The 288,358-nt window shown below is 38.6% G+C and overlaps 15 protein-coding genes and 5 pseudogenes across 15 annotated transcripts; 6 read left to right on the top strand and 14 right to left on the bottom strand.

The window, feature by feature from the left end:
- Positions 1 to 7,767: 7,767 nt before the first annotated feature.
- On the top strand, positions 7,768 to 14,481 carry LOC145895738 (uncharacterized). The gene is made up of 9 exons (XM_082984522.1): positions 7,768 to 7,830; positions 7,938 to 8,105; positions 10,747 to 10,808; positions 11,377 to 11,447; positions 11,531 to 11,672; positions 12,282 to 12,626; positions 13,621 to 13,803; positions 13,859 to 14,236; positions 14,310 to 14,481. The coding sequence occupies exons 1-9, from the start codon at positions 7,768 to 7,770 to the stop codon at positions 14,479 to 14,481; spliced, it is 1,584 nt and encodes a 527-aa protein (XP_082840648.1).
- A 1,085-nt stretch (positions 14,482 to 15,566) lies between these two features.
- LOC145895737 (uncharacterized) lies at positions 15,567 to 16,104 on the top strand (annotated as a pseudogene).
- A 329-nt stretch (positions 16,105 to 16,433) lies between these two features.
- Positions 16,434 to 19,287, top strand: LOC145895736 (follicle-stimulating hormone receptor-like; annotated as a pseudogene).
- A 3,536-nt stretch (positions 19,288 to 22,823) lies between these two features.
- On the bottom strand, positions 22,824 to 25,614 carry LOC145895331 (methyltransferase-like protein 27). The gene is made up of 5 exons (XM_082984124.1): positions 25,340 to 25,614; positions 24,870 to 24,981; positions 24,525 to 24,645; positions 23,353 to 23,496; positions 22,824 to 22,977 (listed from the first exon to the last, which is right to left on the bottom strand). Exons 1-5 carry the CDS (start codon positions 25,554 to 25,556, stop codon positions 22,894 to 22,896), a joined length of 678 nt encoding a protein of 225 aa, XP_082840250.1. The 5' UTR covers positions 25,557 to 25,614; the 3' UTR covers positions 22,824 to 22,893.
- An 8,731-nt stretch (positions 25,615 to 34,345) lies between these two features.
- LOC145895735 (uncharacterized) lies at positions 34,346 to 46,083 on the bottom strand. Its single transcript, XM_082984520.1, has 9 exons — positions 46,073 to 46,083; positions 45,950 to 46,005; positions 45,112 to 45,256; positions 41,854 to 42,198; positions 41,368 to 41,532; positions 40,907 to 41,281; positions 40,564 to 40,731; positions 39,712 to 39,784; positions 34,346 to 34,426 (listed from the first exon to the last, which is right to left on the bottom strand). Exons 1-9 carry the CDS (start codon positions 46,081 to 46,083, stop codon positions 34,346 to 34,348), a joined length of 1,419 nt encoding a protein of 472 aa, XP_082840646.1.
- A 4,000-nt stretch (positions 46,084 to 50,083) lies between these two features.
- LOC145895734 (uncharacterized) lies at positions 50,084 to 56,114 on the bottom strand (annotated as a pseudogene).
- A 2,106-nt stretch (positions 56,115 to 58,220) lies between these two features.
- Positions 58,221 to 63,240, bottom strand: LOC145895733 (short transient receptor potential channel 4-like). Its single transcript, XM_082984519.1, has 11 exons — positions 61,890 to 63,240; positions 61,606 to 61,654; positions 61,337 to 61,544; positions 60,948 to 61,163; positions 60,694 to 60,795; positions 60,446 to 60,589; positions 60,155 to 60,385; positions 59,943 to 60,090; positions 59,764 to 59,877; positions 59,536 to 59,704; positions 58,221 to 59,037 (listed from the first exon to the last, which is right to left on the bottom strand). The coding sequence occupies exons 1-11, from the start codon at positions 63,238 to 63,240 to the stop codon at positions 58,221 to 58,223; spliced, it is 3,549 nt and encodes a 1,182-aa protein (XP_082840645.1).
- Positions 63,241 to 69,259: 6,019 nt separating this feature from the next.
- Positions 69,260 to 73,241, bottom strand: LOC145895732 (short transient receptor potential channel 4-like). The gene is made up of 10 exons (XM_082984518.1): positions 72,658 to 73,241; positions 72,388 to 72,595; positions 72,001 to 72,216; positions 71,745 to 71,846; positions 71,498 to 71,641; positions 71,210 to 71,440; positions 71,003 to 71,150; positions 70,813 to 70,926; positions 70,571 to 70,739; positions 69,260 to 70,076 (listed from the first exon to the last, which is right to left on the bottom strand). The coding sequence occupies exons 1-10, from the start codon at positions 73,239 to 73,241 to the stop codon at positions 69,260 to 69,262; spliced, it is 2,733 nt and encodes a 910-aa protein (XP_082840644.1).
- Positions 73,242 to 78,734: 5,493 nt separating this feature from the next.
- Positions 78,735 to 79,556, bottom strand: LOC145895731 (uncharacterized). Its single transcript, XM_082984517.1, has one exon. It carries the CDS (start codon positions 79,554 to 79,556, stop codon positions 78,735 to 78,737), a length of 822 nt encoding a protein of 273 aa, XP_082840643.1.
- Positions 79,557 to 89,635: 10,079 nt separating this feature from the next.
- Positions 89,636 to 93,661, bottom strand: LOC145895328 (uncharacterized). The gene is made up of 12 exons (XM_082984122.1): positions 93,570 to 93,661; positions 93,422 to 93,507; positions 91,947 to 93,308; positions 91,836 to 91,877; positions 91,711 to 91,752; positions 91,586 to 91,627; positions 90,851 to 90,892; positions 90,726 to 90,767; positions 90,601 to 90,642; positions 90,476 to 90,517; positions 90,214 to 90,405; positions 89,636 to 90,108 (listed from the first exon to the last, which is right to left on the bottom strand). Exons 2-12 carry the CDS (start codon positions 93,447 to 93,449, stop codon positions 90,041 to 90,043), a joined length of 1,944 nt encoding a protein of 647 aa, XP_082840248.1. The 5' UTR covers positions 93,450 to 93,507; positions 93,570 to 93,661; the 3' UTR covers positions 89,636 to 90,040.
- An 18,650-nt stretch (positions 93,662 to 112,311) lies between these two features.
- LOC145895730 (uncharacterized) lies at positions 112,312 to 178,460 on the bottom strand. Its single transcript, XM_082984516.1, has 29 exons — positions 178,384 to 178,460; positions 128,000 to 128,173; positions 127,558 to 127,932; positions 127,321 to 127,480; positions 124,857 to 125,144; positions 124,494 to 124,625; positions 123,649 to 123,813; positions 122,840 to 123,136; positions 122,324 to 122,504; positions 122,094 to 122,271; positions 121,822 to 122,033; positions 121,449 to 121,764; positions 118,899 to 119,031; positions 116,492 to 116,704; positions 116,063 to 116,248; positions 115,927 to 115,993; positions 115,732 to 115,874; positions 115,299 to 115,510; positions 115,091 to 115,232; positions 114,767 to 114,868; positions 114,480 to 114,568; positions 114,209 to 114,298; positions 113,909 to 114,020; positions 113,723 to 113,833; positions 113,518 to 113,649; positions 113,284 to 113,397; positions 112,863 to 112,949; positions 112,578 to 112,715; positions 112,312 to 112,419 (listed from the first exon to the last, which is right to left on the bottom strand). The coding sequence occupies exons 1-29, from the start codon at positions 178,458 to 178,460 to the stop codon at positions 112,312 to 112,314; spliced, it is 4,734 nt and encodes a 1,577-aa protein (XP_082840642.1).
- Positions 148,466 to 151,958, top strand: LOC145894575 (uncharacterized). The gene is made up of 7 exons (XM_082983196.1): positions 148,466 to 148,476; positions 149,045 to 149,115; positions 149,199 to 149,340; positions 149,950 to 150,294; positions 151,098 to 151,280; positions 151,336 to 151,729; positions 151,806 to 151,958. Exons 1-7 carry the CDS (start codon positions 148,466 to 148,468, stop codon positions 151,956 to 151,958), a joined length of 1,299 nt encoding a protein of 432 aa, XP_082839322.1.
- Positions 153,044 to 153,581, top strand: LOC145894572 (uncharacterized; annotated as a pseudogene).
- Positions 153,911 to 156,764, top strand: LOC145894571 (G-protein coupled receptor GRL101-like; annotated as a pseudogene).
- On the bottom strand, positions 160,301 to 163,091 carry LOC145895329 (methyltransferase-like protein 27). Its single transcript, XM_082984123.1, has 5 exons — positions 162,817 to 163,091; positions 162,347 to 162,458; positions 162,002 to 162,122; positions 160,830 to 160,973; positions 160,301 to 160,454 (listed from the first exon to the last, which is right to left on the bottom strand). Exons 1-5 carry the CDS (start codon positions 163,031 to 163,033, stop codon positions 160,371 to 160,373), a joined length of 678 nt encoding a protein of 225 aa, XP_082840249.1. The 5' UTR covers positions 163,034 to 163,091; the 3' UTR covers positions 160,301 to 160,370.
- A 7,744-nt stretch (positions 178,461 to 186,204) lies between the features above and the next one.
- LOC145895729 (uncharacterized) lies at positions 186,205 to 193,098 on the bottom strand. Its single transcript, XM_082984515.1, has 16 exons — positions 192,971 to 193,098; positions 192,109 to 192,453; positions 191,858 to 192,040; positions 191,429 to 191,806; positions 191,059 to 191,229; positions 190,665 to 190,758; positions 190,110 to 190,388; positions 189,594 to 189,725; positions 189,214 to 189,378; positions 188,851 to 189,141; positions 188,446 to 188,626; positions 188,204 to 188,375; positions 187,931 to 188,142; positions 187,585 to 187,874; positions 186,863 to 186,990; positions 186,205 to 186,259 (listed from the first exon to the last, which is right to left on the bottom strand). Exons 2-16 carry the CDS (start codon positions 192,183 to 192,185, stop codon positions 186,205 to 186,207), a joined length of 2,808 nt encoding a protein of 935 aa, XP_082840641.1. The 5' UTR covers positions 192,186 to 192,453; positions 192,971 to 193,098.
- Positions 193,099 to 196,658: 3,560 nt separating this feature from the next.
- LOC145895728 (short transient receptor potential channel 6-like) lies at positions 196,659 to 201,765 on the bottom strand. The gene is made up of 11 exons (XM_082984513.1): positions 200,343 to 201,765; positions 200,069 to 200,117; positions 199,789 to 200,008; positions 199,400 to 199,615; positions 199,145 to 199,246; positions 198,898 to 199,041; positions 198,614 to 198,841; positions 198,403 to 198,550; positions 198,213 to 198,326; positions 197,970 to 198,138; positions 196,659 to 197,472 (listed from the first exon to the last, which is right to left on the bottom strand). The coding sequence occupies exons 1-11, from the start codon at positions 201,763 to 201,765 to the stop codon at positions 196,659 to 196,661; spliced, it is 3,627 nt and encodes a 1,208-aa protein (XP_082840639.1).
- A 6,724-nt stretch (positions 201,766 to 208,489) lies between these two features.
- Positions 208,490 to 212,511, bottom strand: LOC145895727 (integrin alpha-8-like). Its single transcript, XM_082984512.1, has 15 exons — positions 212,368 to 212,511; positions 211,838 to 212,135; positions 211,626 to 211,768; positions 211,190 to 211,326; positions 210,981 to 211,122; positions 210,655 to 210,756; positions 210,390 to 210,526; positions 210,119 to 210,208; positions 209,821 to 209,932; positions 209,635 to 209,745; positions 209,430 to 209,561; positions 209,196 to 209,309; positions 209,040 to 209,126; positions 208,756 to 208,893; positions 208,490 to 208,597 (listed from the first exon to the last, which is right to left on the bottom strand). The coding sequence occupies exons 1-15, from the start codon at positions 212,509 to 212,511 to the stop codon at positions 208,490 to 208,492; spliced, it is 1,995 nt and encodes a 664-aa protein (XP_082840638.1).
- Positions 212,512 to 218,508: 5,997 nt separating this feature from the next.
- LOC145895726 (uncharacterized) lies at positions 218,509 to 273,230 on the bottom strand. The gene is made up of 15 exons (XM_082984511.1): positions 273,139 to 273,230; positions 272,888 to 273,070; positions 272,459 to 272,836; positions 272,118 to 272,288; positions 271,762 to 271,808; positions 271,168 to 271,404; positions 256,015 to 256,020; positions 221,918 to 222,051; positions 221,555 to 221,686; positions 220,714 to 220,878; positions 219,905 to 220,201; positions 219,389 to 219,569; positions 219,159 to 219,336; positions 218,886 to 219,097; positions 218,509 to 218,828 (listed from the first exon to the last, which is right to left on the bottom strand). The coding sequence occupies exons 1-15, from the start codon at positions 273,213 to 273,215 to the stop codon at positions 218,509 to 218,511; spliced, it is 2,718 nt and encodes a 905-aa protein (XP_082840637.1). The 5' UTR covers positions 273,216 to 273,230.
- A 4,242-nt stretch (positions 273,231 to 277,472) lies between these two features.
- On the bottom strand, positions 277,473 to 282,599 carry LOC145895724 (transient receptor potential protein-like). Its single transcript, XM_082984510.1, has 11 exons — positions 281,147 to 282,599; positions 280,866 to 280,914; positions 280,585 to 280,804; positions 280,196 to 280,411; positions 279,942 to 280,043; positions 279,694 to 279,837; positions 279,403 to 279,633; positions 279,191 to 279,338; positions 279,012 to 279,125; positions 278,784 to 278,952; positions 277,473 to 278,289 (listed from the first exon to the last, which is right to left on the bottom strand). Exons 1-11 carry the CDS (start codon positions 282,597 to 282,599, stop codon positions 277,473 to 277,475), a joined length of 3,663 nt encoding a protein of 1,220 aa, XP_082840636.1.
- Positions 282,600 to 288,358: the final 5,759 nt, after the last annotated feature.

Here is a 288,358-nt window from a genome sequence, read left to right as displayed (position 1 = left end):
GACTTATCTAAAACTCCTACAGTTCATCGAATGCTGGTGCATATTTTTGGCGCCACGTCGTCGCCTAGCTGTGCCACATTTTGCTTGCGGGAGACGGCCAAAAAATTCGGAGGCAGATTTGACAGAGACGTTGGGGACATCGTTCGCAACGATTTTTATGTTGACGACTGTTTGACTTTCACCGATACAGTCGAGCGCGCTGTTGGCATTGTAGCGCAGCTATGTGAATTGCTAAAAATGGGAGGATTTCGCCTCACTAAGTGGATGTCTAACAGTCAAAACGTCTTGGATCAAATTCCCGAGACAGAAAGGGCTAAATCGGTAACTGATGTAAATTTGGACGCCTCCGTGAAAGAGCGTGTGCTTGGCGTCTACTGACGTGTAAAGAATGATGAATTTGGGTTCAGCATAGCTGACACAATGCAAGGCAAGAAATTTACCCGTCGCAATATTTTATCTGCTGTTAATACGCTGTACGACCCATTGGGTTTTGCGGAACCCGTTACTTTGATTGCTAAGGTGCTGCAACAGGAAATAATCCGACAGAAATTTTCCATACGTCCGTTAAATACGTATAACACCAACGCATCGCGGTTTTAAATTGACAGATTCTGCTCAATAATATTTGTATCTGGGCATAGCACGTAAAAAAGGAGATCATGGTTCAATAAAGCTGACCACATTGATAGTGGGTGGGTGCAATGTGTCGGCGTTCGTTATGTGGGAGTGTGGGAGATAAAAATACTGCATGTGACGAGCTGTGATGCAACTTAGTACATTGTGGCGTCATGTTTGCGCTCATGTTATGAGTGGCATTCTGGACCTGTTAGAAAGATGTTGTGTTGGTGTTAAACTTGTTGTACTTAATTTTTTTGATTTAGGTGTATGTTGCAAAAATTTATCTTTTGCAATGTAAGGTTTGTTGTTTTTCATAGAGAAATGTAGCGTAAAATTAAAAGAAAATTATATGGTCATGTGATCCGTTGGTGTTATAAATAGTTGCTGGTTGTAGAGATGCGGAGGTTGCTGCATTTAAGCTTTAGTTATAAGTGCGGACGAAGTGGAGAAAATAGTATCAAGTTGCAAAGTTTAGTTAAAGCATTTCCAGATTGCAAACACAGCTAGTGTTTCAGATTTGGATTAGTGGAACAACGGTTTGGACAAAATCATGCTTCCTGAAACACCTTTCGTGTGGAAAAATCTTCTTGCTGTAAATAATATGATGCCATGGTGGGAATCGCTTCGATCTTTTACGTTAACTATGTTGGGAATTTGGACTGCTTTATTCTTCTATCGAACCACAGGCCACAGATTAGTTTGTGTACCAGCAAATTTTACATCCAAGGTAGCGTATGGTGGAGCAGAACAAAAGTTTGTTGACAACCAGTGCGATGATGACGCTCCAAAACTATTTTTCATGGATACCTGGTGGATAGCATTTTTGTTTTTGGTTGTTCTTTATATCTCTGACAGTTGTTGGGAATACGTTCCACAGTGCACTAAAGCAATCAATTCGTTCTCCAAAAAAATGAAAGTCCTCGAGAAATTGGATAAAACTATAGGCAGCATCATTCATAAAGCTGTAAGTCGTAACACTGCAGAAACGCCAGAGCAAGAAAAGCTTGAGCGTTTATCATGTAGAGAAACTGTTTCTTCCTTCTACGCACAGGAGCAACACTATTCATGTGAATGTTTATGGCCTTTAAATACAACAACCTTTTACTTTTATCGGAACTTATTTTCACTATTGGTGTCTTTGGGGTGGTGTGCAACTTCAATATTATCATTTGTGTTATACTACCACAGACTGGCCACATTCAACTGTGAAGTTATGGATCATCACTTTACTTGTGCTTACACATCACATAACCTTTTTCTGGTTTTCGCTTGGGTACAAATATTATCAACACTTCTTCATGCGATTGGAAATGCTTGGGGTGTTTGTAAGTGTTTCGATAGATGTTGTCGCTTTAAAACTGACGAGGAACTGTTTTTGGAGTTTTTGTCCGCTCTCGGAAAAAGAAAACAGGTTAAAAAGTATCTTGCCTATAAATTATCATCTCAAGAGAATCGGTACAAAAATGATTTATACAGGAATCTAAAAGTAAGCATTGATGTCGCTCGATTAGAAGGAGACGTGGGTTTCATAATGTTTTACGATGATGTTCATGACGAAAATTATATACATTGAATAATGAAGTAGATGATAGAATCGAACTTGACATTCACAGAAACAATCAGGTTGCTGCGATTCAAGGAAATAATCAGGCTGCTGCCGAACAGAATGTTTAAATAAAAATTTTTGGTTTACACAGTTTTGATGCCCGAAATACACATTATTTTGATTTTTGTTGTATTTGCGTATTTCTTTGACTTAGTGTTTTAATTGTAATTTTGCAAACCGGCTGTTTCGTAAAATGATTATATTATTGATATATACGAGTTGGCGTTTTTGTTTTTAATAGTATTTGCTTCGTATATATCAGTGCGATCAATAGATATCCTTCATATTGGTGACATTTTGTTGCGATAACCCTTTCATGTTTAAATTTGTTTAATTCTGAGACTATACATTGTAGAACGCTTAGAAAATTTGACCTCAAAGCTTTATCTAACATTCAAACCATTTCGTATATCTTACATTTACGTAACATTTTTACGTATCATGGACATTGGACATTTACACATATCATGAACATTGATCACAAATAGCCAATGTATACGTCATTAAAGTTCGGGACCTCTCAAATTCAGATTGTACTGCGGTAAATAGGGATGCGCATTCGTTGGTGACTTCTTATTCTGAAATTAGGAATTGTTGTAATGCATGACTTGTTCCGTTTTAGTTTTTCAAGTGCTTGTTTTGTCAAGAATGGGCTGCTGTCTATCAGATAAGATAAAAGATTTTGTTGAGGTATTTTCGAACCGATTTTCTTTCGTTGTGGTGACTTTTATCTTAGTGTATATATATGCATGCTTCCTCGCCTGACTCTGTATAACACTGTACGTCGAATTCAACCATGCTCTGCTTGTAATCAGTTTACTCAACCAATATAACCGCGTATCCTTAATCTAATAAATGGTAAAGTAACCTTTATATCGGGTTTGCAATTGAAATCAGGCCAGGAAACGCAAAGGTTAGAACTCACGTGTGGCCTTATGACAAATGAATTAGTTAAATAGGATTTCTTTAAATGGTTAATTAATATTGTTCCCAGTAAAGTTAACAACATTTGGTATATAGGTCGCAACAGTATATGTGGGAGGTGCGAGTACAGATCCGCGATCTCTATGATTTGAACTTACGATAAAAGTAACTCTTTGGAAACCATGAGGTTCACAGGCTTCGCAGCCAAGGCATTGCAGCCAAGCTGGATCAGCCACTTTTCCCGACAAGTCGGAGCGAGATCTGAAAAATCAAGCTCCCGGTGAGGTTTGAACTCTCGACCCTGGGCTAACCAGTCCCAACGCTCTACCAACTGAGCTACAGGATCTCAGTGGCTTCACGGGGTATATTGTGGCCAAGGTATACACTGGTGCGCAAGCGCACAACTTGTCAGGCGACCTTCACATGCTTGTCGGGAAAAGTGGCTGATCCAGCTTGGCTGCAATGCCTTGGCTGCGAAGCCTGTGAACCTTATGATCAGAATATTAGAGCTGTGATCGCCAAATATAAAGGGCCTGCGCAGTGGGGCGATCCCACCTTGCTATGCGTAAGCATTGCATTACTTCTTTGGAAACCATTAATGTTTTGCACCAAGTCGACATTTTTAATGTTTAAAACAATCTTGACAATTTTGCTGTCGGACGTGAACCGCATTTATTTCGTAAAACCTTATTAGATTTAATCCACTGTGCTTGACTGCATCTTTTTATACTGACAAAGTTCGAGGCCTACTATCGTTTAGTTGAAAAACACTGACTACATAGGCCCTAAGGATTAGAAGTTAGTGATCAAAACATTATGATTTTATTCTGGCGCACATTTTTTTATCACACCAGCAATCATGGATATCCTTTAAAACGAATGCCAAACACTTTACTTTGTGCAGCAATGGGTCTGTTTAGAACTTGATTTGTCAAATAATTGTACCAAGGAAGACACATAACCAAACTAAAGTTTGCTGTCGTTCAATCTTTGGAATACTAGATAGGGAAACAATTTTGGCCGAAGATTCACATATGCAGTTTGTAATAAAATTGGTGAGTCACTTGACAAGGAATTTGTATAAAAAGTAGCGGTGCGTTTTTCGCAGCCTAATTTTTGCAGTACAAGTAAGTTAGGATATTTAGGTTTCAGTTTATCCGGAATTTGGACTAATTCGTACAACCAGCATATTATAACTGATTGCTTCGGATAAACTGAATATTTTTTAACATCGCGTGATCCGAATTTTGATGGATTTCCATGATTTAATGTGACATTCGTACAACAAGCCTGATATGTTTATTCATAATTACTAATAACCACATTCTTGATTTTCCTTTATGGCCGTGGGCTAGAACCTATCTCTGCAAGGTCCCAAGGGACCGTAATATTTTGTTATGCTTATTTCCGTTTGAAATTTAAATGAAACAATGCAAATATGACTCATATTATTAATGTTTATCAGTTACCTACACCAGAGGTGGGCAAACTTAACCGAGGGCTTGAAGAACACCTCTTTCGCCAGCAAACCGTAGAATATGTTTGTGGTGGTTAGTCAGCAAGCACCACTGATTTTAATCGGTAGTTGGCGTACGGCGGACAGGGTAAGGCGGATGGTCAGTTAACGTTCAATTTTCCGTAGTACCGCAGACCCATTGAGTTAAAGTGGCGACCTCGTTGAACGTAACATAAACTGTGTACACAAACATGTATTAATCGCCTTTTAAAAACTGCTGCGCTCGTGCGGTTTTGGTCTCTTTTCTGAGATGCTCTAAATAAACTGCAAGTATGATGGTATTAGACTGCTTGCTAAAACGAAAAGATTGAGATATACTTAAAAATTATCGGCAAAAGTGTATGCCGGACGGTCTTTGTGTTTATAAACCGTTTTATAATCGGTTTTTAAATTTTACGTCTGCTTGGCTTACTCGGTCTCAATGCGTGAACACATTAAGCACATCTTATATTGCATACTCATTTAAAACACAAGCGTATCAAACTGGAGAGAAACCACACGAGCGTAACATGCAGGATCATAAATTCATTTCTTTGTTCTTTAAATCATGTCGCTTTTGAATTCATGCTGATGAGGAAGAAACGCTACCTTTGAACCCTTATTCGTCCAGAAAAAGAATAAACAATTGTTTGTTACAATTTTGTGCGACATGGTACGTATGCTAAACTCGAGAGAAAGAGACAGGAAAAATAAATCCGCTTCGGCACAGGCTACCGACAAAACACAAGCGCTCCAATATCAGCGATAACAAAACACTGGGGAAACGTTGGAGTTTTGAAATAAACAAAATTTGCTCCGTGGAAGAATTTTTTGTACCAGCTAAAAATATTAGGTTTCAAGTCAACTTCGACCCCATTTTCGCTACATGTTGTGAAAGCATTGTATCTATCTCGTGTTTGGCCACATCCAGCTAATGCTTCTTAAGCCTTGTTTTCGAAGCTTGATCACTTTTCTCAATGTAATTAAAACTGCCGTGGTCTTTTATGAGCTTTGGAATTTTGCAACTCTCTCTATGCACATTTGTGAAGTACACCCTATTGAAGGTTGAAATGCACTGCAAGAAAGAGTCTTATTTAAGTTGGCACTTTCTTATTTACTGCCATATCCCTCGACGTAAAATAAATCAAAAGTTTACCTATTCATGTAGTACTTTTACTTTCTCGGTATAATATTTTAGTGTGTGTTTTAAGTTTTGGAACAAATATTCTTAAATATTCTGGTAGTTAAAACGGCTCTTTCACAACATGCCACCGAAACAGGACATGGGTGGACTTCACAAGAACGATTATTTTGGAACGCGAGACCGATAGGTATAAGAGGATGTTTTTAGAGTCATTGAACATTAATACGCATGCGTCATCACTCAATGACAAAAGGCAAACTCTGTTTCCACCGGTGTACAGACACTTGCTAGAGAATTATGCCGATAGACATAGCGCACTCCAAAAACCTTGATAACCCGTGTGGTTAATGATAAGTATACAGTGCAGGTGTGTTTGCCCTTTCTTATCGTTTTTTCACTTCTTCTTTTCTTTTGTAGCGTTTTTTTGTTTATGTGCCTCAAATGTGTCCACTTTGCTAAACTTACATTCTTACCTCCTGATGAAGGCTGTTGCATAACAGCCGAAACGTTGAGAAACGTAAATAAAATAAAGTTTGCCAGAAGGGCAGTATTCAGCAATAAATATGTCTGGCAGCTTCAGTAACAATTTAAATAAGGTATAACCTTGCGCATTTAGGGGATCGTATTTAGATTATCTCATTGTTTTCTACCATAACACATAAGAAATCGCTGGGTCGTATAGTTTCTACAATTTGTAATGACGCTGCGGACCGAATGGTTTTGCTGAGTCCCGAGACTCCCTCATGGCTTATACCTTAAAAGAGGACTATGACCATCATGTCAATCCAACTTTCTAATGATGTTGAAAGGGAGTTTCGGGACCCCAAAAAAATTAACGATTGAAAATTAATAAAACACCATACGTCATATAACATGTGCAATTATACTAACTTCAAAAATTGAAATATTGGGATCTACCCAAAACTGCAGATGCAGGCCTAGCGATCACTGCAACTTATTTTATAATACTAAAAAAAGCAGTAGCTTTTTATACAGGATCAGCCTGGCTTATAAATCAGGAATATATATTTCGCCCCATGGGCATCTTCAGTTCCTTCAGTAAACACATTAAATGATATAAAAACGTCTGAAAAACAGCAACATTAGAGAAAGGGCTAGTGACAAAAAACAACAACAACTTCGACCTCTTGCAATGCTACTGTGCGAAGGCAAAACACTGAGTTACCCGCCTTGCATTAGAAGGTAAGAGATTTGCGTACACTGTGGAGAAACCGCATCAGACGCGGGTGGAGATAAGGAACGCGGCGATAAGTCGAACGGCGTAAAACCACCTTAAAAACACACACGAAAAACACGAAAAAACATGTAGCCATTAAAACGATTAAAAGCAATGAAAAAGAGAGAACGATTTTTAAGAAAACACATCAACGCACCCTAGGCAATATCATTTTTTGTATGTTAATGGTGGCACCTGTAAGGTGAAGCCACTTTGCCTCGCACATGTCTAAATCCCGAAAATGTGGTTGTTCCACAAAAATTACATAAAAACAATCCGCCATGTTCGGTTGATTTGCAAAAGTGGACTTGTGCTGGGTTGCGTAGTGCTTTAGCAGAGCTACGTTGTCATCCCCTTTGGCAATGGAAAAGCTCCTCCAATTTGCTCTGTGGCCACGCCACCTAACGGCGAAACTATTTTTAGTTTGGCCCACGTATTTGCTTTCACACAGCGTGCACACTGCTACGTATATGCCATAATTCTGGCAAGTCAACTTTTGTTGGAGGTTTGTTGTGCTGGTCTGGAGGGAGATATAGGACATAGCTGGAACCATGTCTTTCCCTTTTCCGTGGCAACCACATAAACTGCAATGTCCACAAGGGCCAGAACTACCTCGAACAGTAGTGTGATCTTAAGAAAGTGCAATACGTTTGTAGTTGGTTAGTATACAAGATAGTGTCGGTGGTCTTTTGTAGGCGACCATTGCACTATGCTTGAGTGATCTTTCTTTTTCTGTGAGCTTAATGAGTTTAGGAAACCCCGTGGCCCACACGCAGGGATCGTCCTTTTTGTGTGCAGTGCGGATGGTTGAGTTGCTGTCATCTTCTATCCACTGCAATGCCTTCGTTATACCCAGTCTGACAACGTTTTGGGGGAAGTGTGATTGAACACATTTACGTTGCAATTTTTGTAGGCTGTCGTGGAAATCCTGTTCTCGTTCATTTGTCCTGCGAAGTCTGATAGCCTCACCCTTTACGATCGCACTGTAGACCCACAAGGGGTGGTGAGAGGCACCGTGGAGGAACTCCAATTCAGAGTTCTTAGATGTGAAGCATGTTACAAGCACAAACCATCCATTCGGGTTTGTTATAAAAGACTTCACGAAAGCAACAGCAGCACACCGGAAGTTCCTCCACGGTGCCTCTCACCACCCCTTGTGGGTCTACAGTGCGATCGTAAAGGGTGAGGCTATCAGACTTCGCAGGACAAATGAACGAGAACAGGATTTCCACGACAGCCTACAAAAATTGCAACGTAAATGTGTTCAATCACACTTCCCCCAAAACGTTGTCAGACTGGGTATAACGAAGGCATTGCAGTGGATAGAAGATGACAGCAACTCAACCATCCGCACTGCACACAAAAAGGACGATCCCTGCGTGTGGGCCACGGGGTTTCCTAAACTCATTAAGCTCACAGAAAAAGAAAGATCACTCAAGCATAGTGCAATGGTCGCCTACAAAAGACCACCGACACTATCTTGTATACTAACCAACTACAAACGTATTGCACTTTCTTAAGATCACACTACTGTTCGAGGTAGTTCTGGCCCTTGTGGACATTGCAGTTTATGTGGTTGCCACGGAAAAGGGAAAGACATGGTTCCAGCTATGTCCTATATCTCCCTCCAGACCAGCACAACAAACCTCCAACAAAAGTTGACTTGCCAGAATTATGGCATATACGTAGCAGTGTGCACGCTGTGTGAAAGCAAATACGTGGGCCAAACTAAAAATAGTTTCGCCGTTAGGTGGCGTGGCCACAGAGCAAATTGGAGGAGCTTTTCCATTGCCAAAGGGGATGACAACGTAGCTCTGCTAAAGCACTACGCAACCCAGCACAAGTCCACTTTTGCAAATCAACCGAACATGGCGGATTGTTTTTATGTAATTTTTGTGGAACAACCACATTTTCGGGATTTAGACATGTGCGAGGCAAAGTGGCTTCACCTTACAGGTGCCACCATTAACATACAAAAAATGATATTGCCTAGGGTGCGTTGATGTGTTTTCTTAAAAATCGTTCTCTCTTTTTCATTGCTTTTAATCGTTTTAATGGCTACATGTTTTTTCGTGTTTTTCGTGTGTGTTTTTAAGGTGGTTTTACGCCGTTCGACTTATCGCCGCGTTCCTTATCTCCACCCGCGTCTGATGCGGTTTCTCCACAGTGTACGCAAATCTCTTACCTTCTAATGCAAGGCGGGTAACTCAGTGTTTTGCCTTCGCACAGTAGCATTGCAAGAGGTCGAAGTTGTTGTTGTTTTTTGTCACTAGCCCTTTCTCTAATGTTGCTGTTTTTCAGACGTTTTTATATCATTTAATGTGTTTACTGAAGGAACTGAAGATGCCCATGGGGCGAAATATATATTCCTGATTTATAAGCCAGGCTGATCCTGTATAAAAAGCTACTGCTTTTTTTAGTTTTACAATTATACTAATAAACGTTTCTCTCATTTTCAAGCATGTCCGCCACTTGCTCTAGTTGCATTAATGCTGAAAGAATATAAAATAAAAAAACTGTTTTACCTGGATGGGAACAAAGGTAAGTACTTGAAATATATAATTGTAAAAAAACACATTTAAGTTAATTGTAGAAAACACATGACGAATATTTAAGTTCACTATTACGAAACTATATTTAAATTTTGATTTTCCAGGCCCCGCGTAACTAAATGCAACGCGTCACCACTTTAAGCGTCGGGCACGAAGCTGTCAATCAACTTGCGACCAATGATGACATTATGCAAATATTTTAATGCTGACCGGGAAGTCAGTTGGCACGCTGTTGGAGAGGAAGACCGAGAGTTCAAATAAATATCTGCGAGAAAACAGAGCGGGGACCAGGCAAGATTAAGCAAGATTATTTTGCATGAATTTCTCAACTTTACGCTGCATCATTTAAAGAAAAGAAGTCAACACAAGATTCACCTACTATTAAATCCGCGCGATTCTACCACCAATTCCTGTGGATAGTTTTCTTCATTTGACTTAAATGTCTAATTTGAGTCGATATTTGATGCGTGCGTCTCAATATGCCAATATTACAGCACTGTATACGTGAAGATATTCATATTTTCAACATAACGTCGTACAAAATGTATTATTATGAGAAATTCAGTGTCAACGACATAGTAATGGTTATTTTTTTTTAATGTAGCCTACTTATATGCACTCGATCGACACAACGGCGTTTTATAATGCTAGGGTATTGTCCAAGCATTATGATGGTCAACAAATATTGGATCCGATTGCCGTCAAATATTTTGGATAGTTTTAGCAGCGTGCGTTGAGCTAACATATGTCCGTTGACATTGGAAGCAATTTATTTAACTACGCACAATAACAATAACCACAAAACACAAAATGTTATGTGTCGGTACTTACGGAATATGTCAAAACTGTCGCGGCGAAATGCAAGTTTAAATAAAGACTAGGCATCTATAATTAATAGCTAGCGAGGTTTAGAACAGTGCTAAGGTAAACCTAAAAAAAATAGAAAGGTTACATAAATATAGACTGGGCATCTACCTCGGTAACAATGGCAAAAGAAGAACATCCACATTATTTGCGTAACAATGGCTGTCTATATTTAATCACTGGCGATGTTTATTGCGAAGGTAAACCTAAGGACAACAGAAACGTTGCATTAAAATAGAAACTGGTTATTTTGCGAGGATTTTGTTAAACTTTAAGTTGCACAACTCAATGCACTTTGGGTTGTAGAAGTCGTTGGTTGATCAAAGACGCGCCAGGGCGGAATCCGACAGACTAAATATGGGAGCAAGGTTTGTGAGCTATTCAAATTCACTCCATGTTAAAAAATATCAACATTTTTGTCTTAAAAACAATATATAGACATATGTTTCGCGTGGGATAATATTGATCATAAATTTCTTCCGGCGTCGAACTAAGCGCGGAAATTTTTAACTAATGAATGTTGTTATTGACTTGCAACGTCTTTTCATGGTTTGGGTTAGGGTTTATAAAGTAGGTCTCATTAATTGCATTTTAATTGCACGCTTTGCCAGTCGCATTGTGGGACGAAATTGTGGTCCGTTATTGTCGAACAAATGCCATGCCACAATCTGACAGCTGGTTTAAACAGTGGCTTACAATATTTCCTGGGCCTTTGGAAGCGATGGAAACCCTAAGGATCGGCTGGAGGAAACTAAATGTGGTTTGAAGTATATCTGGTAGAACCAGTGTGGTGCCAATAAAACACTTTCACTATGAGTGTCATCAAAAAATATGAAGCTTTTCTTGAGCTTTCGAGAAATACTGAATATTTCCTCTAAGCTTTTGAGCAACAAGCCCACAAATTACTAGACATAAACTCGCTGTGTGTTTTATCAGGTATTGGTTAAAGGTTGGAGTCCTGGCCTCCATCATCACACTCACTTCAGCGCAGTATAAACTTGATGAAAGTAAGTATTTTGTTACACATCGTAACCTCTAAATTAATTCAATGTATTTGTTATATAGATTTACGTTCATGTCTTTTATGCAGTGTTCACTTGTGATAATGGGAGGAGTGTGCCTGCTAAGTGGTTTTGTAAAGGTCATCGCCGCACCAATTGCAGGGACAGAAGTGATGAGAAACCGGCCAACTTTTCCACTTACCCCAAAAACCTCACCAGTCCGTACATGAGGTGAAGGCCCTTATCTACATTCGAAGTATTGGTGTTGACGAAAGAAAAAACGATTTTATCAGGGTTTGACTTTAACTAAAAATGGACGAAAGCCTAATAAAACAGTCTCAAAAACTCATGCGTTCAAATTTTTTTTTTTGTAAAAAAAAACATTAGAGCATCACGGTCCGCGTCTGTCATGAAACGAAAGTTCCTCTAACTTCACAACAGCACAAATTAAACATTTTTCGGTTTTCTTGTGTTGGTCACTGAGCGTTACGGAAGATACTTTGCGTGCTTCCGGAATTTCCACAACTTTTTGAAAAAAGTCTCTTCTTGTCTCTGATATATTTTCCCGCTATATCGAATCGTTTAAAGAGACTGCTTTAGTCGTCTGAACAAATTGGATCACAACCAACCAGCTCTAACTGCCGAAATCTCTTCTATAGATCAGTCGGCAGAGCAATGGGGACTGAATAGCTAGGAGTATTGAGTTCAAACCCTATGATTTATTTTTAACCAAAACTAACATTTACTTATAATCAGATCTGACAACAATTATCTTTAAACTTTTACAAACACTACTCTCGCCAAATTATTGTGACGAAATGTGTTTATACTTTTTTCCAGCTGCGACAACAAGTTTAACATCGGCAAATCAAACAAAGAATGCGCCCTCAGAGTGAGGGAGTTTTGCAAAGGAATAATCCAATGTGTTGGAAAAACGCTTTGTGACGGTGGATGCCCCTCCCATTTCCAATGTCCGAATTCAGCTTGTTGGAAACGTTCGACTGTTTGTGATGGCAATCCTTGCAATGACTGTCCAGCTTTCCAACACTGGAATAATGGACATGGATTCAAATGTGTGCGAAATGGCAGGAATTGCAATCTTCCGCAGATGTTTCTATGGGACGACATTGCAGATTGTGATGATAAATCTGATTTGTGTTACACCTCTGAGAACGGAGACGTCAGGTATTTCCAAACCGTCTTGTATCGTAGTAACAAATCTGATCAAATGCTTTGCAAAACAACTTAAGGTGTTACAGATAAGCATCAAATCGTAAGTTATATAATTGAAGCAATATATTTATATCTGAGCAAACGATGGCATATCTGAGATCAACCATTTCTATTGCAACAAAAACACTGGAGCTGGTTGACAAAATGTTAAGCTAGGATAAAACTAGGAGGAGAAGGAACACTTTTGAAATGAGGAAAATTAAAACAAAATGTGCCTCAGTCTATGAACTATAAAGGGTGCGTTAGTCTTTTGTTGTTTTGGCAAAAATGAAGTAAAAGCTGACCACTTACACCATCTTACAACAGCTTGGTCACGGTAATGCTCCTCTATACTGCGCATATAAAATTTCGATGAAAGCTTTATTATGAATGTTGAGTTCTGCCAATCTTTAGGCAATAGCTTGGTTTATGCAAATAGCGTCGCTGCAGCCTAATGGAATAAGGATTCAAACCAATTATAGCATCACTTGCGTAACCTTATACTAGACCTTTTATACGTTTGCCTTATCCTCGACGCAACTAATCCCACCGCTTCGATTGATTTAAAAAACGTGTTTATGATCAAATGTATTGCATTGGGTGCTTATATGCATCGGCTTACAACAAATTTGGGAGACCAAACGTAAAGTAGGGTTGAAGGTGCACATGACCGCTCTGCTTCGCGAGTGCCAATATTAGAAGTTAAACCCCAAGCATAGGGGCAAGGATTTCGTAAAACTGACCATTTAAGCGGCTTGTTAGTAATAGAAGCAATAGTTATTAAAGATTGCCAACCGAATTCTTTGGTTCTTTGGAAGCATCGAGACTTGCAATATATAGCCATTCAGTTGTGTTTCTATTGCAAACGAAATGGTTGTTAAAATCAACGTTGAAGATATTTCAACGGAACAACATTAATTCCTTTTAGTTTTTAATAAAAATCAACGAAACAAATTTACTATTGCAGAGATATTCGTAACTTTTCATCCTTGAACGAGAGGCTTTGTTTCCAATGCCTAAATGACACCATGATTATCTCAAGGTCAAGTGTTTGTGATGACGTCATAGATTGCCCTGATATGAGTGATGAATGTAGTTGTAAAGGGAAAGCTTCTGAGCAAGGCATAGATGACAGCAAAGCGTATTTTGGGTAACTATATTTAAAAGCAGACATTTTAAACATATTATCCGTTATTTGTGTGTAGTCCCAAACAACCTTGTAATTGTTTCGACAATTATGGAGTCTGTTATAACACGAAGAATCGATCAAATACTTCCTGTGACCAAACGAAAGATGAAATCTGCGACGGACTTGTTAATTGTAAGGGGAATTTACCATGTGAGTACCTTTGCGCCTCCCACTTTCAGTGTCCGAATTCAACTTGTTGGAAACGTTCGACTGTTTGTGATGGCGATCCTTGCAATGACTGTCCAGCTTTTCAACACTGGAATAATGGACATGAGTTTAAATGTGTTCGGAATGGCAGGAATTGCAATCTTCCGCAAATGTTTTTATGGGACGACATTGCCGATTGCGATGACAAATCTGACTTATGTTACACCTTTGAAAATGAAGATGTTAGGTATTAAAAAACAGTTGTGGTTGGTTTAAAATACCGTTCAAGATAAGACAAAATTCACATGTGTCATTTACAGAGACATTCGAAGCTCTCAGACGTTTAATCATCGTTTATGTTTCCAATGTACAAATGACCCTATGATCATCCCACAGTCAAGTGTTTGTGATGACGTCATCGACTGTCCTGATAAAAGTGACGAATGTTTTTGTCAATCTGGGAAAACCAAAAATTGTGGCAAATTTCATTAGTAAGTGATTCAAAAGCTGTCTGTCCTCACTGTGGGAGCAAATAAATAAATCGATTCAACCGAAAAAGTTATATAACCATGAGCAAGTTGATATTCCATTGTGCAATCAATGTACAAAAAGTTTAAAATAACAACATATCTGGACACTGTATAACGTTGCACAATTTAACGCCGACGACATCCTGGAACAGTTCGGTATGAAACATAATCATATGGGTTGTTTCCAGCTCACTGCCACAAAAACATTTCCATTTACATAATTTTAGTTTTTCGCATGTTTTAACCGCCTGTAATTTACGTAGAGGATATTATACCAATGAAAGTGTAAACCCAAAAACTGTTAATGAACACTAAAATCATAAAATTAAATGATAAACGACATGAACATTAGTTGCTCTTGTGTTGTTGTGTAAAGCCGTTTTTTCCATTTCGATGAAACATCGCAAGTAAAATGGATTCGTTTCACGGCAGTTTGAAAATATCCATTTCGCTTTGGGACGCAACAATTATTAAATAAAAGTTGCCTTGTGTTTCTGAAATCATTACTAAACAAAACGTGAGTTTTTAATTACAAACAATTGAATATTTTTAGTGTTGATGAGGAAGTAAAGAACGACAGCTTAACAACAACCAGCGGCGCACAGGGGTGGTGGGAGTGTTACGTAAGTGGGAATATGTTACATTAATTACGGTTGCATCGCAAATTAGCTTACCAGGCTACAACACAACTGCTATTCAATGTAACAGCCACGAATTCCAGACGAGCCTTACAATAATCAACAAAAGAATTCGTTTAAATTAGAGAAAAACGTCAGAAATTGACCGCAGGAATCAGCCTTTGCAAGTCGGTGACCGGCGGATTTGTCTTTACAAATCAAGATAATATTCCTAGAACACCAAAGGAGTAAAAGACAATACCAGTATAAGGTCTTTAATTATTACAGAAATATTAATTTCGCCTGTTGGCATCTTCAGTTTCTGTCTTAAACAGAATAGCAATAAAAAATTAAAAACCACAACAGTGAGTCCACTTTCGGGGCTCTCCACAAAGGAAAAAACTCTCCACAAAGGAAAGAACTCTTAAACATGCAGCTTCCACCATTTGGCGCCATTTTGACAAACCACCGTGCCCTTGCACTTCGAAACACGGAGGTTGATGGGTATTCTCGGCCTTGCGGTAAATGCGCATTATGCGGCGGCCGAAAGAATTTTGAGTCAATGGTCCACTCTGCCACCTGTATCACCATCCATTTCCACCAAACCACTCCGACAAAAACTTACTTGCAAGAAATACGGAATTTACGTGGCAACCTGCACAACATGTAAAGAACAATTTGTTGGACAAATAAAAAATCGTTTTTGCACGAGGTGGAATTCACACCGTTCCACATGGCGAGTAGGTTGTTTTAAAGATGCCAAAGGGGACAGGATGGCGCTGGCAAAACACTACCTAAATAAACACCCCATCTTTTTTGAAAACAAACCAGGCATTGCACATTGTTTTACGGTAATTTTTGTCCAAGAACCTCCCATGGTTATTTTAGATATTTGTAAAGAAAAATGGCTAAACGACCTCAGGGCGTCAATAAACATTCAGCCAATGATTTTATCCCGTATAAAATGACTATCTTTGCACTCTCCCATGTTTTTGTCCTCATTTCCGTCACTGTTTTTGTATTCTGTGTGCGTTATCGCCTTTTCGCAGTTCCACGTCACGGCCCATGCTCCCTACACCTTTTTTTGCGTTTGGCTACTTTTTTTTGTGTTTTTTAATTTTTTATTGCTATTCTGTTTTAGACAGAAACTGAAGATGCCAACAGGCGAAATTAATATTTCTGTAATTATACCGGTACGGATCGTCTTTTACTCTTTTAGAGCTATAGGAATATTCGTTTAAAATAGTAACAAAAATATTCCTTCCAGTATATGTGTTTTACGTAGGATGGGGGATGGATGTCGTTCGAAAACGAACAGTTGTGCGACGGAAGTCGTGATTGCGGTGGTTGGATCTCCATTCATCACACAGGATTCTTCGACCACGATGAAGATCCCCAACTTTGCAAACTTCGGAAAAGCTGCGACACAAAAGACGGACTTCTCAATATTCCTACGTCGAAAATCTGCGACGGTTTTATCGATTGCAAGGATAAAAGTGACGAATATCCAGAAGAATTGTGCACAAAGGAAACAAGATTCTACTGTCCAGCATTACACGGAACCAAAGTAAAATTATTTTTCTCAACAATTGTTTAAAAAATTTAAACAGACCTAATTGCAAGACTTCATGTTTACCTCTTCAATGCTGTATTTTATGTATAAAAGGCAAAGGTATCGGTGTCTGTTGTTCAGTATTGTTTGGTGTTAACCACAAAGACGGTTTCAGTATTCTACAGATTTTTGTGATTTTCAGATTTCTATTAACCAATCGGATGTTTGTGACCTCACAATTAATTGCGATGATCAAAGTGACGAAATAAACTGCACAAAGGACGAAAGGTTTTATTGCGAAAACAAAGATCCATTGTTTGTTAAGAAGGAGAAGGTAAACATATGTTAATAATATTTAAAATTTTGTGTCCTGTTGCAAACAGGTTTTGACTACGTGCATGTTACTGTTGTCACGGAAATTAGTAAAAATCCCAAATTCGGCCAAAAGAGGCGGGTGTGTCTGAAGTATCAGTAGCGATTAAGAACGACCTTTTATCCACTCAGTTCACCCTGCATTAACGGGTCAACGTCAAGCCAAAAGTTCGAAGCCGAACGGCTTAGGGGGATACTTTAATCATTAAATAAAATGACAATATGAATGAAACTTTTGGAAGCGCCCAATGTTGAAAGGACGAATATCAAACAACACTAGTTTGAGTGCGACCCCACTGCACAAATCATGTTTCTTACACATTACCGGACAAGCACACCGCAAAAGGTTTAGCACCAGTTTATCAACCAATTATTGTTTTTTTCGCAACAATTGCAAAGAAGTCGGAAATTATATTGCCAACTTAACTTTAAAGTTTAATCCATGCAGAAATTCAATGGAGTCGGCGACTGCTCCGACTGGACAGACGAGTGTCCAACAAAAACAAAAATGTCTGACGAAAACATATTTTCATCACGATACGAGTTGATTGCAAACTCATTTCTACGAGCCATTGTGTGGATAATGGGGATGCTCGCCATTGTCGGAAATTTGGTAATTATTCCAAGTTTGTTTTGTCTTCGTTGCACAATAAGAACAAGTTTAAGTATTTCACTGATTTGTTTTGAGGTTGTCATGGTGATGGAAAGCAAAGCGTTGGCGACGACAGAATCACAATCTGCTGCATTTCGCACAAACCATCTTCTCGTTTTCAATCTATCCGTTTCAGATCTACTCATGGGAGTTTATCTGATTATGCTGGGGGTCGCCGGTCTCAGATACTCTGGAAATTATTGTGCTAATGACCTTTTTTGGAGATCAAGCGGAAGTTGCACCGTAATGGGTATCTTGGTTTTACTTTCAAGCGAAACATCGGTGTTTACAATGGTTCTGTTGACCATATTTCGACTGTATGCTGTGAAAAACGTGAGTGAAACAGTTGTATACAGAGTAACGAAAGAGGAAACAATTTTCAGTCCGATGTGATTCGAACTGACAACTGCATTCCCTACCACTCCATTTGAAATAAACACCGAGCTTGCAAACTTATTGCTTTTAATGAAAATAGGTCAATGTTCTCTTTTGTTTCAGCCACTCGATGCATTCTTGAAACCGGAATTGAAAACAGTCATCCTTTCCATTATTCTCTCCTGGGTATTCTCGTTTACAATTGCTTTTATTCCACTCACAACTCAACTTCAACATTTGTTCGAGCCCAAAGCTTGGATGAATGAGAACCCGTTTTTTGACAATGTTGCAGTCGACTTTTCTAGTAAGATATTGTCGTAGACATTGGTTATCAAATCAGCTTCGAATGGCAATAGCGTTATTTATGTAGGCATGAATAACTTCATGGATCGATTTGTTGCTTTCCAACACAACTTTACAAGCAACGATTCGCAAGTACTCAGCACTGCCCTCATGCGAGTGAAATATGCTAATTTCTGGATTGATTTTTTGGATATTCTTGAAGATTACAATTACACTGAGCTATTTGATATTTCTGGATATTTGGGGTTTGTTTTCATTGGCCCAAAATTTTTATTTTTTTAGGCATTTAATTGTTTATGTGTAGATATTACAGCAGCAGCAGTGTTTGCATCAGCAAACTGTATGTAACAACAAATGACAAGGCGTGGGGATATTCAATCGCCATTATTACTCTTAACTTCCTGGCCTTCATATTTGTGGCAATTGCGTATTTTTGGATGGGTAAGAAGTCAACTGCCAGTGCCAGGCAAGTGAATAAAAGACCAAGAGATGGAAGGGTAGCAACACAAAACAAAGGTAAAAACATCGATATTTGCAGACATTTGATAGCATTATTGCATTTTTTTTTTTCAGTAGAAATGCAAAAGAAAATCTACCGATTGATAATTACTGATTTTCTGTGCTGGGTTCCAATTTCCATCATGGCATTTGTAAACTTCAGTGGAGTTCCCTATGCCTCCAGTGATATACGCTGTGTCAGCAATTATCCTGCTTCCCATCAACAGCTCTCTAAATCCCCTCATCTACTCCAAAGCACCAAAACTGCTTTATGATACAGTTTGGGATGGCCTTCAGGCCGTTTTCATGCGCAAATCACAGAAAGAACTACAGGAAAATATGGTTGTGGTTGCTTTCAGAGAAAGTTTAGTTGTGATTGAAGCAGAAACTACTTTGTAAGTAAACCTTGCATTCAGTTTGTGTAAAAATATGAAGTGCTTTTTCATGACAATGAATGGACGGAAACGAATATTGTTTTTAACGTCCTGTGTACATTCCATGTGTATAATCCTATTTAGTTTGTGATGGCATAGTAATTTGAACATAAAATTCACATTTCTCATTATAATTCACAGTTTGTTGATTGCGAACATTTTGTGCCCATTTCTATCGTAACTAATAAACACGTTGTTGAGAGGTTAAATAATGTCCTATAGTTGTCAATTCTGATAAGTTACAAGTTCCAACCAAATTTTTTCAGGAAAAAAAAGGGTTTTACGTTTTGCACTGAGAAGCGTAATAGCGTTAAAGTAAAATTTGTGAAACGATTGAAAACGCCTAGAGCGCATAGATTGACCCAACATACAACACCGGAATCATGGTTCGGAAAATAGGAAAGTTATATGTTGTATTTTGAATGTCATTTGATTTAGCTTTTGCTATGCCATTTCCATGGAGCGCATAATATTGTATGCAAGGATCCATGACAAAAACGTTTAGTCAGTTTATATTTCTAAATAAATCGTTAAGTCGAAAATATTTTGCAATATACGTTTATCATTCAGCGGGTGATGCTGACTTGAGGACACAAAATCCTTAATTTACAGCCATGTAGCACTGATGACAGGGAAGCAAAGAGATGTCAAAATTTAAGCAATAAGCTCGATTTCCGAGCAACATTATAGGCAAAACCAATGCGGTTTTCAAGGGCGTGTTAATGTATGCAAGGGCTCTTCAGAAAAAAACAATGTGCCGGTCCAATAAAACCACTTTTTGAACATCACAAAAAATTGCAGGGGGACTAAACCGTGGAAATACTTCCAAAACTAACAATGGTATTCATAGATTTCCCCGATTCTTTCATATTTCCCTCAGACACAGACGGGATGTGGTGTCCCCCCTCCGTAGGGTTTGTTGTGTTGCTTGGCCAATATATGTATGTTTATATATATATACGCTCTTCAGTGACAAGGCAGGTTCGCCCCACTGTGCAGGCCATTTCTAGTTGGCAATCTCAAATATAATATTTCGATGGACAAAAGGTTCACTGGCATCGCAGCCAAGGCAATGCAGGCAAGCTGGACTGTTTTCAAACACGATCTGAAACATCAAGCTCACAGTGTGGTTTGAAGAGTGAGATCTGCAACACATAGCTTCCAGTAAGACCTTGGGCTTACCGGAGCCAACGATCAATCAACTGAGTTTGTATATCGTTGGTTCCGGTAAGCCCAAGGTCTCACTGGGAGCTTTGTGTTGCAGATCTCACTCCGACATTTCATGAAAACGTGGCTTTCCGGTGGGATGCATTGTCTTGGTTGCTACGCCAGTCAACCTCATGTCTGTATGTGTGTGCTTTGAAATATATTAATGCGTAATCGACGTCAGGCGGTACTTATTTTACCTCCAAGCAATCGTGGGGAAGATGACCAAAACTTAATCCCCCAACACATAACACGAGGTCATAGCTCTTTGTTGGTACAGGAAGTTGAGAGTCGCCTTTTATCACTTGCTGGTACAAGTTCCTACATTTAAAGCGTTTAGCATTGTCATGTGGTTAAAAGATTGTCAACTATAATATGCACACTGCCTCAAAAACAACTAATATTTGTTTATTTCTCTTTGTTTTGAATTTGCTTTGATGAATAAAACTTAAGATCAAGGGACACCGATAGTGCTAGCAGTTGAAAACGAAAAATACATGTGATAATTCTAAATCTAATCGACCCTGTAAATCAAGCATGCCGGTACACGTTTTTTGTGCGCGCAACGTCTATCATTTCCTTGCACCCTTCGATGCAGTCAATGTTCCCTTTCCATCCAGCACTTCGGAGCATCACAGCGCATCGACCAGTACCTTAGGGTAAAAACAAAAATGTTGTTTTGATCTTCATTCGTTTTAAATGTTTTAAATAACATCACAGATATGTGTCAAGTTATCGCATGATAAGACAAAATCGCGCCACATGAGCAGGATTTTGATGAGCTCAGCCATCCCATCTCAATCATTAGGTTCACTGGCATCGCAGCCAAGGCATTGCAGCCAAGCTGGTTCAACCCTTTTCAAAATCAAACGTCTAAAACAAAAGAATAAATGCAATATTTATTTTCATAAATGCTCCTACCTCCCCCCCCCCAATGCAAAAAAGGCGTGTTTCTTTTACTGTGCGTGCAAGTATTATCGCTTCCCGAAACAAGCAAACAAGAAGAAAAAGGCAAAGAACATTGATGGAATGATGTCTAAAAGCAGTCCTGCTATATATATACATTAATTTAAAGTTGCCTCTGAGAAGTCAATTCCCCTTTTCCACCAGCAAAGGCCTGACCCCCAGGAGAGGCATCGTGTGTCAAGGTAAAGTCACCTTTCCATGGCTTTATTATGGGTCGTTATGCGATACCACCGAGTTAGGGCGAGCTTGGGCAGGCAACTGTGTAAAAAGATCCGGGTTTCCAACATTTACAAGGGTATGTTGGTAAGCTTATGAAACAACTAATAAAGTGTGCAGGTTACATTTAACAGGTTTGCCGAAGTGTTCATGAATATACAATGCTAACGTTTGACATCAGACAACAACCGCCCATGATTTCCTGAATCGCGTTTAGCTTTATTTCCGGAATAGTTCAAATTACAACAGATGTTGGAAGGGAAGCTGTTGGCATTCTCCCTGAAAGTTGACAGGAGAAGATATTTTTTACATTATTTCACGTTTAGTTACTACACAACCCAACCAGTGAAGCGGGTGTAACTATCATTTCAATTGTCAAAATATCCAAAGTTTTCACCATATATTCTGTAAATACATCGCGCTGTTAATTGTCGCTGGATAACCAATCAATGGTTTATGGCGTTACGTTTTGCACTGAGAAGCGTAATACCGTTAAATTAAATTGCAGTGAAACGACTGAAAACGCCAAGAGGGCATAGAATGATCCAATACACAACACTGGAAGCGTGGTTCGGAAAAAAGTATACTTATAGGTTGTATTTTGGATGACATTTGATGTAGACTCTGCCACAGGAAAACGTCGCATTTTAATGATATGTTAGTGAGCTTATGACATAACTAATAACGTGTGTTTACTTTTAACATAGTTTGCAGGAAAATTAACGCCAGAAGAGCAAAAATTTAGCTGATGGTTTGCTCATGGCATCAAAGGACATTTGGAATGATGCCGTAATATTAGGACATCATTGAATTGAGTATATGATGCTCAGGAATAAGTTTGACATCAGACAACCACCACTGATTTCCTGTATCGCGGTTAGTGTAGTTCCGGAATAGTTCAAATTACAACAGATGTTAGAAGGAAGCTGTTGGCATTTTCCCGAAAGTTGACAGGAGATGATATGTTTTTTCTTTACGTAGCTATACGCTTTCTTTACATAGGTAAATATGGGCTATTTTGACAAAGCAGATATCCAGCACACCAATAACATGACTTTATTTTTGAGGATAATATACGAAAACAATTTGTATCTTTGAGATTTTTTCCATTTGGGTTTTTTCAAGTCAGAAAGGGTTTAAAAAATTCAACCAGGGTGCTGAAAAATACACCGATAACATGACATTATTTCCGTTGATAATAGTATAGGCTAGCTTGGAGATTCTCATCGGCACGTTTGTGATCAGCTGGAAAGATATTGGCTGTTTCCTGTAATTTCAACACAAATCAATTACTCTTATAACTGAAAGTCAGAGCTGTTTGGAGTTAATTATAATTTTGTGGTATTTGCCACTATTTACAAACACTTTATGTATATTTTGGATATTAGTAATTGGTAATATTTAAAATATGTCTCTTTCGGCGCAAAGCAAATAATATACCAGTGACTACGCAATAACTTCTATATTTGCTGAAGCACTTTTTTGACAAACTGAACACCACTCTACTGAACTAATTCCCAAATATACTTTCGATTCAATATAAGATAAAGGATCTAAATAATCAAACCCAGATAATAAGCTATGGTTTATCCATCGTTGAACCTTGTCAAAAAACGCATGCACATTTAAGTAATTTACACACCGCTGTGACTAGTTGACATTTCTCATGTAAACTCTTCATCTTGGCAAGTACAGATTCGATATAAGAAGCTTCACTCCCCGGATTCTTGTAGTTGCTTATGGCAAACGCAAACAAGCCTCCAGGAACAAGAAGGTCAACCAGAATCTGCATTGATAATAATTATTTGTGAGTAAAGAAACAAGACTGATTTCCCAAGAGCGCTAAACGGCAAAACCAATGCAGTTTCCAAGGAGCTCATAATATTGTTTGTACGGGCCCATGAAAAAAACACATTTAGGCAGTCTATGTTTCTGAATAAATCGTTATGTGGACTTAATTTTGCAATGTACTTTTATCATTCAGCGGGTGATGCTGACTTAAGGATATGGAATCCTTAATTTACAGCCAAGTAGCACTGGTGTCAGGAAAGCAAAGAGATGTCAAAAGTAAAGCAACAAGCTCGATTTCCAACCAATATTATAGGCAAAACCAATGCGGTTTCCAAGAGCGTGTTAATGTATGCTAGGGCTCCTGTGAAAAAAAACATGTGCCGGTCCAATAAAACCACTTTTTGAATATCATAAAAAATTGCAGGGGGACTAAACGTGGAAATACTTCCAAAACTAACAATGGTATTCATAGATTCCCCGATTCTTTCATATTTCCCTCAGACACAGACGGAATATGGTGTCCCCCTTCGTAGGGTTTGTTATGTTGCTTGGCTAATATATGTATGTTTAGATATATATACGCTCTTCAGTGACAGGGCAGGATCACCAAACTATGCAGGCCATTTCTAGTTGGCGATCTCAAATGTCATATTTCGATAACAAGGTTCACTGGCGTCGCAGCCAAGGGAATGCAGGCAAGCTGGACTGTTTTCAAACACGATCTGAAACATCAAGCTCACAGTGTGGTTTGAAGAGTGAGATCTGCAACACATAGCTTCCAGTGAGACCTTGGGCTTACCGGGGCCAACGATCTAACAACTGAGTTCGTACATCGTTGGCTCCGGTAAGCCCAAGGTCTCACTGGAAGCTTTGTGTTGCAAATCTCACTCCGACTTTTCATGAAAACGTGGCTTTCGGGTTGGCTGCATTGTCTTGGTTGCTACGCCAGTCAACCTTATGCCTTTGTGTGTGTGCTCTGAAATATATCAATGCATACTCGAAGGATTGCGGTACTTATATTACCTCCAAGCAATCGTGGGGAAGATGACCAAAACTCAATCCCCCCACACATAACACGAGGTCATAGCTGTTTGTTGGTACAGGAAGTTGAGAGTCGCCTTTGATCACTTGCTGGTACAAGTTCCTGCATTTAAAGCGTTTAGCATTGTTATGTGGTTAAAAGATTGTCAACTATAATGTGCACACTGCCACAAAAACAACTAATATTTGTTTCTTACTCTTTGTTTTGCATTGCTTTTGTGAATAAAACTTAAGATCAAGGGACATCGACAGTGGAAGCAGTTGAAAATGAAAAATATGTGATATGTGATAATGCTAAGTCTAATCGACCCTGTAAAGCAAGCATACCGGTACACGTTTTTTGTGCGCGCAACGTCTATCATTTCCTTGCACCCTTCGATGCAGTCAATGTTCCCTTTCCATCCAGCACTTCGGAGCATCACAGCGCATCGACCAGTACCTTAGGGTAAAAACATAAATGTTGTGGTGATCTTCAATCTTTTTATATGTTTTGAAAAACATCGCAGCAATGTGTCAAGTTATCGCATGATAAGACAAAATCGCGCCATATGAGCAGGCCCCTACTCGATGATCTCAGCTATCCAATCTCAATCATAAGGTTCACTGGCATCGCAGCCAAGGCATTGCAGCCAAGCTGGTTCAACCGTTTTTTGCAGCCAAGCTGGTTCAACAAAATCAAATGTCTAAAATAACAGAATAAATGCAATATTAATTTTCATAAATGCTCATTATATTTCCAATTGCCCGCCCTTATGATGTAAGTATGTGTGCTTTCCAGAGAATCCTACCCCCCTTACCGGCGCAGACATCTATTGCATTCAAGTCTTGTGTATCAAGATTCCAATCTTTAAAAAACTCAATGATTTTCGGAGACATTTTTCTAGGTATTTTGTTGCCATGAGCATCAGACCCTTCATCATAGGTTTTGGCATATTTTTTATAGACGGCTTGATTTGCTTCAACTGAGGGGGTCAGCTCCTCTAACACAGCTTGTAGTATTTTAGATTTTTCCATTTTCCCTTCTTCAAATCACCCAACTTGTGCAGGTTGGAAATTGGTAATATTGTTTAACTAGTGCGCTGGAATAGAAATCATATATCCACGTTAATCAACATGTTGAAATTGTCCTTGTTGCTTGAACACGTGTTGTCACTGTAAAAGTTTAGACTATAATATCTTCAAAACTGTACAACAATTCTCGTATTTTATAATTAACAACCAGCATATTGACTCATCTTAAGCGCGCATATAATTCTAAATCTTGGCCACGCCCTTATTCGGTAAAACCAAAGAAACTATGTAGCCTAATCTCTCAGTATTACAACTCAAGTCCGTTAACACACAATTTCCCCTCAGCTGCAAAATGCCAGCAGTCACATGTTGCTTGCAATGCAAAAAAGGCGTGTTTCTTTTACTGTGCGTGCAAGGATTATCGCTTCCTGAAACAAGGGGAAAAAGGGAAGAACATGGATTGAATGATGTCTAAAAGCAGTTCTGTTAAACAGTTCTGCTATATGCACATTAATTTAAAGTTGCCTCTGATAAGTCAATTCCCCTTACCAGCAAAGGCCTGACCCCAAAGGAAGGCTTCGTGTGTCAAAGTAAAGTCACCTTTCCATGGCTTTATTATGGGTCGTTATGCGATACCACCGAGTTACGACGAGCTTGGGCAGGCAACTGTGTAAAAAGATCCGGGTTTCCAACATTTACAAGGGTATGTTGGTAAGCTTATGACACAACTAATAAAGTGTGCAGGTTACATTTAACAGGTTTGCCGAAGTGTTCATGAATATACAATGCTAACGTTTGACATCAGACAACGACCGCCCATGATTTCCTGAATCGCGTTTAGCTTTAATTCCGGAATAGTTCAAATTACAACAGATGTTGGAAGGGAAGCTGTTGGCATTTTCCATGAAAGTTGACAGAGAAGATATTTTTACATTATTTAACATTTAGTTACAACACAACCCAACCAATGAAGAGGGTGTAACTATCATTTCCATTGTCAAAATATCCAGAGTTCTCACTATAGTCTGTAAATATATCGCCCTGCAAATTGTCGCTGGAAATCAGCGGTTTGTGTTGTTACGTTGTGCTCTGAAAAGCGTAACACCGTTAAATTAAATTGTAGTGAAACGACTGAAAACGCCAAGAGCGCATAGAATGACCCAACATACACCACTGCAGGCGTGGTTCAGAAAATAGTATAGTTATGTATTGTATTTTGGATAACATTTGACGTAGCCTCTGCCACACGAAAACGCATTTACAAGGATATGTTAGTGAGCTTATGACATAACTATAATAACGTGTGGAGGTTGCTTTTGCGCAAGAATTACAACAAGTTGTTGTAAACTGCCGGAAAATATGCACACTGTTCTTTATCATTTAGGACGCGACTAAAAGAACATCGCCGCGACATCTCATCGAAAGATGCCAGCAAGGCCGCGTTATCCAAGCATTCCGTGACACACACAAATACTAGATGCCACTACAAAACGAGCAGTAAAAACCAAATTGCCATCTGTCCTTTAGATTCTTATTCGTGAACGAAAACGTATGATTGAAACTGTGGTGGCTAAGGTTCGGCGGAAATAACTAATTTTGACATGGACCACGGCGAAAACTTTTCTCTGCCATGTTTTTGGCACACTCGGTCGTGGTGTGCCTGAGGATGTATCGCAAAGAGAAACTGCCGTGCGAAACGCTTATATTTCGGCGTCTTGTTGCGCAGTTGTAAACAATCTGTAGTCCATGTCAACAACAGGCAGTTGCATCTGCTTGATGGAAATACTGGAACGGGCATCTACAACGTGGTTACACTTTCCTTCGATGTGCCTCACATCCGCGGTGAAATACGAAATGGCACATAGCTAGCGCTGTTGCTGTGCGAATCACGGGGATGAGAGTTAAATGTTTGTGATCGAATGTTAAATGTTTGTGTTCGGTGATATAAGCAACGAACGCGCGGACTTCAATAAAACGGAAATGACTAATGGCCAAATGCAAAGCGAGTAGTTCTCGATCAAATACACTATATCTGACTTCAGCCGGACGGAGTCGCTTTCTAACGAAAGCCAACGGACCCCAATTTCCTTAAATTAGCTGTAGCAGATCTCCACCAATAGCCTTTAATAGTCTGTTGCACCCGTAGGCAAGACTGTAGGAGCTTAAGGTAGTGGATGTTATAGCAGAATTGCTTCGGCCAGAGCTACCTTGGCCTTCGGTAATGCTACCTCTAGGACGTCTGACATCTTTAAATTGCGGTTGTGGTCCTGTGTGGCCAGTAGCAGTTTGTCCGCCAACACACAATTACCCCTCAGTTGAATGTGCCAGCTGTTACTTGCAATGCAAAAAAGGCGTGTTTCTTTTACTGTGCGTGCAAGGATTATCGCTTCCTGAGACATGGAAACAAGAAGAAAAAGGCAGAGAACATGGATTGAATGATGTCTAAAAACAGTTCTGCTATATACATACATTAATTTTAAGTTGCCTCTGAGAAGTCAACTCCCCTTACCAGCAAAGGCCTGACCCCAAAGGAAGGCATCGTGTGTCAAAGTAAAGTCACCTTTTCATGGCTTCAATTTGGGTCGTTATGCGATGCCATCGAGTTACGACGAGCTTGGGCAGGCAACTGTGTAAAAAGATCCGTGGTTCCAACATTTACAAGGGTATGTTGGTAAGCTTATGACATAACGTGTGCAGGTTACATTTAACAAGTTTGCCAAAGTGTTCATGAATATACAATGCTAACGTTTAACACCAGACAACAACCGCCCATGATTTCCTGAATCGCGTTTAGGTTTATTTCCGGAATAGTTCAAATTACAACAGATGTTGGAAGGGAAGCTGTTGGCATTCTCCCTGAAATTTGACAGGAGAAGATATTTTTTACATTATTTCACATTTAGTTACTACACAACCCAACCAATGAAGAGGGTGTAATTATCATTTAAATTGTCAAAATATCCAGAGTTTTCACTATCGTTTGTAAATGTATCATACTGTAAATTGTCGCTGGATAACCAATCAGTGGTTTGTGTCGTTACGTTTTGCACTGAGAAGCGTAATTCCGTTAAATTAAATTATCGTGAAACGACTGAAAACGCCAAGAGCGCATAGAATGACCCAACACACAACACTGGAAGCGTGGTTCGGAAAAAAGTATAGTTATATGTTGTATTTTGGATGACATTTGATGTAGCTTTTGCTAAAGGAAAACGTCGCATTTACTAGAATATGTTAGTGAGCTTATAACATAACTACTAACGTGTGGAGGTTACTTTAAATATATAAGATTTGCAGCAAAATAACGCCAGGAGAGTTCCAAGTTGTACTATATTGGTGCCAGCCATATTACAATTTAAAATAGACTGATCTTCTGTCATAAAATTAACGTACTCTATTCTTCCCACGTTTCGTCCGCCAGCAAGACTTCATTAGGGTTTGGTAACTCATTTCAAACGTCAACCACACAACAACATTTAGAAGCGCAAAATGAAAAAGGGACATCGCACGTTTGAAACTATGGTGGCTAAGGTTCGGCGGAATTAACTAATTTTGACAATTGCCCGCCTGCAATTTGAACATTTTTGAATAAAGCGACTTGAAATTTTGCACACAAATACTAGATGCCAGTGAAAAATGAGCATTAAAAAAGGTAAATTGGCGTATGTCCTTTAGTTTCTTATTTCTGTGCGAAAACGCGTGGTTGAAACTATGGTGGCTAAGGTTCGGCGGCGGATTAACTAATTTTGACAATTGCCCGCCTGCAATTTGAACATTATTGAATCCCACGGTTTAATGAAAATGCATTTTTTAGACAATCCACGTAGTGAGCAAGACTTTTCACATTGCCAAGCATGTAATCAACAACATATATTCAATTTTAGATCAATCAACTCTGCAATTTCTTGGAACCCTGTTAAAGTTAAGTAAAAATAGTTTTGTCGACCAACGTCTCCTGGGTAATTTAATGTTATTGGTGAGAGTCAAAAAATTTATCAACGGACACGATATTGATGGATTGTTAAATTACTGAAAGTATTTACATAAAAAGATACCGTCGCATCTTGAACAGAGCCACATCGATTGTATTTAGTAACCTACAATATGACACAAATATCAAGAGGCAAATGCTCAAGGTCAACATGCAATGACACCTACTATGACGACATAAGGGTTGGTTGTTTTCATAAAGATCTCCAACATGAAAAAAAACTTCAATGGACAGATGATGTGGAAAACCTTTTCAACGTTAGTAATGATTAGGCATTTTTAATCATTTGACACAACGACGACTTTGCCAGGATGTTGACCAGACGTAGGCAAGAAAATGGCCAAGGAAATGTCAGTTATAATTGTCAACGGTAAAAAAACACAAAATTCCAAATATACCAATAATCATGTAGTAGGATGAAGAAAATTTTCACGTTAGTCCTGCTCTTGAGTAAGCGAAACACGTAGTTGTTTAATATAAACTAACATCATGTTTATGACAAGATCAGAATATGATCGTGGTGTCAACACCTTCTCACCTGAAGGAAGGATTTTCCAGGTTGAGTATGCTATTGAGGCAATTAAACTTGGATCAACAGCAATTGGAATACAAACATCTGAAGGTGTGGTTTTGGCAGTTGAAAAACGAATCACATCTCCTCTGATTGACGCTTCAAGTATTCAGATGATCTTTGAAATATTGATAACTTGAATACTTAGTGATGTGTAGCTTGGGGGGAGAGGGGAAGAGGGAGTAGAATGTTCGCCTTCGGATTGAAGCGCTTGTTTCCATTCCACGCGCCGGATATGCATGTGGGCGTTTAACCACTCTAGGTTTTCTGTGGCTGTCGACCATTTGGGGGTGGGGGCAAAGTTTAACCCCAGCCCAAGCAGCATTTTGTCGCAATCGTTTATATTTTTAGTGGACTTGTTCAGAATGTTGCTTTCAACTCTTTCAAGTAATTCTTGGTCACAAGCTTTCTTTTTTCTTTTCCTGTACCGTTTTCTGTCACGGATGTTTTTCCGGTGCTTATACGTGAGTCCTGGTGGATGTCGGTTCACATTTTGTTGTAAATGTTCCTGGCGGTTGCGTAGAAAGTTATACTTTGAGATGCACTTTCGTTTTAGTTTGAGGCTGACTCTTTCGAGTGCTGCTTGTTCTTGCTGGTTAAGTTCTCGCAGCTGAGTTTCAAACTTTGACCTTGCTCGTTTTAAGGTTAAAAGGTCTCTCAAAATCCTTCTGCGCAGTTGTATAAGCAAAAGATCTAAATCCACGCGTTTGCGGTGATTTGATGGCAAAAGTACGTTCGTACGTAAGCACCGCTTTAGCAGAGCGACTCTTTGTACAATGGCCGCATATTTGCAACGTTGTTTGTGCTCCATAAAGGGATACAGGGATTCTGTACCGAATACGACAAATGAGAGTTTGATTTCTATGAATCGCCTGTGTAGTCCTTATGGCTGACAGAGACTCAGTAACGGATCAATGAAGAAAATGATAAATAACCCTAAGTCGTCTGTCTGTTTCAAGTTTTTAGGAAATATATATTTCGCCTGTCTGTGTAGGCATCATCAGTATCGCTAAAAAACAACACAACAACGGAGTTAACCAACAGTAATGCAAATGTAAAAATACCTTACAAACTGACAATCAGATTTTACGATTAGGTAAGGTGCGACTGAACTGTCGGCTTTGGCTTGTTTGTGGGGACGCCCGATAAAACATAAAATAAAAGAAAAAAGGGGAGAACACAACAAGCTGCAAACGATAGCGGTAAAAAATGCCGGCGGTGATCTGGCTCTCCGTCATTGATAAGCTTGTCACAATGACAACACAGTTGGTGGACACTTCAACGGTAAGCGGAAGTAGAAACAAAAACAAAACCGACACTTACATTGTATTAGGCAATATAAGGGGGTTGATGTTAATTTTTGCCTTGATTTTGTGAAACCATTTGTCTTCACAAATATCCAATAAATGCACTGGGGGCTGTTCTACGAAGACGACTTTGAAGCATTTTGCAATGTCAACATGTCGGTGCTGCTTGTGTTGTGCGTGGTAGTGGTGGAGCAACGCAGCTCGGTCGGTATTTCCGTTGTCTTTTCCCGTTTTCCAAACAGCTCGATGTCCGTTCCATCGAGTGGAAAACTTGTTTTTCGTTTGGCCAACGTATTGGTCACCACATAAAAGGCAGGTAGCTATATAAATGCCATAGTTACGACATGTCAATGTCTGACGGAGTGGAATTGGCCCACTGGGTGTTAATAACTGGTTGGTACTCACAACCATTGATGTGTGGTTGCCGAAATTCCCACAGAGGGCGCAATGGCCGCAAGGTTGTGACAGTCCTGTTTTGTGCGGGTTTTGATCGTCACAATGAGCGATGCCTCTATACTTGGTGAGCATACAAGCGAGAGTGTGTGGGCGCTTGTAAACTACCATGGTATGTGGATTGAGGATCTTCTCTTTAGGACTTGGTCGGAGTAGGTTTACGAAACTTGTAGCCCATATGTCCAGTGCGGATGTACAGCGGGTGACACTGGGGCCAAACCTTTCCTTCCAGTCTTTCGCCAGGTTTAGGACGTCGTTAACCATGTTTTTTTGGAAAACGCGATCGTATGGCTTTAGCTTTGAGCTTTTCCAGGCTGCTATGGTAGTCCTCGTCGGATTCATTCAAGCGGCGCAATCTTTTTGCCTCTCCATGTAAAATACCTTTGAAAATCGTCGGATGGTGGTGAGAATACCCGTCAAGAAAGCAACGGTGCAAAGCAGTGGCCTTGGTGTGGTCAATGGTTCTGAATGAGAACGGAGATCGGGTGGAATAGACATGTTCTACGTCGAGAAATGGTACGCCTGGCATGTCTTGTTGTACGTGTGTTTTATTAAACGTGAGTTCCAAATTATTTTTGCGGAACACGTTGTCAAGCTCATTGCTGACGTGGTTGGCTGTTTCTTCAGCAAAACAAATGAAAATTATGTCATCAATGAAACGTTTGAAAACCTCGGTTTCTTTGACGAATTGGGCAGCTTGAATGACGACATAGTGAACGGAGACGTTTGCCAATGAGACCGAGTGGTTGTCACCGGTTACGATGCCAGTTTGTTGCGAGTAAAACTTTTGTTCGTTACGTAAGAATACGCCTTCAAGACACACAAATATTAAATTGATGAGATCTTGTGTAGTCTTGTGACTGTACTGCGTGTGTCGTTGCAGAGCATCCTGCAGGGCAGAGTGGAGCAGCGTGTGTGGGATGTTACTGTACAGAGATTTTACATCTGCTGTCACGATGCACAAGTCGGAAGTAATAGTCTTCTCCATATTCTGACACAATGGTCGGAAGTAATAGTTTCTCAATATTCTGCCACAATGGCTTGGCAGTATGACGCACTGATGGGTTGTAGTATGCTTTCTAAGAAAGCTGTGAACCGTGACATCAGAGTGTTAACTAGGGATTGCAACAGTCTCACTGGGATGTCCTGTATGTTCATAATTTCCAGTTGTGCGGCGGCAATTTTGTGCGTCTTAAACAAGGGATATGCGTATGCTGGGGTGTTGGAACTAAAGTATTTTGCTGCGGGACCGGGTACGTGATGATACATATTTCCTTTGTTCTTAATTCCAGCTGTATGAAACAGTATGCTGTCGCTGATAACACCATCCTTATGTAGAGAGATTAGGATTTTGTCACAAGTTGAGCGCAGAGTGGATACATGTTTATTGTATGAGGTGATGTCAAAAGGCAGTACTGTAAAGTCTTTTAGTTCGCGGATCATAATGTTGCGATAGTCATCGTTTTCAAGGATTAAAACTTTACCATCCCTGTCGGATTTACAAATCACTATTTGTTTTGAAGAAGTGAGGTTGCCTAGTTTGAAGAGACTTTGTTGAAGTTCTTTGCTGAGATTGTTTTTGTAAAAACATTGAGAGTTTACCTTATTGCCCAAGTTTCGCAGTTTTGTTAAGACCATTAAAGCATTTTTATGTTGGAAATACGAATATCTTCATGGTGAAGCCCACCTCGCTCGTATGCCAGAGTGTTGTACTATTGACACATTGGGACGCACGCATCAAACACAACAATTTAATACCGAACGTATCCGAATGAAGTCAGTTGTTCAACCAGAAAACTAAATTAAAAATTTAATTAAAATAATTTATCCTATAGGTTTGTGTGGGGATACTTACGGTCAACTCGCCACCAAACTTTCTCATGATGGAGAAAATTATTTACGAGATTTGTGAACACATGGCGCAGATTAAACAATCGGTGAGTAAGTGTTGACTTCTTCCCTTTAAAAGGATGCATCACAATCTTGAAGAAATCGTGCAAAATTCGATTTTACCTTTGCCGGAGTCTCAGCTCTGTTTTCACGCAGATTTTTGTTTCAATACTCGGTCTCCCTCATCAACAGCGTGGCAACTGAATTACTGCTCGACATTGAAATACTTTCATCATTATGACGTTGGTCGCGTGAAAGCGACATATTTCTATTCTAATGTTGCTATTCGCGTGTTAAATTTCTCAGTTTTTGTTTCGTGCAATCCCATTACCGAGCATAAATACCAACGACAATACACGATCTCAAGCAGAGGGTTTGACACAAATAACGTGGGATTCCATAACCCGTGGTTTTAGCAGTGCCGATGCCATTTATGCTTTTTATATTCGATTGAGTTCTTTAGTGCAAAATTAAAATTCTGTCCACGTTCCGGTTTCCGACAGTTAAATGGTAATTAATTTACAACAACCGCACCATGAATTTTCTCCTCCTGCGCCATCCAATTCTTCCTCTTGAACCTTCAACTACTTCCACCTTCACCACCAATTTCTTCCTCCTGCACCTTCAATTTCTTTCTTCCTGCACCATCAATTTCTTCCTCCTGCCCCATCAATTTTTACCTCGTGCACCATCACCTTCAATTTCTTCCTCCTCGTATAAGAATTCACAAGTTCAAGAATACACACACGTTTACCCTTTCAACACTGTGTTGATTGATAACAACAACAAGTAGCACACAATAGTTGCAGAAAACAAAACAATTGTCAACATTTTCAAAGTTATGTTTTCATAAACAGCATTAACACTTCAACCAATTACTGACCATAGGAATTTACTTCAATTAAGGACAGCAACAATGGTTGTTGGGAATAATATTGAAATAACCACAAATATTTTGTTTGAAGACAGATTTTGGAAGCGATTCTATAGCAAAGTGATGAAATTATCACTGAAGAGATTTTGGCTTTAGTAAAAGTTTGTATTATCTTGACAACAATAACAGCTGCACACGAACAAAACACAAAGGGTGAGGTTTATGTACAAGACGTGTGAGAGGGGATTTTGAGGGGGTGTTTTTAACTTTTTTTATGAATTTGTGTTGGTGGTAGAATATATTTCCCTCTGCCGATAGTTTGTATTCCATGAGTTGGTTGCATGGAATGTTTCCAACATCATATTTACAAGTAAACGATCATCCAGCAACACGATAGGTTCAAATACATCGATAAATACACTGATTCTATCCCCATTATGTTCCAACTTCATCATATTTCATCTCATATGATGGTTGGTACCTTGCACGCCACAAATACACTCAAATGTTTCTCCAAATCGACAGAAAGCAAAATAAAGTGGGAAAGTCACTGGAAGCAAGGAGAATCACCGCATCATTGTAATGTCCAAAATGATTCAACCCAAGTTGATATCAAGCGTTCCAACACTCACACATGATAAGAGTGTTCATGTGTTGGATGACGTGGGAACTCATCACGTGATTTCCACTATGGTACATAAAATGATGACTCACAAAATACAACAAAAAGGCACGACTGGGCATAAATAGAGAGAAGGAAACTACAAAACAGAGTCGGTACACGAACCAAGTTTCACGTATTTTTATTTTATAATATTTTATTTTTATTTCTTCGGCAGCGCAGATCTGGCGTCAAAGATGTTACTTTGTCATACTTGTGAGATTTTTGCAAATAAAATTGTCATTTGATATATAAATTTTGTGTTCGCATTACTTTGCCATCACAAACTAAATAGGATTCTGCACATGGACGGTACACGTGACGTCAAAAACAAGAGTAGTTTTTGAAAATTCGATCTCGGGAAAAAGTATATTTTCCACTAACTGAATGCAAAGTTTATTTACAGATCTGTTTCTGCTTCACCCACATGTAAGTATTGTCGGTTGGCAACCACAACCACATTTTCCTGTTGCTCTTCCTGTGGCTGACGTCTGAAAACGGCACGCAGGCCATCCCGGACTCTATCATAAAGCAGTTTCGGGACGTTGGAGTAGATGAGGGGATTTAGAGAGCTGTTGATGGGGAGCAGGATAATTGCTGACACAGCGTATATCACTGGAGGCATAGCAGAGAAAATCAGTAATTATCAGTCGGAGGATTTTCTTTTGCATTTCTGCCGAAACAAACAGCATTAATGGTATAATATGTCTGCAAATACGAATGTGCATACCTATGTTTTGTTTTGCTGCCCTTCCACCTCTCGGTCTATTGTTCACTTGCCTGACACTGGCAGTTGACTTTTTGTAAATCCATAAATACGTAATTGCCACGAACATGAAGGCCAGAAAGTTAAGAGTAATGATGGCGATTGAATATCTCCATGCCTTGTCGTTGGTCGTTACATACAGTTTGCTGATGCAAACACTGCTGCTGCTGTAATATCTACAACATAAACAATTTTGTAGCGATAAATTTCGCGCAAAGAAAAACAGAATTCGCGCGAAGAAAAACAAACCCCAAATATCCAGAAATATCAAATAGCTCAGTGTAATTATAATCCTCAAGAATATCCATAAAATCCATCCAGGAATTAGCATCATTTACCCGCATGAGGGCAGTGTTGAGTACTTGGGAATCGTTGCTTGTGAAGTTATGTTGGAAAGTTACAAATCGATCCATGAAGTTATTCATGCCTGTATACAGCGCTAGTGTCATTCGAAACTGGTTTCACCACCAACAACTACGACAATATCTTACTAGAAAAGTCGACTGCAACATTGTCAAAATACGGATTCTCATTCATCCAAGCTTTGGTTTCAAATAAATGTTGAAGTTGAATTGTGAGTGGAATCAAAGCAATTGTAAACGAGAATGCCCATGAGAGGATAATGGAAAGGATGACAGTTTTAAATTCCGGTTTCAAGGATGCATCGAATGGCTGAAACACAAACATATATGTTTTCATTTAAATGAATAAGTTAGGAAGCTCAGCGGTCCTTTCAAATAGAAGGACGGGGAATGTAGTTTGAATCCCGCCAGACTGGCAATTGTTCTCTCTTTCTTTACACTGCAGTTTCCAAATTGGGCAAAACTACTTCATTTCAACAATGCTGGGTTATCCGGTTCAACGAAGTTGGCAACAGCTGGCTTAACCAAACACAGCTGTTTCACTTACGTTTTTCACAGCATACAGTCGGAATATGGTCAACAGAACCATTGTAAACACCGATGTTTCGCTTGAAAGCAAAACCAATACCCCCATTGTGGTGCAACTTCCGCTTGATCTCCAAATATAGTCATTGGCACAATATTTTCCGGAGTATCTGACACCCGCTTCGCCCAGCATGATTAGATAAACTCCCATGAGTAGATCGGAAACGGATAGATTCAAAACGAGCAAATGGTTTGTGCGAAATGCAGCAGATTGTGATTCTGTCGTCGACAAAGTTTTGCTTTCCATCACCATGACAACCTCAAAAACAATTTTTTTTTTTTTTTTACATTTTTTTTTTACACACATCATCTTATTGTACAACAAAGACAAAACAAACTTAGTTTAATTTACCAAATTTCCGGCAATGGCGAGCATCCCCATCATCCACACAATGGCTCGTAGGAATGGGTTTGCAATCAACTCGTATCGTGATGAAAATATGTTTTCATTAACCACTTTTGTAGTTGTTGGGCACTCGTCTGACCAATCAGAGCAGTCACCGACTCCATTAAACTTCTGTGAATTTAAGAAAACTTCGTAAATTGAAGAAAACTTTTTAATTCGGTATAAAAATCATGTTGCGAAATTACTGTTTGATGTTTAATTGGTGAGCAGATTACAACAAACTTTCCATAAACTTAACAGGTGGCAAAAAGATTATAAAAAATCAAAGTAAATAAAATTATGTTAAATTATTAAGATGTGTTTACCTTCTCCTTCTTAACGAACAATGGATCTTTGTTTTCGCAATAAAACCTTCCGTCATTTGTGCAGTTTATTTCGTCACTTTGATTATCGCAGTTAATTGTGAGGTCACAAACATCCGATTCGTTGACAGAAATCTGTTTACGAAACGTTTTTTTTTGTTTCTGTCGCATCGACACAAATGAAATGGAATTGTAAAAGTTATTAGTAAACCATGTATTTAACTAACGTTGTTGACATCATTGTGAATAAAGAATGGGTATTGTGGGCAACGATACATAATAGTAAGTAGATAATTAATGTTGGAAAACAAGTAATAAAAAATCCTTTTAGCTCTAATTAACAATGGAAAATAGTTGTTACACTAGAACAGCAGTTATAAACTACAAAGTTGTCAGCAACGGATATATTTTTACTTTAGTTCCGTCCAACGCTGGACAGTAGAATCTTCCTTCCTTTGTGCAGTTTTCTTCTGGATATTCGTCACTTTCATCCCAGCAATCGATGTAACCGTCGCATACTTTGGACATAGGAATATTGAGAAGTCCGTCTTTTGTGGCGCAGTGTTTCCGATGTGTGCAAAGTTGAGGATCTTCATCGTGGTCGAAATCTCTAAGTTTGTCAGGATTGTAGAACTGATTGTATATCCGAACACCGCAATCCTGCCTCCCATCGCACAGTTGTTTGTTGTCGAGCCTCACCAACCCAAATTCCTGTATAAAACACATCACGTGGTTCCCTTATGGCATAAAGTACATTCTCCTGCCTGCTGGATGTGTGTGTTTGATTTTAATGTTTTCGTTTGTTGTTTTTTAGAATACTCATGATGTTTTAAGTACGAAATACATGTTTTCCCACAATTATGTGTCTTGGATGATTGCGCAATAATGTAGGTCATTCCTAGTAATAAGGTTCACAGGCTTCGCAGCCAAGGCATTGCAGCCAAGCTAGATCAACGACTTTTCCCGACAAGTCGGGCCGAGATCTGAAAATTCAAGCTTCTGGTGAGGTTTGAACTCACGACGCTGGGCTAACCAGGCCCAATGCTCTATCAACTGAGCTACATGAGCTCAGTGGTTTCACGGGGTATAAACGCACAACTTGTCAGGTGACCTTCACATACGTAGAGGATCTCCACCACCGTAATCAGACAACGCAGAAGTAATGCCATGCTTTCGCATAGCAAGGCAAGATCGCCCCACTGCGCAGGCCCTTTATATTTGGCGATCACAGCTCTAATATTCTGATCATTAGGTTCACAGGCTTCGCAGTCAAGGCATTGCAGCCATGCTGGATCAACCACTTTTCCCGACAAGTCGGAGCGAGATCTGAAATATCAAGCTCCCGGTGAGGTTTGAACTCACTTCCCTGGGCTAACCAGGCACAACGCTCTACAAACTGAGCTACAGGACCTCAGTGGTTTCACCGGGTATATTGTGGCCAAGGTACACTGGTGCGTATACTTCTGAGTTGTCTCTGATAAACGTTCCTTCATTGTTTTATAGCGATCCTCTTGCGGCGGATTTTCCAGCATTTCGATTAAGCGAAGGGAGGTTGGCGGATCTAAAGAAGCTACCACATGAAAATACTTTGTTGTGTCGCTCGAAATAATGCGAAGAACAAATTGTGCCTCTGCTTGCTGAAACCAAACCCTTGACTGCGCCGTCCAAAAAGTAGACAGCTTGACTGCCGCTGCATTCCGTGCTACTGTTGTTCATTATGCAAATCAAATAACTTAACGTTTTTGCTAGGTCGGGGTCACCACTAACGCAAGCTGCTCTATATTCTGCGAGCGTGTATGTAAAACCAACACAAAGCAGGAACACGTAACTCAAAGCGAGAGAACGTAAGGAAGAAGACAACATATCCGCTGCGTTACACTCCGCCATTATACACTGCATTGATGGATATCTTAGGAACGTAAACAACCGAGTCTTCATTATTTTATCAACTCACTTCCGAATAAACAATAAGTTATGTATTCTCACTTACCAAACAGTTCCACCTGCCCTGTATGTAGTTGGTTGTTGTTCTTGAGCAGTCGTTCTTCACTTCCTCATCCACACTGAAAATATATGACATACAACTAGTGTCGTGCGCGTCATTATTTCACGCAGTGCTCGCAAGTGTTCTGAAATGTGTTAGTTTTGCTACAAGTGTAAGTTGCACTGAATGCAGCTTTGTGATGTTTGCACCCAACAACAGTTATGGGTTTAAGTTTTTTGAATGATGTAAAACCTTTACTTTAGATAATGGCGGAAAAAGTGATTCAACGGAGGCAAAATTTCATCATTATGCGAACAATGAATAATCTCTGTCATTGGAATTTTCTTGTAGCAAAAGCAGTGAACCTGTAACTATTCCCATTGCCTTTTTCAATTAATTTTGTTGCAGAACTTTCCGGTTGAATGCATTTATCCATCTGCGACAAAGGTAATCGCTCAAAAGACGTATGTTCAACATATTGAATATAGGCAGCGTTCAAAAAAGATTATAGATTGACCAAGTCAACAAGACCTCAAATTCCTTGTCCAAGAATTATATTTACGTGACTCGCTGCACAAACTTGGATGCATTCTTAATCCTGCAACTCCTTGGCTCCATGCCATACTCGTTAACATACGTACTTTTGATACCAACGCAAGCGTGATAAAGTGCTTTATGACTAACAGGTCTTCAAAAACTACGCCGGGAATTCCCCACATGTCAATAAAACGTAATTTATCGTGGCAGTTGTTGACCCCTTGGCACGCATTGCTTGTGTTGGTTGCGCAACACGAAGTTCCCACCAATTAAATGTCGATTTTCGCAACGCCACGATTAAACAAATCTTTCTTTACTTACTAATGAATCTTGCCACAATCGATTTTCCCAGATTGACAAAAACATTCGTCACTTTTATCAGGGCAATCAATGACGTCATCACAAACACTTGACTTTGAGATTATCATGGGGTCGTTTGTACATTGGAAACATAACCGATGATTAAATGTGTGTGAACTACGAACATCCCTGTAAAAGAAAAATATTTCATGTCTGATAAAAATACAAGAGCGAAATTGTCATATTACTGCAGCAAAGTACAAACAAAATCGTACTATACATTTTTAAATTTACAATAGGCCTATACTATGAAACAAATACATTCAAACACAAAGTTAACGCATCTGTGTACAAATATTTTTACCTGGCATCTCCATTCTCCGAGGTGTAACACAAATCAGATTTATCATCACAATCGGCAATGCCGTCCCATAGAAACATTTGCGGAAGATTGCAATTCATGCCATTCCGAACACACTTGAATCCATGTCCATTATTCCAGTGTTGGAAAGCTGGACAGTCATTGCAAGGATCGCCATCACAAACAGTCGAACGTTGCCAGCAAGCTGAATTCGGACACTGGAAGTGGGAGGGGCAGATGTACTCACATGGGGAATTCCCCAGACAATGAGCAAGCTTGTCGCAGATTTCATTTTTTGAGTTACAGAAAATCTTGGTTTGATCCAATGTATTGTAACAGACTTCATTATTGTCGAAACAATTACAACGTGGTTTTGAACTAAATAAAATTAGTAGGTAATTTGCATCAATCAAATAAAAGGTCTTTTCATAACTACCCAAAATACTCTTTATTGTTATTCCTACACTTTCCTACACTGCTGAGGGATATTTCCATTACAACCGCATTCATCACTCATATCAGGGCAATCTATGACGTCATCACAAACACTTGACTTTGAGATGATCATGGGGTCATTTGTACATTGGAAACACAATTGTTCGTTCAAGGATGAAGAAGTACGAATATCTCTGCAATAACACTTTTGTTTATGGATGCAATATTTTACCACAAGCAAGCAGTTATCGCCTTTTTTATTAATATTTATAACATTATAATCTTTAATATAAACAACAAAGCTCATTTGACTAAAACTATATTCATCTTTGCAAGCGTTTCATTGTTTTTCGTTTTCACTGCAATAGGAAGAGTGACGCCCGTAGACACACGAATCCAATGGCGTTGAAAAGAAAACGTGATATATAGCAAGATCAGGAGCACAGAGGGAAAGGGGAGTCTGGGTCAGTGTTTGCATGTACGCATATGCAAAAAAACAATCAAAAACGAAATACCTGACATCTCCATTCTCCGAGGTGTAACACAAATCAGATTTATCATCACAATCGGCAATGCCGTCCCATACAAACATTTGCGGAAGATTGCAATTCATGCCATTCCGAACACACTTGAATCCATGTCCATTATTCCAGTGTTGGAAAGCTGGACAGTCATTGCAAGGATCGCCATCACAAACAGTCGAACGTTTCCAACAAGCTGAATTCGGACACTGGAAGTGGGAGGGGCATCCACCGTCACAAAGTGTTTTTCCTATACATTGGATTATTCCTTTGCAAAACTCTTTCACTCTTAGGGCGCATACTTTGTTTGATTTGTGGACGTCAAACTTGTTATCGCAACTGTAACAATAGTAATGTATCACGTCACAATTCAATAGTTTCGGGAAATTTGTGTTTGTAAATGTTTAAAGTGCATATGACACGTAAAAATAAAACATGTTAATAATCAAACTAAGAGATGTTCATCACTTTAGAACATATTTGGCCAAAAAAGTAGCTTGATACGACGTCTGGTTTCTGTGATACAGCTGATCAAAGTCGCACTTTTCACTTTTGCCGCTGCGAACGAAACCGTGCGAAAGCAAGATATTGTTGCGTGACATCATAGAAGGCGCTTCGGTCGTGCGCGAGTGCTGGTAGCAAGCCTTATGCTTAGGAATGGAAAACATTGTAAAACTCGTTTAGTATAGTATTGCATTAAACAGGGGACAGAAATTAAACAAGTGCAATAAACGGATTTTATGTTAATTTAAGCTGAAGACAGATGGCCGCTGTTCGACCTATTATGTCTTATTTAGTTGTGTAATAATGAAACAGTTACTGGGACAGTGTGTTCTTGTTGTTACAGCATTTATGATCGATAACTTGATACATGAACTTTTGAAAACACGACAGAGAAAAACCGTCAATTTAGCATTGTCGTTTTGTCCATTCACAGCAAAAGATAGAAGTAGGTTAATTGAATTTTGAGGCTGGCAAAGACCGCCGAGAAAAACCGACCAAATTAGCTGTTTATGCAACACAACATTGTTATTCTGTCATAATACCACTTTTTGTCCGACAGTGGCATTGCCTACGAGTTCGCGTCATAAATGATTTATTTACTTCGCCACAATCAACCACTAATGTATTTTTCACAATATAGTTCGTAACTAGAAATGTTGGAATCATCAAATTAAAGTCAACACAAAGGGGAGGTTAAAGTTATCACATCACATCCAAAATGGCGTCATGTAATGTCACTTAGCAATGAAATGCACCATTCCCGTCTTATCGAACTATAGTGTAATGTCGTTTCTGATATACCCTATGGTCTTCCGTTAACTAGGGACAAATAAACCTTTGGTTTGTGACGTCACAATGACGTATTTTTAACATCTGAAAAAAAGGCGCCCTTTAGAATAACAAAACATACAGAGGTTGAAAGTTGATGTGTGAATAACAATACACAACCTACAACCAAAAACTTTACAATAACAAAACATACAGAGGTTGAAAGTTGATGTGTGAATAACAATACACAACCTAAAACCTAAAACTTTACAATGACAAAACATACAGAGGTTGGAAAATACAGATAAGAGCAAAAGGTTGTTGTAGGGCAAAGGAACTCGCTATCACCTATTTGACCTTTTCCAAACTTTTACGTTTACATTCTTTTAAGTCACTTTTCTCACCTCCATTATTTCACCATTCACCCGCTCGATTTAATGTTTTTGTTAATTTAGATTTTAATTCATATAATCGTCTTGAACGCACCAATCACCGCACGTTGATTTCGTATCGCTAGCTCCATCTCATGTGACACCGTTGGGTGTTTCTAAAAGAGTGCCTTTCTTTATTGGCTTTTAGCACGTGTGTTATATTTAGCACGGGATTTGTATATTGGTATTTTGAAGTTGCATGTACAAGGATTTATACAAGAAAGTGGTAAACGTCGTACGGGAACAGGCTTGTGGTTAACGCAGCGTCCTGAGGACCTAGTGAAGCGTAACACCAATATACGCAGCAAGTATTTGCCATTATAAGGCCTTGACCCACAAACTTATACTAAATGCTGCCAACTCGTCACTCCATTGTAACCACAGTGAGTGTTTATGACGTCATAAGAAGTGGATAGCAACGGGGTTACCTGAAAGCACCTGTGTTAAAGGCGTCATGAGCATTTCGAAGGAAGTTATTTTAAGCTTTCAGATATTTGTACATATGTATTACCATAGTAACTGTTTATACAGCATAAGCCGTCGACTTCTAGCGCGAACTTCACGGCTGTCAAGGGGAGAAGTTATGAGAGTATGAATTTGCGAAAGGAGCAGTCTGTGTTTTTGCACGGCAAAAAAAAATTGGCTTAGTTATTCTAACACGTACGTTATGCTAATTTAGCTGACAGTATTGCCATATTTAATAAACTAATTATCAGGACTATTTCAAAAAAGCAATGAGGGACACTTGAGGAATTTGTCGGAAAGTATTAAACATCATTTTTCAAAGGGGACGAACTTAACGAATCCAAAATCCATTTGCACCAAATGTTGAAGAACAAATGCATGCAGAATTGGTGAAGATCTGGATTTTGTCACATTCGCTTAAATGCGGACGGAATCAATAAAATGTTTCGTAATCTTTTTTAGGGAGGTTTTTTACCTTTCGGAAAATCCTGATAATTTAATATCTTAGCTCTTTTTTTGATCTTCAAGTTCCAAGCATTTCTGAACTATAGTCAATTATTGCGTTTATTTCCAAACTTAGGCCCGCGTTCCTTTGCAGTTTAATTCTTTTACATTTTAAATTTCCGTGTTTCATTCACTTTAGCAAAAGCTTAATCGGGGAATTACAAATACATCCATTCCAACAGTGTGAGGTAAACTGAATAAGAAACAATAAGTCAACTCCTGCTGCTACGTCTGAATGATAACATTATAGGCGAGAACCTGAAAGGCCCAGGAGACTTTCACCTTTGTGTTATTTACGTTATTTTAAAAGGATTTTGCAGACTTCGTGACCAGCAACGACTATGAACGCATGCATAGCCTAGGGAGCCTCCAGTGTTCCTTTATGTTAAATGTGTTTTTGTTGCAATGAACTTTTTTCCGAGTGGTCATTCCGCTATCTTCATTTGTATTGAAATATTACAAGAAACAAGATATCTCAACGTGTGGGTTCTTAAAACTACTTGGGTGTTTTTCGCTCGTCCATTACTTCTTGGACAATTCAGCGAACACGAAGGCAGGGAACATATTTAACTGCTTTTACCTCATGTAAGGACTGGTTGAGTTTTCAGGATAAGTGGGAAAGTTGGCCGGTTTCTCATCACTTCCGTCATAGCAAGCGGAGCGACTACCATTATTACAAAACCACTGAGCGTCCACCTCCCACCTCCCATGATCGCAAGTGAACTCTGCACAAATCACATGAAAGTAAATCCATTTGAAATAATTAGTCATCACTTATAAACCCAAGTAAATGATATTAAAAATTTAAACTAAAGAAGCGAAAAACTAAAAAAACTCTTTGTCTTAGAACCCGAGGGCTTTTCTTGCTCTTCACCTAATAATCGTGAAACAGTCCAAGGATGTTTGTGATTTACTCATGTTTTTCTGTAATAACAAACCTACCTATGGGACATCCCCAATACAAAGTGAAATAACAAGAAATATCGCTAGCTGAAGTGCGTCTGCAACCTGTGTTCGTTGTTGCGTGAATGAAACGTGAGATATCCTTAAATTTTTTTTTTTTTTTTGAATTAATCGAATATTCTCTTCGTCCCGCCCAAACTGATGACAAATGCCTCAAGGATCGGTGGAAATTCCTGGTTTAAAGCTGGTGGATTTTGCCCTCGTTCGGCAGACTTGTAACGCACGGTTATTCCCAAGAAATACGAGTCCATTTATGCATCATGATTATTGTTCGTGTCCGCATAGAAATTCTCGTGGAAAATTTATTTGATTTTACTTGTAGAGACCAGGGTCGCAGACCAAAGCTGCAGGATTCAATATTTTTTCACCCGAATTATCTTTGAATAGATAGAGAGAGATTACCATTGGGTCACCCCATACGGTAGCTGAATAAAAAGTAACAACAAAATGCATACTTTGAGCTGATGTGAGTGAGATCAGGATTCCAGCAACAACTACCTTCAACCAATACCTGAAAAAACACAAAGAGTTTGTATCTTACATTGTCATGTTCCTATATTGTCTTTGGTCTCACAAACCTTGCTCCCATGTTTAGTCTGAAGTCAACAAGACGGATCCAACCCTGTCTCAAATTCTCCCACTGATCAACCAACAATTGCAAAACAAATTGTTTTTAATTTACGTAATTATTCACACAGTCAGCTTAAAATAAAATATTCTAACCCTACATCAAAAATATTTGTCAATCCCACAAATTTTTTATGAAAAGATTTAAAACCACTTTCTGTACGTAAGCAATCTTCCAAATGTAAGGTTTGGATTCGATTTCTCAAATATAAATCTCGGCAGCAACCAAACATAGACAGACATTTTTATACAAATTATTTCTATTTTTTGACCACCTGACATTTATAACTGGCATTTCCTAATCCATTTTCTTGCCTACGTCTGGTCAATATTCTGGCAAATTAAGACGTCGTTGTGTCAAATGAGTCATTAGATGCCTTAAAAATTCCCAATCATTACTAACGTTGAAAAGGTTTTCCTCATAATTTGTCAATTAAAGCATTTTTATGTTGGAAACCTCGCTCGTATGCCAGAGTGTTGTAATATTGACACATTGAGACGCACGCATCAAACGCTGCTAAAAACACTCTTGTTCTATCCAACAACTCAATAATTTAAAATAAAAACACAATAATTTTAAAGAGAAAACTTCCAATTGAAGTCAGCTGGTTAACTGGAAAATTAAAGGAAGTCGACATCGGAAACGTTCTGTTTCAAATTATCAACTTCCTATCCTAATAAAATGGTGTCGGTGATTAAAAGACCATGTTCAGTTGAGGGCGGGATTCTAGCAAAACCATGGAATCAATCTTAAAGACAAGCAATGATAATGATGCGTGTGATGCTTGACACTAAAAGTTAACTATGAGTTGGTGATGTTTAAAACTAAGCCAGTTGGGAATGGACAACTTAGACAAAAGGGTTCAGTGTTAATTTCTGTGGTCTCACTCATTACCAAACTTATTGAATTTTCTTTGCTTGTTTGTGACGATTTGTGGTTAAATGGAAGTATGTGATTGTAAGAGGGAATGAAAACGCTGACGTCAAACAACAAACCCTTATGTCGTCATAGTAGGTGTCAATGCATTAGACCTTAAGGGTTTGCCTCTTCATTTATAAAAAAAATGTGATGTAATAGCCGCGATTGTGGTCGCAAGGTGAGCCGTACAAGCGCCGGACAAAACACGCCAGTGACAAACATGATTATCAATTTTAATCATGGTTTTGTCCGGCATCGCAGCGTCTTGTCCGTATTATAACATATCCCAAATATAGTACATGTTGGTTTGTGAAGCTGGTAAAACACATACAATCTCATACCCCTGTGTCTATAAGTGGAAGGATTATTTAGTACACACCATGACAAACCCAACAACTCATATATATGTTATGTAGCAACATGTTCATTTAAAGGCATATGGAAAAGAAGCAACCTTCCAAATTAGGGTTTGGATATGTTTTCCAAAATCTAGGCAGCAGCCAAACATAGACAAACACATTTATAAAAATGGCATGGATATTTTAACCACCTGACATTAATAACTGACATTTCCTAATCCATTTCATTGCCCACGTCTGGTCAACATCCTGGCAAAGACGTCGTTGTGACAAATGAGATATCAGATGCAATAAAAATTCCCAATCATTACTAACGTTGAAAAGGTTTTCCTCATAATTTTCAATTAAAGCATTTTTGTGTTGGAAATACGAATATCTTAATGGTAATGGAAGCCCACCTCGCTCGTATGCCAGAGTGTTGTAATATTGACATATTGAGACGCACACATCAAACACTGATAAACACACTCGTGTTCTATCCAACAATTCTAAAACACAATAATTTAAAAGGGAACGTATCCGATTGAAGTCAGTTGTTCAACTAGAAAATTATATCAAAAATTTAATTAAAATAATTTATCCTATAGGTTTGTGTGGGCATATTTACGGTCAACTCACCACTAAATTTTCTCAGGATGGAGAAAATTATTTACGGGATTTGTGAACACAATGGCGCAGATTAAACAGTCGGTGAGTGAGTGTTGACTTCTTCCCTTTAAAAGGATGCATCATAATGTTGATAAAATCGTGCAAAATTCAATTTTAACTTTGCCGGAGTCTCAGCTCTGTTTTCACGCAGATTTTTGTTTCAATACTCGATCTCCCTCTTCAACAGCGTGGCAACTAAATTACTGCTCGACATTCAAATACTTCCATCATTATGACGTTGGTCGCGTGAAAGCGACGTATTTCTATTCTAATGTTGCTATTCGCGTGTTAAATTTCTCAGTTTTTGTTTCGTGCAATCCCATTATCGAGCATAAATCCCAACGACAATACGCGATCTCAAGCAGAGGGTTTGACACAATTAACGTGGGATTCCTGACACGATAACCCGTTGTTTTAGCAGTGCCGATGCCATTTATGCTTTTTATATTCGATTAAGTTCTTTAGTGCAAAATTAAAATTCTGTCAACGTTCCTGTTTCCGATAGGTAAAAGCGTTTACTCGTGCGCGAAGAATTGTTTCTCAAGGTATTTGACCAACTTGCCATGGTAATTAATTTACAACAACCGCACCATTAATTTCTTCCTCCTGCATCATCAATTTCTTTCTCCTGCATCATCAATTTCTACCTCCTGCACCATCAATTTCTTCCGTCTGCATCATCAATTTCTTCCTCCTGCGCCATCAATTTTCTCCTCGTTCACCTTCAATTTCTTCCTTGTATAAGAATTCACAAGTTCAAGAATACACACACTTTTCCCTCTCAACACTGTGTTTATTGATAACTACAACAAGTAGCACAAAATATTTGCAGTTGCAGAAAACAAAACAATTGTCAACATTTTCAAAGTTAAATTTTTATAAACAGCATTAACACTGCAACCAATTACTGACCATAGGAAGTTATTTCAATTAAGGACAGTAACAAGGGTTGTTGGGAATAATATTGAAACAACCACAAATATTTGATGCAACGTCAGCAAAGTGATGAAATTATCACTGCAGAGATTTTAGCGTTACTAAAAGTTTGTATTATCTTGACAACAATAAGCTGCACTTGTTCGTCGATGATAACGCACAAAATGCAAAGGGCGAGGTTTATGTACAAGGCGTGTGAGAGGGGGTTTTGAGGGTTGTTTTTTACTTTTTTCGGTGAATTTTGTAGTTGGCAGAATAAATTTCCCTCTGTCGAGAATTTGTATTCCATGAGTTGGTTGCATGGAATGTTTCCCACATCATAATATCATATTATGATTACAAGTAAACGTTGGTCCAGAGACAAAATGTAGTAAGGAAGTCACTGGAAGCAAGGAGAATCACAGCAACATTGTAATGTCCAAAATGATTCTACCCAAGTTGATGTTAGGCGTTCCCACACTCACACATATTAAGAGTGTCCATGTGTGAACGTGGAAGGCGAGTCTGATCAACTCATCGCGTAACTCATGCTATGGTACATAAAATTATGACTCATAAAATACAACATAAAAGCGTGACTGGGCATTAATAGAGACAAGGAAACAACAAACTAGAGTGCGTTCACAAACCAAATTTCACGTATTTTTATTCTTTAGTTTCGGCAGCGCAGATCTGGCGTCAAAGATGTTACTTTGTCCTACTTTTTCAAATACAGATTTTTTCAAATAAAAATGTCATTGAAAATTTGTGTTCACATTACTTTGCCATCACAAACTAAATAGGATTCTACACATGGAAGGTATGCGTGACGTTAAAAACAAGAGTAGTTTTCAAAAATTCGATCTCGGGAAAAAATACTTTGCACAAATTGAATGCAAGGTTTATTTACGGGTCGGTTTCTGCTTCAACCAAATAAAAGTTTTGTCAGTTAACAACCACAATTTCCTGTTGCCCTTCCTGTGGTTGACGTCCGAAAACGGCACGTAGGCCATTCCGGACTCTATCATAAAGCAGTTTCGGGGCGTTGGAGTAGATGAGGGGATTTAGAGAGCTGTTGATGGGGAGCAGGATCATTCGTTGAACGATTTTTTTTTAATTATTTACAAAACAGTTTCTGTTTCGACCACAAAATAGGTTTTCTCTTTCAAAACCACACTTGTCTTTACTTCTTTCGGTAACGGTGGTCTGTAATATTCACGCAAGCCATCCCTGACTCTATCGTAGAACAGTTTAGGGGCATTGGAGTAAATGAGGGGATTAAGAGAGCTGTTGATGGGGAGCAGAATAATTGCTGACACAGCGTACATTTCTCGAGGTAGAGGGATCCCACCAAAGTTCAAAAATGCCATGACAGATATTGGAACCCAGCACAGAAAATCGGTAAATATTAAACGAAGAATTTTCTTTTGCATGTCTAACATAACAACAAAGTAAATGAAAAAATACGTATTTAAATAGAAATGTTCTTGCCTTTGTTTTGCGTTGCCGCCCTTCCATCTTTAGATCTTTCGTTCACTTGCCTAGCACTGGCGATTGACTTCATGTATATCCAAGAATACGTAACCGCCACAAACATGAAAGCCAAGAAGTTGAGAGTAATGATGGCGATTGAATATCCCCATGCCTTGTCTTGGGATGATACGTAAAGCTTGCTTATGCAAACACTGCTACTACTGTAATATCTGCACAAAGTAATCTTGCACTTAGAAAGTAAATGGTAAAATTTTACTGGTGAAAACTAACCCCAAGTATCTAGAAATCTTAAAATTATCACTGTAATCGTAATCCTCAAGGATATCCATGAAATCCATCCAGGAATGAGCATTTTTTACACGCAAGAGGACACTCTTCTGTACTTGGTTGCCAGTAAGGTTGTGTTGGAAAGTTACAAATTGATCCATGAATTTGATCATGCCTGTATACAAGTCGCAAATGCACTTAAACTGTTTAAACATGAACACTATATATGTATTATAATATCTTACTAGAAAAATCGACTGCGACATTGTCGAAAAACGGATTTTCATTCATCCACGCTTTGGTTTCGAACAAATGTTGAAATTGTGTTAATAGAGGAATGAAAGCAATTACAAACGATAACACCCAGGACAGCAAAATGGTTAGTATGACCGTTTTCAACTTGGGTTTAACGGATGCAACAAAAGGCTGCAATAGAAATAACACATTAACTTATTGGCGCGAAAAGCAATAAAATGCGACCAGCATGACTTTTCGTTTTCTTACCCGGACTGACTGAACTTACATTGGCTTGCCTGGACGAAAGGTTTTACCGATGTGCACGACGAGCTTGTTTGGCACAGTTTAAAAAATCCATAGTCGTGAGTTCAAATTTCATTCTTTCTAGTACTCTTGAATACTCAATTTACTCACGTTTTTCACGGCATACAGTCGGAATATGGTCAAAAGAACCATAGTGAACACCGATGTTTCGCTTGAAAGGAAGACCAATACCCCCATTGTGGTGCAAGTTCCGCTTGATCTCCAAATAAGGTCATTGGCACAATAATTTCCGGAGTATCTGACACCAGCGGCCCCCAGCATGATCAGATAAACTCCCATGAGTAGATCGGAAACCGATAGATTTAAAACGAGCAGATGGTTTGCACGAAATGCTGTTGTTTGTGATTTTGTGGCTACGAAAGTTTTGCTTTCTATTACTATGACAACCTTAAAACCAATGAAATAGCCATGAACGAACTCAAATATAACTGATATCTAACTTAAATTATTTTAAATTACCATATTTCCAAAAATAGCAAGCATCCCCATTATCCACACTATGGCTCGTAGAAGTGGATTTGCAATCAACTCGTATCGTGATGAAAATATGTTTTCGTCAGACATTTTTGTGTTTGTAGGGCACTCGTCTGACCAATCAGAGCAGTCGCCGACTCCATTGAATTTCTGTTGAGAGTAAATGCACTTTGTAGTTTGCAAGAAAAGACAATGTGATGGCATACTTAGCAGTTTCCAATACACGAGAATCTAACGGCGACACAATGCAAAAATTCTTCACGATACAAATTTTTGTTTATAAATATGAGTACGAATTACAAAAATTTTGTTAAGCTGCTGACGTGATTGGCGCAACACATTTTCTATCATGTATCTGGACTTACCTTATCTTTTTTTACATACAGTGGATCTTTGTTTTCGCAATAAAACCATCCATCATTTGTGCAGTTAATTTCATCTCTTTGATCATCGCAGTTGATTTTGAAATCACAAACGTCCGATTTGTTCACAGAGATCTAATATTTAATTTTAAACACATATATTTTCAGAGTGCTACGAAAAATTAAACAAAAACTCTTAATTGGAAAAAGCACCGGTAAAACACATTCTTCTGTATACATATACTTTTTCATTTCATAGGTAATTATGAGCGCGAAATGAAATTCTATGAATTAACAGACAAATACAGATTTGACTAATTTAATACCGATTTAAATGTACTTAAAATTTAAGTGTCGTTAAATGAAAATTATTTCTCAAACAGTTAGAATATTTGAAAAGTACACACGACTTTTAACAACGTGTATTTTTACTTTGGCTCCATTCAATGCTGGACAGTAGAATCTTTTTGAGCAGTTTTTTTCTGGATATTCGTCACTCTCGTCCTTGCAATCGATAAAACCGTCGCAAAGTTTTGATTGAGGTATGTTTAAAAGTCCGTCTTTTGTGTCGCAGTGTTTCCGATGTTTGCAAAGTTCAGGAGATTCATCGTGGTCGAAATATTGACGAGTATTATAATTGTAGACCTGATAATTGCAATCCACCTTTCCATTGCACAATAATTTTTTGTCGAAAATCAACGTCCATCCGTCCTGCACAAACACATCAAGTGCATTGATTTTCTAGGTAATTTTTGTGAGAACGATTATTTACAGATCCAGGTAAGAAGTGTTATTTGATTGTATTTTAAACGAATACTTTTATATGGTAATGTTTATTATCTCATCTTGCTGCCCTTTTTTAGTTATCGGTATTAACTTATAATTTTGTTAATCTTTTTTTATATCAAATACTCTCTACGTGGTGTTTATGTAAGCCTACTACCGAACGTAAGCATCTACCTACTTTTAATTAATTCCGACAAACAGTGTTTTTGCCTATAAACTAATTTTGTTTTCTTTTTTACTTACGGCACACGCCCACTTCCCATCCGTGTAATTGGTTGTTGTTGTTGCTTTTGTTGTAGTTGTTGAACAGTTGATATGCACTCCTTCATCAACACTAAAAAATAGTTGAATTGGTTTCAAAATTATTTATTAATTGGACTTGAAATTGAGCCTAGAGGTGCTTTGTCCTTTCGTAAAAATTATAACGTGACTGTGTTGGATTTTACCCAAAACTGACTGCCAAAAAGTCCGAAAACGGCAATGTCAACCGGCTCCACGACTCAACCAATCAATGTGTTAAACGTCAAAACACTGGGAGGTCAAAATCACACAAACCTTACTGATTTGCAGATATCCAAACGATGTTATAGCTTAAATCAAAAGATTTTGTTGCCTATCAGTTTTAACCAATACCTTTTGCATTGGAAGCATAACCCATTATTGAATGTGTAAGAATTTCGAATGTCCCTGTTATCATACGAAGAGTAAAGTTTTACGCCTCGTTTAAGGGGGATTAATCTATCTTTTTTAATTTTTTGGTAATCGCAGCTGTACAAAAGAACGTTGGCATTGTGTAGCATTTTCTTATGTATACGGGTCCAATTTAACTGAAAACTACTTTTGTAAAATACCTGACATCTTCATTTTCAATGGAATAACACAAATCAGATTTATCATCACAATCAGCAATGCCGTCCCACAGAAACAGTTGCGGAAGATTGCAATTTCTACCATTACGATCACATTTGAATCCATGTCCGTTGTTCCATTTTTGGAAAGCTGGACAGTCATTGCATGGATCTCCATCACAAACAGTCGAACGTTTCCAACAAGTCGAATTCGGACACTGGAAATGTGAGTTGCAAAAATACTCACATGGAGAATTCCCCGTGCATGGTGCAATTTTCCTGCAGACTTCATCTTTTATAGAGCTACAGGAAATGTTGGTACGCCCCATAGTGTTGTAACAGACTCCATCATTTCCAAAACAATCGCAAAGCTGCGTTGGTCTAAACATACACAGAATAATTTTTGCGTCAAATGACAAAAACAAGAAGTTACCCCAAATCGGCTTTATTGTCTTTCTTGCATTGCTGAAAGGATTTTTTAGAGCAATTGCATTCATCACTCATGTCAGGGCAGTCTATGACATCATCACAAACACTTGACCTGGAAATGATCATGGTATCATGTGTGCATTTGAAACACAAACGCTTGTCAAAGAATGAAGAATTACGAATATCTCTGCAACAACGAAATCGTTTATTAGGCACGAAAATTTAATTGAAGAACATTGCAGTTTCAAAAAATACCCGGCATTTCCATTTTCGATAGAGTAACACAAATCAGACTTATCATCGCAATCAGCTATTCCGTCCCATAGAAACATCTGCGGAAGATCACAATTTATGCCATTTCGAACACATTTGAAACCATGCCCGTTATTCCATTTTCGGAAGTCTGGACAGTCATTGCAAGGATCGCCATCACAAACAGTCGAACGTTTCCAACAAGTAGAATTCGGACATTGAAAGTGTGAGGGACAGCCTCCTTCACAAAATACTTCGACAACGCATTGGATTATCCCTTTACAAACTTCCCTTCGTCTGAGAGCGCATACTTTCTTTGTATCTCCCACGTCATACTTGTTGTCGCAACTGCAACAAGAAGCGTTTGCATCGTTTCTAAATTCCTAAACATAAATTGTTTCTCAAACGCCGAAGAAATTGCATCTTTTCTTGTCCGGAGTTCGTAGACCCAATAAAGATTTTGACTGAAGTGGTGACGATCAAATATTTTAAACTCAAATGTTTGCTTTGATTAGCGCTTGGTATGCACAGTTCTGTTGTTATATGTCTTCATTGTTGCGTGCTAATAATAACGCGAAATCAACACAAACTTATGTTTTTTCTCATTTTCTCATATTCGCTAGTAGGTGTGCTTAATAGCTTTTTCTTATGTGCCAATAAATAAGGTGTTGGCCATCAAGTGATAACCAAATTCTGAGATTGTTTTAACTCTTTTTATCGTAACGAACAGCTGGGATCTCACCAGGGAAGAATTATGTATATTGAAATAGTAAATTCGGAAAAAAAGTCTTTGAGACAGCTTGTTTAACCAGATTTTTATATACACTTTTCAAAAATATGTTGATATTTTCGTAAAACTTTTTCACATTATGTATGAACCATTGAAGTTTTCAGGATAGGTGGAAAAGTTAGCCGGTTTCTCATCACTTCCGTCAACGCAATCTACATCACCATCACAAAACCACGAGGCATAAACCTCGTCCCCATTATCGCAAGTGAATTCTGCACAAAACATATTCTAACACGTAATCGATAATAATGAAAGTGTTCTATGTCCACTGGAAACCTAATTCCTAACATGTAGCTGTTAAACCAAAAATCTATTCCCTTAATGATGCCTTTTTTTGCATCCCGCCCCAAGCTTTTTTGTCGAGTTCGTAATTCTTTTTCAGAGAAAAGCTATTTTTGTCTTGTAGTGACCTAATGCATATAATTCCTCAAGAAGCCCAGTTTCTATTCAAGTCGTGGTGACAAGTTTAAAACATGCCATGTGGTTTTAAGTGGCAACAAAAAATAATTCAGGTAACAAAGAGATTAATGCCATTGCCATGGAATGTCAACTAGGACATCTAAACTTTAATTAAAGAACTATGCACCGGTAAGGGGTGGCAGTTTGGCGGACGATATCACAATATTTCTGTGTTCTTTTTGTTGTATGTAAGCTTCCCAGGTGAAAAGCGTAAAATAACACTTATTTTAATATACATTGATTCACAATGAAAATTAACCAATATTTTTGCATTAAAAGTATGCAAAGCGAAATTATTTTGTTAGTGAACAGAAACTATTTGCTATTTGCATTGGCGCTTATTCAATGCACTCAAAACACAACGCTTACTCGGGATAGACTGAGTGGCATCGAGTTTGATGAACGAGAACAAACTTCCAGCGACAACCATCTCGAAGAGATATCTTGTAAAAAAGACACAACCAGTATAAGTCTGATATCAATTATCTTTCCGCCGTAGTCATCGGCATCGTTATCTTTCAGCCGTAGTCACGATGGAAGTTGCAGGTAGCGTTTAGCTTAGGCGTTGAGTTCCTAAGATGAAACTAATTTTAGATGAAGTCTCGACGCATAGCAGACGAAACGTCGTAAAATACAGTACGTTTATGTCAGAAGAGCAGTACATTTTTAATTGCAATATGCCTGGCAGCAACAGGAATTTCACTTTAGTTTATTGTCTGTTTTAAAGCAAATTTCATCAAACATTTTTAGTCGTCCCTTCCAATCAAAATATGTTTATTCTTTAAGGCCTTGTGAATCAAACAGTATGCGTAACAGAGTTAGCATTACATGAGTCTCGTATAGAATTAAATCAGAATAGATTGAATGACCAATCGCTAGATTGCAACGCAGGCAGCCCCGAGGAAACAATTTACGCTATCACATGAACTAGCACTTAACAGTTTACATGGGAAACAGGATTTACTTTATAATTTATCTTGGTAATTATGTGGTCGTTGCATTGTCATTGTGCATTTTTGACGTCGTAAAATCATGATTAGGAAACACTCGATAATTGGCAGATAAAAGAGTTTATGCAAGTATACTATGATTGTGGTTTACCTTGTCCTCATTTCTTCTTTTTTTAGTTCGCCTTAAGCCTTGTTAACCAACCACCGGTTTCTGCATCACACAGGCAGACAAGTTTCCAAAAAGCACTGTTCAACAAAATCCCCACTAAGTTAGCTGGGAAATTTATTCAACTCGTCTCTTTTTTTATTTCTTATGCTGTTAGCACACATTTTTTACTTAAACACTCTCTAAATCAATTCACAGAAAATGGTAAAATATACTAAAGGTATATCCAAAAATAACGGGCACGCAATACAGACTTAATATAATAAAACACCTGCTTACCTAGTAGCAGCTCATTAACATATAATCAAACTATATGCCTACCATATTCAACTCAAAGAGTTACTTTTGATGTGCAGCTGTGCGCACGTGAACAGTTTTTTGCAGAAGTTGCTGACCGTTGTGGGATGTCGCGTGTCAAAAAAGTAATAGCTTTCATACCTGTCAATCATATTGCGACTAACCTTATGATGATGGAAGTACTTGAATGCGGGGAAGGAAGCATGGAAAAAGTTGTCACTCATGTTACAGTTGAGGAGGAAGACTGTTAGCTGAAATTTAAATCTTATGGAGAACGGAGAGACTGACGGTACAAGAGTTTGCCACTGCTAAGTTCACATACATTTTTGGTGTGATGTACAAATTACCTCAAGACACAAATGCCCGACATTGAGAAATGCCCGACATTGAGAAATGCCCGTCTGCATTGAGTGCTTCCGCGTAGTTATTTAAGGTATGTGTTGTCGTTTGTTTTTGCGCTAATTAAATGTTCGTAAAGGCAGTTCTTGGCAGATGTTTTTAATAGTCTTAGGAGTAAGATAAACGGCGCGTGTGTTCTCTTTGCAAACCCGGTCCCTGCAAACCTCACGTTGTTCAGGTAAAATTCTCAATCCGTTTTTCGATTTGATGTATGTGTCCTTTACATAACTAATTTTAAAACCAATCCTAATGAAATTTAGACATACAGGGATGACGTTTATTGACGGTTAACCAATACATCTAGACATAGCTCACCAACAGTCATGACATCATCAATTCACAACTGCGCCAAAGCATCCAACAGACCAACATATCATGGTAAAGTTAAATATTACTGCTTGGAACGACCAAAACTGTTACAAAAGTAAATGAGATAATAGTTTTCTCAGTACAATATAAGGATATTTAACATATAAGCTTAAATGTCACACATGACGGTCACGAATCAAACACACCAGCAAAATTTCAGCAAAATAAACATTAATTTGAAAACATTTCAAAACATGGGTGCAAAGTATCTGGAGTTAAATATTCTGAACAAAAAGGCCAAAGCTAAAATGCTGTTCATCATAATGCTGGTAAAATTTCAAAACATGCTTGGCGAATATTTATGATAAACTTTGCGCTGTCACGTTGAGCGAATGTTGGTGAAATAAACATTCACCTATTTTGCAAGTCCTTTGTTGTATTTATATCTTTCCAGAATAACCTTGATGACGTATTTTCTCGATCCTTGGTGAGCTTCATTTGAATCGTTGTTTACTTTATGTGCTCTCTTGGTTTTAAGGTACTTTCCCCTGATCCATTTGACCAGTTGACGAATGTTCGGAATAATGTTCATTGGTGGAGGAAGAACGTTTTCCCTTCGAATAAATCGAAGCCAAACTGCCGTACGGTGAAGTTTCCATTCCACTTCAGCGTTGGCGCTCGTCTGTTCGTAACTTCGCGACATCATGGCAATCAACATGTTGATCAAAACAATAAGAACAACAACGTGATATACAGTCACAAGCGACCAAGCGAACCCTTCAGTTACGAAGTGTTTACCAGAAAGCGATATAAGAGACAAGTCAAGGTAGCCAAAAATTGTCCAATACAGGGCCCGTAGTGAACTGCCGATATCAGTAAACACAACACTTTTGTTGCAATTCGAAGCAGTAGAATTATTTGCAACACAAAGCAGTTGTCTGCCAGGATTTGTGCCATAATACCAATACAACTCACTGAGACTTAGAGCAAAAGCAACCACGACAAGTGCGAATATGAAAAGGAATTCGAGGATATTGGTTACCATTCTGGCTAATGACAATTGTAGGGGGCCAAGTCTACGAATTGTTCTGATCGAATTAAAAACACGGAGACACACAAAGATATAAGCCCAAGAAAGCAGAGCTTCAGAAATAAGTATAAGTTCGTTTGGTTTCCATTCGTATCTCGGTGTTTTGATTACATTACTGTTGTGTTGAAAAAAATCCACTGCACTGTTTAAAATGAAAGGATTTAAAGATTATTTTGGACAGTCAACTAAATAACTAAAGAGTGTGCAACTTGCTGAATTACACGCCTTATGCGTTCAAAGAAGGGAATAAAATGTATTCGTAATCAACGGTGTCGAAAAACCAACAGCGATTTTCGCAAAGGAATTTAGGTTTAGAACCGAAAATGCACAATCTTGATGCATAGCAGTGGTAGTGAATCTCTTTGGTTTAGGAGAGTCATGAAAGCTAAATATTTTTAATTGTATTTCTGTGACAGGCATATAATATTTTTCAACATTTGTTAATTAACTTCAATCGACCGAAATAATGCTTGCAATTTCTTACCACGATTGTTTACGTTATAGAAAATTGTATAGCATTAAATGGCTGTGTACCAGTAATTATGTCATTGGTTTATATCTTGAATTGAGTGCAATGGTTTGTCATTGCTCTTCCTCCGTCGCGCTTGCTTCTGGGTGGGTAAAATCAAAGCAAACTAACCTCAATATGGCGCTGGTGCTTAGCAATGTAAGTTGTGTGATATCATTTATATTCCACCAGTCTGAGAAGTATTTGGAAGGGCCGTGTATTTTTAATTCAACGAATTCTTGACTCCATTTTCCGATTATCCACAAGAGCATCAACCATTGAACTGGAGTAGGAGGCGATCCTTAAAAAATAATTGTAAAAGCGACAACATGGCGGAACAGGGCAATTTCATCGGCATACCCAGATAATCGTTTTCAACAGATCGTGTTGCAACGTTGATGACCACCAAAACAACAAAGGATAAATCCGATATAAGGTGACAAGCAAATGCCACTGCTGGTTGTTTTATAAGCTCTGTAAAGGATCAAGTATTTTAAAGTATATTGGTTCACATCGGGACTAAAATGGGAACTGCTTACTTCCAATCCAAATATTTGGGACAGTCAAATAAAACAGAGACAGAAAAGGAAAAAGCAATCCGACAAAAAAGTTGATTAAAATCCATTTAATCATATTTCCTTGGTGCATATACCTTGCCCCCTTGTAGTTCATGTAATCGATGCATTGCTGGAAAAAAAGATTTGTAATTACATTGAAAGTGAATAGACGTAGGATGGAATTGATTACAAACCTGTGTGTTGCTATGAGTTACGAAAGTTAATATCCGCATGTCGACCGAACGGTCAAGAATTTGCATCTTTTTAATTGACTTCGCATTATCATTTTGTTCAATTCCATCCTGGCGAATTTCAATGTCGTCGAACTCTTTAACAACTCTTCCTAATCGTTGTATAGGTTTTGATGTGTCCAGGTTTGCGACCTCACATTGAAAAAGGCAGAGCAGGCCATCAGACGAGCGAATCTGTACAAGCATCGTTTTTTTGTTTCGTTTTTTTTTATACGGACCTAAACTGCAGATTACCTCATCTAAAAGAGCGCACATATAACTTTCAACATCACGTTCTAATTCGGCATAAAACTGACTGTGTGCTGGTTCCATTTTGGCATTTTCTCGTATTGTTGTTATCAAATCCATGGAATGTTGGAATGGATCAATACCAAATTTCTATCCAATCCAGCCAAAACAGTAAACGTATGTACGGTATTGTATCGCCAACAAAGTGTACCATAACTTTATATAATGCTTTCTTTTCAATTACTTTATGTTACCTCAGCAAGTACTGTAGTATAGGCTGGGCTTGATTTTGCTTGGCACATTATTTTCCTATCATTTGCTGACTCCCAGAAAACCCCGTCATATGTGCATTTTTCCTGTGTCAAATAATGGATGTAATTTGTAATGTTTTTTTAATAAAAGAAAGGTTAGAAACAATCTTGAAACAGAATTGGGTTTCGCAATGTCGCAACTCATGTAAACTTTACGAATAATCTATTGTGTAGACTGTATGGCACGCAGCTCCTACCTCCAGTTTATATCCATGCTCGATTAATAGTTTTAGAATGTCGTACTTGTTACAATGTGCAGCAAGGACAACCGGACCGAATCCAGGAAAGTAATAATCGCTCGATGGAAGTGTGGGAGTCTGAATACCGCGTTTGTATTCAGATTCTAGAATTAATTCAACGCCTTCCACGAAATCTTGCTTGATGGCATGCAAAAGGGACCACTCCAAATTTACCTATTTTTTGAGACAAAAATATTCTTTGCACCTTTGTACTTTTGTGTTTGTTTTTTTGTTGATAAAACTGCGCTTTTGGAGAGACGTTAAAAGGGTTATGGCGCAGCAGTTCTACATAAATTGTGTGTGTCTGTATGTGTGATCTATGTATGTAACTTATGCCCAATTCAAACCTCCATTTTCAGAAGAAGTTTACAAGCTTTGACTGATCGGTTGTTGATGGCAATTCTTAGGGCTGTCCGCCCTTCTTGATCAGTGTAATTTACATCGGGAATTAGATTCCTTCTAGGCAATAGATAACTAACAATGTTTTCTCCTCGCGTAGTGGTTTCAACATTCAAGCGATATGCTTTCACATCCGCAATGTATTGTTTGCTTATCCTGAAGATGCAAAACTCTTGCAAATTAAAAAGCTATGTTGTGGAATAATGTTGTCACTTACTTTTCCTTTCTAGTTGTTTCATCGTCTTGATCCTTGTTCTCACTAGAAGCTGTACATTCACAAAAATATCGTTTAAAGACACTTGTTGACTCCCAGTGTAAAGGAAAGCACACAGTAAAGGCAAAATATTCTGGGATCGAATCCCGTTGTCATTAAAAACAGAGTAAACGCAGTTAAGTGGTTTAGGTCAAAGCATTAGGCACGCATGCTCTATTTCCCAATCCTATGTTTTTGTGATGGTGATTTTCCAATTAATCAAACAAACAAACCTGAAATGCACGTACCTGGTCTCCCTGGTATTTCGGCTGGATTTGGAGAACTTTCGTACTTGGTGGTCCTTCTAGGGTGTACTGGGGATGGTGGTTGATAAATTTCCACAAAGCTTGAAGAACGTTCGTATTTAGGAAACATTCGCGGTCCTGCTGGTCTTGGTGGTTCATAAATTTCCACAAAGCTTGAAGAACGTTCATATTTAGGAAACATTCGCGGTCCTGCTGGTCTTGGTGGTTCATGAATTTCCACAAAGCTTGAAGAATGTTCGTATTTAGGAAACATTTGCGGTCCTGCTGGTCTTGGTGGTTCATGAATTTCCACAAAGCTTGAAGAACGTTCGTATTTAGGAAACATTTGCGGTCCTGCTGGTCTTGGTGGTTCATTAATTTCTGCAGAGCTTGAAAAACGTACGTTCTTGGGTATCCTTTCGTTTTTTTTCGAGGATAGCGGTATATCATGTTCGTCAGAACTTGGAGGACTTTCGTTCATGGGAGACATTCGTGGTCTTGTTGATCTTAGTAGTTCATAAATTTCGGCAGTACTTGGAAAACTTTCGTTTATGGGTATGCTTTCGGGGTTTTCCGGGGATAGCTGTATAAAATCTTCATCAGGACTTGGAGGACTTTCGTTCTTGGGAGACATTCGTGGTCTTGTTGATCTTGCTGATTCATGAATTTCAGCAGCGCTTGAAAAACGTTCGTTCATGGGTATCCTTTCGGTGTTTTCCTGGGATAGCGGTACAACATCTCCGTCAGGACTTGGAGGTCTTTCATACTTGGGAGGCATTCGCGGCCTTGCTGGTCTTGGCGGTTCATTAATTTCCGCAGAGCTTGAAAAACGTTCGTTCAAGGGTATCCTTTCGAGGTTTTCCTGGGATAGCGGTATATCATATTCGTCAGGAATCGGAGGTCTTTCATACTTGTGAGGCATTCGCGGCCTTGCTGGTCTTGGCGGTTCATTAATTTCCGCAGAGCTTGAAAAACGTTCGTTCAAGGGTATCCTTTCGAGGTTTTCCTGGGATAGCGGTACAAAATCTTCGTCAGGACTTGGAGGTCTTTCATACTTGGGAGGCATTCGCGGCCTTGCTGGTCTTGGCGGTTCATTAATTTCAGCAGAGCTTGAAAAACGTTCGTTCAAGGGTATCCTTTCGAGGTTTTCCTGGGATAGCGGTATATGATATTCGTCAGGAATCGGAGGTCTTTCATACTTGGGAGGCATTCGCAGCCTTGCTGGTCTTGGCGGTTCATTAATTTCCGCAGAGCTTGAAAAACGTTCGTTCAAGGGTATCCTTTCGAGGTTTTCCTGGGATAGCGGTACAAAATCTTCGTCAGGACTTGGAGGTCTTTCATACTTGGGAGGCATTCGCGGCCTTGCTGGTCTTGGCGGTTCAAAGCAAAAAAAAAAAGCAAAAATGAGTCATTTGCTGTACTTAAATGCACAGCACAAACTGTAGATACAAAGTATGTCTCATTCGGTACGTTTGATCGTACCGCAGTCGCACGCAAACTCTAATAACGTGTTTCCTCATGACGTCACAAGAATGTGTTGGATTTGAGAACATTGCGCAAAGCCTGTGAAAAAGTCTTCTCACTATATTTTTGCTTTCTAGTCCGGTTTGCTGGTAAAGAGTTTGAATGCGTGACAAACAAACACCTGCACCAAAATCCAAGAAGAATTATTGACAGAAATCTCGAATACGTCCCATACAGTACGTTAAACACTATCTTCAACAAACCTAAATATAGCTGCAAATGTTCACTAAAGGAAATTGTCTGCACGCAGCAGTTGTGTAAAATAATACCCAATTAAAAGTAAATTATGTGTATTTGTACCACTTAAACAACAGTAGTTTTGTTATGCGTAGCGATATATGAGATCTCTTGACGTTAGTTTCGACAGACATAACATGTTTTCCACACGTTGAATATTGGACATTGCTACACAAACGATTGCAATAAACTACCAATAAACCAGTGGCCCAAAGCAAAAAACAATAACATTCGTGACAACTACAGGATGTTCCACATTCCATAAATTGTTTACAACTGCAAATCCTGGTAAAAGATCGATTGTAGAGAAATCAAACAACAAAGAATGCCAAAAGTTAAGTCTCCACAAATACCAACAACAAAAGTGACGACAAACGAACCACTGAATTATGAATCTGACGTTCTTCTGGTGAAAAACAACAAATATACACCTTTTGTTTGAAAAAGATTGTATTTTCTGACGTTTCGCGTGTACATACGACTAGGCTTCTTCAAAGAATAAAACAAACACAGGAGCGAAGAGAACCCACGGGCAAAGAAATTAAGCGACGAAAAGAACGCCCTTTTTGTTGCCAGTGGGTTCGCTTCGCTACTGTGTTTGTTTTAGAAGCCTAGTCGTACGTACAGGCGAAACGTCAGAAAATACATACTTTTTTGAAAAAAGCTGTATATTTGCAGTTTTTCACCAGAAGAACGTCAGATTCATAATTCATTATGACACCTGGTACTCACAACCCATTTTCAGTTTTTAAACGAACCACTGACAACAACTGGGGTAACAACTACATTTAAAAATTACAACAATAACATCTAAAGTTTCAACAGTGTTAAGGGCAATGACTACAACCTAATTTTGATTTTCAACAGCAGCAAAGATAACACCCGAAGCTCTAACAACAAAACGATCATAACATAAAGCTCCAACAACTGAAATTCCAACAAAAATGAGAGCAATATTTTTGTAGAACTATAGCTGAAGCTCTAATTACAGAAAGAATAACTGTTACAACCAAAGCGTAATCACTAACAGCAACGAGTGTATTGACAACATAAAATTCCACTGCTGACCAACCAGAACTAAAACTCTGTGTTAGGAAAGCATGTTGTAATACTAAAAAGTTTTTATCTCATACACTTTAAGTTCCGCGTAAATAACGCACGCACGTCACGTTCGTCGCCGACTTCCGTTATGTCAGGTAACCATGAGACGTCGTGTGAAGAAAAACTTTCCACCATGTAAATCCCATCTGTTTACACTACGATTACAACGCGCTTGTGTTCCTTTAGCTTACAGTGACGTAATCGTTAGCAAAATAGCCACAGCCGGACTGCGAGCTGTCAATGAATTATCAAATTATAATTGAGAAGATGTATAAACGTCAAAAAGCATAAAAGCTGGCTACATATCATTTAAAACACACTGCTATCAAACATATTTCTTTGTTTGGGCATAGTAGTAAGTAGTTTAAGTTTTGTACTTTTACAAAAGTATGTGATCGGAGATAGCATACACCTGGTACTGTGTCCACGATAAGTAGCTTTAATAAACATTAAAGTATATAGCTATTACTTGCACTGTCTCCACGATAGGTTGTTTTTTTAAACGTGAGATTAGATTAATTATACCTTGACTGTGTCCACGATAGGTAGCTTTATTAAACGTTAAAGTATATTCACTATTACTTGCCCTGTGGCCACGATAGGTTGCTTTGATAAACGTTAGAGTAGATTAGATATACCTTGCACTGTGTCCACGATAGGTAGCTTTATTAAACGTTAAAGTATAATCGCTATTACTTGCACTATGTCCAAAATAGGTTGATTGTTAAACGTTAGAGTAGATTGGCTATTCCCTGCACTGTGTACACGATAGGTAGCTTTGTAAAACGTTTGAGTAGATTATTTATATCTTGCACTGTGTCCACGATAGGTAGCTTTGTTAAACGATAGAGTAGATTAATTATACCTTGTACTGTGTCCACGATACGTAGCTTTTTAATCACCTTTATGGTTTTATCCGTGTCCATGTGATGTTGTTTCATTAGTGAATCGTTCATCTGTCCAGTTGTTTTTTGAGGCAAAATACACATGATTTTGAATCATTTCATTTAAGTTTCGTCAGTGATTTATGTAAATTTGTGTTGTTACACGGGAGACATTCACACAAAGCAATAGCACTCTTTCCGGAAGCTTACAAATGGCGAATTTTAGTAAATGAATTACCTAATGTAGCTGGACAAGAAACCATGTTAGAGGCGCGAATGGCCGATATTGTAGCCTAACCTTGTTCATATGAAAAGCAAATTTCACTTGCGGTTTCAGGTTGATGATCAGCAAAGGTGCTTGAAGCTCACTGATTACCATCAATAATAAAAACTCGAGAGCAAACAGAAACTTAGACAATGGATTTTACTTCTTCCAATCTCAGCAATTTCAAAAACGACTTTCGAGGATTGAATGCCGAAGATCCTGTTTATGAAGTTCTTGATTGTTTCGTGTGAAAGTTTTCGCATCTTAACATGAATTTGTCTTCCCTGATCAAAAAGCTTGGTTAAAATTAAAAGGTTGTGTCACAGGATTAGTCAGTTATAATGTATATGATAACTCACTGTTTTTTGTATGTTGATACTAAGATAAAAGTTATTTTATTTCTTCTACTGTTGGAAACACTGAGGTGTGGTCACATGTAAGTGATGTGAATTATGATTTTTCCTTATTATAGTCACATTGTGTTTCGTATAAAACTTCAGAAGCACAGAAAAAAACACAGAGACGTAAAACAACGGGGGAGAGATAATGTCAGAGAGTACAGGCACTGTTTCGACCTGTAAGGTCACATCATTGCAGCTTGTCAGAACCTTTAGAGGGATTTTTATTGGTGAACAGAATCCAGGTTTTAATTCAGTTGAACTTTGACTGATAAACAATAACACCTGAAAAAGAAAAACAAAAGTTAAACTGCACACAGAGAAACGCCAGTAACAACTAAGGAACCGCAGGGCGCTGGTGGACATAATGATGCGTACATTTCTGAAGGCATGATTCATTACGCGCCCGTGTAAGCGTTGCGTTCGATCACCACACAGCTGGTGACAGTGGCACTGTGCTAACTGTTACACTAGCGGGCACCCCTGCGGTCGACGTCGATCTGTTGGGTACCCTATACTGAGTACCAAACAACAGAGACGAACCACTGTGGAGCGCACTATGGCCAAACGGATCTGCTTGGTAACCGATAATGCTAAAGGCTAAAACCCAATGCAATATATGTGAAAAAGAAGCCATAATATAGGAGATGTCTTTTTTTCACAGATAATATGAAATACACACACAGTAAATATGTGAAGTTCGCGTCTGCTGCTCTTGGAATTGGTCACGAACAGCTCAGCAATTACAACAATGTAGGCATATGGTCATTGTACGAATAAATGAAACTATCAAGTGCTTTTTCAAACCGTATATGTTGGAGAGATCGAAATCGGGACGCCCCTCAGTTGTTCCATGTGAGAATTGATACGTGGACTTCATTTTTTTGGGGTGCCATCAATTAAGTGCAGAAGATCTGATGTTGCTTACGGTAAGATCATCTGTTGTATTGATTCCAATAATCGTTTGCAATACAAAAAGTATATTAACACTAAACCATTTTAAATGTCTACACCTAATGCCTTGTGCAGCAGTACACCGCAAATACAACAGCAACAGCACATCTCTCACATATACTACAAATGGATTGAAATATCATCAAGGTGCAGTTAATGGTTTAGTTGGTCAGGACGTGCTAATGGTAAGATAATGAAGCGACTTTTTGTACACGAATGAAACAAAGTCAAATTAGATATTATCCGAAAGACATAACTTAATAATATTATGATAATTATCCTATAGCTGCAGGGTTACTTCCCGGATTGCCTTTTATGAACGGGACATTTCCTGGCTGATTCCGATATTTTATACATTTATTTGAGTCACTTTGTACACCAACAAAAATTTCGTTTGACGTCAAAATTTCAATATTTTAACTTGTGGCAACGATACACTTCTTTCCTTCTTAAAACGCGAAACTTAGTGCTGAAATCTATAGATCTGCATAAACTCAAACAAATATAACCCATTCCACATTGACAAAAGAAACTACGAAATATCCTGATGCATTGTAGATCGGTGGTTTGAAGAGTTTTAACCAAACATTAGTTGAAGCAATTAGGATTAATGGCGAAAGTTACTGTGAAGGTTACTTTGATGGTTTCCTGGAAATTGGATATCCAGAAACTTCGTTTGTTAGTGAAAATCAGCTAAATGTGTTGGGCGAAATGTATATACTGGGAGCACTGCCATGGAACCTATTTTCATTGTATTTAAACAGGTGAAGTTGCATATGTAGTTATTCTAATATTTTGAATGACGTTCGCTTTTAGGGCTCCGTTTAAACGTGATGGCGGGAAGTTAGAGTTCAACTATCATACTGTTTAAAATGTATGTTTGTCTATTATAACTCACAAGTATGATATGTGACCCATAACATTTCATCACAGTTGGGATGGGGGATTGCAGTGGACGGCATGAAGATTGGCGAAGGCGATGGCTCACAATTTGGTGTTGGTGGCTGCAACGCCAAAATCGATGCGGGGTCTCCATATATTTGTGTAAGGATTCGAAATATTTTTGGTGCTAATCAAAATGATGTGAATTCCTGCTAATTGATTCCCACACTGCCGAATGTAACCATCACGCTGTAAGGCATCGTCTACATACTCACTCCTGAGCAGTTCATATTTAAAGGTAAGTGGTTTTACTTTGGTGTTAAACCAACTGGAGTAGATATATCGGCTGAGAAGATTAAACCTAATAACGTGAGCAACCCTAAGTTTTTCTTGACGCCACTTGCCTCTGTTTGGAATAGGGTAGTTGTCAGGTTAGCGGAATTCATATTCTGTACTTCCTGTTTTCTTGCCCCACTGCACGACCAAGCTGTTTACATGTTGCTTTATGATATAAACTTGTATCCAAAAAGGGTTTTAAGGTTGGTTCTCCAATCAATAGGCCTGTAACAGCTTTGCGCCTTCGGAGTTTTTTTCTCAAACGCTTTTTGATTGTGTCTACACTGTCAAATATATTAAAATATGGCACATATGCTGGGATACGATTTATATTTTTTTTTCCACGTAGAGGCATTTTATAATGCTTAAGTTCATTGCGGGGTCTCCATATACTTGTGTAAGGATTCGAAATATTTTTGGTGCTAATCAAAATGATGTGAATTCCTGCTAATTGATTCCCACACTGCCGAATGTAACCATCACGCTGTAAGGCATCGTCTACATACTCACTCCTGAGCAGTACATATTTGAAGGTAAGTGGTTTTACTTTGGTGTCAAACCAACTGGAGTAGATATATCGACTGAAGAGACATTTTGTATTGAATACAAGGTTGACCAGAAACTGCTACAAAAGTAATAAGGATATTTAACATAGTAGGGTAAATGTCACACATGGAAAATTTCAACAAAATAAACTTGACAATTTGAAACATCTCAAAAAATGCTCGGCGAATGTTTTTGATATACTTTGTACTGTCACGTTAAGCGTATGTTGGTGAAATAAACATTCACCTATTTTGCAAATCCTTTGTTGTATTTATATCTTTCAAGAATAACCTTGATGACGTATTTTCTCGATCCTTGGTGATTTACATTTGCATTGTTGTTTACTTTATGTGCTCTCTTGGTTTTAAGGTACTTTCCCCTGGTCCATTTGACCAGTTGACGAATGTTCGGAATAATGTTCATTGGTGGAGGAAGAACGTTTTCCCTTCGAATAAATCGAAGCCAAACTGCCGCCCGGTGAAGTTTCCATTCCACTTCAGCGTTGGCGCTCGTCTGTTCGTAACTTCGCGACATCATGGCAATCAACATGTTGATCAAAACAATGAGAACAACAACGTGATATACAGTCACAAACGACCAAGCGAACCCTTCAGTTACGAAGTGTTTACCAGAAAGCGATATAAGAGACAGGTCAAGGTAGCCAAAAATTGTCCAATACAGGGACCGTAGTGAACTGCCGATATCAGTAAACAGAACACTTTTGTTGCAATTCGAAGCAGTAGAATTATTTGCAACACAAAGCAGTTGTCTGCCAGGATTTGTGCCATAATACCAATACAACTCACTGAGACTTAGAGCAAAAGCAATAACGACAAGTGCGAATATAAAAAGGAATTCGAGGATGTTGGTTACCATTCTGGCTAACGACAATTGCAGGGGGCCAAGTCTACGAATTGTTCTGATCGAATTAAAAACACGGAGACACACAAAGATATAAGCCCAAGAAAGCAGAGCTTCAGAAATAAGTTTAAATTCGTTTGGTTTCCATTCGTATCTCGGTGTTTTGATTACATTATTGTTGTGTTGAAAAAAATCCACTGCCCTGTTTAAAATGAAAGGATTTAAAGGTTATTTTGGACAGTCAACTAAATAACTAAAAGGCGTGCAATTTGCTGAATTACACGCCTAATGCGTTCAAAGAAGGGAATAAATTGTATTCGTAATCAACTTTGTCAAAAAACCAACAGCGATTTTCGCAAAGGAATGTCGGTTTAAAACCGAAAATGCACATTTATGCTGTATAGCAGTGGTAGGAAACCTTTTTGGTTTAGGAGAGTCATGAAAGCTAAATATTTTTGATTGTATTTTCGTGAGAGCCATATAATATTTTTCAACATCTGGTTATTAAATTCAGAAGACCGAAATAACGCCTGCACTTTCTTAACACGATTGTTTACGTTGAAGAAAATTTTATAGCATTAAATGGCTGTGTACCAGTAATTATGTCACTGGTTTATATCTTGAATTAAGTGCAATGGTTTGTCATTGCTCTTCTGTCGTCGCACCTCGGTGTAAGTAAATTCATAGCAAACTTACCTTAGTATGGCGCTGGTGCTTAGTAATGCAAGTTGTGTGATATCATTTATATTCCACCAGTCCGAGAAGTATTTGGAAGGGCCATGGATTTTTAATTCAACAAATTCTTGACTCCATTTTCCGAATATCCACAAGAGCATCAACCATTCAACTGGTGTGGGAGGAGATCCTAAAAGTGTTAACCACGTTTAAACTAATCGTAAAGCGACAATTTGGAGGAATGTGCAGTTTCCTCGGCATACCCAGATAATCGTTTTCAACAGATCGTGTTGCGACGTTGATGACCACCAAAACAACAAAGGATAAATCCGATATAAGGTGACAAGCAAATGCTACTGCTGGTTGTTTTATAAGCTCTGTAATAGTTTCCAAAAGGATCGAGTATTACAAAATATATTTGTTCACATCGGGACTAAAATGGGAACTGCTTACTTCCCATCCAAATATTTGGGACAGTCAAATAAAACAGAGACAGAAAAGGAAAAAGCAATCCGACGAAAAAGTTGATTAAAATCCATTTAATCATATTTCCTTGGTGCATGTACCTTGCCCCCTTGTAGTTCATGTAATCGATGCATTGCTGGACAAATGATTTGCAATTACACTAAAAATAGACCTAGGATGGAATTGATTACAAACCTGTGTGTTGCTATGAGTTACGAAATTTAATAACCGCATGTCGACCGAACGGTCAAGAAGTTGCATCTTTTTACGTGACTTCGCATTATCATTTTGTTCACTTCCATCTTGGCGAATTTCAATATCGTCGAATTCTTTAACAACTCTTCCTAATCGTTGTATGGGTTTTGATGTGTCCAGGTTTGCGACCTCACATTGAAAAAGGCAGAGCAGACCATCAGACGAGCGAATCTGCAAAAGCATCTTTTTATGTTTCGTTTTTTTATACAGACCTTAATTGCAGATTACCTCATCTAAAAGAGCGCACATATAACTTACAACTTCAAGTTCTAACTCGACGTAAAACTGACTGTGTGCTGGTTCCATTTTGGCATTTTCTCGTATTGTTGTTATCAAATCCATGGAATGTTGGAATGGATCAATACCAAACTTCTATCAAATCCAGCCAAAAGAGTAAACGTATGTACGGTATTGTATCGCCAACAAAGTGTACCTAACTTAATTTAATGCTTTCTTTTCAATTACTTTATGTTACCTCAGCGAGTACTGTAATATAGGCTGGGCTTGATTTTGCTTGGCACATTATTTTCCTATCATTTGCTGACTCCCAGAAAACCCCGTCATATGTGCATTTTTCCTGTGCCAAATAATAGATGTAACTTGTAATGTTTTTTTTGTTACAACAAAGGTTAGCAATAATCTCGAAACAGAATTGGGTTGGTTGATGTCGCAACTCATGTAATCATTAAGATTAATATGTTGTGTTGACTTGTATGGTACCCAGCCCCTACCTCCAGTTTATATCCATGCTCGATTAATAGTTTCAGAATGTAGTACTTGTTACAATGTGCAGCAAGGACAACCGGGCCGAATCCAGGAAAGTAGTAGTCGCTCGATGGAAGTGTGGGAGTCTGAATACCGCGTTTGTATTCAGATTCCAGGATTAGTTCAACGCCTTCCACGAAATCTTGCTTGATCGCATGTAAAAAGGACCACTCTAAATTTACCTGTTTTAAGACAAAAATATTCTTTACACTTTTGTACTTTTGTGTTTGTTTTTTTGTTGATAAAATTGCGTTTCTAGGGGGACTTTATGGGGGTTATGGCGCAGCAATTCTACATAAACTGTGTTTATTTGTGTGTGTGATTTATGTATGTAACTTATGTCCAATTCAAACCTCCATTTCCAGAAGAAGTTTGCAAGCTTTCACTGATCGGTTGTTGATGGCAATTCTGAGGGCTGTCCGCCCTTCTTGATCAGTGTAATTTACATCGGGAATTAGATTCCTTCCAGGCAATAGATAACTAACACTGATTTCATCTCGCGTAGTGGTTGAAACCTTCAGGCGATCTGCTTTCACATCCGCAATGAATTGATTGTTTATCCTGAAGATGCAAAACTCTTGTAAAATAAAAAAAGAATGTTGTGGAATAATGTTGTCACTTACTTTTCATTTCCAGTTGTTTCATCGTCTTGGCCCTCGTTCTCACTAAAAACTGTACTTTCACAAAAATATCGTTTTAAGACTCTTGTTGTCTCACAGCATAAAGACAGGTACTTGTGGGTCCATCTAGGGTATACTGGGGATGGTGGTGAATTAATTTCGGCTGGACTTGGAGAACTTTCTTCCTTGTGGGTCCTACTAGGGTGTACTGGGGATGGTGGTTCATTAATTTTAGCTGGACTTGGAGAACTTCCGTACTTGGGAGTCCGTTCAGGATTTACTGGGGGTGGCGGTTCATGAATTTTGGCTGGGTTTGGAGAACTTCCGTACTTGTGATTCCTTCTAGGGTTTACTGGTCCCGGTGGTTGATTAATTTCAGCATTACTTGGAGAACTTACGTACTTGGGAGTCCGTTCGGGATTTACTGGGGGTGGCGGTTCATGAATTTTGGCTGGGTTTGGAGAACTTCCGTACTTGTGATTCCTTCTAGGGTTTACTGGTCTTGGTGGTTGATTAATTTCGGCAGTACTTGGAGAACTTACGTAGTTGGGAGTCCGTTCGGGATTTACTGGGGGGTGGCGGTTCATGAATTTCGGCTGGACTTGGGGAAATTTGGTAAATAGGGATCATGATTTTGTGGCAATTTTAACTGTAAAACTCATTGAGTTCGTTCATGTATTTTCTTTACTAACCTGTAAACACCATATCGTTAGGTGCAAAATTAACTCAAAAGGTTTTTTCTACTTGAAATTTAAGATTTTTTTTTCAACGAATTTACGACCTTCCAGATAGTTGAACAGCCTATCATTGAACACTAACGAAACAAGAACCACCAAAAAAACTAACATTTGCACAGTTAAACGACGAAGTGCAAATAATTACTGATCCTAGCAGAGAATCTTTAACTCGTCACATGTTTACAATATTAACATCCATATACATAGGTCGAATTTCTAAGACGACCAAAACGGATTCTCTGTTGCAGGCTTGCAAGGAATATTTCCAACATTACCGGTATTAAACGATAGAACTCAAACTGCATGCCACAAAATGCGACCTTTAGTAAAAGTAATTGACAAACATTGTTAAAAACGAACCAAATAACTTTTTTTGATGTTTGTGTTCCGCAATGGAAACTACAAATGCCCATACAGCCAATGTGTTTCCCTGTATCATTTACTACAAAATAACTTTTCCGGTGGGAAAAATCAGCATTGTGTTAAATGTCAATTTAATGCCGCGTTTCCACATCGCGGTTTGGAAAGCAAAAATGAGTCATTTGCCGTATTTAAATGCACAGCACAAACTGTAGATACAAAGTATGTCTCATTCGGTACGTTTGGTCGTACCGCAGTCGCACGCAAAGTCCAATAACGTGTTTCCCCATGACGTCACAAGAATGTGTTGGATTTGAGAGCATTGCGCAAAGCTTGTGGAAAAGGCTTCTCACTGTACTTTTACTTTCTAGTCCGATTTGCTGGTAAAGAGTTTGAATGCGTGACAAACAAAAGCCTGCACCAAAACCCAAGAAGAAGACATCGAAGTGGCTTTATTGGCAGAAATCTCGAATACATCCCATACAGAGGTTAAACACTATCTTCAACAAACCTAAATATAGCTGAAAACGTTCACAGAAGGAAATTGTCTGGACGAAGAAGTTATATAAAATAATACCCATTTAAAAGTAAATGATGTGTATTTGTACCACTTAAACAACAGTTGTTTTGCTATGCGTAGTGATACATGGATTACTCTTGATGTTAGTTTTGACAGACATAAAATGTTCTCAAGAAATTGAATATTGGACATTGCTACACAAACGATTGCAATAAACTACAAATAAACCAGTGGCCAAAAGCAAAAAACAATAACATTCTTGACAACCACAGGATGTTCCACATTCCATAAATTGTTTGCAACTACAAATCCTGGCAAAAAAACGATTGTAGACAAATCAAACAACAAAGAATGCTAAAAGTTAAGCCTCCAACACTACCAATAACAAAATTAACAACTACAAATAAGAACAACAACAGCCACAACTAATGACTATTACTAAAGCTCCAATAACTGAAAGAGTGACCACTTCAACCAAAGCTTGATAACCAACATCAACGAGAGTAATGACTAAATCTGGGGAACCAACAACATAAAATTCCACCAATTACCAACAAGAACTAAAACTCTGCGTTAAGAAGGCATGTTCCAATTTTAAAAAGTTGTTGTTACTCCCATACACTTTAAGTGCGTAAAAAACGCTCGCATGTCACGTTAATACTGACTTCCGTTATGTCAGTTAACCGTGAGACGTCGTACGAAGCAAAGCTTTACCCCCAGGCAATTCTATACTTTTTGCACTACGATTACCACGCGCTTGTGTTCCTTTAGCTTACAGTGACGTAATCGTCAGCAAAATTAACCACAGCCAGACTGCTAGGTGTCAATGAATTATCAAACTAAAATCTTAGAAGATTTATAAACGTGAAAAAGCATAGTAGCTGGCCACATATCATTTAAAACACACAGCTATCAAAAGTGTGTTGGTTGGGAATGTTCAAATACCAATGGCTAATTAAACTTGATGTTATCGTTTATTAACGTTTATTGACCCCCACTTCGTTTCAAATTTTTCTGGCTATACCTTGCACTGCGTTTGAGTAGATTAGCTATACCTTGCACTGTGTCCACGATAGGTAGCCTTGTTAAAGGTCAGATATAGTATATACCTTGCACTGCAACCACAATAGGTTACTTTGTTGAAGGGTTAGAGTAGATTAGCTATACCTTGCACAGCATCGACGATAGGTAACTTTGTTAAACGTTGGAGTATATTTACTACACCTTTCACTGTTCCACGATAGGTAGCTTTGTTAAACGTTAAAGTATATTCACTACACCTTTCACTGTTCCTCGATATGTAGCTTTCTTAAAGCGTTAGAGTCGATTGGCTATACCTTGCACAGCGTCCATGTTAGGTAGCTTTATTAAAGCGTTAGAGTGCATTAGCTATACCATGCACTGTGTCCACGGTAGGTAGCTTCAAAACTGAAATGCGAACTTGAGTAAACGTATTTGACCAAACATTGTTAAAAACGAACCAAATAACTTTTTTTGATGTTTGAGTTCCGGCAGTGGAACCTACAAATGCCCGTACAGTCAATTTGATTTCCTGTATCATTTACTACACAAACAATTTTCCGGTGGGTAAACTTATCTTATAATTGTGTTTAATTTCCATTTAATGCCGCGTTTTAATCTCGCATTTTGGAAAGCAGTCGCGAGTTATTTGCTGTTTTTAAATGCACAGCACAAACTGTGGATACGAAGCCTGTCTCATTCGTCACGCTTGTTCGTATCGCAGTCACCCAGAAATCACGACAACGTGTTTCCCCATGACGTCACAAGAATGTGTTGGATTTGAGAGCTTTGTGCAAAGCCTGTGAAAAAGTCTTCTCACTGTATTTTTGCTTTCTAGTCCGGTTTGCTGGTAAAAAGTTTGAATACATGACAAACAAACACCTGCACCAAAATCCAAGAAGAATTATTGACAGAAATCTCGAATACGTCCCATACAGTACGTTAAACACTATCTTCAACAAACCTAAATATAGCTGCAAATGTTCACTAAAGGAAATTGTCTGCACGCAGCAGTTGTGTAAAATAATACCCAATTAAAAGTAAATTATGTGTATTTGTACCACATAAACAACAGTAGTTTTGTTATGCGTAGCGATATATGAGATCTCTTGACGTTAGTTTCGTCAGACATAACATGTTTTCCACAAGTTAAATATTGGACATTGCTACACAAACGATTGCAATAAACTACCAATAAACCAGTGGCCCAAAGCAAAAAAACAATAACATTCTTGACAACTACAGGATGTTCCACATTCCATAAATTGTTTGCAACTACAAATCCTGGTGAAACAACGATTGTAAAGAAATCAAACAACAAAGAATGCCAAAAGTTAAGCCTCCAACATGAACGACAACAGAATCGACGATAAACGAACCACTGACAACAACTGGGGTGACAACTACATTGAAAAATGACAACAGTAACAACTATTGTTTCAACAGCATTACTGGTTATGACTACATCTAAATCTCAGTTTACAACAGCAGCAACGACTACATCTGAAGCTCCAACAACAAAACGACCACCACAAAAAGCTCTAACAACTGAAATTCCAACAATAATAAGAGTAATATTTAGAAATGAAACTCCAACAACAAAATATATAACGACTATCACTGAAGCTCCAATAACTGAATGAGTGACCACTTCAACCAAAGCTTGATCACCAACAGCAACGAGAGTAATGACTAAATCTGGGGAACCAACAACATAAAATTCCACCAATGACCAACAAGAACTAAAACTCTAGGTTAAGAAGGCATGTACCAATATTAAAAAGTTGTTGTTACTTCCATACACTTTAAGTGCGAAACAACGCTCCCACATCACGTTAATCACTGACTTCCGTTATGTCAGTCAACCGTGAGACGTCGAGCGAAGCAAAGCTTTGCCGCATGCAATTCTCTTCTGTTTACACTACGATTACCACGCACTTGTGTTCCTTTAGCTTACAGTGACGTAATCGTTAGCAAAATTAACCACTGCCAGACTGCTAGGTGTCAATGAATTATCTAACTAAAAATTTAGAAGATGTACAAACGTGAAAAATTGTAATAGCTGGCCACATATCATTTAAAACACACTGCTATCAAAAGTGTGTTGGTTGGGAATGTTTAAAACCCAATGGCTAATTAAACTTGATGTTATCGTTTATTAACGTTTATTGACCCCCACTTTGCTTCATATTTTTCTTGCTATACCTTGCACTGCAATAGAGTAGATTATCCATACCTTGCACTGTGTCCACGATAGGTAGCCTTGCTAAAGGTCTGATATAGTATATACCTTGAACTGTAACCACAATGGGTTACTTTGATAAAGCGATTGAGTAGACTAGCTATACCTTACACTGTGTCCTGAATAGGTAACTTTGTTAAAGATTGGAGTATATTCACTACACCACTCATTGTGTCCACAATAAGTAGCATTAAAACTGCATGCAACGAAATGCGACCTTGAGTAAACGTATTTGACCAAACATTGTTAAAAACTCACCAAATAACTTTTTTTATGTTTGAGTTCCGGCAATGGAACCTACAAATGCCCATACAGCCATTTTGTTTTCCTGTATCATTTATTACAAAAACAGTTTTTCGGGCGGGTAAACTTAACTTAAAATTGTGTTTAATTTCAATTTAATGCCGCGTTTCCATCTTGCATTTGGGAAAGCAGTCGCGAGTTATTTGCTGTATTTAAATGTACAGCACAAACTGTGGATACAAAGCCTGTCTCATTCGTTACGTTTGGTCGTATCGCATTCACCCAGAAACCCCGACAACGTGTTTCTTCATGACGTCAAAAGAATGCGTTGGATTCTGCAGCATTGCGCGAAGCCTGTGAAAAAGGCTTCTCACTGTATTTTTACTTTCTGGTCCGGTTTGCTGGTAAAGAGTTTGAATGCGTGACAGACAAACACCTGCACCAAAACCCAAGGAGAAGTACTGGCAGAAATCTCGAATGCGTCCCATACAATAGGTTAAACACTATCTTCAACAAACCTAAATATAACTACAAACGTTCACTGAAGGAAATTGTCTGCACGCAGCATTTGCGTAAAATAATACCCAGTTAAAAGTAAGTTATGTGTACTTGTAGCACTTAAAACAACAGTAGTTTTAAATAGTATGTTGCTAACGCTGCCAGGCATACTATTTAGTAATGAAAAGCTCGTCTGGCAAAAGAAAAACTTGTTTGTTCGACGTTTCGGTTGTTATACAACGAACCTTCATCAGGATAATGAAGTAAAAAAAAACGCCCACACGGCGATAAATAGTCACGCGCGCATAAAGCAAAAGGCAAAAAAGGCAAAAAAGGGGGCGAAAGAAACAACACAAGCTAAGAAGCGGGGAGGGGGAACACCATTAATAGAAAATGCGCGCCAACCGGACGATACCGAGGTCTAAAGCATAGCGCCTCGAGGTGCGCAAGACCATCACGTTCAACCAGGGGGCATGTCGTGCAGACCGTTTATCAAATTGCGATAAACGGGTGGAAAGAAGGTTTCCCTCTTATCATTAAGTGCGAACCCATGTGCGTTTATATGAACAGACTCGATGAACATTCTCTTGTACCTGTCCTTTTCCCGGTCCAAAATTACTGTGTCCTCAAAATTAACCGTGTGTCCTGTTGCTGCAACATGTTGCGACAATGCCGTCCCTGCCACCTTATTGGGTTTGCCAACATCCCGTTGATGTTCCTTTAGACGTGTTCGTAGGGCGCGACCCGTCTCACCAATGTACACCTTCTTACACCCTCCACATGGAATGCGGTATATTACCCCTCTAGCATCTAACGCACCACCAGCGCGATCTTTAGGATGCGATACCAAGGAGCGTAGTGTAACCGCAGGACGCTCGTACACCAGGATGGAAAAGTCCTCCAGCAGTCTCTTTAAGGTCTCTGAAAGTCCTGGAAAATATGGGAGAACAACCACACCCGCGGTGGGACTTTTATTGCACTTAGGCAGGGATGCAGGATTTTGGCGCAGAAAGGAGCTTGGGTAACCATTTCTTAAAAGAGCATCCCGCACACTACCCACCTCTTGTTCTCGGGCCTTTTTCTCTGTAACAAGATTGTCCGCTCTGGTGTATAGTGCACGCACTACAGCCCGCTTGTGGGATATAGGGTGCGCTGACCGGAAGGATAGATACCTGTCAGAATGTGTCGGTTTTCGGTAAACACTCGTGCGGAGCGACCCACGGTTTTCCCTTTGAACAGAAACATCTAAAAACGATAAAATCCCACCATGCTCAACCTCCATGGTGAACTTAATGCTCGCTTCGATCGAGTTGAGGTGCTCTAGCAGCGATTCTACGTAGTCGCGATGCACAACCACAAACGTATCGTCCACGTAACGTCGCCACAAGCGTGGGGGACTCAAAAACGTTGACAACAGTAGTTTTGCAATGCGTAGTGATATATGGATATATCTTGATGTTAGTTTCGACAGACATCACATGTTCTCAAGAAATTGAATATTGGACATTGCTACAAAAACGATTGCCATAAACTACCTATAAACCACTGGCCCAAAGCAAAAAAACAATAACATTCGTGACAACTACAGGATATTCCACATTCCATAAATTGTTTACAACTGCAAATCCTGGTGAAAGATCGATTGTAAAGAAATCAAACAACAAAGAATGCCAAAAGTTAAGCCTCCAACACTACCGACAACAGAATCGACGACAAACGAACTACTGACAACAACTGGGGTGACAACTACATTTAAAAATGACAACAGTAACAACTAAAGTTTCAACAGCATTAGTGGTTACGACTACATCAAAATCTCAATTTACAACAGCAGCAACGACCACAACAAAAAACAAAAATAAGAGTATTACCTAGAACTGAAACTCCAACAACAAAATATATAACGACTATCACTGAAGCTCCAATAACTGAAAGAGTGACCACTTCAACCAAAGCTTGATAACCAACAGCAACGTGAGTAATGACTAAATCTGGGGAACCAACAACATAAAATTCCACCAATGACCAACAAGAACTAAAACTCTGGGTTAGGAAGTAATGTTCGTAAATAACGCACGCACGTCGCCTTAATCGCTGACTTCTGTTATGTCAGTCAACTGTGAGACGTCGTGCGAAGGAAAACTTTATCCCACATAAATCCCCTCTGTTTACACAAAGATTACCACGCGCTTATGTTCCTTTAGCTTACAGTGACGCAATCGTTAGCAAAATTAACCACAGCCAGACTGCGAGGTGCCAATGAAGTATCAAATTATAATTTAGGAGATGCATAGTTTGTTCCTAACGCTGCCAGGCATACTATTTGTAATTAAAAGCTCTTCTGAGAAAAGAAAAACTTGTTTGTTCGACGTTTCGGTTGTTATACAACGAACCTTCATCAGGATAATGAAGTAAAAACGCCCACACAGCGATAAATATTCACGCGCGCATAAAGCAAAAAACGGCAAAAAAAGGCCTAGACTTGAAAAAGTTAGAAGATGCATAGACGTGAAAAAGTTTAATGGCTGGCCACATATCATTTAAAACACACTGCTATCAAAAATGTGATGGTTGGGAAAGTTTAAAAACCAACGGTTACTTAAACTTGATGTTATCGTTTATTAACGTTTATTGACCCACATCGCTTAATATTTTTCTTTAAGCGTTAGAGTACATTAGCTATACATTGCACTGTGTCCACGATAGGTGGCTTTTTTAAGCGTTACATTCAATTATCTATACTTTGCACTGTGTCACGATAGGTAGCTTTAGAATCAAATAGCTATACCTTGCCCTGTGTCCACGACAGTTAGCTTTGGAATAAAATAGCTATACCTTAGGCCATGTCCACTATAGGTAGCTTTGTTAAACGTTACAGTAAATTAGCTATACCTTTCATTGTGTCCACGATAGGTAGCTTTGTTAAGCGTTACTGTAAATTAGCTATACCTTTCATTGTGTCCACGATAGGTAGCTTTGTTAAGAGTTACAGTAAATTAGCTATACCTTTCACTGTGTCCACGATAGGTAGCTTTGTTAAGCGTTACAGTAAATTAGCTATACCTTTCACTGTGTCCACGATAGGTAGCTTTGTTAAGCGTTACAGCAAATTAGCTATACCTTTCTGTGTGTCCACGATAGGTAGCTTTGCTAAGCGTTACAGTGAATTAGGTATACCTTCACTGTGTCCAAGATAGGTAGCTTTGTTAGCGTTACAGTAAATTACCTATACCTTAAACTGTGTCCACGATAGGTAGATTTAGAATAAAATAACTGTACCTTACACTGTGCCCACGATATGTAGCTTTGTGGTTTTATCCATGTACCTGTGATTTTATTTCTTTTGTGCATCGTTCATCTGTACAATTGTTTTGGGGGGCAAAATACGCATGATTTCATTTCATTTGAGTTTTATCAGTGATTTAAGCAAATTTGTGTTGTTTTACGATGGACATTCACACAAAGCAAGAGCACTCTTTCTGGAAGCTTATACCAATGGCTAATTTTAGTAATTGCAAGTAGCTAGATAAGAAAACTTGTGAGAGGCGCGAATGACTGTTGTTGTAACCGAACCTTGTTCATGAAAAGCAAATTTTCACACGCGGTTTTCAGGATCAGAAAGGTACTTGAAGCTTACTAGTTTCTATCAACAATAACATCGCGAGAGCAAAGAGAACTAAAACGACTTCCGAGGATTTATTGCCGAAGATCCTGTTTATGAAGTTGTAGATTGTTTCGTGTAAAAGGTTTCGCATCTTAATTTAAATTTGTCCTCCCTGATCAAAACAGATTGGCTAAAATTTAAACGTTGTGTCAGAGGATTAGTTACTTATGATGTATACAAAAACTCACTGTTTTTTTATGTTGTCAATAAGATCAAAGTTGTTGTATTTCTTCTGCTGTTGGAAAAACTTTGCTGTGGTCGCATGTAAGTGATGCGAATTAAGATTTTTACTATGCATGTCCTAGCATCTTACCTTGTTGTTATACCTTGTGTTTAGAATAAAACTTCAGAAGCACAGACAAAGCACAGAGACGTGAAAGAACGGGAAAGGGAGAATATGAAATACACACACAGTAAATATGTGAAGTTGTTCCATGTGACAATTGATACAAGGACTTCATTTATTTAGGTGCCATCAATTAAGTGCAAAAGATCTGATGTTGCTTGTGGTAAGATCATCTGGGGTATTGATTCCAACAATCGTTGGCAATACAAAAAGTATATTAACACTAAATCATTCTTTAATTCCCACACCTAATGCTGCCTTCTGCAACAGTAGGCCTACATCGCAAATACAACAGCGCGGCAGCTTTAATCTATACTACAAATTGTACTTGGGCGGTGTGGATCCCACATGATTCACTGGAGAGCTCAACTATCATACTGTTCAAATGGTATGTTTGTCAATTATAACTCACGGAGTGGATCACAATTTTGTGTTGATGGCTGCAACGCCAAAATCGATGTAGGGTCTCCATATATTTGTGTATGTCGGGATGAATTCGAAAGGATTCGAAATATTCTTGGTGCTAATCAAAATGATGTGAATTCCAGCTAAATGATTTCCACACTCCCGAATGTAACCATCACGCTGTCAGGTATCGTCTACATACTCACTCCTGAGCAGTACATATTAAAGGTAAGTGGTTTTACTTTGATGTTAAACCAACTGGAGTAGACATATCGGGTGAGAAGACTAAACTTAACGTGCACAACAATAAGTTTCGGTTGACGTCACTTGCCTCTGTTTAGAATAGGGTAGTTGTCAGGTAAGTGGCATTCATATCTTATACTTTCTGTTTTCTTCTTCCACTGCACGACCAATCCATTTACGCGTTGCTTTATGGTGGAAGCTTGTCTTTGAAAAGGTTATAATGTTGGTTCTCCCGTCAATAGGCCTGTAGCAGCTTTGAACCTTTGGAGTTTTTTTCTCAAACGCCTTGTGATTCTGCTACACTAACCCCGTTTACATGACGGTTTAAGACGGCTTCGAAGCTGACTCGCCGATCCGACTCTCTCGTTTTCGGCGAAGAGAAAAAGGCAAGCGTCTTAAGCCGTCTCGGCCTTCGATCTAACGCGGAGAGTGGTTTACGGGACAGCTTAAGCGATTAAGTCAGCTTAAACCCAGTTGCGACAAGTGCCGCGAAGAAGTTAGGATTAGGTGATTTGTTTATGAGGTTGTGCGTTGAGGGTTTGCTGTTTACAATAAACCTTAAAAGTAATAAACTAGTTCTAGTACAACTACGTGAGTATGCTCTATGCTGCAGGGGCGAGAAGGATGTGCTTACTCGAGTTAATTTTGATAAATACTGCGCAAGTGTTAAATGAATTGTACAAGCATCAAGATACAAAAAAGCAACATTCGTTTTGAGGACCTAAGTTGCATTTTGGAGACCTGAAGGAAACAAATGCATTGCAGGAATGCTGACACTTGCTTGAAAGAAGAATGCACTTGTGTTAACTGTTTTCATTTGCTGCTGGATGTGCTATAATATAACAAGTCAATGCAAACTGGTTGTTTATTCATATTTAGGCTACTGCATCTTATTTAGGCTACTGCATCTTATTTATGCTTTTTTGTGAACAACAATCAACCATAAAATACAAAAGCAGGCTTATGTAAACCTTTTCTGTTCGTCAAAAAAAAAGAAAATATGACAAGAATGCCATGACACAAGTTTATGTTATGTAACTATCACATCTTCTGTATATTTGTTTCAAATTAATTAACATTGGGCTGGTATGAAACATTCCATTCAGTCTTTTCTGACACTCAATTGTACATGGGATTACGGGATTAGGCAGCTTCTGAAAAGGATCCTGTGAAGAAGGACAGAGATAATTAATACTACTAAACATGAAATTTTCACTTGAATACTCTTACCATGGTGTTGTTGTGAACACATTCCAGGAAAATGCAGCCTTTTAGTTTAATCAGAAATTAAAAATATGGGTTGCAGCAGGCTTTCTAGTTAAATCATCTATTATATCTGGCAAAGTAAACTCACACTATAATCAAGGACCAATTTACAGCAAGCATTTGCGTAAACTAACTGCCAATAACTTTTCTCTGCATGCTTAGATTAGAAATATTGATAATTTATTTAGTACAGAGTCTGAATTTACAGCCTGTCAGCCCGAGACAGCTTAACTTAAGCTGACTTAAAAGCCCCATGTAAATTCGTCGTTTTCGCGCGTCGAATTTGAAAATCACGTGACCCGGTCACGAGTCGACTTGATGCTCAAGTCGACTTGGCCATGTAAACAGGGTTACTGTCAATGATATTCAAGTAGGACACGTATGTTGGTATACCGTTTGTATTTTTTTTACTACGTGAACGTATTCTATAATGCTCAAGTTTATTACTAATGATGCTGCCAGGCATTTTAATGTTGAAGGAGGCTGATAAGTTATATATAAATATTGTTGCCAGAAGAGACTTTTTGTATTGAATACAAAGATTTACGATGAGGCGATGTGTTACAGGAACCGACAGCATGTTACATTGGTTTTGGGAAGCAGTAGATATGTTATGTTGGGTCATCGGCAATATCTGGAAATTACTACACCACGTGCGTCTACACCAACAAACGTGTGGGATTCGCACAATTGAATCACGATTTTCAAAATTACCCTGATTCCAAATGAAAGATATATGTTTGTATGTGGTTAATTAGAAAGTGGTGTATTCCTTGTACGGGAGACTGTGTATTATTTCAATGTAAATGTAACGCAAAAGAACTTGCGATGACTTGTTGGCGTTTTTTCCCAAGTTTATCGCTTTCATTGTGTCACGTATTCTTTTACGCCACGTTTATTTTCAGCTTTTGTTATTTCACCTTCCACCTGCTTAGTCAAATATTTTGTGTTGATTTTTATTTACCAAGTGTCTCCACCGCACGTTGATTTAATATCGCAGCGCTAGCTCCTTTCCTCTCACGTGACACGGGTAGGGCCAATGACTGGCAGGAGAAAACAGAAAAACTGGGCTGACACGAGACGCTAAGTGACATCGCGAGACAGACCGTTTTTGGCAGATTGTGATTCGTCTGTGGTATTTTTAGAGTTTTTATGAACAAGATATTATCAAAACGGTTGTGCTGGAACAGGCTTGTGGTTGGCCGTGAATGCAGCATCCTGAAAACCAAGGAGAGCGTTTATTTAAGCAGCGTACCGATGTTTCGTATAAATGTTTTCATTGAAGTTTCTTGCACTCAGATAAGTTGGTTGAAATAAACGTAGATTAAATGTCGACCTTACAAGTGAACTGATAGTTTAGTTGAGATGTATGTTGTGATGATTGAAGTAAAAGTTATATGTGCAAAAAAGCCATATAATTGCAAAACTGCAGACAGGGTGTGTACACGCACTGGGTAAAAGTTAGTTACGAAAAACCGTTATCATGTCCGGAGAGGTTTATATGATGACGTCACTATATTCTAATTTGGTCGATTATAGCATAAAATTGATGGAATTCAGGTTTGAATCAAGAGTAAAATTTGATTTGAATCAAGAGTTATAAGAAAACATGATTTTTTCCCGCCACCGGAACCATAACTGTAACTTCTGAAGCCACTGTTCCAGTCATTTTTATCCGACCATCCGGTGAGGTTGCTTGCAGACTCGCACGATGCTCGCCTGATACCGATACTGACCTCCGGTAATATCGCATACTCGTCTGAGGAACACTTTGTTGCAGTGGAGCCCCTTTGTAATTGCGAAGGCGTAGGATGCATCAAGAGTATATCCAATAGCACGGTCCGACACAAAAAAAAAATTTGAAAACGAAATTTTCGTTTTGAAATTTTGTTTTCAAATTTCCAATTTTTCGCATGGTGTCGCAAGAGGACTATGTAGATATGCGGTACAATTTGCCTTGATTTGGCGATTGATTCTTAGTTCTTAAACGATCTTATCATAGAAATACTGGATTACATCAACTGGCATTACAATCAAACCCAAATTGCGTGATTTAGCTGTAGGTGTAGCAAATGTTCGTCGGACACTTCGATTTAGGAAATATAAATTCTTGTTAATTGTCGCAATGGTGGACTAAATTAATTGATTTGCAATTTAGCAGACAAATACCACAGTCATGTAGCACACAATGCCGAAAAACTTCTCTTTATTTTGACGTATAGCGCGTAATAACCTTGTCTTTTACAGGTGATCGCATGTTAGTATTTACTTTTACATACAAGCGAATTGAAATTTAGCAGATATATACTGCAGCCACGTCAAGACGATCATTGAAAAACGTAATACGCTACATGTTTTATGTTTTTCTTGCCACACCAAAAAGCATTCATTAATTTGTTTTAGGAAGTAGCGGGGAATGAGAAAACGCTTGGTAGATGTTCGGTGTTGATTTTATGAAAACTTTTATAATGCACTATCAAAATGCCAAACAATCCTAGGTGAAAACTTTGGCGGAAACACGACGAACTACAATTTCTTTTGTAAACATCAAACGAAATCATAGTTTCCCTTTTGTAAACCAAATGTCAAGTTTGCAAACAAAATTTCCCTTTTGAGAACAAAATTTTGAGTTTGTAAATAAAATTTCACTTCTGTAAACAAAATTTTCTATTGCGAAAAAAATTAAAAAAAAAATTTCATATCGGAATAGTGTTGTTCAACTGATGGATAGACCCGTAAGAGCACTTTCATGAATGTTGCAGGTTTACTACTTCAGTGGATACAAGCTATATCAAATTCGAATCAACTGTTTTAAAGATAATCATCGAATATCTTACACATTTTTGTATGCATAGTGCTGAAATTCGCTGGGCTGTTTCATGTTCGTATCCACTATGAATTCTGCAAAGATGAATGCTGTATCTATCGTACTTTTAGAGTTGATAAGGGTCAAGGTGTTGAAAACGCGTCAAACCACCGTCATAGAATTTGCGCCCGTTTTAAGGCAAATCATCGAATATCCTACACATTTTTCGATGTACAGTGCTGAAATTCGCTGTAATGTTTAATGTTGGCATCCTCTAAGACTACTGCAAAGATTAATGTTGTGGCTTAAGTAGTTTTGGAGTTAATAAGGGTCAAGCTACTTGAAATTCTGGTTAGCGCCTGTTTCAACGATAATCATTCAATATCTAACACATTTTTGTATGCATAGTGCTAAAATTCGCTGGGCTGTTTCATGTTGATATCCACTATAAGTACTGCAAACATGAATGCTGTAGCTATCGTACTTTTAGAGTTGATAAGGGTCAAGATGTTTAAAACGCGTCAAACCACCGTCATAAAATTTGCGCCCGTTTTAAGGCAAATCATCGAATATTCTACACATTTTTCGATGTACAGTGCTGAAATTCGCTGTACTGTTTAATGTTGGCATCCTCTAATACTACTGCAAAGATTAATGTTGTGGCTTGAGTAGTTTTGGAGTTAATAAGGGTCAAGCTACTTGAAATTCTGATTAGCGCCTGTTTCAACGATAATCATTCAATATCTAACACATTGTTGTATGCATAGGACTGAAGTTCGCTGTGCTGTTTCATGTTGGTATCCACTATAAGTACTGCAAAGATTAATGTTGTGGCTTATGTAGTTTTGGAGTTAATAAGGGTCAAGCTACTTGAAATTCTGATTAGCGGCCTGTTTCAACGATAATCATTCAATATCTAACACATTGTTGTATGCATAGGACTGAAATTCGTAGTATTTGAGTTGATAATAAGGATCAAGCTGTTTAAAACGTCTATTCGTTTTCCAATTTAAAGTCAATGTAATTAAAAGCAAACGGTTTCCACAGTCCGATATCAAATGGACAGTAGTATCACGTTGCAAAATTTTATTAAAATTGAAGTTGAAACAAGCAAATAAACGGCTTGACGCGATTCAAAAAAGTTTGACCCATATTACATTTTAAAGTACGGAAGTTATAATAGTGATTTTTAAACTACACATGCAAGATACCAATAGCAAACAGCCCTGTGATTCTCAGCCTCATAAACAAAATAGTTTGTGAGTTATTGAATGATTTGCTCCAAAACGTGCGCCGTTCTAGGCGAATGACGCGTCTTAAAAAAGGTTGACCCTTATTTAATTTAAAAGTGCAAAAGCTACACTAGTCATTTTTGACCTACAGGTACAAGATACCAATAAGAAAAAGCCCAGCGATTCTCAGACTCATAAACAAAATAGTTTGTGATTTATTGAATGATTTGCTCCAAAACGTGCGCCGTTCTAGGTGATTGACACGTCTCAAAAAAGGTTGACCCTTATTCAATTCAAAACAAGTAGCAAGACTTTTCGAACCTAAGTATTCTCCATGGCGGTAACCTCGTTGGCCAGTGAACCAATCGGAAACGACATAAGTTTGCTGAGCAACACACATCACAACTGTCAAAAATCCCCAAAATTATGTAAATACATCAGAACTATTAAGCGTAAAGACTTTATTTGATGGAAAGTGAATAAAGAAAATTAATGTACAGCATAACACTCAGTACTAGCAAAATTATGAAAGCATTTGAAGGACTTTCTATAAAAGTGAACAAAGTCATTTACAGCAAACACTTGGTACCAGCAGAAATATTAAAGCATTTGAAGGCAATTTTTCTATAAGTGAACAAAGTCATTTACAGCGTACACTTGGTACCAGCAGAAACATTAAAGCATTTGAAGGCAATTTTAAGTGAACAAAGTCATTTACAGCAAACACTTGGTACCAGCAGAAAGATTAAAGCATTTGAAGGCAATTTTAAGTGAACAAAGTCATTTACAGCAAACACTTGGTACCAGCAGAAATATTAAAGCATTTGAAGGCAATTTTAAGTGAACAAAGTCATTTACAGCAAACACTTGGTATCAGCAGAAATATTAAAGCATTTGAAGGCAATTTTAAGTGAACAAAGTCATTTACAGCAAACACTTGGTACCAGCAGAAATATTAAAGCATTTGAAGGCAATTTTAAGTGAACAAAGTCATTTACAGCAAACACTTGGTACCAGCAGAAATATTAAAGCATTTGAAGGCAATTTTAAGTGTACAAAGTCATTTACAGCAAACACTTGGTACCAGCAGAAATATTAAAGCATTTGAAGGCAATTTTAAGTAAACTAAGTCATTTACAGCAAACACTTGGTACCAGCAGAAATATTAAAGCATTTGAAGGCAATTTTTCTATAAGTGAACAAAGTCATTTACAGCATACACTTGGTACTAGCAGAAACATTAAAGCATTTGAAGGCAATTTTAAGTGTACAAAGTCATTTACAGCAAACACTTGGTACCAGCAGAAATATTAAAGCATTTGAAGGCAATTTTAAGTGAACAAAGTCATTTACAGCAAACACTTGGTACCAGCAGAAATATTAAAGCATTTGAAGGCAATTTTAAGTGAACAAAGTCATTTACAGCAAACACTTGGTACCAGCAGAAATATTAAAGCATTTGAAGGCAATTTTAAGTAAACTAAGTCATTTACAGCAAACACTTGGTACCAGCAGAAATATTAAAGTATTTGAAGGCAATTTTAAGTAAACTAAGTCATTTACAGCAAACACTTGGTACCAGTAGAAATATTAAAGCATTTGAAGGCAATTTTTCTATAAGTGAACAAAGTCATTCACAGCGTACACTTGGTACCAGCAGAAATATTAAAGCATTTGAAGGCAATTTTAAGTAAACTAAGTCATTTACAGCATAACACTTGACAGAAATAATCAGACCATTCACACTCAAAAACGTTAATGTAAACTAACAACATTAATCAAAGGCTGAAATTGCATTTCATTGTTAGCTTTTTGGTTTTGATGGGGACATATTTGAGGCCTCTGAATCAGAATGTGTGCAGCTTGACCGACCTGTTCACAGAAAAAAAGCTTAAATTATGTACTGTTTCCCAGCATTCAAAAACAACTCATGATTCTATTATGCTTAACAAAATTAGAACTGATAATTCATTTTACCTTCATCTTTGGCAATTCTCCCTGCCTTGTAAAACAGTTTGTTTCCAGGCCAGCGAGCGAAGCACAAATCTTTCACCTTTATTTCTTCAAAGTGTTTTATTTTCTTTCGGCCTTCCGTTTTCAAATCTGTAATCCGGTAGATGTCAAGGCATTCACCATCATCCAAGAACACTACTCGAATAAACTTGACCTCTACAAAACAAAAAGCCAGACAAAGATAAACACTTTAACAATATTTTAGTAATTTGTTCGTATTCATTACCTTGCAAATCATCTTGTTGTTGTGATGGTGCTGGTTGAACATCTGTCAAAAACAATCAAAAGGTTAACCACATTTTATTTTGTCTTTAAACATTTAACTATACAGAGGCAATCAATAGTGCAAACCTTGCAAATCATCTTGTTGTTGTGATGGTGCTGGTTGAACATCTGTCAAAAACAATTGAAAGGTTAACCACATTTTATTTTGTCTTTAAACATTTAACTATACAGAGGCAATCAATAGTGCAAACCTTGCAAATCATCTTGTTGTTGTGATGGTGCTGGTTGAACATCTATCAAAAACAATCAAAAGGTTAACCACATTTTATTTTGTCTTTAAACATTTAACTATACAGAGGCAATCAATAGTGCAAACCTTGCAAATCATCTTGTTGTTGTGATGGTGCTGGTTGAACATCTGTCAAAAACAATTGAAAGGTTAACCACATTTTATTTTGTCTTTAAACATTTAACTATACAGAGGCAATCAATAGTGCAAACCTTGCAAATCATCTTGTTGTGATGGTGCTGGTTGAACATCTGTCAAAAACAATCAAAAGGTTAACCACATTTTATTTTGTCTTTAAACACTTAACTATGCAGAGGCAATCAATAGTGCAAACCTTGCAAATCATCTTGTTGTGATGGTGCTGGTTGAACATCTGTCAAAAACAATTGAAAGGTTAACCACATTTTATTTTGTCTTTAAACACTTAACTATGCAGAGGCAATCAATAGTGCAAACCTTGCAAATCATCTTGTTGTGATGGTGCTGGTTGAACATCTGTCAAAAACAATTGAAAGGTTAACCATATTTTATTTTGTCTTTAAACACTTAACTATGCAGAGGCAATCAATAGTGCAAACCTTGCAAATCATCTTGTTGTGATGGTGCTGGTTGAACATCTGTCAAAAACAATTGAAAGGTTAACCACATTTTATTTTGTCTTTAAACACTTAACTATGCAGAGGCAATCAATAGTGCAAACCTTGCAAATCATCTTGTTGTGATGGTGCTGGTTGAACATCTGTCAAAAACAATTGAAAGGTTAACCACATTTTATTTTGTCTTTAAACACTTAACTATGCAGAGGCAATCAATAGTGCAAACCTTGCAAATCATCTTGTTGTTGTGATGGTGCTGGTTGAACATCTGTCAAAAACAATTGAAAGGTTAACCATATTTTATTTTGTCTTTAAACATTTAACTATACAGAGGCAATCAATAGTGCAAACCTTGCAAATCATCTTGTTGTTGTGATGGTGCTGGTTGAACATCTGTCAAAAACAATTGAAAGGTTAACCATATTTTATTTTGTCTTTAAACATTTAACTATACAGAGGCAATCAATAGTGCAAACCTTGCAAATCATCTTGTTGTTGTGATGGTGCTGGTTGAACATCTGTCAAAAACAAATAAAAAGTTAACCATTCACTGAAGAAATATATTTAATATAATACAAATCACACACAACACTTACCAGATGTAGAGGCACGAGCCTCCAACAACAGTCGAGCCTTTTCAACCCTTCTGTGTGGGTGTTGTACATTATATACTTGGTCAGCAACAGCAAGTGAATGACCAGAGGCTTTTGCCACAGCAATTTGAACCTCTTTTGGCTCATCTGCCATCCATGTGTGTATGAGTTTTCGTACTTCAGTCGCCGTTAAAGATGTGTTTTCAAACACAAAAGGAATAACCTTTTTAAAAATTTTTGAAAATTCTGCATTTGTCATTTTAAATGAACCTGTTGCTGCTAAGTTTCTTGCTGACGTTGTTGGAAAAACTGGTGACTGCCCTGTAGGTTTTATCTTGTGATACATCCAAGCCAATTTACTGGTGGTTTCAATGTCTTGTAATTCAAGTGCATTTAAAACAATGCACGCCGGTTGCTTGTCCTTCTGGTCCACCACCAGAATTGAGTAATTGCCCTCGTCAGTTTTTTCATAGTCCTGGAGCTCTCTAATGAGGAGACCAATCATTACAGATGGTCTACAGCCTAGTCTGCATATCACCCTGCAGAAAATATCCCCATACAATAGTTGCAGGTTTTCGTTTCCAACTTGGGATTCAGACATGGCTCTAATTCTTGCAACTCTCTTGAATTCTTCGCTTTTTTCGTACTGTAGTATGGCATTATATGCATTTGATTTTATGTTGGACAACTTCTTTCTGGATTTTTCTTTAGTGTAAAATTCTCTTCTCTTTTTCTCTTTGTTTATGCGTGCATGCAGGTCCATTGTTTCCGAATGCACTAAATTTAAACATTTCTCGGAAATCAAATCAAACTGATTGTTTTTGTAAAATCTAAGGAAATTCAGTAATGTAGACAAATATGCAACTTTCGATGAAACTTGACCTTCACCTTTCAAATGTTGCTCTAAATTTTCAAAAATCTTTTGGGGGTTTTTAAATACTTCAATAGTTGGTATTAAAGTTCTTATTTGGTTGGCATTTGAGTGGGCCACTGCCTTGTCAACTCTTTTGCGTTTCCCTACTCCAAACTTTGATAAGTGCTCCTCATATTTAGTTATTACAGATTGCAAAGAACCAATCTGGGTCTTTGCAACAAGAGTTTGAAATTGCTTGGATTTGGTGTCGATTGTTTTATGTAAATTTTCATAATGCTTAGATAAATTCTTTACTGCCCTTCCGCAAATGGGACAGAAGTGTCCCTCAAAATTTTGATACTTTCCAATTCTGTTTTTCTTCGCCCTACTGGCATACAGGAATTCTGACTTGTCCATGTCTGGATGGTATGTTTTGTAGTGGTATGTGACATTTTTATACAGCTTATCACATGCATGGCATTCCCTCAAACCACTTGATGATTCTACAAAGTATATTAAACGTTACTGAAGGCATATCCAAAAATTTTACACGTATTTTACTTTAGTTTTTAATTGACTAACCTAGAATAAAATTTATGTAACTTATAAAGCATACTTTTTATGTTGCTTTCTGGGTTGAACATTTTTTTTGAGTGTTTGCGGTCTTTTCTCCTTTTATGGTGATATCGCTCAATTTTTTTTCTGCAAATTAGTGAAGTGGTAAAATCTTTGTTACATAACACAAGACATTAGCAAATTCTAACCTTTGGTCTTTTTTTGCTTTCCTGAAAAAAACAAAAACAACAGTATAAAATCTTGTAAACCTATTGATTCATTCAGACACTAATTATTCGCTGTTTCTCTATAGGAAGCAGGTTGCCAATTGTCTATTATTTAAAAATTTTAACAAACATTAATAGATAAAATATATTGCAAAACAAAAATGGCATGGTCGGGTATGTAACACAATTTTATCATAAGTCTGCTTAAAGTGTAAAAAAATGAAAGGTCAGGTAAAGTAATTTTGAGGTTTCCTCATGTTTGAAACTAATCAAATGATAAACACTCTAGCTTTTTTTTTATTTAGGATGTGAAGCTTTTCAACCTATTTAGGAGATTTAAAGACGTGTTAAATAGTTTTTAATGGAAACATGCAAACACAGTTGTTTGTGCAATTGTCACATAACTGGCATTTTAAAGTTTACACCATTGCATAAAGTTAGCAAAAATTTTTTTTCAGTTCTCATAAATGAATGAATGCAACTGTATTTTTTTTGTCTAAATCCTTAAACCAAAACCTCTTTTTAAATGTTGACCTAATCAACCTGACACAAAACAGATCAACTTAATAAAAATTTTTTACTGACGCAACTCTATTTTGTTATGTAACAGTAATGTCACAATGACTAGTTTTTGAAAAACGTTGAAGATTTTTTTTGGACACTTTTTGAAAATATGACATATTGTGCAGCATAGGACAATAAATTTACCACAAAAAATGGAAGTTTTGTTATAGAGCTTGTGTCCCCAATTAAAAATGGTTAAGTCCCCCCTCCCCCCGACTGATGTAAACAGCATGTAAAAAGTAACAAAACACTTACCATTTCAGAAATTGTTGGTATTGTTTATAGTCACTGCTACTGCTGCTGGAGGAACTACTGCTACTGCTTTCTTCAGTAGAGTCATCAGATGACGATGATAAACTTGAATAAAAAGAAAATACATGTTTACATCACCCAACGGTTTTCAGAAGTTAAAAGCACTAGTAATCATATATTTACCAATATAAGCTATCCTCATCACTGCTGCTATCAGAAAACTGTAGGGTTCTGTTAAAAAATTAAAATTATAAAGTAAACAACCCAATTTTCTTTTATTTCTGCAACACCAAGATTGTTAAAGAAGCCAAAAACCATTCTTAGATGAGGGAGTTAAAAACATTTTTTTTAAAGTTTTACCACTGATCAGAAGCCAAGACAACTGATAAGAAGCCAATAAACGTTGTATATACCTTTTATGTTTCTTTGAAGCTTTTTCATCCTTCTTATAGTCTCTAAAAATGATAATAAAATAAATTACACCACAAGAGTGAAAAATGCAATAAATTACACAGCAAGTAAAATAAAATAAAATAAATTACACAGCAAGAGCGAAAAATGCTATGAAAAAAAGTGCCCAAAACATAAAATTTTGTGAAAATATGAATGAAAAGGGCTTTAAACAACTTGTGTAAAATGCACATTAAATTCATTATCTAAACCAGGGGTTCTTAAAGTGGGGAGGGGGGTGTAGATGCTTGGCAAGGGGGAGCGCAAACATTTTCAAAAATGACCAATCAGCGTTCCATTTGTATTTAGTATTTCCATGCAAAGAAACCTTTGTTTAAATGTTTGAAAGATTATGATGTTTGTCCCTCTTTACATCAGTTTTGTTACAATGGTAACTGTGTACCAAAATTGATCATTATATTGTCGAAAATAGTTTTGCTACCTTTATCTGCGGCAAATATTTAAAGATATCGAAGTTTAGAAAAAAAGAGCAGTGCAGAGTATTTGCAGATTGTTTCGTTTCAAAAATGCAGTCACATCCCTCCCATTGACAAACGTTAAAAAAAGCTTGTTTTTGAATTGCGCATTTTTTAAGTTGTCGGACTAAGAGGGGGGCAAGATTTGACTAGTAAGGGGGCGCGACCAAAATAGTTTAAGAACCACTAATCTAATTACTACTTATAGTTACAGCCGCGGTTACGCTGTGTGAATCTCAAGATGTGCGTTCTGCGTTGTTACAGCGAACATTTGGGGCAGTGCATAAAAGTGACAAAATAATAATGTTCCGGGCCAGAGAATTTTTTAAATTGGTGTAGAACAAGCTTACAACATATAAATCACGTTATCATTGCATTTTTTTAAACACCTATGAAGTATAATCGCAACGCAATGGGTTTGACCGTGATCAAAATGAATAGTTACATAATGCGTAGATAGCGAGCATTTGGGCGCTGCATACAAGTGTCAATTTAATGATGTTCCGGGTCATAGAATGTTCAAAAAAATGGTGAAGAATAAGCACAGAACATGTACATTACATTATTGTTGAGTTTTTTAAACACCTATAAGTGTATCGCAACGAAATGTGTTTGACCGCGGTCACCAATCAACTGCATCGTAAATGCTACGACTTACATAAATAACTCGCATTCGTAATAGCTAATTGTTACGTCATGTGTGAAACACAATTATAGAAAAAAGATTTTTCGCACAAAAGACTGTGATCTTCATAGTATTAAAAATTTTTCATGCGGTCCACACGCTATTGTTGATAAAATTTTTTAAATAAATTCGGTTAACCGAAGCTTCGATACATCACTACCAAAACTTAACATCAACTTAAAACACACAAAAGTTAAAATTAAAGAACAAGCATTTTTTCAAAAAAAAAAAGTTAATTAAGCTTACTTGGCAAACAACTTTCTCCTTCTGAAATTGTCCATTTCGCCCTCCGCTGAACCACGTAACTTTGACAAAGAAAAACTGTGCCGAACAAAGATTTTGAAATCAATGTAGCCGAAAATAATTTGACATAAAACCTTCTTTCATTTGAGTGAATAACTATTGGTTACAGAATAAAGCGTCAATTTAAAAAAAAAAAAAAAAAAATAAACTGTTAAAAGATTTTTCATTCAAATATCTTCAGGGCTCAATCTACCCAGAAATAATAACAATTGCACTACTGCCGCGGCGCTGAATTATTCTTTTTCTGGTACGGCTTATTTGCTTGACTAACACTGATCTTTGGTGCGGTTTCGAAATGCGCTTCAGCTTTCGTTCTTATGCGTTTTATACAAAAAATTTTCATTTTTTTTAAACAGCTAACAGCTTTAAATAACTAACACCAACACTGTTACGACGCACTAGTTAAATTCCAACACAGTGGGGCAACGCAAAAACAACTTGCAATGTAGGTCGAGTCGCAGCTGGGCATCTAAGCCCAGGGACAACCAGACGCCTAATAAACTGCATAAACGATCGAAACCTGCACGGTTGAAGGGACGCCTGTTTACTTGTAATGAAAACAATCACAACTTTGCTTTACTTCAAAGTAAACATTAAATTTACGCAGATTTATCGTCGGCTGAGAAAATTGCAAACGTTATTCGAAAAGAAATTATAATTCGAAACCAAAATTTGCGTTTCCAACGCCCTGGTTGTTGGGAAACATGATTACTTGTAAATAACTGATGTTCGTGCGATCCATTTTGGAATTGTTTCGAAACACGCCTTAGTGTTCGTTGTTCTGTTAAATATTATAAAAACAATTACAATTTTACTTTACTTCAAAGTAAATATTCAATTTACGCATAATTAGCGTAAACTTGACATTAAAATAAACTGCTTTTCACACAAATAACAACTTTAAACTTTCGAATAGCAACATGCAGTTCGTGGATTGTTATTATTGTAAATCTATGACGTAATTATGTAACAATTTTATTGATAAACATAAGTGGTGTGATATTTTAGTAATTTATTGGCGGAACCCAAACCAACTTGCATTTCGTTGTTAAATCAAAACTAAATTTGGTTTGCATGCATTTTTCAAACGGGAATTCAAATGAGATCTACGTGCGGAACATTTTGGAACTGTTCGAAACAGGCTTTTATTGTTTTTTTTCTTTTGTTCACAAAACATGTTCAATATTGCATGACGTTTTTGTAAATTGAAATAGTGGCTAACAGCCTTGTAAAACCATCACCAACACTGTTACGACGCACTAGTTAATTTCCAACACAGTGGGGCAACGCAAAAATAACTTGCAATGTAGGTCGAGTCGCAGCTGGGCATCTAATGAGAAAAAAGCCCAGGGACAACCAGACGCCTAATAAACTGCATAAACGATCGAAACCTGCACGGTTGAAAGGACGCCTGACTACTTGTAATGAAAACAATCACAACTTTGCTTATCAAAGTAAACATTAAATTTACGCAGATTTTACGTTGGCTGAGAAAATTGCAGACGTTTCTCGAAAAGAAATTATAATTCGAAGTTATAAACCATTTCGTTTTCAAACCTAACACGAAAACAAAATTTCCTTTTGCAAACGTTATTCGAAACGAAATTTTGTTTTCGAAACCAAAAATTCGTTTCCAATTCCCCTTTGCGGCACACGGTCAGATTCGTATGTGAAACAAGATCTTTCACCATCTTTTGGCGTAAATAGTGCAGGATTCACTTTATCACGACGAACAATCACGATTTTCTTTACTTAGATGTAAAACCCGCGAAATTTCGCTTATGTAGTGCGTGGTGATAATGTTATCACTGAAATAAACAGTTTTCTACGTAAATAACATCATTACACATTACAGTCGCATAAAACAACTCGAGTATTTCGAAAATGTCACACAATTGTGTCGCAATTTCATTTAAGTCTAGTAATATTCAACTAATTTCTTAGGGGAACCCAAACCAACTTCTATTTCGTTTTCAAACCTAACACGAAAACGAAATTTCCTTTCGCAAACGTTATTCGAAACGAAATTTTGTTTTCGAAACCAAAATTTTGGTTTCCAATTCCCCTTTGCGGCACACAGTCAGATTCGTATGTGAAACAAGATCTTTCATCATCTTTTGGCGTAAATAGTGCAGGATTCACTTTATCACGACCAACAATCACGATTTTGCTTTACTTAGATGTAAAACCCGCGAAGTTTCGCATATTTAGTGTGTGGTGAGAATGTTATCATTGAAATAAACTGTTTTCTACGTAAATAACATCATTACACTTTACAGTCGCGAAAAACAACTCGAGTATTTCGAAAATGTCACACAATTGTGACGCAATTTCATTGAGGGCTTGTAATATTTAACTAATTTCTTGGGGGAACCCAAACAAACTTCTGTTTCGTTTTCAAACCTAACACGAAAACGAAATTTCCTTTTGCAAAGGTTATTCGAAACGAAATTTTGTTTCAAAAACCAAAATTTCGTTTCCAATTCCCCTTTGCGGCACACGGTCAGATTCGTATGTGAAACAAGATCTTTCATCATCTTTTGGCGTAAATAGTGCAGGATTCACTTTATCACGATGAACAATCACGATTTTGCTTTACTTAGATGTAAAACCCGCGAAGTTTCGCATATTTAGTGTGTGGTGAGAATGTTATCATTGAAATAAACTGTTTTCTACGTAAATAACATCATTACACATTGCAGACGCATAAAACAACTCGAGTATTTCGAAAATGTCACACAATTGTGTCGCAATTTCATTTAAGTCTAGTAATATTCAACTAATTTCTTAGGGGAACCCAAACCAACTTCTATTTCGTTTTCAAACCTAACACGAAAACGAAATTTCGTTTCGCAAACGTTATTCGAAACGAAATTTTGTTTTCGAAACCAAAATTTTCGTTTCCAATTCCCCTTTGCGGCACACGGTCAGATTCGTATGTGAAACAAGATCTTTCATCATCTTTTGGCGTAAATAGTGCAGGATTCACTTTATCACGACCAACAATCACGATTTTGCTTTACTTAGATGTAAAACCCGCGAAGTTTCGCATATTTAGTTTGTGGTGAGAATGTTATCATTGAAATAAACTGTTTTCTACGTAAATAACATCATTACACTTTACAGTCGCGTAAAACAACTCGAGTATTTCGAAAATGTCACACAATTGTGACGCAATTTCATTGAGGGCTTGTAATATTTAACTAATTTCTTCGGGGAACCCAAACCAACTTCTGTTTCGATTTCAAACCTAACACGAAAACGAAATTTCCTTTTGCAAAGGTTATTCGAAACGAACTTTTGTTTCAAAAACCAAAATTTCGTTTCCAATTCCCCTTTGCGGCACACGGTCAGATTCGTATGTGAAACAAGATCTTTCATCATCTTTTGGCGTAAATAGTGCAGGATTCACTTTATCACGATGATCAATCACGATTTTGCTTTACTTAGATGTAAAACCCGCGAAGTTTCGCTTATTTAGTGTGTGGTGAGAATGTTATCACTGAAATAAACTGTTTTCTACGTAAATAACATCATTACACATTGCAGTCGCATAAAACAACTCGAGTATTTCGAAAATGTCACACAATTGTGTCGCAATTTCATTTAAGTCTCGTAATATTCAACTAATTTCTTAGGGGAACCCAAACCAACTTCTATTTCGTTTTCAAACCTAACACGAAAACGAAATTTCGTTTCGCAAACGTTATTGGAAACGAAATTTTGTTTTCGAAACCAAAATTTTCGTTTCCAATTCCCCTTTGCGGCACACGGTCAGATTCGTATGTGAAACAAGATCTTTCATCATCTTTTGGCGTAAATAGTGCAGGATTCACTTTATCACGACGAACAATCACAATTTTCTTTACTTAGATGTAAAACCCGCGAAATTTCGCTTATGTAGTGCGTGGTGATAATGTTATCACTGAAATAAACTGTTTTCTACGTAAATAACATCATTACACATTACAGTCGCATAAAACAACTCGAGTATTTCGAAAATGTCACACAATTGTGTCGCAATTTCATTGATGGCTTGTAATATTTAACTAATTTCTTCGGGGGAACCCAAACCAACTTCTGTTTCGTTTTCAAACCTAACACGAAAACGAAATTTCCTTTTGCAAAGGTTTTTCGAAACGAAATTTTGTTTTAAAAACCAAAATTTCGTTTCCAATTCCCCTTTGCGGCACACGGTCAGATTCGTATGTGAAACAAGATCTTTCATCATCTTTTGGCGTAAATAGTGCAGGATTCACTTTATCACGATGAACAATCACGATTTTGCTTTACTTAGATGTAAAACCCGCGAAGTTTCGCATATTTAGTTTGTGGTGAGAATGTTATCATTGAAATAAACTGTTTTCTACGTAAATAACATCATTACACTTTACAGTCGCGTAAAACAACTCGAGTATTTCGAAAATGTCACACAATTGTGTCGCAATTTCATTGATGGCTTGTAATATTTAACTAATTTCTTGGGGGAACCCAAACCAACTTCTGTTTCGTTTTCAAACCTAACACGAAAACGAAATTTCCTTTTGCAAAGGTTTTTCGAAACGAAATTTTGCTTTAAAAACCAAAATTTCGTTTCCAATTCCCCTTTGCGGCACACGGTCAGATTCGTATGTGAAACAAGATCTTTCATCATCTTTTGGCGTAAATAGTGCAGGATTCACTTTATCACGATGAACAATCACGATTTTGCTTTACTTAGATGTAAAACCCGCGAAGTTTCGCTTATTTAGTGTGTGGTGAGAATGTTATCACTGAAATAAACTGTTTTCTACGTAAATAACATCATTACACATTACAGTCGCATAAAACAACTCGAGTATTTCGAAAATGTCACACAATTGTGTCGCAATTTCATTTAAGTCTAGGAATATTCAACTAATTTCTTAGGGGAACCCAAACCAACTTCTATTTCGTTTTCAAACCTAACACGAAAACGAAATTTCGTTTCGCAAACGTTATTCGAAACGAAATTTTGTTTTCGAAACCAAAATTTTCGTTTCCAATTCCCCTTTGCGGCACACGGTCAGATTCGTATGTGAAACGAGATCTTTCATCATCTTTTGGCGTAAATAGTGCAGGATTCAATTTATCACGACCAACAATCACGATTTTGCTTTACTTAGATGTAAAACCCGCGAAGTTTCGCATATTTAGTTTGTGGTGAGAATGTTATCATTGAAATAAACTGTTTTCTACGTAAATAACATAATTACACTTTACAGTCGCGTAAAACAACTCGAGTATTTCGAAAATGTCACACAATTGTGACGCAATTTCATTGAGGGCTTGTAATATTTAACTAATTTCTTAGGGGAAACCAAACCAACTTCTGTTTCGTTTTCAAACCTAACACGAAAACGAAATTTCCTTTTGCAAAGGTTATTCGAAACGAAATTTTGTTTCAAAAACCAAAATTTCGTTTCCAATTCCACTTTGCGGCACACGGTCAGATTCGTATGTGAAACAAGATCTTTCATCATCTGAAATAAACTGTTTTCTACGTAAATAACATCATTACACATTACAGTCGCATAAAACAACTCTAGTATTTCGAAAATGTCACACAATTGTGACGCAATTTCATTGAGGGCTTGTAATATTTAACTAATTTCCTCGGGGAACCCAAACCAACTTCTATTTCGTTTTCAAACCTAACACGAAAACGAAATTTCCTTTTGCAAAGGTTTTTCGAAACGAAATTTTGTTTTTAAAACCAAAATTTCGTTTCCAATTCCCCTTTGCGGCACACGGTCAGATTCGTATGTGAAACAAGATCTTTCATCATCTTTTGGCGTAAATAGTGCAGGATTCACTTTATCACGATGATCAATCACGATTTTGCTTTACTTAGATGTAAAACCCGCGAAATTTCGCTAATGTAGTGCGTGGTGATAATGTTATCACTGAAATAAACTGTTTTCTACGTAAATAACATCATTACACATTACAGTCGCATAAAACAACTCGAATATTTCGAAAATGTCACACAATTGTGACGCAATTTAATTGAGGGCTTGTAATATTTAACTAATTTCATGGGGGAACCCAAACCAACTTCTGTTTCGTTTTCAAACCTAACACGAAAACGAAATTTCCTTTTGCAAAGGTTATTCCAAACGAAATTTTGTTTCAAAAACCAAAATTTCGTTTCCAATTCCCCTTTGCGGCACACGGTCAGATTCGTATGTGAAACAAGATCTTTCATCATCTGAAATAAACTGTTTTCTACGTAAATAACATCATTACACATTACAGTCGCATAAAACAACTCTAGTATTTCGAAAATGTCACACAATTGTGACGCAATTTCATTGAGGGCTTGTAATATTTAACTAATTTCTTGGAGGAACCCAAACCAACTTCTATTTCGTTTTCAAACCTAACACGAAAACGAAATTTCCTTTTGCAAAGGTTTTTCGAAACGAAATTTTGTTTTTAAAACCAAAATTTCGTTTCCAATTCCCCTTTGCGGCACACGGTCAGATTCGTATGTGAAACAAGATCTTTCATCATCTTTTGGCGTAAATAGTGCAGGATTCACTTTATCACGATGATCAATCACGATTTTGCTTTACTTAGATGTAAAACCCGCGAAATTTCGCTTATGTAGTGCGTGGTGATAATGTTATCACTGAAATAAACTGTTTTCTACGTAAATAACATCATTACACATTACAGTCGCATAAAACAACTCGAATATTTCGAAAATGTCACACAATTGTGACGCAATTTAATTGAGGGCTTGTAATGTTTAACTAATTTCATGGGGGAACCCAAACCAACTTCTATTTCGTTTTCAAACCTAACACGAAAACGAAATTTCGTTTTGCAAACGTTATTCGAAACGAAATTTTGTTTTCGAAACCAAAAATTTCGTTTCCAATTCCCCTTTGCGGCACACGGTCAGATTCGTATGTGAAACAAGATCTTTCATCATCTTTTGGCGTAAATAGTGCAGGATTCACTTTATCACGACGAACAATCACAATTTTCTTTACTTAGATGTAAAACCCGCGAAATTTCGCTTATGTAGTGCGTGGTGATAATGTTATCACTGAAATAAACTGTTTTCTACGTAAATAACATCATTACACATTACAGTCGCATAAAACAACTCGAGTATTTCGAAAATGTCACACAATTGTGTCGCAATTTCATTGATGGCTTGTAATATTTAACTAATTTCTTGGGGGAACCCAAACCAACTTCTGTTTCGTTTTCAAACCTAACACGAAAACGAAATTTCCTTTTGCAAAGGTTTTTCGAAACGAAATTTTGTTTTAAAAACCAAAATTTCGTTTCCAATTCCCCTTTGCGGCACACGGTCAGATTCGTATGTGAAACAAGATCTTTCATTATCTTTTGGCGTAAATAGTGCAGGATTCACTTTATCACGATGAACAATCACGATTTTGCTTTACTTAGATTTAAAACCCGCGAAGTTTCGCTTATTTAGTGTGTGGTGAGAATGTTATCACTGAAATAAACTGTTTTCTACGTAAATAACATCATTACACATTACAGTCGCATAAAACAACTCGAGTAATTCGAAAATGTCACACAATTGTGACGCAATTTCATTGAGGGCTTGTAATATTTAACTAATTTCTTGGGGGAACCCAAACCAACTTCTGTTTCGTTTTCAAACCTAACACGAAAACGAAATTTCCTTTGGCAAAGGTTATTCGAAACGAAATTTTGTTTTAAAAACCAAAATTTCGTTTCCAATTCCCCTTTGCGGCACACGGTCAGATTCGTATGTGAAACAAGATCTTTCATCATCTTTTGGCGTAAATAGTGCAGGATTCACTTTATCACGATGAACAATCACGATTTTGCTTTACTTGGATGTAAAACCCGCGAAGTTTCGCTTATTTAGTGTGTGGTGAGAATGTTATCACTGAAATAAACTGTTTTCTACGTAAATAACATCATTACACATTACAGTCGCATAAAACAACTCGAGTAATTCGAAAATGTCACACAATTGTGACGCAATTTCATTGTGGGCTTGTAATATTTAACTAATTTCTTGGGGGAACCCAAACCAACTTCTGTTTCGTTTTCAAACCTAACACGAAAACGAAATTTCCTTTTGCAAAGGTTATTCGAAACGAATTTTTGTTTTAAAAACCAAAATTTCGTTTCCAATTCCCCTTTGCGGCACACGGTCAGATTCGTATGTGAAACAAGATCTTTCATCATCTTTTGGCGTAAATAGTGCAGGATTCACTTTATCACGATGAACAATCACGATTTTGCTTTACTTGGATGTAAAACCCGCGAAATTTCGCTTATTTAGTGCGTGGTGATAATGTTATCACTGAAATAAACTGTTTTCTACGTAAATAACATCATTACACTTTACAGTCGCGTAAAACAACTCGAGTATTTCGAAATGGCACGCAATTGTGTCTCAATTTCATTTAAGTTTTGTAATATTAAACTAATTTCTTGGGGGAACCCAAACCAACTTCTATTTCGCTTTCAAACCTAACACGAAAACGAAATTTCGATTCGCAAACGTTATTCGAAACGAAATTTTGTTTTTAAAACCAAAATTTCGTTTCCAATTCCCCTTTGCGGCACACGGTCAGATTCGTATGTGAAACAAGATCTTTCATCATCTTTTGGCGTAAATAGTGCAGGATTCACTTTATCACGATGATCAATCACGATTTTGCTTTACTTAGATGTAAAACCCGCGAAATTTCGCTTATGTAGTGCGTGGTGATAATGTTATCACTGAAATAAACTGTTTTCTACGTAAATAACATCATTACACATTACAGTCGCATAAAACAACTCGAATATTTCGAAAATGTCAGACAATTGTGACGCAATTTAATTGAGGGCTTGTAATATTTAACTAATTTCATGGGGGAACCCAAACCAACTTCTATTTCGTTTTCAAACCTAATACGAAAACGAAATTTCGTTTTGCAAACGTTATTCGAAACGAAATTTTGTTTTCGAAACCAAAAATTTCGTTTCCAATTCCCCTTTGCGGCACACGGTCAGATTCGTATGTGAAACAAGATCTTTCACCATCTTTTGGCGTAAATAGTGCAGGATTCACTTTATCACGACGAACAATCACAATTTTCTTTACTTAGATGTAAAACCCGCGAAATTTCGCTTATGTAGTGCGTGGTGATAATGTTATCACTGAAATAAACTGTTTTCTACGTAAATAACATCATTACACATTACAGTCGCATAGAACAACTCGAGTAATTCGAAATGTCACACAATTGTGACGCAATTTCATTGTGGGCTTGTAATATTTAACTAATTTCTTGGGGGAACCCAAACCAACTTCTGTTTCGTTTTCAAACCTAACACGAAAACGAAATTTCCTTTTGCAAAGGTTATTCGAAACGAATTTTTGTTTTAAAAACCAAAATTTCGTTTCCAATTCCCCTTTGCGGCACACGGTCAGATTCGTATGTGAAACAAGATCTTTCATCATCTTTTGGCGTAAATAGTGCAGGATTCACTTTATCACGATGAACAATCACGATTTTGCTTTACTTGGATGTAAAACCCGCGAAATTTCGCTTATTTAGTGCGTGGTGATAATGTTATCACTGAAATAAACTGTTTTCTACGTAAATAACATCATTACACTTTACAGTCGCGTAAAACAACTCGAGTATTTCGAAATGGCACGCAATTGTGTCTCAATTTCATTTAAGTTTTGTAATATTAAACTAATTTCTTGGGGGAACCCAAACCAACTTCTATTTCGCTTTCAAACCTAACACGAAAACGAAATTTCGTTTCGCAAACGTTATTCGAAACGAAATTTTGTTTTAAAACCAAAATTTCGTTTCCAATTCCCCTTTGCGGCACACGGTCAGATTCGTATGTGAAACAAGATCTTTCATCATCTTTTGGCGTAAATAGTGCAGGATTCACTTTATCACGATGATCAATCACGATTTTGCTTTACTTAGATTTAAAACCCGCGAAGTTTCGCTTATTTAGTGTGTGGTGAGAATGTTATCACTGAAATAAACTGTTTTCTACGTAAATAACATCATTACACATTACAGTCGCATAAAACAACTCGAGTAATTCGAAAATGTCACACAATTGTGACGCAATTTCATTGAGGGCTTGTAATATTTAACTAATTTCTTGGGGGAACCCAAACCAACTTCTGTTTCGTTTTCAAACCTAACACGAAAACGAAATTTCCTTTGGCAAAGGTTATTCGAAACGAAATTTTGTTTTAAAAACCAAAATTTCGTTTCCAATTCCCCTTTGCGGCACACGGTCAGATTCGTATGTGAAACAAGATCTTTCATCATCTTTTGGCGTAAATAGTGCAGGATTCACTTTATCACGATGAACAATCACGATTTTGCTTTACTTGGATGTAAAACCCGCGAAGTTTCGCTTATTTAGTGTGTGGTGAGAATGTTATCACTGAAATAAACTGTTTTCTACGTAAATAACATCATTACACATTACAGTCGCATAAAACAACTCGAGTAATTCGAAAATGTCACACAATTGTGACGCAATTTCATTGTGGGCTTGTAATATTTAACTAATTTCTTGGGGGAACCCAAACCAACTTCTGTTTCGTTTTCAAACCAAACACGAAAACGAAATTTCCTTTTGCAAAGGTTATTCGAAACGAATTTTTGTTTTAAAAACCAAAATTTCGTTTCCAATTCCCCTTTGCGGCACACGGTCAGATTCGTATGTGAAACAAGATCTTTCATCATCTTTTGGCGTAAATAGTGCAGGATTCACTTTATCACGATGAACAATCACGATTTTGCTTTACTTGGATGTAAAACCCGCGAAATTTCGCTTATTTAGTGCGTGGTGATAATGTTATCACTGAAATAAACTGTTTTCTACGTAAATAACATCATTACACTTTACAGTCGCGTAAAACAACTCGAGTATTTCGAAATGGCACGCAATTGTGTCTCAATTTCATTTAAGTTTTGTAATATTAAACTAATTTCTTGGGGGAACCCAAACCAACTTCTATTTCGCTTTCAAACCTAACACGAAAACGAAATTTCGATTCGCAAACGTTATTCGAAACGAAATTTTGTTTTTAAAACCAAAATTTCGTTTCCAATTCCCCTTTGCGGCACACGGTCAGATTCGTATGTGAAACAAGATCTTTCATCATCTTTTGGCGTAAATAGTGCAGGATTCACTTTATCACGATGATCAATCACGATTTTGCTTTACTTAGATGTAAAACCCGCGAAATTTCGCTTATGTAGTGCGTGGTGATAATGTTATCACTGAAATAAACTGTTTTCTACGTAAATAACATCATTACACATTACAGTCGCATAAAACAACTCGAATATTTCGAAAATGTCAGACAATTGTGACGCAATTTAATTGAGGGCTTGTAATATTTAACTAATTTCATGGGGGAACCCAAACCAACTTCTATTTCGTTTTCAAACCTAATACGAAAACGAAATTTCGTTTTGCAAACGTTATTCGAAACGAAATTTTGTTTTCGAAACCAAAAATTTCGTTTCCAATTCCCCTTTGCGGCACACGGTCAGATTCGTATGTGAAACAAGATCTTTCACCATCTTTTGGCGTAAATAGTGCAGGATTCACTTTATCACGACGAACAATCACAATTTTCTTTACTTAGATGTAAAACCCGCGAAATTTCGCTTATGTAGTGCGTGGTGATAATGTTATCACTGAAATAAACTGTTTTCTACGTAAATAACATCATTACACATTACAGTCGCATAGAACAACTCGAGTAATTCGAAATGTCACACAATTGTGACGCAATTTCATTGTGGGCTTGTAATATTTAACTAATTTCTTGGGGGAACCCAAACCAACTTCTGTTTCGTTTTCAAACCTAACACGAAAACGAAATTTCCTTTTGCAAAGGTTATTCGAAACGAATTTTTGTTTTAAAAACCAAAATTTCGTTTCCAATTCCCCTTTGCGGCACACGGTCAGATTCGTATGTGAAACAAGATCTTTCATCATCTTTTGGCGTAAATAGTGCAGGATTCACTTTATCACGATGAACAATCACGATTTTGCTTTACTTGGATGTAAAACCCGCGAAATTTCGCTTATTTAGTGCGTGGTGATAATGTTATCACTGAAATAAACTGTTTTCTACGTAAATAACATCATTACACTTTACAGTCGCGTAAAACAACTCGAGTATTTCGAAATGGCACGCAATTGTGTCTCAATTTCATTTAAGTTTTGTAATATTAAACTAATTTCTTGGGGGAACCCAAACCAACTTCTATTTCGCTTTCAAACCTAACACGAAAACGAAATTTCGTTTCGCAAACGTTATTCGAAACGAAATTTTGTTTTAAAACCAAAATTTCGTTTCCAATTCCCCTTTGCGGCACACGGTCAGATTCGTATGTGAAACAAGATCTTTCATCATCTTTTGGCGTAAATAGTGCAGGATTCACTTTATCACGATGATCAATCACGATTTTGCTTTACTTAGATGTAAAACCCGCGAAATTTCGCTTATGTAGTGCGTGGTGATAATGTTATCACTGAAATAAACTGTTTTCTACGTAAATAACATCATTACACATTACAGTCGCATAAAACAACTCGAATATTTCGAAAATGTCACATAATTGTGACGCAATTTAATTGAGGGCTTGTAATATTTAACTAATTTCATGGGGGAACCCAAACCAACTTCTATTTCGTTTTCAAACCTAACACGAAAACGAAATTTCGTTTTGCAAACGTTATTCGAAACGAAATTTTGTTTTCGAAACCAAAAATTTCGTTTCCAATTCCCCTTTGCGGCACACGGTCAGATTCGTATGTGAAACAAGATCTTTCACCATCTTTTGGCGTAAATAGTGCAGGATTCACTTTATCACGACGAACAATCACAATTTTCTTTACTTAGATGTAAAACCCGCGAAATTTCGCTTATGTAGTGCGTGGTGATAATGTTATCACTGAAATAAACTGTTTTCTACGTAAATAACATCATTACACATTACAGTCGCATAAAACAACTCGAGTATTTCGAAAATGTCACACAATTGTGTCGCAATTTCATTGATGGCTTGTAATATTTAACTAATTTCTTGGGGGAACCCAAACCAACTTCTGTTTCATTTTCAAACCTAACACGAAAACGAAATTTCCTTTTGCAAAGGTTTTTCGAAACGAAATTTTGTTTTAAAAACCAAAATTTCGTTTCCAATTCCCCTTTGCGGCACACGGTCAGATTCGTATGTGAAACAAGATCTTTCATTATCTTTTGGCGTAAATAGTGCAGGATTCACTTTATCACGATGAACAATCACGATTTTGCTTTACTTAGATTTAAAACCCGCGAAGTTTCGCTTATTTAGTGTGTGGTGAGAATGTTATCACTGAAATAAACTGTTTTCTACGTAAATAACATCATTACACATTACAGTCGCATAAAACAACTCGAGTAATTCGAAAATGTCACACAATTGTGACGCAATTTCATTGAGGGCTTGTAATATTTAACTAATTTCTTGGGGGAACCCAAACCAACTTCTGTTTCGTTTTCAAACCTAACACGAAAACGAAATTTCCTTTGGCAAAGGTTATTCGAAACGAAATTTTGTTTTAAAAACCTAAATTTCGTTTCCAATTCCCCTTTGCGGCACACGGTCAGATTCGTATGTGAAACAAGATCTTTTATCATCTTTTGGCGTAAATAGTGCAGGATTCACTTTATCACGATGAACAATCACGATTTTGCTTTACTTGGATGTAAAACCCGCGAAGTTTCGCTTATTTAGTGTGTGGTGAGAATGTTATCACTGAAATAAACTGTTTTCTACGTAAATAACATCATTACACATTACAGTCGCATAAAACAACTCGAGTAATTCGAAAATGTCACACAATTGTGACGCAATTTCATTGTGGGCTTGTAATATTTAACTAATTTCTTGGGGGAACCCAAACCAACTTCTGTTTCGTTTTCAAACCTAACACGAAAACGAAATTTCCTTTTGCAAAGGTTATTCGAAACGAATTTTTGTTTTAAAAACCAAAATTTCGTTTCCAATTCCCCTTTGCGGCACACGGTCAGATTCGTATGTGAAACAAGATCTTTCATCATCTTTTGGCGTAAATAGTGCAGGATTCACTTTATCACGATGAACAATCACGATTTTGCTTTACTTGGATGTAAAACCCGCGAAATTTCGCTTATTTAGTGCGTGGTGATAATGTTATCACTGAAATAAACTGTTTTCTACGTAAATAACATCATTACACTTTACAGTCGCGTAAAACAACTCGAGTATTTCGAAATGGCACGCAATTGTGTCTCAATTTCATTTAAGTTTTGTAATATTAAACTAATTTCTTGGGGGAACCCAAACCAACTTCTATTTCGCTTTCAAACCTAACACGAAAACGAAATTTCGTTTCGCAAACGTTATTCGAAACGAAATTTTGTTTTTAAAACCAAAATTTCGTTTCCAATTCCCCTTTGCGGCACACGGTCAGATTCGTATGTGAAACAAGATCTTTCATCATCTTTTGGCGTAAATAGTGCAGGATTCACTTTATCACGATGAACAATCACGATTTTGCTTTACTTGGATGTAAAACCCGCGAAATTTCGCTTATTTAGTGCGTGGTGATAATGTTATCACTGAAATCAACTGTTTTCTACGTAAATAACATCATTACACTTTACAGTCGCATAAAACAACTCGAGTATTTCGAAATGGCACGCAATTGTGTCTCAATTTCATTTAAGTTTTGTAATATTAAACTAATTTCTTGGGGGAACCCAAACCAACTTCTATTTCGCTTTCAAACCTAACACGAAAACGAAATTTCGTTTCGCAAACGTTAATCGAAACGAAAAAAAAACAAAATTTTGATTTTAAAATGCAAGTGTGTTTTGATACAAAATTTCCTCCAAACCGACATGTTTCGCTCAAGGGCATCATCAAGTGCCCATTAAATTACAATTTTTTTTTGTTTTTTAGCATTATGTTTTTACCCAAAATTTCGTTTTTGTATATCGTTTCGAAACGAAAAAGTGTCATACGAAACGAAATTTCGTTTTTCAAAACGAAAGTCAAAACGAAATGAAGAAACTCCATGCATTTAGATAGGCTGACCATGCCCATTGTCTCGATCATGACAGGTGCTTGGATCACGGGCAAGTAGAATACTCCGTCTCGATTAATGAGGGATTGATCGAGAACGAAGAAGGACGTCGTAAAGTAGTTCAAAACAATCGCCTCAAACAAACACGAGGGGAATGGGCGGACCAGACAGAGAGACGAGTAGAAGCAGATGAAGAGGTTAAAACATTGATGTCAATTAAAAGTACTAGTCATCACACGTTGATTTTTTTATAATGCAGGATTCGAGACACTTTTTCGTGCTGTTGGTGTTTTTAAATATTCGAAGTTTCAAACAAGTAATGCAAAGTGGGGTAAACCGTAGTGCTGAAACAGACTCGTGGTTAGTCATTAGCGCAGCGTCTTGTGGACGTGGATGTAAGCGTTGTTTCGAGAAGTACAACACTTGCATCCACAAACCGAATAACCTTGACCTCCAAGTGAGGACCTGTGCAATGGTACGATCCTGCCATATCATGCGAATGCATTAAAAACTTTTGCGTTTTTTTGTAACAATAAAGTTTTTTTGTACGATAAAATTACGTAAAGTTTTTCACTGCATTTTTCCTATAGTAAGTATGTTAATGATTATAATTAAAAGACGAATATGACTTCGCTTGATAAGGCTTTTTTCGTGACCTGGGCTTCTATATTATTTTGGGCTGCGTTTTTTACATTTCAAAAACCAAGGCTTATTTTGCATAAAGTTGCTTTGCTTTCCAATAATTTCATTCTTAAAGTAGCCTGTCTTCGCGTGTCACCAAAATTTATTCTCCAAATACAAGTAATATTTATCAGCAATAATCCAGTTTTTTGAAATTATTTTTTTCCTAATCTTTGTTTTTTTCCTCTTCAATATCTTCTACTATAGTTGGTGTCTCATCAACTTGTTGTGCCTCCACAAGCTTATCTTTATACTTGCTGTTGAAGAATCCAATCTAAGCAACAGCATATATATACATTTTCAAGCCACCTTTATCTTATATTTGCCGAGAGAAGTTAAATATAAGATTACTTACAATGATTATCTAATTGTGTGTGACACTTGTACATATAATTTATTTATTAAATTTAATTCCAAATTTCATTAACTCACCTTCCAACACACCAACACTACTATTGACAGTAAGGCTACTCCCCCGAGAATTGCACCGAGAATCGCCAAAATATCCGAGGTATCCCTCGACTGTGGTAGAGCATCTGGTGACTTGTTTGCTTTTATTGTGGTCGAAGCCTGACGTCACAAATTCAATAACATTTAGCTGGAATTGACCACATTTAGATTTCTAACAAAAATAAGCGAAGTGCCTAACAGAGCTATGTCACATCTATGTTGCAGTGTTTTTGACACCAATAAGGAAAGTTAACAGGGCTTTGTTACCAGGGCAACGTAATTCTTCATAGGATAAACCGGTGATGACGAAATGTTTAGCATCACGCTAGAAGTCGGCGAACTTTCCACGTTGTTCTGCAAAAAAACACACCAAGAACGAAACAATACTAAAAAAAGCAGTAGCTTTTTATACAGGATCAGCCTGGCTTATAAATCAGGAATATATATTTCGCCCCATGGGCATCTTCAGTTCCTTCAGTAAACACATTAAATGATATAAAAACGTCTGAAAAACAGCAACATTAGGCTGATCCTGTATAAAAAGCTACTGCTTTTTTTAGTATTATAAAATAAGTTGCAGTGATCGCTAGGCCTGCATCTGCAGTTTTGGGTAGATCCCAATATTTCAATTTTTGAAGAACGAAACAAAAAATGTTTGTATATTATTTTGTGGCATTTCAGTTCTCACCCCGGTAAATGAAGGCGCCCAGACGACGAAGCGAGCTTCTACAACCACGGACGTAAATGCTGTAAGATCAGTCACGTGACACAGTATTGTTTGGCATTTAACATTGGTGCAGTTCTGTTGACATAAAAACAAACTACTGCTGTCTTGTAGCATTGCTTTCAGGAGGTTTGTAACGTTTCTTGCAAGTTGAACGAAACACCAACAAGCATAATGTTTTCGTGCTCAACATATTACCGGTTTGAGTGGGATCGGTTTGGCATCAATTGGAGGAAAGCGAAGCTGGTGACTGAACCTCGTGTCGTTGGTCAGGGGAATACCCAACTTGTTGACCGCTGTATTCAGGTTGCAAACGCATCTCGCCGCGGGCTTGCAATAAAACAGAAGTTAGAGCTGAGGAAATATGCCTTTGTACTGACATGACTCAACGACATCAACATACCAAACACGTGAAGTGGTACAGGTAGAGAAGTTGGAAGCCATCTAAAGTCATGTCGGTCCACTGGAATGTAAGACCACCCGATGAAAGCAGTTGCGATCCCTTGTTGTAGATCTACATCAGCGTGGATCAAAATAAAAAAATTATATCACTTGTAGATATGTTGTATTTTCTTGTACTCTTACGAACCCTAAACGTATGTATGATTGTTGCAGGGAACACCGGATCCATGATTGATTGAATTGTGTTTCGTGAAGTTAATTGATTTGATTGGAAAAAGACAGTGTAGCTCGGGCTTTGACTGAAAAAAATATCGTTTTTTTCACATTGTCTGCAAAACTCCACATTACATGATTGTGTTACATTTTTTTTTATTTTTAATGGTAAAATGCTAATAAAAGTTATTGTTGATTTACTCTTGAGAAATTTGGTAATTCCTCAATGATAACCAAAAAAAAATTATCAATGTTAAAATAAAAACCTACTAACCTGGTTACAGCAAGGTTAACATCGTATTTAATGCTTCTTTCGTAGTTAAAATCGTTGTTAAATTTGTTCATATCCGTATGTTTTTCATATCTGGAATACATTTTCAAACCCACATTTAACTTGCCATTTTCCCACCGGTTAAAAATATTGATAGCAATAACCTATGTAATCATTGATACGGAAATTACGCAAAACCATCTTGTTACAACATGTTGTGCTGTGCTTTACTGTTGGACTGTGGAAAAGTTAATGAAAATGTGTTGCAGTTTACCCTGACAGGAGTTTTCCATGAATCGCCAGTTTGTCAACCGTAGCCCTCCTCGTGAGCGATTGAAGAGCGTAAAGAATTTCGACCTTACACTGTTCGGAATCGCACATATTAAAATTTTTGTCATTAAACTTCACTTCTTTTTATTGCGAAATGGTAATTAAGTATTTTGAGAATAATACAAATGCAATTTTCTTTTGCAAAATTTGCCATAAAAATGTATTATGACTTTACCCATCGTCCGTGTTTCGTTACTTTCAAAAGTAGGAATAATGTCAGACAAAAGTTACCTGATCACCACTGGACAGAAGCGAGATGGGTGATTTTAAAACGATCACCGTCTTTCTGTTTCCACTTTCACTCGGAAAAATATCCGCACAAGTGGAAAGAATCTAAACAAATGAACATGCCTTGTTTAAACTAACAGTGGCGTTAACTTTATTTGAATTGTCGAAACTCGTTAAGAGGCTATTCTTGTGAGTTTCAACGAACAGTCAATATTCAGAGTTTGACAATCTGTTAATTATTGCGAATAAACAGTTTTTAATAGTATTGCAAACCCCACAAAAAATTTTATTAGCTTTAGACATATTACAGCCAAAGGTTTTGCTAACCTGACTGACTCCAATCGATAGAGATGTAATTTCAAGCCTAACGGAGAAAGCGGGATCAGGTCCGTGGTTACTAATGGTAACTGCCAATGAAAATACGCTTTCACTACTCTTGATTACGTACGCTTGGGTGCTTTGTGGAATCCTGAAATATCATTTGGTTTCTGTTGCCTTTTTGCGGTCATTCAGAAAAGTAAAACAAACAGCTTACGAGTAAGAAACTTTTAACGCAAGATCGCCTTTGCACGTGTAGTTGTTTCCCTGACAACCGTTGTAAATCGTCCAATCAGCGTACGCGAAATGCTTTCCAAGGGTATCTGTCACGGGGGACATAACTTGTGCTTTGTGTTGGGGTGAAAAATCATAGCTGTAGGTCACCCTGATTGGTGTAGTTAAGCCGCCGATCCGTAAAAACTCGGGTGCCTGTTTGTTTTAAAGAGAAGGAGAATTTATTGTTGGCACTTAATCACATATTTACGCAATAAATCAATTAATATTTATTTTTACTGTGATCAAAATTACTGTGACTGTTTACTGCAGTTTTTGAGTAATATATGTTGTTTTCTCATGGGAGGGAAATGTTAAGTAGGACTTGTCAAACCTTTTCCTACTGCTACCCATAGTGATCTGCCTCTTTAACTTACATTGATGTGGACGCTGTAGTTTCTGCATGTCTCAGTCGAGGTAACAAATTGGGGAGCGGAAATACTGGCGTTACCTATCAGCACTATTCTTGATCCATCGATGCTGTTAGAAAGACTGTCGAGGGTAAGAGTTGTAACCATATCTGCACAAAAAACATCCCGTTGTTTACTCGAAGTGATGTTCTGCCAACCAACTAAGAAAATAGTACTTGCCAAAACCATCAAAGGAGCTGTGATCCCTGGTACTTGCGTTTAGACAAGTCTGAAACGCGGCACAAGGCATGGTGGTGTTATTTATGCATGTGGTTACGTCAATGACCGGACGATGTACCCGTACTTTGCATGAAACGTCTATCACCGGTCTTGCATGTAGTATTACTACAGTATCGCTGGAAGCAGCCCCAATCCACAAGTCAGGATAGTGGTTGTTGTCTACGTCTGTTCCCTGGCTTGGTCCGATTCCCGAAGAATATCCAAAGTTGTCCAATGATGGCGCAACAGTGCTTCCTTCGATTCTCTGTATAAAATACGCCGATGTCGTAAGGCCGTAATGCATTAGTTTGACAAACGGATTTTCGAAAATATCGCGGTTTCACAAAACTCTCATTCAGGCATACATTACTGTTTTGGCCCCGTGGGTATTTTATTGTGTAGTTGCTAAAACAGGCTGAAACAATTTCGCTGTGAAGTGGACTCCCTTGCGGTATTCATTGCGGAAGGCAGTTCTGACTCATGTTACAAATCATTCAACGTCTCAAACCTGTTTATATGAATTGGACAAGCTTTGGGCGCTGGAATAGTAAACGTACACAGCTCCACTTCCTGAAGACGTCAGTGTTTCTCCCGGGGCACCCACAATGACGTCATCGTAACCATTACGATCAACATCCCCTGGAGTTGCCATGGATAGACCAAAACGTGCCGTGTTAACGTTATTACCGACCAACATCATCGGAACGTATATGGAATTAACCTGTGAAATTTTTTTTCTTATTTTTACAAACCGATAAATTTTAGTACGATAGTTTTGTGTGGCTTTTTTTGCTGTTGCGTCTAATATCAAGTAAATTTACCATTTTCATGTAAATAAATTAACATTTCACCACAATTTAAATAAACTTGCAATTGTTATTGGCTAAAATGTTATTGGCTCTATTCCTTATAAATGATTTATTTAGATTAATAATGGCTGTATAGTCAACACTAAGCAGAAGTCTTGTCGGCTATTTAGCTGATATTGTCACAGGTAATCTTATAAAATGACAAATGTTTTATTTGAATTTTGCAGTGAGTAAACTGTCAAGGAACCTACCCATTGTAAAGGGCCCGGATAATGTGGATTGTTCATGTAAACGAAAACCCGACCATGGTCGTAGCCGACTTTGCCAGAAATGTTGATGCAAAGTTGTTGTGACCTTGTTATATACACTTTGAGGCAAATTACCAACGTTTTGCATGGACACTATTAGGTTAATTTGCGCACAAAAAATCGAGACTACAGACCATGGCGACGTCCTATTTGGTTGCTCGCTAACTAAATTAAATGACCAAACTGTCGCCTGGTTGAAACATGGAAACTGTGACGCTTGTTTAAGCTTTGTTAAATTAGACAGTCTTCATAAGGACTGCGGACCCCTTCTTCATCTCTTTTGCAGAAGAATTAGCACTACTGTATTTGAAACCATTAATTTAAAAAGTGACATGTGATGAAATAAAGGTAGACTTTGTAACTGTAAGGTCAACATTTACCTTTGTATGCCAAGCTCATCATTGCTCGAAACAAATTGCAAAACATTTAAAAAGTTTGGCTTAGTTCTTTCAGTTCCATGCTTTTCCGTCGATTGCTACGACTTGACTAGAAACTGATCACAGCAAAACCATTTAAACTATTTAGTTTCATGACAAAATGATTATTTGCATAAGAGTTTAACGATAACCTAAGCGACTCCCCAGGTTGAGGAACGCTGATTTAGTATAATTCGTATCATATCATAATTCCTATAAATATGTCTGTCGTACTGAACGGGATTATCCTAGGTTATTGTGGTTATTACATATTGTAGTTTACACAGAAGTGTTAAGCCAGGCAGGATCGCCCCACTGCGCAGACACCATCTACTTGGTGCCTTATAATTTCCGTCATTATGTTCACTGGCATAGCTGGATCCGCCACTTTATATGTAAATAGGATCTGAAAAAAACAGTTTCGTTTGTATCGTAAACTGAAACAAAATATCGAATAAAATCATTACAATGATTGTTTGTGCACAAGTAGCTAGTTTTTGGCAATCCAGTGTAAAATGGCATACCAAGTCAATCCGGGAAGGCTATTGGGCACTTGGATTGTCCACCGCCACATGTTTTCCTACTTGACCACCATTCGCTTATGTAGACGGAGTCGGCTTGTTTGCTTTGCAAATAAATCGGTGGAATTATGTTGACATAGCACTATTTTAGTAGGACAGCGCAGCACTCAGGTGTGGTTTTAGTGAGGCGGCATTTCATGTGCAAACTTTTCGTTGCTTGCTGTTGCATTCGTCGAAGAACAATGTAGGTAATAGCACGAACGAGCAATGTACAGTTTGTACAGTCTGAGACATTCTTGGTCGACAACCTATTACGCTTCCGGCTAAAGTTTCATCACAATGATTGTGGCCTGGAAACAACTTTTTTGATGTTTTGTTTCGTTGTTTTTCTTGACTTACATCATGTACTTTATACGGACACTGCAATGTGGACGAAAGATGGTTGGTTAAAAACACGTTGTATTTCACGAGTTTGTTTCAAACAGACGGAGATATCCTGTTCGATGCGTTTGCTTGGAACTGAATATAAGATGGTTTTCTGCTTGATTTGACCTTGCTCCCATTTTGGTCTGGCGTCAACACGACGGATCCTGCCCTCATCAGTCTTAAATCCACCCTCTGATAAAACCACGACTTCTACAAGGCCAGCGACTTTATGATATAATGTTTGTTGACATAGATTTATTGCAGCCATCAATCTACACATATCAGATTGAAAAGTTTGTTTAAAAATAAGCTGGACTAAATCACAGCAAATTAACCTAACTCTGCAACAAACATATTTGCAGACGTTTTATAGAAATGGAAATCAAAGTGAATATATTTATTTATTATCAACCTTTCTACTTCCTATAGGTTTACATCCGCCACGGCAATTAAACATATCCACATATTGTCGCAATAATATATGGATTCTACGCATTCTTCCTTTATTTTCTGGCATTTAAAACTGAGAGTTTCTAATCCACTGTCTTTCACACGTCTCAAAGACATCCTGTGAAACAAACGTCATTGTGTGAAATTAAAAATTCGAAATTATGACAAACGTTAAAAAGGATTTCCTCGGTTCATGCCGTCTACCATTGCACTCGCTTGTTCTCGTTATTTTTTTTCGTTTGTTGCAAATGCAAACTATTTGACATCTATAGAATTCCTCCGTCCCTGGGAAAACAAAACGTGAATGTGTAAAATGAATATATTTATACATTTAAACATCCCAACCGCTATAAATCTCACTCATATGCTCCGGTGTTATAATATTTAACATATCAAGACGCAACAAGCAATAACTTAAAACACATGTATTTTTGTAACTAATTTTGAAAGAAAAGCAATGATAATTATGTCTGGGGATTTATATGGTCAACTCACCATCAAATTTCCTCGGTTTTGACGAAATAAAATCCTTTCACCACCCTGCGACAATTTAGGTTTAAAAGTTAAAACAGCAGATAATATTATGAAAGTTAATAAAGAATATTCACAGGATTGGCAAATTGTTTTGTGGTGGCACGGATTAAAAGTGGATGTTGTAAAATAACTGTGTTCACTTTTTCCGTTTCGAAAGATGCATCGTATGAAGATTTTTTCAGCTTGGAAACCCTTGTCTTGTTTCAATTCGCTCTCAATTGTTTTAAGTGTGCCATTTCAACCACGACACAGCAAATAATCTTTTACAATCGAATATAAATATCCAACCCCATTCGTCCGAGACATTTTAACTCTCATCACTAACATTAATTACCCAAGAGACGTTGGTCGACAAAACTATTTTTTCCAGTTTACAAAACGTCAAACCCACGAAGTAGGGCCAAAATGGAAGTCACACACAGACTTGTGAATCGCCTGAACCATAATCATGAAGCGGACCCACAAGCTACCAACCAAACATAGAACGAACGACACTCGACTTCCGTCTTCCTCTTACTTCTATTATCGTTAATCAATAACATTGGCTCCATTCAGCTGCATGACATCCACAAAATAGGTAATTTCACATCATGCAAATGAAGCTACTGCTAAAGCAAACCTGTTGGCGAGCCTCTGCTTGCAGTTACTTCGAAACAGCTTTTGTAAATTTGTCGTGCAATTGTAAACAATTTATACGCCTCGGTGAACAAACAACTTGACGACAGTTAAACCCTCCCTCTTCTGCAGTCGATCAAAGTCCGTGGTCATCTGCATATTAAACGTTACGGTCGTTTTAGATAGAGCTGGCAACGGAGCTCAATGTTGGAATAATAAGAGACGAACTGCGAGTTGAAACGGGCCCTGCGTCATGTTGTTGAGTGGAAAGTAAATAAAATAGTCAGGGACAGATATGATTTGAAAGTAAATAAAGATATGTGACTTTCGGGAAATTCACGAGCTTGGTTTCCCTTTCAAGCTCGTTTACAGACAATCTTGCTGAACGTGGCCAAGTTTTGAGCACCCGTGGTGAGGAAGGACGATAAAAGAGCTGTGTGTCCAAGAAGAGGTTGCGTTCGATGTGATTTCCTGTTCACTAATGTACTGGTGATGTTGGCCGCGAACGTAGCAGCAAAAAGATTACTAAACGACGGAACATTGGAACAACGTTGCTCGTTGCTGTCACACATTGTAGATGTCTTCTTTGGTTCTGTATGCCACCTACCTTTGTTTCAGAGGTAATGCTTATCAATAAGATTTTTGTCACAGCCATTTGGTCTCCACTTTCCGTTGTGGTTGCAAACTTTATAACGGAGATGAACACTGGACGACATTTCAAACAACAACCGACTTAAACAGATAAGAAATTCCTCAACAAACTCATGAAGTGTGGTTGGAACTTGTACCTTATCAGAATTCACAAGTTCAAGAATACACACACTTTTACCCTCTCAACACTGTGTTTATTGATAACAACAACAAGTAGCACAAAATATTCGCAATCAGCAAACATTTAACACAACGATCAAATTTTGGTGAAAGCCGCGAAAGAACCAGCCGATATTGGATGCCAAACAGTAATTGATTGTTAGAAAAAAAAACTTCAAACGAAAAATCTTGCTGCTGGATATTTAAAGCAATGTTATCGATGGAATGTGAATTATGATGCGATTTACACAGAGAGTTTGTCCTGCCAAGAATTTTACGAATTCTTACTTGCTTTAAAACATATTTATGTACGACATAAAAAATACACAGGGCGAGGTTTATGTACAAGGCGTGTGAGAGGGGTTTTGAGGGGGTGTTTTAAACTTTTTTGGGTGATAATTGAAGGTAGCAGATTATATTTTCATCTGTTGATGGTTTGTATTCCATGAGTAGATTGCATGGAAAGTTTCAAACATCGTAACATCAAATTTACAAATAGGCCTCAACGTTGATCCAGAAACAAAATGTAGTAAGGTAGTCACGGGAAGCAAAATGAATCACTGTATCATTATTTACAGAGCAGTTTCTGCTTCAACCACATGTAAGTTTTCCCGGTTAGCAACCACAACCACATTTTCTTGTTGCTCTTCCTGTGCTTGACGTCTGAAAACGGCGCGTAGGCCATCCCGGACTCTATCATAAAGTAGTTTCGGGGCATTGGAATAGATGAGGGGATTTAGAGAGCTGTTGATGGGGAGCAGGATGATTGCTGACACAGCGTACATCACTGGAGGCATAGGGAATCCACCGCAATTTACAAATGCCATGATGGAAATTGGAACCCAGCAGAGAAAATCAGTAATTATGAGGCGGGGGATTTTCTTTTGCATTTCTGCTGAAACAAACAGCATTAATGGTATAATATCTATGCAAACACGAATGTGTTTACCTTTGTTTTGTGTTGCAGCCCTTTCATCTCTTGGTCCTTCGTTCACTTGCCTGGCACTGGCAGTTGACTTCTTGTAAATCCAAAAATAAGTAACTGCCACAAACATGAAGGCCAGGAAGTTAAGAGTAATAATAGCGATTGAATATCCCCATGCCTTGTCGTTGGTCGTTACATACAGTTTGCTGATGCAAACACTGCTACTGCTGTAATATCTACTTATAAACAATTTTCAAGCGATAAAATTTAAGATTTTGCGCGAACAAAAAACAGACCCCAAATATCCAGAAATATCAAACAACTCAGTGTAATTGTAATCCTCTAGAATATCCATAAAATCCGTCCAGGAATTAGCATCATTTACTCGCATCAGGGCAGTGTTGAGTACTTGGGAATCGTTGCTTGTGAAATTGTGTTGAAAAGTTACAAATCGATCCATGAAGTTATTCATGCCTGTACACGCAACGATTTAATGTCATTTGTAACTAGTTTTACCATATCTTACTAGAAAAGTCGACTGCAACATTGTCAAAAAACGGATTGTCATTCATCCAAGCTTTGGTTTCGAACAAATGTTGTAGTTGAGTTGTGAGTGGAATAAAAGCAATTGTAAACGAGAATGCCCAGGAGAGGATAATGGAAAGGATGACTGTTTTCAATTCCGGTTTCAAGGATGCATTGAATGGCTGAAACAAAAGAAAACATTCAAGAGTTTTCATTACAAACAATAAATTTGCAAGCTTGGTAGTTATTTCAAATCGAGGGATGGGGAAAATTGTTCCTCTTTCTCTCTGTAGTTCCTAAATTAGGCAAAACTAAGTCATTTTAACAATATTCGTTACACTTTCGATTCTCATGTCAGGTTTAGAATCCAGAGATAGCTGTGAGTGTGATAATAAATAGGTTTCTGGAGATAAAAGATTTCCAGAGAGAAAGATATTATAAAATTCTGGAACAGACCCTCACCGGTTCAACGAAATTGGCAATAGCTGACTTAACCAAATACAATTGTTTCACTTACGTTTTTTACTGCATAGAGTCGGAATATGGTCAACAGAACCATTGTAAACGCCGATGTTTCGCTTGAAAGCAAAACCAAGACACCCATTGTGGTGCAACTTTCGCTTGATCTCCAAATAAGGTCATTGGCACAATAATTTCCGGAATATCTGACACCAGCTGCTCCCAGCATTATCAGATGAACTCCCATGAGTAGATCGGAAACGGATAGATTCAAAACGAGCAGATGGTTTGTGCGAAATGCAGCAGATTGTGATTCTGTCGTTGCCAACGTTTTGCCTTCCATCACAATGACAACCTCAAAACAAATTAAAGTAATATAACACGTGTTCTTTGAAAATGAAAGCCAAAGCTAAAATGCTGTTAATCATTAGTAAACGTTTCGAACACTAACTGCGTTCATCATCAGTACTACAATGAGTGCATGCAAGAAAAGCGTCGGGGTAATAAAGGACTGAGCAGGCAGAAGGGAAACAGCAGCAGCAACGCTTAATAGGTACCAATATAACATCTAGGTCCGTACTGCAGCATGACACATTGCTAATGATGACGTCGCTGCTGTGCTTCCATGTTGTTGTCACGTAACATGCCTTTGGCTTGTTGCGCGTTGTTGCTGCTGCTGTTTCCCTTCTGCCTGCTCAGTCCTTTATTACCCCGACGCTTTTCTTGCATGCACTCATTGTAGTACTGATGATGAACGCAGTTAGCGTTCGAAACGTTTGCTAATGATTAACAGCATTTTAGCTTTGGCTTTCATTTACACGTGTTCTTATTGTGCAACAAAGACAAAACAAACTTAGTTTAATTTACCAAATTTCCGGTAATGGCGAGCATCCCCATTATCCACACAATGGCTCGTAGAAATGGGTTTGCAATCAACTCGTATCGTGATGAAAATATGTTTTCGGTGATCACTTTTGTGTTTGTTGGGCACTCGTCTGACCAATCAGAGCAGTCGCCGATTCCATTGAATTTCTACATGGAGTAAATTAAAGAAAAATTTGTAGTTATATTGGTCACATTGGCGTCTGTATACAGCATATTGCGAAATTACTGTTTTCTGTGCAATTTCTGAATAACGGAACTATGGAAATTGGACTAAAAAAATGTGTACTGCAATATGTACGTGTAGTATTGTGTACGTGGAAGGCGTATGGCTCGCTAATTGGCCAGAAAGCTGACGACAAAAATAAGAATTAATTTTTAAACTGACAGTTCTCATCTGGTGCAAACGTTGAGTTGTGCTTGTGTGGTTAGGTGTAAAGAACATGATTTGTGCAGTGGGCACTTTGTTGTTTGGTATTCGTGCTTTTACCTTTGGGTGCTTCTAAAGATTTATTCACATTGACGTCATTTTAATTAATAATGAAAGTAGTCGCCTCCGTATTTCGGCTCCCAACTTTTGCTTTGACGCTGAATCGTTGATGCAGGGTGAACTGAGCGTTTACCATAGTTGGGGTTGGGAAATTAAGCGCCCAAAAACAGAGAAAGGGACTTTCTAAATCGGTCCTAAAACTTCCATACCCGCCCTCCCAGTAACTTTAGTCCGAATTCGGGTTCGTTGAATTAATTTCGGTCACAATAGTAACATGCACGGAATCAAAACATCTTTGCCACAGGACACAAAATTTTAGATATTGTTAACATGTGTTTACCTTCTCCTTCTTAACGAACAATGGATTTTTGTTTTCGCAATAAAACCTTTTGTCCTTTGTGCAGTTTATTTCGTCACTTTGATCATCGCAATTAATCGTGAGGTCACAAACATCCGATTTGTTTATAGAAATCTGTCACAGAAATCTGGGGAATACTTAAACCGTCTTTGTGGTTAACTGTGTGCGATTCTACAAAGGGCAAAAGATTCTACAAAGGGCATTATGACAAACAATACTGAACAACAGAAACCGATACCTTTGCCTTTTATAGTTAAAATACAGCTTTGGAGTTATTTTACTCTAACTCTTGCAATTAGGTTGTCTTCAATTTTTTCTGGTTTTGCTGACAAGCAATAACTTTACTTTGGCTCCATTTAACGTTGGACAGTAGAATCTTCCTTCCTTTGTGCAGTTTTGTTCTGGATATTCGTCACTTTCATCCTTGCAATCGATAAAACCGTCGCATACTTTAGACATAGGAATATTGAGAAGTCCGTCTTTTGTGTCGCAGTGTTTCCGATGTTTGCAAAGTTGAGGATCTTCATCGTGGTCGAAGTCGGCCATCGAACCATCGCAATCCTGTTTCCCATCGCACAGTAGTTTGTTGTCGAAGTTCCCCAACCTCAAACCCCCCCGCCACATCATTTCACCCTGTGCAAAACACATCACATGGTTCCTGGTATGTTTTTGTGCGAATGATTTGTTGCTCATGCTGGAAGGAATATTTTTGTTATTATTTTAAACGAATCTTTTTTTAGTTATTGTAAGGCTTGTCAGAATTTCGTGGCTTTTACATTAGGCTTTATCAATAGTAAGTTTTGAAACAGATTTCCCTGCTACAAAATCTGTGAATCCGGTGGCGACAAAGCAACAGTGATCGTAAACATTTTGCTTACAAATTCAATTTGTCAGGTAACAGTGGCCATGTGGGACACCTAGAAATGTCCAACGACACATCGACAGCATGACAGCAAACTGGTTCGAGACTTTTATACCTGGGATTGTCATTTACTACAAGATGTTTACTTTTTTAAGTTTAGTTGAAGTTTATTTCGTCAACCCTGGTAAAAAACAAAGAAAATAGCAAAATAAGCTTAACGAATAAATACAATTTGTGACGAAAGCGAGAATTAATTCTAAAACGTGTGGAATGTGACGTCGAAATTGACTTTTCACGCGACTCCTCTTCCCAACTCTCGCCGTGGTCGCAGTGCTTTGAGTACCCACAAAGGTCTGCCCTTTGATTTTATGCCAATTGTTAAAAATGTAGGTATCACAACTCAGTACTACATGCCGTGTTGGGTGGTTTAGTGCAATCCCAAATAACAAATAAGTTCCACGCATGTCAACCTTGCAAAGGAAACGTCTGGGGAACACGGTACAAGCAAGAGTTCCAACTGTTAACGACCTTAAAGGTATTTCTTTAGTTATGTAATAGGATTTTCTAAATAATTATTATCACGTATAAGTCTTGCTCCAAGTTTTGCAAAATAAAACATTTTTTTTAGTGTTTTAGAATGAGCAATCTTGCATGCGAAACTAGTTTTACTCGCCACCACATCCCATAGTCAGTTTTAAACAATGGAGTGGAATTCCAATCTTCGAGATTTTGAGATTTAAGTACATTACAAACAGTTAACAAATGTGCAATGTGTCAAAGAGAGCGAACAACCTTCCATGATGATAAGCAATGTGATTGAAACTACCTAAGAGGTAATATCTCGCGATAAAAGTATTCAAACCAATCCGTAACGATATTACGGGGATCTTTGTGAGATGCGGCAGAGGTCATATCCACCCTAGGGTACCCGAATGCAACGCGCTTTGGAGGAATTAGTTGAACCGTGTGTTTTGTAGCAACGGAGTATGTGTAATGTGTGATGTCACTGAACATTGCCCACCCGAATATAACAACGTCTGTACAACGTAATCTTCCTACATGCAAAAGTGCTTTGAAGTGATCGCAATGGCGTCACAGACAGAACAAATATTTACGTTTATACTGGACTTTGCAAGTGAGTAAGTACATTTTGTTGGTAAGAATCTACAAACGTACGTAAACATATAAACCACTTATTTCCGACAAAATAATAAGTTATGTATTGTCACTTACGAAACACCACCACACCCCCTGTATGTAGTTGGTTGTTGTTGTTGTTGTTGTTGTTGAGCAGTCGTTCTTCACTTCCTCATCAACGCTGAAAATATTTCACTGTTTCGCGTTTATTTTATAATTAAAAACTTATTTAAATGCAGATAATATTTACTTACGACTCCTGTAGTAATTAAACAAACGTTTTTACCACACATACATGGGAATTCAGCGTAGAACTGACCCAAAATTACGAAAAGAAGTTTAACCTCCAAACACCTGCTGCACTCGACTGAAGCAAAAATGCCTCACACTGGATTTGTTACAACATCTTGTCATAACATCAATAGTATGTCAAGAAATATAAACAATACCAAAGATTCGCTTTATCCCAATTGGTTTTAAAACACAGTAGCTGAAGAACAGACAAACATACTGAAAACACTTTAACCGAACAACTAAAACTATCAACTGAGCATTGAGCAAATTTCCAATGATTGGTCGCTCATTATTGAAACACTGTTACGTCATAAAGGTTGCCGGCTTTTAGTGCCCAGATATGGGATGACTTGCATTTAAGGTCTTTTTTCGACTTCAATACTTTGTAATCGGATCAAAAATTTCTTTGACAGTAACTTACACTATTACAAGTCATAGATTTCTGGTGACTCAATGGATGTCAGTGCTTTCAAACAAACGAATAAACTAATGCTTTATCACTTACTAATGAAACTTGCCACAATCTTTGGTTTTCCCAGGTTGACAAAAACATTCGTCACTTTTATCGGGACAGTCGATGGCGTCATCACACACACTTGACCTTGAGATGATCATGGGGTCATTTGTACATTGAAAACATGAACGATGATTAAATGTCTGAGAACTTCGAATGTCTCTGCAAATGACACAAGTCCATTCTGTCTTATCTTAACAGGTAGGTATTTTTAACCAACCACAACAATTCACAAATACCTGACATCTCCATTCTCCGAGGTGTAACACAAATCAGATTTATCATCACAATCGGCAATGCCGTCCCATAGAAACATCTGCGGAAGATTGCATTTTCTGCCATTCCGAACACATTTGAATCCATGTCCATTATTCCAGTGTTGGAAAGCTGGGCAGTCATTGCAAGGATCGCCATCACAAAGAGTCGAACGTTTCCAACAAGCTAAATTCGGACACTGGAAGTGGAAGGGGCAGAGGTACTCACATGGGGAATTCCCCGGACAATGAGCAAGCTTTTCACAGAATTCATTTTTCGAGTTACAGGAATTGTTGGTTTGATCCATTGTGTTGTAACAGACCTCATTATCGTCGAAACAATTACAACGTGGTTTTGAACTAAATAAAATTAATAGATAATTTGCATCAACGAAATAAAAGGTCTTTTCAAAACTACCCGAAATACCCTTTATTTTTATTGCTGCACTGCTGAGGGAATTTCCCATTACAACCGCATTCATCACTCATATCAGGGCAATCTATGACGTCATCACAAACACTTGACCTTGAGATGATCATGGGGTCATTTGTACATTGGAAACACAATTGTTCGTTCAGGGATGAATAAGCACGAATATCTCTGCAATAACAAATTTGTTTATTGATTCAATTTTTACCACAAGCAACCAGTTATCGCCGTTCTATTTACTATTTATAATCATTAATATAAATAGCAAAGCTCATTTGAATAAAACTATATTGATCATTGCAACCGTTTTAATTTTGCCGTTTTCACTGCAATAGGAAGCGTGACGCCCGTAGACACACATATCCAATGGCGTTGGGTCAGTGCTGGTATGTACGCATATACAAAAAAAATCATTCAAAAACGAAATACCTGACATCTCCATTCTCCGAGGTGTAACACAAATCAGATTTATCGTCACAATCGGCAATGACGTCCAATAGAAACAACTGCGGAAGATTGCAATTCCTGCCATTCCGAACACATTTGAATCCATGTCCATTATTCCAGTTTTGGAAAGCTGGGCAGTCATTGCAAGGATCGCCATCACAAACAGTCGAACGTTTCCAACAAGATGAATTCGGACACTGGAAGTGTGAGGGGCATCCACCGTCACAAAGCGTTTTTCTAACACATTGGATCATTCCTTTGCAAAACTCCTTTACTCTGAGGGCGCATACTTTGTTTGGACGATTTAAGTAATCGTCAAACTTGTTGTCGCAGCTGCAACAAAAGTAATGTATTACGTCATATAAAAATTGTTTCGCTGGATTTGTGTTAGCAAATGTTTAAACATGAAGAGTCGTCATGGCTGATAATCTGTAAATGTTAGGTTTGGTTTTAAATAAACCTGATTAATGCCAACTATTCATGCACGACTGGGTATGCAAAGGTTGAAAGCTGATGTGTGGATGACAAAACACAACCTACGACTTTCCAATAATTTTACGTAACATCTGCTGACAAAATAACTGATACAAAGCAAATCGGAGCCAATATTATAAATTCTATGAGCAGTAAACAGTTAACCAGTGTTTTGTCCTAAAAGATCGCATCAGTGGAGCTTGGTGCGACTGATGCTGACGATCATGCCGACCATCCGGTCAAGCAAATACTTCTACTTTGTAGTGATCATACAGCCACCGTCATTTGTTGGGCACCAAACTAGGTGCATCCATATAGAGAAAACAAGGTGGAAGAAAATTATTAGAATCAGGTAATTTTTGGTGTCTAGAACTCTGTCAAGCAATGAGAAATATATCAAGTCACCCAAGCCCTTGCCAGGACTGCTTATATTTAAGGTTGAGTGGTTAAATGCCAGTGGCCAGCCCGTGCGCTATTTGATCCGTTTGCAACGGACGACAACCTTTAAAGCCCACTTTAACCCTGCTAATATATAACATTTTAAGCTGATGAAAGAAGAGAGTGGTGTAACGAAGTTTATTTCCTCCACATCACCTTACACTTTTGTTAGTTGTTGTTATTGTTTGTATTTCATTGTTTTCACCTCTCTTCCTGGCACCTTGTAATTTCACTGTTTTCTTTCGTTGGTACCACTTTATTTATTATATTGTGTTACCCACGCATATTGCTTTTAAGTCACGCACTTTACTTACTTTCACCACACTATTTTATCACCTTTTTCTCCCCTCCCTTTCATATTATTTCACGCTCCGCTTATTTTTGTATGCCCCGGATATGCCGCGTGACGGGAAGGCGCATCCTGATTGGTTGGTGGTTTTTGCTCAACGAACGATTTCTCCAAAACCGGAGAGTCTTCTTCTGGGCGTCGCGTTGTTGACATCTCTGGTACAGTGTTGTGTGTGAGTTATCAGGATCTTTTTTTTTATTATTCTCTAAAAAATGAGGAACGCTTCACGATTGCCAGTAACGTTATTTCCGCTGTGACGACTCCAGTCGGGCGTGTGAAACAGCATTGTGCAACATACATTGAAAGCAAAGCAAATTGCGTTGACATTGTCATACTTGGGCCTACTCCAGAAAAGACAATATACTGGAAATTGCATACAAAACAACGACCATATTATGTAACATGGGTTTTCCGATTTTTGCCATCGTTTATATTATTTCTATTTCTATTGCTTTGTGCACCTTTTGGTGTGATATATATTTAACTTTCGTTCGGCGCCAAAAATGTTTTACAGAGGAAACTAGTAATAAAGGCACAGAATGTTGCTTCTTTGTATTACCGAATAATACCACATGTGCGGTAATAATGCCTCGTGTTACGTAACAATGTGCCACGTGTTTTGTAACAATGCTCAATTTAAAAGCAACGTATTAAACTGGCGAACATGAAACTTTTAGTTTTCATGGTAAATTTTGCAAAAAGATTGAAAATTACGTTTATTTGAAATTTCGTAAGTCAACGCAAACTGTGATGCGATCGACGTGTTGGCCATCCCTGATATAAACCTTTACTTATTTTAGACTTACTCTTTGCGCCACCCACTGGCCACTTCTTACCTCAACAACATTATTGTTACGTGTGAACGCAAACAATGATTCCCTTGAAATATTAAAGTAAAAACACTTTGGAACGCGTGGGGTTTTGAAACTGTCTTATTTAAACCGACTTTAATATAAACTGTTTTTTTTTTTTTTTTGTAATCGTAAATTCCGCTTTTTTCCGCACCTTTCCTTGCTCTCCTCCATTTCCTTCCTTTCCTATTCTTGTGCAATACCTGTCGTCTGCAAATTTTTTCTTTGGTACCGGTATTGTTTCGCCTCTTGCTTTTCCTCCATTCTAGTGTGATATTCGTGGTAGCCTTGTGCTCATCAGAATAAAAATATATATAGATAAACTGTTCAAAATTGGTAATTTCAAATTAATTCAAACCCTGATAACATCATCTATTGGTTGGTAAACACTAATATAACGAATGTAATTCTATTTAAAAACAGTAAGCATCACACCTGAGTTACTATAGCTATACAGCAATGTATTCGAGTCTATCTATCAGCAGTGATTTCAAGCAGTATCAAGTTTTCGCCCTTAGATTTCTGTTTTATGATCTGTTGTGACAGACTTATTGAAGCCACTGAGCAAAGCCAGCCCAGCCCTTGCAAGGGCTGCTTTTGTTTTGAGAGGAGAGGTGAGCTGCCAGTGGCCACCCCGTGCGTTATTTGTGGAGACGCACAAAAACATAATATGCTAAACTACGCCCAAGCAGTAGTTTCCCGGCCTGTTGTTTCGGCCGGAAATGTGCGAGCGGTCGATCCATTCGACACAGACTCTAACCTTGATGTTGAGGTCCGATTCAACCCTGGGCTTAAGAAGCAAGAGCTGTACAAACTTTTGAAGCAGCTTAAAGTGAGCATTCGGGCTTTGGAGGGCGTTATCCCCTACCCGAACGGAAAAGTCGTATTTAACTGCGCTTCCGCAGAAAAGGCCAAAGAGCTATTAGAGCCAGTGGCAAGGCAGTCTATGCCAATGCGCACTGTGATGATGAGATCCGGGTGTTTTTGTCCAAAGTTCACCCGCGTATTAAAATGTCGGCAATTTTAAACTTTATGTCGAAGTACGCCCCGGTCAAGAAAGGGTGGAAAGTCTATGACGACGAAAGCGTCTATTGTGGCAAGCGCGTCATCATTATGAAGAGCTCTGTGTTGGCCCAAAACCATATACCTGAGCGCCTGCGTCTGGGCAAGAAAGTTATCGAAGCAACTTACGAAGGACAGCCCAAGAAATGTGATTTTTGTCACGAAATGGGCCATGTTAAACGCGAGTGCCCAAGTTTCGCAAAACATGCAGAAGAGCGAAAAGCGGCTGCAGCTGCAGCCAAAGACGCAGGTGCGCAAAACAAGCAAGGACAAGATAAGAGCGAGTCGGCGGTGGCGGGCGCAGGTGCGCTCGTCGCAACGCTCGACGAGAAGGCGCCAGATGCGGCTGATAAGGCCGTCCCAACGCATGTTGAGAAGGCTCCAGAAACGGTAGATAAAACCGTCACAACACCAGGTGTGACATCCGACGTCACACCTGTGAACAAGCAAGGCGTGGCAGCTGTTGCCACTGAAGACGTGCCGCCAACCGTGACAGCTGACGTCACGGGAAGCGGCGCGAAGTCTACAGAGGCACTCACACCCTCTAGCGCCGCAACGCGTAATTTTGGATTTAACAAGAAGACACCAGAGGCGGTACACCACAGTAAGCAGCAGCCCGAGTTGGCTGACACCGCTACAACGTCAACCAACAACAACAAGTCTTCAGAGGCGCAAGCACCCTCTAGCGCCCCAACGTCCAAAGTCACTGACAACAAGAAGACACCAGAGGCGGTACGTCGCAGTATCCTGCAGCCCGTGTTGGCTGACACCGCTACTACAACAATGGTTTCCAGTGATGAACCTGTCTCTATGACGCAACCAATGGCGTCATCCACCCCGAAGCCAATGAAGCGGGTCGACGAGGGTTTTATCACCGTTGGATCCCGCAAACGCAAGACCAGCCCAACACCGTCACCGAAAAAGAAGACATCATGCTGCCACACCGCATACACAGGCGAGCACAATAAAAGTTTATGTGACACAGCACATTTAAAATGTCGCTGTGGTAACTGGGCTCCCGATGAAGCTTATACTAGCCCATCTCGTTGCACCAATAAACGGTGCAATCGTTTACTTATCAGCTGCACTTGCGGTGTGTGCTATAACCTTATGCCCGTGGAGAAGGTTGTTTGTAATTGCAAAGCCATAATTCCCGACGACTTTAATGCAACTTTTTTGTAAACCCACCACCGCCACCCACCCCTTTTGTTGTTATTTTTTTATGAATACAATGGCGTCGTATTTGCGTATATGTACCCTTAATGTCAACGGCCTAGGTCAGGCACCCAAGAGGAGGGCCCTGTTTCAATACCTTTCCTCTTTGAACTTTGACCTTTATTGCTTACAAGAAACTCATTCTACTCCCCAAACCGAATCCCTATGGAAGTCTGAATGGACTTCCGGGCCCAATCCTCTTAAACTCGGTACCTTTGAAGGGCTCTGCCCGAGGAGGTGTCGCAGTTCTTCTAAACTCCTCCAGTCTTCAAATTCTCACTTCTGTTTCTGATTCTGCCGGTAGCATTATTGCTGCCGACATCTCAACCCTCACCCACACCTTCCACCTGGTAAATATTTACGCCCCCTCCGCCAAGAAAAACCATACCAATAACAATAACTTTTTTGATTCCCTGTACCCGTACTTAACCTCAACCCACCCTTTAATTTTTGCCGGTGATTTTAACTGCGTCCAAACCCAGCCCTTGATAAACACCCTCCCGTCCAAACAGACCTAGCCCCCCTTTAATTATTTTATTATCAACCTTTGACCTCAAAGACTCCTTCCGCACCCTTCATCCCTCCCTTTGCCAATTTTCTCGACGCGCCCCCGGCATCCAATCCCGCACAGATAGGATTTACATTGCCCCCCCATTAATCCCTAAACAACATTCCTTCACTTCATGCCCCTTTTCTGGCCACGACCTTGTCACTCTAACCCTTAACCTCATTTCTTCTCCCCCCAGGGGCAAAGGCTCCTGGAAGAACAATACCTCCACTTTCACCGACCCTCTCTTTCAACAAGACTTTTCCCTAGACTATTCCCTCTGGCAATCTCTGGCTCCCCTTCACCTCATCCCCATGGAATACTGGCTCACCCTCAAGTACAAATTTAAAACACTCCTACAAACCCACTCCAAACGCCTTTCCCAACAATACCGCACTGAATCCAAACACCTCCAGCAACAATTTGAAAACGCCAGAAAAATAGTCAATGATAATCCCACCCCACAAAACCTAGCTCATTTCCAGTCCCTCAAAAAGTCCCTCAATAACACCTACCTGTAAAGCCCGCTCTTCCCTCATCAAATCACTTTCCTCCGACCCACATTACAAAAACATAGCCGACAAATCCCTGTACACTCAGCTCCTCTCTACCCGCAAACATCCCCCAATTCTCGAATTACAAGACCCCCATGGACCCCCCTCTCAACCCCTAAGGAACTTCTATCCCACACTAGACAATTCTTCTCTTCCCTTTATTCCGATCAACAATTACCTCTTCCGCAACCTAATAATGAATTCCTTAAACACCCCTTAAAAACCATCCCTGACCAACTACGCGACACACTTTCAAAACCTATAACCCAACAAGAAGTCAAAAACACACTTCCCCTCATCCCCTCTGGCAGAACCCCCGGTCCCGATGGTCTCAGCATCGATTTCTACTCGCTCTGCTGGGACTTCATCGGGTCCGACTTAACCCTAGCCCTCAACTACGCCTATCTTAACGCATATACCCCCTTGGAATACAACCTCGGACACCTTACACTCATCCACAAAAAGAAAGACCCCACCCTCTTAAACAACTACAGACCCATCTCTCTCCTCAATACAGACCTCAAAATACTCCACAAGATCCTCAACCTCCGCATCAAACCCTTCATCTCTTCAATTCTCTCCCCCAACCAATTCTCCACACCCGGTAACAACATCTGACGCCACTTCCCTCCTTCGCGACCTTTACTATCACGCCTCCTTAATAAATTCGGACTCTTTCTTCATTTCACTTGATTTCCAAAAAGCTTTTGATTTTATTTCTTTCCCATGGCTTCTTCTCCAACAAAAACTTAGACACTTTCCCCCTCTCTTTACTGATTATCTTTCTGCCCTTCATTCTTCCGCCAATTCCCGGGCCTACGTCAATGGTTTCGCCACGATGGAGTTTCCGATCAGGAGAGGAGTCAGACAAGGTGACCCCCTTAGTTTGACCCTCTTCCTGATCGCCTTAGATCCACTTCTCGTTGCCATCCAAAACACCCCCGCTATCATGTCTACCCCCGTGCCATGCCGAAACACACCCAAGGCAATTGCTTACGCCGATGACGTCACCCTAGTGGTGGCAATCCCCGCCGATGATGTCACCCTAGTGGTGGCAATCCTTCATCCAATCCCTGGCATTAATTGACAACTTTAGTAAATTAACTGGTCTTAAATTGGTAAACCCCACCAAAACCGAAGCAATTGCCATCTTTCAACCTCCTATCGACGAACCCATTTTGAATCACATTAACTGGAATCGTAACTGTATAAACCCATTAAAAACACCCATCGGCGCACCCTCGGCTATAACAACGGCATGGCACACAAAAATTTCCTCTTTACAAACCCGCGCCACCTCTATAAGCAACCCCTTTCTAACTTTCGATTCGAAATGCATCCTTTCCAAAACTATGCTCTTACCCAAAATCTCTTACATGGCCAACACCTATCCCCTACCGTCCCGGCAACGCGAGTGGGTCGATGGCTTTGTCGTAGGCCGAAACAACCCTACTTTGCCCATTAACACCTTGGCAGCCCGCCGTGACTATGGCGGTTACGGCGCGGCCAACATCCCCCTCTATTCTGACCTTTATCTTCTCTCCCCTTTTAAAAAATATTATAAACATCGCATCCTGGACACCCCAACTACACCCCAACTTTCCCTCATTGAATACAACCTCGGACTCCAAATTTCTAAATTCTTCGACCTCCGGACACGTAACTTTCTCCCTCACGCAACAACACCCTCCCCTCATTATCAATACATTTACTCTTTAATAACCTCCATAAACCCCACAGAACAGGAACTCCTTTGCCCCAAATTGAAACCCCTCTACACTAGACCTACCAACACCTCTTCAAACCCCCTCAACCTGACAGATTGGACACAAATTCACAACCCTATTTTCCCTAACTATCTCAAAACCTTCAATTACCGCCTTACATACAAAATCCTCCCTCTTAAATGCCAACAAACCCTCCTTCCACTCGACAAAGACCCCCACTGTTATCTATGCACTTACCCCTCTGAAACCTTTTCACATCTCTTTCATAACTGCCGCACAATTCAACCCCTGTTAAATCTTGTTAGAAAAACCCTCAATTCCTTACTAAACTACACCGTTCCTTACTTTGACACCTCTTTACACCTTAATTTCCCAAAACTCCCCCAACACGATACCCCTTACGCGTCGACCCTAACAGCCCTTTTAAACTCCTCCTTAACCCACATCATTTGGAAAACACGTAACCGCATTAAACGCGACCCCCGCCCTTTGAACTCGACAAACCTCATCCGATCCTTTAAAACCTTTATATCTTTATGACTCACTTTACAGCGTTACAGGGAAAACCCCTCTCTCGAAGGCGTCCTGGCCGACGTCAAAAATTTCATCACCAAAAAATGGTAACCTTCTCTCCACCCCCCGCAGACAAACAACTACAGATCGATGTATTTGTTACAAGTATTATTTTTTGTGTATATTTTTTGCGTGTGCCTCCCCGTTTTTGTATTCTTATGCACTCTGTTCGCGTTATTGCTAACGTAACTGACCCATTCCCGCAATTTTCCTCTCTCCTCAAATTTTTCTATTTCTATTTTTGTGTAATACATGTCGTCTGCAAAATTCTTCTTCTTGTATCTTTATTATTCGCCTTTTTCCTTTTCTTGCTTGTAGTGTGATAATCGTGGTGGCCTTGTGCTCAACCGAATAAAAAAAAATGTTGCTTCTTTGTATTACCCAATAATACCACATGTGCGGTAATAATGCCACGTGTTACGTAACAATGTGCCACGTGCTTGGTAACAATGCTCAATTTAAAAGCAACGTAATAAACTGGCGAACATGAAACTTTTAGTTTTCATGGTAAATTTTGCAAAAAGATTGAAAATTACGTTTATTTGAAATTTCGTAAGTCAACGCAAACTGTGATGCGATCGACGTGTTGGCCATCCCTGATATAAACCTTTACTTATTTTAGACTTACTCTTTGCGCCACCCACTGGCCACTTCTTACCTCAACAACATTATTGTTACGTGTGAACGCAAACAATGATTCCCTTGAAATATTAAAGTAAAAACACTTTGGAACGCGTGGGGTTTTGAAACTGTCTTATTTAAACCGACTTTAATATAAACTGTTTTTTTTTTTTTTTTGTAATCGTAAGTTCCGCTTTTTTCCGCACCTTTCCTTGCTCTCCTCCATTTCCTTCCTTTTCTATTCTTGTGCAGTGCCTGTCGTCTGCAAAATTTTTCTTTGGTACCTGTATTGTTTCGCCTCTTTCTTTTCCTCCATTCTAGTGTGATATTCATGGTAGCCTTGTGCTCATCCGAATAAAAAAATATATATGTATATTGGTAATTTCAAATTAAGTCACACCCTGATAACATCATCTATTGGTTGGTAAACACTAATTTAAACGAATGTAGGGAACATATTCAAGTGCTTTCACCTCATGAAAGGACTGGTGAGGTTTTCAGGATAAGTGGAAAAGTTGGCCGGTTTCTCATCACTTCCGTCCCTGCAACCTATGTAAGGATGACCATCACAAAACCTCCAAGCCCCCACCTCCCTTCCATCATCGCAAGTGAACTCTGCACAAAACACATGAACGTAAATCGATACGAAATCAATCAAAATCTGAAAACCAACCAATATATTAAATTAATTGAGAGTTAATGATTTGCAATAAAATACTTACTTGCATCCCTTTTATACTGTGCTGAAGCAATTGTGATGAAGGAGAGCAGAATTCCAACCACCTTTAACCAATACCTGATAAAAACACAAAGAATTTATATCTTGGGGAATGACGTCATCATGGATTTTTGTGGAGTTTTACAACCTTTATGTTAAAGCAACGCTGCAAAGTTAAGTTAACTGGTAACCTTCAAAATGGCTTTTATATAAAATGTCGTCACTTTTTTATTTAAGGTTTTTATTCTCATCCGCTTGTTGCTCAATCGCTTAGAATAAATATTCAGTAGTTTTCGCTAAATCGACAGCTCAAGGAACTCTTCTTATTTTTTGATGAAACTTACATTGAAAGGGTTTTATTGTAATTTTTGGCAAAAACATATTTCTGATATAAATACAAATTGATTATTCACTTTGTTCGCATGCTAGGCCGAGTTTAACCTAACTCAACAAACCCTTGTCCCAGCCATGATAAGACTTTGCAGAGAAATAACAACATTAAATATTTAAAAAGTGTCCGCGCTTGGATTGACCGGGAGAATATTTATTTTCATTATTATGGCGCAAAATGTATGATTATTTATGGTTTTTCCGAAAAACGTTTAGGTATTTATTAAATTGGAGATAATTTAAACAGCTTACAAACCTTGCTCCCATTTTTAGTATGTGGTCAACAAGACGTATCCTGCCCTGATCCGTCTTAAATCCACCCTCTGATCAACCAACTACTTCTGCAACGACTTTATGATAAATTGTTTGTTAAAATAGATTTATTGCAGCCAAACTACCAACACCCGTATAAGATTGAAAAGTTTGTTTACAAATAAGCTGGCCTAGGTTTAAATCCGCACCCAATAGGCGGCAATTGAACATATCCACATGCTGCCGCACTAATATATGGATTTTACGCATTCTTCCTTTATATTCTGACATTTAAAACTGACAGTTTCTAATCCACTTTCTTCTCAAAGACTTCCCGTGAAACAAACGTCATGGTGTGAAATTAAAAAATCGAAATTATGACAAACGTTGAACATAGGATATCCTCGATTCATGCAGTCTACCATTGCACTCGCTTGTTCCGGGGTTGTAATACTAATGTGTTGAGATTCACGCAACTACCATTGACTCAAATATTTCTGTTCCTACTAACACTTCGTGAGGATTAGTAATAAGAACTATTCTTATCATAATTAACTGGTTCGTACACGTCAAGTCCTCACAATAAACTGCATTTCTTCTGCTTCTAATGAAATTGAAACATGTCTACATATCCTTGAGGTTGACTGTCAAACTAACCGTTGGCTGTTCGGTGAAACACATGTACCAAGGTGGTCTAACATGAATTTCTTACGTTGACTAATAGCAGGTATGCATTCATTTTGGTCTTTGGGAGACTGAATTCGGTACCATTACACATATTTATTACCCGTTTTAAATTTGGATTTTGCAGTGACAATGTTTAATTACATTACATACATATTTGTTGATACAACAGTTCTCATTGATCATTCAAGTTGTAATCGTACAAATTATTGTGTATATTTGATTGAATAAATCTCTTTTACAGTTAACGGATGTTTGTTTAAATCAACGCAGGCTGAACACGAGCCAATCCAAACTATTTGACATCTAAAGAATTCCTCCCGTCCCTGGAAAAACAAAACGTGGATGTGTAAAATGAATATATTTATACACTAAGGCATCCCAACCGCTGCAAACCTCACTTATATGCTCCGATGATATAATATTTAATATACTAAGACGCAACAAGCAAAACACAAGGTTTTCTTCCAACTAATTTAAAAAGAAAAGCAATGATAATTATGCGTGGGGATTTCTGTGGTCAACTCACCATCAAATTTCCTCGTTTTGACGAAATAAAATCCTTTCACCACCCTGCGACAATTTCGGTTTAAAAGTTAAAATAGCAGATAATATTGTAAAAGTTATTACAAAATATTCACAGGTTAGGCAAATTGTTTTGTGGTGGCGCGGATTAAAAGTGGATGTTGTAAAATAACTGTGTTGACTTCTTCTGTTTCGAAAAATGCATCGTAAAAAGTTGAAGAATTTGGGCAGTGTGCAATTTCAACGTTGGGGAAGATCTTACCTTGCATCCCGCAGGTTTTTATTTCAACACTCAGTGTTCCTCTTTAACAGCGTGTCATTGATTTCCTGCTCAGCATTCAAATATTTCCATCATCATGACATAGAAACCATCTAAACTATATGACGGCGATCTTTCTGGAATAATAAAACGTCGTGTCAAACAAATGCATGTATGCATATACTTTAAATGTACTGGAGCAGGAATAACGTGAAAATTGTCCTCATCCTACTACATGATTATTGGTGTATTCGGAATTCTGTGTTTTTTAACGCTGACAATTATAACTGACATTTCCTTGGCCATTTTCTTGCCTACGTCTGGTCAGCATCCTGGCAAAGACGTCGTTGTGTCAAATCAGTTATTAGATGCATGTTGAAAAGGTTTTTCTTATCATTTTCCAATTGAAGGTTTTATGTTACTAAAGATATCTTTTTATGCAAATACTTCCGGTAATTTAACAACCCATAAATATCGTGTCCCTTGCATGATAAATCCTTGAAGATGTTGAAGGGTTTTATCAGCTTGTAAACCCTTGTCTTGTTTCAATTCGCTCTCAAATGTTTTTTTTGTGTGCCATTTATACCACGGCATAGCAAATAATCTTTTACAATCGAATCTAAATATCCAACCCCATTCGTCCAAAACATTTTAACTCTCAGCAATAACATTAAATTACCCAGGAGACGTTGGTCGACAAAACTATTTTTACTTAACTTTAACAGGGTTCCAAAAAATTGCAGAGTTTGGTACGTAACCTATTTTCAAGAGATGTAAATTAATGAATATATGTTGTTGATTACCTACTTGGCAATGTGAAAATTCTTGCTCACTACGCGGATTGCCTAAAAAATCTATTTTTATCAAACCGTGGGATTGGTAACTTATATCACAACAAAAAGTTACGGTTATGAAAGGTTGTTAACATCAGAAGTTTACGTTCCAACCTTCCAAACATGTATGATATCAGTGATCATTCACATTCTTTCCAATCATCAAGAAACCTTTGTGAGGACAACACGGTAAAGTTGCTTTTCAATTATAAGAAAAAAGTCAATACCATAGAGCTTTCATCTATGTTCAAGGATGATTTGTGGTGCTGGATAGATGACAGCTCGAAACCTTTCTTCCTGTTCAACATTTAGGTCTTCACTGCAGTTTGACACATCCCGACTAATGAGGTCGCTGCTGTGTTGTTAAATTATGACATTACAACATAAATGTTGCGTAGATAAAATCATGCCGAACTTAACATTTATGTGCGGAGTGTGTGATTCTAAATTTTTTTTTTTAAGCCGAGTTATTTGTTTTAATAATTTAACTACTTTGAGGATACCATAGTGCCAAAGTTAAAAAGCACGAATCTACAAGAAAATCTTAAATACCGTTCTCGTGATGCAGTTGGATAGCTTTTTTGAATAAGTCCGTGCGATATTTTTAAAAGATCCGCGTGATAGAACTGGAAGAATCATCGCATTGTTATAATTTCCAATATGATATTTCTCAAGCTCACCACAATCCTACATGTGGGAGATGTGACTCATTTCAAGATTAAAATATAATCACAACAAAATGTAACTGAAACTATGCAACGGTATGTGAGGAACACCAGAAGAAACAAATCAGGAACAGATGCTCGGCTACTTGGAGTTATTTTCTCGTAGTTGTCTGACAAACGTGTTTATTTCGTTGTTAGCCTTCACCGTACTAGCATCAGTATATTGAAAAATAATAGATTTTGGTTCCAAATGGTCGTACTACTTTTTATTTGGATCAAACCACACAGCTTCGACAAGCAGAGTAACCTCACACACCCTTCAAGAGTTTGTTTCCTTATTGACATGTTCCTTCAACAGTTATTTTGTCGCAGTGTGCCCGGGTCCATTCCCAGCTAACACACAACGTAGTTTCGACATTTGCAACGTCGCAGCAAGGTCGTAAACACGTGTCACACTTAGATTTTATCAAAGTAAATGTTGCAAAACAGTTTTCAAGTTAACGTTGGAAAGCAACGTTTTGAAAAACTTTATTTCTACGTTGTGGATGCGTAAATTATAACGCAATGGCAACTTTGCCACGGAACGTTGGTAAATACCATTTTTTTACCAAAAAATTACGTAACAAATAACGTAATTCAAACGTTGTCTGTGTACGTTGGAAAAAAACCTATATGTCACTGCTTTACAACGTTGCAAGTGACGTAAACAAAACGTTGCTATTGTACGTTAGGAAAATACCTATATGTCGCTGCTTTACAACGTTGCAAGTGACGTAAACAAAACGTTGCCAGTGTACGTTAGGAAAATACCTATATGACACTGCTTTACAACGTTGCTAGTGACGTAAACAAAACGTTGGCAGTGTACGTTAGGAAAATACGTATATGTCACTGCCTCACAACGTTGCAAGTGACGTAAACAAAACGTTGCCAGTGTACGTTAGGAAAATACCTATATGACACTGCTTTACAACGTTGCTAGTGACGTAAACAAAACGTTGCCAGTGTACGTTAGGAAAATACGTATATGTCACTGCCTCACAACGTTGCAAGTGACGTAAACAAAACGTTGGCAGTGTACGTTAGGAATATACGTATATGTCACTGCCTCACAACGTTGCAAGTGACGTAAACAAAACGTTGCCAGTGTACGTTAGGAAAATACGTATATGTCACTGCCTCACAACGTTGCAAGTGACGTAAACAAAACGTTGCCAGTGTACGTTAGGAAAATACGTATATGTCACTGCCTCACAACGTTGCAAGTGACGTAAACAAAACGTTGCCAGTGTACGTTAGGAAAATACCTATATGACACTGCTTTACAACGTTGCTAGTGACGTAAACAAAACGTTGCCAGTGTACGTTAGGAAAATACGTATATGTCACTGCCTCACAACGTTGCAAGTGACGTAAACAAAACGTTGCCAGTGTACGTTAGGAATATACCTATATGTCACTGCCTCACAACGTTGCAAGTGACGTAAACAAAACGTTGCCAGTGTACGTTAGGAAAATACCTATATGAAACTGCTTTACAACGTTGCAAGTGACGTATACAAAACGTTGCCATTGTACGTTAGGAAAATACCTATATGACACTGCTTTACAACGTTGCAAGTGACGTAAACAAAACGTTGCCATTGTACGTTAGGAAAATACCTATATGACACTGCTTTACAACGTTGCAAGTGACGTAAACAAAACGTTGCCATTGTACGTTAGGAAAATACCTATATGACACTGCTTTACAACGTTGCAAGTGACGTAAACAAAACGTTGCCAGTGTACGTTAGGAAAATACCTATATGTCACTGCTTTACAACGTTGCTAGTGACGTTACCAAAACGTTGCCAGTGTACATTAGGAAAATACCTATATGTCACTGCTTTACAACGTTGCAAGTGATGTAAATAAAACGTTGCCGGTGTACGTTAGGAAAATACCTATATGTCACTGCTTTACAACGTTGCTAGTGACGTTACCAAAACGTTGCCAGTGTACATTAGGAAAATACCTATATGTCACTGCTTTACAACGTTGCAAGTGATGTAAATAAAACGTTGCCGGTGTACGTTAGGAAAATACCTATATGACACTGCTTTACAACGTTGCAAGTGACGTAAACAAAACGTTGCCATTGTACGTTAGGAAAATACCTATATGTCACTGCCTTACAACGTTGCAAGTGACGTAAACAAAACGTTGCCAGTGTACGTTAGAAAAATACCTATATGTCACTGCTTTACAACGTTGCTAGTGACGTTACCAAAACGTTGCCAGTGTACATTAGGAAAATACCTATATGTCACTGCTTTACAACGTTGCAAGTGATGTAAATAAAACGTTGCTGGTGTACGTTAGGAAAATACCTATATGACACTGCTTTACAACGTTGCTAGTGACGTTACCAAAACGTTGCCAGTGTACGTTAGGAAAATACCTATATGACACTGCTTTACAACGCACCAGTGTACCTTGGCCACAATATACCCCGTGAAGCCACTGAGCTCCTGTAGCTCAGTTGGTAGAGCGTTGAGCCTGGTTAGCCCAGGGTCGTGAGTTCAAACCTCACCGGGAGCTTGATTTTTCAGATCTCGCTCCGACTTGTCGGGAAAAGTTGCTGATCCAGCTTGGCTGCAATGCCTTGGGTACGAAGCCTGTGAACCTTATGATCAGAATATTAGAGCTGTGATCGCCAAATATAAAAGGCCTGCGCAGTGGGGCGATCCCGCCTTGCTATGCGTAAGCATTGCATTACTTCTGCGTTGTTTGATTACGGTGGTGGAGATCCTCTACGCATGTGAAGGTCGCCTGACAAGTTGTGCGCTTGCGCACCAGTGTACCTTGGCCACAATATACCCCGTGAAGCCACTGAGCTCCTGTAGCTCAGTTTGTAGAGCGTTGGGCCTGTTTAGCCCAGGTTCGTGAGTTCTGATCCAGCTTGGTTGCAATGCCTTGGCTGCGAAGCCTGTGAACCTTATGATCAGAATATTAGAGCTGTGATCGCCAAATATAAAGGGCCTGCGCAGTGGGGCGATCCTACTTCTTTGGAAACCATTAATTTTTTGCAACAAGTCGACATTAATGTTTAAAACAATCTTGACAGTTTTGCTGTCGGACGTGCACCGCATTTATTTCATAAAACCTTATTAGATTTAATCCACTGTGCTTGACTGCATCTTTTTATACTGACAAAGTTCGAGGCCTACTATCGTTTAGTTGAAAAACACTGACTATATAGGCCCTAAGGATTAGAAGTTTGTGATCAAAACATTATGATTTTATTCTGGCGCACATTTTTTGTCACACCAGCAATCATGGATATCCTTTAAAAACGAATGCCAAACACTTTACTTTGTGCAGCAATGGGTCTGTTTAGAACTTGATTTGTCAAATAATTGTACCAAGGAAGTCACATAACCAAACTAAAGTTTGCTGTCGTTCAATCTTTGGAATACTAGATAGGGAAACAATTTTGGCCGAAGATTCACATATGCAGTTTGTAATAAAATTGGTGAGTCACTTGACAAGGAGTTTGTATAAAAAGTAGCGGTGCGTTTTTCCCAGCCTAATTTGTGCATATTATAACTGATTGCTTCGGATAAACTGAATATTTTTTAACATCGCGTGATCCGAATTTTGATGGATTTCCATGATTTAATGTGACATTCGTACAACAACCCTGATATGTTTATTCATAACTACTAATAACCACGTTTTTGATTTTCCTTTATGGCCGTGGGCTAGAACCTATCTCTGCAAGGTCCCAAGGGACGGTAATATTTTGTTATGCTTATTTCCGTTTGAAATTTAAATGAAACAATGCAAATATGACTCATATTATTAATGTTTATCAGTTATCTACACCAGAGGTGGGCAAACGTAACCAAGGGCTTGAAGAACACCTCTTTCGCCAGCAAACCGTAGAATATGTTGGTGGTGGTTTGTCAGCAAGGTCCACTGATTTTAATCGGTAGTTGGCGTACGGCGGACAGGGTAAGGCGGATGGTTAGTTAACGTTCAATTTTCCGTAGCACCGCAGACCCACTGAGTTAAAGTGGCGACCCCGTTGAACGTGACATAAACTGTGTACACAAACATGTATTAATCGCCTTTTAAAAACTGCTGCGCTCGTGCGGTTTTGGTCTCTTTTCTGAGATGCTCTAAATAAACTGCAAGTATGATGGTATTAGACTGCTTGCTAAAACGAAAAGATTGAGATATACTTAAAAATTATCGGCAAAAGTGTATGCCGGACGGCCTTTGTGTTTATAAACCGTTTTATAATCGGTGTTTGAATTTTACGTCTGCTTGGCTTACTCGGTCTCAATGCGTGAACACATTAATCACATCTTATATTGCATACTCATTTAAAACACAAGCGTATCAAACTGGAGAGAAACCATACGAGCGTAACATGCAGGATCATAAATTCATTTCTTTGTTCTTTAAATCATGTCGCTTTTGAATTCATGCTGATGAGGAAGAAACGCTACCTTTGAATCCTTATTCCTCCAGAAAAAGAATAAACAATTGTTTGTTACAATTTTGTGCGACATGGTACGTATGCTAAACTCGAGAGAAAGAGGCAGGAAAAAGGCATAAATCCGCTTCGGCGCAGGCTACCGACAAAACACAAGCGCTCCAATATCAGCGATTACAAAACACTGGGGAAACGTTGGAGTTTTGAAATAAACAAAATTTGCTCCGTGGAAGAATTTTTTGTACCAGCAAAAACTATTAGGTTTCAAGTCAACTTCGACCCCATTTTCGCTACATGTTGTGAAAGCATTGTATCTATCTCGTGTTTGGCCACATCCACCTAATGCTTCTTAAGCCTTGTCTTCGAAGCTTGATCACTTTTCTCAATGTAATTAAAACTGCCGTGGTCTTTTATGAGCTTTGGAATTTTGCAACGCTCTATATGCACATTTGTGAAGTACACCGTATTGAAGGTTGAAATGCACTGCAAGAAAGAGTCTTATTTAAGTTTCTTTCTTATTTTAAGGCACTTTCTTATTTACAGCCATATCCCTCGACGTAAAATAAATCAAAAGTTTACCTATTCATGTAGTACTTTTACTTTCTCGGTATAATATTTTAGTGTGTGTTTTAAGTTTTGGAACAAATATTCTTAAATACTCTGGTAGTTAAAACGGCTCTTTCACAACATGCCACCGAAACAGGACATGGGTGGACTTCACAAGAACGATTATTTTGGAACGCGAGACCGATAGGTATAAGAGGATGTTTTTAGAGTCATTGAACATTAATACGCATGCGTCATCACTCAATGACAAAAGGCAAACTCTGTTTCCACCGGTGTACAGACACTTGCTAGAGAATTATGCCGATAAACATAGCGCACTCCAAAAACTTTGATAACCCGTGTGGTTAATGATAAGTATACAGTGCAGGTGTGTTCGCCCTTTCTTATCGTTTTTTCACTTCTTCTTTTCTTTTGTAGCGTTTTTTTGTTTATGTGCCTCAAATGTGTCCACTTTGCTAAACTTACATTCTTACCTCCTGATGAAGGCTGTTGCATAACAGCCGAAACGTTGAGAAACGTAAATAAAATAAAGTTTGCCAGAAGGGCAGTATTCAGCAATAAATATGCCTGGCAGCTTCAGTAACAATTTAAATAAGGTATAACCTTGCGCATTTAGTGGATCGTATTTAGATTATCTCGTTGTTTTCTACCATAACACATAAGAAATCGCTGGGTCGTATAGTTTCTACAATTTGTAATGACGCTGCGGACCGAATGGTTTTGCTGAGTCCCGAGACTCCCTCATGGCTTATACCTTAAAAGAGGACTATGACCATCATATCAATTCAACTTTCTAATGATGTTGAAAGGGAGTTTCGGGACCCCAAAAAAATTAACGATTGAAAATTAATAAAACACCATACGTCATATAACATGTGCAATTATACTAATAAACGTTTCTCTCATTTTCAAGCATGTCCGCCACTTGCTCTAGTTGCATTAATGCTGAAAGAATATAAAATAAAAAAACTGTTTTACCTGGATGGGAACAAAGGTAAGTACTTGAAATATATAATTGTAAAAAAACACATTTAAGTTAATTGTAGAAAACACATGACGAATATTTAAGTTCACTATTACGAAACTATATTTAAATTTTGATTTTCCAGGCCCCGCGTAACTAAATGCAACGCGTCACCACTTTAAGCGTCGGGCACGAAGCTGTCAATCAACTTGCGACCAATGATGACATTATGCAAATATTTCAATGCTGAGCGGGAAGTCAGTTGGCACGCTGTTGGAGAGGATGACCGAGAGTTCAAATAAATATCTGCGAGAAAACAGAGCGGGGACCAAGCAAGATTAAGCAAGATTATTTTGCATGAATTTCTCAACTTTACGCTGCATCATTTAAAGAAAAGAAGTCAACACAAGATTCACCTACTATTAAATCCGCGCGATTCTACCACCAATTCCTGTGGATAGTTTTCTTCATTTGACTTAAATGTCTAATTTGAGTCGATATTTGATGCGTGCGTCTCAATATGCCAATATTACAGCACTGTATACGTGAAGATATTCCTATTTTCAACATAACGTCGTACGAAATGTATTATTATGAGAAATTCCGTGTCAACGACATAGTAATGGTTAGTTTTTTTTAATGTAGCCTACTTATATGCACTCGATCGACACAACGGCGTTTTATAATGCCAGGGTATTGTCCAAGCATTATGATGGTCAACAAATATTGGATCCGATTGCCGTCAAATATTTTGGATAGTTTTAGCAGCGTGCGTTGAGCTAACATATGTCCGTTGACATTGGAAGCAATTTATTTAACTACGCACAATAACAATAACCACAAAACACAAAATGTTATGTGTCGGTACTTACGGAATATGTCAAAACTGTCGCGGCGAAATGCAAGTTTAAATAAAGACTAGGCATCTATAATTAATAGCTAGCGAGGTTTAGAACAGTGCTAAGGTAAACCTAAAAAAAATAGAAAGGTTACATAAATATAGACTGGACATCTACCTCGGTAACAATGGCAAAAGAAGAATATCCACATTATTTGCGTAACAATGGCTGTCTATATTTAATCACTGGCGATGTTTATTGCGAAGGTAAACCTAAGGACAACAGAAACGTTGCATTAAAATAGAAGCTGGTTATTTTGCGAGGATTTTGTTAAACTTTAAGTTGCACAACTCAATGCACTTTGGGTTGTAGAAGTCGTTGGTTGATCAAAGACGCGCCAGGGCGGAATCCGACAGACTAAATATGGGAGCAAGGTTTGTGAGCTATTCAAATTCACTCCATGTTAAAAAATATCAACATTTTTGTCTTAAAAACAATATATAGACATATGTTTCGCGTGGGATAATATTGATCATAAATTTCTTCCGGCGTCGAACTAAGCGCGGAAATTTTTAACTAATGAATGTTGTTATTGACTTGCAACGTCTTTTCATGGTTTGGGTTAGGGTTTATAAAGTAGGTCTCATTAATTGCATTTTAATTGCACGCTTTGCCAGTCGCATTGTGGAACGAAGTTGTGGTCCGTTATTGTCGAACAAATGCCATGCCACAATCTGACAGCTGGTTTAAACAGTGGCTTACAATATTTCCTGGGCCTTTGGAAGCGATGGAAACCCTAAGGATCGGCTGGAGGAAACTAAATGTGGTTTGAAGTATATCTGGTAGAACCAGTGTGGTGCCAATAAAACACTTTCACTATAAGTGTCATCAAAAAATATGAAGCTTTTCTTGAGCTTTCGAGAAATACTGAATATTTCCTCTAAGTTTTTGAGCAACAAGCCCACAAATTACTAGACATAAACTCGCTGTGTGTTTTATCAGGTATTGGTTAAAGGTTGGAGTCCTGGCCTCCATCATCACACTCACTTCAGCGCAGTATAAACTTGATGAAAGTAAGTATTTTGTTACACATCGTAACCTCTAAATTAATTCAATGTATTTGTTATATAGATTTACGTTCATGTCTTTTATGCAGTGTTCACTTGTGATAATGGGAGGAGTGTGCCTGCTAAGTGGTTTTGTAAAGGTCATCGCCGCACCAATTGCAGGGACAGAAGTGATGAGAAACGGGCCAACTTTTCCACTTACCCCAAAAACCTCACCAGTCCGTACATGAGGTGAAGGCCCATATCTACATTCGAAGTATTGGTGTTGACGAAAGAAAAAACGATTTTATCAGGGTTTGACTTTAACTAAAAATGGACGAAAGCCTTATAAAACAGTCTCAAAAACTCATGTGTTCAAATTTTTTTTTTTGTAAAAAAAAACATTAGAGCATCACGGTCCGCGTCTGTCATGAAACGAAAGTTCCTCAAACTTCACAACAGCACAAATTAAACATTTTTCGGTTTTCTTGTGTTGGTCACTGAGCGTTACGGAAGATACTTTGCGTGCTTCCGGAATTTCCACAACTTTTTGAAAATAGTCTCTTCTTGTCTCTGATATATTTTCCCGCTATATCGAATCGTTTAAAGAGACTGCTTTAGTCGTCTGAACAAATTGGATCACAACCAACCAGCTCTAACTGCCGAAATCTCTTCTATCGATCAGTCGGCAGAGCAATGGGGACTGAATAGCTAGGAGTATTGAGTTCAAACCCTATGATTTATTTTTAACCAAAACTAACATTTACTTATAATCAGATCTGACAACAATTATCTTTAAACTTTTACAAACACTACTCTCGCCAAATTATTGTGACGAAATGTGTTTTTACGTTTTTCCAGCTGCGACAACAAGTTTAACATCGGCAAATCAAACAAAGAATGCGCCCTCAGAGTGAGGGAGTTTTGCAAAGGAATAATCCAATGTGTTGGAAAAACGCTTTGTGACGGTGGATGCCCCTCCCATTTCCAATGTCCGAATTCAGCTTGTTGGAAACGTTCGACTGTTTGTGATGGCAATCCTTGCAATGACTGTCCAGCTTTCCAACACTGGAATAATGGACATGGATTCAAATGTGTGCGAAATGGCAGGAATTGCAATCTTCCGCAGATGTTTCTATGGGACGACATTGCAGATTGTGATGATAAATCTGATTTGTGTTACACCTCTGAGAACGGAGACGTCAGGTATTTTCAAACCGTCTTGTATCGTAGTAACAAATCTGATTAAATGCTTAGCAAAATTAAAACAAAATGTGCCTCAGTCTATGAACTATAAAGGGTGCGTTAGTCTTTTGTTGTTTTGGCAAAAATGAAGTAAAAGCTGACCACTTACACCATCTTACAACAGCTTGGTCACGGTAATGCTCCTCTATACTGTGCATATAAAATTTCGATGAAAGCTTTATTATGAATGTTGAGTTCTGCCAATCTTTAGGCAATAGCTTGGTTTATGCAAATAGCGTCGCTGCAGCCTAATGGAATAAGGATTCAAACCAATTATAGCATCACTTGCGTAACCTTATACTAGACCTTTTATACGTTTGCCTTATCCTCGACGCAACTAATCCCACCGCTTCGATTGATTTAAAAAACGTGTTTATGATCAAATGTATTGCATTGGGTGCTTATATGCATCGGCTTACAACAAATTTGGGAGACCAAATGTAAAGTAGGGTTGAAGGTGCACATGACCGCTCTGCTTCGCGAGTGCCAATATTAGGAGTTAAACCCCAAGCATAGGGGCAAGGATTTCGTAAAACTGACCATTTAAGCGGCTTGTTAGTAATAGAAGCAATAGTTATTAAAGATTGCCAACCGAATTCTTTGGTTCTTTGGAAACATCGAGACTTGCAATATATAGCCATTCAGTTGTGTTTCTATTGCAAACGAAATGGTTGTTAAAATCAACGTTGAAGATATTTCAACGGAACAACATTAATTCCTTTTAGTTTTTAATAAAAATCAACGAAACAAATTTACTATTGCAGAGATATTCGTAACTTTTCATCCTTGAACGAGAGGCTTTGTTTCCAATGCCTAAATGACACCATGATTATCTCAAGGTCAAGTGTTTGTGATGACGTCATAGATTGCCCTGATATGAGTGATGAATGTAGTTGTAAAGGGAAAGCTTCTGAGCAAGGCATAGATGACAGCAAAGCGTATTTTGGGTAACTATATTTAAAAGCAGACATTTTAAACATATTATCCGTTATTTGTGTGTAGTCCCAAACAACCTTGTAATTGTTTCGACAATTATGGAGTCTGTTATAACACGAAGAATCGATCAAATATTTCCTGTGACAAAACGAAAGATGAAATCTGCGACGGACTTGTTCATTGTGAGGGGAATTTACCATGTGAGTACCTTTGCGCCTCCCACTTTCAGTGTCCGAATTCAGCTTGTTGGAAACGTTCGACTGTTTGTGATGGCGATCCTTGCAATGACTGTCCAGCTTTTCAACACTGGAATAATGGACATGGGTTTAAATGTGTTCGGAATGGCAGGAATTGCAATCTTCCGCAAATGTTTTTATGGGACGACATTGCCGATTGCGATGACAAATCTGACTTATGTTACACCTTTGAAAATGAAGACGTTAGGTATTTAAAAACAGTTGTGGTTGGTTTAAAATACCGTTCAAGATAAGACAAAATTCACATGTGTCATTTACAGAGACATTCGAAGCTCTCAGACGTTTAATCATCGTTTATGTTTCCAATGTACAAATGACCCTATGATCATCCCACAGTCAAGTGTTTGTGATGACGTCATCGACTGTCCTGATAAAAGTGACGAATGTTTTTGTCAATCTGGGAAAACCAAAAATTGTGGCAAATTTCATTAGTAAGTGATTCAAAAGCTGTCTGTCCTCACTGTGGGAGCAAATAAATAAATCGATTCAACCGAAAAAGTTATATAACCATGAGCAAGTTGATATTCCATTGTGCAATCAATGTACAAAAAGTTTAAAATAACAACATATCTGGACACTGTATAACGTTGCACAATTTAACGCCGACGACATCCTGGAACAGTTCGGTATGAAACATAATCATATGGGTTGTTTCCAGCTCACTGCCACAAAAACATTTCCATTTACATAATTTTAGTTTTTCGCATGTTTTAACCGCCTGTAATTTACGTAGAGGATATTATACCAATGAAAGTGTAAACCCAAAAACTGTTAATGAACACTAAAATCATAAAATTAAATGATAAACGACATGAACATTAGTTGCTCTTGTGTTGTTGTGTAAAGCCGTTTTTTCCATTTCGATGAAACATCGCAAGTAAAATGGATTCGTTTCACGGCAGTTTGAAAATATCCATTTCGCTTTGGGACGCAACAATTATTAAATAAAAGTTGCCTTGTGTTTCTGAAATCATTACTAAACAAAACGTGAGTTTTTAATTACAAACAATTGAATATTTTTAGTGTTGATGAGGAAGTAAAGAACGACAGCTTAACAACAACCAGCGGCGCACAGGGGTGGTGGGAGTGTTACGTAAGTGGGAATATGTTACATTAATTACGGTTGCATCGCAAATTAGCTTACCAGGCTACAACACAACTGCTATTCAATGTAACAGCCACGAATTCCAGACGAGCCTTACAATAATCAACAAAAGAATTCGTTTAAATTAGAGAAAAACGTCAGAAATTGACCGCAGGAATCAGCCTTTGCAAGTCGGTGACCGGCGGATTTGTCTTTACAAATCAAGATAATATTCCTAGAACACCAAAGGAGTAAAAGACAATACCAGTATAAGGTCTTTAATTATTACAGAAATATTAATTTCGCCTGTTGGCATCTTCAGTTTCTGTCTTAAACAGAATAGCAATAAAAAATTAAAAACCACAACAGTGAGTCCACTTTCGGGGCTCTCCACAAAGGAAAAAACTCTCCACAAAGGAAAGAACTCTTAAACATGCAGCTTCCACCATTTGGCGCCATTTTGACAAACCACCGTGCCCTTGCACTTCGAAACACGGAGGTTGATGGGTATTCTCGGCCTTGCGGTAAATGCGCATTATGCGGCGGCCGAAAGAATTTTGAGTCAATGGTCCACTCTGCCACCTGTATCACCATCCATTTCCACCAAACCACTCCGACAAAAACTTACTTGCAAGAAATACGGAATTTACGTGGCAACCTGCACAACATGTAAAGAACAATTTGTTGGACAAATAAAAAATCGTTTTTGCACGAGGTGGAATTCACACCGTTCCACATGGCGAGTAGGTTGTTTTAAAGATGCCAAAGGGGACAGGATGGCGCTGGCAAAACACTACCTAAATAAACACCCCATCTTTTTTGAAAACAAACCAGGCATTGCACATTGTTTTACGGTAATTTTTGTCCAAGAACCTCCCATGGTTATTTTAGATATTTGTAAAGAAAAATGGCTAAACGACCTCAGGGCGTCAATAAACATTCAGCCAATGATTTTATCCCGTATAAAATGACTATCTTTGCACTCTCCCATGTTTTTGTCCTCATTTCCGTCACTGTTTTTGTATTCTGTGTGCGTTATCGCCTTTTCGCAGTTCCACGTCACGGCCCATGCTCCCTACACCTTTTTTTGCGTTTGGCTACTTTTTTTTGTGTTTTTTAATTTTTTATTGCTATTCTGTTTTAGACAGAAACTGAAGATGCCAACAGGCGAAATTAATATTTCTGTAATTATACCGGTACGGATCGTCTTTTACTCTTTTAGAGCTATAGGAATATTCGTTTAAAATAGTAACAAAAATATTCCTTCCAGTATATGTGTTTTACGTAGGATGGGGGATGGATGTCGTTCGAAAACGAACAGTTGTGCGACGGAAGTCGTGATTGCGGTGGTTGGATCTCCATTCATCACACAGGATTCTTCGACCACGATGAAGATCCCCAACTTTGCAAACTTCGGAAAAGCTGCGACACAAAAGACGGACTTCTCAATATTCCTACGTCGAAAATCTGCGACGGTTTTATCGATTGCAAGGATAAAAGTGACGAATATCCAGAAGAATTGTGCACAAAGGAAACAAGATTCTACTGTCCAGCATTACACGGAACCAAAGTAAAATTATTTTTCTCAACAATTGTTTAAAAAATTTAAACAGACCTAATTGCAAGACTTCATGTTTACCTCTTCAATGCTGTATTTTATGTATAAAAGGCAAAGGTATCGGTGTCTGTTGTTCAGTATTGTTTGGTGTTAACCACAAAGACGGTTTCAGTATTCTACAGATTTTTGTGATTTTCAGATTTCTATTAACCAATCGGATGTTTGTGACCTCACAATTAATTGCGATGATCAAAGTGACGAAATAAACTGCACAAAGGACGAAAGGTTTTATTGCGAAAACAAAGATCCATTGTTTGTTAAGAAGGAGAAGGTAAACATATGTTAATAATATTTAAAATTTTGTGTCCTGTTGCAAACAGGTTTTGACTACGTGCATGTTACTGTTGTCACGGAAATTAGTAAAAATCCCAAATTCGGCCAAAAGAGGCGGGTGTGTCTGAAGTATCAGTAGCGATTAAGAACGACCTTTTATCCACTCAGTTCACCCTGCATTAACGGGTCAACGTCAAGCCAAAAGTTCGAAGCCGAACGGCTTAGGGGGATACTTTAATCATTAAATAAAATGACAATATGAATGAAACTTTTGGAAGCGCCCAATGTTGAAAGGACGAATATCAAACAACACTAGTTTGAGTGCGACCCCACTGCACAAATCATGTTTCTTACACATTACCGGACAAGCACACCGCAAAAGGTTTAGCACCAGTTTATCAACCAATTATTGTTTTTTTCGCAACAATTGCAAAGAAGTCGGAAATTATATTGCCAACTTAACTTTAAAGTTTAATCCATGCAGAAATTCAATGGAGTCGGCGACTGCTCCGACTGGACAGACGAGTGTCCAACAAAAACAAAAATGTCTGACGAAAACATATTTTCATCACGATACGAGTTGATTGCAAACTCATTTCTACGAGCCATTGTGTGGATAATGGGGATGCTCGCCATTGTCGGAAATTTGGTAATTATTCCAAGTTTGTTTTGTCTTCGTTGCACAATAAGAACAAGTTTAAGTATTTCACTGATTTGTTTTGAGGTTGTCATGGTGATGGAAAGCAAAGCGTTGGCGACGACAGAATCACAATCTGCTGCATTTCGCACAAACCATCTTCTCGTTTTCAATCTATCCGTTTCAGATCTACTCATGGGAGTTTATCTGATTATGCTGGGGGTCGCCGGTCTCAGATACTCTGGAAATTATTGTGCTAATGACCTTTTTTGGAGATCAAGCGGAAGTTGCACCGTAATGGGTATCTTGGTTTTACTTTCAAGCGAAACATCGGTGTTTACAATGGTTCTGTTGACCATATTTCGACTGTATGCTGTGAAAAACGTGAGTGAAACAGTTGTATACAGAGTAACGAAAGAGGAAACAATTTTCAGTCCGATGTGATTCGAACTGACAACTGCATTCCCTACCACTCCATTTGAAATAAACACCGAGCTTGCAAACTTATTGCTTTTAATGAAAATAGGTCAATGTTCTCTTTTGTTTCAGCCACTCGATGCATTCTTGAAACCGGAATTGAAAACAGTCATCCTTTCCATTATTCTCTCCTGGGTATTCTCGTTTACAATTGCTTTTATTCCACTCACAACTCAACTTCAACATTTGTTCGAGCCCAAAGCTTGGATGAATGAGAACCCGTTTTTTGACAATGTTGCAGTCGACTTTTCTAGTAAGATATTGTCGTAGACATTGGTTATCAAATCAGCTTCGAATGGCAATAGCGTTATTTATGTAGGCATGAATAACTTCATGGATCGATTTGTTGCTTTCCAACACAACTTTACAAGCAACGATTCGCAAGTACTCAGCACTGCCCTCATGCGAGTGAAATATGCTAATTTCTGGATTGATTTTTTGGATATTCTTGAAGATTACAATTACACTGAGCTATTTGATATTTCTGGATATTTGGGGTTTGTTTTCATTGGCCCAAAATTTTTATTTTTTTAGGCATTTAATTGTTTATGTGTAGATATTACAGCAGCAGCAGTGTTTGCATCAGCAAACTGTATGTAACAACAAATGACAAGGCGTGGGGATATTCAATCGCCATTATTACTCTTAACTTCCTGGCCTTCATATTTGTGGCAATTGCGTATTTTTGGATGGGTAAGAAGTCAACTGCCAGTGCCAGGCAAGTGAATAAAAGACCAAGAGATGGAAGGGTAGCAACACAAAACAAAGGTAAAAACATCGATATTTGCAGACATTTGATAGCATTATTGCATTTTTTTTTTTCAGTAGAAATGCAAAAGAAAATCTACCGATTGATAATTACTGATTTTCTGTGCTGGGTTCCAATTTCCATCATGGCATTTGTAAACTTCAGTGGAGTTCCCTATGCCTCCAGTGATATACGCTGTGTCAGCAATTATCCTGCTTCCCATCAACAGCTCTCTAAATCCCCTCATCTACTCCAAAGCACCAAAACTGCTTTATGATACAGTTTGGGATGGCCTTCAGGCCGTTTTCATGCGCAAATCACAGAAAGAACTACAGGAAAATATGGTTGTGGTTGCTTTCAGAGAAAGTTTAGTTGTGATTGAAGCAGAAACTACTTTGTAAGTAAACCTTGCATTCAGTTTGTGTAAAAATATGAAGTGCTTTTTCATGACAATGAATGGACGGAAACGAATATTGTTTTTAACGTCCTGTGTACATTCCATGTGTATAATCCTATTTAGTTTGTGATGGCATAGTAATTTGAACATAAAATTCACATTTCTCATTATAATTCACAGTTTGTTGATTGCGAACATTTTGTGCCCATTTCTATCGTAACTAATAAACACGTTGTTGAGAGGTTAAATAATGTCCTATAGTTGTCAATTCTGATAAGTTACAAGTTCCAACCAAATTTTTTCAGGAAAAAAAAGGGTTTTACGTTTTGCACTGAGAAGCGTAATAGCGTTAAAGTAAAATTTGTGAAACGATTGAAAACGCCTAGAGCGCATAGATTGACCCAACATACAACACCGGAATCATGGTTCGGAAAATAGGAAAGTTATATGTTGTATTTTGAATGTCATTTGATTTAGCTTTTGCTATGCCATTTCCATGGAGCGCATAATATTGTATGCAAGGATCCATGACAAAAACGTTTAGTCAGTTTATATTTCTAAATAAATCGTTAAGTCGAAAATATTTTGCAATATACGTTTATCATTCAGCGGGTGATGCTGACTTGAGGACACAAAATCCTTAATTTACAGCCATGTAGCACTGATGACAGGGAAGCAAAGAGATGTCAAAATTTAAGCAATAAGCTCGATTTCCGAGCAACATTATAGGCAAAACCAATGCGGTTTTCAAGGGCGTGTTAATGTATGCAAGGGCTCTTCAGAAAAAAACAATGTGCCGGTCCAATAAAACCACTTTTTGAACATCACAAAAAATTGCAGGGGGACTAAACCGTGGAAATACTTCCAAAACTAACAATGGTATTCATAGATTTCCCCGATTCTTTCATATTTCCCTCAGACACAGACGGGATGTGGTGTCCCCCCTCCGTAGGGTTTGTTGTGTTGCTTGGCCAATATATGTATGTTTATATATATATACGCTCTTCAGTGACAAGGCAGGTTCGCCCCACTGTGCAGGCCATTTCTAGTTGGCAATCTCAAATATAATATTTCGATGGACAAAAGGTTCACTGGCATCGCAGCCAAGGCAATGCAGGCAAGCTGGACTGTTTTCAAACACGATCTGAAACATCAAGCTCACAGTGTGGTTTGAAGAGTGAGATCTGCAACACATAGCTTCCAGTAAGACCTTGGGCTTACCGGAGCCAACGATCAATCAACTGAGTTTGTATATCGTTGGTTCCGGTAAGCCCAAGGTCTCACTGGGAGCTTTGTGTTGCAGATCTCACTCCGACATTTCATGAAAACGTGGCTTTCCGGTGGGATGCATTGTCTTGGTTGCTACGCCAGTCAACCTCATGTCTGTATGTGTGTGCTTTGAAATATATTAATGCGTAATCGACGTCAGGCGGTACTTATTTTACCTCCAAGCAATCGTGGGGAAGATGACCAAAACTTAATCCCCCAACACATAACACGAGGTCATAGCTCTTTGTTGGTACAGGAAGTTGAGAGTCGCCTTTTATCACTTGCTGGTACAAGTTCCTACATTTAAAGCGTTTAGCATTGTCATGTGGTTAAAAGATTGTCAACTATAATATGCACACTGCCTCAAAAACAACTAATATTTGTTTATTTCTCTTTGTTTTGAATTTGCTTTGATGAATAAAACTTAAGATCAAGGGACACCGATAGTGCTAGCAGTTGAAAACGAAAAATACATGTGATAATTCTAAATCTAATCGACCCTGTAAATCAAGCATGCCGGTACACGTTTTTTGTGCGCGCAACGTCTATCATTTCCTTGCACCCTTCGATGCAGTCAATGTTCCCTTTCCATCCAGCACTTCGGAGCATCACAGCGCATCGACCAGTACCTTAGGGTAAAAACAAAAATGTTGTTTTGATCTTCATTCGTTTTAAATGTTTTAAATAACATCACAGATATGTGTCAAGTTATCGCATGATAAGACAAAATCGCGCCACATGAGCAGGATTTTGATGAGCTCAGCCATCCCATCTCAATCATTAGGTTCACTGGCATCGCAGCCAAGGCATTGCAGCCAAGCTGGTTCAACCCTTTTCAAAATCAAACGTCTAAAACAAAAGAATAAATGCAATATTTATTTTCATAAATGCTCCTACCTCCCCCCCCCCAATGCAAAAAAGGCGTGTTTCTTTTACTGTGCGTGCAAGTATTATCGCTTCCCGAAACAAGCAAACAAGAAGAAAAAGGCAAAGAACATTGATGGAATGATGTCTAAAAGCAGTCCTGCTATATATATACATTAATTTAAAGTTGCCTCTGAGAAGTCAATTCCCCTTTTCCACCAGCAAAGGCCTGACCCCCAGGAGAGGCATCGTGTGTCAAGGTAAAGTCACCTTTCCATGGCTTTATTATGGGTCGTTATGCGATACCACCGAGTTAGGGCGAGCTTGGGCAGGCAACTGTGTAAAAAGATCCGGGTTTCCAACATTTACAAGGGTATGTTGGTAAGCTTATGAAACAACTAATAAAGTGTGCAGGTTACATTTAACAGGTTTGCCGAAGTGTTCATGAATATACAATGCTAACGTTTGACATCAGACAACAACCGCCTATGATTTCCTGAATCGCGTTTAGCTTTATTTCCGGAATAGTTCAAATTACAACAGATGTTGGAAGGGAAGCTGTTGGCATTCTCCCTGAAAGTTGACAGGAGAAGATATTTTTTACATTATTTCACGTTTAGTTACTACACAACCCAACCAGTGAAGCGGGTGTAACTATCATTTCAATTGTCAAAATATCCAAAGTTTTCACCATATATTCTGTAAATACATCGCGCTGTTAATTGTCGCTGGATAACCAATCAATGGTTTATGGCGTTACGTTTTGCACTGAGAAGCGTAATACCGTTAAATTAAATTGCAGTGAAACGACTGAAAACGCCAAGAGGGCATAGAATGATCCAATACACAACACTGGAAGCGTGGTTCGGAAAAAAGTATACTTATAGGTTGTATTTTGGATGACATTTGATGTAGACTCTGCCACAGGAAAACGTCGCATTTTAATGATATGTTAGTGAGCTTATGACATAACTAATAACGTGTGTTTACTTTTAACATAGTTTGCAGGAAAATTAACGCCAGAAGAGCAAAAATTTAGCTGATGGTTTGCTCATGGCATCAAAGGACATTTGGAATGATGCCGTAATATTAGGACATCATTGAATTGAGTATATGATGCTCAGGAATAAGTTTGACATCAGACAACCACCACTGATTTCCTGTATCGCGGTTAGTGTAGTTCCGGAATAGTTCAAATTACAACAGATGTTAGAAGGAAGCTGTTGGCATTTTCCCGAAAGTTGACAGGAGATGATATGTTTTTTCTTTACGTAGCTATACGCTTTCTTTACATAGGTAAATATGGGCTATTTTGACAAAGCAGATATCCAGCACACCAATAACATGACTTTATTTTTGAGGATAATATACGAAAACAATTTGTATCTTTGAGATTTTTTCCATTTGGGTTTTTTCAAGTCAGAAAGGGTTTAAAAAATTCAACCAGGGTGCTGAAAAATACACCGATAACATGACATTATTTCCGTTGATAATAGTATAGGCTAGCTTGGAGATTCTCATCGGCACGTTTGTGATCAGCTGGAAAGATATTGGCTGTTTCCTGTAATTTCAACACAAATCAATTACTCTTATAACTGAAAGTCAGAGCTGTTTGGAGTTTATTATCATTTTGTGGTATTTGCCACTATTTACAAACACTTTATGTATATTTTGGATATTAGTAATTGGTAATATTTAAAATATGTCTCTTTCGGCGCAAAGCAAATAATATACCAGTGACTACGCAATAACTTCTATATTTGCTGAAGCACTTTTTTGACAAACTGAACACCACTCTACTGAACTAATTCCCAAATATACTTTCGATTCAATATAAGATAAAGGATCTAAATAATCAAACCCAGATAATAAGCTATGGTTTATCCATCGTTGAACCTTGTCAAAAAACGCATGCACATTTAAGTAATTTACACACCGCTGTGACTAGTTGACATTTCTCATGTAAACTCTTCATCTTGGCAAGTACAGATTCGATATAAGAAGCTTCACTCCCCGGATTCTTGTAGTTGCTTATGGCAAACGCAAACAAGCCTCCAGGAACAAGAAGGTCAACCAGAATCTGCATTGATAATAATTATTTGTGAGTAAAGAAACAAGACTGATTTCCCAAGAGCGCTAAACGGCAAAACCAATGCAGTTTCCAAGGAGCTCATAATATTGTTTGTACGGGCCCATGAAAAAAACACATTTAGGCAGTCTATGTTTCTGAATAAATCGTTATGTGGACTTAATTTTGCAATGTACTTTTATCATTCAGCGGGTGATGCTGACTTAAGGATATGGAATCCTTAATTTACAGCCAAGTAGCACTGGTGTCAGGAAAGCAAAGAGATGTCAAAAGTAAAGCAACAAGCTCGATTTCCAACCAATATTATAGGCAAAACCAATGCGGTTTCCAAGAGCGTGTTAATGTATGCTAGGGCTCCTGTGAAAAAAAACATGTGCCGGTCCAATAAAACCACTTTTTGAATATCATAAAAAATTGCAGGGGGACTAAACGTGGAAATACTTCCAAAACTAACAATGGTATTCATAGATTCCCCGATTCTTTCATATTTCCCTCAGACACAGACGGAATATGGTGTCCCCCTTCGTAGGGTTTGTTATGTTGCTTGGCTAATATATGTATGTTTAGATATATATACGCTCTTCAGTGACAGGGCAGGATCACCAAACTATGCAGGCCATTTCTAGTTGGCGATCTCAAATGTCATATTTCGATAACAAGGTTCACTGGCGTCGCAGCCAAGGGAATGCAGGCAAGCTGGACTGTTTTCAAACACGATCTGAAACATCAAGCTCACAGTGTGGTTTGAAGAGTGAGATCTGCAACACATAGCTTCCAGTGAGACCTTGGGCTTACCGGGGCCAACGATCTAACAACTGAGTTCGTACATCGTTGGCTCCGGTAAGCCCAAGGTCTCACTGGAAGCTTTGTGTTGCAAATCTCACTCCGACTTTTCATGAAAACGTGGCTTTCGGGTTGGCTGCATTGTCTTGGTTGCTACGCCAGTCAACCTTATGCCTTTGTGTGTGTGCTCTGAAATATATCAATGCATACTCGAAGGATTGCGGTACTTATATTACCTCCAAGCAATCGTGGGGAAGATGACCAAAACTCAATCCCCCCACACATAACACGAGGTCATAGCTGTTTGTTGGTACAGGAAGTTGAGAGTCGCCTTTGATCACTTGCTGGTACAAGTTCCTGCATTTAAAGCGTTTAGCATTGTTATGTGGTTAAAAGATTGTCAACTATAATGTGCACACTGCCACAAAAACAACTAATATTTGTTTCTTACTCTTTGTTTTGCATTGCTTTTGTGAATAAAACTTAAGATCAAGGGACATCGACAGTGGAAGCAGTTGAAAATGAAAAATATGTGATATGTGATAATGCTAAGTCTAATCGACCCTGTAAAGCAAGCATACCGGTACACGTTTTTTGTGCGCGCAACGTCTATCATTTCCTTGCACCCTTCGATGCAGTCAATGTTCCCTTTCCATCCAGCACTTCGGAGCATCACAGCGCATCGACCAGTACCTTAGGGTAAAAACATAAATGTTGTGGTGATCTTCAATCTTTTTATATGTTTTGAAAAACATCGCAGCAATGTGTCAAGTTATCGCATGATAAGACAAAATCGCGCCATATGAGCAGGCCCCTACTCGATGATCTCAGCTATCCAATCTCAATCATAAGGTTCACTGGCATCGCAGCCAAGGCATTGCAGCCAAGCTGGTTCAACCGTTTTTTGCAGCCAAGCTGGTTCAACAAAATCAAATGTCTAAAATAACAGAATAAATGCAATATTAATTTTCATAAATGCTCATTATATTTCCAATTGCCCGCCCTTATGATGTAAGTATGTGTGCTTTCCAGAGAATCCTACCCCCCTTACCGGCGCAGACATCTATTGCATTCAAGTCTTGTGTATCAAGATTCCAATCTTTAAAAAACTCAATGATTTTCGGAGACATTTTTCTAGGTATTTTGTTGCCATGAGCATCAGACCCTTCATCATAGGTTTTGGCATATTTTTTATAGACGGCTTGATTTGCTTCAACTGAGGGGGTCAGCTCCTCTAACACAGCTTGTAGTATTTTAGATTTTTCCATTTTCCCTTCTTCAAATCACCCAACTTGTGCAGGTTGGAAATTGGTAATATTGTTTAACTAGTGCGCTGGAATAGAAATCATATATCCACGTTAATCAACATGTTGAAATTGTCCTTGTTGCTTGAACACGTGTTGTCACTGTAAAAGTTTAGACTATAATATCTTCAAAACTGTACAACAATTCTCGTATTTTATAATTAACAACCAGCATATTGACTCATCTTAAGCGCGCATATAATTCTAAATCTTGGCCACGCCCTTATTCGGTAAAACCAAAGAAACTATGTAGCCTAATCTCTCAGTATTACAACTCAAGTCCGTTAACACACAATTTCCCCTCAGCTGCAAAATGCCAGCAGTCACATGTTGCTTGCAATGCAAAAAAGGCGTGTTTCTTTTACTGTGCGTGCAAGGATTATCGCTTCCTGAAACAAGGGGAAAAAGGGAAGAACATGGATTGAATGATGTCTAAAAGCAGTTCTGTTAAACAGTTCTGCTATATGCACATTAATTTAAAGTTGCCTCTGATAAGTCAATTCCCCTTACCAGCAAAGGCCTGACCCCAAAGGAAGGCTTCGTGTGTCAAAGTAAAGTCACCTTTCCATGGCTTTATTATGGGTCGTTATGCGATACCACCGAGTTACGACGAGCTTGGGCAGGCAACTGTGTAAAAAGATCCGGGTTTCCAACATTTACAAGGGTATGTTGGTAAGCTTATGACACAACTAATAAAGTGTGCAGGTTACATTTAACAGGTTTGCCGAAGTGTTCATGAATATACAATGCTAACGTTTGACATCAGACAACGACCGCCCATGATTTCCTGAATCGCGTTTAGCTTTAATTCCGGAATAGTTCAAATTACAACAGATGTTGGAAGGGAAGCTGTTGGCATTTTCCATGAAAGTTGACAGAGAAGATATTTTTACATTATTTAACATTTAGTTACAACACAACCCAACCAATGAAGAGGGTGTAACTATCATTTCCATTGTCAAAATATCCAGAGTTCTCACTATAGTCTGTAAATATATCGCCCTGCAAATTGTCGCTGGAAATCAGCGGTTTGTGTTGTTACGTTGTGCTCTGAAAAGCGTAACACCGTTAAATTAAATTGTAGTGAAACGACTGAAAACGCCAAGAGCGCATAGAATGACCCAACATACACCACTGCAGGCGTGGTTCAGAAAATAGTATAGTTATGTATTGTATTTTGGATAACATTTGACGTAGCCTCTGCCACACGAAAACGCATTTACAAGGATATGTTAGTGAGCTTATGACATAACTATAATAACGTGTGGAGGTTGCTTTTGCGCAAGAATTACAACAAGTTGTTGTAAACTGCCGGAAAATATGCACACTGTTCTTTATCATTTAGGACGCGACTAAAAGAACATCGCCGCGACATCTCATCGAAAGATGCCAGCAAGGCCGCGTTATCCAAGCATTCCGTGACACACACAAATACTAGATGCCACTACAAAACGAGCAGTAAAAACCAAATTGCCATCTGTCCTTTAGATTCTTATTCGTGAACGAAAACGTATGATTGAAACTGTGGTGGCTAAGGTTCGGCGGAAATAACTAATTTTGACATGGACCACGGCGAAAACTTTTCTCTGCCATGTTTTTGGCACACTCGGTCGTGGTGTGCCTGAGGATGTATCGCAAAGAGAAACTGCCGTGCGAAACGCTTATATTTCGGCGTCTTGTTGCGCAGTTGTAAACAATCTGTAGTCCATGTCAACAACAGGCAGTTGCATCTGCTTGATGGAAATACTGGAACGGGCATCTACAACGTGGTTACACTTTCCTTCGATGTGCCTCACATCCGCGGTGAAATACGAAATGGCACATAGCTAGCGCTGTTGCTGTGCGAATCACGGGGATGAGAGTTAAATGTTTGTGATCGAATGTTAAATGTTTGTGTTCGGTGATATAAGCAACGAACGCGCGGACTTCAATAAAACGGAAATGACTAATGGCCAAATGCAAAGCGAGTAGTTCTCGATCAAATACACTATATCTGACTTCAGCCGGACGGAGTCGCTTTCTAACGAAAGCCAACGGACCCCAATTTCCTTAAATTAGCTGTAGCAGATCTCCACCAATAGCCTTTAATAGTCTGTTGCACCCGTAGGCAAGACTGTAGGAGCTTAAGGTAGTGGATGTTATAGCAGAATTGCTTCGGCCAGAGCTACCTTGGCCTTCGGTAATGCTACCTCTAGGACGTCTGACATCTTTAAATTGCGGTTGTGGTCCTGTGTGGCCAGTAGCAGTTTGTCCGCCAACACACAATTACCCCTCAGTTGAATGTGCCAGCTGTTACTTGCAATGCAAAAAAGGCGTGTTTCTTTTACTGTGCGTGCAAGGATTATCGCTTCCTGAGACATGGAAACAAGAAGAAAAAGGCAGAGAACATGGATTGAATGATGTCTAAAAACAGTTCTGCTATATACATACATTAATTTTAAGTTGCCTCTGAGAAGTCAACTCCCCTTACCAGCAAAGGCCTGACCCCAAAGGAAGGCATCGTGTGTCAAAGTAAAGTCACCTTTTCATGGCTTCAATTTGGGTCGTTATGCGATGCCATCGAGTTACGACGAGCTTGGGCAGGCAACTGTGTAAAAAGATCCGTGGTTCCAACATTTACAAGGGTATGTTGGTAAGCTTATGACATAACGTGTGCAGGTTACATTTAACAAGTTTGCCAAAGTGTTCATGAATATACAATGCTAACGTTTAACACCAGACAACAACCGCCCATGATTTCCTGAATCGCGTTTAGGTTTATTTCCGGAATAGTTCAAATTACAACAGATGTTGGAAGGGAAGCTGTTGGCATTCTCCCTGAAATTTGACAGGAGAAGATATTTTTTACATTATTTCACATTTAGTTACTACACAACCCAACCAATGAAGAGGGTGTAATTATCATTTAAATTGTCAAAATATCCAGAGTTTTCACTATCGTTTGTAAATGTATCATACTGTAAATTGTCGCTGGATAACCAATCAGTGGTTTGTGTCGTTACGTTTTGCACTGAGAAGCGTAATTCCGTTAAATTAAATTATCGTGAAACGACTGAAAACGCCAAGAGCGCATAGAATGACCCAACACACAACACTGGAAGCGTGGTTCGGAAAAAAGTATAGTTATATGTTGTATTTTGGATGACATTTGATGTAGCTTTTGCTAAAGGAAAACGTCGCATTTACTAGAATATGTTAGTGAGCTTATAACATAACTACTAACGTGTGGAGGTTACTTTAAATATATAAGATTTGCAGCAAAATAACGCCAGGAGAGTTCCAAGTTGTACTATATTGGTGCCAGCCATATTACAATTTAAAATAGACTGATCTTCTGTCATAAAATTAACGTACTCTATTCTTCCCACGTTTCGTCCGCCAGCAAGACTTCATTAGGGTTTGGTAACTCATTTCAAACGTCAACCACACAACAACATTTAGAAGCGCAAAATGAAAAAGGGACATCGCACGTTTGAAACTATGGTGGCTAAGGTTCGGCGGAATTAACTAATTTTGACAATTGCCCGCCTGCAATTTGAACATTTTTGAATAAAGCGACTTGAAATTTTGCACACAAATACTAGATGCCAGTGAAAAATGAGCATTAAAAAAGGTAAATTGGCGTATGTCCTTTAGTTTCTTATTTCTGTGCGAAAACGCGTGGTTGAAACTATGGTGGCTAAGGTTCGGCGGCGGATTAACTAATTTTGACAATTGCCCGCCTGCAATTTGAACATTATTGAATCCCACGGTTTAATGAAAATGCATTTTTTAGACAATCCACGTAGTGAGCAAGACTTTTCACATTGCCAAGCATGTAATCAACAACATATATTCAATTTTAGATCAATCAACTCTGCAATTTCTTGGAACCCTGTTAAAGTTAAGTAAAAATAGTTTTGTCGACCAACGTCTCCTGGGTAATTTAATGTTATTGGTGAGAGTCAAAAAATTTATCAACGGACACGATATTGATGGATTGTTAAATTACTGAAAGTATTTACATAAAAAGATACCGTCGCATCTTGAACAGAGCCACATCGATTGTATTTAGTAACCTACAATATGACACAAATATCAAGAGGCAAATGCTCAAGGTCAACATGCAATGACACCTACTATGACGACATAAGGGTTGGTTGTTTTCATAAAGATCTCCAACATGAAAAAAAACTTCAATGGACAGATGATGTGGAAAACCTTTTCAACGTTAGTAATGATTAGGCATTTTTAATCATTTGACACAACGACGACTTTGCCAGGATGTTGACCAGACGTAGGCAAGAAAATGGCCAAGGAAATGTCAGTTATAATTGTCAACGGTAAAAAAACACAAAATTCCAAATATACCAATAATCATGTAGTAGGATGAAGAAAATTTTCACGTTAGTCCTGCTCTTGAGTAAGCGAAACACGTAGTTGTTTAATATAAACTAACATCATGTTTATGACAAGATCAGAATATGATCGTGGTGTCAACACCTTCTCACCTGAAGGAAGGATTTTCCAGGTTGAGTATGCTATTGAGGCAATTAAACTTGGATCAACAGCAATTGGAATACAAACATCTGAAGGTGTGGTTTTGGCAGTTGAAAAACGAATCACATCTCCTCTGATTGACGCTTCAAGTATTCAGATGATCTTTGAAATATTGATAACTTGAATACTTAGTGATGTGTAGCTTGGGGGGAGAGGGGAAGAGGGAGTAGAATGTTCGCCTTCGGATTGAAGCGCTTGTTTCCATTCCACGCGCCGGATATGCATGTGGGCGTTTAACCACTCTAGGTTTTCTGTGGCTGTCGACCATTTGGGGGTGGGGGCAAAGTTTAACCCCAGCCCAAGCAGCATTTTGTCGCAATCGTTTATATTTTTAGTGGACTTGTTCAGAATGTTGCTTTCAACTCTTTCAAGTAATTCTTGGTCACAAGCTTTCTTTTTTCTTTTCCTGTACCGTTTTCTGTCACGGATGTTTTTCCGGTGCTTATACGTGAGTCCTGGTGGATGTCGGTTCACATTTTGTTGTAAATGTTCCTGGCGGTTGCGTAGAAAGTTATACTTTGAGATGCACTTTCGTTTTAGTTTGAGGCTGACTCTTTCGAGTGCTGCTTGTTCTTGCTGGTTAAGTTCTCGCAGCTGAGTTTCAAACTTTGACCTTGCTCGTTTTAAGGTTAAAAGGTCTCTCAAAATCCTTCTGCGCAGTTGTATAAGCAAAAGATCTAAATCCACGCGTTTGCGGTGATTTGATGGCAAAAGTACGTTCGTACGTAAGCACCGCTTTAGCAGAGCGACTCTTTGTACAATGGCCGCATATTTGCAACGTTGTTTGTGCTCCATAAAGGGATACAGGGATTCTGTACCGAATACGACAAATGAGAGTTTGATTTCTATGAATCGCCTGTGTAGTCCTTATGGCTGACAGAGACTCAGTAACGGATCAATGAAGAAAATGATAAATAATCCTACGTCGTCTGTCTGTTTCAAGTTTTTAGGAAATATATATTTCGCCTGTCTGTGTAGGCATCATCAGTATCGCTAAAAAACAACACAACAACGGAGTTAACCAACAGTAATGCAAATGTAAAAATACCTTACAAACTGACAATCAGATTTTACGATTAGGTAAGGTGCGACTGAACTGTCGGCTTTGGCTTGTTTGTGGGGACGCCCGATAAAACATAAAATAAAAGAAAAAAGGGGAGAACACAACAAGCTGCAAACGATAGCGGTAAAAAATGCCGGCGGTGATCTGGCTCTCCGTCATTGATAAGCTTGTCACAATGACAACACAGTTGGTGGACACTTCAACGGTAAGCGGAAGTAGAAACAAAAACAAAACCGACACTTACATTGTATTAGGCAATATAAGGGGGTTGATGTTAATTTTTGCCTTGATTTTGTGAAACCATTTGTCTTCACAAATATCCAATAAATGCACTGGGGGCTGTTCTACGAAGACGACTTTGAAGCATTTTGCAATGTCAACATGTCGGTGCTGCTTGTGTTGTGCGTGGTAGTGGTGGAGCAACGCAGCTCGGTCGGTATTTCCGTTGTCTTTTCCCGTTTTCCAAACAGCTCGATGTCCGTTCCATCGAGTGGAAAACTTGTTTTTCGTTTGGCCAACGTATTGGTCACCACATAAAAGGCAGGTAGCTATATAAATGCCATAGTTACGACATGTCAATGTCTGACGGAGTGGAATTGGCCCACTGGGTGTTAATAACTGGTTGGTACTCACAACCATTGATGTGTGGTTGCCGAAATTCCCACAGAGGGCGCAATGGCCGCAAGGTTGTGACAGTCCTGTTTTGTGCGGGTTTTGATCGTCACAATGAGCGATGCCTCTATACTTGGTGAGCATACAAGCGAGAGTGTGTGGGCGCTTGTAAACTACCATGGTATGTGGATTGAGGATCTTCTCTTTAGGACTTGGTCGGAGTAGGTTTACGAAACTTGTAGCCCATATGTCCAGTGCGGATGTACAGCGGGTGACACTGGGGCCAAACCTTTCCTTCCAGTCTTTCGCCAGGTTTAGGACGTCGTTAACCATGTTTTTTTGGAAAACGCGATCGTATGGCTTTAGCTTTGAGCTTTTCCAGGCTGCTATGGTAGTCCTCGTCGGATTCATTCAAGCGGCGCAATCTTTTTGCCTCTCCATGTAAAATACCTTTGAAAATCGTCGGATGGTGGTGAGAATACCCGTCAAGAAAGCAACGGTGCAAAGCAGTGGCCTTGGTGTGGTCAATGGTTCTGAATGAGAACGGAGATCGGGTGGAATAGACATGTTCTACGTCGAGAAATGGTACGCCTGGCATGTCTTGTTGTACGTGTGTTTTATTAAACGTGAGTTCCAAATTATTTTTGCGGAACACGTTGTCAAGCTCATTGCTGACGTGGTTGGCTGTTTCTTCAGCAAAACAAATGAAAATTATGTCATCAATGAAACGTTTGAAAACCTCGGTTTCTTTGACGAATTGGGCAGCTTGAATGACGACATAGTGAACGGAGACGTTTGCCAATGAGACCGAGTGGTTGTCACCGGTTACGATGCCAGTTTGTTGCGAGTAAAACTTTTGTTCGTTACGTAAGAATACGCCTTCAAGACACACAAATATTAAATTGATGAGATCTTGTGTAGTCTTGTGACTGTACTGCGTGTGTCGTTGCAGAGCATCCTGCAGGGCAGAGTGGAGCAGCGTGTGTGGGATGTTACTGTACAGAGATTTTACATCTGCTGTCACGATGCACAAGTCGGAAGTAATAGTCTTCTCCATATTCTGACACAATGGTCGGAAGTAATAGTTTCTCAATATTCTGCCACAATGGCTTGGCAGTATGACGCACTGATGGGTTGTAGTATGCTTTCTAAGAAAGCTGTGAACCGTGACATCAGAGTGTTAACTAGGGATTGCAACAGTCTCACTGGGATGTCCTGTATGTTCATAATTTCCAGTTGTGCGGCGGCAATTTTGTGCGTCTTAAACAAGGGATATGCGTATGCTGGGGTGTTGGAACTAAAGTATTTTGCTGCGGGACCGGGTACGTGATGATACATATTTCCTTTGTTCTTAATTCCAGCTGTATGAAACAGTATGCTGTCGCTGATAACACCATCCTTATGTAGAGAGATTAGGATTTTGTCACAAGTTGAGCGCAGAGTGGATACATGTTTATTGTATGAGGTGATGTCAAAAGGCAGTACTGTAAAGTCTTTTAGTTCGCGGATCATAATGTTGCGATAGTCATCGTTTTCAAGGATTAAAACTTTACCATCCCTGTCGGATTTACAAATCACTATTTGTTTTGAAGAAGTGAGGTTGCCTAGTTTGAAGAGACTTTGTTGAAGTTCTTTGCTGAGATTGTTTTTGTAAAAACATTGAGAGTTTACCTTATTGCCCAAGTTTCGCAGTTTTGTTAAGACCATTAAAGCATTTTTATGTTGGAAATACGAATATCTTCATGGTGAAGCCCACCTCGCTCGTATGCCAGAGTGTTGTACTATTGACACATTGGGACGCACGCATCAAACACAACAATTTAATACCGAACGTATCCGAATGAAGTCAGTTGTTCAACCAGAAAACTAAATTAAAAATTTAATTAAAATAATTTATCCTATAGGTTTGTGTGGGGATACTTACGGTCAACTCGCCACCAAACTTTCTCATGATGGAGAAAATTATTTACGAGATTTGTGAACACATGGCGCAGATTAAACAATCGGTGAGTAAGTGTTGACTTCTTCCCTTTAAAAGGATGCATCACAATCTTGAAGAAATCGTGCAAAATTCGATTTTACCTTTGCCGGAGTCTCAGCTCTGTTTTCACGCAGATTTTTGTTTCAATACTCGGTCTCCCTCATCAACAGCGTGGCAACTGAATTACTGCTCGACATTGAAATACTTTCATCATTATGACGTTGGTCGCGTGAAAGCGACATATTTCTATTCTAATGTTGCTATTCGCGTGTTAAATTTCTCAGTTTTTGTTTCGTGCAATCCCATTACCGAGCATAAATACCAACGACAATACACGATCTCAAGCAGAGGGTTTGACACAAATAACGTGGGATTCCATAACCCGTGGTTTTAGCAGTGCCGATGCCATTTATGCTTTTTATATTCGATTGAGTTCTTTAGTGCAAAATTAAAATTCTGTCCACGTTCCGGTTTCCGACAGTTAAATGGTAATTAATTTACAACAACCGCACCATGAATTTTCTCCTCCTGCGCCATCCAATTCTTCCTCTTGAACCTTCAACTACTTCCACCTTCACCACCAATTTCTTCCTCCTGCACCTTCAATTTCTTTCTTCCTGCACCATCAATTTCTTCCTCCTGCCCCATCAATTTTTACCTCGTGCACCATCACCTTCAATTTCTTCCTCCTCGTATAAGAATTCACAAGTTCAAGAATACACACACGTTTACCCTTTCAACACTGTGTTGATTGATAACAACAACAAGTAGCACACAATAGTTGCAGAAAACAAAACAATTGTCAACATTTTCAAAGTTATGTTTTCATAAACAGCATTAACACTTCAACCAATTACTGACCATAGGAATTTACTTCAATTAAGGACAGCAACAATGGTTGTTGGGAATAATATTGAAATAACCACAAATATTTTGTTTGAAGACAGATTTTGGAAGCGATTCTATAGCAAAGTGATGAAATTATCACTGAAGAGATTTTGGCTTTAGTAAAAGTTTGTATTATCTTGACAACAATAACAGCTGCACACGAACAAAACACAAAGGGTGAGGTTTATGTACAAGACGTGTGAGAGGGGATTTTGAGGGGGTGTTTTTAACTTTTTTTATGAATTTGTGTTGGTGGTAGAATATATTTCCCTCTGCCGATAGTTTGTATTCCATGAGTTGGTTGCATGGAATGTTTCCAACATCATATTTACAAGTAAACGATCATCCAGCAACACGATAGGTTCAAATACATCGATAAATACACTGATTCTATCCCCATTATGTTCCAACTTCATCATATTTCATCTCATATGATGGTTGGTACCTTGCACGCCACAAATACACTCAAATGTTTCTCCAAATCGACAGAAAGCAAAATAAAGTGGGAAAGTCACTGGAAGCAAGGAGAATCACCGCATCATTGTAATGTCCAAAATGATTCAACCCAAGTTGATATCAAGCGTTCCAACACTCACACATGATAAGAGTGTTCATGTGTTGGATGACGTGGGAACTCATCACGTGATTTCCACTATGGTACATAAAATGATGACTCACAAAATACAACAAAAAGGCACGACTGGGCATAAATAGAGAGAAGGAAACTACAAAACAGAGTCGGTACACGAACCAAGTTTCACGTATTTTTATTTTATAATATTTTATTTTTATTTCTTCGGCAGCGCAGATCTGGCGTCAAAGATGTTACTTTGTCATACTTGTGAGATTTTTGCAAATAAAATTGTCATTTGATATATAAATTTTGTGTTCGCATTACTTTGCCATCACAAACTAAATAGGATTCTGCACATGGACGGTACACGTGACGTCAAAAACAAGAGTAGTTTTTGAAAATTCGATCTCGGGAAAAAGTATATTTTCCACTAACTGAATGCAAAGTTTATTTACAGATCTGTTTCTGCTTCACCCACATGTAAGTATTGTCGGTTGGCAACCACAACCACATTTTCCTGTTGCTCTTCCTGTGGCTGACGTCTGAAAACGGCACGCAGGCCATCCCGGACTCTATCATAAAGCAGTTTCGGGACGTTGGAGTAGATGAGGGGATTTAGAGAGCTGTTGATGGGGAGCAGGATAATTGCTGACACAGCGTATATCACTGGAGGCATAGCAGAGAAAATCAGTAATTATCAGTCGGAGGATTTTCTTTTGCATTTCTGCCGAAACAAACAGCATTAATGGTATAATATGTCTGCAAATACGAATGTGCATACCTATGTTTTGTTTTGCTGCCCTTCCACCTCTCGGTCTATTGTTCACTTGCCTGACACTGGCAGTTGACTTTTTGTAAATCCATAAATACGTAATTGCCACGAACATGAAGGCCAGAAAGTTAAGAGTAATGATGGCGATTGAATATCTCCATGCCTTGTCGTTGGTCGTTACATACAGTTTGCTGATGCAAACACTGCTGCTGCTGTAATATCTACAACATAAACAATTTTGTAGCGATAAATTTCGCGCAAAGAAAAACAGAATTCGCGCGAAGAAAAACAAACCCCAAATATCCAGAAATATCAAATAGCTCAGTGTAATTATAATCCTCAAGAATATCCATAAAATCCATCCAGGAATTAGCATCATTTACCCGCATGAGGGCAGTGTTGAGTACTTGGGAATCGTTGCTTGTGAAGTTATGTTGGAAAGTTACAAATCGATCCATGAAGTTATTCATGCCTGTATACAGCGCTAGTGTCATTCGAAACTGGTTTCACCACCAACAACTACGACAATATCTTACTAGAAAAGTCGACTGCAACATTGTCAAAATACGGATTCTCATTCATCCAAGCTTTGGTTTCAAATAAATGTTGAAGTTGAATTGTGAGTGGAATCAAAGCAATTGTAAACGAGAATGCCCATGAGAGGATAATGGAAAGGATGACAGTTTTAAATTCCGGTTTCAAGGATGCATCGAATGGCTGAAACACAAACATATATGTTTTCATTTAAATGAATAAGTTAGGAAGCTCAGCGGTCCTTTCAAATAGAAGGACGGGGAATGTAGTTTGAATCCCGCCAGACTGGCAATTGTTCTCTCTTTCTTTACACTGCAGTTTCCAAATTGGGCAAAACTACTTCATTTCAACAATGCTGGGTTATCCGGTTCAACGAAGTTGGCAACAGCTGGCTTAACCAAACACAGCTGTTTCACTTACGTTTTTCACAGCATACAGTCGGAATATGGTCAACAGAACCATTGTAAACACCGATGTTTCGCTTGAAAGCAAAACCAATACCCCCATTGTGGTGCAACTTCCGCTTGATCTCCAAATATAGTCATTGGCACAATATTTTCCGGAGTATCTGACACCCGCTTCGCCCAGCATGATTAGATAAACTCCCATGAGTAGATCGGAAACGGATAGATTCAAAACGAGCAAATGGTTTGTGCGAAATGCAGCAGATTGTGATTCTGTCGTCGACAAAGTTTTGCTTTCCATCACCATGACAACCTCAAAAACAATTTTTTTTTTTTTTTTACATTTTTTTTTTACACACATCATCTTATTGTACAACAAAGACAAAACAAACTTAGTTTAATTTACCAAATTTCCGGCAATGGCGAGCATCCCCATCATCCACACAATGGCTCGTAGGAATGGGTTTGCAATCAACTCGTATCGTGATGAAAATATGTTTTCATTAACCACTTTTGTAGTTGTTGGGCACTCGTCTGACCAATCAGAGCAGTCACCGACTCCATTAAACTTCTGTGAATTTAAGAAAACTTCGTAAATTGAAGAAAACTTTTTAATTCGGTATAAAAATCATGTTGCGAAATTACTGTTTGATGTTTAATTGGTGAGCAGATTACAACAAACTTTCCATAAACTTAACAGGTGGCAAAAAGATTATAAAAAATCAAAGTAAATAAAATTATGTTAAATTATTAAGATGTGTTTACCTTCTCCTTCTTAACGAACAATGGATCTTTGTTTTCGCAATAAAACCTTCCGTCATTTGTGCAGTTTATTTCGTCACTTTGATTATCGCAGTTAATTGTGAGGTCACAAACATCCGATTCGTTGACAGAAATCTGTTTACGAAACGTTTTTTTTTGTTTCTGTCGCATCGACACAAATGAAATGGAATTGTAAAAGTTATTAGTAAACCATGTATTTAACTAACGTTGTTGACATCATTGTGAATAAAGAATGGGTATTGTGGGCAACGATACATAATAGTAAGTAGATAATTAATGTTGGAAAACAAGTAATAAAAAATCCTTTTAGCTCTAATTAACAATGGAAAATAGTTGTTACACTAGAACAGCAGTTATAAACTACAAAGTTGTCAGCAACGGATATATTTTTACTTTAGTTCCGTCCAACGCTGGACAGTAGAATCTTCCTTCCTTTGTGCAGTTTTCTTCTGGATATTCGTCACTTTCATCCCAGCAATCGATGTAACCGTCGCATACTTTGGACATAGGAATATTGAGAAGTCCGTCTTTTGTGGCGCAGTGTTTCCGATGTGTGCAAAGTTGAGGATCTTCATCGTGGTCGAAATCTCTAAGTTTGTCAGGATTGTAGAACTGATTGTATATCCGAACACCGCAATCCTGCCTCCCATCGCACAGTTGTTTGTTGTCGAGCCTCACCAACCCAAATTCCTGTATAAAACACATCACGTGGTTCCCTTATGGCATAAAGTACATTCTCCTGCCTGCTGGATGTGTGTGTTTGATTTTAATGTTTTCGTTTGTTGTTTTTTAGAATACTCATGATGTTTTAAGTACGAAATACATGTTTTCCCACAATTATGTGTCTTGGATGATTGCGCAATAATGTAGGTCATTCCTAGTAATAAGGTTCACAGGCTTCGCAGCCAAGGCATTGCAGCCAAGCTAGATCAACGACTTTTCCCGACAAGTCGGGCCGAGATCTGAAAATTCAAGCTTCTGGTGAGGTTTGAACTCACGACGCTGGGCTAACCAGGCCCAATGCTCTATCAACTGAGCTACATGAGCTCAGTGGTTTCACGGGGTATAAACGCACAACTTGTCAGGTGACCTTCACATACGTAGAGGATCTCCACCACCGTAATCAGACAACGCAGAAGTAATGCCATGCTTTCGCATAGCAAGGCAAGATCGCCCCACTGCGCAGGCCCTTTATATTTGGCGATCACAGCTCTAATATTCTGATCATTAGGTTCACAGGCTTCGCAGTCAAGGCATTGCAGCCATGCTGGATCAACCACTTTTCCCGACAAGTCGGAGCGAGATCTGAAATATCAAGCTCCCGGTGAGGTTTGAACTCACTTCCCTGGGCTAACCAGGCACAACGCTCTACAAACTGAGCTACAGGACCTCAGTGGTTTCACCGGGTATATTGTGGCCAAGGTACACTGGTGCGTATACTTCTGAGTTGTCTCTGATAAACGTTCCTTCATTGTTTTATAGCGATCCTCTTGCGGCGGATTTTCCAGCATTTCGATTAAGCGAAGGGAGGTTGGCGGATCTAAAGAAGCTACCACATGAAAATACTTTGTTGTGTCGCTCGAAATAATGCGAAGAACAAATTGTGCCTCTGCTTGCTGAAACCAAACCCTTGACTGCGCCGTCCAAAAAGTAGACAGCTTGACTGCCGCTGCATTCCGTGCTACTGTTGTTCATTATGCAAATCAAATAACTTAACGTTTTTGCTAGGTCGGGGTCACCACTAACGCAAGCTGCTCTATATTCTGCGAGCGTGTATGTAAAACCAACACAAAGCAGGAACACGTAACTCAAAGCGAGAGAACGTAAGGAAGAAGACAACATATCCGCTGCGTTACACTCCGCCATTATACACTGCATTGATGGATATCTTAGGAACGTAAACAACCGAGTCTTCATTATTTTATCAACTCACTTCCGAATAAACAATAAGTTATGTATTCTCACTTACCAAACAGTTCCACCTGCCCTGTATGTAGTTGGTTGTTGTTCTTGAGCAGTCGTTCTTCACTTCCTCATCCACACTGAAAATATATGACATACAACTAGTGTCGTGCGCGTCATTATTTCACGCAGTGCTCGCAAGTGTTCTGAAATGTGTTAGTTTTGCTACAAGTGTAAGTTGCACTGAATGCAGCTTTGTGATGTTTGCACCCAACAACAGTTATGGGTTTAAGTTTTTTGAATGATGTAAAACCTTTACTTTAGATAATGGCGGAAAAAGTGATTCAACGGAGGCAAAATTTCATCATTATGCGAACAATGAATAATCTCTGTCATTGGAATTTTCTTGTAGCAAAAGCAGTGAACCTGTAACTATTCCCATTGCCTTTTTCAATTAATTTTGTTGCAGAACTTTCCGGTTGAATGCATTTATCCATCTGCGACAAAGGTAATCGCTCAAAAGACGTATGTTCAACATATTGAATATAGGCAGCGTTCAAAAAAGATTATAGATTGACCAAGTCAACAAGACCTCAAATTCCTTGTCCAAGAATTATATTTACGTGACTCGCTGCACAAACTTGGATGCATTCTTAATCCTGCAACTCCTTGGCTCCATGCCATACTCGTTAACATACGTACTTTTGATACCAACGCAAGCGTGATAAAGTGCTTTATGACTAACAGGTCTTCAAAAACTACGCCGGGAATTCCCCACATGTCAATAAAACGTAATTTATCGTGGCAGTTGTTGACCCCTTGGCACGCATTGCTTGTGTTGGTTGCGCAACACGAAGTTCCCACCAATTAAATGTCGATTTTCGCAACGCCACGATTAAACAAATCTTTCTTTACTTACTAATGAATCTTGCCACAATCGATTTTCCCAGATTGACAAAAACATTCGTCACTTTTATCAGGGCAATCAATGACGTCATCACAAACACTTGACTTTGAGATTATCATGGGGTCGTTTGTACATTGGAAACATAACCGATGATTAAATGTGTGTGAACTACGAACATCCCTGTAAAAGAAAAATATTTCATGTCTGATAAAAATACAAGAGCGAAATTGTCATATTACTGCAGCAAAGTACAAACAAAATCGTACTATACATTTTTAAATTTACAATAGGCCTATACTATGAAACAAATACATTCAAACACAAAGTTAACGCATCTGTGTACAAATGTTTTTACCTGGCATCTCCATTCTCCGAGGTGTAACACAAATCAGATTTATCATCACAATCGGCAATGCCGTCCCATAGAAACATTTGCGGAAGATTGCAATTCATGCCATTCCGAACACACTTGAATCCATGTCCATTATTCCAGTGTTGGAAAGCTGGACAGTCATTGCAAGGATCGCCATCACAAACAGTCGAACGTTGCCAGCAAGCTGAATTCGGACACTGGAAGTGGGAGGGGCAGATGTACTCACATGGGGAATTCCCCAGACAATGAGCAAGCTTGTCGCAGATTTCATTTTTTGAGTTACAGAAAATCTTGGTTTGATCCAATGTATTGTAACAGACTTCATTATTGTCGAAACAATTACAACGTGGTTTTGAACTAAATAAAATTAGTAGGTAATTTGCATCAATCAAATAAAAGGTCTTTTCATAACTACCCAAAATACTCTTTATTGTTATTCCTACACTTTCCTACACTGCTGAGGGATATTTCCATTACAACCGCATTCATCACTCATATCAGGGCAATCTATGACGTCATCACAAACACTTGACTTTGAGATGATCATGGGGTCATTTGTACATTGGAAACACAATTGTTCGTTCAAGGATGAAGAAGTACGAATATCTCTGCAATAACACTTTTGTTTATGGATGCAATATTTTACCACAAGCAAGCAGTTATCGCCTTTTTTATTAATATTTATAACATTATAATCTTTAATATAAACAACAAAGCTCATTTGACTAAAACTATATTCATCTTTGCAAGCGTTTCATTGTTTTTCGTTTTCACTGCAATAGGAAGAGTGACGCCCGTAGACACACGAATCCAATGGCGTTGAAAAGAAAACGTGATATATAGCAAGATCAGGAGCACAGAGGGAAAGGGGAGTCTGGGTCAGTGTTTGCATGTACGCATATGCAAAAAAACAATCAAAAACGAAATACCTGACATCTCCATTCTCCGAGGTGTAACACAAATCAGATTTATCATCACAATCGGCAATGCCGTCCCATACAAACATTTGCGGAAGATTGCAATTCATGCCATTCCGAACACACTTGAATCCATGTCCATTATTCCAGTGTTGGAAAGCTGGACAGTCATTGCAAGGATCGCCATCACAAACAGTCGAACGTTTCCAACAAGCTGAATTCGGACACTGGAAGTGGGAGGGGCATCCACCGTCACAAAGTGTTTTTCCTATACATTGGATTATTCCTTTGCAAAACTCTTTCACTCTTAGGGCGCATACTTTGTTTGATTTGTGGACGTCAAACTTGTTATCGCAACTGTAACAATAGTAATGTATCACGTCACAATTCAATAGTTTCGGGAAATTTGTGTTTGTAAATGTTTAAAGTGCATATGACACGTAAAAATAAAACATGTTAATAATCAAACTAAGAGATGTTCATCACTTTAGAACATATTTGGCCAAAAAAGTAGCTTGATACGACGTCTGGTTTCTGTGATACAGCTGATCAAAGTCGCACTTTTCACTTTTGCCGCTGCGAACGAAACCGTGCGAAAGCAAGATATTGTTGCGTGACATCATAGAAGGCGCTTCGGTCGTGCGCGAGTGCTGGTAGCAAGCCTTATGCTTAGGAATGGAAAACATTGTAAAACTCGTTTAGTATAGTATTGCATTAAACAGGGGACAGAAATTAAACAAGTGCAATAAACGGATTTTATGTTAATTTAAGCTGAAGACAGATGGCCGCTGTTCGACCTATTATGTCTTATTTAGTTGTGTAATAATGAAACAGTTACTGGGACAGTGTGTTCTTGTTGTTACAGCATTTATGATCGATAACTTGATACATGAACTTTTGAAAACACGACAGAGAAAAACCGTCAATTTAGCATTGTCGTTTTGTCCATTCACAGCAAAAGATAGAAGTAGGTTAATTGAATTTTGAGGCTGGCAAAGACCGCCGAGAAAAACCGACCAAATTAGCTGTTTATGCAACACAACATTGTTATTCTGTCATAATACCACTTTTTGTCCGACAGTGGCATTGCCTACGAGTTCGCGTCATAAATGATTTATTTACTTCGCCACAATCAACCACTAATGTATTTTTCACAATATAGTTCGTAACTAGAAATGTTGGAATCATCAAATTAAAGTCAACACAAAGGGGAGGTTAAAGTTATCACATCACATCCAAAATGGCGTCATGTAATGTCACTTAGCAATGAAATGCACCATTCCCGTCTTATCGAACTATAGTGTAATGTCGTTTCTGATATACCCTATGGTCTTCCGTTAACTAGGGACAAATAAACCTTTGGTTTGTGACGTCACAATGACGTATTTTTAACATCTGAAAAAAAGGCGCCCTTTAGAATAACAAAACATACAGAGGTTGAAAGTTGATGTGTGAATAACAATACACAACCTACAACCAAAAACTTTACAATAACAAAACATACAGAGGTTGAAAGTTGATGTGTGAATAACAATACACAACCTAAAACCTAAAACTTTACAATGACAAAACATACAGAGGTTGGAAAATACAGATAAGAGCAAAAGGTTGTTGTAGGGCAAAGGAACTCGCTATCACCTATTTGACCTTTTCCAAACTTTTACGTTTACATTCTTTTAAGTCACTTTTCTCACCTCCATTATTTCACCATTCACCCGCTCGATTTAATGTTTTTGTTAATTTAGATTTTAATTCATATAATCGTCTTGAACGCACCAATCACCGCACGTTGATTTCGTATCGCTAGCTCCATCTCATGTGACACCGTTGGGTGTTTCTAAAAGAGTGCCTTTCTTTATTGGCTTTTAGCACGTGTGTTATATTTAGCACGGGATTTGTATATTGGTATTTTGAAGTTGCATGTACAAGGATTTATACAAGAAAGTGGTAAACGTCGTACGGGAACAGGCTTGTGGTTAACGCAGCGTCCTGAGGACCTAGTGAAGCGTAACACCAATATACGCAGCAAGTATTTGCCATTATAAGGCCTTGACCCACAAACTTATACTAAATGCTGCCAACTCGTCACTCCATTGTAACCACAGTGAGTGTTTATGACGTCATAAGAAGTGGATAGCAACGGGGTTACCTGAAAGCACCTGTGTTAAAGGCGTCATGAGCATTTCGAAGGAAGTTATTTTAAGCTTTCAGATATTTGTACATATGTATTACCATAGTAACTGTTTATACAGCATAAGCCGTCGACTTCTAGCGCGAACTTCACGGCTGTCAAGGGGAGAAGTTATGAGAGTATGAATTTGCGAAAGGAGCAGTCTGTGTTTTTGCACGGCAAAAAAAAATTGGCTTAGTTATTCTAACACGTACGTTATGCTAATTTAGCTGACAGTATTGCCATATTTAATAAACTAATTATCAGGACTATTTCAAAAAAGCAATGAGGGACACTTGAGGAATTTGTCGGAAAGTATTAAACATCATTTTTCAAAGGGGACGAACTTAACGAATCCAAAATCCATTTGCACCAAATGTTGAAGAACAAATGCATGCAGAATTGGTGAAGATCTGGATTTTGTCACATTCGCTTAAATGCGGACGGAATCAATAAAATGTTTCGTAATCTTTTTTAGGGAGGTTTTTTACCTTTCGGAAAATCCTGATAATTTAATATCTTAGCTCTTTTTTTGATCTTCAAGTTCCAAGCATTTCTGAACTATAGTCAATTATTGCGTTTATTTCCAAACTTAGGCCCGCGTTCCTTTGCAGTTTAATTCTTTTACATTTTAAATTTCCGTGTTTCATTCACTTTAGCAAAAGCTTAATCGGGGAATTACAAATACATCCATTCCAACAGTGTGAGGTAAACTGAATAAGAAACAATAAGTCAACTCCTGCTGCTACGTCTGAATGATAACATTATAGGCGAGAACCTGAAAGGCCCAGGAGACTTTCACCTTTGTGTTATTTACGTTATTTTAAAAGGATTTTGCAGACTTCGTGACCAGCAACGACTATGAACGCATGCATAGCCTAGGGAGCCTCCAGTGTTCCTTTATGTTAAATGTGTTTTTGTTGCAATGAACTTTTTTCCGAGTGGTCATTCCGCTATCTTCATTTGTATTGAAATATTACAAGAAACAAGATATCTCAACGTGTGGGTTCTTAAAACTACTTGGGTGTTTTTCGCTCGTCCATTACTTCTTGGACAATTCAGCGAACACGAAGGCAGGGAACATATTTAACTGCTTTTACCTCATGTAAGGACTGGTTGAGTTTTCAGGATAAGTGGGAAAGTTGGCCGGTTTCTCATCACTTCCGTCATAGCAAGCGGAGCGACTACCATTATTACAAAACCACTGAGCGTCCACCTCCCACCTCCCATGATCGCAAGTGAACTCTGCACAAATCACATGAAAGTAAATCCATTTGAAATAATTAGTCATCACTTATAAACCCAAGTAAATGATATTAAAAATTTAAACTAAAGAAGCGAAAAACTAAAAAAACTCTTTGTCTTAGAACCCGAGGGCTTTTCTTGCTCTTCACCTAATAATCGTGAAACAGTCCAAGGATGTTTGTGATTTACTCATGTTTTTCTGTAATAACAAACCTACCTATGGGACATCCCCAATACAAAGTGAAATAACAAGAAATATCGCTAGCTGAAGTGCGTCTGCAACCTGTGTTCGTTGTTGCGTGAATGAAACGTGAGATATCCTTAAATTTTTTTTTTTTTTTTGAATTAATCGAATATTCTCTTCGTCCCGCCCAAACTGATGACAAATGCCTCAAGGATCGGTGGAAATTCCTGGTTTAAAGCTGGTGGATTTTGCCCTCGTTCGGCAGACTTGTAACGCACGGTTATTCCCAAGAAATACGAGTCCATTTATGCATCATGATTATTGTTCGTGTCCGCATAGAAATTCTCGTGGAAAATTTATTTGATTTTACTTGTAGAGACCAGGGTCGCAGACCAAAGCTGCAGGATTCAATATTTTTTCACCCGAATTATCTTTGAATAGATAGAGAGAGATTACCATTGGGTCACCCCATACGGTAGCTGAATAAAAAGTAACAACAAAATGCATACTTTGAGCTGATGTGAGTGAGATCAGGATTCCAGCAACAACTACCTTCAACCAATACCTGAAAAAACACAAAGAGTTTGTATCTTACATTGTCATGTTCCTATATTGTCTTTGGTCTCACAAACCTTGCTCCCATGTTTAGTCTGAAGTCAACAAGACGGATCCAACCCTGTCTCAAATTCTCCCACTGATCAACCAACAATTGCAAAACAAATTGTTTTTAATTTACGTAATTATTCACACAGTCAGCTTAAAATAAAATATTCTAACCCTACATCAAAAATATTTGTCAATCCCACAAATTTTTTATGAAAAGATTTAAAACCACTTTCTGTACGTAAGCAATCTTCCAAATGTAAGGTTTGGATTCGATTTCTCAAATATAAATCTCGGCAGCAACCAAACATAGACAGACATTTTTATACAAATTATTTCTATTTTTTGACCACCTGACATTTATAACTGGCATTTCCTAATCCATTTTCTTGCCTACGTCTGGTCAATATTCTGGCAAATTAAGACGTCGTTGTGTCAAATGAGTCATTAGATGCCTTAAAAATTCCCAATCATTACTAACGTTGAAAAGGTTTTCCTCATAATTTGTCAATTAAAGCATTTTTATGTTGGAAACCTCGCTCGTATGCCAGAGTGTTGTAATATTGACACATTGAGACGCACGCATCAAACGCTGCTAAAAACACTCTTGTTCTATCCAACAACTCAATAATTTAAAATAAAAACACAATAATTTTAAAGAGAAAACTTCCGATTGAAGTCAGCTGGTTAACTGGAAAATTAAAGGAAGTCGACATCGGAAACGTTCTGTTTCAAATTATCAACTTCCTATCCTAATAAAATGGTGTCGGTGATTAAAAGACCATGTTCAGTTGAGGGCGGGATTCTAGCAAAACCATGGAATCAATCTTAAAGACAAGCAATGATAATGATGCGTGTGATGCTTGACACTAAAAGTTAACTATGAGTTGGTGATGTTTAAAACTAAGCCAGTTGGGAATGGACAACTTAGACAAAAGGGTTCAGTGTTAATTTCTGTGGTCTCACTCATTACCAAACTTATTGAATTTTCTTTGCTTGTTTGTGACGATTTGTGGTTAAATGGAAGTATGTGATTGTAAGAGGGAATGAAAACGCTGACGTCAAACAACAAACCCTTATGTCGTCATAGTAGGTGTCAATGCATTAGACCTTAAGGGTTTGCCTCTTCATTTATAAAAAAAATGTGATGTAATAGCCGCGATTGTGGTCGCAAGGTGAGCCGTACAAGCGCCGGACAAAACACGCCAGTGACAAACATGATTATCAATTTTAATCATGTTTTTGTACGGCATCGCAGCGTCTTGTCCGTATTATAACATATCCCAAATATAGTACATGTTGGTTTGTGAAGCTGGTAAAACACATACAATCTCATACCCCTGTGTCTATAAGTGGAAGGATTATTTAGTACACACCATGACAAACCCAACAACTCATATATATGTTATGTAGCAACATGTTCATTTAAAGGCATATGGAAAAGAAGCAACCTTCCAAATTAGGGTTTGGATATGTTTTCCAAAATCTAGGCAGCAGCCAAACATAGACAAACACATTTATAAAAATGGCATGGATATTTTAACCACCTGACATTAATAACTGACATTTCCTAATCCATTTCATTGCCCACGTCTGGTCAACATCCTGGCAAAGACGTCGTTGTGACAAATGAGATATCAGATGCAATAAAAATTCCCAATCATTACTAACGTTGAAAAGGTTTTCCTCATAATTTTCAATTAAAGCATTTTTATGTTGGAAATACGAATATCTTAATGGTAATGGAAGCCCACCTCGCTCGTATGCCAGAGTGTTGTAATATTGACATATTGAGACGCACACATCAAACACTGATAAACACACTCGTGTTCTATCCAACAATTCTAAAACACAATAATTTAAAAGGGAACGTATCCGATTGAAGTCAGTTGTTCAACTAGAAAATTATATCAAAAATTTAATTAAAATAATTTATCCTATAGGTTTGTGTGGGCATATTTACGGTCAACTCACCACTAAATTTTCTCAGGATGGAGAAAATTATTTACGGGATTTGTGAACACAATGGCGCAGATTAAACAGTCGGTGAGTGAGTGTTGACTTCTTCCCTTTAAAAGGATGCATCATAATGTTGATAAAATCGTGCAAAATTCAATTTTAACTTTGCCGGAGTCTCAGCTCTGTTTTCACGCAGATTTTTGTTTCAATACTCGATCTCCCTCTTCAACAGCGTGGCAACTAAATTACTGCTCGACATTCAAATACTTCCATCATTATGACGTTGGTCGCGTGAAAGCGACGTATTTCTATTCTAATGTTGCTATTCGCGTGTTAAATTTCTCAGTTTTTGTTTCGTGCAATCCCATTATCGAGCATAAATCCCAACGACAATACGCGATCTCAAGCAGAGGGTTTGACACAATTCACGTGGGATTCCTGACACGATAACCCGTTGTTTTAGCAGTGCCGATGCCATTTATGCTTTTTATATTCGATTAAGTTCTTTAGTGCAAAATTAAAATTCTGTCAACGTTCCTGTTTCCGATAGGTAAAAGCGTTTACTCGTGCGCGAAGAATTGTTTCTCAAGGTATTTGACCAACTTGCCATGGTAATTAATTTACAACAACCGCACCATTAATTTCTTCCTCCTGCATCATCAATTTCTTTCTCCTGCATCATCAATTTCTACCTCCTGCACCATCAATTTCTTCCGTCTGCATCATCAATTTCTTCCTCCTGCGCCATCAATTTTCTCCTCGTTCACCTTCAATTTCTTCCTTGTATAAGAATTCACAAGTTCAAGAATACACACACTTTTCCCTCTCAACACTGTGTTTATTGATAACTACAACAAGTAGCACAAAATATTTGCAGTTGCAGAAAACAAAACAATTGTCAACATTTTCAAAGTTAAATTTTTATAAACAGCATTAACACTGCAACCAATTACTGACCATAGGAAGTTATTTCAATTAAGGACAGTAACAAGGGTTGTTGGGAATAATATTGAAACAACCACAAATATTTGATGCAACGTCAGCAAAGTGATGAAATTATCACTGCAGAGATTTTAGCGTTACTAAAAGTTTGTATTATCTTGACAACAATAAGCTGCACTTGTTCGTCGATGATAACGCACAAAATGCAAAGGGCGAGGTTTATGTACAAGGCGTGTGAGAGGGGGTTTTGAGGGTTGTTTTTTACTTTTTTCGGTGAATTTTGTAGTTGGCAGAATAAATTTCCCTCTGTCGAGAATTTGTATTCCATGAGTTGGTTGCATGGAATGTTTCCCACATCATAATATCATATTATGATTACAAGTAAACGTTGGTCCAGAGACAAAATGTAGTAAGGAAGTCACTGGAAGCAAGGAGAATCACAGCAACATTGTAATGTCCAAAATGATTCTACCCAAGTTGATGTTAGGCGTTCCCACACTCACACATATTAAGAGTGTCCATGTGTGAACGTGGAAGGCGAGTCTGATCAACTCATCGCGTAACTCATGCTATGGTACATAAAATTATGACTCATAAAATACAACATAAAAGCGTGACTGGGCATTAATAGAGACAAGGAAACAACAAACTAGAGTGCGTTCACAAACCAAATTTCACGTATTTTTATTCTTTAGTTTCGGCAGCGCAGATCTGGCGTCAAAGATGTTACTTTGTCCTACTTTTTCAAATACAGATTTTTTCAAATAAAAATGTCATTGAAAATTTGTGTTCACATTACTTTGCCATCACAAACTAAATAGGATTCTACACATGGAAGGTATGCGTGACGTTAAAAACAAGAGTAGTTTTCAAAAATTCGATCTCGGGAAAAAATACTTTGCACAAATTGAATGCAAGGTTTATTTACGGGTCGGTTTCTGCTTCAACCAAATAAAAGTTTTGTCAGTTAACAACCACAATTTCCTGTTGCCCTTCCTGTGGTTGACGTCCGAAAACGGCACGTAGGCCATTCCGGACTCTATCATAAAGCAGTTTCGGGGCGTTGGAGTAGATGAGGGGATTTAGAGAGCTGTTGATGGGGAGCAGGATCATTCGTTGAACGATTTTTTTTTAATTATTTACAAAACAGTTTCTGTTTCGACCACAAAATAGGTTTTCTCTTTCAAAACCACACTTGTCTTTACTTCTTTCGGTAACGGTGGTCTGTAATATTCACGCAAGCCATCCCTGACTCTATCGTAGAACAGTTTAGGGGCATTGGAGTAAATGAGGGGATTAAGAGAGCTGTTGATGGGGAGCAGAATAATTGCTGACACAGCGTACATTTCTCGAGGTAGAGGGATCCCACCAAAGTTCAAAAATGCCATGACAGATATTGGAACCCAGCACAGAAAATCGGTAAATATTAAACGAAGAATTTTCTTTTGCATGTCTAACATAACAACAAAGTAAATGAAAAAATACGTATTTAAATAGAAATGTTCTTGCCTTTGTTTTGCGTTGCCGCCCTTCCATCTTTAGATCTTTCGTTCACTTGCCTAGCACTGGCGATTGACTTCATGTATATCCAAGAATACGTAACCGCCACAAACATGAAAGCCAAGAAGTTGAGAGTAATGATGGCGATTGAATATCCCCATGCCTTGTCTTGGGATGATACGTAAAGCTTGCTTATGCAAACACTGCTACTACTGTAATATCTGCACAAAGTAATCTTGCACTTAGAAAGTAAATGGTAAAATTTTACTGGTGAAAACTAACCCCAAGTATCTAGAAATCTTAAAATTATCACTGTAATCGTAATCCTCAAGGATATCCATGAAATCCATCCAGGAATGAGCATTTTTTACACGCAAGAGGACACTCTTCTGTACTTGGTTGCCAGTAAGGTTGTGTTGGAAAGTTACAAATTGATCCATGAATTTGATCATGCCTGTATACAAGTCGCAAATGCACTTAAACTGTTTAAACATGAACACTATATATGTATTATAATATCTTACTAGAAAAATCGACTGCGACATTGTCGAAAAACGGATTTTCATTCATCCACGCTTTGGTTTCGAACAAATGTTGAAATTGTGTTAATAGAGGAATGAAAGCAATTACAAACGATAACACCCAGGACAGCAAAATGGTTAGTATGACCGTTTTCAACTTGGGTTTAACGGATGCAACAAAAGGCTGCAATAGAAATAACACATTAACTTATTGGCGCGAAAAGCAATAAAATGCGACCAGCATGACTTTTCGTTTTCTTACCCGGACTGACTGAACTTACATTGGCTTGCCTGGACGAAAGGTTTTACCGATGTGCACGACGAGCTTGTTTGGCACAGTTTAAAAAATCCATAGTCGAGAGTTTAAATTACATTTTTGCTATTACCCTAAATACTCATTTTACTCACGTTTTTCACGGCATACAGTCGGAATATTGTCAAAAGAACCATAGTGAAGACAGATGTTTCGCTTGAAAGGAAGACCAATACCCCCATTGTGGTGCAAGTTCCGCTTGATCTCCAAATAAGGTCATTGGCACAATAATTTCCGGAGTATCTGACACCAGCGGCCCCCAGCATGAGCAGATAAACTCCCATGAGTAGATCGGATAGATTTAAAACGAGCAGATGGTTTGCGCGAAATGCTGTTGTTTGTGATTTTGTGGATACCAAAGTTTTGCTTTCTTTTACTATGACAACCTTAAAACCAATGAAATAGCCATGAACGAACTCAAATATAACTAATATCTAACTTAAATTATTTAAAATCACCATATTTCCAAAAATAGCAAGCATCCCCATTATCCACACTATGGCTCGTAGAAGTGGATTTGCAATCAACTCGTATCGTGATGAAAATATGTTTTCGTCAGACATTTTTGTGTTTGTAGGGCACTCGTCTGACCAATCAGAGCAGTCGCCGACTCCATTGAATTTCTGTTGAGAGTAAATGCACTTTGTAGTTTGCAAGAAAAGACAATGTGATGGCATATTTAACAGTATCCAATAAACGAGAATCTAACGGCGACACAATGCAAAAATTCTTTACGATACAAATTTTTGTTTATAAATATGAGTACGAATTACAAAAATTTTTTTAAGCTGCTGACGTGATTGGCGCAACACATTTTCTATCATGTATCTGGACTTACCTTATCTTTTTTGACATACAGTGGATCTTTGTTTTCGCAGTAAAACCTTCCATCATTTGCGCAGTTAATTTCATCTCTTTGATCATCGCAGTTGATTTTGAAATCACAAACGTCCGATTTGTTGACAGAGATCTAATATTTAATTTTAAACACATATATTTTCACAGAGTGTTACGAAAAATTAAACAAAAACTCGCAATTGCTAAAAGCGACGGTAAAACTCTTAATGTGCATTGAGTGTGCTTTTGGATCAATATGTGAGCAACGACAAACAACAGCTAAGATTTTACCGGTGCTCTTGCAAATGATTTTTTCTTTTCATATATATGCTTCATTTCCATGGTAATCATGAGCGCAAAATCAAATGCTATGAATTGATAAAAAAATACAGCTTTGAATAATTAAATACAGACTTAAATGAACTTAAATTTAAGTATTATAATTAAATAAAAGTTATTTCTCAATCAGTTACAATGTTTAAAACTACTCACGACTTTTAACAACGTGAATTTTTACTTTGGCTCCTTTCAATGCTGGACAGTAGAATCTTTTTGAGCAGTTTTCTTCTGGATATTCGTCACTCTCATCTTTGCAATCGATATAACCGTCACAAAGGTTTGATTGAGGTATGTTTAAAAGTCCGTCTTTTGTGTCGCAGTGTTTCCGATGTTTGCAAATTTCAGGAGATTCATCGTGGTCGAAATATTGACGAGCATTATAATTGTAGACCTGATAATTGCAATCGACCTTTCCATCGCACAATAATTTTTTGTCGAAAATCATCGTCCATCCGTCCTGCACAAACACATCAAGTGTAACACATCAACACGATTAGTTACAGATCCAGGAAAGAAGTCGCATTCGATTGTACTTTAAGCGAATACTTATACATGGTAATGTTTATTATACTGCTCTTTCTAGTAATCGGCATTATAACTTATAGCTTTGTTATAGATTTTTATGTCAAATATCCTTTATACTACGATGTGTTTGTGTAAACCTACCGCCGAACGTAAGATTAATTCTGACAAACTGCGTTTTTGCCCATAAACCAATATTTTTTTTACTTACCGCACACGCCCACTCCCCATCTGTGTAATTGGTTGCTGTTGATATTGTTGTTGCCGTTGTTGTTGAACAGTTAATATGCACTTCTTCATCCACACTAAAAAATATTTGAATTGGTTTTAAAATTATTCAATAATTGGACTTGAAATCGAGCCTGGGGGTGGTTTGTCCTTTCGTAAAAATTAAAACGTGACTGTGTTGGAATTTTAACCGAAACTGACTCCAAATTTTTCAAAAATCCAAAAACGGCAATGTCAACCGGCTCCACGATCCAACCAAACAACGTGTTAAACGTGAAAACCTTGGTAGGTGAAGATTTTCAGATATCCAAACAATATTATAACGTATATCAAAAGGCTTTATCGCCTGTCAGCTTAAACCAATACTTTTTACTTACTAATAAAATTTGCCACAATCTCTGATTTTCTCAGATTGACAGAAACATTCGTCGCTTTGGTCGGGGCAGTCGATGACGTCATCACAAACACTTGGTTTTGAGATGATCATGAGGTCATTGATGCATTGGAAGCATAACCCATTGTTGAATGTGTAAGACTTTCGAACGTCTCTGCAATATAATAAACCGATGTTTCTTTGCACTTTTAAACAATTATCATATTTACGCCTCCCGCCTCGTTTTACGGGGAATTAATCTATCTCTTTAAATTTTTGGGTAATCGCAGCTGTATAAAGGAGCCCTCGGCATTGTGTAGCATTTTCTTATGTAAAGGGTTCTTTTTCAACTGAAAACTACTTTTGCAAAATACCTGACATCTTCATTTTCCATGGAATAACACAAATCAGATTTATCGTCACAATCGGCAATGTCGTCCCATAGAAACATCTGCGGAAGATTGCAATTTCTACCATTCCGAACACATTTGAATCCATGTCCGTTGTTCCACTTTTGGAAAGCTGGACAGTCATTGCATGGATCTCTATCACAAACAGTCGAACGTTTCCAACAAGTCGAATTTGGACACTGGAAATGTGAGTTGCAAAAATACTCACATGGAGAATTCCCCGTGCATGGTGCAATTTTCAGGCAGACTTCATCTTTTATAGAGCTACAGGAAATGTTGGTACGCCCCATAGTGTTGTAACAGATTCCATTATTTTCCAACCAATTGCAAAGTTGCGTTGGACTAAACATACACAGAATAATTTTACGTCAAATGACAAAAACATGAAGTTACCCCAAATCAGCTTTATTGTCTTTCTTGCATTGCGGAAGGGATTTTTTAGAGCAATTGCATTCATCACTCATGTCAGGGCAGTCTATGACATCATCACAAACACTTGACCTGGAAATGATCATGGGATCATGTGTGCATTTGAAACACAAACGCTTGTCAAAGAATGAAGAATTACGAATATCTCTGCAACAACGAAATCGTATATTGGGAACGAAATTTTAATTGAAGAACATTGCAGTTTCAAAAAATACCCGGCATCTTCATTTTCGATAGAGTAACACAAATCAGACTTATCATCGCAATCAGCTATCCCGTCCCATAGAAACATCTGCGGAAGATCACAATTTATGCCATTCCGAACACATTTGAAACCATGCCCGTTATTCCATTTTCGGAAATCTGGACAGTCATTGCAAGGGTCGCCATCACAAACAGTCGAGCGTTTCCAACAAGTAGAATTCGGACATTGAAAGTGTGAGGGACAGCCTGCTTCACAAAATACTTCGACAACGCATTGGATTATCCCTTTACAAACTTCCCTTCGTCTGAGAGCGCATACTTTCTTTGTATCTCCCACGTCATGCTTATTGTAGCAACTGCAACAAGAAGCGTTTGCACCGTTTCTAATTTCCTAAACATAAATTGTTTCTCAAACGCCGAAGAAATTGCATTGTTTCTTGTCCGGAGTTCGTAGACCCAATAAAGATTTTGACTGAAGGGGTGACAATTAAACATTTTAAACTCAAATGTTTGCTTTGATTAGCGCTTGATATGCACAGTTCTGTTGTGATATGTCTTCATTGTTGCGTGCTAATAATAACGCGAAATCAACACAAACTTATGATTTTTCTCATTTCCTCATATTCGCTAATAGGTGTGATTAATAGCTGTTCCTAATGTGCCAATAAATAAGGTGTTGGCCACCAAGTGATAACCAAATTCTACGATTATTTTTACTCTTTTTAGCTTGACGAACAGCTGGGATCTAACCAGGGAAGAATTATGTATATTGAAATAGAAAATTCGGAAAAAAAGTCTTTGAGACAGCTTGTTTTACCAGATTTTTTACACACTTTTCATAAATATATTGATATTTTCGTAAAACTTTTACACCTTATGTATGAACCGTTGAAGTTTTCAGGATAGGTGGAAAAGTTAGCCGGTTTCTCATCACTTCCGTCAACGCAATCTACATCACCATCACAAAACCACGAGGCATAAACCTCCTCCCCATTATCGCAAGTGAATTCTGCACAAAACATAATTCAACACGTAATCGATTATGATTAAAGTGTTGTATGTCCACTGGAAACCTAATTCCTAACATGTAGCTGTTAAACCAAAAATCTATTCCCTCAATGATGTATTTTTTTGCATCCCGCCCCAAGCGTTTTTGTAGAGTTCGTAATTCTTTTTCAGAGAAAAGCTATTTTTGTCTTGTAGTGACCTAATGCATATAATTCCTCAAGAAGCCCAGTTTCTATTCAAGTCGTGGTGACAAGTTTAAAACATGCCATGTGGTTTTAAGTGGCAACAAAAAATAATTCAGGTAACAAAGAGATTAATGCCATTGCCATGGAATGTCAACTAGGACATCTAAACTTTAATTAAAGAACTATGCACCGGTAAGGGGTGGCAGTTTGACGGACGATATCACAATATTTCTGTGTTCTTTTTGTTGTATATAAGCTTCCCAGGTGAAAAGCGAAAAATAACACTTATTTTAATATACATTGATTCACAATGAAAATTAACCAATAATTTTGCATTAAAGTTATGCAAAGCGAAATTATTTTATTAGTCAACAGAAACTATTTGCTCTTTGCATTGGCGCTTATTCAATGCACTCAAAACACAACGCTTACTCGGGATAGACTGTGTGGCATCGAGTTTGATGAACAAGAACAAACTTCCAGTGACAACCATCTCAAAGAGATATCTTGTAAAAAAGACACAACCAGTATAAGTGTAATATCAATTATCTTTGAGTCTCGTATAGAATTAAATCAGAATAGAATGAATGACCAAACGCTAGATTGCAACGCAGGCAGCCCTAAGGAAACAGTTTACGCAATCACATGAAATAGCACTTAACAGTTCACATGGGAAACTGGATTTACTTTATAATTTATCTTGGTAATTATCTGGTCGTTGCATTGTTATTGTGCATTTTTCACCTCGTATATTCGTGATTAGGAAACACTCGATAATTGGCAGAGAAAAGAGTTCATACAAGTATACTATGATTGTGGTTTACCTTGTCCTCATTTTTTCTTTTTTTAGTTCGCCTTAAACCTTGTCAACCAACCACCGGTTTCTGCATCACACAGTCAAACAAATTTGCAAGCACTGTTTAACAAAATCCCCACTAAGTGAGCTGGGAAATTTATTCAACTCGTTTCTTTTTGTATTTTTTCAGCTGTTAGCACATTTTTTTCACTTAAACACTTTTTAAACCAATTCAAAAAAATGGTAAAATATACTAAAGGTATATCCAAAAATAACGGGCTCGCAATACAGACTAAATATAAAAAAACTCACCGTTTGCTCCGTGTTGCTGCAATGTTAATTAATATGGATAAATACAACAATCTTTCGCTTAAAACACCTGCTTACCTAGTAGCAGCTCATTAACAAATAATTAAACTATATGCCTATCATATTAAACTCAAAGAGTTACTTTTGATGTACAGCTGTGCGCACGTGAACAGTTTTTTGCAGAAGTTGCTGACCGTTGTGGGATGTCGCGTGTCAAAAAAGTAATAGCTTTCATACCTGTCAATCATATTGCGACTAACCTTATGATGATGGAAGTACATGAATGCGTGGAAGGAAGCATGGAAAAAGTTGTCACTCATGTTACAGTTGAGGAGGAAGACTGTTAGCCGAAATTTAAATCTTATGGAGAACGGAGAGAGTGATTTTTTTAAGGTTTCAAGTGGAATCTTGCCGAGAGCGCTTCGCATTACGATGGATTTACCATTAATATATTGAAAACAAAGAAACAATTAAGTTATGGTTAGTAAGTAAAAAAATGCAATAACATTAACACTTGCATTTCAACTGTCGTTGCCGCTGCTAAGTTCACATACGTTTTTGGTGTGATGTACAAATTACCTCAAAGACACAAGTGCCCGACACAATTGTGAGCAAACGCCTGATGAAGTTGTCAATCAAACTCAACAACATCCTGACTAATACACGCCTTCCAGAACCGCAATAAGGTTTGATACGTTAATTGCGAAATCCATTTATAGTCAGTAGATGTGTTGCCGTTTGAATAAACACAAATACATCCATAAAAAACGATGTACTTTTAAACGATGAAACTTGTTTGGAAGAAGGTTTGCAATTCATGACACCAAGTCGGTTTTGATTCAAGTGACCCCTTTGGGTTTACAAACCCCCTATTTTTTTTTTTTTTTTTTTTTTTTTTTTTTTTTTTTTTTTTTTGACCGCACCGGGATTTGAACTCAGGATATCCTGGGCACGAATCCCGATCAGGTTTTTTTTCTTGGTATATGGGTCGGGCGCTTGACCAATGCTGCCAATCACCCGCCACAAACAAACCCCCTATTTGTTTTGTATACAGGTAACCATGGCGACTGTTAGTGCCATCCAGCGGCGTATTAAAGAGTCACTTTCAATCGAACTGCAAAAACCGAAACATTCTTGTTCCAAATTGTTACAGTGTAACGTTTGTTTTTTTTGCAACACTTTGATTCGAACCTGCAGCAAAACTTTAAAATTAAATGTCATTTTGTGTTAAATTGTAAATTTTGATTACTTCACGTACGTGCGTGCGCATATGGTATTTTGAATTAATCACTTCGCTCTATCCGACATATGGGTTAATCTCTGAAATATGTGTAAATCGGCTTTGGGTTTTAATGTCACAACGACGTTTTTTAATAATCCGTCCATATTAGCATTTTTTCTCATTTCGATGATATTTTAATATAGCCATGGCCTTTAAGCTAAAAGAGAGATGGAGAAAGAATATAAAGAACGGATATAGAGAACTCACTGAGCGAAGAGGCCCAAGTTACGCGCACACTGTAAGAAAAATCGTGGGGAGAATGCTGCATTGAGTGCTTCCGCGTAGTTATTTAAGGTATGTGTTGTCGTTTGTTTTTGCGCTAATTAAAAGTTCGTAAAGGCAGTTCTCGGCAGATGTTTTTAATAGTCTTAGGAGTCAGATAAACGGCGAGTGTGTTCTCTATGCAAACCCGGTCCCTGCAAACCTCACGTTGTTCAGGTAAAAATCTCAGTCCGTTTTTCGATCTGATGTATGTGTCCTTTACATAACTAATTTTAAAAACAATCCTATTGAAATGTGGACATACAGGGATGAGGTTTATTGACGGTTAACCAATACATCTAGACATAGCCCACCAACAGTCATGACATCATAAATACACAACTGCGCAAAAGCATCCAACAGACCAACAAATAATGGTAAAGTTAAATATTACTGCTTGCAATGACCAAAAAAACAAAAGTAAATGCGATAATAGTTTTCTCAGTACAATATAAGGATATTTAACATATAAGCTTAAATGTCACACATGGCGGTCACGAATCAAACACACCAGCAAAATTTCAGCAAAATAAACATTAATTTGAAAACATTTCAAAACATGGGTGCAAAGTATCTGGAGTTAAATATTCTGAATAAAAAGGCCAAAGCTAAAATGCTGTTCATCATAATGCTGGTAAAATTTCAAAACATGCTTGGCGAATATTTATGATAAACTTTGCGCTGTCACGTTGAGCGAATGTTGGTGAAATAAACATTCACCTATTTTGCAAGTCCTTTGTTGTATTTATATCTTTCCAGAATAACCTTGATGACGTATTTTCTCGATCCTTGGTGAGCTTCATTTGCATTGTTGTTTACTTGTGCTCTCTTGGTTTTAAGGTACTTTCCCCTGATCCATTTGACCAGTTGACGAACGTTCGGAATAATGTTCATTGGTGGAGGAAGAACGTTTTCCCTCCGAATAAATCGAAGCCAAACTGCCGTCCGGTGAAGTTTCCATTCCACTTCAGCGTTGGCGCTCGTCTGTTCGTAACTTCGCGACATCATGGCAATCAACATGTTGATCAAAACAATGAGAACAACAACGTGATATACAGTCACAAGCGACCAAGCGAACCCTTCAGTTACAAAGTGTTTACCAGAAAGCGATATAAGAGACAGGTCAAGGTACCCAAAAATTGTCCAATACAGGGACCGTAGTGAGCTGCCGATATCAGTAAACAGAACACTGTTGTTACAATTCGAAGCAGTAGAATTATTTGCAACACAAAGCAGTTGTCTGCCAGGATTTGTGCCATAATACCAATACAACTCACTGAGACTTAGAGCAAAAGCAACCACGACAAGTGCGAATATGAAAAGGAATTCGAGGATATTGGTTACCATTCTGGCTAATGACAATTGTAGGGGGCCAAGTCTACGAATTGTTCTGATCGAATTAAAAACACGGAGACACACAAAGATATAAGCCCAAGAAAGCAGAGCTTCTGAAATAAGTATAAGTTCGTTTGGTTTCCATTTGTATCTCGGTGTTTTGATTATATTATTGTTGTGTTGAAAAAAATCCACTGCCCTGTTCAAAATGAAAGGATTTAAAGATTATTTTGGACAGTCAAATAAATAACTAAAAGGTGTGCAACTTGCTGAATTACACGCCTTATGCGTTCAAAGAAGGGAATAAATTGTATTCGTAATCAACGGTGTCAAAAAACCAACACCGATTTTCGCAAAGGAATCTCGGTACAAAACCGAAAATGCACAGTTATGCTGTATAGCAGTGGTAGGGAACCTTTTCGGTTTAGGAGAGTCATGAAAGATAAATATTTTTAATTGTATTTTTGTGAGAGCCATCTAATATTTTTCAACATTTGTTAATGAAGTTCAGGCGACCTAAATAACGCCTGCAATTTCTTAGCACGGTTGTTTACGTTGAAAAAAATTGTATAGCATTAAATGGCTGTGTACCAGTAATTATGTCACTGGTTTATATCTTGAATTAAATGCAATGGTTTGTCATTGCTCTTCAGTCGTTGCGCTTGCTTCTTGGTGGGTAAAATCAAAGCAACTTACCTCAATATGGCGCTGGTGCTTAGCAATGTAAGTTGTGTGATATCATTTATATTCCACCAGTCCGAGAAGTATTTGGAAGGGCCGTGGATTTTTAATTCAGCGAATTCTTGACTCCATTTTCCGATTATCCACAAGAGCATCAACCATTGAACTGGTGTAGGAGGAGATCCTAAAAGTATTAACCACCTTTAAACTAATCGTAAAAGCGGCAATTTGGAAGAATGTGCAGTTTCCTCGGCATACCCAGATAATCGTTTTCAACAGATCGTGTTGCAACGTTGATGACCACCAAAACAACAAAGTATAAATCCGACATAAGGTGACAAGCAAATGCCACTGCAGGTTGTTTTATTAGTTCTGTAATAGTTTTCAAAAGAATCGTGTATTACTAAATTTATTTGTTCACATCGGGAGTAGAATGGGAACTGCTTACTTCCAATCCAAATATTTGGGACAGTCAAATAAAACAGTGATAGAAAAGGAAAAAGCAATCCGATGAAAAAGTTGATTAAAATCCATTTTATCATATTTCCTTGATGCATGTACCTTGCCCCCTTGTAGTTCATGTAATCGATGCATTGCTGGAAAAAACATTTGCAATTACATTGAAAGTAAATAGACCTAGGATGGAATTGATTACAAACCTGTGTGTTGCTATGAGTTACGAAATTTAATAACCGCATGTCGACCGAACGGTCAATAATTTGCATCTTTTTACGTGATTTCGCATTATCATTTTTACTTCCATCCTGGCGAATTTCAATATCGTCGAACTCTTTGACAACTCTTCCCAATCGCTGTATGGGTTTTGATGTGTCCAGGTTTGCGACCTCACATTGAAAAAGGCAGAGCAGACCATCAGACGAGCGAATCTGTGCAAGCATCGGTTTTATGTTTTTTTTTTAAACGGACCTTAATTGCAGATTACCTCATCTAAAAGAGCGCACATATAACTTTCAACTTCACGTTCTAACTCGACGTAAAACTGACTGTGTGCTGGTTCCATTTTGGCATTTTCTCGTATTGTTGTTATCAAATCCATGGAATGTTGGAATGGATCAATACCAAACTTCTATAAATCCAGCAAAAACAGTAAACGTATGTACGGTATTATATCGCCAACAAAGTGTACCATAACTTTATATAATGCTTTCTTTTCAATTACTTTATGTTACCTCAGCAAGTACTGTAGTATAGGCTGGGCTTGATTTTGCTTGGCACATTATTTTCCTATCATTTGCTGACTCCCAGAAAACCCCGTCATATGTGCATTTTTCCTGTGTCAAATAATATATGTAATTTGTAATGTTTTTTTTTATGAAAGAAAGGTTAGAAACAATCTTGAAACAGAATTCGGTTTCGCGATGTCGCAACTCATGTAAGCTTATAAAATAATGTATTGTGTAGACTGTATGGCACGCAGCTCCTACCTCCAGTTTATATCCATGCTCGATTAATAGTTTCAGAATGTAATACTTGTTACAATGTGCAGCAAGGACAACCGGACCGAATCCAGGAAAGTAATAATCGCTCGATGGAAGTGTGGGAGTTTGAATACCGCGTTTGTATTCAGATTCTAGAATTAATTCAACGCCTTCCACGAAATCTTGCTTGACGGCATGCAAAAGGGACCACTCCAAATTTACCTATTTTTTGAGACAAAAATATTCATTGCACCTTTGTACTTTTGTGTTTGTTTTTTTGTTGATAAAACTGCGCTTTTGGAGAGACGTTAAAAGTGTTATGGCGCAGCAATTCTACATAAATTGTGTGTGTCTGTATGTGTGATCTGTGTATGTAACTTATGACCAATTCAAACCTCCATTTTCAGAAGAAGTTTGCAAGCTTTGACTGATCGGTTGTTGATGGCAATTCTTAGGGCTGTCCGTCCTTCTTGATCAGTGTAATTTACATCGGGAATTACATCGGGAATTAGATTCCTTCCAGGCAATAGATAACTAACACTGATTTCTCCTCGCGTAGTGGTTTCAACCTTTAAGCGATCTGCTTTCACATCCGCAATGTATTGTTTGTTTATCCTGAAGATGCAAACTCTTGCAAATTAAAAAGCTATGTTGTGGAATAATGTTGTCACTTACTTTTCCTTTCTAGTTGTTTCATCGTCTTGATCCTCGTTCTCACTAGAAGCTGTACATTCACAAAAATATCGTTGACTCCCAGTGTAAAGGAAAGCACACAGTAAAGGCAAAATATTCTGGGATCGAATTCCGTCGTCATTAAAAACAGAGTAAACGCAGTTAAGTGGTTTAGGTCAAAGCATTAAGCACGCATGCTCTATTTCCCAATCCTATGTTTTTGTGATGGTGATTTTCCAATTAATCAAACAAACAAACAAACCTGAAATGCACGTACCTGGTATTCCTGGTATTTCGGCTGGATTTGGAGAACTTTCGTACTTGGTGGTCCTTCTAGGGTGTACTGGGGATGGTGGTTGATAAATTTCCACAAAGCTTGAAGAACGTTCATATTTAGGAAACATTCGCGGTCCTGCTGGTCTTGGTGGTTCATAAATTTCCACAAAGCTTGAAGAACGTTCGTTCATGGGTATCCATTCGGGACTTTCCTGGGATAGCGGTATATCATATTCGTCAGGAATCGGAGGTCTTTCGTACTTGGGAGGCATTCGCGGTCTTGCTGGTCTTGGTGGTTCATTAATTTCAGCAGAGCTTGAAAAACGTTTGTTCATGGGTATCCATTCGGGACTTTCCTGGGATAGCGGTATATCATATTCGTCAGGAATCGGAGGTCTTTCGTACTTGGGAGGCATTCGCGGTCTTGCTGGTCTTGGCGGTTCATTAATTTCCGCAGAGCTTGAAAAACGTTCGTTCATGGGTATCCTTTCGGGGTTTTCCTGGGATAGCGGTACATCATATTCGCCAGGAATCGGAGGTCTTTTATCCTTGGGAGGCATTCGCGGCCTTGCTGGTCTTGGCGGTTCATTAATTTCAGCAGAGCTTGAAAAACGTTCGTTCATGGGTATCCTTTCGGGGCTTTCCTGGGATAGCGGTATATCATATTCGTCAGGAATCGGAGGACTGTCATACTTGGGAGGCATTCGCGGTCTTGCTGGTCTTGGCGGTTCATTAATTTTAGCAGAGCTTGAAAAACGTTCGTTTATGGGTATCCATTCGGGACTTTCCTGGGATAGCGGTATATCATATTCGTCAGGAATCGGAGGTCTTTCGTACTTGGGAGGCATTCGCGGTCTTGCTGGTCTTGGCGGTTCATTAATTTCAGCAGAGCTTGAAAAACGTTCGTTCATGGGTATCCTTTCGGGGTTTTCCTGGGATAGCGGTATATCATATTCGTCAGGAATCGGAGATCTTCGAAACTTGGGAGGCATTCGCGGCCTTGCTGGTCTTGGCGGTTCATTAATTTCAGCAGAGCTTGAAAAACGTTCGTTCATGGGTATCCTTTCGGGGTTTTCCTGGGATAGCGGTATATCATATTCGTCAGGAATCGGAGGTCTTTTATACTTGGGAGGCATTCGCGGCCTTGCTGGTCTTGGCGGTTCATTAATTTCAGCAGAGCTTGAAAAACGTTCGCTCATGGGCATCCTTTCGGGGTTTTCCTGGGATAGCGGTACAAAATCTTCGTCAGGACTTGGAAGACTTTCGTAGTTGGGAATCCTTCTAGGGTTTGCTGGTCTTGGTGGTTGATTAATTTCGGCAGTACTTGGAGAACTTACGTAATTGGGAGTCCGTTCGGGATTTACTGAGGGTGGCGGGTCATGAATTTCGGCTGGACTTGGAGAACTTTGGTAAATAGGGATCATGTTTTTGTGGCAATTTTATCTGCAAAACTCAATTAGTTCGTTCATGTATTTTCTTTACTAACCTGTAAACACAATATCGTTAGGTGTAAAATTAACTCAAAAGGTTTTTTCTACTTGAAATTTAAGATTCTTTTTTCAACGAATTGGCGACCTTCCAGATAGTTGAACAGCCTATCATTGAACACTAACGAAACAAGAACCACCAAAAAAACTAACATTTGCACAGTTAAACGACGAAGTGCAAATAATTACTGATCCTAGCGGATAATCTTTAACTCGTCACATGTTTGTAATATTAACATCCATATACATAGGTCGAATTTCTAAGACGACCAAAACGGATTCTCTGTTGCAGGCTTGCAAGGAATATTTCCAACATTATCGATATAAAACGATCAAATTCAAACTGCATGCCACGAAATGCGACCTTTAGCAAAAGTGATTGACAAAAATTGTAAAAAACGAACCAAATAACTTTTTTTCTGTTTGTGTTCCGCAATGGAATCTCCAAATGCCCATACAGCCAATTTGTTTCCCTGTATCATTTACTACAAAATAACTTTTCCGGTGGGTAAACTTAACATTGTGTTAAATGTCAATTTAATGCCGCGTTTCCACCTCGCGGTTTGGAAAGCAAAAATGAGTCATTTTCTGTATTTAAATGCACGGCACAAACAGTGGATACAAAGTATGTCTCATTCGGTACGTTTGGTCGTACCGCAGTCGCCCGCAAACTCTAATAACGTGTTTCCTCATGACGTCACAAGAATGTGTTGGATTTGAGAGCATTGCGCAAAGCCTGTGAAAAAGACTTCTCACTGTATTTTAACTTTCTAATCCGGTTTGCTGGTAAAGAGTTTGAATGCGTGACAAACACAAACCTGCACCAAAACCCAAGAAGAAGTATTGGCAGAAATCTCGAAGACGTCCCATATACAGTAGGTTAAACACTATCTTCAACAAACCTAAATATAGCTGGAAACGTTCACTGAAGGAAATTGTCTGCACGCAGCAGTTGTATAAAATAATGCCCTATTAAAAGTAAATTATGTGTATTTGCACCACTTAAACAACAGTTGTTTTGATATGCGTAGTGATATATCGATTACTCTTGATGTTAGTTTTGACAGACATTACATGTTCTCAAGAAATTGAATATCGGACATTGCTACACAAACGATTGCAATAAACTACACATAAACCAGTGGCCCAAAGCAAAAAACAATAACATTCTTGACAACTACAGGTTGTTCCACACACCACAAATTATTTACAACTACAAATTCTGGTGAAACAACGATTGTAGACAAATCAAACAACAAAGAATGATAAAAGTTAAGCCTCCAACCCTACCAATAACAAAAGCGACGACAAACGAACCACTGACAACAACTGGGGTAACAACTACAAATAAGAACAACAACAGCAAAAACTAATGACTATTACTAAAGCTCCAATAACTGAAAGAGTGACTACTTCAACCAAAGCTAGATCACCAACAGCAACGAGAGTAATGACTAAATCTGGGGAACCAACAACATAAAATTCCACCAATGACCAACAAGAACTAAAACTCTGCGTCAAGAAGGCATGTTACAATATTAAAAAAGTTGTTGTTACTCCCATACACTTTAAGTGCGTAAATAACGGTCGCATGTCACGTTAACACTGACTTCCGTTATGTCAGTTAACCGTGAGACGTCGAGCGAAGCAAAGCTTTACACTCAGGCAATTCTATTATTTTTGCACTACGATTACCACGCGCTTGTGTTCCTTTAGCTTACAGTGACGTAACCGTTAGCAAAATTAACCACAGCCAGACTGCGAGGTGTCAATGAATTATCAAATTATAATTTAGAAGATGTATAAACGTGAAAAACTACATATCATTCAAAACACACAGCTACCAAAAGTCGTAGCGAAGTCGTAGCATTTATACGTAGCGATATATGGATATATCTTGATGTTAGTTTCGACAGACATAAAATGTTCTTAAGAACTTAAATATTGGACATTGCTACACAAACGATTGCAATAAACTACCAATAAACCAGTGGCCCAAAGTAAAAAACAATAACATTCTTGACAACTACAGGATGTTCCACATTCCACAATTTATTTACAATTACAAATCCTGATGAAACAACGATGGTAGAGAAATCAAACAACAAAGAATGCTAAAAGTTAAGCCTCCAACACAACCGACAACAAAAGCAACGACAAACTAATCACTGACAACAAGTGGGGTAACAACTACATTCAAAATGACTACTGTAAACAACTAAAGTTTCAACAGCATTAAAGGTTATGACTGCATCTAAATCTCAATTCACAACAGCAGCAACGACTACAACTGTAGCTCCAACAACAAAACGACCGCAACAAAAAGCTCTAACAACTGAAATTCCAACAAAATAGGTGTAATATCTACAACTGGAACTCCAACAACAAAATATATAACGACTATCACTGAATCTCCAATAACTGAAAGAGTGACTACTTCAACCAAAGCATGATCACCAACAGCAACGAGAGTGATGACTAAATCTGGGGAACCAACAACATAAAATTCCACTAATGACCAACAAGAACTAAAACTCTGTGTTAAGAAGGCATGTTACAATATTAAAATGTTTTTTATTACTCCCACACACTTAAAGTGTGTAAATAACGCACGCACGTCACGTTAATCACTGACTTCCGTTATATCAGTCAACCGTGAGACGTCGTGCGAAGGAAAACTTTATCCCACATCAATCCCCTCTGTTTACACAACTATTACCACGCGCTTATGTTCCTTTAGCTTACAGTGACGCAATCGTTAGCAAAATAACCACAGCCAGACTGCAAGGTGTCAGTGAAGTATCAAATTATAATTTAGAAGTTGCATAGACGTGAAAAAGTTTACTGGCTGGCTATATATCATTTAAAACACACAGTTATCAAAAATATATTGGTTGGGAAGGTTCAAAACCCAATGGCTAATTAAATTTCATGTTAACGTTTATTAACGGTAATTGACCCCCACATCGCTTCATATTTTTCTTTGAGCGTTAGAGTACATTAGCTATACCTTGCAATGTGTCCACGATAGGTGGCTTTACAATAAAATAGCTACACCTTAGGCTGTGTCCACAATAGATGGCTTTAGAATAATATAGCTACACCTTAGGCTGTGTCCACGATAGGTAGCTTTTTTTAGCGTTACATTCAATTAGCCATACCTTGCGTTGTGTCCACGATAGGTAGCTTTGAAATAAAATAGCTATTACTTAGGCTGTGTCTACGATAGGTAGCTTTGTTAAGCGTTAGAGTAAATTAGCTGTACCTTACACTGTGTCCACGAAATGTGGCTTTATGGTTTTATCCGTGTCCTTGTGATTTTGTTTCATTTGTGAATCGTTCATCTGTCCAGTTGTTTTTTGGGGAGCAAAATACACATTATTTCAATTCATTTCAGTTTTATCAGTGATTTAAGCAAATTTGTGTTGTTTTAGGAAAGACATTCACACAAAGCAAGAGAACTCTTTCCGGAAGCTTTTACCAAAGGCTAATTATAGTAATTGCAAGTAGCTAGATAAGAAAACTTGTGAGAGGTGCGAATGACCGTTATTGTAACCGAACCTTGTTTATGAAAAGCAAATTTTCACATGCGGTTTCAGGATGACGATCAGAAAAGGTACTTAAAAGCTCTCTAGTTTCTATCAACAATGACAACGCGAGAGCAAAGAGAACTGCAACGGCTTCCGAGGATTTAATGCCGAAGATCCTGTTTATGAAGTTGTTGATTGTTTCGTGTGAATGGTTTAGCATCTTAATATAAATTTGTCTTCCCTGATCAAAATAGCTTGGCTAAAATTCAAACGTTGTGTCACAGGATTAGATGAAAAGATGAAAGTTGTTGTATTTCTTCTGCTGTTGGAAAAAACCTTGCTGTGGTCACATGTAAGTGATGCCAATTAAGATTTTTTCCTATGCATGTCCTAGCATCTTACCTTGTTGTTATAGCTTGCGTTTAGTATAAAACCTCAAAAGCACAGACAAGTTGACGGTTGCAACGCCAAAATCGATGTAGGGTCTCCATATATTTATGTATGTCGGGATGAATTCAAAAGATTCGAAATATTATTGGTGCTATTGAATATAGTGTGATTTCCTACTCAATGATTCCCATATTGCCAAATGTAACCACCACGCTGTCAGGCATCGTCTACATACTCACTCCTGAGCAGTACATATTAAAGGTAAGTGGTTTTACTTTGATGTTAAACCAACTGGAGTAGATACATCGGCTGAGAAAATTAAACCTAACGTGCACAACAATAAGGTTCGGTTGACGTCACTTGCCTCTGTTTAGAATAGGGTAGTTGTCAGGTAAGTGGCATTCATATCTTATACTTTCTGTTTTCTTCTTCCACTGCACGACCAATCCATTTACGCGTTGCTTTATGGTGGAAACTTGTCTTTGAAAAGGTTGTAATGTTGGTTCTCCCGTCAATAGGCCTGTAGCAGCTTTGAGCCTTTGGAGTTTTTTTCTCAAACGCCTTGTGATTCTGCTACACTGTCAATGATATTCAAGTAGGACACGTATGTTGGTATACCGTTTGTATATTTTTTACTACGTAAAGGTATTCTATAATGCTCAAGTTTATTACTAATGATGCTGCCAGGCATTTTAATGTTGAAGGATGCTGATAAGTTATATATAAATATTGTTGCCAGAAGAGACTTTTTGTATTGAATACAAAGATTTACGATGAGGCGATGTGTTACAGGAACCGACAGCATGTTACATTGGTTTTGGGAAGCAGTAGATATGTTATGTTGGGTCATCGGCAATATCTGGAAACCACTACACCACGTGCGACTACACCAACAAACGTGTGTGATTCGCATAATTGAATCACGATTTCCAAAATTACCCTGATCCCAAATGAAAGATATACGTTTGTATGTGGTTAATTAGAAAGTGATGTATTTCTTGTACGGGAGACTGTGTATTATTTCAATGAAAATATAGCGCAAAAGAACTTGCGATGACTTGTTGGCGTTTTTTCCCAAGTTTATCACTTTCATTGTATCACGTATTCTTTTACGCCACGTTTATTTTCAGCTATTGTTATTTCACCTTCCACCTGCTTAGTCAAATATTTTGTGTTGATTTTTATTTACCAAGTGTCTCGAACGCACCAGTCACCGCACGTTGATTTTATATCGCAGCGCTAGCTCCTTTCCTCTCACGTGACACGGGTAGGGCCAATGACTGGCAGGAGAAAGGAGAAAAACTGGGCTGACATGAACAAGAGATTTTTAAAAGGGTTGTGCTGGAACAGGCTTGTGGTTGTCCGTGAATGCATGTTTTTATTGAAGTTTCTTGCACTCAGATAAGTTGGTTGAAATAAACGTAGATTAAATGGCGACCTTACAAGTAAACTGATAGTTTAGTTGAGATGTATGTTGTGATGATTGACAAAAAAGCCATATAATTGCAAAACTGCAGACAGGGTGTGTACACGCACTGGGTAAAAGTTATTTACGAAAAACCGTTGTCATGTCCGGAGAGGTTGTTATGATGACGTCACTATATTCTAATTTGGTCAATTATAGCATAAAATTGATGGAATTCAGGTTTGAATCAGGAGTAAATTTGGTTTGAATCAAGAGTTACAAGAAAACATGATTTTTCCGCCACCGCCACCGGAACCATAACTGTAACTTGTGAAGCCACTGTTCCAGTCATTTTTATCCGACCATCCGGTGAGGTTGCTTGCAGACTCGCACGATGCTCGCCTGATACCGATACTGACCTCCGGTAATATCGCATACTCGTCTGAGGAACACTTTGTTGCAGTGGAGCCCCTTTGTAATTGCGAAGGCGTAGGATGCATCAAGAGTATATCCATTGTCTCGATCATGACAGGTGCTTGGATCACGGGCAAGTAGAATACTCCGTCTCGATTAATGAGGGATTGATCGAGAACGAAGAAGGACGTCGTAAAGTAGTTCAAAACAATCGCCTCAAACAAACACGAGGGGAATGGGCGGACCAGACAGAGAGACGAGTAGAAGCAGATGAAGAGGTTAAAACATTGATGTCAATTAAAAGTACTAGTCATCACACGTTGATTTTTTTATAATGCAGGATTCGAGACACTTTTTCGTGCTGTTGGTGTTTTTAAATATTGGAAGTTTCAAACAAGTAATGCAAAGTGGGGTAAACCGTAGTGCTGAAACAGACTCGTGGTTAGCCATTAGCGCAGCGTCTTGTGGACGTGGATGTAAGCGTTGTTTCGAGAAGTACAACACTTGCATCCACAAACCGAATAACCTTGACCTCCAAGTGAGGACCTGTGCAATGGTACGATCCTGCCATATCATGCGAATGCATTAAAAACTTTTGTGTTTTTTTGTAACGTTTTTTTGTACGATAAAATTACGTAAAGTTTTTCACTGCATTTTTCCTATAGTAAGTATGTTAATGATTATAATTAAAAGACGAATATGACTTCGCTTGATAAGGCTTTTTTCGTGACCTGGGCTTCTATATTATTTTGGGCTGCGTTTTTTACATTTCAAAAACCAAGGCTTATTTTGCATAAAGTTGCTTTGATTTCCAATAATTTCATTCTTAAAGTAGCCTGTCTTCGCGTGTCACCAAAATTTATTCTCCAAATACAAGTAATATTTATCAGCAATAATCCAGTTTTTTGAAATTATTTTTTTCCTAATCTTTGTTTTTTTCCTCTTCAATATCTTCTACTATAGTTGGTGTCTCATCAACTTGTTGTGCCTCCACAAGCTTATCTTTATACTTGCTGTTGAAGAATCCAATCTAAGCAACAGCATATATATATATTTTCAAGCCACCTTTATCTTGTATTTGCCGAGAGAAGTTAAATATAAGATTACTTACAATGATTAGCTAATTGTGTGTGACACTTGTACATATAATTTATTTATTAAATTTAATTCAAAATTTCATTAACTCACCTTCCAACACACCAACACTACTATTGACAGTAAGGCTACTCCCCCGAGAATTGCACCGAGAATCGCCAAAATATCCGAGGTATCCCTCGACTGTGGTAGAGCATCTGGTGACTTGTTTGCTTTTATTGTGGTCGAAGCCTGGCGTCACACATTCAATAACATTTAGCTGGAATTGACCACATTTAAATTTCTAACAAAAATAAGCGAAGTGCCTAACAGAGCTATGTCACATCTATGTTGCAGTGTTTTTGACACCAACAAGGAAAGTTAACAGGGCTTTGTACCAGGGCAACGTAATTCTTCATAGGATAAACCGGTGATGACGAAATGTTTAGCATTACGCTAGAAGTCGGCGAACTTTCCACGTTGTTCTGCAAAAAGAACACCAAGAACGAAACAAAAAATGTTTGTATATTATTTTGTGGCATTTCAGTTCTCACCCCGGTAAATGAAGGCGCCCAGAGGACGAAGCGAGCTTCTACAACCACGGACGTAAATGCAGTAAGATCAGTCACGTGACACAGTATTGTTTGGCATTTAACATTGGTGCAGTTCTGTTGACATAAAAACAAACTACTGCTGTCTTGTAACATTGCTTTCAGGAGGTTTGTAACGTTTCTTGCAAGTTGAACGAAACACGAACAAGCATAATGTTTTCGTGCTCAACATATTACCGGTTTGAGTGGGATCGGTCTGGCATCAATTGGAGGAAAGCGAAGCTGGTGACTGAACCTCGTGTCGTTGGTCAGGGGAATACCCAACTTGTTGACCGCTGTATTCAGGTTGCAAACGCATTTCGCTGCGGGCTTGCAATAAAAGAGAAGTTAGAGCAGAGGAAATATGCCTTTGTACTGACATGACTCAACGACATCAACATACCAAACACGTGAAGTGGTACAGGTAGAGAAGTTGAAAGCCATCTAAAGTCATGTCGGTCCACTGGAATGTAAGACCACCCGATGAAAGCAGTTGCGATCCCTTGTTGTAGATCTGCATCAGCGTGGATCAAAATAATAAAATTATGTCACTTGTAGATATGTTGTATTTTCTTGTACTCTTACGAACCTGAAACGTATGTATGATTGGTGTAGGGAACACCGGATCCATGATTGATTGAATTGAGTTTCGTGAAGTTAATTGGTTTGATTGGAAAAAGACAGTGTAGCTCGGGCTTTGACTGAAAAAAATATCGTTTTTTCGACATTGTCTGCAAAACTCCACATTACATGATTGTGTTACATTTTTTTTATTTTTAATGGTAAAATGCTAATAAAAGTTATTGTTGATTTACTCTGAGAAATTTGGTAATTCCTTAATGATAACCAAAAAAAAATGAACAATGTTAAAATAAAAACCTACTAACCTGGTTACAGCAAGGTTAACATCGTATTTAATACTTCTTTCGTAGTTAAAATCGTTGTTAAATTTGTTCATATCCGTATGTTTTTCATATCTGGAATACATTTTCAAACCCACATTTAACTTGCCATTTTCCCACCGGTTAAAAATATTGATAGCAATAACCTATGTAATCATTGATACGGAAATTACGCAAAACCATCTTGTTACAACATGTTGCGCTGTGCTTTATTGTTGGACTGAGGAAAAGTTAATAAAAATGTGTTGCAGTTTACCCTGACAAGAGTTTTCCATGAATCGCCAGCTTGTCAACCGTAGCCCTCCTCGTGAGCGATTGAAGAGCGTAAAGAAATTCGTCCTTGCACTGTTCGGAATCGTACATATTTAAATTTTTGTCATTAAACTTCACTAACTGTTTTTGCGAAATACTTATGCGAAGTATTTTAAGAATAATACCAATACAATTTTGTTTTGCAAAATTTACCCACAGTCCGTGCTTTTCTAGTTTCAAAAGTAGGAATAATATCAGACAAAAGTTACCTGATCCCCACTGGGCAGAAGCGAGATGAGTGATTTTAAAACGATCACCGTCTTTCTGTTTCCACTTTCACTCGGAAAAATATCCGCACAAGTGGAAAGAATCTAAACAAAAAACAACATGCCTTGTTTAAAATAATAGTGTCGTTAACTTTATTTGAATCGTCGAAACTCGTTAAGTGGCTATTCTTGTGAGTTTAAACGAACAGTCAATATTCAGAGTTTGACAATCTGTTAATTATTGCGAATAAACAGTTTTTAATAGTCTTGCAAACCCCACAAAAATTTTTATTAGCTCTAGACATATTACAGCCAAAGATTTTGCTAACCTGACTGACTCCAATCGATAGAGATGTAATTTCAAGCCTAACGGAGAAAGCGGGATCAGGTCCGTGGTTACTAATGGTAACGGCCAATGAAAATACGTTTTCACTACTCTTGATTACGTACGCTTGGGTGCTTTGTGGAATCCTGAAAACATCATTTGGTTTCTGTTGCCTTTTTGCGGTCATTCAGAAAAGTAAAACAAACAGCTTACGAGTAGGAAACTTTTAAAGCAAGATCTCCATTGCACGTGGAGTTGTTTCCATGACAACCGTTGTAAATCGTCCAATCAGCGTACGCGAAATTCTTTCCTAGGGTGTCTGTCACGGGGGACATAACTTGTGCTTTGTGCTGGGGTGAAAAATCGTAGCTGTAGGTCACCCTGATTGGTGTAGTTAAGCCGCCGATCCGTAAAAACTCGGGTGCCTGTTTGTTTTAAAGAGAAGGAGAATTTACTGTTGGCACTTAATCACATATTTACGTAATAAATAAATTAATATTTATTTTTATTGTGATCAAAATTACTGTGACTGTTTACTGCAGTTTTTGAGTAATATATGTTGTTTTCCCATGGGAGGGAAATGTTAAGTAGATCTTAATTGTCAAACCTTTTCCTAATGTACCCATAGTGATCTGCCTCTTTAACTTACATTGATGCGGACGCTGTAGTTTCTGCATGTCTCAGTCGAGGTAACAAATTGGCGCGCGGAAATACTGGCGTTACCTATCAACACTATTCTTGATCCATCGATGTTGTTAGAAAGACTGTCGAGGGTAAGAGTTGTAACCATATCTGCACAAAAACATCCCGTTGTTTACTCGGAGTGATGTTCTGCCAACCAACTAACAAAATAGTACTTGCCGAAACCATCAAAGGAGCTGTGGTCCCTAGTACTTGCGTTTAGACAAGTTTGAAACGCCGCACAAGGCGTGGTGGTGTCATTTATGCACGTGGTTACGTCAATGACCGGGCGATGTACCCGTACTTTGCATGAAACGTCTATCACCCGTCTTGCACGTAGTATTACTACAGTATCGCTGGAAGCAGCCCCCATCCACAAGTCAGGATAGTGGTTGTTGTCTATTCCTTGGCTTGGTCCGATTCCCAAAGAATATCCAAAGTTGACCAATGATGGCGCAACAGAGCTTCCTTCGATTCTCTGTATAAAATACGCCGATGTCGTTAGGCCGTAATGCATTAGTTTAACAAACGGATTTTCGAAAATATTGCGGTTTCACAAAACTCTCATTCAGGCATACATTACTGTTTTGGCCTCGTGGGTATTTTATTGTGTTGTTGCTAAAACACGCTGAAACACTTTCGCTGTGAAGTGGACTCACTTGCGGTGTTTATTGCGGAAGGCAGTTTCAAGGTTCTTTCACGTCTCAAACCTGTTTATATGAATTGGACAAGCCTTGGGCGCTGGAATAGTAAACGTACACAGCTCCACTTCCTGAAGACGTCAGTGTTTCTCCCGGGGCACCCACAATGACGTCATCGTAACCATTACGATCAACATCCCCTGGAGTTGCCATAGATAGACCAAAACGTGCCGTGTTAACGTTATTACCGACCAACATCATCGGAACGTATATTAATTCGGAATTAACCTGGTGAAATTGTTTTTCTTATTTTTACAAACCGATAAATTTTAGTACGATAGTTTTGTGTGGCTTTTTTTTTTGCTATTGCGTCTAATATTAAGTAAATTTACCATTTTCATGTAAATAAATTAACATTTCACCACAATTTAAATAAACTTGCAATTGTTATTGGCTAAAATGTTATTGGCTCTGTTCCTTATAAATGATTTATTTAGTTTAATAATGGCTGTATAGTCAACACTAAGCAGAAGTCTTGTCGGCTATTTAGCCGATATTGTCACAGGTAATCTTATAAAATGACAAATGTTTTATTTGAATTTTGCAGTAAGTAAACTGTCAAGGAACCTACTCATTGTAAAGCGCCCGGATAATGTGGATTGTACATGTAAACGAAAACCCGACCATGGTCGTAGCCGACTTTGTTAGAAATGTTGATGCAAGGTTGTTGTGACCTTGTTATATACACTTTAAGGCAAATTGCTGACGTTTTGCATGGACACTATTAGGTTATTTTGCGCACAAAAAATCGAGACTACAGACCATGGCGACGTCCCATTTGGTTGCTCGCTTATTAAATTAAATAACCAAACAGTCGCCTGGTTGAAACATGGAAACTGTGACGCTTGTTTAAGCTTTGTTAAATTAGACAGTCCTCATGAGAACTGCGGACCCCTTGTTCATCTCTTTTGCAGAAGAATTAGCACTACTGTATTTGAAACCATTAATTTAAAAAGTGACATGTGATGAAATAAAGGTAGACTTTGTAACTGTAAGGTCAACATTTACCTTTGTATGCCAAGCTCATCATTGCTCGAAACAAATTGCAAAACATTCAAAAAGTTTGGCTTAGTTCTTTCAGTTCCATTGTTTTCCGTCGATTGCTACGACTTAACTACAAACTGATCACAGCAAAACCATTTAAACTATTTAGTTTCATGACAAAATGATTATTTGCATAAGAGTTTAATGATAACCTAAGCGACTCCTCAGGTTGAGGAACGCTGATTTAGTTCGTATCACATCATAATTCCTATAAATATGTCTATCGTACTGAACGGGATTATCCTATGTTATTGTGGTTGTTACGTATTGTAGTTTACACAGAAGTGTTAAGCCAGGCAGGATCGCCCCACTGCGCAGACACCATCTACTTGGTGCCTTATAATTTCCGTCATTATGTTCACTGGCATATCAACCAAGCTGAATCCGCCACTTTATTTGCAAATAGGAACTGAAAATAACAGTTTCGTTTGGATCGTAAACTGAAACAAAAAGCGGTGGAATTGTGTTGACAAAGCACTATTTTAGTAGGACAGTGCAGCGCTCAGGTGTAGTTTTAGTGAGGCGGCATGTGCAAACTTTTCGTTGCTTGCTCTTTCATTCGTCGAAGAACAATATAGGTAATAGCACGAACGAGCAATGTACAGTTCGTACAGTCTGATACATTCTTGGTCGACAACCTATTACGCTTCCGGCTAAAGTTTCATCAAAATCATTGTGGCCTGGAAACAACTTTTCGATGTTTTGTTTCGTTGTTTTTATTGACTTACATCATGTAGTTTATGCGGACACTGCAATGTGGACGAAAGATGGTTGGTTAAAAATACGTTATATTTCACGAGTTTGTTTCAAATAGACGGAGATATCCGGTTCAATGCGTTTGCTTGGAACTGAATATAAGATGGTTTTCTGCTTGATGTGACGCGCTTGTTTTTCTTATATCTTCGCACGAGAACGAACATAAACCTACCAAGAAATGGAAAATGTATTTTGATTATGGTATCATTTGCTTTTTGTCGTATCAATACTTTCCTAGGGCCTACAGATTGCTGCTGTGTATTGTGTCCTAAGATTCAATTGCTGCATCTTTCGTGTGAAGATGCTCTGCTATGTAAAAAGACTCTACAGTATTCAAAGGCAAAATCTTTACGGTCAAATTAATTGCGAATATTGATTTAAATGCAAACCCCTTTCAAACAACTGTTGAAAATGTCAGCAACTTACTGAATTGCTGCACATGAGAAATGTGGGCAACGTGACTTTGCAGTTTCAATATTTCCAATGTGTTTCAACTCGCTGGTTTGTGCAAAGTGTATCAGAAATGCAATTGTATCGATGCCTTTGATGAGTTTCCACTGATTTACGCCATCAGAACATTACGAAACTTTGGTATGTGACTTTTGTTTACAATCACAACATTAACTTGTTGTGGGTCGAGTTCTTCCATCAAAACGTTTTTCTACAATGTGTGCTTATGCTTCTGCAGGGCGAGAGACACCGCAGCAAAGTCACGTAATGTGGTTGTGTTTACAACCAAATCTCTAAATTTTGCAGTGTTATGGAGTTAGGTACCTGGTTTTCTGGTAACTTTTCCCGACTTCTCTGCATTGACAAGTAATAAAGCTCGAATATACCCCAAACCGGTGACAGATTAGAAGGTGATGATTCTGGTCTGATGAGAAGGAAATTTAATAGAAAGAAATTGTACTTGGAATCGTCATATCTAAAGAACAGGAGCAAAGTAATGGTCTGTCTGCTGCGCCGAGCGACCTGCTCGAATTTTACGTGAATGGAAAACGGGTAAATGCTTTCTGCAACCATTTATTTATACTTTTGTTACAATAGATAGTTTTGATTAATATCACAATTTGGTGTCAGCAGCCTGGTGTACGTTACCAAATTGAAACTGAAGCATTTCACATGCAATAGTTCTAAAGATTTATTTCGTATCTTCTAATTACAGATTACGGAAGCAGAAGCTGATCCTGAAGTCTCGCTACTAACATACCTGCGCAAAAAGTGCAGGAGGAATATGCTTACAACTACATGATACTTTTTATTTCAAAATGTCGTCACTTATTTCTTTTTTTGTGTTTATTCTTATCCGCTTGTTGCTCAAACGCTTAGAATAAATATTCAGTAGTTTTCGCCAAATCTCGACAACTCACGGAACTATTCATATATTTTGATGAAACTTACATTGAAAGGGTTTTATTGTAATTGAAGGCAAAAACAAAAGTTTGAAAATGATTATTCACTTTGATTCACATGCTGGGCCGAGTTTAACCTAACTTAACAAACCTTAGTCCCAGCCATGATAAGACTTTGCAGAGGAATAACAGCATTATATCTTTAGAAATATCCGCGCTTGGCTTGACCAGGGAGAATATTTATTTTCATTATCATCGCACAAAAATTATGCCTATTTTTGTTTTTTCCGAGAGAAATGTGGCTATTTATTAGCTTGGAGATAATTTAAATAGCTTACAAACCTTGCTCCCATTTTGGTCTGGCGTCAACACGACGGATCCTGCCCTCATCAGTCTTAAATCCACCCTCTGATAAAACCACGACTTCTACAAAGCCAGCGACATTATAATATAATGTTTGTTGACGTAGATTTATTGCAGCCAACCCACACATACCTGTATCAGATTGAAAAGTTTGTTTAAAAATAAGCTGGAGTAAATCACCGCAAATTAACCTAACTCTGAGATGTTCAAAGATTTTATCAGCTTTTAAACCCTTGTCTTGTTTCAATTCGCTCTCAATTGTTTTAAGTGTGCCATTTTAACCACGACGCAGCAAATAATCTTTTACAATCGAATCTAAATATCCAACCCCATTCGTCCGAGACATTATAACTCTCACCGCTAACATTAATTACCCAAGAGACGTTGGTCGACAAAACTATTTTTTTCCAGTTTACAAAACACCAAACGCACGAATTAGGGCTAAAATGGATTCCTCGTTTGTAGTTTATTTTTTGGTAAAACATTTTGTCCTGCGATAAATTTCACACAAACACTTGTGAATCGCCTGAACCATAATCATGAAGCGGACCCACAAGCTACCAACCAAACATAGAACGAACGACACTCGACTTCCGTCTTCCTCTTACTTCTATTATCGTTAATCAATAACATTGGCTCCATTCAGCTGCATGACATCCACAAAATAGGTAATTTCACATCATGCAAATGAAGCTACTGCTAAAGCAAACCTGTTGGCGAGCCTCTGCTTGCAGTAACTTCGAAACAGCTTTTGTAAATTTGTCGTGCAATTGTAAACAATTTATACGCCTCGGTGAACAAACAACTTGACGACAGTGAAACCCTCCCTCTTCTGCAGTCGATCAAAGTCCTTGGTCATCTGCATATTAAACGTTACGGTCGTTTTAGATAGAGCTGGCAACGGAGCTCAATGTTGGAATAATAAGAGACGAACTGCGAGTTGAAACGGCGTCATGTTGTTGAGTGGAAAGTAAATAATTTGTAATTAAAAGCTCTTCTGGCAAAAGAAAACTTGTTAGATCGACGTTTTGGTTGTCATACAACAACCTTCATCAGGATAATGAAGTAAAAAAAAAAAAAAAAAAAACGCCCACACGGTGATAAATATTCACGCGCGCATAAAGCAAAAAAGGCAAAAAAGGGCAAAAAAAGGCGAAGGAAACAACACAAGCTAGGAAGCGGGGATGGGGGGAAACACCAATAATAGAAAATGCGCGTCAACAGGACGAAACCGAGGTCTAAAGCATAGCGCCTCGAGGTGCGCAAGACCATAACGCTTCCTAGCTTGTGTTGTTTCCTTCGCCTTTTTTTGCCCTTTTTTGCCTTTTTTGCTTTATGCGCGCGTGAATATTTATCACCGTGTGGGCGTTTTTTTTTTTTTTTTTTTTTTTTTTTTTACTTCATTATCCTGATGAAGGTTGTTGTATGACAACCGAAACGTCGATCTAACAAGTTTTCTTTTGCCAGAAGAGCTTTTAATTACAAATAGTATGCCTGGCAGCGTTAGCAACAAACTATGGAAAGTAAATAAAATAGACAGGGACAGATATGATTTGAAAGTAAATAAAGATATGTGACTTTCGGGAAATTCACGAGCTTGGTTTCCCTATCAAGCTCGTTTACAGACAATCTTGCTGAACGTGGCCAAGTTTTGTTCACCCGTGGTGAGGAAGGACGATAAAAGAGCTGTGTGTCCAAGAAGATGTTGCGTTCGATGTGTTTTCCTGTTCACCAATGTACTGGTGATGTTGGCCGCGAACGTAGCAGCAAAAAGATTACTAAACGACGGAACATTGGAACAACGTTGCTCGTTGCTGTCACACATTGTAGATGTCTTCTTTGGTTCTGTATGCCACCTACCTTTGTTTCAGAGGTAATGCTTATCAATAAGATTTTTGTCACAGCCATTTGGTCTCCACTTTCCGTTGTGGTTGCAAACGTTATAACGGAGATGAACACTGGACGACATTTCAAACAACAACCGACTTAAACTGATAAGAAATTCCTCAACAAACTCATGAAGTGTGGTTGGAACTTGTACCTTATCAGAATTCACAAGTTCAAGAATACACACACTTTTACCCTCTCAACACTGTGTTTATTGATAACAACAACAAGTAGCACAAAATATTCGCAATCAGCAAACATTTAACACAACGATCAAATTTTGGTGAAAGCCGCGAAAGAACCAGCCGATATTGGATGCCAAACAGTAATTGATTGTTAGAAAAAAAAACTTCAAACGAAAAATCTTGCTGCTGGATATTTAAAGCAATGTTATCGATGGAATGTGAATTATGATGCGATTTACACAGAGAGTTTGTCCTGCCAAGAATTTTACGAATTCTTACTTGCTTTAAAACATATTTATGTACGACATAAAAAATACACAGGGCGAGGTTTATGTACAAGGCGTGTGAGAGGGGTTTTGAGGGGGTGTTTTAAACTTTTTTGGGTGATAATTAAAGGTAGCAGATTATATTTTCATCTGTCGAGGGTTTGTATTCCATGAGTAGATTGCATGGAAAGTTTCAAACATCGTAACATCAAATTTACAAATAGGCCTCAACGTTGATCCAGAAACAAAATGTAGTAAGGTAGTCACGGGAAGCAAAATGAATCACTGTATCATTATTTACAGAGCAGTTTCTGCTTCAACCACATGTAAGTTTTCCCGGTTAGCAACCACAACCACATTTTCTTGTTGCTCTTCCTGTGCTTGACGTCTGAAAACGGCGCGTAGGCCATCCCGGACTCTATCATAAAGTAGTTTCGGGGCATTGGAATAGATGAGGGGATTTAGAGAGCTGTTGATGGGGAGCAGGATGATTGCTGACACAGCGTACATCACTGGAGGCATAGGGAATCCACCGCAATTTACAAATGCCATGATGGAAATTGGAACCCAGCAGAGAAAATCAGTAATTATGAGGCGGAGGATTTTCTTTTGCATTTCTGCTGAAACAAACAGCATTAATGGTATAATATCTATGCAAACACGAATGTGTTTACCTTTGTTTTGTGTTGCAGCCCTTTCATCTCTTGGTCCTTCGTTCACTTGCCTGGCACTGGCAGTTGACTTCTTGTAAATCCAAAAATAAGTAACTGCCACAAACATGAAGGCCAGGAAGTTAAGAGTAATAATAGCGATTGAATATCCCCATGCCTTGTCGTTGGTCGTTACATACAGTTTGCTGATGCAAACACTGCTGCTGCTGTAATATCTACTTATAAACAATTTTCAAGCGATAAAATTTAAGATTTTGCGCGAACAAAAAAACAGACCCCAAATATCCAGAAATATCAAACAACTCAGTGTAATTGTAATCCTCTAGAATATCCATAAAATCCGTCCAGGAATTAGCATCATTTACTCGCATCAGGGCAGTGTTGAGTACTTGGGAATCGTTGCTTGTGAAATTGTGTTGAAAAGTTACAAATCGATCCATGAAGTTATTCATGCCTGTATACGCAACGATTTAATGTCACTTGTAACTAGTTTTACCATATCTTACTAGAAAAGTCGACTGCAACATTGTCAAAAAACGGATTGTCATTCATCCAAGCTTTGGTTTCGAACAAATGTTGTAGTTGAGTTGTGAGTGGAATAAAAGCAATTGTAAACGAGAATGCCCAGGAGAGGATAATGGAAAGGATGACTGTTTTCAATTCCGGTTTCAAGGATGCATTGAATGGCTGAAACAAAAGAAAACATTCAAGAGTTTTCATTACAAACAATAAATTTGCAAGCTTGGTGGTTATTTCAAATCGAGGGATGGGGAAAATTGTTCCTCTTTCTCTCTGTAGTTCCTAAATTAGGCAAAACTAAGTCATTTTAACAATATTCGTTACATTTTCGATTCTCATGTCAGGTTTAGAATCCAGAGATAGCTGTGAGTGTGATAATAAATAGGTTTCTGGAGATAAAAGATTTCCAGAGAGAAAGATATTATAAAATTCTGGAACAGACCCTCACCGGTTCAACGAAATTGGCAATAGCTGACTTAACCAAATACAATTGTTTCACTTACGTTTTTTACTGCATAGAGTCGGAATATGGTCAACAGAACCATTGTAAACGCCGATGATTCGCTTGAAAGCAAAACCAAGACACCTATTGTGGTGCAACTTTCGCTTGATCTCCAAATAAGGTCATTGGCACAATAATTTCCGGAATATCTGACACCAGCTGCTCCCAGTATTATCAGATAAACTCCCATGAGTAGATCGGAAACGGATAGATTCAAAACGAGCAGATGGTTTGTGCGAAATGCAGCAGATTGTGATTCTGTCGTTGCCAACGTTTTGCCTTCCATCACAATGACAACCTCAAAACAAATTAAAGTAATATAACACGTGTTCTTTGAAAATGAAAGCCAAAGCTAAAATGCTGTTAATCATTAGTAAACGTTTCGAACACTAACTGCGTTCATCATCAGTACTACAATGAGTGCATGCAAGAAAAGCGTCGGGGTAATAAAGGACTGAGCAGGCAGAAGGGAAACAGCAGCAGCAACGCTTAATAGGTACCAATATAACATCTAGGTCCGTACTGCAGCCTGACACATTGCTAATGATGACGTCGCTGCTGTGCTTCCATGTTGTTGTCACGTGACATGCCTTTGGCTTGTTGCGCGTTGTTGCTGCTGCTGTTTCCCTTCTGCCTGCTCAGTCCTTTATTACCCCGACGCTTTTCTTGCATGCACTCATTGTAGTACTGATGATGAACGCAGTTAGCGTTCGAAACGTTTGCTAATGATTAACAGCATTTTAGCTTTGGCTTTCATTTACACGTGTTCTTATTGTGCAACAAAGACAAAACAAACTTAGTTTAATTTACCAAATTTCCGGTAATAGCGAGCATCCCCATTATCCACACAATGGCTCGTAGAAATGGGTTTGCAATCAACTCGTATCGTGATGAAAATATGTTTTCGGTGATCACTTTTGTGTTTGTTGGGCACTCGTCTGACCAATCAGAGCAGTCGCCGATTCCATTGAATTTCTATATGGAGTAAATTAAAGAAAAATTTGTAGTTATATTGGTCACATTGGCGTCTGTATACAGCATATTGCGAAATTACTGTTTTCTGTGCAATTTGTGAATAACGGAACTATGGAAATTGGACTAAAAAAATGTGTACTGCAATATGTACGTGTAGTATTGTGTACGTGGAAGGCGTATGGCTCGCTAATTGGCCAGAAAGCTGACGACAAAAATAAGAATTAATTTTTAAACTGACAGTTCTCATCTGGTGCAAACGTTGAGTTGTGCTTGTGTGGTTAGGTGTAAAGAACATGATTTGTGCAGTGGGTTGTTGTTTGGTATTCGTGCTTTTACCTTTGGGTGCTTCTAAAGATTTATTCACATTGACGTCATTTTAATTAATAATGAAAGTAGTCGCCTCCGTATTTCGGCTCCCAACTTTTGCTTTGACGCTGAATCGTTGATGCAGGGTGAACTGAGCGTTTACCATAGTTGGGGTTGGGAAATTAAGCGCCCAAAAACAGAGAAAGGGTCTTTCTAAATCGGTATTAAAACTTCCATACCCGCCCTCCCAGTAACTTTAGTCCGAATTCGGGTTCGTTGAATTAATTTCGGTCACAATAGTAACATGCACGGAATCAAAACATCTTTGCCACAGGACACAAAATTTTAGATATTGTTAACATGTGTTTACCTTCTCCTTCTTAACGAACAATGGATTTTTGTTTTCGCAATAAAACCTTTTGTCCTTTGTGCAGTTTATTTCGTCACTTTGATCATCGCAATTAATTGTGAGGTCACAAACATCCGATTTGTTTATAGAAATCTGTCACAGAAATCTGGGGAATACTTAAACCGTCTTTGTGGTTAACTGTGTGCGATTCTACAAAGGGCAAAAGATTCTACAAAGGGCATTATGACAAACAATACTGAACAACAGAAACCGATACCTTTGCCTTTTATAGTTAAAATACAGCTTTGGAGTTATTTTACTCTAACTCTTGCAATTAGGTTGTCTTCAATTTTTTCTGGTTTTGCTGACAAGCAATAACTTTACTTTGGCTCCATTTAACGTTGGACAGTAGAATCTTCCTTCCTTTGTGCAGTTTTGTTCTGGATATTCGTCACTTTCATCCTTGCAATCGATAAAACCGTCGCATACTTTAGACATAGGAATATTGAGAAGTCCGTCTTTTGTGTCGCAGTGTTTCCGATGTTTGCAAAGTTGAGGATCTTCATCGTGGTCGAAGTCGGCCATCGAACCATCGCAATCCTGTTTCCCATCGCACAGTAGTTTGTTGTCGAAGTTCCTCAACCTCAAACCCCCCCGCCACATCATTTCACCCTGTGCAAAACACATCACGTGGTTCCTGGTATGTTTTTGTGCGAACGATTTGTTGCTCATGCTGGAAGGAATATTTTTGTTATTATTTTAAACGAATCTTTTTTTAGTTATTGTAAGGCTTGTCAGAATTTCGTGGCTTTTACATTAGCTTTTATCAATAGTAAGTTTTGAAACAGATTTCCCTGCTACAAAATCTGTGAATCCGGTGGCGACAAAGCAACAGTGATCGTAAACATTTTGCTTATAAATTCAATTTGTCAGGTAACAGTGGCCATGTGGGACACCTAGAAATGTCCAACGACACATCGACAGCATGACAGCAAACTGGTTCGAGACTTTTATACCTGGGATTGTCATTTACTACAAGATGTTTACTTTTTTAAGTTTAGTTGAAGTTTATTTCGTCAACCCTGGTAAAAAACAAAGAAAATAGCAAAATAAGCTTAACGAATAAATACAATTTGTGACGAAAGCGAGAATTAATTCTAAAACGTGTGGAATGTGACGTCGAAATTGACTTTTCACGCGACTCCTCTTCCCAACTCTCGCCGTGGTCGCAGTGCTTTGAGTACCCACAAAGGTCTGCCCTTTGATTTTATGCCAATTGTTAAAAATGTAGGTATCACAACTCAGTACTACATGCCGTGTTGGCTGGTTTAGTGCAATCCCAAATACCAAATAAGTTCCACGCATGTCAACCTTGCAAAGGAAACGTCTGGGGAACACGGTACAAGCAAGAGTTCCAACTGTTAACGACCTTAAAGGTATTTCTTTAGTTATGTAATAGGATTTTCTTAATAATTATTATCACGTATAATTGAAGTCTTGCTCCAAGTTTTGCAAAACAAAACATTTTTTTTTAGTGTTTTAGAATGAGCAATCTTGCATGCGAAACTAGTTTTACTCGCCACCACATCCCATAGTCAGTTTTAAACAATGGGATGGAATTCCAATCTTCGAGATTTTGAGATTTAAGTACATTACAAACAGTTAACAAATGTGCAATGTGTCAAAGAGAGCGAACAACCTTCCACGATGATAAGCAATGTGATTGAAACTATCTAAGAGGTAATATCTCGCGATAAAAGTATTCAAACCAATCCGTAACGATATTACGGGGATCTTTGTGAGATGCGGCAGAGGTCATATCCACCCTAGGGTACCCGAATGCAACGCGCTTTGGAGGAATTAGTTGAACCGTGTGTTTTGTAGCAACGGAGTATGTGTAATGTGTGATGTCACTGAACATTGCCCACCCGAATATAACAACGTCTGTACAACGTAATCTTCCTACATGCAAAAGTGCTTTGAAGTGATCGCAATGGCGCCACAGACGGAACAAATATTTACGTTTATACTGGACTTTGCAAGTGAGTAAGTACATTTTGTTGGTAAGAATATACAAACGTACGTAAACATATAAACCACTTATTTCCGACAAAATAATAAGTTATGTATTGTCACTTACGAAACACCACCACACCCCCTGTATGTAGTTGGTTGTTGTTGTTGTTGTTGTTGTTGAGCAGTCGTTCTTCACTTCCTCATCAACGCTGAAAATATTTCACTGTTTTGCGTTTATTTTATAATTAAAAACTTATTTAAATGCAGATAATATTTACTTACGACTCCTGTAGTAATTAAACAAACGTTTTTACCACACATACATGGGAATTCAGCGTAGAACTGACCCAAAATTACGAAAAGAAGTTTAACCTCCAAACACCTGCTGCACTCGACTGAAGCAAAAATGCCTCACACTGGATTTGTTACAACATCTTGTCATAACATCAATAGTATGTCAAGAAATATAAACAATACCAAAGATTCGCTTTATCCCAATTGGTTTTAAAACACAGTAGCTGAAGAACAGACAAACATACTGAAAACACTTTAACCGAACAACTAAAACTATCAACTGAGCATTCAGCAAATTTCCAATGATTGGTCGCTCATTATTAAAACACTGTTACGTCATAAAGGTTGCCGGCTTTTAGTGCCCAGATATGGGATGACTTGCATTTAAGGTCTTTTTTCGACTTCAATACTTTGTAATCGGATCAAAAATTTCTTTGACAGTAACTTACACTATTACAAGTCATAGATTTCTGGTGACTCAATGGATGTCAGTGCTTTCAAACAAACGAATAAACTAATGCTTTATCACTTACTAATGAAACTTGCCACAATCTTTGGTTTTCCCAGGTTGACAAAAACATTCGTCACTTTTATCGGGACAGTCGATGGCGTCATCACACACACTTGACCTTGAGATGATCATGGGGTCATTTGTACATTGAAAACATGAACGATGATTAAATGTCTGAGAACTTCGAATGTCTCTGCAAATGACACAAGTCCATTCTGTCTTATCTTAACAGGTAGGTATTTTTAACCAACCACAAAAATTCACAAATACCTCACATCTCCATTCTCCGAGGTGTAACACAAATCAGATTTATCATCACAATCGGCAATGCCGTCCCACAGAAACATCTGCGGAAGATTGCATTTTCTGCCATTCCGAACACATTTGAATCCATGTCCATTATTCCAGTGTTGGAAAGCTGGGCAGTCATTGCAAGGATCGCCATCACAAAGAGTCGAACGTTTCCAACAAGATGAATTCGGACACTGGAAGTGTGAGGGGCATCCAACGTCACAAAGCGTTTTTCTAACACATTGGATCATTCCTTTGCAAAACTCCTTTACTCTGAGGGCGCATACTTTGTTTGGACGATTTAAGTAATCGTCAAACTTGTTGTCGCAGCTGTAACAAAAGTAATGTATTACGTCATATAAAAATTGTTTCGCTAGATTTGTGTTAGCAAATGTTTATACATGAAGAGTCGTCATGGCTGATAATCTGTAAATGTTAGGTTTGGTTTTAAATAAACCTGATTAATGCCAACTATTCATGCACGACTGGGTATGCAAAGGTTGAAAGCTGATGTGTGGATGACAAAACACAACCTACGACTTTCCAATAATTTTACGTAACATCTGCTGACAAAATAACTGATACAAAGCAAATCGGAGCCAATATTATAAATTCTATGAGCAGTTAACCAGCGTTTCGTCCTAAAAGATCGCATCAGTGCAGCTTGGTGCGACTTATGCTGACGATCATGCCGACCATCCGGTCAGGCAAATACTTCTACTTTGTAGTGATCATATAGCCACCGTCATTTGTTGGCACCAAACTAGGTGCATCCATACAGAGAAAACAAGGTGGAAGAAAATGATTAGAATCAGGTAATTTTTGGTGTCTAGAACTCCAAACTCAGGTAAATTTTGGTGTCTGTCAAGCAATGAGAAATATATCAAGTCTCTCACGAAGTTGTGAAGATTTCCATTTCTTGTTTCAGCTTTCTCGTTTAATGAGCTGTTCTGATAGACTTACTGAAGATTTACTGTGCAAAGCCAGCCAAGCCCTTGCCAGGACTGCTTATATTTAAGGTTGAGAGGTAAAATGCCAGTGGCCAGCCCGTGCGCTATTTGATCCGTTTGCAACGGACGACAACCTTTAAAGTCCACTTTAACCCTGCTAATATATAACATTTTAAGCTGATGAAAGAAGAGAGTGGTGTAACGAAGGTAATTTCCTCGCTTCACGATTGCCAGTAACGTTTTGTATTGTTTTTAATCGCTTTGAGTTTAACTCGACGTCGAATAAGCTAAATCAGTTTGGGTAACTTTGGCTTTGTGGTGAGCCGTTTGTGCAGGGTTCTGGGCAGTATCAAAATTAGGGATGTAGCTTTGTGAAAAGTACGGAATTAGGTATAAGGATTAATTGGGGGTTAACATCGCCACCCAAAAACATTTAACCGCCGAATTGCAAAGCTGTCGAAATAATTCCGTAACAGTGGTGATAATGCAAGCATCAGTACTCGCTCAAAACATCATTCCTGGCGCTTGCATCTTGGTAAAAAACAGTTGAGGTCATGTATGAAGTGCAACCGAAAATGTGTGATTTTGTGAGAAGAAAGACTTCCTAAGCTTCGATAAATGTCAATGAACGAAAAGCGGTAGGAAACGAGGCAGCAGACGCCCACCTCACACCGTAGATAAGATTAAGACCTCAGAGGCGGGCGCAGCTTCGCTCGTCCAAACGACAGACGCCCGACTCGTATCCCATCCTGGGTTCAAATCCCGGTGTGGTAAAAAAAAGATACCGACATAATTCCAGTGGTTCCTACTGACCGAAAAAACAATATTCAAAATGCTGTCGTGTAATATTCCCTACCGATGAACATCTATACACATGCAAGTGCAAGCCAATCCACAGGAAGTGCCCCTGTAACAGATGGACACCACAAGCATCATACACTGGTAATCACTGTCCAATGCCAGAATGTGAGCGACATTCGCTGCAACTGCGGCCGTTTTTACGCGACTGCAAGAGTTGCCTGCCCTTGTGGGATCAAAATTCGTGAAGACTATAACACAACACTGTAATTTAACACAGTCGTTTATTCACGATGTATCGCAACTCCTTTAGTTTTATTCCTTTATTTTATACGCCGTCTCGCAACTTAGTTAGACCTCAACCCCTTTGTTGTTTACGCCTGTTGTTTTGATTCGTGGCCGTTGTATTTACGTTGCCCGAATAAAAAAAAAAAAAAAAAAAAAATTCCGCTGTGACGACTCCAGTCGGGCGTGTGAAACAGCTTTGTGCAACATACATTGAAAGCATACTTGGGCCTACTCCAGAAAAGACAACATACTGGAAATTGCATACAAAACAACGACCATATTATGTAACATGGGTTTTCCGATTTTGGCCATCGTTTATATTATTTCTATTTCTATTGCTTTGCGCACCTTTTGGTGTGATATATATTTAACTTTCGTTCGGCGCCAAAAATGTTTTACAGAGGAAACTAGTAATAAAGGCACAGAATGTTGCTTCTTTGTATTACCGAATAATACCATATGTGCGGTAATAATGCCTCGTGTTACGTAACAATGTGCCACGTGTTTTGTAACAATGCTCAATTTAAAAGCAACGTAATAAACTGGCGAACATGAAACTTTTAGTTTTCATGGTAAATTTTGCAAAAATATTGAAGATTACGTTTATTTGAAATGTCGTAGGTCAACGCAAACTATGATGCGATCGACGTGTTGGCCATCCCTGATATAAACCTTTACTTATTTTAGACTCACTCTTTGCGCCACCCACTGGCCACTTCTTGCCTCAGTTACATTATTGTTACGTGTGAACACAAACAATGATTCCCTTGAAATATTAAAGTAAAAACACTTTGGAACGTGTGGGGTTTTGAAACTGCCGTATTTGATCCGACTTTAATATAAACTGTTTTTTTTTTGGTTTTTTTGTAATCGTAAATTCCGCTTTTTTTCGCACCTTTCCTTGCTCTCCTCCATTTCCTTCCTTTTCTATTCTTGTGCAGTACCTGTCGTCTGCAAATTTTTTCTTTGGTACCTGTATTGTTTCGCCTCTTTCTTTTCCTCCATTCTTGTGTGATATTCGTGGTAGCCTTGTGCTCATCCGAATAAAATATATATATATATAAACTGTTCAAAATTGGTAATTTCAAATTAAGTCAAACCCTGATAACATCATCTATTGGTTGGTAAACACTAATATAACGAATGTAATTCTATTTAAAAACAGTAAGCATCACACCTGAGTTACTATAGCTATACAGAAATTTATTCGAGTCTATCTATCAGCAGTGATTTCAAGCAGTATCAAGTTTTCGTCCTTAGATTTCTGTTTTATGATCTGTTGTGACAGACTTATTGAGGCCACTGAGCAAAGCCAGCCCAGCCCTTGTGAGGGCTGCTTTTTTTTTGAGAGGAGAGGTAAGCTGCTAGTGGCCACCCCGTGCGTTATTTGTGGAGACGCACAAAAACATAATATGCTAAACTACGCCCAAGCAGTAGTTTCCCGGCCTGTTGTTTCGGCCGGAAATGTGCCAGCGGTCGATCCATTCGACACAGACCCTAACCTTGATGTTGAGGCCCGATTGAACCCTGGGCTTAAGAAGCAAGAGCTGTACAAAACTTTTGAAGCAGCTTAAAGTGAGCATTCGGGCTTTGGAGGGCGTTATCCCCTACCCGAACGGAAAAGTCGTATTTAACTGCGCTTCCGCAGAAAAGGCCAAAGAGCTTGCTGCCACTATTAGAGCCAGTGGCAAGGCAGTCTATGCTAATGCGCACTGTGATGATGAGATCCGGGTGTTTCTGTCCAAAGTTCACCCGCGTATTAAAATGTCGGCAATCTTAAACTTTATGTCGAAGTACGCCCCGGTCAAGAAAGGGTGGAAAGTCTATGACGACGAAAGCGTCTATTGTGGCAAGCGCGTCATCATTATGAAGAGCTCTGTGTTGGCCCAAAACCATATACCTGAGCGCCTGCGTCTGGGCAAGAATGTTATCGAAGCAACTTACGAAGGACAGCCCAAGAAATGTGATTTTTGTCACGAAATGGGCCATGTTAAACGCGAGTGCCCAAGTTTCGCAAAACATGCAGAAGAGCGAAAAGCGGCTGCAGCTGCAGCCAAAGACGCAGGTGCGCAAAACAAGCAAGGACAAGATAAGAGCGAGTCGGCGGTAGCGGGCGCAGATGCGCTCGTCGCAACGCTCGACAAGAAGGCGCCAGAGGCGGCTGATAAGGCCATCCCGACGCAAGTTGAGAAGGCTCCAGAAACGGTATATAAAACCGTTACAACACCAGGTGTGACATCCGACGTCACAGCTGTGAACAAGCAAGGCGTGGCAGCTGTTGCCACTGATGATGTGTCGCCAACCGTGACAGCTGACGTTACGGGAAGCGGCGCGAAGTCTACAGAGGCGCTCACACCCTCTAGCGCCGCAACACGTAATTTTGGATTTAACAAGAAGACACCAGAGGCGGTACACCACAGTAAGCATCAGCCCGAGTTGGCTGACACCGCTACAACGTCAACCAACAACAACAAGTCTTCAGAGGCGCAAGCACCCTCTAGCGCCCCAACGACCAATGTCGGCGACACCAACAAGACACCAGAGGCGGTACGTCGCAGTATCCTGCAGCCCGTGTTGGCTGACACCGCTACAACACAAATGGTTTCCAGTGACGCTCCCGTCCCAGTGACGCAACCAATGGCGTCATCAACCCCTAAACCAATGAAACGGGACAACGAAGGGTTCAACACAGTGAGATCCCGCAAACGCAAGAACAGTGCAACACCTTCGCCCAAGAAGAAGACGTCATGCTGCCACACAGCATATGCAGGCGAGCACATTAAATGTTTATGCGACACAGCACATTTAAAATGTCGCTGTGGAAATTGGGCTGCGGAAGAAGCCTACCTTAGCCCGTCTCGTTGTACCAATAAACGGTGCCAACGCCTACTTATTAGCTGCACTTGCGGTGTATGTTGTAACCTTTTGCCCGGGGAGAAGGTTGTGTGCAGTTGCAAAGCCACAATTCCCGACGATTTTAATGCAACGTTTTTGTAAAACCACCATTATCACCCACCACCTGCTTGTTTATTTTTATGTATACAATGACGTCGTATTTGCGAATATGTACTCTTAATGTTAACGGCCTAGGCCAGGCACCCAAGAGGAGGGCCCTGTTTCAATACCTTTCCTCTTTGAACTTTGACCTTTACTGCTTACAAGAAACTCACTCTACTCCCCAAACCGAATCCCTCTGGAAGTCTGAATGGACTTCCGGCCCCATCCTCTTATACTCGGCACCTCTGAAGGGCTATGCCCGAGGAGGTGTCGCAGTTCTTCTAAACTCCTCCACACTTCAAATTCTCAATTCCGTTTCTGATTCTGCCGGTAGCATTATGGCTGCCGACATCTCAACCCTAACCCACACCTTCCACCTGGTAAATATTTACGCCCCCTCCGGCAAGAAAAACCATACCAATAACAATAACTTTTTTGATTCCCTGTACCCGTACTTAACCTCAACCCACCCCTTAATTCTTGCCGGTGATTTTAACTGCGTCCTAAACCCAGCCCTTGATAAACACCCTCCCGTCCAAACACGTAGGAATAGCCCCCCTTTAATTAATTTATTATCAACCTTTGACCTCAAAGACTCCTTCCGCACTCTCCATCCCTCCCTTTGCCAGTTTTCTCGACGCGCTCCCGGCACCCAATCCCGCATAGATAGGATTTACATTGCCTCCCCATTAATCCCTAAACAACATTCCTTCACTCCATGCCCCTTTTCTGACCACGACCTTGTCACTCTTACACTTAACCTCATTTCTTCTCCCCCCAGGGGCAAAGGCTCCTGAAAGAACAATACCTCCACTTTCACCGACCCTCTCTTTCAACAAGACTTTTCCCTACACTATTCCCTCTGGCAAACTCTGGCTCCCCTTCACCCCAACCCCATGGAATACTGGCTCACACTCAAGTACAAATTTAAAGCATTCCTACAAACCCACTCCAAGCGTCTTTCCCAACAATACCGCACTGAAACCCAACACCTTCAACAACAATTTGAAAACGCCAGAAAAATAGTCAATGACAATCCCACTCCACAAAACCTAGCTCATTTCCAGTCTCTCAAAAAGTCCCTCAATAACACTTACCTCTCTTAAGCCCGCTCTTCCCTCATCAAATCACTTTCCTCCGACCCACATTACAAAAACATAGCCGACAAATCCCTGTACACTCAGCTCCTCCCTACCCGCAAACATCCCCAATTCTCGAATTACAAGACCCCCATGGACTCCCCCTCTCAACCCCTAAGGAACTTTTATCCCACACTAGACAATTCTTCTCTTCCCTTTATTCCGATCAACAAATACCTCTTCCGCACCCTAATAATAAATTCCTTAAACACCCCTTAAAAACCATCCCCGACCAACTCCACACTTTCAAACCTTATCACCCAACAAGAAGTCAAAAACACACTCCCCCTCATCCCCTCTGGCAGAACCCCCGGTCCCGATGGTCTCAGCATCGAGTTCTACTCGCTCTGCTGGGACTTCATCGGGGCCAACCTAACCCAAGCCCTCAACTACGCCTGTCTTAACGCATATACCCCCTTGGAATACAACCTCGGACACCTCACACTCATTCATAAAAAGAACGACCCGACCCTCTTAAACAAATACAAACCCATCTCTCTCCTCAATACAGACCTCAAAATACTCCACAAGATTCTAAACCTCCGCATCAGACCCTTCATCTCTTCAATTCTCTCCCCCAACCAATTCTCCACACCCGGTAACTCAACATCTGACGCCACTTCCCTCCTTCGCGACCTTTATTATCACGGGTTAATAAATTCGGACTCTTTCTTCATTTCAATTGATTTCCAAAAAGCTTTTGGTTCTATTTCTTTCCCATGGCTTCTTCTCCAACTAAAACTTAGACACTTCCCCCCTCTCTTTACTGATTACCTTTCTGCCCTTCATTCTTCCGCCCATTCCCGGGCCTACGTCAATGGTTTCGCCACGATGGAGTTTCCGATCAGGAGAGGAGTCAGACAAGGTGACCCCCTTAGTTTGACCCTCTTCCTGATCGCCTTAGATCCACTTCTCGTTGCCATCCAAAACACCCCCGCTATCATGTCTACCCCCGTGCCATGCCGAAACACACCCAAGGCAATTGCTTACGCCGATGACGTCACCCTAGTGGTGGCGCATCGGCAATCCCTCATCCAATCCCTGGCATTAATTGATAACTTTAGTAAATTAACTGGTCTTAAACTAAACCCCACCAAAACCGAAGCAATTGCCATCCTCCAACCTCCTACCGACGAACCCCTTTTGAATCATATTAACTGGAATCGTAACTGTATAAACCCATTAAAAACACCCATCGGCGCACCCTCGGCTATAACAACGGCATGGCACACAAAAATTTCCTCTTTACAAAGCCGCGCCACCTCTATAAGCAACCCCTTTCTAACTTTCGATTCGAAATGCATCCTTTCCAAAACTATGCTCTTACCCAAAATCTCTTACATGGCCAACACCTACCCCCTACCATCCCGGCAACGCGAGGCCGAAACAACCCCACCTAGCCTATTAACACCTTGGCAGCCCGCCGTGACCTTGGCGGTTACGGCGCTGCCAACATCCCCTCTATTCTGACCTTTATCTTCTCTCCCCTTTCAAAAAATATTATAAACATCGCATCCTGGACACCCCAACTACACTCCAACTTTCCCTCATTGAATACAACCTCGGACTCCAAATTTCTAAATTCTTCGACCTCCGGACACGTAACTTTCTCCCTCGCGCAACAACACCCTCCCCTCATTATCAATACATTTACTCTTTAATAACCTCCATAAACCCCACAGAACAGGAACTCCTTTGCCCCAAATTGAAACCCCTCTACACTAGACTTACCAACACCTCTTCAAACCCCCTCAATGTGACAGATTGGACACAAATTCACAACCCTATTTTCCCTAACTATCTCAAAACCTTCAATTACCGCCTTACATAAAAAAATCCCCCCTCTTAAATGCCAACAAACCTTCCTTCCACTCGACAAACACCCCCATTGTTATCTATGCACTTACCCCTCTGAAACTTTTTCACATCTCTTTCATAACTGCCCCACAATTCAACCCCTGTTAAACCTTGTTAGAAAAACCCTCAATTCATTACTAAACGACACCGTTCCTTACTTTGATACCCCTTTACACCTTAATTTCCCAAAACTCCCCCAACACGATACCCCCTACGCGTCGACACTAACAGCCCTTTTAAACTCCTCCTTAACCCACATCATTTGGAAAACACGTAACCGCATTAAACACGACCCCCGCCCTTTGAACAACATCCCAACACACCTCATCCGATCCTTTAAAACCTCTATATCCTTAAGACTCACTTTACAGCGTTACAGGGAAAACCCCTCTCTCGAAGGCGTCCTGGCCGACGTCAAAAATTTCATCACCCAAAACTGGGTTGGTAAACACTAATATAACGAATGTAGGGAACATATTCAAGTGCTTTCACCTCATGAAAGGACTGGTGAGGTTTTCAGGATAAGTGGAAAAGTTGGCCGGTTTCTCATCACTTCCGTCCCTGCAACCCATGTAAGGATGACCATCACAAAACCTCCAAGCCCCCACCTCCCTTCCATTATCGCAAGTGAACACTGCACAAAACACATGAACGTAAATCGATACGAAATCAATCAAAATCTGAAAAACTAACCAATATATTAAATTAATTGAGAGTTAATGATTTGCAATAAAATACTTACTTGCATCCCTTTTATACTGTGCTGAAGCAATTGTGATGAAGGAGAGCAGAATTCCAACCATCTTTAACCAATACCTGATAAAAACACAAAGAATTTATATCTTGGGGAATGACGTCATCATGGATTTTTGTGGAGTTTTACAACCTTTATGTTAAAGCAACGCTGCAAAGTTAAGTTAACTGGTAACCTTCAAAATGGCTTTTATATAAAATGTCGTCACTTTTTTATTTAAGGTTTTTATTCTCATCCGCTTGTTGCTCAATCGCTTAGAATAAATATTCAGTAGTTTTCGCTAAATCGACAGCTCAAGGAACTCTTCTTATTTTTTGATGAAACTTGCATTGAAAGGGTTTTATTGTAATTTTTGGCAAAAACATATTTCTGATATAAATACAAATTGATTATTCACTTTGTTCGCATGCTAGGCCGAGTTTAACCTAACTCAACAAACCCTTGTCCCAGCCATGATAAGACTTTGCAGAGAAATAACAACATTAAATATTTAAAAAGTGTCCGCGCTTGGATTGACCGGGAGAATATTTATTTTCATTATTATGGCGCAAAATGTATGATTATTTATGGTTTTTCCGAAAAACGTTTAGGTATTTATTAAATTGGAGATAATTTAAACAGCTTACAAACCTTGCTCCCATTTTTAGTATGTGGTCAACAAGACGTATCCTGCCCTGATCCGTCTTAAATCCACCCTCTGATCAACCAACTACTTCTGCAACGACTTTATGATATAATGTTTGTTAAAATAGATTTATTGCAGCCAAACTACCAACACCCGTATAAGATTGAAAAGTTTGTTTACAAATAAGCTGGCCTAGGTTTAAATCCGCACCCAATAGGCGGCAATTAAACATATCCACATGCTGCCGCACTAATATATGGATTTTACGCATTCTTCCTTTATATTCTGACATTTAAAACTGACAGTTTCTAATCCACTTTCTTCTCAAAGACTTCCCGTGAAACAAACGTCATGGTGTGAAATTAAAAAATCGAAATTATGACAAACGTTGAACATAGGATATCCTCGATTCATGCAGTCTACCATTGCACTCGCTTGTTCCGGGGTTGTAATACTAATGTGTTGAGATTCACGCAACTACCATTGACTCAAATATTTCTGTTCCTACTAACACTTCATGAGGATTAGTAATAAGAACTATTCTTATCATAATTAACTGGTTCGTACACGTCAAGTCCTCACAATAAACTGCATTTCTTCTGCTTCTAATGAAATTGAAACATGTCTACATATCCTTGAGGTTGACTGTCAAACTAACCGTTGGCTGTTCGGTGAAACACATGTACCAAGGTGGTCTAACATGAATTTCTTACGTTGACTAATAGCAGGTATGCATTCATTTTGGTCTTTGGGAGACTGAATTCGGTACCATTACACATATTTATTACCCGTTTTAAATTTGGATTTTGCAGTGACAACGTTTAATTACATTACATACATATTTGTTGATACAACAGTTCTCATTGGTCATTCAAGTTGTAATCGTACAAAATATTGTGTATATTTGATTGAATAAATCTCTTTTACAGTTAACGGATGTTTGTTTAAATCAACGCAGGCTGAACACGAGCCAATCCAAACTATTTGACATCTAAAGAATTCCTCCCGTCCCTGGAAAAACAAAACGTGGATGTGTAAAATGAATATATTTATACACTAAGGCATCCCAACCGCTGCAAACCTCACTTATATGCTCCGATGATATAATATTTAATATACTAAGACGCAACAAGCAAAACACAAGGTTTTCTTCCAACTAATTTAAAAAGAAAAGCAATGATAATTATGAATGGGATTTTCTGTGGTGAACTCACCATCAAATTTCCTCGTTTTGACGAAATAAAATCCTTTCACCACCCTGCGACAATTTCGGTTTAAAAGTTAAAATAGCAGATAATATTGTAAAAGTTATTACAAAATATTCACAGGTTAGGCAAATTGTTTTGTGGTGGCGCGGATTAAAAGTGGATGTTGTAAAATAACTGTGTTGACTTCTTCTGTTTCGAAAAATGCATCGTAAAAAGTTAAAGAATTTGGGCAGTGTACAATTTCAACGTTGGGGAAGATCTTACCTTGCATCCCGCAGGTTTTTATTTTAACGCTCAGTGTTCCTCTTTAACAGCGTGTCATTGATTTCCTGCTCAGCATTCAAATATTTCCATCATCATGACATAGAAACCATCTAAACTATATGACAGCGATCTTTCTGGCATAATAAAACGTCGTGTCAAACAAATGCATGTATGCATATACTTTAAATGTACTGAAGCAGGAATAACGTGAAAATTGTCCTCATCCTACTACATGATTATTGGTATATTCGGAATTCTGTGTTTTTTACCGCTGACAATTATAACTGACATTTCCTTGGCCATTTTCTTGCCTACGTCTGGTCAGCATCCTGGCAAAGACGTCGTTGTGTCAAATCAGTTATTAGATGCATGTTGAAAAGGTTTTTCTTATCATTTTCCTATTGAAGGTTTTATGTTACTAAAGATATCTTTTTATGCAAATACTTCCGGTAATTTAACAACCCATAAATATCGTGTCCCTTGCATGATAAATCCTTGGAGATGTTGAAGGGTTTTATCAGCTTGTAAACCCTTGTCTTGTTTCAATTCGCTCTCAAATGTTTTTTTTTGTGTGCCATTTATACCACGGCATAGCAAATAATCTTTTACAATCGAATCTAAATATCCAACCCCATTCGTCCAAAACATTTTAACTCTCACCAATAACATTAAATTATCCATGAGACGTTGGTCGACAAAACTATTTTTACTTAACTTTAACAGGGTTCCAAAAAATTGCAGAGTTTGGTACGTAACCTATTTTCAGGAGATGTAAATTAATGAATATATGTTGTTGATTACCTGCTTGGCAATGTGAAAATTCTTGCTCACTACGTGGATTGCCTAAAAAATCTATTTTATCAAACCGTGGGATTGGTAACTTATATCACAACAAAAAGTTACAGTTATGAAAGGTTGTTAACATGAGAAGTTTACGTTCCAACCTTCCAAACATGTATGATATCAGTGATCATTCACATTCTTTCCAATCATCAAGAAACCTTTGTGAGGACAACACGGTAAAGTTGCTTTTCAATTATAAGAAAAAAGTCAATACCATAGAGCTTTCATCTATATTCAAGGATGATTTGTGGTGCTGGATAGATGACAGCTCGAAACCTTTCTTCCTGTTCAACATTTAGGTCTTCACTGCAGTTTGACACATCCCGACTGATGAGGTCGCTGCTGTGTTGTTAAATTATGACATTACAACATAAATGTTGCGTAGATAAAATCATGACGAACTTAACATTTATGTGCGGAGTGTGTGATTCTAATTTTTTTTTTAAGCCGAGTGATTTGTTTTAATAATTTAACTACTTTGAGGATACCATAGTGCCAAAGTTAAAAAGCACTAATCTACAAGACAATCTTAAATAACGATCTCGTGATGCAGTTGGATAGCTTTTTTGAATAAGTCCGTGCGATGGAAATATAGTTTATTTTTAAAAGATCCGCGTGGTAGAACTGGAAGAATCATCGCATTGTTATAATTTCCAATATGATATTTCTCAAGCTCACCACAATCCTACATGTGGGAGATGTGACTCATTTCAAGATTAAAATATAATCACAACAAAATGTAACTGAAACTATGCAACGGTATGTGAGGAACACCAGAATAAACAAATCCGGAACAGATGCTCGCCTACTTGGAGTTGGTTTCTCGTAGTTGTCAGACAAACGTGTTTATTTCGTTGTTAGCCTTCACCGTACTAGCATCAGTATATTGAAAAATAATAGATTTTGGTTCCAGATGGTCGTATTATTTTTTATTTGGATCAAACCACACAGCTTCGACAAGCAGAGTAACCTCACACACCCTTCAAGAGTTTGTTTCCTTATTGACATGTTTCTTCAACAGTTATTTTGTCGCAGTGTGCCCGGGTCCATTGTCACTTACAGTCCATGTGTCTGGTCTTTTTTCTCTAAAGATCAGGAATTGTGAAAATTCACCCAATAACAATAGTGGGTTGCAGATGTATTTGAGGTTATTTTGAAGTTGAACATAGTGTTATTACATTTTACATGCAATAATTTAGATACAGTGCATACATAACAGCTTTATTACAGATATGCCCGCTAGGTTGCGATAATGCACCTTATACAAGCGGAAATTCCGTAAAGACATTGGTCAAGCGCTCGACCCATATACCAAGACCTGATCGGGATTCGTGCCCAGGATATCATGGGTTCAAATCCTGGTGTGGTCAAAAAAAGTCTGGCCATCGGGGAGCAGTTTGCAACATCGGTCAAACCCCGGGCCCATACACCTTACAGCAAACCTGATCGGGATTCGTGTGTAGGATATCCTGGGTTCAATTGCCGTTTTGGTCAAAAAGTTAGATGACTTACCACTTACGATAAAGCCCAAAGTTTGTTCAAATGCATCCATTAAGCATACATTCAAAAACTGTTTTTGCAAATCAACACTAGATTAGTAAAGTTGGTAACAATTCCATTGCGTAATTGGAACATGCGAGAATGGCGAACGAAAGGGCTTTAACGTTCATGTTCTGTGTTTAACACTTTGCCAGACAGTACAGTGCAAATATTCGAAAACAGTTTAATCGCAATGTACGCTGGCAACAAGAACGTACTTTGTAATGCATGTGTTTACTATGGAAACCACTTCCTCCACTTAGTCAGCGGTGATAACTATAGCTTCAATGCATCAGCCTCCACATCTCTACGTCCGGTAACTATACGTATAACACCAACGCATCGTGGTTATAAATTGACAGACTCAATCGAAATTCGATGAAAAATTACGACATAAGTGAAAAATGCCATTCAGTCATGTTTATATGCTTGGCATACAACGTAAAATAAGAAACCACGAAGCTCGTCATTGTGATAGTGGGTGGATGCTATGTGTCGGCGTTTGTTGTGAGGGAGCCGATAAAAATCCTGCATGTGACGAAATGTTTGTCATGCAACTGATATACTGTGGCGTCATGTTCGCGCTGATGTTCCGATTGGCATGGCGTTGGTATTAAACTTGTTGAACTTGATGTTTTGATTTAGGTGTATATTGTTACAACTCACCTTTCGCAATATTAAGTTTGTTGTTTTTCATTGAGAAATGTAGCGTGTTAAAAAAAATTTTGTGAACGTAATATTTTACAACTTTTAGATTTGTAGGCTTGGCAGCCCAGGCCTTTCTGGATTTTACAGCTTAATATGGTCATGTTTTTTTCACAAGTTTACGCGTTGATGTTGTACGTAGTTACTGGACGTACAGATGCGGAGGTTGCTGCATTTAAGCTTTAGTTATAAGCCAACTATAATAATTGTTTTTATTTTGTGGTTTTATATGCCTCCGCTGTGCCATTCGCCACGTGCTGCTGATAACACTTTTCGTCTGCAGCAACTAACAGAATGATATCGAATTATAAGCGAAATATATATATCAAAAACAACAAAAAGACCAAGGACTTGACTTGTTAAAAAATTAGATACCAAGTCTTTGTTGCCATAAGACTGTCGGGAGATTCCCATACATGTTTTAAAGAGTTCTATAATTCTACCAGGAAAGACACTTAACCAAACTAAATTTTACTGTTCAAATTAACATTGATTGAAATGTTGTAAGTTCTAAAAATTCTTACTGAAGAACCACATGTGCGGTTTGTAATAGATTTGGCGAGTCACTTGACAATGAATTTATGCTTTTGTTTTTACCGCATGCATATACAAAAACACAAAATCTTTACACTGAAATCACCAAAATATTTTCATCCCGATCTACGTTTATAGGATATGTTTAACTACCTAAAATCCACTAAATGACATATAGTTTATGGTCTCATTTTCTGATCGCAGATTTGTCGTCGTCATGAATATTAGGTGACTTGAAGTTTTGATAGAATTATTTCCTTCGTTCGAAAAAATTGATGCCTTTCACAAATATTTGGTTATGATTCTACTTCCCAAAAGGATTGCATTTTGCCTAAAGTTGATTTGGGCAAAAGCCAAACCGAAAACACAACGTAATAACAAAGCGTGAATGCTTTAACTGTAACATTCTTTTAAGCAACATATCAGTCTTCCTTTTTTCTCACCGTGCTAACAAATTTAATCAACATAAACATATGCAGTTTTTTTCACCTTAATTCTGGTACAGTCATTTTTACAATAAAGTTTATAGTTAAATATTAGTCAACAAAGCAAACAAATTTTTAAAATTAATATGATACAGTGTTTCATTAATCTCGACTGCGTGTTCAAACATTGGTTTACGATTATTACATCATAACAACATAAAAATTTCACACACAAACAATATCACACAAGTCGAAACATTACAACAACAAATTGACATGAGATACAGGTTGTTGTTTCGTTTTTTTTATATTATGTTAAGATTATTTTATTGAAGAATTTGTTGTCAAGTTTGTTGTTTGTACTTGAGTTTGTTCAGTAACATTTATTGTTATATTTTTAGTGGTATCAAATACATTTCGAGTGTTTTGAATAATTTCTGGGCGGTTGAACTCACCAAAGAGTGCCGCTATCCTGTCACTAAACTCTGCATGATGTTGTAATCTGTTAGGCCATGCCCTTACGAAATTATCCAACTCAGCAAGGTCACACACTCTCAAGAAGAAAAGAAAGAAACCAATGCCATTTGCAATTACACCTCCTTGAAAATTGTCGTGAAGTTTTTTAATTAACGTCGATTTCTTTCCTGGTATTTTTTGTTTGATTTCTTCGAACTTTTTCACTTGAGTGGTGTCACCATGTGCTGAGCAAACATCCAGGAAGAAATCCAAGTCAGTTTTGCCATAGCATTTGCACAATGCGCATACAAGACTGAATAAATGCAAACCTAAAGCAGTCAGCTGCACAAAAGTCAATATCAAGGGAACTTGCAGTGATGTGTAACGACAGGAGTAGTAAAATTTCCTATTGTACAATTAAATGTAGTACTGTTGAAATTGGTTACTATATAAAATGAACTCAGAATCACCCAAAGCAAACATACTAGAATTGGCAGCGTAATTCTTATGATATACAGATAACCTGTCTTTTTATGAAGTAATTCCCAAAGAGGGGAAGTTTCTTGATCAGTCTGATGGATGAAATTGCACACAATTTCTCTGCAGTGCAAACGTTCCTTGATTTCAAGTTCAGGTGTATCTGCTGAGTTTGAGGTTGCAGCTATGTCGATTAATTGATCTACGTTTTTGTCAAAACCTTCAAACAAATCGAACTTCTTTCGAAAATATTTGATAGCATTAGCACATTTTGGAACATATTCCCAGAAGTTATTGCAAACCAGCAGCAATACGAAAAACGACCATACTGACCACCAGTAATTATTTAACAATGTTGATGTTGATTTTGTCCAGCATTCACCATTAATATATAAGCCAACAACTGTTTCAAATTGATTGCCCACGTCCAAGTCACCTCCTATACAGTTTATTGGAAGTTGTTGTAAAGAACACCAGCAAAGAACTTCCTAAAAGTGCCAATGTAAACGAACACAAAGATTCCCAACATGGTTTCATTTCGAAGGTGGAAAGAATTTCTTTCCACAGCATTTGGTTCACCTTCTTTAGCTGTCCACACTAAACTTTGAAGCGACCTTTTTAAGTGACAACAAAACTTTCGAATGTAACTGGTTACAATCGGTCCGTCATAGTAGCTTTATATCAGAAGCGCCACCATGACGTACCGCAATATGTCACACTAAATCAATGTTCATCAGTGGTTGGAGTTTTATTCTTATTTAGACTGACGTGCACTAATGGCCCCCGTTCATGACATGTAGGTTTTTAGTAAAGCATCGCATAATAAAGTTTTTCTTAAGGATTTTTAATATAATCGAAACCTCACAGTCAGATCAGCATTCTTGACCCACATATAAGTCTATATATAACACAGAAATCCGTGCGAATGCGTGAACAAAGCAACTAACTGTTGCTTTCAGTTATAGAAGGAAATAAAACACCATACTAAATTATATGGTTAACTTTCGCATAGAATGGCGACCTGGCTGTAATGGGTTTCAGTATATTTCCGGAAACATATTCTATCAATATATACTGAGTATAAACTGGCAAGCACACAACCTCTCACGTTTCTATGTTCGTTTACAAACAGCCAGGTTTAAACGAAAGCTCTGTTGGTGTGTATTGAGCTTAAAATCTCGAGGGCAGACTGTGGCGAACAAGCATATAGGTTTGTTTGTTACACTGAACACAAATTGTGTTTGAAACTTATACATAATTACATAACATTAGTCACCAAAACTCTAGCTTCGGCATTTTTTAAGTAACACGATTCCGGAAATTATCAAATAATTGTGTTATTCATTACAAAAACCCTGGACATGTATTGTGCATAAACAAGGTCGCATAATAAACAGTTGGAAACCGACTACTAGGTAAACGAAACAAAAGGAGTTATAACGTGAACAACATTACTGTAGGATACAGATCCTTAATTGTCGTGTACTTTTTTATATGCGTGCAATTCTCAAACCTTTTATTCCAATTTGCAGTTTCACAGCAAACAGATAAATAAAACTAGAACAAACACGATTTAAAAATAAATGCCTACACGGCTCCACCTTATTCAAATAGAATGCAGGCAAAAAGGCATTAAAATAACGTACAAATAACTAGATCGCAATGGATACACTAACACAACATTACAAGTTTTCACGCATGAGTGCACCCATAGAAATCATACTTAGTTCTGTCCGTTACATTCCGACCCCTAAATAATAACCACATAAATATTTACAATCAATAAAACGGCAGAACACACAAGTCATGCTGCCTCCAGGAGACAAATCTTAAGTACATCGCGTTTGAATACAGCACGCGCAGTACGAACACACACTCTGCGAACAGATCCTTCCTTGTCGGGGAAGACCTCTTCAATCATTCCTTTTGGCTAATCTGGTTATCAGCAATCAAAACTAAATCTCCAACAGCAAGGTTTCGCGAAGGATGCATCCACTTCTGACGCACCTGGAGCAAAGGCTTGTATTCACGTATCCAGCGCTCCCAAAACCGATCAGCCAACATCTGCGCCATGCGCCATGCGCCAGGATCGACGATAACCATCTGTCTTGCAAAAAACTCCAGGAGAGAGGGAAGGATGAAGCGAATTGATCAACAACCCATTTGGTGTGAGAGCCTTTAAATCCTTGGCATCGTCACTAACTGATGTTAGCGGACGATTGTTCAGTATACGTTCTACCTCACTTAGTAAAGTCGTTAAGGTATCATCGGAAGTGCTCCGAAGCAAAGCGCACAGAATCCGTCGAACTGACCGGATGATTCTCTCCCATATTCCTCCCTGATGGCTGGCCGCTGGTGGGTTAAAATGCCAATTCGTCCCAACTTGCAGCAAACTTGAATGGACATGATGTTGATTCCATGGACTGATTCTTTCCCGAAGCTCCTGCTCTGCGCCAACAAAATTTGTTCCGTTGTCGCTAAACATATCAGTCGGGACACCACGGCGACAAGTGAAACGACGATATGCGTTAATAAACGCCAACGTATCCAGTAACGGAGACACTTCCAAATGCACTGCCCTTGTGCATAAACACGTAAAAACACAAACGTAGCGTTTAACTTGACTTCTTCCAAGCTTCACAAAGAGGGGCCCCATATAATCTACACCAGTACTTAAAAACGGAGGTTTTCCAATTGTAACTCGCTCCAGAGGCACCTGCCCCAATATCTGCGTCCCGGGTTTAGCGCTCCTTAATTTGCACAAAAGGCATTTCCGCAAAACACTTCTCACCGCGGAATGTCCTTTAATTATCCAGTACTTGAGTCTTAGAGAAGCAAGAACATGTAGCACCCCACAATGTCCTTCTCTAATGTGGCAGTCCATCCTTAATGCGACACGGGTTGAGAGGACACAAATTAGATTTGTAATTGGGTGTAGTAGTATGGTGTAAAGCTGCAAAACTCTCATAGTTCGATAAACATCTTACATTCTCCGGAAATGACTCACGTTGCACAAGTCGAACAATGCTCAGGGTCGCATTTGTTATCTCGTGGGTTGTAAGTCCCTCAACTTCAAATGTTGGTCTTCTATTCTCTCGGCGAGAGAATTTCCAAATTATCCACCGTTTAAAACGCAGCAACCACGCGACCGCCCTCTGTAGCCTTTTGAAACACGAATAGCGAAGCAGCAAAAGATGAAGCACATCGGGAGACGCAATCGTGACATACACACGCCGCTGCCTGAAGCAGCAAAAGATGAAGCACATCGGGAGACGCAATCGTGACATACACACGCCGCTGCCTCTTTATCTCCAAATCGTCCTGGAATAAACCAATTTCCAAATTCGGCCGGCTTGGCCAAAATTTCGCCTCCTACTGCAAGAACCAGTCCTTCAAACCACGTCCGTACATTACTGTATTTCTTCGGCATTACACCACGCGAAGCAATAACCGCCGGGTTATCCTTGGTACCAACGTGATGCCACTGTGAAGGCTTCGACAACTCATGAATCACAGCAAGACGGTTGGCGACAAATGTCTGAAATCTTGTTGAAGTGTTGTGGATATAGTGCAACATAGTCAACGAGTCGGTCCAAAACATCACGTTGTCGATGACGTAATCCAACTCGAGCACCACCATAGCACCGAGCTTCGCTGTAATAACAGCGGCTACAAACTCAAGCCGTGGAACGGTAACGGGCTTTAAGGGAGTGACTCGGCTTTTGCCGCAAACTAATGAAATACTGACATGACCAACCGAGTCAACAAATCGAAGGTAAATCGAACTTCTTTCGAAAATATTTGATTGCATTAGCACATTTTGGAACATATTCCCAGAAGTTATTGCAAACCAGCAGCAATACGAAAAACGACCATCCTGACCACCAGTAATTATTTAACAATGTTGATGTTGATTTTGTCCAGCATTCACCATTAATATATAAGCCAACAACTGTTTCAAATTGATTGCCCAAGTCACCAGCTATACAGTTTATTGGATTCGAAGTTGTTGTAGAGAACACCAGCAAAGTTGAACTTCCTAAAAGTGCCAATGTAAACGAACACAAAGATTCCCAACATGGTTTCATTTCGAAGGTGGAAAGAATTTCTTTCCACAGCATTTGGTTCACCTTCTTTAGCTGTCCACACTAAACTTTGAAGCGACCTTTTTAAGTGACAACAAAACTTTCGAATGTAACTGGTTACAATCGGCCTGTCATAGTAGCTTTATATCAGAAGTGCCACCATGACGTACCGCAATACGTCTCACTAAATCGATGTTCGTCAGTGGTTGGAGTTTTATTCTTGTTCAGACTGACGTGCACTAATGGCCCCCGTATCTTCCCACTATATCAATGACTAATTACATACAACCACATGATCACACGTAGTGGCTGTGTAGTTTGCCTTTGTTGAAACACAGTTGTACTGCATATTACCTGTCAAGCGTACAAATACCTATTCAACATGTGTTAATAAAGTTTACATCAAAAAATACATATTTACTACCTTGCGTTTGACTTTGCAATATTAAGTAGTTGTTAATCACATTCATGGCATGTAGGTTTTAATAAAGCATCGCATAATAAAGTTTTTCTTAAGGATTTTTAATATAATCGAAACCTCACAGTCAGATCAGCATTCTTGACCCACATATAAGTCTATATATAACACAGAAATCCGTGCGAATGCCTGAACAAAGCAACTAACTGTTGCTTTCAGTTATAGAAGGAAATAAAACACCATACTAAATTATATGGTTAACTTTAGCATAGAATGGCGACCTGGCTGTAATGGGTTTCAGTATATTTCCGGAAACATATTCTATCAATATATACTGAGTATAAACTGGCAAGCACACAACCTCTCACGTTTCTATGTTCGTTTACAAACAGCCAGGTTTAAACGAAAGCTCTCTTGGTGTGTATTGAGCTTAAAATCTCGAGGGCAGACTGTGGCGAACAAGCATATAGGTTTGTTTGTTACACTGAACACAAATTGTGTTTGAAACTTATACATAATTACATAACATTAGTCACCAAAACTCTAGCTTCGGCATTTTTTAAGTAACACGATTCCGGAAATTATCAAATAATTGTGTTATTCATTACAAAAACCCTGGACATGTATTGTGCATAAACAAGGTCGCATAATAAACAGTTGGAAACCGACTACTAGGTAAACGAAACAAAAGGAATTATAACGTGAACAACATTACTGTAGGATACAGATCCTTAATTGTCGTGTACTTTTTTATATGCGTGCAATTCTCAAACCTTTTGTTCCAATTTGCAGTTTCACAGCAAACAGATAAATAAAACTAGAACAAACACGATTTAAAAATAAATGCCTACACGGCTCCACCTTTTTCAAATAGAATGCAACTTATCACAGCCAAGAAGGCATTAAAATAACGTACAAATAACTAGATCGCAATGGATACACTAACACAACATTACAAGCACGCGCACAACCCAAACACGAAATAAGTTTTCACGCATGAGTGCACCCACAGAAATCATACTTAGTTCTGTCCGTTACATTCCGACCCCTAAATAATAACCACATAAATATTTACAATCAATAAAACGGCAGAACACACAAGTCATGCTGCCTCCAGGAGACAAATCTCACGTACATCGCGTTTGAATACAGCACGCGCAGTACGAACACACACTGTGCGAACAGATCCTTCCTTGTCGGGGAAGACCTCTTCAATCATTCCTTTTGGCTAATCACCGCGTGGTGTCTGGTTATCAGCAATCAAAACTAAATCTCCAACAGCAAGGTTTCGCGAAGGATGCATCCACTTCTGACGCACCTGGAGCAAAGGCTTGTATTCACGTATCCAGCGCTCCCAAAACCGATCAGCCAACATCTGCGCCATGCGCCAGGATCGACGATAACCATCTGTCTTGCAAAAAACTCCAGGAGAGAGGGAAGGATGAAGCGAATTGATCAACAACCCATTTGGTGTGAGAGCCTTTAAATCCTTGGCATCGTCACTAACTGATGTTAGCGGACGATTGTTCAGTATACGTTCTACCTCACTTAGTAAAGTCGTTAAGGTATCATCGGAAGTGCTCCGAAGCAAAGCGCACAGAATCCGTCGAATTGACCGGATGATTCTCTCCCATATTCCTCCCTGATGGCTGGCCGCTGGTGGGTTAAAATGCCAATTCGTCCCAACTTGCAGCAAACTTGAATGGACATGATGTTGATTCCATTGACTGATTCTTTCCCGAAGCTCCTGCTCTGCGCCAACAAAATTTGTTCCGTTGTCGCTAAACATATCAGTCGGGACACCACGGCGACAAGTGAAACGACGATATGCGTTAATAAACGCCGACGTATCCAGTAACGGAGACACATCCAAATGCACTACCCTTTTGCATAAACACGTAAAAACACAAACGTAGCGTTTAACTTGACTTCTTCCAAGCTTCACAAAGAGGGGCCCCATATAATCTACACCAGTACTTAAAAACGGAGGTTTTCCAAATGTAACTCGCTCCAGAGGCACCTGCCCCAATATCTGCGTCCCGGGTTTAGCGCTCCTTAATTTGCACAAAAGGCATTTCCGCAAAACACTTCTCACCGCGGAATGTCCTTTAATTATCCAGTACTTGAGTCTTAGAGAAGCAAGAACATGTAGCACCCCACAATGTCCTTCTCTAATGTGGCAGTCCATCCTTAATGCGACACGGGTTGAGAGGACACAAATTAGATTTGTAATTGGGTGTAGTAGTATGGTGTAAAGCTGCAAAACTCTCATAGTTCGATAAACATCTTACATCCTCCGGAAATGACTCACGTTGCACAAGTCGAACAATGCTCAGGGTCGCATTTGTTATCTCGTGGGTTGTAAGTCCCTCAACTTCAAATGTTGGTCTTCTATTCTCTCGGCGAGAGAATTTCCAAATTATCCACCGTTTAAAACGCAGCAACCACGCGACCGCCCTCTGTAGCCTTTTGAAACACGAATAGCGAAGCAGCAAAAGATGAAGCACATCGGGAGACGCAATCGTGACATACACACGCCGCTGCCTGAAGCAGCAAAAGATGAAGCACATCGGGAGACGCAATCGTGACATACACACGCCGCTGCCTCTTTATCTCCAAATCGTCCTGGAATAAACCAATTTCCAAATTCGGCCGGCTTGGCCAAAATTTCGCCTCCTACTGCAAGAACCAGTCCTTCAAACCACGTCCGTACATTACTGTATTTCTTCGGCATTACACCACGCGAAGCAATAACCGCCGGGTTATCCTTGGTACCAACGTGATGCCACTGTGAAGGCTTCGACAACTCATGAATCACAGCAAGACGGTTGGCGACAAATGTCTGAAATCTTGTTGAAGTGTTGTGGATATAGTGCAACATAGTCAACGAGTCGGTCCAAAACATCACGTTGTCGATGACGTAATCCAACTCGAGCACCACCATAGCACCGAGCTTCGCTGTAATAACAGCGGCTACAAACTCAAGCCGTGGAACGGTAACGGGCTTTAAGGGAGTGACTCGGCTTTTGCCGCAAACTAATGAAATACTGACATGACCAACCGAGTCAACAAATCGAAGGTAAATCGAACTTCTTTCGAAAATATTTGATTGCATTAGCACATTTTGGAACATATTCCCAGAAGTTATTGCAAACCAGCAGCAATACGAAAAACGACCATCCTGACCACCAGTAATTATTTAACAATGTTGATGTTGATTTTGTCCAGCATTCACCATTAATATATAAGCCAACAACTGTTTCAAATTGATTGCCCACGTCCAAGTCACCTGCTATACAGTTTATTGGAAGTTGTTGTAAAGAACACCAGCAAAGAACTTCCTAAAAGTGCCAATGTAAACGAACACAAAGATTCCCAACATGGTTTCATTTCGAAGGTGGAAAGAATTTCTTTCCACAGCATTTGGTTCACCTTCTTTAGCTGTCCACACTAAACTTTGAAGCGACCTTTTTAAGTGACAACAAAACTTTCGAATGTAACTGGTTACAATCGGCCTGTCATAGTAGCTTTATATCAGAAGTGCCACCATGACGTACCGCAATACGTCTCACTAAATCGATGTTCGTCAGTGGTTGGAGTTTTATTCTTGTTCAGACTGACGTGCACTAATGGCCCCCGTATCTTCCCACTATATCAATGACTAATTACATACAACCACATGATCACACGTAGTGGCTGTGTAGTTTGCCTTTGTTGAAACACAGTTGTACTGCATATTACCTGTCAAGTGTACAAATACCTATTCAACATGTGTTAATAAAGTTTACATCAAAAAATACATATTTACTACCTTGCGTTTGACTTTGCAATATGAAGTAGTTGTTAATCACATTCATGGCATGTAGGTTTTTAGTAAAGCATCGCATAATAAAGTTTTTCTTAAGGATTTTTAATATAATCGAAACCTCACAGTCAGATCAGCATTCTTGACCCACATATAAGTCTATATATAACACAGAAATCCGTGCGAATGCGTGAACAAAGCAACTAACTGTTGCTTTCAGTTATAGAAGGAAATAAAACACCATACTAAATTATATGGTTAACTTTCGCATAGAATGGCGACCTGGCTGTAATGGGTTTCAGTATATTTCCGGAAACATATTCTATCAATATATACTGAGTATAAACTGACAAGCACACAACCTCTCACGTTTCTATGTTCGTTTACAAACAGCCAGGTTTAAACGAAAGCTCTCTTGGTGTGTATTGAGCTTAAAATCTCGAGGGCAGACTGTGGCGAACAAGCATATAGGTTTGTTTGTTACACTGAACACAAATTGTGTTTGAAACTTATACATAATTACATAACATTAGTCACCAAAACTCTAGCTTCGGCATTTTTTAAGTAACACGATTCCGGAAATTGTCAAATAATTGTGTTATTCATTACAAAAACCCTGGACATGTATTGTGCATAAACAAGGTCGCATAATAAACAGTTGGAAACCGACTACTAGGTAAACGAAACAAAAGGAATTATAACGTGAACAACGTTACTGTAGGATACAGATCCTTAATTGTCGTGTACTTTTTTATATGCGTGCAATTCTCAAACCTTTTATTCCAATTTGCAGTTTCACAGCAAACAGATAAATAAAACTAGAACAAACACGATTTAAAAATAAATGCCTACACGGCTCCACCTTATTCAAATAGAATGCAACTTATCACAGCCAAGAAGGCATTAAAATAACGTACAAACAACTAGATCGCAATGGATACACTAACACAACATTACAAGCACGCGCACAACCCAAACACGAAATAAGTTTTCACGCATGAGTGCACCCACAGAAATCATACTTAATTCTGTCCGTTACATTCCGACCCCTAAATAATAACCACATAAATATTTACAATCAATAAAACGGCAGAACACACAAGTCATGCTGCCTCCAGGAGACAAATCTCACGTACATCGCGTTTGAATACAGCACGCGCAGTACGAACACACACTCTGCGAACAGATCCTTCCTTGTCGGGGAAGACCTCTTCAATCATTCCTTTTGGCTAATCACCGCGTGGTGTCTGGTTATCAGCAATCAAAACTAAATCTCCAACAGCAAGGTTTCGCGAAGGATGCATCCACTTCTGACGCACCTGGAGCAAAGGCTTGTATTCACGTATCCAGCGCTCCCAAAATCGATCAGCCAACATCTGCGCCATGCGCCAGGATCGACGATAACCATCTGTCTTGCAAAAAACTCCAGGAGAGAGGGAAGGATGAAGCGAATTGATCAACAACCCATTTGGTGTGAGAGCCTTTAAATCCTTGGCATCGTCACTAACTGATGTTAGCGGACGATTGTTCAGTATACGTTCTACCTCACTTAGTAAAGTCGTTAAGGTATCATCGGAAGTGCTCCGAAGCAAAGCGCACAGAATCCGTCGAATTGACCGGATGATTCTCTCCCATATTCCTCCCTGATGGCTGGCCGCTGGTGGGTTAAAATGCCAATTCGTCCCAACTTGCAGCAAACTTGAATGGACATGATGTTGATTCCATTGACTGATTCTTTCCCGAAGCTCCTGCTCTGCGCCAACAAAATTTGTTCCGTTGTCGCTAAACATATCAGTCGGGACACCACGGCGACAAGTGAAACGACGATATGCGTTAATAAACGCCGACGTATCCAGTAACGGAGACACATCCAAATGCACTACCCTTTTGCATAAACACGTAAAAACACAAACGTAGCGTTTAACTTGACTTCTTCCAAGCTTCACAAAGAGGGGCCCCATATAATCTACACCAGTACTTAAAAACGGAGGTTTTCCAATTGTAACTCGCTCCAGAGGCACCTGCCCCAATATCTGCGTCCCGGGTTTAGCGCTCCTTAATTTGCACAAAAGGCATTTCCGCAAAACACTTCTCACCGCGGAATGTCCTTTAATTATCCAGTACTTGAGTCTTAGAGAAGCAAGAACATGTAGCACCCCACAATGTCCTTCTCTAATGTGGCAGTCCATCCTTAATGCGACACGGGTTGAGAGGACACAAATTAGATTTGTAATTGGGTGTAGTAGTATGGTGTAAAGCTGCAAAACTCTCATAGTTCGATAAACATCTTACATCCTCCGGAAATGACTCACGTTGCACAAGTCGAACAATGCTCAGGGTCGCATTTGTTATCTCGTGGGTTGTAAGTCCCTCAACTTCAAATGTTGGTCTTCTATTCTCTCGGCGAGAGAATTTCCAAATTATCCACCGTTTAAAACGCAGCAACCACGCGACCGCCCTCTGTAGCCTTTTGAAACACGAATAGCGAAGCAGCAAAAGATGAAGCACATCGGGAGACGCAATCGTGACATACACACGCCGCTGCCTGAAGCAGCAAAAGATGAAGCACATCGGGAGACGCAATCGTGACATACACACGCCGCTGCCTCTTTATCTCCAAATCGTCCTGGAATAAACCAATTTCCAAATTCGGCCGGCTTGGCCAAAATTTCGCCTCCTACTGCAAGAACCAGTCCTTCAAACCACGTCCGTACATTACTGTATTTCTTCGGCATTACACCACGCGAAGCAATAACCGCCGGGTTATCCTTGGTACCAACGTGATGCCACTGTGAAGGCTTCGACAACTCATGAATCACAGCAAGACGGTTGGCGACAAATGTCTGAAATCTTGTTGAAGTGTTGTGGATATAGTGCAACATAGTCAACGAGTCGGTCCAAAACATCACGTTGTCGATGACGTAATCCAACTCGAGCACCACCATAGCACCGAGCTTCGCTGTAATAACAGCGGCTACAAACTCAAGCCGTGGAACGGTAACGGGCTTTAAGGGAGTGACTCGGCTTTTGCCGCAAACTAATGAAATACTGACATGACCAACCGAGTCAACAAATCGAAGGTAAATCGAACTTCTTTCGAAAATATTTGATTGCATTAGCACATTTTGGAACATATTCCCAGAAGTTATTGCAAACCAGCAGCAATACGAAAAACGACCATCCTGACCACCAGTAATTATTTAACAATGTTGATGTTGATTTTGTCCAGCATTCACCATTAATATATAAGCCAACAACTGTTTCAAATTGATTGCCCACGTCCAAGTCACCTGCTATACAGTTTATTGGAAGTTGTTGTAAAGAACACCAGCAAAGAACTTCCTAAAAGTGCCAATGTAAACGAACACAAAGATTCCCAACATGGTTTCATTTCGAAGGTGGAAAGAATTTCTTTCCACAGCATTTGGTTCACCTTCTTTAGCTGTCCACACTAAACTTTGAAGCGACCTTTTTAAGTGACAACAAAACTTTCGAATGTAACTGGTTACAATCGGCCTGTCATAGTAGCTTTATATCAGAAGTGCCACCATGACGTACCGCAATACGTCTCACTAAATCGATGTTCGTCAGTGGTTGGAGTTTTATTCTTGTTCAGACTGACGTGCACTAATGGCCCCCGTATCTTCCCACTATATCAATGACTAATTACATACAACCACATGATCACACGTAGTGGCTGTGTAGTTTGCCTTTGTTGAAACACAGTTGTACTGCATATTACCTGTCAAGTGTACAAATACCTATTCAACATGTGTTAATAAAGTTTACATCAAAAAATACATATTTACTACCTTGCGTTTGACTTTGCAATATGAAGTAGTTGTTAATCACATTCATGGCATGTAGGTTTTTAGTAAAGCATCGCATAATAAAGTTTTTCTTAAGGATTTTTAATATAATCGAAACCTCACAGTCAGATCAGCATTCTTGACCCACATATAAGTCTATATATAACACAGAAATCCGTGCGAATGCGTGAACAAAGCAACTAACTGTTGCTTTCAGTTATAGAAGGAAATAAAACACCATACTAAATTATATGGTTAACTTTCGCATAGAATGGCGACCTGGCTGTAATGGGTTTCAGTATATTTCCGGAAACATATTCTATCAATATATACTGAGTATAAACTGACAAGCACACAACCTCTCACGTTTCTATGTTCGTTTACAAACAGCCAGGTTTAAACGAAAGCTCTCTTGGTGTGTATTGAGCTTAAAATCTCGAGGGCAGACTGTGGCGAACAAGCATATAGGTTTGTTTGTTACACTGAACACAAATTGTGTTTGAAACTTATACATAATTACATAACATTAGTCACCAAAACTCTAGCTTCGGCATTTTTTAAGTAACACGATTCCGGAAATTGTCAAATAATTGTGTTATTCATTACAAAAACCCTGGACATGTATTGTGCATAAACAAGGTCGCATAATAAACAGTTGGAAACCGACTACTAGGTAAACGAAACAAAAGGAATTATAACGTGAACAACGTTACTGTAGGATACAGATCCTTAATTGTCGTGTACTTTTTTATATGCGTGCAATTCTCAAACCTTTTATTCCAATTTGCAGTTTCACAGCAAACAGATAAATAAAACTAGAACAAACACGATTTAAAAATAAATGCCTACACGGCTCCACCTTATTCAAATAGAATGCAACTTATCACAGCCAAGAAGGCATTAAAATAACGTACAAACAACTAGATCGCAATGGATACACTAACACAACATTACAAGCACGCGCACAACCCAAACACGAAATAAGTTTTCACGCATGAGTGCACCCACAGAAATCATACTTAATTCTGTCCGTTACATTCCGACCCCTAAATAATAACCACATAAATATTTACAATCAATAAAACGGCAGAACACACAAGTCATGCTGCCTCCAGGAGACAAATCTCACGTACATCGCGTTTGAATACAGCACGCGCAGTACGAACACACACTCTGCGAACAGATCCTTCCTTGTCTGGGAAGACCTCTTCAATCATTCCTTTTGGCTAATCACCGCGTGGTGTCTGGTTATCAGCAATCAAAACTAAATCTCCAACAGCAAGGTTTCGCGAAGGATGCATCCACTTCTGACGCACCTGGAGCAAAGGCTTGTATTCACGTATCCAGCGCTCCCAAAATCGATCAGCCAACATCTGCGCCATGCGCCAGGATCGACGATAACCATCTGTCTTGCAAAAAACTCCAGGAGAGAGGGAAGGATGAAGCGAATTGATCAACAACCCATTTGGTGTGAGAGCCTTTAAATCCTTGGCATCGTCACTAACTGATGTTAGCGGACGATTGTTCAGTATACGTTCTACCTCACTTAGTAAAGTCGTTAAGGTATCATCGGAAGTGCTCCGAAGCAAAGCGCACAGAATCCGTCGAACTGACCGGATGATTCTCTCCCATATTCCTCCCTGATGGCTGGCCGCTGGTGGGTTAAAATGCCAATTCGTCCCAACTTGCAGCAAACTTGAATGGACATGATGTTGATTCCATTGACTGATTCTTTCCCGAAGCTCCTGCTCTGCGCCAACAAAATTTGTTCCGTTGTCGCTAAACATATCAGTCGGGACACCACGGCGACAAGTGAAACGACAATATGCGTTAATAAACGCCGACGTATCCAGTAACGGAGACACATCCAAATGCACTGCCCTTGTGCATAAACACGTAAAAACACAAACGTAGCGTTTAACTTGACTTCTTCCAAGCTTCACAAAGAGGGGCCCCATATAATCTACATCAGTACTTAAAAACGGAGGTTTTCCAATTGTAAATCGCTCCAGAGGCACCTGCCCCAATATCTGCGTCCCGGGTTTAGCGCTCCTTAATTTGCACAAAAGGCATTTCCGCAAAACACTTCTCACCGCGGAATGTCCTTTAATTGTCCAGTACTTGAGTCTTAGAGAAGCAAGAACATGTAGCACCCCACAATGTCCTTCTCTAATGTGGCAGTCCATCCTTAATGCGACACGGGTTGAGAGGACACAAATTAGATTTGTAATTGGGTGTAGTAGTATGGTGTAAAGCTGCAAAACTCTCATAGTTCGATAAACATCTTACATCCTCCGGAAATGACTCACGTTGCACAAGTCGAACAATGCTCAGGGTCGCATTTGTTATCTCGTGGGTTGTAAGTCCCTCAACTTCAAATGTTGGTCTTCTATCCTCTCGGCGAGAGAATTTCCAAATTATCCACCGTTTAAAACGCAGCAACCACGCGACCGCCCTCTGTAGCCTTTTGAAACATGAATAGCGAAGCAGCAAAAGATGAAGCACATCGGGAGACGCAATCGTGACATACACACGCCGCTGCCTCTTTATCTCCAAATCGTCCTGGAATAAACCAATTTCCAAATTCGGCCGGCTTGGCCAAAATTTCGCCTCCTACTGCAAGAACTCCGGTCCTTCAAACCACGTCCATACATTACTGTATTTCTTCGGCATTACACCACGCGAAGCAATAACCGCCGGGTTATCTTTGGTACCAACGTGATGCCACTGTGAAGGCTTCGACAACTCATGAATCACAGCAAGACGGATGGCGACAAATGTCTGAAATCTTGTTGAAGTGTTGTGGATATAGTGCAACATAGTCAACGAGTCGGTCCAAAACATCACGTTGTCGATGACGTAATCCAACTCGTGCACCACCATAGCACCGAGCTTCGCTGTAATAACAGCGGCTACAAACTCAAGCCGTGGAACGGTAACGGGCTTTAAGGGAGTGACTCGGCTTTTGCCGCAAACTAATGAAATACTGACATGACCAACCGAGTCAACAAATCGAAGGTAGCACACTGCACCATATCCTAAATTACTAGCATCCCCAAAGCAATGTAATTGTACAGAAGTAAACCCTAAATGTGGCCTTAAACAACGAGGAATGTGCAGATGCTCCAACAGAGGCAATTATCTAAGCCACTCTTCCCAGTGCACTAATGCATCTGAAGGAAGGGGGTCATCCCATCCTAAACTTAAGTTACAAAGACCCTGTAGAAGGCACCGCATGGGCAGAAGAAAAGGCTGAATGAAACCTAAGGGGTCGTACACTTGACTCATCATTCACAAAACCCCCCTACGGGTATATGGCTTGGGTAATATGTTTACTCTAAACCCAAAAGAATCCTTAAGTATGTCCCATCTGACACCCAGTGTACGACCAACTAACTGGTGTTCAAAGTCTAAATCAAGGAAGGAAATATTGTGGTTTGAGCCAGGAAGTGACTCAAGAACCTCTGAAGAATTGCTTACAAATTTAGTCAAATGAAAGCCCCCCATATCCAATATTGTGGTAACGTCCCTTACCAAGGTAAATGCTTGCTTCGTAGAAGCGACTGACACCAGCCAATCATCCACATAAAAATTTTTTGAAACAGTCTTTGCAGCATCTTCACCAACAAGATGCTGTTATCCGACACGGTCTTTTTCAATGCAAAACTTGCACAGCTGGGAGAACTTGTTGCTCCAAACAGGTGGACCATCATTTGATAATCAACTGGTGGCTTTGTGAAATCACCCGCAGGCCACCAAAGAAACCGCAAAGAGTCACAATCAACAGGCAGGACTCTAACCTGATGAAACATGGCTTTAATATCCGCTATAATTGCCACAGGGTCTTGGCGAAAGCGTAAAACCACACCAATAAGAGGGCCGTGAAACAGATTGTCATTAAGAGATGTTCCTTGGAACGTTGCTGCACAGTCAAATACAATGCGAAACTTCTTCCCAGTGGCATGATTAGGAATATACCACGTTTTATCAGAACGCTTCAGACATTCATCCGTAATCCGACAAGCAAATCCGTTTTCAATGTAATCGGCAATCTTCTTCTTATATTGCTCACAAAGCTTCTCGTCATTCTGTAAGCGACGCATAAGGTTCTTTAGTCTCCTCTCTGCCATATTTCTTTTGTACGGCAGCTTTAGGTTATCAGACTTCCAGGGCAGGCTCGTTTGGTAATGTCCATCCGTCAAAGTGGCCGTGCTTTCCATCATAGCAAGAGCCCGCTTGTCCTCCAATGAGTATGTGGGCTTATGACCTCCCTGATCCATGAAGTCTCGTCCAAATATTTCATCAAGTTGACCACACTGATCACAGCTAGTCTGTACAAAATTGACTGATGCTTGAGGCTTTCCCCTGGTGCGTTCTGTACCAAACAGACACCATTCCAGTGGTGTATGTAATGCATCAGGTTCTCCATGACCTCCACGGATAATCTCTGTATATTCATGAACTTCAGGCAGGTCAGCTGCAAGCAATAAATCAACCCCACCATCTCGAACCACAGGTAAGTCCAAATGGCTAATATGTGGGTATCTTAAACTGTCTTCGCCAACAGGAATGCTCCCAGCCAAGCTGGGTAATTTCGTAACAACCCTAACATCAGTTAGGTCATAGACGACATCAGCGTGTTGTCCCACACCATGAACAGAAAGAGTCACACAACAACTATCAATCTTATGCGTCCCCGCTATAGTTTCAATAGACAAAGGATTCAATCTGCCACTAAGCCCAAGCTTATCCATTAGACGAGAAGAGCACAGGGTCGTATTAGCACCATTATCCAAAAATGCATATGTAAGTACACATTTATCCGACGTAACAGTACGTACCTTGACGGGCACAACTTTCAATCGCACATTAAATGATCGAGCAGTAGACGTTGCAACAACACCGACCCCATTTACCGTATCTGGGTCAATGGCGGAACTTGAGCTTCGCCCCTTTCGTGACTGTCCCAATGCATTGTTAATCTTTCTCCAATGTAGCAGTGTATGATGCGACTTGCCACAACCTTTTACTTGGCATGTCTCTTCAGATGGACATGCATCAATGCATCAAATAGTGTCCAGCCCCAAGGCACTTAAAGCACAGTCTGCAACGACGGGCCAACTGGTATTTCTCCTTGAGGGACCGTCCTATAAATGACTTGCAATCCTTTAAGCTATGTCGTCCACCACAATCTCGACATTCCACCAACCCTTTACAATGATGTCCACCAGACTCCTTGTTCGCTACAACCGTATTAAACACACTTCGAGATTGTTTACCAAACTGGTTCCTAACCTTTGTCTTTTGAGTGTCCCGCACAAGGTATTTCAACATCGGCGACAGAATGTCTTCATACTTAACTTCCAAGAAATTAAGCAAAGTCTGGAACGTTGGAGATATTCCTTTGAGTCTAAGTTTCGAACACTTTGTAATGAACTGTGCAATATAATCCGGTGGCATTCTCTGAGCCACAGCCTCCAAATTCTGTGTCAAGTCCAGCGTGTAGCGGCAACTCCATCTTCCAAACAATTTGTAACTTTCGGCTGCCTGCGCACGATACATTTGCAAACCTAGAAAGTCATTTTCTCGCAGCTGGTTCCTTCCAATCAGTTTGTCCATATGTGCACGAACCACCAATTCAATTCGTCCATGACGATGGTGAAGTATTTTCAATGCTTCAGAATAGCCCATATCAGATGGCAAACTTTTGCATTCCACAATGTTAGACTTTGCACGTCCAGTGCAAAATTCACAAAGGTAACTAACTTTTTCAGAGTTACTTAGGTTCGTTTGATTGATCTGACGATCAAAGTCATTCAGGAATTTGTGATAGTTGTACGGGTCACCATCAAACTTCTCTATGGTCAAGCGTGGCAAATTAAAACTTTGTTTGATCATTTCAGCAAAAAACACCATATCTGAAGTCGGTCTAGTACCTGATACTGCAGGTCCAAGAGGTTGGTTCATAGAGCTTTGATCAAGAGTCCCATATTCCACGTCAGCGTTTCTCCCTTTGCCTGGAATATCAGTATCGGTTGGAGGCAAAATACCAGTTTTCCTCCGAGACGGCGGCAAATCTTTATGCGCCTCGTCCAATTCTAACAGTGGACCCAACGAGTTTGATGCAACAAGCGGTGATTCGTGATCAGCACGAACATTTATAGATGCTGCATTAACATGTGGTCTTCCTACTAGAAAAGGTGATGTTGGCGAAACATCATGAACCGGAACTTTTCCGCCACGCCACTCATCGAAAGCCTTAGTCAAGCACGTCAAACGATTCGTTGGCAACCTTTTTGCTGATGTACCATCTAACGCAATATCAGACAAAGATTCTGATGAAGAGCAACTCTCACTGACATGTTCAGCAGCCAGTGTGGCCTGTGCCACCTCTTCCCTGGCTTTAGCCATTTGCTTTTTCAATTCAAAGCTCTTTATTTTACCTTCAAGTTCTATACGTCGACGCTCAGATTCCATAGTTAAACGACGTTGTTCATCTCTCAACGTTAAACGACGTTGTTCATCATCCAACGTTAAACGACGTTGTTCAGCTTCAACAAGCAGTTTTTCTTCCTCAATGGCAACTTGTTCCTGAGCATACTTTAGTGCCAGTGATTTTTCATCAACAAGTCTACGTGCACGCGAGCTGTTGGAACGCAAACTTTTTCCAAAGGAACCACAGTTTGTTGAAGCGTTTGATCTCTCTACAGAACCATTTCCCGAGCGCACAACGTCCAGTATTTTAAACAGTTCCTTAGAAACATTGGGCTCCTCGCCTGCTTCATCCATTCCAATCAACTATGCACGTTGCGTATTACGTCACAATGTGAACAGATCACAGACGTAACTCAAAACAATGCAGTTTTGACTTTAGTTTTAAATTCAATGTAGGATACAGATCCTTAATTGCCGTGTACTTTTTTATATGCGTGCAATTCTCAACCTTTTATTCCAATTTGCAGTTTCACAGCAAACAGATAAATAAAACTAGAATAAACACGATTTAAAACTAAATGCCTACACGGCTCCACCTTATTCAAATAGAAATGCAACTGATCACAGCCAAGAAGGCATTAAAATAACGTACAAATAACTAGATTGCAATGGATACACTAACTCAACATTACAAGTGTAACAAGCACGCGCACAACCCAAACACAAAATAAGTTTCCGCGCATGAGTGCACCCACAGAAATCATACTCAGTTCTGTCCGTTACAGTATCTATTGGTCGTAGATTACTTCTCGAGGTTCATTGAGATGTCCCTACTCGCTCCAGACATAGTGATGTCGGATAACGGCCCACAATACAATTCCTATCTTTTTCAGTGTTTCGCCAACGAATATGGCTTCATTCACCAGACTAGCAGCCCACGGTATCCACAAAGCGATGGAGAAGCGGAAAGGGCTGTAAAGACGGTAAAAAGTCTTCTGAGCAAAGCCGAAGACCCTTATTTGGTGTTACTTTCTTACCGTGCTACAAAGCTGGCTTCCGGATACAGCCCAGCGGAGTTGTTGATGGGAAGACGGTTGAAGACGACAATTCCGTGTTGGACGTCGTCTCTTGTCCCTAACTGGTCTTATTTATCGAGTTTCAGAGCTAAAGATCTCGAAATCAAGAAAAATCAAAAGCAAAATTACGACAAGCAACATCGGGTACGGTCTCTACCTGAACTTTCCCCGGAAACGTACGCTTGGATCGGTGGAGAGGAAGGCATTGTACGTTCTCAAACGTCACTACCACGCTCTTACATCGTCGATACCCCAAACCGGTCATTGCGACGTAACCGTCGACACATACGGCCGATTCCAGAACAATGTGAACTACGTACGCGTTCCGGTCGGTTGGTAAAACCACCCGTTCGTCTGGACTTGTAATTCCGATTCCGAATTCGCATTTTGAGGAAAGGGGGATGTAATGTGTTTCGCCTGAAGGATTGCACAACGTGGTGGTGTCACGTGACCACCTCATATATAAGTGTTCCTCTGTGCCGTCAAGGGCATTCTATTGCAACCTATGTTACTGTGCACTGCTGTTTCGTTCCGTTTATGTTGTGTAACAAACTACAACAATACAGTTGAAAACGTATTCAGTTTCGTGCTTCCTATGGATCTCCAATTACATTGTTTTTCCGCGTCATCGATTTAATTGGGCAAGGAGTAGGCTAGGATCAAAGCGATATCCTTCAATCCAAACTAATTTTTGGAATGTAACCAATGGCTTCAGATTTGCATTGACTTAAACATTCAACATAACTACATTTAATTTTGTAAATTAGAAAAAAAGTAAGACCACGGAGGGACTCTAACCCTCAATCTTCGATTTCGAAGTCAGACGCGTTATCCATTAGGCCTAGCAGCAGCTGAGTGAATTACATTGTTTTAAAGCCATGTGAGTAAGAATATTGTTTAGTTGCATCCTGCCTGACGTGTTTTACATATATTCACGTGCGGCGCACACGAGATATTAGTGAAATTTGCTGGAATTAATTCAATTGTTGCAGATGATTATTCGCTTATGCCAGAATGGCGAATTTTGTCAAAAATAAATTTACAACCACATGATTATGAACTCGGACGAAACAGCTTTGGATTCGTGGCCTCTAACAGTTCTCCACCTCCCCAGTGTGCGAACAACCACCTGTCAAAAATCATTGAATTATTTCTCAGTTATTGTTTGGAATCACTTACCAGAACAAATTAAAAAGTATAGCTTACTTAGCTTCTTTACCTTTGGGAAGCTTCAAATTAGGTACTACCAACCACAAGGATGTGTACTCCAACATACGAAAAAATTTTAGCGGCTGGAGTTTTAAAAATTTAGAATTTAACGCGCTTTAGCGCCGTTGGCGGTAAACAAGTCACAAAATGTAGTGTAGATTCCCAAACCCAATTTTTTTAATTCTTTCACGTTATGTTTTCTATGTTTGGCACAACTCTCGTTATTATGTGACAAAGGCTGCGCAGTAGACATGCGCGTGCAGACCGCATGGTTATGTTTTTCATTGCTAGTTGTGTTGCCAGTTATTGTGGTACATATAATAATACTGATTCTATTTGAATAAGGTTTTAGTTGCAAAACGCGAAATAGTTTGTTGACTGCTTTGCAACAATTGAAAAGTTTACTGGATTACTAATGCAACTGAAAGATGTGTTGTCACTACTGATAATTTACGGAATAAGATCGGTCGCAAAACAGTTCGGTAAGTGCGATTGAATTTGCCATCGTGTGAATTTGTCTATATATTGAATGTACAATTGTGTTTCTTTAACTAGAAACCGTTCCATTCTGGCGCGTTGTTGTGCTGGTCGTTCCTGTATCGAATACAAGTGTCTGTTGTGTTTCGCGGGCTCGGCTACCTAGAAGATTGGATGGGACGCGTTTCGGCTAAAGGCCAAAAAACTGCTGTGTAGCGTGTAGCGCCGCCGATCCGCAGAAAAAGCACGTTACATGTAGAATTGTACGTAAGCATGAAGGAAACGTCGCAGAAACGCGAAATATCGCGAAAACAACCACAAGGGTGTCTATACCAACCTACAGAAAAACTTGTATTAGCTGTAGATGTATAACTTTCATGCAGTAAAAAATTGCCCTTCGTCATCGAAACCTTACAACTCAGTTTCTTTCAATTCCTCGCCAACGACAGAACTAGAGTGTCGTATTTTGCTTTTCTGTTAGTCACACGTAGGCTCAAAATCAATGCTAGCATGCTCTTGAATACCAATACCATTTCAAATTAACCTCAAACTATCTTTCTGGAATGTCCCAGAGCAAGTAACTACGTGTCAAGTGTCAAGAACAAAAAAACACTGCGCAAAGAAAAGAAGATTTTACTATACAGCATTAAAATGAGCCAGAGTGAAAATACACGTTCTTAAAAAGTCGTTTGTGCTTTCATTGTTCGAGTGCAAAAATGTAGGTTTGTTTTATCGAAAAATAAATCGCAATAAAAAAACAACAGTTTTGATTCTGCATTCTGACATTATTTTTTCCCGCAGGTTCAACGAAAAGTAAATAGCAATTATAAACTTGCAACTGAGAAAATGTACGTGGATGAAAACATCACAAAATTACAGATTGTACTCCACAGAAGACGCATCACAATACGGAGTCGCCCCGACATTATTCCCCTAATCAGGGCGAGATATGGAAAATCATGCTTAACGAGGTATATTGTGGTACGGATACACAAATGCGCAAATGCACAAAATGCCAGCGACCTATCTTTAAGTAGGGGGTCAAAAAAAAAAAACACTTTGTGTTCAGTTTCTATCCAGCGTATAGAACAGAATACAAGCTACAAGTAAAATACATTGACAGTATGGTTCCTATATTTCGCGTCTGACCCTAGACTGTTTTTCTAGGGCGGCGCTGTCGGGAAAGTTTAATTGGTGCGTTTTTAAAACTGGCTTTACTGCTGCAGAAAAGAAGCTGTGGACAATCTGCTTACTTTTTTAAAAATGATTCCGTTATCACTGTACAGTAATTCACACATCACAATCAAACAATGACGTCACAATGTAAGGAAACTTGACATGTAACCACACGTAATTTGTGACATCACCCCCTATCTAAGAGAAAACATCGTTTTCTCGAAAACCAGCACAAAACAAATTACGAAACGCAAAGAAAAGCCACACAGCGATTTATGCACAAAAGCCGTACAATTCTTTACCAACGTTGTTGTTACGACCTACTCAGAAAATCGGTACCAATATTCTCCGAACCCTTAATATACTCAAGGCGAATGCAATAACTTTGCAAATACATCGCCCAACGCATCACAGGGTCATTGTCATATTTTGCCGAGGATAGGTACTAAAAGGAATGGTGATCCGTTTGCAACACGAACGCAACCGCAAAGGTAAATCCTGTACCTTTTAACTGCCCATATGATTGCAAGGCACTCCTTCTCAATAGTCGAATAGTCCGCCTCCGCGGGAGACAACTTCCTACTTGCGTATAGTTCACGGGGTAGAGTCTTCCGTCATGCTGTTGCAGTAGAACATACCCGATTCCGGTTTGGGACGCATCAGTTCGCAGAACGAACTCTCTGTGAACATCAGGCAAGCGCAATATCGGCTGACTTGTCAACATGCACTTTAAGGTGCCCAATGCACGTTACTGTGATGTGCATCACCCCAGTAAACTTCATTGGGCTGCCCCTTTCTTCGTTAAGTGCGTTAACGGTGACGCAATGGCCGCGTAGTTGGAAATAAAATCTCTGTGAGTAACCTGTAAGACCAATAAATGAGCGAACATCCTTCTTCGTCCCTGGTCGTTTTACCTTTTTGATTTTCTCAACATTTCGGTAGTTCAATCCAAGACTGTCATCACACACACTGTGACCCAAAAACTCGACAGTATGAGTCCCCACTGCACTTTTTCACGGCTTAATGGCGATACCTTTTTGTTTTAAGCGGTCGAAAAGTGCTTTTAGCGAGACAAGGTGATCCTCCCACGTTTCCGTGTGTAGCAGTATATCATCGATGTAACAATCAACGTGGTCAAGGCCCCGAAGCAACATCCGCATTGCTCTCATGAACATTGCCCCCAAATTTACCATACCGAATAGCATTTTAAGAAACTCGTACGTACCTCCGCTGGTGACAAACGCCGTTTTGGGGACGTTTTCGGCTGCTACTGGCACCTGTCAGTATCCTTTGGAAAAGTCAATCCTCGTAAAATATTTACTCCTAGAAAGCTTCTGAAAAAATCTCTTCCGCCCTGGTCATCGGCTCTGGATCAAATATCGACAGCTTGTTTAACTTGCGATAATCGATACAAATTCTGTTGGTCCCATCCCTTTTCTTCACGATGACCACCGACGAAGCATAAGTAGAACGCGAACACCGAAACCATGCCCAGTCGCATCATTTCCTCAATGTCGTGTTCGAGCTCCTGTCGCATATGGTAAGGCACGGGATAAGCCGTAGAGCGCTCAGGTTGGTCGTCAGTCAACTCAATTCGATGCATAATGAACTCTACACTTCCTGGATCGTCACTGAACAAACGAAGGCAACTTTGGTGTTTTCGTACGACTTGCAGCAACGTCCAGACCACCGTTTCTGGTTTGGGCAAGTTGCAATTCATGTCATTTTTATTCCAGTTCAGCCTCTATTCGACGTTGTTCTTCTTCCCGCGTCAGACGTTTTAATTCCAGTTCGATAATCCAACGCCAAAAACATAAGTGTTCCCGGACGAGCCCCAAGATGTCGCGTCTGACCCTACTATTTCTCTTGGGCTACGCTGTCAGGTTAGTTTAATTGGCACGATTTTAAAATTGGCTTTGCAGAAAAAAAGCTGTTGACAGTCTACTTTTTTAATAATGATTCCGTTATCACTGTACAGTATTTCACACATCACAATCAAACTATGACGTCACAAAACAATGTAACTTGTCATGTAAACACGTAATTTTCTAGGATATTTTAATAAAGCGCAGTTTATTTTTTAACATGATTATTCGTTGAACGTTTTTTTTTTAAATTATTTACAAAACAGTTTCTGTTTCGACCACAAAAAACGTTTTCTCTTCCAAAACCACACTTGTCTTTATTTCTTTCGGTGACGGTGGTCTGTAATATTTACGAAAGCCATCCCTGACTCTATCGTAGAACAGTTTAGGGGCATTGGAGTAAATGAGGGGATTAAGAGAGCTGTTGATGGGGAGCAGAATGATTGCTGACACAGCGTACATTTCTCGAGGTAGAGAGATCCCACCAAAGTTCACAAATGCCATGACAGATATTGGAACCCAGCACAGAAAATCGGTAAATATCAAACGAAGAATTTTCTTTTGCATGTCTAACATAACAACAAAGTAAATGAAAAAATACGTATGAAAATAGAAATGTTCTTGCCTTTGCTTTGCGTTGCCGCCCTTCCATCTTTAGATCTTTCGTTCACTTGCCTAGCACTGGCAATTGACTTCATGTAAATCCAAGAATACGTAACCGCCACAAACATGAAAGCCAGGAAGTTGAGAGTAATGATGGCGATTGAATATCCCCATGACTTGTCTTGGGATGATACGTAAAGTTTGCTGATGCAAACACTGCTACTACTGTAATATCTGCACAAAGTAATCTTGCAGTTAGAAAGTAAATGGTAAAATTTTACTGCTGAAAACTAACCCCAAGTATCCAGAAATCTTAAAATTATCACTGTAATCGTAATCCTCAAGAATATCCATGAAATCCATCCAGGAATTAGCATTTTTTACACGCAAGAGGGCACTCTTCTGTACTTGGTTGCCAGTAAAGTTGCGTTGGAAATTTACAAATTGATTCATGAATTTGATCATGCCTGTATACAAGTCGCAAATGCACTTAAACTGTTTAAACATGAACACTATAGTGTATTATAATATCTTACTAGAAAAATCGACTGCGACATTGTCGAAAAACGGATTTTCATTCATCCATGCTTTGGTTTCGAACAAATGTTGAAATTGTGTTAATAGAGGAATGAAAGCAATTGCAAACGATAACACCCAGGATAGCAAAATGGTTAGTATAACCGTTTTCAATTTGGGTTTACCGGATGCAACAAAAGGCTGCAATAGAAATAACACATTAAGTTATTGGTGCGAAAAGCAATAAAATGCGACCAGCATGACTTTTCGTTTACTTACCCGGACTGACTGAACTTACATTGACTTGCCTGGACGAAAGTTTTTACCGATGTCCCGGACGAGCTTGTTTGGCACAGTTTAAAAAATCCATAGTCGTGAGTTCAAATTTCATTCTTTCTAGTACTCTTGAATACTCAATTTACTCACGTTTTTCACGGCATACAGTCGGAATATGGTCAAAAGAACCATAATGAACACCGATGTTTCGCTTGAAAGCAAGACCAATACCCCCATTGTGGTGCAAGTTCCGCTTGATCTCCAAATAAGGTCATTGGCACAATAATTTCCGGAGTATCTGACACCAGCGGCCCCCAGCATGATCAGATAAACTCCCATGAGTAGATCGGAAACCGATAGATTTAAAACGAGCAGATGGTTTGCGCGAAATGCTGTTGTTTGTGGTTTTGTGGTTACCAAACTTTTGCTTTCTATTACTATGACAACCTTTAAACAAATAAAATAGCCATGAACGAACTCAAACATAACTAATATCTAACTTAAATTATTTGAAATTACCATGTTTCCAAAAATAGCAAGCATCCCCATTATCCACACTATGGCTCGTAGAAGTGGATTTGCAATCAACTCGTATCGTGATGAAAATATGTTTTCGTCAGACATTTTTGTGTTTGTAGGGCACTCGTCTGACCAGTCAGAGCAGTCGCCGACTCCATTAAATTTCTGTTGAGAGTAAATGCACTTTGTAGTTTGCAAGAAAAGACAATGTGATGGCATACTTAGCAGTTTCCAATACACGAGAATCTAACGGCGACACAATGCAAAAATTCTTCACGATACAAATTTTTGTTTATAAATATGAGTACGAATTACAAAATTTTTTTTAAGCTGCTGACGTGATTGGCGCAACACATTGTCTATCATGTATCTGGACTTACCTTATCTTTTTTGACTTATAGTGGATCTTTGTTTTCGCAATAAAACCTTCCATCATTTGTGCAGTTAATTTCATCTCTTTGATCATCGCAGTTGATTTTGAAATCACAAACGTCCGATTTGTTGACAGAGATCTAATATTTAATTTTAAACACATATATTTTCAGAGTGTTACGAAAAATTAAACAAAAACTCTTAATTGGAAAAAGCACCGGTAAACACATTCTTCTGTATACATATACTTTTTCATTTCATAGGTAATTATGAGCGCGAAATGAAATGCTATGAATTAACAGACAAATACAGGTTTGACTAATTTAATACAGATTTAAATGTACCTAAAATTTAAGTGTCGTTAAATGAAAATTATTTCTCAAACAGTTAGAATATTTGAAAAGTACAGACGACTTTTAACAACGTGTATTTTTACTTTGGCTCCATTCAATGCTGGACAGTAGAATCTTTTTGAGCAGTTTTTTTTTTGGATATTCGTCTCTCTCGTCCTTGCAATCGATAAAACCGTCACAAAGTTTTGATTGAGGTATGTTTAAAAGTCCGTCTTTTGTGTCGCAGTGTTTCCGATGTTTGCAAAGTTCAGGAGATTCATCGTGGTCGAAATATTGACGAGTATTATAATTGTAGACCTGGTAATTGCAATCCACCTTTCCATTGCACAATAATTTTTACGAAAGGACAAAGCACCCCCAGGCTCATTTTCAAGTCCAATTAATAATAATTTTGAAACCAATTCAACTACTTTTTAGTGTTGATGAAGGAGTACATGTCAACTGTTCAACAACTACAACAACAACAGCAACAACAACATCAACAACAACCAATTACACAGATGGGGAGTGGGCGTGTGCTGTGAGTAAAAAACAAACAAAATTAGTTTATAGGCAAATACACTGTTTGTCGGAATTAATTTAAAGTAGGTAGATGCTTACGTTCGGTAGTAGGCTTACTTTACGTTCGGTAGTAGGCTTAATTCCAGTTCGATAATCCAACGCCAAAATATAAGTGTTCCCGGACGAGCCCCAAGATGTCGCGTCTGACCCTACTGTTTTTCTTGGGCGACGCTGTCGGGTTAGTTTAATTGGCACGATTTTAAAACTGGCTTTGCAGAAAAAAGCTGTTGACAGTCTACTTTTTTAATATTGATTCCGTTATCACTGTACAGTAATTCACACATCACAATCAAACAGTGACGTCACAATATAATGTAACTTGTCATGTAAACACGTAATTTGTGACAATTTACAATACACACAGTTCGATGTCCATGTGACATTTATAACATAGATTATTATCAAATATACTCGAACTGGTTTAGAGAACTGAATGTTCCACTAATTTATGAAAGAATCATATAAATGTTTTCTATATCGCCTTTTCAAGCATAATTTATTCCCTCTTTTTATCTCAAACCTTGATTTTGTAGAATATTTCAATAAAGCGCTGTTTATTTTTTAACATGATTATTTGTTGAACGGTTTTTTTTTAAATTATTTACAAAACAGTTTCTGTTTCGACCACAAAAAAGGTTTTCTCTTCCAAAACCACACTTGTCTTTACTTCTTTCGGTGACGGTGGTCTGTAATATTCACGCAAGCCATCCCTGACTCTATATCGTAGAACAGTTTAGGGGCATTGGAGTAAATGAGGGGATTAAGAGAGCTGTTGATGGGGAGCAGAATGATTGCTGACACAGCGTACATTTCTCGAGGTAGAGAGATCCCACCAAAATTCACAAATGCCATGACAGATATTGGATCCCAGCACAGAAAATCGGTAAATATCAAACGAAGAATTTTCTTTTGCATGTCTAACATAACAACAAAGTAAATAAAAAAATACGTATGCAAATACAAATGTTCTTGCCTTTGCTTTGCGTTGCCGCCCTTCCATCTTTAGATCTTTCGTTCACTTGCCTGGCACTGGCAATCGACTTCATGTAAATCCAAGAATACGTAACCGCCACAAACATGAAAGCCAAGAATGGCGATTGAATATCCCCATGCCTTGTCTTGGGATGTTACGTAAAGCTTGCTTATGCAAACACTGCTACTACTGTAATATCTGCACAAAGTAACCTTGCAGTTAGAAAGTAAATGATAATATTTAACTACTGAAAACTAACCCCAAGTATCCAGAAATCTTAAAATTATCACTGTAATTGTAATCCTCAAGAATATCTATGAAATCCGTCCAGGAATGAGCATTTTTTATACGCAAGAGGGCACTCTTCTGTACTTGGGATTCGTTGCCAGTAAAGTTGTGTTTGAAAGTTACAAATTGATCCATGAATTTGATCATGTCTGTATACATGACGCAAATGGAATTAAACTGATTTAACAAGTACAGTAATATCCTACTAGAAAAGTCGACTGCAACATTGTCAAAAAACGGATTGTCATTCATCCAAGCTTTGGTTTCGAACAAATGTTGAAATTGAGTTAATAGAGGAATGAAAGCAATTACAAACGATAACACCCAGGATAGCAAAATGGTTAGCATAACCGTTTTTAATTTGGGTTTAACGGATGCATCAAAAGGCTGCAATAGAAATAACACATTAAGTTATTGGTGCGAAAAGCAATAAAATGCGACCAGCATGGCTTTTTGTTTTGTTACCCGGACTGACTGAACCTATATCTTGGCTTACCTGGACGAAAGTTTTTACCGATGAGCACGACGAGCTTGTTTGGCACAGTTAAAAAAAATCCATAGTCGAGAGTTCAAATTTCATTCTTTCTAGTACCCTAAATACTCATTTTTACTCACGTTTTTCACGGCATACAGTCGGAATATGGTCAAAAGAACCATAGTGAACACAGATGTTTCGCTTGAAAGAAAGACCAATACCCCCATTGCGGTGCAACTTCCGCTTGATCTCCAAATAAGGTCATTGGCACAATAATTTCCTGAATAACTAATGCCAGCGACACCGAGCATGATCAGATAAACTCCCATAAGTAGATCGGAAACCGATAGATTTAAAACGAGAAGATGGTTTGCGCGAAATGCTGTTGTTTGTGATTTTGTGGCTACCAAAGTTTTGCTTTCCATTAATATGACAACCTTAAAACAAATAAAATAACAATGAACGAACTTAACATATAGCTAATATCTAACTTAAATTATTTTAAATTACCATATTTCCAAAAATACCAAGCATCCCCATTATCCACACAATGGCTCGTAGAAGTGGATTTGCAATCAACTCGTATCGTGATGAAAATATGTTTTCGTCAGACATTTTTGTGTTTGTAGGGCACTCGTCTGACCAATCACAGCAGTCGCCGACTCCATTGAATTTCTGTTGAGAGTAAATGCACTTTGTAGTTTGCAAGAAAAGATAATGTGATGGCATATTTAACAGTATCCAATAAACGAGAATCTAACGGCGACACAATGCAAAAATTCTTTACGATACAAATTTTTGTTTATAAATATTACGAATTACAACAATTTTTTTAAGCTGCTGACGTGATTGGCGCAACACATTTTCTATCATGTATCTGGACTTACCTTATCTTTTTTGACATACAGTGGATCTTTGTTTTCGCAGTAAAACCTTCCATCATTTGTGCAGTTAATTTCATCTCTTTGATCATCGCAGTTGATTTTGAAATCACAAACGTCCGATTAGTTGACAGAGATCTAATATTTAATTTTAAACACATATATTTTCAGAGTGTTACGAAAAATTAAACAAAAACTCTTAATTGGAAAAAGCACCGGTAAAACACATTCTTCTGTATACATATACTTTTTCATTTCATAGGTAATTATGAGCGCGAAATGAAATGCTATGAATTAACAGACAAATACAGGTTTGACTAATTTAATACAGATTTAAATGTACCTAAAATTTAAGTGTCGTTAAATGAAAATTATTTCTCAAACAGTTAGAATATTTGAAAACTACATACGACTTTTAACAACGTGTATTTTTACTTTGGCTCCATTCAATGCTGGACAGTAGAATCTTTTTGAGCAGTTTTTTTCTGGATATTCGTCACTCTCGTCCTTACAATCGATAAAACCGTCACAAAGTTTTGATTGAGGTATGTTTAAAAGTCCGTCTTTTGTGTCGCAGTGTTTCCGATGTTTGCAAAGTTCAGGAGATTCATCGTGGTCAAAATATTGACGAGTATTATAATTGTAGACCTGGTAATTGCAATCCACCTTTCCATCGCACAATAGTTTTTTGTCGAAAATCAACGTCCATCCATCCTGCACAAACACATCCAGTGTATTGATTTTCTAGGTAATTTTTGTGAGAACGATTATTTGCAGATCCAGGAAAGAAGTGTTATTTGATTGTATTTTAAACGAATACTTATATATGGTAATGTTTATTATCTCATCTTGCTGCTCTTTTTTAGTTATCGGTATTAACTTATAATTTTGTTAATTTTTTTTTATCAAATACCCTCTACGTGGTGTTTATGTAAGCCTACTGCCAAATGTAGTAGCATCTACCTACTTTTAATTAATTCCGACAAACAGTGTTTTTGCCTATAAACTAATTTTTTTTTTTTTACTTACGGCACACGCCCACTCCCCATCTGTGTAATTGGTTGTTTTTGATGTTGTTGTTGCTGTTGTTGTTGTAGTTGTTGAACAGTTGACATGTACTCCTTCATCAACACTAAAAAGTAGTTGAATTGGTTTCAAAATTATTATTAATTGGACATGAAAATGAGCCTGGGGGTGCTTTGTCCTTTCGTAAAAATCAAAACGTGACTGTGTTGGATTTTACCCAAAACTGACTCCCAAAATGTCTGAAAACGACAATGTCAACCGGCTCCACGACCCAACCAATCAACGTGTTAAACGTCAAAACACTGGGAGGTCAAAATCACACAAACCTTACTGATTTGCAGATATCCAAACGATGTTATAGCTTAAATCAAAAGACTTTGTTGCCTATCAGTTCGAACCAATACTTGTTACTTACAAATGAAACTTGCCACAATCTCTGATTTTCTCAGATTGACAGAAACATTCGTCGCTTTGGTCGGGGCAGTCGATAACGTCATCACAAACACTTGATTTTGAGATGATCATGGGGTCATTGATGCATTGGAAGCATAACCCATTATTGAATGTGTAAGAATTTCGAATGTCCCTGTTATCATACGAAGAGTAAAGTTTACGCCTCTGGCCTCGTTTACAGGGGATTAATCTGTCTTTTTTAATTTTTTGGTAATCGCAGCTGTACAAAAGAACGTTGGCATTGTGTAGCATTTTCTTATATATACGGGTCCTATTTAACTGAAAACTACTTTTGTAAAATACCTGACATCTTCATTTTCAATGGAATAACACAAATCAGATTTATCATCACAATCAGCAATGCCGTCCCATAGAAACAGTTGCGGAAGATTGCAATTTCTACCATTACGAACACATTTGAATCCATGTCCGTTGTTCCATTTTTGGAAAGCTGGACAGTCATTGCATGGATCTCCATCACAAACAGTCGAACGTTTCCAACAAGTCGAATTTGGACACTGGAAATGTGAGTTGCAAAAATACTCACATGGAGAATTCCCCATGCATGGTGCAATTTTCCTGCAGACTTCATCTTTTATAGAGCTACAGGAAATGTTGGTACGCCCCATAGTGTTGTAACAGACTCCATTTTTTTGAAAACAGTCGCAAAGTTGCGTTGGACTAAACATACACAGAATAATTTTGCGTCAAATGACAAAAACATGAAGTTACCCCAAATCAGCTTTATTGTCTTTCTTGCATTGCTGAAGGGATTTTTTAGAGCAATTGCATTCATCACTCATGTCAGGGCAGTCTATGACATCATCACAAACACTTGACCTGGAAATGATCATGGGATCATGTGTGCATTTGAAACACAAACGCTTGTCAAAGAATGAAGAATTACGAATATCTCTGCAACAACGAAATCGTATATTGGGAACGAAATTTTAATTGAAGAACATTGCAGTTTCAAAAAATACCCGGCATTTCCATTTTCGATAGAGTAACACAAATCAGACTTATCATCGCAATCAGCTATCCCGTCCCATAGAAACATCTGCGGAAGATTACAATTTATGCCATTTCGAACACATTTGAAACCATGCCCGTTATTCCATTTTCGGAAGTCTGGACAGTCATTGCAAGGGTCGCCATCACAAACAGTCGAGCGTTTCCAACAAGTAGAATTCGGACATTGAAAGTGTGAGGGACAGCCACCTTCACAAAATACTTCGACAACGCATTGGATTATTCCTTTACAAAATTCCCTTCGTCTGAGGGCGCATACTTTCTTTGTATCTCCCACGTCATACTTGTTGTCGCAACTGCAACAAGAAGCGTTTGCATCGTTTCTAAATTTCTAAACATAAATTGTTTCTCAAACGCCGAAGAAATTGCATTGTTCTTTGTCCGGAGTTCGAAGACCCAATAAAGATTTTGACTTAATTTCAAACTCAATTGTTTGCTTTGATTAGCGCTTGATATGAACAGTTCTGTTGTTTTATGTCTTCATTGTTGCGTGCTAATAATAACGCGAAATCAACACAAACTTATGGTTTTTCTCAATTTCTCATATAATAGCTGTTCCTAATGTGCCAATAAATAAGGTGTTGACCATCAAGTGATAACCAAATTCTAAGATTATTTTAACTCTTTTAGCGTGACGAACAGCTGGGATCTCACCAGGGAAGAATTATGTATATTGAAATAGTAAATTTGGAAAAAAAGTTTTTGAGACAGCTTGTTTAACCAGATTTTTATATACACTTTTCAAAAATATACTGATATTTTCGTAAAACTTTTTCACCTTATGTATGAACGGTTGAAGTTTTCAGGATAGGTGGAAAAGTTAGCCGGTTTCTCATCACTTTCGTCAACGCAATCTACATCACCATCACAAAACCACGAGGCATAAACCTCGTCCCCATTATCGCAAGTGAATTCTGCACAAAACATTATTTAACACGCAATCGATAATAATTAAAGTGTTATATGTCCACTGGAAACCTAATTCCTAACATGTAGCTGTTAAACCAAAAATCTATTCCCTCAATGATGTCTTTTTTTGCATCCCGCCCCAAGCTTTTTTGTCGAGTTCGTAATTCTTTTTCAGAGAAAAGCTATTTTTGTCTTGTAGTGACCTAATGCATATAATTCCTCAAGTAGCCCAGTTTCTATTCAAGTCGTGGTGACAAGTTTAAAACATGCCATGTGGTTTTAAGTGGCAACAAAAAATAATTCAGGTAACAAGGAGATTAATGCCATTGTCATGGAATGTCAACTAGGACATCTAAACTTTAATTAAAGAACTATCAACCGGTAAGGGGTGGCAGTTTGACAGACGATATCACAATATTTCTGTGTTCTTTTTGTTGTATATAAGCTTCCCAGGTGAAAAGCGTAAAATAACACTTATTTTAATATACATTGATTCACAATGAAAATTAACCAATAATTTTGCATTAAAGTTATGCAAAGCGAAATTATTTTATTAGTCAACAGAAACTATTTGCTCTTTGCATTGGCGCTTATTCAATGCACTCAAAACACAACGCTTACTCGGGATAGACTGTGTGGCATCGAGTTTGATGAACAAGAACAAACTTCCAGCGACAACCATCTCAAAGAGATATCTTGTAAAAAAGACACAACCAGTATAAGTGTAATATTAATTATCTTTTGAGTCCCGTATATAATTAAATCAGAATAGAATGAATGACCAAACGCTAGATTGCAACGCAGGCAGCCCTAAGGAAACAGTTTACGCAATCACATCAACTAGCACTTAACAGTTCACATGGGAAACTGGATTTACTTTATAATTTATCTTGGTAATTATCTGGTCGTTGCATTGTTATTGTGCATTTTTCACCTCGTATATTCGTGATTAGGAAACACTCGATAATTGGCAGAGAAAAGAGTTCATACAAGTATACTATGATTGTGGTTTACCTTGTCCTCATTTTTTCTTTTTTTAGTTCGCCTTGAGCCTTGTCAACCAACCACCGGTTTCTGCATCACACAGTCAAACAAGTTTGCAAAAAGCACTGTTCAACAAAATCCCCACTAAATAAGCTGGGAAATTTATTCAACTCGTTTCTTTTTTTCTTTTTTAAGCTTTCTAAACTAATTCACATAAAATGGTAAAATATACTAAAGGTATATCCAAAAATAACGGGCTCGCAATACAGACTATATAAAAAAACACCGTTTGCTCCGTGTTGCTGCGATGTTATTTAATATGGAGAAATGCAACAATCTTTCGCTTTAAAACACCTGCTTACCCTGTAGCAGCTCATTAACATATAATTAAACTATATGCCTACCATATTCAACTCAAAGAGTTACTTTTGATGTGCAGCTGTGCGCACGTGAACAGTTTTTTGCAGAAGTTGCTGACCGTTGTGGGATGTCGCGTGTCAAAAAAGAAATAGCTTTCATACCTGTCAATCATATTGTGACTAACCTTACGATGATGGAAATACTTGAATGCGGGGAAGGAAGCATGGAAAAAGTTGTCACTCATGTTACAGTTGAGGAGGAAGAGTGTTAGCCTAAATTTAAATCTTATGGAGAACGGAGAGAGTGATTTTTTTAAGGTTTCAAGTGGAATCTTGCCGAGAGCACTTCGCATTACGATGGATTTACCATTAACATATTGAAAACAAAGAAACAATTAAGTTATGGTTAGTAAGTTAAAAAAAATGCAATAACATTAACACTTGCATTTCAACTGTCGTTACAAGATTTTGCCACTGCTAAGTTCACATACGTTTTTGGTGTGATGTACAAATTACCTCAAGACACAAATGCCCGACACAATTGTGGGCAAACGCCTGATGAAGTTGTCAATCAAAATCAACAACATCCTGACTAATACACGCCTTCCAGAACCGCAATAAGGTTTGATACGTTAATTGCCAAATCCATTTATAGTCAGTAGATGTGTTGCCGTTTGAATAAACACAAATACATCCATAAAAAACGATGTACTTTCAAACGATGAAACTTGTTTGGAAGAAGGTTTACAATTCATGACACCAAGTCGGTTTTGATTCAAGTGACCCCTTTGGGTTTACAAACCCCCTATATGTTTTGTATACAGGTAACCATGGCGACTGTTAGTGCCATCCAGCGGCGTATTAAAGAGTCACTTTCAATCGAACTGCAAAAACCGAAACATTCTTGTTCCAAATTGTTACAGTGTAACGTTTGTTTTTTTGCAACACTTTGATTCGAACCGGCAGCAAAACTTTAAAATTAAATGTCATTTTGTGTTAAATTGTAAATTTTGATTACTTCACGTACGTGCGTGCGCATATGGTATTTTGAATTAATCACTTCGCTCTATCCGACATATGGGTTAATCTCTGAAATATGTGTAAATCGGCTTTGGGTTTTAATGTCACAACGACGTTTTTTAATAATCCGTCCATAGCATTTTTTCTCATTTCTATGATATTTTTAATATAGCCATGGCCTTTAAGCTAAAAGGGAGATGGAGAAAGAATATAAAGAACGGATATAGAGAACTCACTGAGCGAAGAGGCCCAAGTTACGCGCACACTGTAAGAAAAATCGTGGGGAGAATGCTGCATTGAGTGCTTCCGCGTAGTTATTTAAGGTATGTGTTGTCGTTTGTTTTTGCGCTAATTAAAAGTTCGCAAAGGCAGTTCTCGGCAGATGTTTTTAATAGTCTTAGGAGTCAGATAAACGGCGAGTATGTTCTCTATGCAAACCCGGTCCCTGCAAACCTCACGTTGTTCAGGTAAAAATCTCAGTCCGTTTTTCGATCTGATGTATGTGTCCTTTACATAACTAATTTTAAAAACAATCCTAATGAAATGTGGACATACAGGGATGAGGTTTATTGACGGTTAACCAATACATCTAGACATAGCCCACCAACAGTCATGACATCATAAATACACAACTGCGCAAAAGCATCCAACAGACCAACAAATAATGGTAAAGTTAAATATTACTGCTTGTAATGACCAAAACTGTTACAAAAGTAAATGCGATAATAGTTTTCTCAGTACAATACAAGGATATTTAACATATAAGTTTAAATGTCACACATGGCGGTCACGAATCAAACACACCAGCAAAATTTCAGCAAAATAAACATTAATTTGAAAACATTTCAAAACATGGGTGCAAAGTATCTGGAGTTAAATATTCTGAATAAAAAGGCCAAAGCTAAAATGCTGTTCATCATAATGCTGGTAAAATTTCAAAACATGCTTGGCGAATATTTATGATAAACTTTGCGCTGTCACGTTGAGCGAATGTTGGTGAAATAAACATTCACCTATTTTGCAAGTCCTTTGTTGTATTTATATCTTTCCAGAATAACCTTGATGGCGTATTTTCTCGATCCTTGGTGAGCTTCATTTGCATTGTTGTTTACTTTACGTGCTCTCTTGGTTTTAAGGTACTTTCCCCTGATCCATTTGACCAGTTGACGAATGTTCGGAATAATGTTCATTGGTGGAGGAAGAACGTTTTCCCTCCGAATAAATCGAAGCCAAACTGCCGTCCGGTGAAGTTTCCATTCCACTTCAGCGTTGGCGCTCGTCTGTTCGTAACTTCGCGACATCATGGCAATCAACATGTTGATCAAAACAATGAGAACAACAACGTGATATACAGTCACAAGCGACCAAGCGAACCCTTCAGTTACGAAGTGTTTACCAGAAAGCGATATAAGAGACAAGTCAAGGTACCCAAAAATTGTCCAATACAGTGACCATAGTGAACTGCCGATATCAGTAAACAGAACACTTTTGTTGCAATTCGAAGCAGTAGAATTATTTGCAACACAAAGCAGTTGTCTGCCAGGATTTGTGCCATAATACCAATACAACTCACTGAGACTTAGAGCAAAAGCAACCACGACAAGTGCGAATATGAAAAGGAATTCGAGGATATTGGTTACCATTCTGGCTAATGACAATTGTAGGGGGCCAAGTCTACGAATTGTTCTGATCGAATTAAAAACACGGAGACACACAAAGATATAAGCCCAAGAAAGCAGAGCTTCAGAAATAAGTATAAGTTCGTTTGGTTTCCATTCGTATCTCGGTGTTTTGATTACATTACTGTTGTGTTGAAAAAAATCCACTGCACTGTTTAAAATGAAAGGATTTAAAGATTATTTTGGACAGTCAACTAAATAACTAAAGAGTGTGCAACTTGCTGAATCACACGCCTTGTGCGTTCAAAGAAGGGAATAAAATGTATTCGTAATCAACGGTGTCGAAAAACCAACAGCGATTTTCGCAAAGGAATTTAGGTTTAGAACCGAAAATGCACAATCTTGATGCATAGCAGTGGTAGTGAATCTTTTTGGTTTAGGAGAGTCATGAAAGCTAAATATGTTTGTATTTCTGTGACAGCCATATAATATTTTTCAACATTTGTTAATTAACTTCAATCGACCGAAATAACGCTTGCAATTTCTTAGCACGATTGTTTACGTTATAGAAAATTGTATAGCATTAAATGGCTGTGTACCAGTAATTATGTCACTGGTTTATATCTTGAATTGAGTGCAATGGTTTGTCATTGCTCTTCCTCCGTCGCGCTTGCTTCTGGGTGGGTAAAATCAAAGCAAACTAACCTCAATATGGCGCTGGTGCTTAGCAATGTAAGTTGTGTGATATCATTTATATTCCACCAGTCTGAGAAGTATTTGGAAGGGCCGTGTATTTTTAATTCAACGAATTCTTGACTCCATTTTCCGATTATCCACAAGAGCATCAACCATTGAACTGGAGTAGGAGGCGATCCTTAAAAAATAATTGTAAAAGCGACAACATGGCGGAACAGGGCAATTTCATCGGCATACCCAGATAATCGTTTTCAACAGATCGTGTTGCAACGTTGATGACCACCAAAACAACAAAGGATAAATCCGATATAAGGTGACAAGCAAATGCCACTGCTGGTTGTTTTATAAGCTCTGTAAAGGATCAAGTATTTTAAAATATATTGGTTCACATCGGGACTGAAATGGGAACTGCTTACTTCCAATCCAAATATTTGGGACAGTCAAATAAAACAGAGACAGAAAAGGAAAAAGCAATCCGACAAAAAAGTTGATTAAAATCCATTTAATCATATTTCCTTGGTGCATATACCTTGCCCCCTTGTAGTTCATGTAATCGATGCATTGCTGGAAAAAAAGTTTTGTTATTACATTGATAATGAATAGACGTAGGATGGAATTGATTACAAACCTGTGTGTTGCTATGAGTTACGAAATTTAATAACCGCATGTCGACCGAACGGTCAAGAATTTGCATCTTTTTACGTGACTTCGCATTATCATTTTGTTTACTTCCATCCTGGCGAATTTCAATGTCGTCGAACTCTTTAACAACTCTTCCTAATCGCTGTATAGGTTTTGATGTGTCCAGGTTTGCGACTTCACATTGAAAAAGGCAGAGCAGGCCATCAGACGAGCGAATCTGTACAAGCATCGTTTTTATGTTTGGTTTTTTTTTATACGGACGTAAACTGCAGATTACCTCATCTAAAAGAGCGCACATATAACTTTCAACTTCACGTTCTAACTCGGCATAAAACTGACTGTGTGCTGGTTCCATTTTGGCATTTTCTCGTATTGTTGTTATCAAATCCATGGAATGTTGGAATGGATCAATACCAAATTTCTATCCAATTCAGCCAAAACAGTAAACGTATGTACGGTATTGTATCGCCAACAAAGTGTACCATAAATTAATTTAATGCTTTCTTTTCGATTACTTTATGTTACCTCAGCTAGCACTGTAATATAGGCTGCGCTTGATTTTGCTTGGCACATTATTTTCCTATCATTTGCTGACTCCCAGAAAACCCCGTCATATGTGCATTTTTCCTGTGTCAAATAATGGATGTAATTTGTAATGTTTTTTTAATAAAAGAAAGGTTAGAAACAATCTTGAAACAGAATTGGGTTTCGCGATGTCGCAACTCATGTAAGCTTATAAAATAATCTATTGTGTAGAATGTATGGCACGCAGCTCCTACCTCCAGTTTATATCCATGCTCGATCAATAGTTTCAGAATGTAATACTTGTTACAATGTGCAGCAAGGACAACCGGACCGAATCCAGGAAAGTAATAATCGCTCGATGGAAGTGTGGGAGTCTGAATACCGCGTTTGTATTCAGATTCTAGAATTAATTCAACGCCTTCCACGAAATCTTGCTTGATGGCATGTAAAAGGGACCACTCCAAATTTACCTATTTTTTGGGACAAAAATATTCTTTACACTTTGGCACTTTTGTGTTTGTTTTTTTGTTGAAAAAACTGCGCTTTTGGAGAGACGTTAAAAGGGTTATGGCGCAGCATTTCTGCATAAATTGTGTGTGTCTGTATGTGTGATCTACGTATGTAACTTATGCCCAATTCAAACCTCCATTTTCAGAAGAAGTTTGCAAGCTTTGACTGATCGGTTGTTGATGGCAATTCTTAGGGCTGTCCGTCCTTCTTGATCAGTGTAATTTACATCGGGAATTACATCGGGAATTAGATTCCTTCCAGGCAATAGATAACTAACACTGATTTCTCCTCGCGTAGTGGTTTCAACCTTCAAGCGATCTGCTTTCACATCCGCAATGTATTGTTTGCTTATCCTGAAGATGCAAGACTCTTGCAAAATAAAAAGCTATGTTGTTGAATAATGTTGTCACTTACTTTTCCTTTATAGTTGTTTCATCGTCTTGATCCTTGTTCTCACTAGAAGCTGTACAAAATATCGTTTAAAGACACTTGTTGACTCCCAGTGTAAAGGAAAGCACACAGTAAAGGCAAAATAATCTGGGATCGAATCCCGTTGTCATTAAAAACAGATAAGTAAACGCAGTTAAGTGGTTTAGGTCAAAGCATTAAAGCACGCATGCTCTATTTCCCAATCCTATGTTTTTGTGATGGTGATTTTCCAATTAATCAAACAAACAAACCTGAAATGAACGTACCTGGTCTTCCTGGTATTTCGGCTGGATTTGGAGAACTTTCGTACTTGGTGGTCCTTCTAGGGTGTACTGGGGATGGTGGTTGATAAATTTCCACAAAGCTTGAAGAACGTTCATATTTAGGAAACATTCGCGGTCCTGCTGGTTTTGGTGGTTCATAAATTTCCACAAAGCTTGAAGAACGTTCATATTTAGGAAACATTCGCGGTCCTGCTGGTCTTGGCGGTTCATAAATTTCCACAAAGCTTGAAGAACGTTGGTATTGAGGAAACATTTGCGGTCCTGCTGGTCTTGGTGGTTCATGAATTTCTGCAGAGCTTGTAAAACGTACGTTCTTGGGTATCCTTTCGTTTTTTTTCGAGGATAGCGGTATATCATGTTCGTCAGAACTTGGAGGACTTTCGTTCTTGGGAGACATTCGTGGTCTTGTTGATCTTAGTAGTTTATAAATTTCGGCAGTACTTGGATAACTTTCGTTTATGGGTATGCTTTCGGGGTTTTCCGGGGATAGCTGTATAAAATCTTCGTCAGGACTTGGAGGACTTTCGTACGTGGAAGACATTCGTGGTCTTTTTGGTCTTGGTGATTCATGAATTTCGGCAGTACTTGGAGAACTTACATACTTGGGAGTCCGTTCGGGATTTACTGTGGGTGGCGGTTCATGAATTTCGGCTGAGCTTGAAAAACGTTCGTTCATGGGTATCCTTTCGAGGATTTCCTGGGATAGCGGTATATCATATTCGTCAGGACTTGGAGGTCTTTCATACTTGGGAGGCATTCGCGGTATTGCTGGTCTTGGTGGTTCATTAATTTCCGCAGAGCTTGAAAAACGTTCGTTCATGGGTATCCTTTCGGGGTTTTCCTGGGATAGCGGTACAAAATCTTCTTCAGGACTTGGAGGATTATCATAAATGGGAGGCATTCGCGGCCTTTCTGGTCTTGGCGGTTCATTAATTTCGGCTGAGCTTGAAAAACGTTCGTTCATGGGTATCCTTTCGGGGTTTTCCGGGAATAGCGGTATATAATCTTCGTCAGGACTAGGAGGATTGTCATACTTGGGAGGCATTGGCGGCCTTTCTGGTCTTGGCGGTTCATTAATTTCAGCAGAGCTTGAAAAACGTTCGTTCAAGGGTACCCTTTCGAGGTTTTCCTGGGATATCGGTATATCATATTCGTCAGGAATCGGAAGTTTTTCATACTTGGGAGGCATTCGCGGTATTGCTGGTCTTGGCGGTTCATTAATTTCCGCAGAGCTTGAAAAACGTTCGTTCATGGGTATCCTTTCGGGGTTTTCGGGGGATAGCGGTATACAATCTTCGTCAGAACTTGGAGGACTTTCGTACTTGGGAAACCTTCTAGGGTTTACTGGTCTTGGTGGTTGATTAATTTCGGCAGTACTTGGAGAACTTACGTAATTGGGAGTCCGTTCGGGATTTACTGGGGGGTGGCGGTTCATGAATTTCGGCTGGACTTGGAGAACTTTGGTAAATAGGGATCATGTTTTTGTGGCAATTTTAACTGTAAAACTCATTGAGTTCGTTCATGTATTTTCTTTACTAACCTGTAAACACAATATCGTTAGGTGTAAAATTAACTCAAAAGGTTTTTTCTACTTGAAATTTGAGATCTTTGTTTTCAACGAATTTGCGACCTTCCAGATAGTTGAACAGCCTATCATTGAACACTAACGAAACAAGAACCACCAAAAAAACTAACATTTGCACAGTTAAACGACGAAGTGCAAATAATTGCTGATCCTAGCGGAGAATCTTTAACTCGTCACATGTTTATAATATTAACATCCATATACATAGGTCGAATTTCTAAGACGACCAAAACGGATTCTCTATTGCAGGCTTGCAAGGAGTATTTCTAACATTACCGGTATTAAACGATAGAACTCAAACTGCATGACAGAAAATGCGACCTTTAGTAAAAGTAATTGACAAACATAGTTAAAAACGAACCAAATAACTTTTTTTGATGTTTGTGTTCCGCAATGGAAGCTTCAAATGCCCATACAGCCAATGTGTTTCCCTGTATCATTTACTACAAAATAACTTTTCCGGTGGGTAAAATCAGCATTGTGTTAAATGTCAATTTAATGCCGCGTTTCCACCTCGCGGTTTGGAAAGCAAAAATGAGTCAGTTGCTGTATTTAAATGCACAGCACAAACTGTAGATACAAAGTATGTCTCATTCGGTACGTTTGATCGTACCGCAGTCGCACGCAAACTCTAATAACGTGTTTCCTCATGACGTCACAAGAATGTGTTGGATTTGAGAGCATTGCGCAAAGCCTGTGAAAAAGGCTTCTCACTGTATTTTTACTTTCTAGTCCGGTTTGCTGGTAAAGAGTTTGAATGCGTGACAAACAAAAGCCTGCACCAAAACCCAAGAAGAAGACATTGAATTAGCTTTATTGGCAGAAATCTCGAATACATCCCATGCAGAGGTTAAACACTATCTTCAACAAACCTAAATATAGCTGGAAACGTTCACAGAAGGAAATTGTCTGGACAAAGAAGTTATACAAAAAAATACCCATTTAAAAGTAAATTATGTGTATTTGTACCACTTAAACAACAGTTGTTTTGTTATGCGTAGTGATACATGGATTACTCTTGATGTTGGTTTTGACAGACATAAAATGTTCTCAAGAAATTGAATATTGGACATTGCTACACAAACGATTGCAATAAACAACAAATAAACCAGTGGCCAAAAGCAAAAAACAATAACATTCTTGACAACTACAGGATGTTCCACATTCTACAAAATATTTACAAATACAAATCCTGGTAAAACAACGATTGTAGACAAATCAAACAACAAAGAATGCTAAAAGTTAAGCCTCCAACACTACCAATAACAAAAGTAACAACTACAAATAAGAACAACAACAGCCACAACTAATGACTATTACTAAAGCTCCAATAACTGAAAGAGTGACCACTTCAACCAAAGCTAGATCACCAACATCAACGAGAGTAATGACTAAATCTGGGGAACCAACAACATAAAATTCCACCAATGACCAACAAGAACTAAAACTCCGCTTTAAGAAGGCATGTTCCAATATTAAAAAGTTGTTGTTACTCCCATACACTTTAAGTGCGTAAATAACGGTCGCATGTCACGTTAACACTGACTTCCGTTATGTCAGTTAACCGTGAGACGTCGTACGAAGCAAAGCTTTACCCCCAGGCAATTCTATACTTTTTGCACTACGATTACCACGCGCTTGTGTTCCTTTAGCTTACAGTGACGTAATCGTTAGCAAAATTAACCACAGCCAGACTGTGAGGTGTCAATGAATTATCGAACTAAAAATTTAGAAGATGTATAAACGTGGAAAAGTTTAATAGCTGGCTACACATCATTTAAAACACACAGCTATCAAAAGTGTGTTGGTTGGGAATGTTCAAAACCCAATGGCTAATTAAACTTGATGTTATCGTTTATTAACGTTTATTGACCCCCACTTCGTTTCAAATTTTTCTGGCTATACCTTGCACTGCGTTTGAGTAGATTAGCTATACCTTGCACTGTGTCCACGATAGGTAGCCTTGTTAAAGGTCAGATATAGTATATACCTTGCACTGTAACCACAATAGGTTACTTTGTTGAATGGTTAGAGTAGATTAGCTATACCTTGCACAGCATCGACGATAGGTAACTTTGTTAAACGTTGAAGTATATTCACTACACCTTTCACTCTTCCACGATAGGTAGCTTTCTTAAAACGTTAGAGTCGATTGGCTATACCTTGCATAGCGTCCATGTTAGGTAGCTTTATTAAAGCGTTAGAGTGCATTAGCTATACCTTGCACTTTGTCCACGGGAGGTAGCTTCAAAACTGCATGCAACGAAATGCGACCTTGAGTAAACGTATTTGACCAAACATTGTTAAAAACGAACAAAATAACTTTATTTGATGTTTGAGTTCCGGCAATGGAACCTACAAATGCCCATACAGTCAATTTGTTATCCTGTATCATTTACTACACAAACAATTTTCCGGTGGGTAAACTTATCTTATAATTGTGTTTAATTTCAATATAATGCCGCGATTCCATCTCACATTTTGGAAAGCAGTCGCGAGTTATTTGCTGTTTTTAAATGCACAGCACAAACTGTGGATACGAAGCCTGTCTCATTCGTCACGCTTGTTCGTATCGCAGTCACCCAGAAATCCCGACAACGTGTTTCCTCATGACGTCACAAGAATGTGTTGGATTCTAGAGCATTGCGCAAAGTCTGTGAAAAAGTCTTCTCACTGTATTTTTGCTTTCTAGTCCGGTTTGCTGGTAAACAGTTTGAATACATGACAAACAAACACCTGCACCAAAATCCAAGAAGAATTATTGACAGAAATCTCGAATACGTCCCATACAGTACGTTATAACACTATCTTCAACAAACCTAAATATAGCTGCAAATGTTCACTAAAGGAAATTGTCTGCACGCAGCAGTTGTGTAAAATAATACCCAATTAAAAGTAAATTATGCGTATTTGTACCACTTAAACAACAGTAGTTTTGTTATGCGTAGCGATATATGAGATCTCTTGACGTTAGTTTCGACAGACATAACATGTTTTCCACAAGTTGAATATTGGACATTGCTACACAAACGATTGCAATAAACTACCAATAAACCAGTGGCCCAAAGCAAAAAAACAATAACATTCTTGACAACTACAGGATGTTCCACACTCCATAAATTGTTTGCAACTACAAATCCTGGTGAAACAACGATTGTAAAGAAATCAAACAACAAAGAATACCAAAAGTTAAGCCTCCAACAATAACGACAACAGAATCGACGATAAACGAACCACTGACAACAACTGGGGTGACAACTACATTGAAAAATGACAACAGTAACAACTATTGTTTCAACAGCATTAATGGTTATGACTACATCTAAATCTCAGTTTACAACAGCAGCAACGACTACATCTGAAGCTCCAACAACAAAACGACCACCACAAAAAGCTCTAACATCTGAAATTCCAACAATAATCAGAGTAATATTTAGAAATGAAACTCCAACAACAAAATATATAACGACTATCACTGAAGCTCCAATAACTGAATGAGTGACCACTTCAACCAAAGCTTGATCACCAACAGCAACGAGAGTAATGACTAAATCTGGGGAACCAACAACATAAAATTCCACCAATGACCAACAAGAACTAAAACTCTAGGTTAAGAAGGCATGTTCCAATATTAAAAAGTTGTTGTTACTTCCATACACTTTAAGTGCGAAACAACGCTCCCGCGCAACGTTAATCACTGACTTCCGTTATGTCAGTTAACGGTGAGACGTCGAGCGAAGCAAAGCTTTGCCGCATGCAATTCTTTTCTGTTTACACTACGATTACCACGCGCTTGTGTTCCTTTAGATTACCGTGACGTAATCGTTCGCAAAATTAACCACAGCCAGACTGCTAGGTGTCAATGAATTATCAAACTAAAATCTTTGAAGATGTATAAACGTCAAAAAGCAAAATAGCTGGCTACATATCATTTAAAACACACTGCTATCAAAAGTGCATGTGTTGGTTGGGAAAGTTTAAAAACCAATGGCTAAATAGACTTGATTTTATCGTTCATTGACGTTTATTGACCCCCACTTCGATTCACATTTTCCTGGCTATACCTTGCACTTCGTTAGAGTTGATTAGCTATACCTTGCACTGTGTCCACGATAGGTAGCCTTTGTGAAGGTCAGAGGTATTATGTGCCTTGCACTGTAACCGCAATAGGTTACTTTGTTAAAGCGTTTGAGTAGACTAGCTATACCTTGCACTGTGTCCACGATAGGTAGCATTAAAACTGCATGCAACAAAATGCGACCTTGAGTAAACGTATTTGACCAAACATTGGTAAAAACGAACCAAATAACTTTTTGTGTTGTTTGAGTTCCGGCAATGGAACCTACAAATGCCCAAACAGTCAATTTGTTTTCCTGTATCATTTACCACAAAAACAATTTTCGGGTGGGTAAACTCAACTTAAAATTGTGTTTAATTTCAATTTAATGCCGCGTTTCCACCTCGCATTTTGGAAAGAAGTCGCGAGTTATTTGCTGTATTTAAATGCACAGCACAATCTCATTCGTTACGTTTGGTCGCATCGCAGTCACCCAGAAACCCCGACAGCGTGTTTCTTCATGACGTCACAAGAATGCGTTGGATTTGAGAGCATTGCGAAAAGCCTGTGAAAAAGTCTTCTCACTGTATTTTTGCTTTCTAGTCCGGTTTGCTGGTAAACAGTTTGAATACATGACAAACAAACACCTGCAACAAAATCCAAGAAGAATTATTGGCAGAAATCTCGAATACATCCCATACAGTACGTTAAACAGTATCTTCAACAAACCTAAATATAGCTGCAAATGTTCACTAAAGAAAATTTTCTGCCTGCAGCAGTTGTGTAAAATAATACCCAGCTAAAAGTAAATTATGTGTATTTGCCGATGAAAAAACAATAAACAACACCGGATCGGTGAACCAAGCCACCCTGGTGGGCTGTCGATCGATACCGTATCTGTAGTAGCTGAGTAAAACTTTTAAATCAATCTTTCAGACAGCTCTTTTAAAGATGTTTTTATTTTTGTCAGAAAAATATATTTCGCCCTGAAAAGGGCATCATCAGTTTCTGCAAAGTGTACAAAACAGCGTAAAATAACGAAGTAGAAGTCTGCCACATAAAGGAAAGTACCTTGATAAAAATTAAAAAAAATTAAAAAAATTAAAAATTAGATAATGCAAATAAAAACCTGGATATGTAAGAAAAGAACTAGTAACTGTAATGGAGAACTACAAAAAAAGTGTATACACAAGCCAAAATAAAGTTTTTAAGAAGATGCTTGCGGTGCAATTTGCTGCTTCCTTCGAACTATCGGAAGGGCATCGACTTAGACTTACTTTTGATACAACAATCCCGTAAAATTTCTAAGCAGTTACACTCTTATCACAATCAACGACGTGACAACTTTCGTCGCGATTGGCGGGATTTGCCAGAATACTCAAGAAGGTACCTTTCTAAATACAACATGACTGTCAAATACAAATTTATTGACCGGTACAATTGGCTTGCATTGAAACAAGCAAACCGCTATAATGTTGCACCCAGAAATTGTGGGAAATCAAATACCTCCAAGAACAAAAAGAGCAAAATAAGGTTCAAGCTACGCCAACAA

Source organism: Ascidia mentula, chromosome 3, assembly GCF_947561715.1.
Source record: "Ascidia mentula chromosome 3, kaAscMent1.1, whole genome shotgun sequence".
NCBI lineage: Eukaryota > Metazoa > Chordata > Ascidiacea > Phlebobranchia > Ascidiidae > Ascidia > Ascidia mentula.
This window is presented reverse-complemented; position numbering and strand designations above follow the sequence as displayed.

Excerpts from the sequence above, each read along its gene's own strand:
- LOC145895328 (XM_082984122.1), bottom strand. The coding sequence starts at position 93,449 with ATGTTCAACCCAGAAAGCAACATAAAAA. Across the intron at positions 90,643-90,725 it reads ACAACAAGATGATTTGCAAG|ATGTTCAACCAGCACCATCA; the intron begins GTTTGCACTATT and ends TGTTTTTGACAG. Across the intron at positions 90,109-90,213 it reads GAGAATTGCCAAAGATGAAG|GTCGGTCAAGCTGCACACAT; the intron begins GTAAAATGAATT and ends TTCTGTGAACAG.
- LOC145895727 (XM_082984512.1), bottom strand. The coding sequence starts at position 212,511 with ATGGCAACTCCAGGGGATGTTGATCGTAATGGTTACGATGACGTCATT. Across the intron at positions 211,123-211,189 it reads GCTTTAAAAGTTTCCTACTC|GATTCCACAAAGCACCCAAG; the intron begins GTAAGCTGTTTG and ends TGATGTTTTCAG. Across the intron at positions 210,757-210,980 it reads TATCGATTGGAGTCAGTCAG|ATTCTTTCCACTTGTGCGGA; the intron begins GTTAGCAAAATC and ends TTTTTTGTTTAG.
- LOC145895331 (XM_082984124.1), bottom strand. The coding sequence starts at position 25,556 with ATGGAAAAATCTAAAATACTACAAGCTGTGTTAGAGGAGCTGACCCCC. Across the intron at positions 24,982-25,339 it reads TGCAATAGATGTCTGCGCCG|GTACTGGTCGATGCGCTGTG; the intron begins GTAAGGGGGGTA and ends TTTTACCCTAAG. Across the intron at positions 22,978-23,352 it reads AATGTCAACTAGTCACAGCG|GAAACAGCCAATATCTTTCC; the intron begins GTGTGTAAATTA and ends TTGAAATTACAG.
- LOC145895732 (XM_082984518.1), bottom strand. The coding sequence starts at position 73,241 with ATGAACCGCCACCCCCCAGTAAATCCCGAACGGACTCCCAACTACGTA. Across the intron at positions 71,441-71,497 it reads TGTGCGCTCTTTTAGATGAG|ATTCGCTCGTCTGATGGTCT; the intron begins GTAATCTGCAAT and ends ATGCTTTTGCAG. Across the intron at positions 70,077-70,570 it reads AGCACCAGCGCCATACTAAG|GGCAGTGGATTTTTTTCAAC; the intron begins GTAAGTTTGCTA and ends CATTTTAAACAG.
- LOC145895724 (XM_082984510.1), bottom strand. The coding sequence starts at position 282,599 with ATGAACCGCCACCCCCCAGTAAATCCCGAACGGACTCCCAATTACGTA. Across the intron at positions 280,412-280,584 it reads AACTTCTTCTGAAAATGGAG|GTAAATTTGGAGTGGTCCCT; the intron begins GTTTGAATTGGG and ends CCCAAAAAATAG. Across the intron at positions 278,953-279,011 it reads TGTTGAAAACGATTATCTGG|GATCGCCTCCTACTCCAGTT; the intron begins GTATGCCGATGA and ends TTATTTTTTAAG.
- LOC145895728 (XM_082984513.1), bottom strand. The coding sequence starts at position 201,765 with ATGATCCCTATTTACCAAAGTTCTCCAAGTCCAGCCGAAATTCATGAC. Across the intron at positions 200,009-200,068 it reads GAAACAACTAGAAAGGAAAA|GATAAACAAACAATACATTG; the intron begins GTAAGTGACAAC and ends TTGCATCTTCAG. Across the intron at positions 199,247-199,399 it reads AGCATGGATATAAACTGGAG|GAAAAATGCACATATGACGG; the intron begins GTAGGAGCTGCG and ends TATTTGACACAG.
- LOC145895329 (XM_082984123.1), bottom strand. The coding sequence starts at position 163,033 with ATGGAAAAATCTAAAATACTACAAGCTGTGTTAGAGGAGCTGACCCCC. Across the intron at positions 160,974-162,001 it reads TTCCCCACGATTGCTTGGAG|ATTCTGGTTGACCTTCTTGT; the intron begins GTAATATAAGTA and ends TTATCAATGCAG. Across the intron at positions 160,455-160,829 it reads AATGTCAACTAGTCACAGCG|GAAACAGCCAATATCTTTCC; the intron begins GTGTGTAAATTA and ends TTGAAATTACAG.
- LOC145895729 (XM_082984515.1), bottom strand. The coding sequence starts at position 192,185 with ATGTTTCTATGGGACGGGATAGCTGATTGCGATGATAAGTCTGATTTG. Across the intron at positions 190,389-190,664 it reads ATGGGGAGTGGGCGTGTGCG|GACGGATGGACGATGATTTT; the intron begins GTAAGTAAAAAA and ends GTGTTTGTGCAG. Across the intron at positions 186,991-187,584 it reads AAGAGAAAACCTATTTTGTG|CATGAGTTACGCGATGAGTT; the intron begins GTCGAAACAGAA and ends TATGTACCATAG.
- LOC145895731 (XM_082984517.1), bottom strand. The coding sequence starts at position 79,556 with ATGGAGGTTGAGCATGGTGGGATTTTATCGTTTTTAGATGTTTCTGTT.
- LOC145895738 (XM_082984522.1), top strand. The coding sequence starts at position 7,768 with ATGAGTTTAGGAAACCCCGTGGCCCACACGCAGGGATCGTCCTTTTTG. Across the intron at positions 7,831-7,937 it reads TTTTGTGTGCAGTGCGGATG|GCTGTCGTGGAAATCCTGTT; the intron begins GTTGAGTTGCTG and ends CAATTTTTGTAG. Across the intron at positions 11,673-12,281 it reads CTCACCAGTCCGTACATGAG|CTGCGACAACAAGTTTAACA; the intron begins GTGAAGGCCCTT and ends ACTTTTTTCCAG.
- LOC145895730 (XM_082984516.1), bottom strand. The coding sequence starts at position 178,460 with ATGTTTCTATGGGACGGCATTGCCGATTGTGATGATAAATCTGATTTG. Across the intron at positions 125,145-127,320 it reads GGAAAACCAAAGATTGTGGC|GGTGAAATGATGTGGCGGGG; the intron begins AAGTTTCATTAG and ends TGTTTTGCACAG. Across the intron at positions 121,765-121,821 it reads GGCTGCAACACAAAACAAAG|AAATGCAAAAGAAAATCCCC; the intron begins GTAAACACATTC and ends TTGTTTCAGCAG.
- LOC145894575 (XM_082983196.1), top strand. Across the intron at positions 149,116-149,198 it reads GCAGTATAAACTTGATGAAA|TGTTCACTTGTGATAATGGG; the intron begins GTAAGTATTTTG and ends TCTTTTATGCAG. Across the intron at positions 151,281-151,335 it reads GACAGCAAAGCGTATTTTGG|TCCCAAACAACCTTGTAATT; the intron begins GTAACTATATTT and ends ATTTGTGTGTAG.
- LOC145895733 (XM_082984519.1), bottom strand. The coding sequence starts at position 63,240 with ATGCCTCCCAAGTATGAAAGACCTCCAAGTCCTGACGAAGATTTTGTA. Across the intron at positions 61,655-61,889 it reads CGAAATACCAGGGAGACCAG|CTTCTAGTGAGAACAAGGAT; the intron begins GTACGTGCATTT and ends GTGAATGTACAG. Across the intron at positions 60,590-60,693 it reads ATACTACAGTACTTGCTGAG|AAATTTGGTATTGATCCATT; the intron begins GTAACATAAAGT and ends TGGATTGGATAG.
- LOC145895735 (XM_082984520.1), bottom strand. Across the intron at positions 39,785-40,563 it reads GATTGTGGCAAGATTCATTA|TGTGGATGAGGAAGTGAAGA; the intron begins GTAAGTAAAGAA and ends ATATATTTTCAG. Across the intron at positions 34,427-39,711 it reads AGGGCAGGTGGAACTGTTTG|GAGGAAGAAATTGATGGTGC; the intron begins GTAAGTGAGAAT and ends TTGATGGGGCAG.
- LOC145895726 (XM_082984511.1), bottom strand. The coding sequence starts at position 273,215 with ATGTTTCTATGGGACGGGATAGCTGATTGCGATGATAAGTCTGATTTG. Across the intron at positions 273,071-273,138 it reads ATCGAAAATGGAAATGCCGG|AGATATTCGTAATTCTTCAT; the intron begins GTATTTTTTGAA and ends TCGTTGTTGCAG. Across the intron at positions 219,098-219,158 it reads GATATTTCTGGATATTTGGG|ATATTACAGCAGCAGCAGTG; the intron begins GTCTGTTTTTTT and ends GTTTATAAGTAG.